Source organism: Pelecanus crispus, chromosome 10 (genome assembly GCF_030463565.1).
Source record: "Pelecanus crispus isolate bPelCri1 chromosome 10, bPelCri1.pri, whole genome shotgun sequence".
Taxonomy (NCBI): Eukaryota; Metazoa; Chordata; class Aves; order Pelecaniformes; family Pelecanidae; genus Pelecanus; species Pelecanus crispus.
The window spans coordinates 21369225-21632904 of record NC_134652.1 but is presented as its reverse complement, the minus strand read 5'-3'; the positions used below and the strand labels follow the sequence as shown (position 1 = coordinate 21632904).

Here is a 263680-nt window from a genome sequence, read left to right as displayed (position 1 = left end):
GCCTTTTTTCCCCCACTTGATTCAAAGACTAGCAACATAGAGTAGTTTGGTGTAGGTATGGAGTTCTGCAGAACATGTGATGGCAGTGCCGGGACCAGACAAATTGCAGGCTGCCTGCCAGATCTTGGCAGTTTTCAGGGCCAGCTGGGCAGAAGTATGATGGGAGAAACATCTGCTGAACCAGACGAATGCAGAGTTGCAGAGGGTGTACGAAGTTGTTTTGTCATCGCTCTGGAAAAAGAATTTTAACGGTGTCTTCCTCTGCGGAAGTTCCCAAGCCTTTTGGACCATTGGCTTGTAAAAGCATTGAAAGTAATCTTGAGGGATCCCATATACTTCTTGGAGACTTCCAGGTCAGAAACATTAGTGAAATGATCTAATATGTTCTGTATCCTGTAGTTTTTGACTGCTTGTTCTAGGCAGAAGTAGAATTGCCTTTTGTGTGTGGTTTTTGTGTTTTAACCCTGCTCTTTAGGGACCAAGGCCTTTGCCGGCTTTATAGGTGTGCAGTTGTAACCTCATTTGCGAAGGCTTTAGGTAAACTTGTTATATTGGTGAATTGTTATGCAAATATTAGGGAATAAACAAGTATTTGGAGATTTTAACAACTGAATTTATTTTCTGCTTGCTACTTACCTGAAATGAATTGATGTGTTTTTCATGTTTTGTTTGTTTATTTTTGAAACCATGAGCTAATGGGATAATATTTGAGATTATAATGCTACCTGCTTATTTGTTCACTGCGTATGTGTTTTTGGTTTCTTTTTCATCCTTTCTCAACTGCCTAAATTGTTTGAATGCTTATTGTTTAAAAGATGCATGGAAAGTAAATGCTCAGCTCATCATTTCTGAGGATTGATTCAGTATTCTGGACAAATAAAAATGTCCTTCTTGATACCCTGCTGAAAAGTATGGTGTGCTATTTCTTAAACTTCATTTCCCACCCACCCCACTTGGGGGGAAAAAAGTGCTCTGTGCGTATATAATTTTGCTATATATCTTTAAGATACGTAATGTTCATTGCTGTATGACTTCGGAAATCAGACTAATCTGGTCTTGATCCTAGGTTTTTTTAATAAAGACTAAATTTATTTTATTGCTGTAAATGTTTCCTTTAAAAAAAACCTTAGTCCTTAATTCAAAACCTGCAGAAACAGGCTTCTGTTTATGTTATGGAAAGATCTCTGGGCTTTTGAAAGCTCTTTAAAAATCCAGTTGAGACTACTTACATTGTTTGCCTGCTGTGAAGTTCACCACAGTTTGGACATGGATTCTGAAAAACAATTTTTACTTTAAGAATCTGAAGGTCTGGTTTTCAAATCTTTCAAGAATCCCCTGGTTTAAATGGAGATGGAAATTCACCTTTAAATTTGATAAAGGCCCTTTCTGGCTATCTTCATTAAAAGATGAGCTGTCTTTAGAGAGGCATTAGTTGCTCCATTACAGGCTGTAATTTTATGAAAATACAGCAATAGTCACTTTTATTTGCATACATTCTTTTTAACAGTGACTGTAGTGTCAGTGAAAGATTCTTGGTTGGTAAAGTCCTTGAGTTTTCAGAGCAATTGTGAGTGTTTATATTTCTGTAACATCACACCGTAATTTCATTTTTAGTGGCTACCTTGCTTAAGCAGTTTCTCTTACCTGCTGTTCCTTCTTGCCAGCTGCCACACATGGCAAAACAGAGCTAACTGGTCCAGCTGAAAAGAATCTTCCTCTTGGACTGTTTTTTAGCTTGATTAATTCCCTTATGTGTCTGAACAAGCAGCTGTGCCATTGCAAGGTTGGAAGACAAGGAGGCTGCTTAGGTGGGGATTGCTATCAGTCATGCCTTAGCACACAGGTATTCGTAGATCAGGTAGTGGTTGCCGGAAGACTAAAGTGATGGAAGTGGGCAAACCTCTTTTGTGTTGAGAAGTGCTTGTTTACAGATCTGTTTGCAGGTTTGGGCTTCTGCTGCTGGTACTGAAAAGCATTCTGAACAAGATGTTTATTTTGGTTTCTCGAAGGCACAGTAGAGCCCAAAATGAATTGGGGACGAGTACCCATTTGATAATGAATGTTGATCTAGAAGTTGTGAGTCAGTAACGTCATGTGGTTGGACGTCCTCTTCCACACCTACCTGTATTAATCGTTTCAAAGTGTATGTGTAGTATCAATGGGGCCTTTAAATAAAACAATCTGGAAAGTTTTGGACTAAAGTGGGATGGTGAAGCAGAAGATGCATGCTCACAGTGCTGATAGCTGTTCATGTTTTCTGCTTTCTTTAAGTGCTGTGTTAATGAAGAAGAAAATATTAACTATTTTACGACGGTATTTTACATGTAGGAATGCAAATGCTCATTTATCTTTTGTGGCACTTAAAAATTATGTAGCATTTATTTTTTAGGTTATTCTGCTTGGTAAGGGCAGCTTTTAATTCGGTGTTAAAAACTTCCCTTACTATAGCTTTTCCCAGCTTATTATATCTCAGTAATACATGAAGTCTTCAGGAAAACCAGCTTGAAATACCCTACTTTTTCTGTCCTAACACTTATTCAAAATATGGGACTGCAGATGTAGGTCACTGAGTAGTTTCCCAAGTTGTTTGTATTTACCAAATACTTAGTGGAATTTTATTAGCACTATTCATCTGTACAAATTTGTCTTGTGGCAAAACTGTAGCTTCTTAGTGAATGGTGGTATTTTTAAGAAATGTTCTGTCTTAAAAGAATCTGAAGACAATGCTGAGAAATTCATGATGACTTGGTGATGGGTGGAATACGTTGCCAATACATTGACTTGAAATTTATGGGAAGTAAATAGCAATAAATGTAGCTATTCATGATAGAGCCTTTAATTAAGGGGAATTAATACTTTAATTTGAAGCATTAAGTCACAGAAAATGAAATCAAAACCAGCCAGAATAGCTAGATACTTTTAAAGTGTAACTTAAGATTTCCTTGATGTAAACTTTGATGTATGAGCTCAAGGAACGCACCAAGCACATGGTAGCAGCAAGCCTCCTTTTGTGAGCTAGAAGACTCCTCCATTCTGTGTAGCATAAGGAACACTCCAGCTTATACAGCCAACAGTGAATAGCAGTTTGCTTCTGCTATAGATTTTACAAAGCCTTTGTGTGAGAACTCGTCCAAGAGACGGGAGCTCACTGCATCAAACTGTGAGAAAGAGATCCATTACTGATGTTGAATCGGATCAGCATGGAGAACTGCCCAACCAGCTGTTTATGTAGTACCCTTACCTTGACTGTTACTTATTTTGTAAAATATTTTTGTAAGGTTTTCTAAGGCCTGCATTTTTCTTTGAATTATGTGTGAAGAGATAATGATCTTGGTGTACCAAGCTTATAATTAATAGCAACACATTTCTTCTTAACTTTAGATGCTTTTTTCCTCTAAGTGATTAAAAACTAATCCTTGGTTCTTTTTCTGTCTGAATTGATTGCCTGTAAGCTTGATACTAAAATAAACCTCATAGTTGTTGCCCATATTGTCACTTCTGTTGTTGGATAAATCCTGCTTGATACATGAACAGACAGGATGCTTATTAATCATTCTCAGTTGGATATTGTAGACTAATGCTAAAATGGTGACTGGCAGAAAATATGCTTTAACTTAATGGTCATTTGTGTTGCAAATACTGTATATGTGCTCATATGTGTGTACACTTAAATAAACAAAAAGTGCTGCTGGAAAGCCTGTTCACTGTAATTATTGATTTTTTGAGTATTAAAAAAAAAAACCACCCCAAAACTGATTCTGACAGCCTTCCATTACTTAATTATGTTGGTGTTGTACCAAGCTTTTTTTTAAAAGCATGCAGGAAAATGTCTTAGCCCAATATTTACTCTTAACTACAAACTGTGGCTAAAATGTGTGTTCCCGTCATTGTAGTCTGTGTCCATTCAACATTTACCTTGTACCTTAGTCTGCTGAACAAAACCTGCAATGTCTCCAGTCTGGTGTTTTGGTGGTTGTGAAATAAGAATAATGAACATTAGGTATCATATTTCTCACTGTGATCTCAAAGTCATGGAAACGCCCAGCTCTGTAAGTGTGCGTGTCTGTGTGCACGTGGGTGCATAAAATGAAGATGATTCTTCTGATGTCGATGGCTGGGAGCCACTGACTGGGCAGCAGATCTTGCAGAAGAGGACCTGGGGCTCCTGATGATGAATGAGAAGCTGACCAGGAGTCAGCAGTGTGCCTCTGTAGCCCTCCAGAAAGAGCCTGTCCAGCAGGTCTAGGGAAGGAACTGTTCCCATCTGTGGGGCAGCTGTGAAGCTCCAGCTGCGGTGCTGCCCAGTAGATCACACACGTGTGCACCCTGTGTGAGAGAAACAAACTGGAGGGAGTCCGGCACTGGGTTGCTCAGGTGGTTGGGGGCTGGAGCACCTGCGGATGGAGGAGGGGACTGGGTTTGCAACCTGAGGAAGAGAAGGCTAAGGGAGAATGTAATAGCTGTATTTAACCACCTTTAAGCAAGGAGTTATAGACATGATGGAGCCACTTTCCCCTCAGAAGTGCATAGTGAAAAGATGAGTCAATGGTCACAAGACGTAAGAATGGAAATTTCAGTAGGACATGGAGGGAATGTATTGATGTATGGGAGCAGGTGAGCACTGCACCAAGAGCCTGGAGGAGCCACGGAATCTCCATCCTTGGAGACTTTTGACTGGACAAGGTTCAGAGCAGCCTGATATGAATACAGTTTGAAGTTCTACCTGTTTTGAGCAGGTGGATGATCTCCAGAGGTTGCTTTCAAGCCATGTTATGATTCTGCTGTTTATAGACTTTTTAAAATTTTATTTTCAAAGTAGCTTCAGGAAGTTGGCAAAACAAAGGCATGGTGATATAGATAAACAAGGCTGCTCAGAACTGTGTTAGAAGTTGTGGAGCGAAAAGTAATGAGATGTGATAAGCATCTTCATTGAAGTCTGCTGGTGGCAATACTGGCATTTTTCTGCCCTGCATTGAACTTTCCAGCTGACTAAGCCAGAATTGCTTGCAGGCTAGCATAAAGGACAAAATAAAGGTTATGGTACCTATCATGCCTGTGATCACTGTCATGAACATCAAAACCCATCTCCAAAGGAACAGCCTGCAGTAAGCAGCCTGGGAGCCAGCTGAAGTTTGTCCAGGTCTTGCTTTCTGTAGCAGAGGAGCGTGTTGGCAGCTGCAGCTGCAAAGCTTTGATCTTCTGCTGGGTGGGTGACTGTTCCTTATGCTTAGCTGGAGCGTGGTTACTCCAGGAAGTGGCTTCATGGAGCAGACCAGCTCTGATTTCCAATTGATCGCAATAGCAGTTCATGACTGGAGAGAGGTGGTAGGACTAATAGCAGCTGGGAGAAAGAAAAAAAGCCATGGCAGATCCGTAAATCTTTCTGTGCTGCTGTTCTTAACGCTTGTGCTGCCTTGCGAAGACAGCATCCTGCAGCCGTTTGTTTCTGTTAATTCTTATTTATTTGTCTATTTAGTAAAGTTAACCAGAAATCTTAGGGAAAGGGAGGTGAGCAGAATAGAAAGTTACAACCCAGAGTGACTGTTTTGTATCTTAGCAAAGCAGCTGTGCTGGGGTTTGAACCTGTAGGTAGTTAAATATGTGAATACAGCTGTTCATGTGCAACTCTAAAATAGAGTTGTGTGGGAAATCCGGTGTTGTGGATGGCACATCCTTGCAAGCCCTAGATGTATTCTTTAATAGCTTTAATGCCTAAGATTATGTCGGAGCAAGGTGAACAGCAGTTATGATGCTTACTTGCAGGATCTTGGGTATAACAGTACAAACATAGTTTCGAGCATGTAATCCTAATTTTAAGTTTCACTATGGAAACAGTAAAAGTGAATGCCATAGTTGACATGCAAATCGGCGTAAATCTTGTTGAATTCTTGATTGTTCATTGTGTAAATGTTTTGGATGCCGAGAAACATCCTGGTCATCTTCAGAGTAGGAAAGGTAGTAACATGATTTCCTAAAAACCTTTGTTAGAAAGGTGTGGGCTAGGTTCACTTGCTTCATTTAGTGCCAAAAGTGAATAGTCAGGGGACGCACAGTAACAGGCAGGTCCTTGTGCGTGGCAGTGGTTCATCTAATGAGCAGTGACGCCTTCCAACAGCGAGTGCCTTTGATGTGCATGGTTGCTGCAATGCAAAACTCCTCCTTGTTGAACAATAGCTAGGGTTTCTTTTGCTGTTTTTTAAATTGAAGCGTTACAAGATTCTTGTGCCGAGTCGAGATGGGAGAAAAAAAGACAGTTCAGTTTCTAATAAGATTATGTTGGACATAAAAGGGTTTCATTAATATTAGCATGGCGTTGTGGGGAAATCAGAAAATCTTGATGTGACTAGAGCTACTTTATTCTCCCCCTCTTTTAGTTTATTTGAAATTCTTTCTCCTTAGTTTTCTTCAGAAAATTTCTCATCACAACTCTTCATGAGCATAGCCACTAGCACTAGCGTGCGGTGCGCAGCAGTGCTTCTGAAGGGTTTCTTTGTTCTTGTTTAAAGAATGGGAATTCTCAAACTCTTCCTAGTTTGGGAACCTCTATCTTAGGAATTTTTTTTGTTAGGACAGGGCATCAAGCACTACTGAAGTCTAAGAGAAATGGGACAACAGAACAGACTCTGTTGCCATTAGCAATGAATCCTGTAGATTGGTGGTGTTTCCTACAAACTACCTAGAAAGTAAAGCCTTTATTTTGCAATGTACTGCCTGCCTTCCTTCCCACCCCACTCCCAGTAAATTACTGTGCAAAGTACTGTGCTGCATTACAGGAGGTATCTGTGAAGGAATTGTCAGTGCTGTGGTTGTAGTATGTTTTGGAGTTTTTGTTCCATTCTAAAGCTCTTATTACTAAGGTATTTTATGCCAAATACTTTAGACAGGATTTCATAGCACATTAATCTGCTCGTACTTAACAGATAAATGCATGAATCAGTGAAAGTAGCACATTCATAATTGGATTCTAAATTTTTGTAACTGGGATTTAAAGTTAAAATGTTTTACTATTTAGTTATTTTTTGTGGAAACTATTGATGTGATTCTTAAATGTAGTTTTAAAACATTCTGAAAACTTTTTTTCCCAGCTGTTATGCAACTCCGTGCTTCCTCTAATGTTCTGTAGCTGTTGTCCTCTTCATCACTGATATTTGATGAATATTTTAGGTCACTTGATATCTTTTGTTTTCTTGTGTCCTTTAAAAGAATTAAACAATCTTTTGATCTGTTTCTTCTGCTGAAACATTTAGCTTCCATATGCTTCATCTTCCCTACAAGAAGAGGTTAAAGAACAAGCATTTCCTCCTACCCCAGGGTAATCCTGGAATGGGATTTTGCTTCTAACCTTGTGCAGATCTCATTGAAGCACTCTGGGTCATATTTGCTGATTTACTTTGCTGATGGTTTGCCTATTTATTCCATATTACTGCTTTGCCAGCAGTCATTGGATGGGCAGAGGACTAGCATATGCAGGCAAACTTTTGTGGTATGGTTAGAATTAATGGTCCCTTAAGTAGTTAGCTGAAACAGTATAGTGTCAAGATTAATAATTTATTCTCTTCTCATGAATTTAAAGTTAGATTATGGTTAAGCTTTTTCAGGTACCTGAATAAGTTGAATGGGCCATGACTTATGATTCTGCACAAAAGGGAGGTGTATAAAGCAATATGGAATAGCATTCTCTTGAATTATAAAGCAATATGGAATAACATTCTCTTGAATGCAGTAGTCCCAGTCATTTGGCAGGATTACGGTTTAAGTGAGATTTTTAGCTTCTTTTCTGGGTCCAGCAGCATGAATTCAGATTGCACTTATGACAGAATGTGATTGGGTACTTAAAATGGGACAGCTTTTTGAAGTCTTGCTTCACTGAATTTTCACCTATTTCAGATTTTAAGAACATTGTTAAAAAAAAATTGGACAAATAACACCCTGTCATAAACTTCAATATTTTAAGCCTTTTAAAAAATGTTTACCTTGATTTTCTCCCCATCTACTGTCCTTTTGTGTAATCTTTTATTTGAAAAAGGATTAAGGAATTGGAAGATCCTTGCCTTATCCTATTATTTCTGAAAAAGAGAGTTTTGCTAAGAATAGACTTCTAATCTGCTGTCATAACAGCTTCTTTGCCAAACTGTAGAATGACACAAGTTCTCTTTTGATGGAGCCATTCTGGTTTATGATTTCTGTGGCAAAACTGACCTGTAAGAGACAGTTGGCAAAGTGTTACTTCATATATTGTGATAATAGGATTCATCATGGAACCATCTGTAGTGGAGCTTCATGTGATATTACACTGAAAAAGCTGTAGAGATACTCTCCTATGAAATGTAGCGCAGCAGAGTGTTTGCAGAGTGGTATTTTTTTTTTTAAGATGTAGCGCTATTGATTCTGATAATGCTTGTTCTAGAAAAATGCTACCTATTAAATTGTTTGTAATTAATTAAAATCACAGTTCAGGAGTCCATTAAAAAAATTAGAGAGGAAAGGTAGGGTGAGAGTCTTCAGCGTTAGAAATACCAGTTTACAGGCTGTTTAATATTGCGTGCTGCAGCCTATCTGCCTCTTCATTTACATCCTACTGGCATGTGAATCTAAAACTTGTTTTAAAGGGCAAGGAAAATATTTATCTTAAAGAATCTCTGCTGATGTCTAATCACTTCTTTAAAAAAAGAATGTTTAAGAATAGAGAAACTCTGCAGTATGTTCCATTACAAATACACACTTCACTGTGCAACCTCCTGTTGATCTGTGTCATATCTACCTTATCACAAAATACAAAATCCTGGAAAAACTTATAGTACAGAATACCATATAGTAGCAGGGTGTCATTGTAATAAACTAAATCAAAAGTGATTTATAACTTGGTGAGGATATGCATGTTAAATAAGTGCTATTGGCTACAGATGAGGACTTTCCAGACAGGGTGCACTGGTATTCCAGAGCAGCTGTGTTGACTTACTGGCCGTGTTACAGGACCTGACTTGGCCATGAGAAGTGCTGGGAGGTTGTATGTGCTGCTGTCTTGCTTATCGCTGGTTGGGATAACCAGGGCTGATTTGACTATCGCCAAAATCAGCTCATAAGCCTCAGATAAAGTTTGGGTAAATCTTAAACTTTTAGTTTAACTAGCTCTTAGTACAGTTTTCAGGATGTTTTAATGCTTGTGTTGGTGGCTCTCTCTAGAGATTGGTTCATGTTCAGAATAGGTACCTTTTTAAAAAATATATTCCAGAAACCAGGAAATCTGGGTAGCACCAAGTATTTAAAATTCACAGATGATGATGATGTGTCAGGTTTCATCTCCCCTGCCACAAAGGGCAGACTTCCCTGCTTCCTTAGAGGTGGGGGAGATGGCTGAAGGGATGGTAGATAAGCAAGCACAAATTTTCTCATCTTTTCATGGAGCTGATAGCATGCGTTCCCTTGCGCTTCTTTCTTTCCTTGCCTTCAGGCTACTGGAAGTCTGATTTTTAGGCTGTGCTATATCTTTTGACTTATCTTGTCATTCTTCTGTTTTCTGAATCTTGATTTTGTTTCACTTCAGCTTCCCATATTATAAAGTTAGAGCAGCGAGTGTCCATAACGAGTGTTTTACCTAGTTGCCAGGCAGGGACCAAACCAACATTCTGCGGATAATTTTCTTCTGTGACCAGCTGCTTTAGTGACTGTCCTAAAGGGGAGATAAAACTGAGTAGCACGGGAAGTGCCAGAGGTGAGCTCAGTTATCTGGCTGGTTTAGGTAATATGGGTGTAGAAGATAAATAGAAACCTGCAGTCCAGCATGGTTTTTTCCCTGTGCTTTGCAGCAATCTCTTTTATTGTCTCTGTGCCGTTAACAAACAATACCTTAACTCTTCATGAATGACTACTATCTGCTAGTATTTTTTGTCGTGGAAGGGCTGTAGCTTAGACTGGCATTATGTGACAATATTTTAGAGTGTAGAGAAACTGAGGTGCAAGAGTAGGAAGGTGGATTAAGTGAAATCCTCTCAATAAGAGCTTTATTGATAAAAAGCAGGAAAATTTCTGTTTTGAAAAGAGAATCACTGCAAAACTTATGTCAGTTGTGAATAATTTGCTCTGTGTGTGTGCATTTGTTACTTGGTTCTTCATTTTCCTGCTTGTTCAAGGTATGTGGTGCGTTTATCTGACTAAAGAATTCAGTTCTCAGATGAATTTGTTTCGATATTAAACAAAACAAATGCTTTAGAAGCAGCAGAAATTCTATTGATTGTCTTCTTTTGGATGTTTTGTAAGAGATGTTTCACAGTATGAGAATTCTCTTTAGAAATGTGTGTAGCAGTTTAATATTGATTTTTACATAGAGAGTACTCAAAAGTTGTGAATGCAGGTTCAGCATTTGAAGTTGGTGCTGGTGACCCCCATTCAGGAGTAGCGTTTTCTTTAACCACTTTAGAAAATGTTGCTGTTTGATACTGGCTTTGCATAAATGCATGCTTTGAGCTTCTGAGGAAAATGTGGTGTGAAGTGGACATGTTGGTCTCGCCTGTGCTCCGTGGGGAGCAGTGTGTGAAATCGCTGTTGGAGCTTTGGTGGTTCCGTCCATGCCAGCTGGCCGCGCGGTGCTAGGAATGGTTCAGCTGGAGCAGTGTTTAACAACAGGAATTGTCTTTGTGGCGTTCTACGTGTTTGGATGTGATCTTACGCTACCTATTTCTAGACAAATGCCACTATCTCAAAATTCTGCTAGTTACAGCCTTCATTTTGTTGCTGCCAGTGATCGATCTTTCCTTACTGTTAAACATCTGAATTGTTAGTTACCTCTGCCATTATACCAGACAGTTTGAAGTTACATGAAACATGGAAGCAGAAAAGCTTAAGTTCCAGTTGCCTAATACAGAAATGACTGAGCGCTGCTCGCTTTCTCCGACTTCAGGTTTCCCCAGTTTCAGGTTCAGCTGTTAACATTTTGGCGCTGATGACTGCAACCTGTGACTGATTGCTATTTCTGGCTACCTAGTATTTGAACATAATTTGATGCAGGGAATTCAAGCACTGCTGCATAAAACATAATGTTGAAAATGAGCTGTTTGAGCTCATTCCTGGTTTTATTATTAACCATTTATCGTGTCTTGTGAAACATTTGGGGTGAGGTTCCCAAAATGACATGCTGCTTTGTAGAAATACCTACTTTTGGCTGAGAAGCTATAGTATTGATCAGGTAAGTTTGACAGGAGCAGTGCTGGAGAACATGCCAGCTTCAAGTTCCTACCTGTATGACTAACCCTGCAGATACAATCCCTAGGGGTCCTAGCTTCAGTGACACTGCAGAACATCTCCTCAGCCTTAGTGAAATCGCCTGGTTCGAGAGGGAGGACAAGGAACAGCGTGAAAAGGGAAATCTCAAGGGGCTGCATTTGCCAGCAGCTGCTACTGAAGAGCTCTGCTTGGGAAATAAGTATGTTCCTCTTCCCTGGAGAAATCGTTGAGCGGCTGCCGGTAGTAACTCTCCTCTCCCTTCCCTCCCTCCAAAGCAAACAAGGAAGCTCCCAAGTGCTAGTGGAGCTTGTGGGTCAGGCTGTTTACCTGCGCTCCGTCCTGGTGCTGCAGCTGCTGTCGTGGCCCCTCCATGGGGTCGTGCACCAGCTGAAGTGACTAGAAGCAGCAGCACGTCAGTTTAATTAAGATGAAAAATGAAACATGCGTTTGCTATCCTTATTTGTAAATATATTTGGGGTTTTTTTTCTTTTAATAACTTCCAGTCTGTTGCTAAGCTGGAAGCTGACTTTTTTTTTTCTCTGCTAAAATTTTATGGGAGCATTCTGCCCCCTTCCATAAGACACTGGAGTTACTTTTATTCAGTGGGTAACACAATGTCTGGCTTGGGCATTACAGTTCATAAAACGTGTAAATATTAGGCTGGGAAAGATTTAAATTGCAGGAAGCTCGCTAAAAGTAATTAAAAAAAAAAAGTTGCTGATTGTGTTTCTAAGAAGAAGTTTTCTCCTTTCCTGTCCCTCAAATTCTACTATAAGAGCATTAAAGATAAAAGTTCACCCATTTTTGCAAGAGATAAAAATAGATGGCTGTGCCTGGGTATCTGCTGAAGAACTTCCCTGAATTACTGAGAAGCTGACTAGCATTTGTCAGCAGCTCCAGAGGTAGCCCTGGTGTCACCGTAGAAGATTAGTTCATCCTCCGTGTGCTTGGATTCTGGTCTCCTGCCTCTTCCTCACTGTGTGTTTTACAGATGGGGAAAAAAACCCCAAATCTTCCTCTGCTAGTTCAGGCTCCTCTTTGTTGTTCTTTTTGTCTTCATATTATCCTTAGTAAATCGTAAATATATATATATTTCTGCTTTGATTCAGAATCTGGAAAAACTCTTGCTTTGTTTCTGATTTTTAAAACTGCAGTTTTTCTTCCATAATTCACAGTCATAAATGGCAATTAGAAAGATTCCTTTTTCCAGGGTAGTCCAGGCTGCCTTGACTTTTTTGAAGAGCTGTAGGGAAGATGCGGTTTCTTCCTGAAGTGTGAAGTGCAAGGTCTGGAGTTTGTGAGATTCAAGAAACTGTCTCTGCTGTGAGGACGCACAGGAGAGCCTCTACCGGGAGCTGGAAATGGGGGAGGTTGGCCCCAAGGCTGGACTCGCTGGAGTATAAGGATACCTTTTTGAGAAGGAAAAGGAAATAAGGAATGGATAGTGCATACTTTTACATCTGTGGAGAGAAGTATGGGCCTAGAGGGCAGAAGCAACCCAAAGACTGGAGAGATACATGTGTTGCAAGAAGGCGGTCTGGTTTAGAGCATCTGAGAGTACCTCATGTGCAAAAGGTTCTCTGTGAACACTGAAGTGACCGTGTGTACTTAAGCATGTTCGGTCTTAAAAATGCTTAGTTTTCTTCGTTTGAGTTCCTACCTTCAGTCACTACTAATCTGGGTGAAGACTCAAAGCACCTTGCAACTCCTGAGGTCCTTTATACTTCTTTTATACTTACATCTGGAGATGATGGTTTTAAGAAAGCTCCCTGTATGTGAGGTAATAGGATTACTTGTCTGTTCCAAACAGAACTGGGATTTGGGGAAAGACATCGGTTGTGGAGATGAAAAATCAGATTATAAGACTTGTTCTGTGAGTGCCTCTTTCAAGAAGTGATAGCAGGGCCTTGGAACACTCTTTTGTAGACAACATGAAGTATTACTGCATTTAGCAGAATTTTAGATTTTACAAAGGGAATTTTTATTGACAACTGATAAATAAGTATAGACTTTTTATTTACCAGATTAAGAATTTAGAACAAGAAGTTGAATTTTAGACACTTTGTGAGTAGCCTACAAAACCAGTTTTCTGTAAATATTCTTTTCCAAGCGATGTAATTTGTTGATCTTCCTTGTCAAACGGAAGACATGCTTCATCCTTAGGTTAGAGCCTCTTGTGCTAACAACCGTCCCATATACAAATTGTTTTGTGTTTAATAGTAAAGCAAATATTCATTTTAATTTTACAAATGTCTTTATTTTACTTTTCTATAGATGGGAGAGGCGTCACTGTGCAGGTTTGAATTGGAATTTAGTACGGAGTGTGGGTACTGTTGTGCGAGCCTGTGCAGTTTAAGTGGTAGACAGCTCCTTGATATATGATACTGACTGGGGCTCAAAGTGATTTTTGGAATGCAGAATTAAGTTCAGTTCTTTGCAATTGCGTTCAATTAGGTGATCTTTTTACGGAAACTGTAATAAGGTGAATATTGCCTGAGAAAAGGCTGCTGGAGTGGAGAAGAGGGTGGTTTATTTCTCTGCATGTCTTCCCCTTCCTAGTAGATTCCTCAGATTACAGTTACTGTCTTAATATTCAGGTGAGATGACAGAAATATATGACTAAAACTATATCTAGTTTTCTAGATGACTAGAAGAAGTCATCACGTGGTCCAGCTGGAGCATGAAGTTAGAGACAATATATGAACCTGTAAACTGCAACATTAAATCACTGGAAATATTGCATTAGTATTAATGGATTTCATGCATTGTTAATTTAGGACTCTGCGTAGTTGTTTCCTGTAAAATGTACCAAGAATAGAGTTAGTTTAACAGAGAGGGCTCTAAGTCTTCCCAAGAGATTTATCAATCTGGCAATGATGTTTGCTGAGCCACTGAGGTAATTTGTTGGTACAAACAACCAGTATCATATTCTCTTAAGTTTCATTTTGCTATTGCATACTCAAAGGCTTTTTGCTTTAAATCCATATTTATTTTTCTATAGTAAACCTGTCATCTTTTCTCAAATCATTATATTTAGTGGAGAAAGCCATCTATTTAATGTTAAATAAATCAAGAAATCTGCTTTGAATTTTCTGTAAAAAATGAGTGTTAAAAAAGAAAACATAACAGTCTTAAAGTTTAAAAAAATCAAATGTGTCTTAAATCTCTTGTCTTCAGGCAAACTGAAGTGACTTACCCTTCTCTGTTTGAACTTGAAAGCAGTAGGCAAGTCATAACATAGAAATCTAAATGTGTCCTTGTTGCGCTTATGAAGGTTTCCTCTGCCTCTGTACTTCTCTTCTGGATGGACACTGATATCTGGTATGCACCTTTGCTTTATTGAATCTGTAACTAGTGAAGTTTGACTTTCTGGTGGCAAAAAGATATTAAGATGTACAGTTATTTTAAGAAATGTCCTGCACTGCATTTCAGACCAGATATAAGAATCACTCAGGTATATTTGTGGTTTTGTTTAATGGCTGCCTGTAGAAAATAGCGCTGAGATCAAGCTGTAGACTTGAAATTTTGTGCTGTGCTACTCCTCCTGTGACTGGTGTAAGCCAAACAGAGGACTCCTATAATGCAGACGTAGATGATGTGCGAGGCACTTCAATATCAATTACACACAAGCTAGAGACCTCATTAAACACATGTCAACATTAGGAGTAGTTTAGGCAATCGTGTGGAAGTTTTCAACTTAAAACCATCTGATTTGTGAAGGCGTAATTTGAAAGCTATGCAAAATGTTAAGAAAATTAATCCTATAGTCAACAATGAGAATATTTCATTTCAGAATAAGCTTCAGGTTTTTCAGACATCTTTAGCATTTATAATGGTCTGGTAATACCTTGCTGCGGTGTTCACCCAGCTAATGTTAGCTCCTTTTTCCAAATTCCTTATCTGCATTGGCATTTAACAGAGCTAGAAGTATTGTGAAATACAACTTTTGGTTTCAAGGGCAGTATGGAAAAAGGAAACATTATTAAAACCGTGGTTATTTTTGTGAATAAGTGAATGAGTTATGAAGTTACCTTAAAGAAACAGAATGCTTTTGTTCTTTCATTTCGTAAGTTTGAGCCTTTGAAGCATTTGTTTTATTAAGTATCTGAAAACTGGGCTCTCTTTGCAATATCCATTTAACAGATGTCCGGAAGCCTTTAAATGTGACAGCTGAAAATTAGACGAGTATTCACAAACACTTGATGCATACAAATCAGCTATGTGTGAACTGTATTTTCACAAAGAAATTAAAAAGAATTCATTAATGCAAGAGCTTTATATACACTGTGCGTTTGTTTTGCTTTCAGTAGCAATCTAGCGTATACTTGAAATACTGTTGGCTTTCTCTAGGTCAACCACAGATTCCTACAGAATATTCATTTTGATAGTGTTAGATCCCCTTCTAAATGGAGTTATTGAATCGTCATTGATATGTAGCTTATGTCATTACAATGTTGATTATATTACCAATTAATGTGTTCATTAATGTATGCAATTGTTCTATTTTAAAATTGCCTTTTTCATTTTCTGCATCTCTTTAACTGTCGTGATCGTCTTTTGTCACCTTACTTCTGAGCAGCTACTGTAGTGATCTCCTTCCTTAACTGTAAAATAGTTTTGCCCAGGAGCTCCCATCTGCAGAATGTGTAGGTAGATCACTGTCTTAGTTGGTATTTGTGTTGTACCTAAGACACATCTTGCCCCGAAGACTGTTTGCTGGCTTAGCATCCTGATTTTCTTCTAAGGCTAAGCCCATTTATGCTTGCTTTTAGGAAAGGATTGCTTTAGAAACCATGAACATGGAAACTAAGTCTGATTCTACGCAAAACTTGTAACTAATGGTGGTTGTTCCCTCCTATGATTTTTCTCATTTCTTATATTTTATTACATTTCAAGGTATTAGGATATGAAAATATCTTCTCAGCTGTACTACTTCTTCACTGCAGTAGAAACAAACTGAGTATGTATAATTTCTTACATAAAAGGATACTTAGGGTAAGGTGGTGTGTGCTATAGTATGGGATGAATCCTGGATTTTCATTTTATGTTGTCGAGTAAAGGTATAAAACAGCAATTAACAAGCAGTCTTAGAGACTTAGCTGTACAGAGCATATGTTGCTTCACCCTTTAAGTTGGCAGTATTCTAGCCAATTCTGTTTCCATGTGGGAAAATTGTCTCTTGGGTTCCATTTGTGTGCCTGAAAAGAAGAGACATCTCTCAAATGTATGCTTTTTGTCAGTTTGCAACGTAACCTTTGAAGCTTTCCTGTTAATTGTTACTATCTCTAGTGAGGGAAGAGCGCAGAAGAGGTCATAAAATATTTTGTGCTCTTACGTAAACTGAGAGATCCTTTCTTCCACAAAACCTGTTCCATTTCTTTATGCCTGAAATGCATGCATTCAGGCCACTGCGTAAGAGAAGTAACCTTATGTATAATTATGTATTGTTTTTAGAGCGATCTCTGATTTAAAAAAGGACAGACTTGGTATCTAGTTGATGTGAAGGCTAGCAGGTGTGATAGCCAAGAAAATATTATTTGATGGCAGTGCTGCGCTGAAGGTAAATACTCAGATGTCTAGTTGAAGGCACGCAGTTTTCCAATTAAATTCTAATTGTGGATACATAAGCTTGCTGTGATTAACTCAGGTGTACACCACTTATGGCCTGTGTGAGCTGGGCAAGTAGTTGTAATTCCTGCTGTTTCAGCTAAACTTCTCGGAGTCCTGGTGCAGCTGAGCCTGGATTGATCTTAAAAGCAAAATGTGAGATTGCCCAAATACAGCCCTAATGATATAGTGGGTACAGGTCTGATAACTGTGTCTGTACCACAAGCTCCGCGTAGCCATAAACCTCGACTGAGCCACACTGGTGCCAGCTCTAATTCAAACGCATTAAGTTCATCTACATTTTGGGAGTGTGCTGTTTAGAGTCGAAGCTCTGTTACTTCGGGGGCCCTTTTATAGCACTGTCCAGTGGTATAGATCATAGGCGCAAAAAGCATTAAATAAAACGGGGTCTGGAATGAACATCAAGTTATCTCTCTCTGCCTTCTGAAGAAATCAATTTACACACTCTGCAAAGGCAAGTTTAGCAAATACATTGCTGTTGTTTATATAATTTTGCATTGCGAGTTTTTTTGTTTTATCTATGTCTAAGTCCATCTGGCCATTTCTAAGGTTTTTAATGCACCTGCAGTAGGACTTTTTAAGTGAAAGCTCTGTGAGCAAAGGATTAGCTCCTCTCTTTTCCACGCCACCTTTCTATCCCCAAATTGCCTGCTTCTCTGATGTATTTAGGCTGTACTGGAAAAATATTTTAATGTGTACTGTCCATACGTTGTACTGTCTTGATTGTCTTGATTAATAAATTGAATGCTTTCTGTATTAGAGACAAAGTTTGATCTTAGTACTAAAATACAGCATTATGTTATCTTCCAGATATCTTCAAGTCAGCAAGTTTATATAGAACAGTCTTGCTGAGAAATGCTAAGGCACATGCCGTTTTTTAAAAAGAAGTAAATGGCAGATGTTTGCATATTTGTACATAAACATTGCTATACATGTTTTCTTTTATTCTAAAATCTTACTGTTGTTTTAAATATGCTTGTTTTAAAGCTGGGTGAAGAAATTTGGTCAATCTTCATTGTCAGTATTATTCGCTTGTGGAGGAAGAGGAGAATGAGATGTGAATGAAACATTTTTATAAATGTCCATGCTTCTTAAGGTTGGCCATAGTATTTATTTTCATAGATATATGCTACTTGTCTTTTCAAGGAGCTACAAGTTCAATGCGTCCATGGTCACGCTTTTACAACTTTATCAGGCTGTATAAAAGAAGTGATGAGTGGAAATTGCTGACCATCTTAAATCTCCTGCAGGACTATTGGATTCTAGTTGCTTTTAGTAGAATCAGGTTAAGACTTACGCACAGCCTTGCGGGTCCCCTAGGGGACTTTCACTGTATGGATATAGTGTTATTTCCATTTCCAACATTTTTGTTGTGCTTCCTTGGGTAAATACTATTTATGACAGTCTGAAGAATTAGTAAGTTAATATGCCAAACCACAGTGTACTATCTTAGGGTTCAGTTTTGTAATATCATTATCTTGAGTAATTGTGGGCTGCCACTAAAAGGTTGCCATGTATTGAAATTTGCTTAGACAAGGTATTTTCAAGGAAAAGCACAACAGTTGATGTGTGAGAGGAAATTGAAGTGTTCTGTGGGATTCTTCCCCTGCTGACAGTTGACAGTGTTCTGGCAAGTAGACAGTTAATGGGACAAATGTATTATTAGTTTCCTCATTAATAATAGAAATCTGGAGTCTGCATCCTGCCTTTCTTCCCATATGTGCTTCTGCAAAATTGCTAGAAAATGGAACAAAATGTCAAGTTTCAGGCAGGCGAGTTTATCTGATACAGCTTAATAATGTTTTAGTGAAAGACATTGCAGGCATACATTGTGTAAGAATCTTGAAAGTGACAGTTTCTGAATTTAGACTTAGTTTAATATTTAAAAAGACACTTGGTGCTGTGGATCTTTGAAGCTAGACTTCTTAAGACCAGTCACCACTAAACTAGCAGATAGGAAAAAATGAAGTCTTTGGCTTTCTTCTGGGAGCTGTATTTACAGAGCTGGGCAATATCAGGCACTTCTGAGGATGCTTTCGTGAGAGGTGAAGAGACGGGGAGCACAGTGGGTTCTGAGCTGAGTGGGAGCAAAGCATTGAGTGGAAGTAAACTTGCTTATTAAATGAGAGGCTTACGCTTTCCGTGGCTGATGGACAAAACTGTAGAAGTTATAAGAGACTTTGAGGCGAGGGGCACCGAGGAGATGGATATGAGGGCTGGTGCAGGCTGAGGAAGCTGTAATGGCCAGATGAAATGCTGGAGGGTCAGAGGCGAGGGGAAAGCATGTGTATGTTCTGAGACCTCTGTCGTCTGTGCTGAGCTGAGTGTTACATCCAGGTGGCTTATTTACATCCCATAATAGCTCACCATACAAAATATGCAAGAATGGCTTTTCTGAGAATTGACTCCATTTCTTCTCAAGCCAAGTAAGTCAGTTTTATGCTAGAAGAGCATGCATTTAAAATGAAGAGATAGGCTATACCTCCTGCTAACACAGTAGAGGCTGATAATTTTTGATGAACAGCACATGGGGCTGCAGAAAAAGGAATGATAATTTAGATGCAAGTGGAGATACTCCTTCCTCACTCCAGGATACCTCTCCCTCCTTCCTCATATATTCTCCCTTCTCTCTTGCTATCGCTGTTTAATTGTTAGCATTTTTCTATCCTATGTGTTTGTCTGGAGTGCTTTGAATTCTTTCTCTGCTTTAGCCATTATTATAAGCCTACACTTCAATCTCATGTGAAGCTTATGGGAACAAACCCCATGGGTAATGGAAAAGGAACCAACTGCTGTGATTCTGGTTGCATGTGCTCAAGCATATGTTAACCTACATGAAGATTTTTCAGGCTTGTTTCTAAGTAATTTGGGCAACAGACTAATGTATGTGTTCAGCTAACCTGTCTGGTATCTTCATCCTTCTCATGTTTTGAACTGTGCCGTCAATACTCTGAGTAATGGTAAACAAGAATATCCTAATCCAAAGTAGACTTTTTTTTTTGTGCACATTGGGATATGAGATACTACATATATTAGTCTTTAAAAGATAAAACATTAAATTTGGAGTGGTGCTGCAGAGCTGCTGTATGCAGATGTGTATTGAAGTACAAAAACTTCCCAGTTGTATCTGAGTATTTGTTTTTCTTCTCTGTTTTGACTGCTTTTTCTTGTGCATTACACCCTGACTTGAAGTTTCTCAGGAATTCTTGAAACTTACTTTTTTTCAGAAAGCAGTCCCTTCCCTGAAATAGTGCCTTACTGAAAGTGTGGAAGTCTGGGTTTGCTGCATGTAAGAGCAGGGCTGTTTGTTTCCACTCATTTCCTCCTGTAAATAGTTCCTGCAAAAGCAATCTTTGCACTGCAAAACCCATCTCCCCAGTCTTGCTCTTTATTCATTTCCTAGGACTTGGAAATACTGCCAAATAGTAGACTGAGAAACTTTCAATCTTCGCATTCTTGCAAGGCTAGTCAAGGTAGCAGTGGAGTGTTGGAGGCATGCTCCAGGCAGATCGGATCTCTTACAGAATACCCACAGCTGTTATAAGAACATAAGGAAGAGTTACTTAACAAGTTTCACGACTAAAGGGGAAGCATTCATTGAAAATGTCTTGTAATTTATTTTGTAAAGAGTTAAATAGATACACCGGCGACTGGAAGACTGAGGTTTTTCCGCTGTCAGTTGAAAGATACAGCGCATTGTAGGCTGTTCGTGCTACTCAGATGTGCAATGTATGGCATGCTTTTTAACAACAAGTCCAATAGCAGGGAAAGCTTTTTAAACCATAATCTGATAGTGCTTTTATAGAATGTGTGGGTTTTTTCCATTTTATTTCTTTATTCTTTACTAATTGGGTTTTTTATTTGGTTTTGGTTTTTTTTTTAATTTTAAGTTCTAAGTGTCATGACTGACATCAGTTGGTGAATTTCTCAGCAGGGTAGAGGCACATTTAATTATATCTGACTGTCACTGAATCATGTCCCTCAAACACTTAGCTCATTCTTTTTTAAGTAACAAATTATAATTAAACCATTGACAGCAGGAGTTTGTAATTTGTGTGGAATTAAGATAGGAATGTAATGATTCTTGGGACTAGAAAGTTTATAGCAGGTTGGGTTGTTTTTTTTTTTAATTTTCGAACTGTAACTCTTAAAATGCCCTGAATTGTGGTACACTGTATCGACGATATCTTGCTTTAGGAATCTATGTTGGAATAGTTTATTTTTTAAAAATTTTTGAATAGCTACCTAAGTAGATTTAAAATATTTGAATTTTTGAATGTAAATATTTTTTGATTGTTGAAGTAGAAGCTATAGATGTTTCCTTTCTCTATTTAGGCAGTCCAATGAAAAGAAACTTTGGCCGTAACTGATTTCAAGCTTGGGGAGCAAAACCATCTTGTACTTACTCTGAGGCTTGAAAAAGCCTAGTTAGAAATACCTTCTTTAGATAAGCCTGGTTTTCTCCACGGGTATGGAAAGGCAGGTGAGGACACAGCTCTTTGAGAGAGGTGAGCTTTCTGTTCCTCGTGCACAGCAGAGAGTGGAAGTGGCAAAACCAAAGATTGTTGAAGAAGGGGAGACTCAGCCTAGAATGAGTGAGATGGTGGCTGGCTAATGTGAAAGAGAGAATTTACATACCAAACCTGATCACAAACTTGATTTTTCTTTTTTTTTTCTTTTTTTAAAATTTTTTTTCTTTTTTTCTTTTTTTTTCTTCTTTTTTTTTTTTCTTTTTTTTAGGATCAGCATAGCTAGTGTAATAGTCCAGAACGTGGACTTTTCAGTTATGAAGCTTAGAGTTAGTGTACAAATGTTTTTTGTTCTTTTTTTTTTTTATTTATCTTTGGAGCAGAGAGGGTTAGACTACTTGCTGACTGCAAAGCTAATATAATCAGAAAGGAGTGAAAGCTTTATTACAGAAAGTTTACACACAATTCTTTTTTATACCTTAGTAAAAATAAGCAAGGATTTCTTTTACATGCTGCTATATGCTAGAATACTAGTATTAATTATAAAATGGTTAGTAAATACAAGTTTCCCAGTACATATTGCCAAGCACATTTTACAGTATTGAACATGTAGCAAGTGACAAAGCTTTAAGGCAATAAAATTTGCTTGGTAGTAATAATACCATGTATGGTATACATGTAGAATCTCTTAATATAAAGGAATTATTTTCTAAGAGTGTACTGTCTCTCAAGATCCTTTTCTTAAACTATACTTGGTTTGTTTCACCCTTTGATCCTATGAAGTTTACCAAATTGAAAGAAAATTCAATTAAACACTTGCCTTTGGCTAGTCAAAATATTGACCTTTAAATGGGAAGGTGTCAACATTTATCTGAAAACCTTGGATGGAGAGGAGCAGTCCTTCCTGCATTTGTTTCCAAGGAATTATCCGAAGTGAAGTATTACATTTTCATTATCTCGATGCTACTACCAAACAGCAAAGCTCTATCTACTAAGGTGTTCTGGCGAATCTTACACTGTACAATGTCACTACATCTTAATACAGTTTTAGTGGGTAAACTCAATAGTTTTTTTCTCAGCTGATGATGAACTGATGTAAGATTGTGTGAATGATTGTCGTCATTCTTTGTTTTCTCATTTTCAAAAATTTGTTTGGCTGATTTCATATCTTCCACAACAAATTTTCTCGCTTCTAATTCAGGGGTGTTTTTTTGTCATTATGTGTTTGCTGGGCATCTTTATTCCAGAACTTTGTGTGAGTACATCTGTAAAGAAGGTATTGAGAAAGAAGCAGAGTCCAAAGATGCGATGATAAAAGGGATAGGGAAGAAAGAGCTGGGGATGGTGTTGTGTATTGCTAAGAAATTAGGCTTTTTGGCTCCCTCCAGTAAGCCTACCTCCACTCCACAGAGCTACTGTTTACAGTCTGGATCCCCAGCTTTTATACAGTTTTTCTTGTGCTAGGCAACAGTTCTCGTCCAATTATGCCTCCCCTGTCAACTGGAGAAGGAAGCCTTTTAACAGTACTGCTAACACCCTGATAGAAGCTCCTTTGGTATTTAGTTAAGTCTTTGTGACAGAGACTCATTTTTTTGACAGTATTTTGAAAAGGGACTTGTTTAATAGACATTTCTTTTGAGATAAATGCCAATCAAGGTAGTGCATTTTCAATTAATAATATACCAAATAGTTAAAAACGTGTTCTTTTTAGAACTTCAGAGTGCTTCTTATTGCAGCTGTGTAGCTGAAATGAATGCAGGTTAGCTAGTTGAAAGTGGAATTTGGTAAGTTTACAGATTCTTAAAAGAATTCTGCTTGTACAACATTTGTGATTATTTGTGGAGGCCACATTTGTACTACCCACATTTTCAAAACTTGTTTAAAATTGAACAAATGTATAGCGTCATGGTGTGCGGAAGCTAAGAATCTGTTTGGGGCTGTTGAGTGATAACATGGGAAAATGTTCCTTAAGTCAGTAACAAAGGGAGACGGTATGCTGTAGCTGTTGAAGAAATGAAGAAATTTCTTCTAGTCAAACAGGAATTTGTACTACTAGACATATGTTATAGCTACACCCAAACCCCATGTAAACAGAAAATTAAAAGTGCACAGTTAACATCAAAGAAACAGGAAACGATACACTAAAAGCCACTGTGCAGTTTAATTTTTTTCTCCTGTGGACATGTGCATTGAGATGTTGCCTTTCTTTTTTTTAATACGAGGGGTTTTGGTGGAATATATATCTTTTTCTCTTACTCTTGATCTCTCTCTCCCTGATGATTACTTCTGTTCATAGGAGCTAGTATGTGAGATCTCTGACAAGGCCAGTTTTCCTTTTCAGGCCTAGAGTGACTTGTGTGTATTTCCACACCAGTGACAGGTGTTCCTGGCAGTTGTGACCAAGAGTATTTTGATGATTGCAATGTCTGGAAGACTGGTTGATGTTTTGTCACTCTAGTATTTAGAGTCATGCAACAATTTCTGTTGGAAGGGACCTCTGCAGAGTGCCTGGCTCAAACCCTGCTCGCTTGCTGCACGCGTATGTGTGAAGGAATGGCAGCACTCTTGGAGCTCTGTGGATGACGTAGCTTCCTGCCTTTTGATCTTGTCGTCAAAGATCTTTGCTACCAACCGTAGCAAACCCAACACTTCCGTTTTTCTATTATTTTTGCCCTTCTTGAATCCTATCTTAGGAACATTCCTCAACATAAAACGTTTCAGACACATGCCATCTCATTCCTGAAGACATTAAAAGTAACCTACATTTGCATATAGAACTTGGGAAATGTCTTCTGCATATTATAAAGAATTTTGCCTTTTGTTAGATTACATACGGTTGTAAAATCTTAGTTTTTCAAGTTTTATTTCTTTACAGGCCAGAAGCAAAATTTGGATGAAGCGATCCAACTGAGTTGCCGTCATGAGCAGAAGCAAGCGTGACAACAATTTCTACAGTGTTGAAATTGGAGACTCTACTTTCACTGTATTGAAACGGTATCAAAACTTAAAACCAATAGGATCAGGAGCACAAGGGATAGTGTGGTAAGGTTTCTTTAAAATTTGAATGTGCTTTTAGGTTCCCTTGAGAGAATTTTCTGAGTCCTTTAACTGTTGCATGTTACAGAGTAGGAGCATGGAGAACTACCTTCCACATGCAAAATGGCAATAGTAATAGTAAACCTTTTTCCCTCAGCAAGGGCTGTTGCTGTTGCTTTTTGACCTATGTCCTTTTCTGCTTCTGAACTGATGCCCTTCTGTGCAAATTCAGCCAGCTGTGCTGAGTCCCATAAATCAATGGGGGGTGAAAAACCTGGATAAAGAAACTAATCCTAATCCTAAACCACACTGCTTACAGTGAAACAAAAGCCAGAAATACTCTCTGTGTAATATCTGATGCTTGTAAATGCTTTTACTTCTTGAAATGGTTTGTTAGGGGCCTGTTGCACTTAGTTCCATAATCTAAGTAGTCCCTGATACCAGTTAGTGAGCATTTGTGATGCTGCCTATCATTGTAATATGTAAATACCTGATGCAGTTTAGGAAAATATGATTTGACAATATAATTCACTGAATAAGAGTTCTGCTGTGTGGACTGAAGAGCGTCCAGTTGATTTAAGATTGGTGATAGGTAGCTGCTTTTAAGCACTATTTCCTGTTCAGTGGCAGTACTCCAAAGATAAATGTTGGTTTAAACTTCTTGAGAGATTTTTAAATGTTCAAGAGAAGGATGTAGATAGCACAGGAACTTGCAGACTTTCCAGTTTATTGTAACTCTTAAGATGCTAACCAGGGACATAAAAATACAAAAGAAACATCAAGGAAGAGAAAGGTAGAGAAAAGCATGATCTTCTCAAACACTTTTCCCTGTAACCTCTTTACTGCCTTGATCTTGTTTTGATCAGTGTTTAGAGAACGTGTGGTACGGGTGTGTTTTTAATTCGTATTCGTGTTTTAGCTGGGTTAATAATAAAATAGTGTGCTTAGTGCAAATGAAAACTCGAAGGCCAGTACTCTAGAAAGAATTGTTTTTGAAATGGTATCTTTTGGCGTTAAGGTTATTTGGCCTGTAAGGAGCAGCAGCAGAAAAACTGATCTGAATTTTGTTTGCATGTGTGTTAATATAATGAGGATGTAGACAGTTGTTTGACTACAGCCTGTTTAGTTACTACAGAAATGCCTGCAAAAGCTTTAGATGTTATCACTGTCCTCCTGATTCCCAGTCATACGTTACTGCTGATTTTCTAAATTTACTGCCCATCCCAGAGCTGTGGTCCAAGAACTGGCCGTGCAGTTACTCTAGGGTCATTCTGTAACTGCTGCTAGTGCTAACTGAAGCCTTTTTAGTTAAACCACTCTGCCCTGAGGACTGGAGTGCTCATGTGGTTAAATCTTGCCCATGTCTGGAGGAGATAAGGTGTAATTCTTGTGATTTGGGTTGGGTTTTTTTTTCTGTTTTTTTTAAAACCTGATCCAACTTGATTTGGAGGAATATTAAGCAGATGGTGTAAAGGCTCAACCATATCTAATACTGAAACAGGCTCTAAGGCTGCTGTTATGTACTGGGGATGCAGAAGTTTAAATACTGGTACAGGAGTCCCATGTTGGCAATTTTTCCTGGCCAACTCTTTGCATTCTTTTGTAAGATATTCCTTATTTTGAGGGTAGGTGGGGGAAATGCCAGATAGTGGAAAAGGTAAAACAAAGTAAGTTACCAGTATATGTTGTTTTTTTTTTCTTTCTTCAATAGTGACTAGAGGTTTTGACAATGTTAAAAAACAAACAAAAAAACCATTCAAGCCTATGTACTATACAGACAACGCACTTTTTAAAGTACCTAATTGGATTTACTAGAGGCTGACCATTTACTGGCAGATGTTCTTCATTAGGTTTGAGTACCATTCTTGATAAGAGACAAGAAAACAGGTTTTTTCCTGCTGAGGCTTTTTTAGTAACCGATATTTATTCCGTGAGTCTGCACGGTAGTCAGCTGTTGTATTACCTCTTACAGGAAGCAAAATCCCTGCCTTCCTGTTGTGGAAATGTGATACTTATGGAAGTTGTCCCCAGTAACAGTCTTTGTCAGTGAAACAGCCTGTGTCACTGAATCATATGACAGTCTCGCATTAGTCTGCAAACAAAATGGGTTTTTTCCTTCTTACCATGTAAAAGCCAGTCACATCAAGATGTTAAGGCTTTCCTATAATTTTTTTTTTTATCTTGACAGCTCTTAGTGTCCTGAGGATGTTAAACAACTGCATAAGTGAAAGCATGGGACCATTGTATAACCTGCTTTTTCTCTCTCCTTCTCCTTTCCTTTCAGTGTGAAGATTTTACATAAAATTGATGTGCTTTTTATGTTTGAAGTGGTTTGGATCTTTTTTAGATGGTCTGTTCTTGAGTGCCAGCCAGTGGCAAAAGCTCAATATCTTTAGTAAGATATTTTAGGAAGCAGAGATCCTGCACTTTTTGTGGAGATTGTCATGTGTTAGTACTATGAAGCTGGGAGACATTTCTAAATTTTGAATCGCTCAGCATGTAAGAACACTTTGCTATTACACTCTGTAAAGCTGAATAATACTGGAAATTTGGTTTATCTGCAGACATGATACAAGGTATCTGAAAAAGCTAGCAACTGCCACAGCTTAAAGGACCTTGACACTGAGATGTAATAATGTTATTTTTAATTACAGTGCAGCTTATGATGCCATCCTTGAACGAAATGTTGCAATCAAGAAGTTAAGCCGACCATTTCAGAACCAAACCCATGCTAAAAGAGCCTACAGAGAGCTTGTTCTTATGAAGTGTGTTAATCACAAAAATGTAAGTGCAGTATCCTGTTTTAAATGTTAAAGAATTAATTAGAAGGTTGTTCTTTGTAAAAGTCTTAAAAGTGACTTCAGAGGTTGGCATCCTCTGTAGATTATAGAGATTTTCATTGCATGGCTGTGTCTCCATGATAAGCACAGAAGGATCTTTCAGAAGAGCTGTTACTGGCTAGTTTTAATACCTGCCCAATCTTTAAATACCCGCTTCAAACTGAGGAAGGGAGTTAGTGTTATATTGCTACATTTCACAGGCAGCTGGCAAATAATACCATGAGTGGTAAGTGCATCCTTGTTTCTGTTGCTTCTGCTAGACAAATAAGAGGAAAAAAGGCTGTAATAATTTTTTAATTTTTTTTTTCCTGGTCCACGAATGAGTAACAAATTTTGTGTTGTGACAACAGGAACTGTCTGATGCTGAACAAGCTCAAGAGTAGATGAGATCACAGAAATGGGGAGAATAAGTGATAAATTTATCAGAGTTGGACTACAGAGGGCTGGTATTGGCCATTTTCTTCCTTCAGAGACAGCTGTGTGCTGTCTTCTCACCTTCCCTCTTAATCCCCCTTTTGGCAAGATAAAATTCCCCCTGGCTGCTAGGGACAGTCATAGAAGACTTACTCTGTCTTTTAGCTACTTGGGAAAATTTTGTATGTTTTCTAAAGCAGAGATGGTTTATATGTGGATTCTCTGAATGAAGTTTTACCTAATAGCGTAATTTGTATGATGATAAACTATTGCAAGCCTGCCTGACTCTTGATGAGTAGTAGCTTGACCTGTTTCTGCACATCCCATCCATTCTTAGCAACTGGGAAATATCCTAAAGCAGCTCCAAGAATCTGTTTTTCTCTTTGGGTGGACTTGTTGCTTCACCTCTGTCAATGGGAAAGTGGTATCTCTTAGGTAGTCTTTGTCAGTTTTTAATTTTATTTTTCCTCGTGCAATAAAAATCTTGACCAGCTGTCTTCAAACTGACAGTAGGAGGCAGGGAAGATTGACTAACTTCCTTAGGTTTTAAGCTTTGAATATCATCTTGTTAATGCACACAGAGCGTCTTTAGATTACGTGATTTGTAGAGGTAAAATACTCCTCCTAAAATCATTAGCATCTATTACAGCGTGTTAGGCCTGGTTGAGCTGCTAAGCATCTTGAGCTTCAATGTATACTAGGAGGTTTACATCAGAATATCGGGTATCAGTTTTGAAATGTTGACTTGGTGACTTTGCTGTTGCTGTGGTGTAATTATACTTCCTCGCCTCCTTCCTACAGATAATCGGCCTGCTGAATGTGTTCACACCACAAAAATCCCTGGAAGAATTTCAAGACGTGTAAGTCTGATCTGAACTAAAGCTGAGAATTAATTTTAAAAATATTTATGCAGAAAGACGAACAGGGAAAGAATACAATAAAATGGCAGTATTATCTGATTTTTTTTTTTTTTTTTTTTTTCCTTCACAAGCTACATAGTGATGGAGCTCATGGATGCAAATCTCTGCCAAGTGATTCAGATGGAGCTAGACCATGAACGAATGTCTTATCTTCTTTATCAAATGCTGTGTGGTATCAAACATCTTCATTCAGCTGGAATTATACATAGGGTAAGTGAATTTAACTGTGTACATTTTGCATTGCACCTGGTTTTGTCTTGAGTATTTAAAAGAAAAGAATCAGAAATAGGAGCACAAAGGGTGATCCATAGCCTGTCCCCTAGGCAGAGAGAGCAAGCTGGAAGGAAATCATCACACTTACTTTTTTCCACTGTAATTCTGGAATGAACCTTTTGAATGTTTAAATGATTTGATGATAATCTGCACAGAGTAAATAAAGGTTTGTGCAGTGAGTTACATTACCTCCTCTAATTTTAGCTCTATTTTAGTAGTCATGGCAGGAAAGAGTATCTGAAAGCGTCTCTGCCTTTATAGTTTTGGTAACCAAACCTGAAATCCCGTCTTTTGAAAGAACTGCCCATTTTATTTCTGCTCTTTTACTAGCAGAGTAATGAATAAATATCTGAAGTATCCAGATAAACAGATGATGATAAAGACCTGTAAGTGAAACTTTCATACACCTGTGTGTCACAAAGCATTCACTCAGACTGCCCACAGGCAAAACTGACTGTTGCTTTTTAAATGGCGTGTGTGTTGCGATCCAGTCGAGAAATTCTGAATTTAAGGTTGCCTGATCAAGTTGAACATCTCATATATGTTTGTATGTAGTGTAAAGATTGCTTAAGATTGTCTAGTTACAACTTTTCAAATATAATCTCTGATGTTTGGGGAAATTGTAAGCTTGTACTTCTATAGTGCTACATTTTTTCTTTGTAATTTTTTTAGAGAGTTTTGGAAATTTTCATTTCTGAAATGATGCAGAAGATGTAATTAAACTTACCCATGTGTGATACTTTCAGTCATTACTGCATAGTCTTCCTCACGGATGATGCACGCAGCAAAATAAATCACAAATGGCAATTCTGAGTGCTACCACAGGAATTGCTGTGTTATGGTGCTTGTCCAGTTCAGTAGCCATTGTGACCGGGGTGTTGAATGGCCTGCAAGCTGGATCTGGCAGTATGACACTCCTGTTCAGTATGCTGCTTTACCCGCAAGGGAACTAGGACGATTGTTTGAACAGACAATATGGTTTTAAATGGCCAAACACTGCTTCCTTTTGCTCAGCTAGCTCTGGTACTCATCAGCTGCCTCATTCCAGCACGGAGCTCAGGGAGGGAATGTTGAAGGCTTCCTCCTTGCGTGCGCTCTGCCCTGAACTGCTGTGTTTGAAAGAGATGGGCGAGGGAAGGTAGGCAGAAGCATCACCTGCAACCAGGCATTGCACACTGTGCTTCTTGGTCTGCATGTGGGCATTGAGACAGGTCGGTGGGCTTTTTGCATTATTCTGGGAATGCTAGGCAAAACTAGGATACTTCACTTGCCACAGTTGTGGCATTATATTGCATATGACTGATATTACGCAGCCGTTTGTGTCCTAATGCATGCGCCTGCAGGATTGAAATAATGGTTTTGTATTACGCTTCACATTTTCTGGTCTTGTCAGTATTTAGGTATGCAAGTTTAATGCTGTGGGGTTTTATTTTTGGAAAACTGCGTATTGTATGGACATGCTAGAGTAGGTAATGTAAGAGTGTCTCTTTCTGTGGATCATAGCGCAGGCAGAAGGGAGCTTCTAAAACTTCACTTGCTTCAAGGTCGGTTTGCGCTCCTATAAAGCAGGCATCAAACCATTGAGCCCATAGAAGCCATGGATAAATGTAAACATTCATACATTTATAGAAAAGAAGTAACTACTCAGGTAGTTTTTGGGCAGGAGTAAAAACAGCTTTGAGGGTAGAATTCCTGCCTCTGTAAATATGGATGAAGTCTTTGAAATGCTTCATATTGTGCAGTAATATGAAGTAGAGGGATAACCTATTCCAAAGAGACTATAGATACAATTACTATGTAAATAGTAACATGTGTATGCATGAATGCTTTTGAAGGACATGCAGATACATTTCACTTGCATGTCTTCATGCTAGATTTTCAGCTGACAGCTTCTTCTCAGACTTTGTTAGAAGATTAAGTATGTTCAGGCAAAACGTTTGCTTTACTTACCTGCTGTGTGTGTTATGCCTTTATACTTCAAGGTGTAAAGTATCAAAATTCTGTTTCTCTGTGGAACAAGTTAAACAAAACCTCAGAAGACAAGGAGGGCATGCTTGAAAAGGGACATATTTCATATGGACCATGTGGCTGCCATAGTAACTCTATACCGCTCTTCGGGGCTTTTAGCACCACTGTCCTTAATGTCTAAAGCTAATTACTTTGTTGAAACTAGTTACTTCTTAAACATAGTCTGCACTACTTTGGCTGCCCGTGGAGCATTCTGGCTATGAATCTAGTGTACTACCTTAGTGTCCTCTGAAGCTTTAAGCTTTTTTTTTTGTGTTGGTCATTTCACATGGTTTTTAACTGGATTCTTTGCCTTCTAACACAGCTGCGATAATCTCAGCATCTCAGTAACTTTCTCAAAGCTTGCTGAATGACTGAAATTACAACAGTGTGTATATGTGCCTGTAGCACTGGATACTACCTGCCATAGAAATAAGCGGGTTTTTCATAGCAAACTAGAGGCCCAGAACCAGGCCAAGACCGAACACAAAGTTTCAGACAATTTCATTTAGAAGTCGTAGGGGGCATACTTAGCTGCCACATCTGTGGATGAAGATTTGATCTTGGTAAAGATTTGACTATAGCTTTACAGCGGCTTTAACAGATGTTGGCAAGTGAACATCACTGTGTTCAAAACATTTTGCAGAGATGGAGTTTCCAGCAAGTGTAGAAGTACACGTTCATTTATATTTTGCAGTCTGAGGAGGATGAATGATGTTACAGAGTTGTGCCTCACTGACTTGCTGAAGGACACAAAGTGTCTCGTTAGTCTTGCATGGAGGCTCTGAAACATTGTATTCTGCCTGATTTTGAGCACTTAACAAAAGTGCCTAATTGTGGAAGCCCTTCACACAACTCTACCTTTAGAAAGGGAAAAGCCCATAGAAGCCGTCCTGTCAGTTACCCACCAGAGATGCTGCTCTCTCCCTGTCGGCTTAATGGGGAGAGGTCCATGAATAATCTCTGATTTTTAGGCACTGACATTTTGCATTTTTAAGATTAGGCGAGATATCTTCTGCTATGGGTTCTGGATATATTTATACAGCCTAACTAGCTTGATCACTCTTACAGGAGCTTTTGAGTCCTTGTTTATTTAAAACGTAAGAGGTATTGGTTCTGCATAAATTTGGATGCAGAGTAAGTCAACTCTGACCTCCATCATTTTGAAGGACAGTTCTGTATTCCAAATTACAATGTGTTCCTAGGCTTCATGACAACTATATAATGTTCAGAAATTAAGGATGGACAGTACTCTGTAAGCTTTTGGGTTTTGTCCTCATGATTTTTCTCTTGCAAAGGGAAGATTTCTTAACATTTTCAGTGTTAATCCTGCAGCTCTGGGGAGGATGAGTATAGTTAATACTATGAGCATCCTCCAGAAAATAAAGTGTGCAAAAATAAAGCTGATAATAAACAGGATTGCAGCAGAATCTGAATCAGGCATATTAAATAGCTGGAATGCCTTATCATACTTGAATTTGTGGCGTTTGGGAATCTTTTAAGCCAAAGTTGTCCGCAGGATCTTTGTGTGATGTGGAAGTGTATGTGTGAATATGTAGGTATGCAAGACTTTTAATTATCCATTAAAATTCTATTGTTCTGGAACTCTTTTTTCTGGTTTCCTCTCTGTCTTTAATGCAGCTTTCTTAGCTTTCTGAGGAGTTTGCTGAAAGCCATACAAGTACAAATGAGAACAAAAGTACATATTACCTTGCAGATAGCCACTTTTAAGTCTTTATGAAACAGTGAAAGATAGGGCTCCTTATCAAATGCCTGCAGTTCAGATGCTGGAGTCCTCTGCCGCATCTCGGGTTTTTCTCTCATTAATCTTAGTAGGGTGTAGGCAGAAAGGATTCAAGCTTTACCTGTGTCGGCCTGTGTGCTATGATGATTTTATGATGGTAAGGTTATTCTGAAGTTACTCTTTGTTTGTAATATTTGTTTATAATACTTGTAATATTTGCTCTGTGACATTCAGATGTCTGTAAGATCCTCCTGAGATAATGACAGAGTATGCCTGTGTAGTGTCTGTGCAAACAGATGTTGTAAAGTCACTATTGTCAATGTGGTTTTAGGGTTCAAGTGAAGAGAATAGTTACCAAGTTTCTAATTAAGATGATCTGAAGCTGTATCAGGGCATTTTCCACTCCAATTTAATGATTGTGTTAATTTCTGGCAGTTTTTCAATGGTGCCCTTTTGGGTTTGGTCGCCAAAATTAGTGTAAAACCAAATCCTAAATGGGAAACTAAATCTGTGTGAGCATGGGGATTTCCTTCCTGTTCAGAGAAATGTCTGCATTGGTTTAAAAGAGGTAATGCAGCCTCAGCTAGCAAAGAAACGTTTTTACATTCATATTATAATTTTAATAATTCTTGTATTAAGATGATTACTGCAGCAAATTATTTAAGCAATTGCCATGTTACTTGTGTTCTGCATTGTAGTAATAACTGTTGTTCCAGTGAGCAGTGTCTAGACCTTTTCTCAGAGCTAACATTTCTTACTAACCTCAATTTATTTCAGACATTGCTAACATATCTTGTAACGCTGGTTGTATTTTCCTTCTTTAATTGCTATATAAATCTACAAGCACAATAAGGGCATTAATTTTGTAGTCTGTTGAATGCACGTGAGTTAATGCAAGGGGGAAAGACACTGCAGTTATAGCAATAACCTGGTTGTATATGTGGGGTTTTGTGTTAGCAGTATTATCTTTTAAAAATGTGAACCACAGAGTACTTTGTACTTGTCTTAGCAGTCATATATGATGTTTCTTTTTAAAGGATTTAAAGCCCAGTAATATAGTAGTAAAGTCAGACTGCACTTTGAAGATTCTTGACTTTGGACTGGCCAGAACTGCAGGAACTAGTTTTATGATGACGCCTTATGTAGTGACTCGTTACTACAGAGCACCAGAGGTCATCCTAGGGATGGGATACAAAGAAAACGGTCAGCAAATATAGTCTTTCTTTGGCATAGCTTTATTTTTTGTTTGGCACACCACATTTTACATGTTAATGTTTTTTTCAAGCTGTAGAAATTTTATAAATTAGCCTTGTGACCAAAATGCAGATTCTGGATACACCAATTTGTTTATTCAACCCAATCCATTAGAAATGTTTGCATTTAATAGGAGGAGAAATTGAGGGCCTTGTTTGTTTAAAAATTTAAATAACTTGCTTGGTAGGTTAAGTTTCATCCAGGAAGAACTGGAAGTATGTTTTCTTAATACGTGGTATGTACTTTGATATACCTTCACCTGACTTTAATCCTGATGAGGGTGTATGTTGTAATTCATCAGTAAACATGTGTCCTAAATTTAATGTTTAAATAACTACATTCAATATAGCCTTTCAGGATATAGGGAACTTAAAGGCTACTACAAGAACGCAGAGTACTGTCATGAAGCATCATAGATTCTCTGAGGTCTCTGACGAATTCCAAGGAAGTTTGTTTACTTTGTCCCTCTGCTTGCATACATTTCCCTCCTCTTCATACTCACTCTGTGGCCCTTCTTCTCTCAATCTTCTACAAGGAAATAAGGAAGGGACGCAGCGTTTGAGGGAAACACATGATCAAGTACATTGCATCTTCTGAATGAAACAGCTAGTATCCTTTAGGAAACCAAAGAAAGTAATGTGTCAATCCTGAAATTCTGTTGTAGTGGCCCCAGCTCTGCTGCCGTTTCATTGATCTGCTGTCACTGTGGTCAGTTCAGCTCACTTGGTGTTTCCACCTCAGGCAGGCACAGTGCACAGAGGTCACTGCTGCTGAAGGTATTTTAAACCTTCTATTGATTAGTCCTCCAGTACGGCCCATGAGATGCTGCGATGCTTGAGGCTTTGGTAGCTGTCTCCTGGCGATGTGAGGCATGGCTCCTCAGGTTACTGACACAACTGGGGCTTGCTCAGCTTTTCAGGATTCTTAATATGGTCTGCAGACTTCCCTGGCAACTGCGTACCATTATGGCAAGTGCTCCAGGTTGTCTGTAAACAATAGCTGCTGTGTGTAAATGGTAGAGTTGATTTTATTGTTGTTTATAAAAGCCAAGAAGAATAATTTCTATCTGTGTTGACAATGAAAGAAGCCAGCTCAAGTAAATGAGAATAGATCTTTTTTGCAAGGCTGTGGTTTTTATTTCTGTTTGGATCATTAGTGAGCATGAGAGGATGTACCTTCCTTCAAATGGCCTCTATAGTTGGCTACTTTTCATGCACTTTAGAAGTCAGAGGTTGAGTGGAGCAAGCTTAGTTATTTTTTTAACTGCTAAAGTTTTGTAGAAAGCATGTATTTAAGTTTGTCTGGTTTTTTTTATTCCCCAAGAATTTACTTTGGGCAGTTAAGAGACCCTAGATAAAAGAACCTAAAGCTGTAGTCTGAGTCAGGCAGCTGCCTTACAGAAAGAATTGATACAATGGAAATCACAAGTTTTCTGAATTAGCTTGCCCAGTTTACGTTTTTCTCTTAAGTAGTAAGTAATTTTGAGTTTCAGGTGTGAAACATTCTTTCCACTAAAATGTTGCTTAGGTTTTTACTGGAGTTAAATAGATTGTGTTCTAGTGCACCTTGTCATGCTAGTGACAATCCTGTTCCTTAAGCAAGTGTAAATCGTGTTGTGCAGCAGAATATAAATAAAAATTTACTTTCATATGAAAAACTATCACGTCTTCTCGAAAGCCAAATACATGGTCGTTAAGTTGAGAATGTAAAAGTTAATCTGTTGGCTGAGTCAGAAGACAATCTGCATTTCTATATGTACTGTTGTCATTAAAAGGCTATTTACATAAACTGTTTCTCTTCCCAGTTGCTGCCTGATGAGTTCCTCACTGTGGAGCTCCCCTGACAGGGAGGCAGGTATAAAGGATGTACTTACAGTAAGAGCCATGGGCTGTCCAGGGTCCTCACCTGTTAGCATTGGTGCCTATTTTATCCCTTTAAACCCATAGTTAAATTAAAAGTGAACTTCTTTAATTTAGAGTTAAATATTAAAAAATGGCAGCTAACTAGTGGTTAACATTTAGTTTAATTGAACAGGGTCATCTGGCAGCTTTATGCCATTTTAGTGCCCTGCTGAACTTACGTGGAAGGATTGCAATATATGTTTTGATGACCAAGTTACATACTGCAGAGTAGCGTTCTTTTGGTGCTATACTACACACATATGAAATCTTTAATTGTTTTAAAACTAGCAAAGATCCCAAACAAACTGATGATAGGGTTAACTTCTATGTAGGTGTTGATACTGAAGGAGGTAAAGAACATTTGGGTATATTACATTAAGAAACCAGGCCTTGGAAACTCAAGAAATTCAAAACTGAAGGACACCAAAACTGTTCGTGCACACGTACCTTGTTTAGATTTATGTGCAGTTTTGTGTGTGGTTATCAGGAAGGAAGCACTGAAAAGCAAGGAAAGCCCCAAAGCCTCTGAAACTACTCTTTGTATGTACACTGGGCTTGAACTTCAGTTTCTCTTGGTATTTTTTCTCTTAGAATTATAGAAAATAGTAAGTTCTCTCCAAAAAGGGTTTTTAAGAATAAAATACATTCTGTATGACAAGCAGTAGATTTTTAAAAAGATTTTTCAAATCTGTAATAAGACTTTACTCAGTCTTATATAGAAGTATTCACAGTAGCAGTCCTCAGTGTACAAGTTAGTCTAGCTAAGAAAATTAGAGACCTATAAAAAGACACGTTTTGTTTAATTAATCAAAGCAGCAAACCAAAACACCCCCAAACATCCTAAGTTTGCTTTTGTAGGGTGACCAGAGGAATGGTTTCCAATGTTTTTCTTCGCCTCTGAAGTAATTTGTCTTCTGAGGCATGAAGATAAGTCATTGACTCATGTTATTTCTCTTCCCAGACTTCTCCATGCAATTATGGGCGTCGTTTTTATCATGTTGGACACAAACTAATTACAATAGATTTGGGTATATTTTGGTTTGTGGTGACAGCAGATTGTTTTGCAGGTGAAAAAGTCAACATTCACAATTTTATTTAAAAAGTCAAATGCAAAACTTGGCTTCAAATCTTTGGGTCTCTAAGCCACAGAATATGTACTTTTCTTAAGTATTTGAAAAGAGGTTTTAAAGAAAAAAACACTACTAGTCATAAAATGTCAACAATCATTTTTTAAATGAACCAGGCCCTTAATTTTGACCTATTAATATGTACAACTATGATCTTCTATCATATGGTTTAGATACTATTTTAGAGGAACTTGTAAATAAGGGGGAAGGAATATTTTCAATAAGAAGCAACGTTGTTTGCTTGACATTGTTGAGCTCCTTCAGAACTTCTACATGTCATTTTTCGTATACAATTGTTCTCACTTAAATCTGCTTCTTATCTGCTTAATTGAAATTCCAGTGTCATGTTTGACATAAAAGTATTAATAAAAATACAAATTCATTATTACGACTTCAAGAAAACTTTTGCATACAGAATTAACAGTATCTCTGAAAGCAGCCACAAAAGAAATGGACATACCTGTAAAAAGAGAACTGTGTATCTTTGAGTATGTCTTCAGAGTGATTTATTTTAAGGTAATGGAGAAAATGTGTATTTCATACCCCCAAAAATTGCTGTTGAGTTTTCCTTTCATATAAGATGTTATTTCAGCATAACTGGAGAAATATTTTTAAACAAATGATTTTAACTGAACAACTTTTAGGAGCATACTAACATTGTCATTAACTGATCCTCTAAAATTCTAAGTGGTCTTTTACTGATTGTGTTTGCTTTTTATTTAAAGGAGAGAGAGAGATGCATGGTAATCTGACTTTTAGGAAATACTTGATAATACTTTAACTCCTATGTAATAACCAATTAATTCTCCCCCTGAAAGTATAACCTGTTTAGATACACAGTATTTTTAAAGGTCAGTTTACTTTGCTACTTTTAAAATTAAGCACCAAATTAATCACCTTTGGTGCTCCAGTCTAGTCTGTTGGCAGAGGTAGCTTTGCAAGCCTCAGAGCTTGGAGAAGGGCTTTACTCTGCGTGATTCGTGTCTGTCTGTCTCTCTCTCTCTGCTCTAGCACTGTGTTAAACAAAAGGATGTTTTTCTGCCTTGTATTTGAGACAGTTAAAAGCTAATCCTTATCTATGGTGTTTTTTAAAGTGTTTTCATTGATTAATATAAAGATTTGCTCTTCTTCCTGTGCTGTCTCTGCAGTTTATAGGCTGCAGTCATGTTATGCTTCTTTTAATTTTAAATGACCGTTTGCTTTGCTTTTCCTTCTTTTTGTGCTACAAACATAGTGGATTTATGGTCTGTGGGGTGCATTATGGGCGAAATGGTTTGCCACAAAATCCTCTTTCCAGGAAGGGACTGTATCCTTGTGCTGCTGCAGCAGGTTGAATTAGTTAGGAAGCGATTAACCTTTTTATTGATGTTGTGTCATGACAATGCATATTGTACAATTTTTTTTATTAAATGAACATGGATTTTTCTTGTGATACACTTAAAAAAAAATTGTTAAGAACTTCATTTATATTCAGGCTGCACCTAGCAGTAGGACATAGTCTCTGCTGGTCCTGTAGTTAGCATACATTCACCTTCACTCATTTTCATTACACATGCTTTTTATAGTCACTTCATGTGTGTGTGTCTAGATATTTTTTATTTACTTTATTTTAATAACTATCTTTTATGTTAATATCATTGCATTTTGTTTTCAGTTGACATTTGGTCAGTTGGGTGCATCATGGGAGAAATGATCAAAGGTGGTGTTTTATTTCCTGGTACGGATCGTATCCTTACCTTTGGCCTAGGATGTAGTTGTAAAAGGTCAAACAATACTGCAGCAATATAGTTCCATATTAAGGTGGTTCTAATTTTTAAAATACTGGTTTTAAACTGCCTTTTGAAAATACAATTCGCAAGTTCATAGTTTTGGTTCCAGGAAGCTGCAAAAATGTCTACAGTTACAGCATTTAAAGCAAAACCACAACACAGCATTACTGTGTATGACTGTCTTTAAGATTAATACTAAGCAAGATGAACAAAATACCACTTGGGCAAACAGGCTTATTTTTCCTTTTTTCTTTTTCCTTTTTTTTTTTCCCCCCTCTTTTTTCTTTTTCCAATTTAATACAGTGTCTATCCATTGCTTTTGGATGTTGTCACATTTAAGATAGATTTTTCATGTTTAGGTGGTCGTTTACTGGTTCACATGCACTGAATTTTGCTTTAGAGATCATTTTTATGTAATAACTTACTAATCTTGTTTAGTACCCGAGCGTGTTAGCCGTTATTATTCTTTATGTTTTATAGGAAATGTTTACAAAAAATTCCTAACCATATTCATTAGTTACACTCTGAAGTTTTATATTTTTGTATGCAGAAATGATCCTGCAAACAGCTTTCAGAAATATCCGGCACTTCTGTCATTCTATTCCATGAATGACTTGGTGGTCATTCTGTATCTGTATGGCTTGTCCTGTGAACAATACTTAAGACAAAGGGTCTGCTCCAAGCAAATACAGCTGAAACCTCTGGATTATCACTAAAATTAGTGGCTATAATTAGAGTTGGGCAACGTACTTGTTTTACTAGTAGTTACACTCCAGTTTTTTAGATGCCATCAGAAATTTTTCCTGCTTTTGCTGCAGGTTAACTGTTTAATAATTGGTACAGTACCATTTAGGGATGAAGATTTTAAGGCACAGCGAGGAGATCCAGGGCATCCTTACTTTCACAGGGCTCTGTCATTGTATGAGATGCACCATGCTTAGCTTGCTAGCATAGCTTGCTAGCATGGCTTTCAGTTTAGGCTCAGTGCCATACAATGTAAATATTTTTTTCAAGGCTAAAGCTAAAGCACTATAGAGCTTGAAAATCCTTATATAAAGGTCGCTGTTGAGTTTTAAGAATGTAAGAGGGGGCCTGCTACACCCAACTGAAGGTTTAGGTAGCCCAGTATCCAGTCTTTGATGGTAGCCAGAAAGAAAAAGTTGGGGAGAAGATATGAATGAGATAAGCATATATAAAATTTTACCTGAGCTCTCTTCCAGTATCTAACCATCTGCAACTAGGAATTCCTGAGACAAATGTTGGGGGTTTTATTCAGTAACATGCATTAAATTCTTCTGCCGTGAACTGGTCAATCTCCCCTTTAACTTGTGTAAACTTTTCAATTAAGATGTTCCTTACACGTCCTTGAAACTCTTTTTTAAGTTGGGGGGTTTTTTTTTAAGTTTTGCATTCAAATCTCTGATAAAATTATCAGTGACCTGTGTGGGCCAAGATTTCGTCCTTTGTGTGCCCAGTGTTGCTCAGCGTTGCATGTCGTTAGTGAGAGCTCGCTAACTTGGGAGAGTCCAGGACTGGGCTGAGGTGTCGAGATGAGAATGAAGGACAAAGCACCTACATGGGGTAATTGTCAGGAGTGCCTTGGTGATGCGTAGTAGATTGACTACTGTGAATACGTGTTCGGATCAGGAAGTGAGTTCTTCTCCAGAACCCAAATAATGTCTTTATTTAAATTTGTTTAATACATTTTGTGAGACTTTTAATTATCTCTGTTTCTCAAAAGTATATCCTTTGCTAGTTAATTACGATCTTGAGTAAAGTACATGTTGTCTTGACTTACTCTGTCATAGTCTTGCTTTGTTTCACTGTTTTCTCTAAGAAGGTAGTCCTGATTAATGATGATGAACTTGGTATTTCATTATAATTTTCTGTGTTTTCTCTCTGTTGGTTATTTTATGTGGTTTTAACATAACTTTCTAGCTGAAAATTAGACAGTGTTTTTCTTAGCTGCATAACCTTAGATATTGATCAATGGAATAAAGTTATAGAGCAGCTAGGAACACCATGCCCCGAATTTATGAAGAAATTACAGCCTACAGTCCGGACTTATGTGGAGAACAGACCTAAATATGCTGGATATAGTTTTGAAAAACTCTTTCCAGATGTCCTTTTCCCAGCTGACTCTGAACACAATAAGCTTAAAGGTAAGGTCTGTCTTCTGTGTTGTGTATTTTAAAAGTTTTAAAACTCTGATCTATCGAACAGAGATGTATCTTGGGTTTGTTCACTATAAAATCATCCCATTAAGGATTTAAATATTACAATATTTATACCATGGGAGTGGGTGAAAGTGCTTGCATATGCTTACCTTCACTTTCTCCTTTTTTCTGAAACAGCTCCTATTCTGGAGATACCTTTATAAAGAAAAGTAAATATATATATATATATATATTCCTCTCTGTGACAGATGCCAACATGATTTAGAGAAGAGTGGGGGGAGGGTGGAATAGAAGTTGTGTAGGCAGAGCAGATCTTCTTTCTCTGGGGATGAAAATAAAGTTTTTATATTCATAGCACATAGATATCTTGTAGTTACTGAAATAACTCACTGGTTCTAAAAGTCACCTACTCAGTGGAGTCACAGGCTCACCATACTCTCTGTGACTAACAGTATGTGACTTTTTTTTTTCTCCATAAACTGTAAGAGAGGGGTAGTAGGTGCTATTCCAGGCAAGGCTGTACTGCCAGCTGAGTTACATTTCACATAAGGATGTCATACCAAGGGGCACTGTATCCTGAAAACGTATAGTGAAACATGTCCAACCGCCTTCCCACCTGTGTTAATCTCTTTTTTTTTTTTTTTCTTTAATCAAATGGACCACTTACCTAAATGCCAAATTATGTGAGGGTTGCATAGATATTGAACTGGAATTTGTTTACTCGGGGTCTCCTCTCCTTATGAGCTTTGAAATACTGTATTATGTGCACTATATATGGCACTAGTCTAAATAGAAATTTTGCTTTTGCAGCAAGTCAAGCAAGGGATTTGTTATCAAAAATGCTGGTTATAGATGCTTCTAAAAGAATCTCTGTGGATGAAGCCCTGCAGCACCCATACATCAATGTTTGGTATGATCCATCAGAAGCAGAAGCTGTAAGTTCTTGTTTTAGGTCTCTGATTAGGAAGGTACTGTACTAAAGCAAACTTGTTGTGATGCTTGATATAACTGCTTGAAAGAAGATTATTGCATGATCTACGCATTTCACTAGAAGCTTAACTGAGCTGTAATCATTTTTATTGACATAGATTGACATGTTTGTTAGAAATAGTGTTAGGAATGGGCATAAACTGCTGAAGTACCTGTATCTCTGTGTGTGTGTGTATAATTGCATATAATCTCCTGGACATGTAGTAATGCATCTGGAATCTTTTATATAGGGTTCTGATTCATTGAGCTTCAGTTGTTTCAGTGTGGTTTGATTGCCCTTGATAGGATTCTGAGGCATTTACTTCTGGGCAGAAGACATACAGTCATTAGTTGTAGCAATTGATAGTACTCTTAAACTAGAAAATAAGTATTTCAGCAAAATTTGAGTACAAGATCTTGAGCTTTCAATTATTAACACAATAGCTTTCAATTATTAGCACGAAGGGATTAATTGAAAATTTTTCTTAAAAAATTAATTTCAGGACAATTTCACCTTATGATTCACCTTATCATTTTTGTTAAGACTAAGGTGGTTGGTGATGGCCCACTAAGAATAGAAAAAGGTGCTTGATGCAAATGGTGGGATTAGAATTCTACTGATCTATAATAGCTAGAGGGAAAAGTTAGTAATTAACAGTAAGTAGGTTAAAAGGGCTGCTTGGGGTGGAGACTGCTGCACTTCAGAGCTCTCTTACTAGACTGTTCAGTTTCTATTCTAATTATCACAGTAATATAAGCAAATCTGTTGATCAGAAGAAGTTTAAAACACGTAGCAGCATCTAGAAAATAGGCCAAGTCCAAGCATGAGAGAATATATGACCATGTAAATACAGTATTTTTAAATCAGGTGCATATTCTGAGTGCTTATTTTCGGTTTTCATTTATTCTGTTTTTGTATCCCTTTTGATTGCTTTATCATGAGTCAGTTTTGTTTTTCAGCCTCCACCAAAGATACCAGATAAGCAGTTAGATGAGAGGGAGCACACGATAGAAGAATGGAAAGGTAAGAAGGGCATTTTAAGTTTACTAAGGCCTTTGGAAGTAGGCTGGGCCCCAGGATTACTGTTACTAAGGTTCTTCTGAGCAACCTAATAGTATTTACTTAAACTGTTTGGAATGGCAAGGGAATAGATCGGTGCTTCACAGCCTCGTGATTGTTGGGACACTGAAAATTTTCCTCTGAAGGTGCTGAACCTTCGTAGTCAACTTAAGACCTGCTCATTTCAGTCACCTTTTGCAAAATATAAGGCAGTGTTTTTAGGGAGGGTAACTCTTCTGGACAAAGTGTTACAGGTAAAAAAAGGTGCAGGAGTTTGAGCAATTTAAGTCTGAAGTAGAAGCAGTAGTCTTCAAGTGAGGAGCATATTAGCAGTAACTGTACTCTTTTAAAACAAGCAGAGGATTTAAAACCAGAAGCTGTAAGAACTGTTAGTAATGGATGAGATAGTGAGGTTACACCTGGTGTGGGAGATGCTGATGGTTATCAGCTGTGGAATCCTGAGAAAGTAGCTGGGGTTGAGGTGTGGAATGGATCGCAGTGTGACATAAGACTCATACCTCCAAGAGCATGATTTTTAGTCTCCACTACTGGTTTAGTACATGTATTTCCTGGTCATATATGAAGTGTAAAATGATAAAGTAAAAGGGGAGCATCTTTGTTACTTGTAAAGCTTGTGCTTCATTTTGAAATTGCTTCTAAAAAGTGTGGTGTTATTGCAGAAGTCCTAGTGCTAAGAAAAAATGCAGATCCAGAGAGCTGTGCAGGCTATAACTGTTGTATTTAAGCACGAATTTAGTGCATTGAGAAATCTAATACTTTGTATTGAAAACGTCTAGGAAGGGACATTAGACCTCTATAGCCTTTTTATCCCCAGAGGAAAAAAAGCAGGAAATATATTTCATGAATAATTTTTGACAGTTTGATTGTGTTGGCATGTAATGGACACAAGTCTGTAAAATCTAGTACTACCACACTTTTAAGTCGCTTTCTATTAGAAACTGAGTTTTAATTGTAAAGGCAGAGATAGGGAGAATTGTGGAAATTCTCTTACCATCCTCCTTCCAAGCAAAGTTATTTCCCTTTCTGAAGCAGATGTGCTGAAGGTAAGTATTTCAGGCAATATGGAGTTTACTTTTGAGACTCCCACAGCCCTTGAAATTATAATTCTTAAATGCTTTTTTCTTCCAAACTGTTTGTACATTGCATTAGTTCGCCATTGACAGTTAAGAAGTAGTATTCTGACAGTTCTTACAAGTTGTATTTAACATGTTTAGTCCTGTTTAGTCCTTTTCTTCTATTGTTACTTCTGTAGATTCACAGCTGAAGTCTTTTCTGGGTAATAAGCTGCCATTAGCCTAGAAACCTTCTGGCCAGTACACAGGGTATAGGATTCATGTTACAAGCCCTTCTGACCTTTCTAAGGATGAGGAACTTCTGTAACTGGAAGATAAAGTTGATGCTTTCATTTGGAGTGGCTACTTATATGCCAATACTGTATTCCATTTCATGGTGATCTGGACCTTTACATGTTGCTGAGGAAATTTAGTGCCAAATGTGTGTCGAGAGGATGGCAATGCTGTTTGGGTTTGTTCCTACCTGTTCCTTTGAAGACTGCTGATAGAGTTTATCTGTACCAAAGAAGCCACTGATAAAAACTGAGTGGTCATTAAGACTCAGTTTAACCTCAGGTCCCCAAGCAGCCTGGACAAAAGAGTCTGAAAGCAATGTCACTGTGTTCTTGAGCGTGCCAGGCCATTGTCGCTCTGACAGAAAAGAATTGTACATTTTTATATCACTTGCCAGTTTTTCTGTAGCCTCTTCAGCCTGTTGTTCAGAACTAATTCAAACCAGTAATAAACGTATGAAATTTAAATGTACGTTTTAATAGGAGATGTATTATCAATCCAGTCTTGGGTTTGCAAATTCATTTTTTGCCTTCCTTTCTCTGCATTTTCAGAGTTGATATACAAGGAAGTCATGGACCTGGAGGAGAGAACCAAGAATGGGGTTATACGCGGACAACCAGCCCCTTTAGGTTGGTTACAATAAAAGCACAGTATCAAGCTACATTGAGTTATAGGTCAGGAGGGAGTAAATCTGTTCAAGACATCCAAGAGGACTCTAACTCAAAAGTATGGCTCTTAAATGACCAATAACCTTTTGAATTCTCTTTGAGATACTGCTTATTTGAATAGAATGTATGGGGTTGACTGCTCTTTTTATTAATCTGGTAAGTTCCTCTATTGTCCCCATGTAACTGAAGCTTCATTCATTTCAGTCCTCAAGAAACATCTTGGTACATGCTGGTACTCTATTGCCGTAGTCTGGTTAGATGTGTAACTTGTAGCTGGTGTGGTTTCAAAAAAAGATATAACCACTACTTACATCTGTTACATAATGAAACAGGATTTCTAGGTTGTCTGCCTTGAATATTCCCTCTAAACAGAAAGGAAAATTATGGAGCGCTATCAGAAACTGTTGCTGAATTTTGGAGAAAAATGTGACCGTTGACTGACCATTGAATAGGACTCCATTTGCACTGTTGAGAAATGATGGCAAGAGTTGGGCAGCAGTTGCTGACTCTGCTCAGAGTTCACTGAAGTCCAGACTCTGAAAAATCACTGCATATCTGAGATTGTATACATTCAATGTGGCTGAACACCAGCTATTGCCCAGCCTGAAAGGCAGGATGCGATGGGAAAAAAAACCAGTCCCCTTCTTTCTTTATCTAAATATGTAGATACATTCTGGCTTTGGGTCTCAGCATTTAGTAGGTTATCTTAGCTCTGGCTTCATGCAGTATTATCTGTGTTTGTGATTTTTAACCTTCAGCCATTAGCATTTTATTGTAATTTTGACAGGTATCATGTCATGTGACTTCTGTGCTTCTTGGCATACCACTCATTAAGCTCCATGTTAAAGACTTATGGGTTTTATTTACATCAACTATGGGTTGAGACACATCTTTTCAAACTTGCCAGAACAAGGGAAAGTAATGACTATTAGGAGGAGACAGACTAATGCAAGTACTGAACTGTGCAACTGTATCTGCAACTGATTTGCTGTTTTGTTTCTCATAGCACAGGTGCAGCAATGATCAATGGCTCTCAACATCCATCTTCATCGTCATCTGTCAATGATGTGTCTTCAATGTCAACAGATCCAACATTGGCCTCTGATACAGACAGCAGTCTAGAAACCTCAGCTGGACCTCTGGGTTGCTGTAGATGACTACTTGGTCTTTTGGGGGGCGGGAGGGGGGTCCTTTTAGTCATTAATAGGGCACCTTTAAAATATGGTGGTATTTTTGAGTGTTTTTTCAAAAATAATCGTAGAATTCATCATAAAGTGCTGTAATTTTAAACTGCAAGTTGTGTTAAAAGCAGCCACTTTTTTTGCTGTAATTAACTGTAAAATACTAAACCTGATAATTTTTATTGTGGTTTTAAAATCTGCATATTTGCTTTACTATTATGCTGCTGATCTTTTTTTTTTAACTGAATTTGTAAGATTTGTTTTATCAAAGCACATATTAATGTTGCGGTCATTACCATATAATGAATTATTTAAGATTTTAGAGGTTTTCAATTTTTTAATTAAAATTTATTCCAGATGTTTTGTTCATGATATCCTTCAGAGTTTTATGCTTGATCATATGTCCGTGTCCAGGTGGAGGGGGAGAGAATTCAGTGCAGCCAGCTGTAGTTTTGGGCATACTACTGTGGCGCTGGCAGTGAACAAAAATCCCCTTTTATTTTGGCCACTTGCCTGTAATACTTCAGCAAAAGCAACAATGAGTGAATTTTTTTAGAGAAACAGCGTACAATCCTTTGCAAAGTAACCTCATCTGAATGGTTTTACGAACTTGAGAAAGCAAAGCATATCTTCAAAGCTGCAGAAATATCTAGCCTAACAAAGTAATGCGATGTTTTCTGCAGAGTTGTGGCATGCCAAATCTTGTGATCGCCATAAAACATGAGGATACTTCATGAATAATACATTGCAATGCAAATAAACTGTTTACTTCTAGCTTGTAGCCTGTTTTTGTACACACAAAACAAAGTGTATCCAGGATGTCTAGACTGCCATGAGGGAAAACGAATATGCTGTAGCTATACTTTCATGTAATACGTGATTCTTGGGAGTTTTGTTTCTTACTGGTTTTGTCTACTAAGGCGAGCGCTTTTTGGGTGGAAGAGGGGATGCATGAATGCAGTAGGGGCAAAACTTCAGCTATTCTTTCTCCGCCAAAAGTAACTGATTGCTAAAAACCGTTAAATGGTAGGAGAACCTCAGGATTTCTGTAGCTAATGCATTAAGTGAGCAATATATGCCATCCAAAGGAGGGAGAAGTAGTGCTGTATAAATTTTTATCTCTTTCATTTCACCATGAGACCAGTGTAGCAGAAATCTTAATAATGGTTCATTTTAAGTCATAAATATTCAGTAGTTTTCAGCACTGAAGCTCCAGGTTTCAATACACTTTTTAAACAAAAGATATATTGAAATATATAGAACAGTTACTAAATAGTCATGTAAAATGGTGCTGCTCCTCACAGAAGTATTTTAACTGTTTACATTTTATATTTACAGAATGATTTATGTATAACTGACTTAAGTTTATGTATGAGTTAAACAATCATTCAGAATTTATTCCTTTGGAAAATGCAGATTTTTAGTGAAGCTAGGCTGTATAATTGATTGCCTTGTGTAGATGCATATTTTGTGTAGTGAATTAGAATGTGAAGAGGAATTTAAATTAGTAATGCTCACAAAAATGAGCATAAAAAAATACAGAAGTCTTGCCAGGCACAGAGCATAAGCAAGTCATAACTGGCTACAGAGGTCATCCAGGAATGCCTGATGCTCTTCAGTGTGGTTCCTTCTGCTTGTTGGGTTAAATAGGTATCTTTTTGAGGTTTTAATTGAAAGAGGAACATCTGCTTTTGCAGTAAGTTTCAGAAAAACGGAAGTGATAGTAGTGCTTTCAGTATCTAACATGTCTTTTTAAAAAACGTACAGGGTTACAAGGAATGGTAATGTCTCAAAGATGACTAAATTGATAAAACTGCACAGTTGTTTCCCTGGCCTGGCTAGACTGCTGGTAAGTGCTGTGTGCGTGTAATTTTGCTTTCCTCACTTTTATCTAATATTTCAATATTGCCTTTCTAAACCACATTTGTTAAGGCAATTATTTTTACAGGATCCTGCCAAATTGTATATTACCTCAGAATAGGCAGGACATGTTTGGATTCATCTAGCACTGGAACACAGAAAATCTGCTCAAGTTGAACAGAGACCAACAGAACAGTCGATTTTGTAATTTTTTTATCAAAGTTTAAGCTGTGAATTAAGCCAAAATTTTTGGTCATGCAACAGTACTCCATTGTTATATAGGGTCAAATGATATTCTGGTCAACCCAGTGTAATGAAGTTAAGGCTGACAAAATCAACTTCTGATGCCTGTAACTGCTGTTAAATTTGGTATTTATTTGGTAAATGTAATTCCTATTTAAATTTATTTTGGGACCCCTCTGGATCGCAGTGGTGACTGAAATATTTTGAAACTTTAAAATCATTTTTGCTATCACTTTCCAGTGTCCTAAAGAAAAATTGCTTTAAAACGAATATTGGGTGAAATAGTTACTAGGCTTTTATCACAGTGTGCTGTCAGTAGTAACTTCATTGAGTTCATAAGCTCTAAGGAGAACTGAGCTTTTCTTCTTTTAAGCTAGGGTTGATGAATAGGTGGGACTGTCCACTCCAACCCATTGCAGTGAGTGTGGTTTTTTTTTTTTTTTTTTTAGTTGCTTGCATTTTAGGGAAATTAAAGCATTGGCAAATCACTTTGGAAGACAAGAAAATCAAGATTCAGTAACCAAATTATCAGAACAACATGCTAGTCTTAACTTCCCTTTTTATTTCTTGAAATATAAAATTATTTCGTAGATAGTTGTACACTGCCACAGATAGCAAACAAGTGGGTAGCTAGAGTTCAGCTGCCTTTGCCTATTGTTACGTTGTTAGCTCATACACTATCTAATACACTGTACAGTTTTATTCTTAAAGTATTATTAAGCTTTATTTTAGTCTATGATGCCAAAATCTTCTTATGACAGAGACTTCACTAAAGTGTATGCAACTTTCTGCTTCTAGGGCTGTTCCAGTCCATCGGGGGGAGTTGGTAGGGAGTGAATGACAGTGAGCTGTGCCTGGTTGCTTGTGTCAGGTGAGGTTAAAAGTTGGGCAGTACCAACGAGAATAATTTCCACTTTCTCTGGTCAGAGCTGTGGCAGGCATCAAGGGTAAAACAGCTCCTCTCCTTTTGTAGAAGTAGGTTCTTCAAGATTTTGAAATAGAAGCGTGGGGGGGGAATGAGTACTGTTACTGTGTGCTGGAGCTCTGCTCTGTGAAGTCTTTGTTAATGCAAGACAATGGGGTCAGAATTGAGGTTTTTGTGTGTTAGTGTGTGCGAGAAGCTGGACTGCCAGAGCAGCGCCCATCAGTTGAACGACCTTAGACCAGCCTGAGCGACCAGGTCACCTCTAACGCATGCATTCCGCTACGCTGAAGAGACATGGCGCTTTTCCCTGGGCAGGCGCTGTGCAGCTTGGGTTTTTGGTTTAGAAGACCCTTACTACGGTATATGCAATAGTATCTTTCTGGATAGGAATTCCAGCTAGATGCAAAGATAATATTGGCATAAATTGTTTGGTAAGCCCCCCCTTGCCCACATAGGTGTGAATTTAGGGGAGGACGTGGTGAGCTGTGTGAGGTGGTTGTGGCAATAGCACCCTCTACTGCCTCCATGTCCAAGTAAGTAGTGTGTTACCAATGTGTGTTCGTTTTATGGAAAATTGCTTCTCTGAATACAGGCTATTTCATTAGAGAGCAAAAATTAATAAGCACCTTGACAGGCGTTTTGCATGAATATAATGCTCCTGCATTAATGTCTATGGCATTCATCTCAACACTGCATAAAGAAAAACAATCAAAAAGCTAGTACAGGAGGATAGTTCCTACTCAGCCAATAATTCAAAGCATATGACATGAAATGTTTCTCAGTTAAGATCATGGGGGAAAAGGGAGAAGATGGTTCAGCTTACACTTGGTTTTACTGTTTTGAGTTGCTGAAGGAAGTGAATTACTGTTTCTAGATATGTTTTTATTTGCTGTTGACAGCAGCTTGTCCGTGCTGTTACGTTGTATTTTTCCTATCAATGCTTTGGTTTTTACATACTTAGTTTGAGGACTGGAGTTGAAGGAGAGCTGTCTGCATTTTTCAGTAAGATTAGAAAGAGGGTTTTAATGGAGAAACGTGATGAGACTCTGCTGCCTACCCAAATTTTCAATTCATTTAATTTATTCTTAGTTAAGGGCACTGGATAAAAGTGGTACTTTAAAAGTGATCTCTTTCACTCCTTTCTCCTCTTCTTTAGATATCTCTGCATTACAGAAATGTGTTATGATCAGATCACATCGTGTTTCTACTCCTGCAGTTAAAAATTTAAGCTAGGTTTTCTTGAACTACCTCACACAAACTTTCTACGTTTCTTAAGTAAGCAAAGCTAACCCTTGCTATTGGAACTACACTGAATGTGAATAGAAAAATACACTTCCTTTAGAAAAATAAACCTATTGGCCAATGTTGAGACAATATCAGTATGTTTCTTATATATTTCACGTAAGATGTTCATGTGTAATATATAGCTCGTGTACAATAATGTACATCTAGAATATTGTGTTAGCTGTAAATTGGTGATTTTATTATTGTAGTCTGGTTTTGTAGGTAAAAATAGCTTACTAGTAATGTCAGCTCATCCTTTACATTTTACAAAAGGAATAATTCTTGGTAAGCTTTGCATACAGATGACTTACTTTTGTAGGCCCAATATCTAGTCTATTTTTGAGAGTTCTTTAACTTTTATTACTAAAGTTGAGAAAAAAACACGTTAATTATTGTGATCATTCCTTCTGCCCCTTTTGAAATATATTCTTAATATTATTTTGTCCCAAGAAATACAAAGGGGAAGATACACCATTAAAAATACTGGGAAAAACTGTAACTTTTTTTTTTTTCTTCCCCACATTTGATACCTTTTCCTTTATTCCCTCCAAATAAGCTGTTGGTGGGGCATTACTGAGAACATTGTGGTTTTTTTAATCATTCATGCCATAGGTCATTACATGTGCACCACTGGAATGTATACATTGTTATCTAGTATGTCAATTGGTTATAATGATATTTTAAATAAAAAAGGAAAAAAAAAAGTTTGACCACTATGCATTTAGTGTTTCTTCATTACTAGGCTGCAGTGGATTTCGTATGGATTTCAGAATAAGGCTGCAGTTGGAGTCTTATTAGCATCAGTCCTTCCTGAGAATTCATCTGGTTTTAATGGTACTTAAAAGTCCTGTCTCGTGTGTGAGCTCAGTTGTGGGCAAAAAGTGATATGTTTCTTCCATTTTGCCATTTCCACGGGCTTTGGATGTGCCACAGACTGATAATATCAAGTGTGTTTGCCACCACTGGGAATCCGTTCTTACTTCCTTGCTGCCAGCTCTAGCCACCGCCTTTCCTGGAAATACAGCTGCTGAGCCCTGCGTTGCAGAAGGAGGTAAGCTGTGGGCTGGCTAGTGTGTGAAAGGAGGGCCCAGTCCCTGTGCCCTCAGGAAAATCTTTCTCAGAACTGAGTCTCAGAGAAGCCTGAAGGATCTGACTTCGGAAGAGCTCTTGCTGGAGAGCTAACTTGGGTGCCAGGACCGCTTCCTGCACTGGCACCTCTGCAGGGGGCTACATCCTAACGTAATGCATTTCATTGCCTTCATTTCCAGCAGGCTTGCAGCATTTCTTTAAATGAAGCCTCAAGATGCCCTTGAGTTGTGTCTGTGTGCTGTTACATTGTCTTTGTGCTCGTTTTTTAAGGGAAAGGTACTGTGCCCATGGGCAGTACGGTGCAGCCTGCTTTGTTTCTCTGGACCAGCTATTTGTGAGGCACTCTTCTAGGAATGCGGTGAGGCTCAGAAATGTTTTTTTTTATTATTTGTATATGTTAGCATAAAGCATAGCTGATTCTAAGTAACATATTAATATAGGGCGAGACCTGAGACAGTTTTAGCTCTGCCAGGGATTTGTCTGTGGGTGACATCAGCCCAGAACCAAAACGCTCCATAGTGCTGCTGGCTTGCATAGCCCTATTTGGTAAATGTAGATAATTGAATAATCTATCACTATTAATTTTTCTTTTCATATTAGAAATTATGTGGAGACCTACAGAAGTTTTTTTGTTATTCTGGAATGCTGCTGTTTGAACTTGGAATTATTTTTTTTTTTTTTTAATAAGCATATGCTTGTGTTGAGTTGCTTTCACTGAAAATTTTTTTACACTTTTTTTTTGCCTGCATAATACTGGAAGGGGTGTTCCTGGCTGGGAAGATTGCACAGGTAAAGCTATGGTAAAAATGTATCTGCCTGATTGCAGGAGCCTTTTGTCATGTCTTATTAATGCTAACAAACCTGTATCTTGTAAACACTTGCTAATAAGCTGGCACTTTAAACTAGGGGCTGTAATAAGCTAAAGGTCTGCAAAATAAGGAGTGCTCTCTCAAGATCCCTGAAGTTGGCAAATGAAGTGGTGGGAAAGAGTACAGAAATGGGAGTTAAAGCTAGGAAAGAGTGTATCATCTTCCTCAAATAAGGGCATAGTGTTCCATGAGGTTGTGTACAACAGCACAAGAGTGTTCCTGTTTCTTGTGTAATTGCCCATGATGGGAAATTAACATTATGCTCCTGTTGCTGTGCTTTAGCGTGGACATCCCACTGTGGTGCGTTTTAGCATGAACTGGGTAGTTTGCAGCATCTTGCAGGCTTTATTTACTGCAGTGAATCATCTTCAAAAGGACCTGAAATTTATGCCTCATAAATAAAAGGAATAGGTGTTGCTGGAGCACAGGAGTCAACCGGAAAACTGGAAAATGGTTAGTTCCATTACTCAGTTTGAGTGGATACAGTTTCATTTGTGATACTGAAAAGAAAAAGGAATTTTATCCTGGAGGCCAGATTAAGATTATGTAGTGCTGCATAGCTGACAGATGATCCTATACTGGAGCTGAAGGTTTGGGATAGGTGGGTTTGTTCCCCAGTTCCACTATAGGTAGTGGTTACCTAAGTTTAAATACTTGAAGAATATCTAGAATTCCAGCTGCACTTGATTTCACTGAGAGTTAGCCAGCAGTCCGGTTTGGTGCTTGTCTTGCATATTTGGTTTTTAGGCTCCCAGTCAGCATGGCTCAGTTCTTAAGTTTGTAGCGTGCCAGAACTAAAGGGAGTAATCTGCACTTGATACATAGAGGAGATAACGCAATATAAATAGTCTAAGGGATGTGGGCTGTCATGATGGATATAGTGAAATGTACCCATGTTGGGGGTAAACTAAAAGAGGGCATTCAAATAACCTGGTTGCTACTACTACTTGGATTGAATGCCTCAGTAAAAACTTTCTTTTTACCAATCCTGCTGTTCTGATTACTTACAGCCCAGTCCAGGCCACTGTCTAATATTAAGGTTTATTTTGTGATGCCTGGCATGGTACTTAACACTACCAAACCCACTGTGCTGTTCTAGCTCAAAATCATTAACAACAGTTGCTTCTCCCATTATGCATCTTAATGCTGCTGCTCCAAACAGGCCATCGCCTTCCTGGCAGGACGAGGTGCGAGGGGCAGTAAGCGGAGGGCTCGGCGGTGCTGCTGCCTGCAGGTGGCAGGCTGCTCCTGTTCAGCGCCCAGGTACCTGCCGCAGCGCCTCACACCAGCACAGCTGGATATTCTGGGAAGAAGGGAAAATGTTTGGAAGTAACTGAATTAACCTATCCGTACGGCTACCACCTTGTTTCACTTGTCTTAACCAGGGCAGATTAGGTTAAAGTGTTTCTTTTTGCTCGCTTTAAATGGTTTACATTTCTATAGGAAAGAGAAGCGTTACAGTGAGGTAGAAACAAGCTAACTTCTAGCTGTTTAAATATTGAAATACCTGGATATCTGTGAGATGATGAGGAGAAAGTCAATCCTGAGAGGTGTACAATCTGCTGGCACGTAAAAAAGCCCATTCTAAGGTTATTTCCAGCCAGTGAGTTATATTGTCTAGTAAGAAAAGACAGATTCAGGTCATTTTTTGTAAAAAAAAAAAAAGCAAGACCCTTCACTACAGTCTATACTATACTTTCCTTTTAGCCAGCTTATGTTGTCATGGCACTTTTCTGTTAAAAATCTTTCTCCTCTGAGACTCCCAAGCTGCCTCAGCTGTCAAAGATATGTTCCAAGAGAGAGCGAGCAGAGTTCAAGCTGAATCTGGTGAAAGAATTCTCTGTGTGCAGGCTCTGCATGGCTCAGGGCACTAGAAATGTTATGCAGAACTTCTCAAAGAAGTTCCTTGAAGGGAAGTGAGCCCTGGCAGCTAATTACGGGAAATTACAGCTTCACTCTAATGACATTTCTTTAGTAGAAGCAATGAACTTGGGCTGCTGGCTTGTTTGGTGTATTCCTCCTGTCCCCTCATCTCCCTGTGAACTAACAACCAGCTGGTGTCATGAGAAACGTTAGAAGGCAGCTAAGCATAAATTGTCCTGGGAAGGTTGAAGACAGATCCCACCCTTCCCCCTTTCTAGCACTAATTGCACTAATTTCTCTTACCATAGGTCTTGCTATTGAAGTTTTATAGATAAAAATCCTCAGCAGTTGGATGTGTTTTGATGATAAGAATCTTTCTGCTCCTGCCTTGATGTCTGATCAGTACATACCAACTCATGAGATTTTTTCTTGCAGCTAATATTGCTCTATTTTTGGCTCAAAAAACCCCAGATACCTAGGGCAAAAGGCGCATATTTAAAGTTCCATGGAATTTGTGTGGCCAATCTGATTATTAATCACACTTTAATAAGTTGCATTTCTGTGAAGCACCAGAACCGTTCAGTGAGTAAGGGACAACTTTAATGAATTGTCAAGATTTTGGTATCTTCAGCTTGTTTGTAGACTTTGTTTTCAAAGCATCTTCATAAAATAATGCCAGTTGAACAAACTTCATGTAGGGTGTGGGGAGGAAAAACACCTCATATTAAACCCATATGCTAAACCACATTGAATGTGGTGACATACTGGAACTGCCATCTTCCCAAGCCCTCCTACAGAGGCCCTCGGCTCCAGGCTCAGCCTGTCCATCAGTTCCGGCCATCCCACCTTGCAGGACTTTCCACTGTCCTTGAGCCAGCAAAAGGGTGGTGCAGTAAATCCAACGATGGCGGCAGTACAGCTATGGAGAACAGTATCTTTTGATTTGTGGATTAAAAGGCTGCCCACTTTTTCTTGGCAATCTGACATCTCAACTTTCAAGCATTGTGTTTAGCAGTCTTTCCCAGCTGGCCCAAATACTACAGCACACGTAAAGACAACAGAGCAAGTGTCACCAAGAGCACAATCACTGTAGAATTACTCATGATACATGAGTATACCAGAACAAAATGTGCATTTTCACTGGTTTTGCCTGAAACAGAAGTTTCTATGCTGTACATCAGCTTGTTCTACTTGGGGACTTGAGCACTTCGACTCCCAACAGTTAAACATCCTAATGTTGAAAAAAACTCTTCCATTTCCTTCTGCAGGAGGTGATTTCTCTTCTCAGCATCCTCACGAGCACGTTCAGAATTCCTCAGCTTTATCTCCAGCATCGTGTATTTCTTTCGTTCTTGGTCCAGGTCTTCTTCTAACCTAACCACTTGTTTCCTCAGGTCTGCACTTTTTTCTTCAATTCTTAAAACCAAAGGGGAGAGAGAGGGAGAAGAAAAAAAGTTTTTTTAAGTGGCTGGATAAATACTGCTGACAGCTATAATAAATGTAAGTTGTTGAACTTAGAGCTAAAATATCTTCATTCTAAGAGGAAGTTTTAAAGAAGGGCACTAGTTGCCATTTCGTTAATGTTGAGTTTAAGAGCAGAGACGCCTTGAAAGCTGGAGCGTACTCTATTTGTATCTTGAGAAAATATGCTCAAGTCTTACAAAGCAATGCTTACTTTTGAGCAACAGACAACATCTGAGGAGATGTATTAACTCCTCAGTTAGGCTGAGTTCAAGTATATAATTGTGTATAATTCCAAAATAATCTTTTAACCTCTGTTTTCATCCTGATACTGTTTCCCTATATGGATATTGAGTACAGAGGAGCATCCTTGGAGGTCAGGTAGGAATGAGGTCACAATCCTTACTCACCATCTATGTTTTTATGTATTTTCTGTAAAGTTTGTCACTGACATCGGGGTGAGGGAATAAAAGTTTTTCATACTGTACAAGATTCTACAAAAAAAACCTTTTCATATGAGGAGGAATCGGAAGAAGAGACCTTAAATAGTTCATCTATGCACAAAGCTCTAATGCAAGACCCAGAGCTTTTCTCTAGGGAGGTCAAAGAACAAGGTTCATGGTTTTTTCTGATCTGAAGCAAGTGCAGAAGTGCGTTTCCTAATCACAGGACAGAGCAGTGGTGTTAATAGAGAGGAGGGAGTATATCCAGATAGGAATTTCTGATCACTAGAATATTCAGAAAGGGTAACTTTAAAAATCAGGCTTTTCCCAGGAAAAGCATCCCCCCTCTAACTTTAAAAAAAAAAAAAAAAAAAACAACCAACCAAAACCCCCCAAAACAAAACTAACCCCCAGAAACCCCAAAACCGAAAAAACCCACCACCTCTTAGGTTGATAGATCAGTGTAATACCCAACTGTGAAGCTGGGATGCCTGGCTTCCCTGTGAAACTCTGGATGTGTGATTTTTAGACAGGGTAAATGACACAGATTCGGGGGGAGGGGGGGGAATTGTGACAGTCCCAGAAGGGTCTGAATTCTATTTTGTGACCACCAAGAGGTGCTTATGCAGGCAATGCAGCGCATGCCCTTAAACTGTCCCTTCATATACAGCTAAGGATAGCAATATGATCATTGCTGAAACTTTCACAACTTTTAGAAAGTCACACAGGTGCACTGATGTGTGAACCGAAATGTGCAGTATGTCTACACAAACTGCCCATCTCGACAAAGGCAGACTTTTACCACCCAGATTGCTGTCTTCTGTAATACAAGAGGACTCTTCGGAAGCTGGAATGCTTCCCTTCCTCCCCCCTGCCCCTAACATTTTTGTTATGTCCTATGGATCTGAGCTACCAATTAAATTTTTCTACCACAAAGTTTTAGGGGTCAGCTACAGCAGCCCAGACTAGCTGTCCATGTTCTGAATTATGTACAGTCACAGTACTTACTGTATTTCTACATACACAACATAATAGTCCTCTCCAAGATACTTCCAGTTTCTTAAAGAGTCCCAGGTGGTAAAATGTGAATTACTGAAACTCAACAGAGAATGCCTGATAATTATACTAACCTTGAGGGAGAAATGCTCTGGAACAGACTGGTTACAGGAAGGCCATAAAACTTGCCTCCCTCTGACTAAGAGAGAAAATGGGCAGTTGATGATGATAAATAACAGCTTTTCCATCAGCAAGTGTTCCTTACCTCTGCCCCAGGCAGGTACTGACTGCTTTCTCTCCACTTATGTACGTGCCAACAAAAAGCTCATATTCCTTCATTAAAACATGCCCTGCTACACACACTGAGTTCTGCAAACCACACAAGCACATGTACAATTGTAAAGGAACTAATTATTAGTTTGGGGGACTAAACTATCTTCAATAAAATAAAGCTAGTGAGGCAGCCCAAAGTTTTCCTGCTAAGCAGCCTCCCTTCTTTGCTAGTTAGCTCCTGTCTTTCCACAGGAACAGACTTTCATGCGGTCTCAAAAGGAACATATTTTTGCACATGTAAATTGCTGCAGATGTAGTAAAAACACTGCAAACTTTTTGAGAGCTGAAAAACTTGGCTTGAAACTCTTAGACTTGACAGCAAGATCCTTCGGGCTGTAATCCTGAACAGCTGGAGTCGTCCTGTTTAATACAAAAAGGCAGTGATTGCATCTTGCCTGTTTTTATGAAACGGTATTAGTTCATTAGGCATTTGCCTCTCAGCTACTCTGCCCCGTGAGACCTGGCTGTGTATAGTCCTCCTCTCCAGCCACAGTGCTCTCTGTCCCTGTCCAGCTGAAAGGGAAAGGCAGGTGTTAAGAGCTGAAACAGCTGAAAATGCTCAACAGCTGGAATGAAGAACAGGGTCTTCCTGGATGTCCCTGATGTCAACAGCTGAAAGCCCCACTGGAACAGTTTTACTGATAAGAGGTGGAAAGCCATCTCTTCCCCCAGGCAGCCCGTAAAAATGTGCAGATACTCATTTCCAAGTTTTGCAGCCTGGTCTCCTTTCTGTTTATTACTCTGTATCCCTGCAACAACGCTTGCCCGGGCAGCTCTGCAGAATTAAATGCAAGGCACATACCCTCATCTCCCTCCCACTGTGCATCAGTAGGGCATCTAAAAAAAAAAAAAAAAGCCATGAATTACTATCCTCATTCTCAGACCTTTTCCAACACACCATGCTAGCAACTAGTGGTGTTCTCATCAGCTCTTCTACCTGGAACACAAGGCAGGGGTAAGCTTTTCTCCCACTCTGTGATGTGAGGTGGGAACTGAAACTGCTACGTGGCCTGATTCTCCTTCCAGCATCACATACCAAGGCAGTACAATGCAAGAGGCAGAAAAGCTGCAGATGCTGGCAAGCCACCACCATAGGAAATCATAAAATAAAGCAGGAAGGTAGCAAGTGAAATTCCTACCTTAACAGCTGTCCCACTGGAAGAGATCACAGTTTAGATACATTTTTGAGAAATTACTTTAACGAGAAAAAAGAGGCAACAAATGTAGCCTAGAGCTGTGCTATACAATCCCTACAAAGAGTCATATGTGCTTTTGGTACCATGTTTGGGAGACTGAGTAGAAATTGAGGCGTGTAAATGCTACTAGAGTGTTAATAACTGAAGGACTATAACATTAACACCTTAATGCACAAAACCCGCTGAGAACTCAACTATTTGTAAAAAATGGGACTACAGCCCTTCTTCAGTGCCAAGTACCAGGGCTGCAGAGCCCAGGCCAATGATGATTCTGTATTATAACATGGTGTGCAATTTTGCATATGGCTGTATATTAAAACATATCTAATTCCTTTAAGCAACAATATTTCATGTGCATATTTCCCTGAGTACTTGACTGAAAGTCATTCTGTTAAGCACCAGTATACTAACTCACACAAATGAATATGACTTCCTAGTTATTGATACTTCCTGCTCTCACACACACACCTCCTGAAAACTGGAAGGAATTCTTCTGAACAGAGATCTAAAGTACAGCACCAGCAGTTGCAGTAAACATCAGCCTGAGCAAAGACCTGCACAGTTCACGTATCTGCTGTACAAGCAGCACCTTGCTGCTACTTTGAGTCAGCAGCTGGCCAAGTGAGCAAAGGACAGCTACAAGTACATCAAAAATCACAAGTGAGGTTTCTAGAAGTTCAACACAAAAGGGCTACTGAGAAAGTTGTAAGTGACATGCAGCTGCAACACCACCAACACCACACACACACACACGCACACACCCCCCCCCCCGGGAGAACAGTCAAAATCAGTTTTCTGAAGAATGTTTCTGTTGGGAAAAGCAGCAAGGAGCCCTCAATTTCAGACTGATGGTACAAATCTCAGCACCTGCACAGACCAGCAGAGTTCCTTGACGTCTGACCACCCTGGGTCCCAGTCCATCCCTCCAAGAGAGATGTTGCTTTGCTGTTTCTCCTAGGACACTGACAAAGAACATACCTGCGCAATTCTGATTTCCAGTGAAAACATAGAATGTGAAATACTGTAATTCCCCGTGTGATGGAAATCCCATTTTTTTGATCCTCTCAGAGAGAGAAAAGTTGGGTTCAGAGAGCAGCGAGGAAAGAGCAGAACCAAATCTGCTGTCTCCCAAACCCAAACTCCAGGTCTGAGAACCTGATATGCTTGGTAGCCCACACCCATGTTCAAACAGGGGTAATGCTGACAGATGACTACTTTGTCCCCCCTGCAGATGACATTACCTTTTGATATTAGTCTCGTACTCAGTCCTCTGTTTGGTCAGTTCTGTCTTTAGCTCCACCACCAAGCTCTGTAAGGCCCTAGAGCATTTGACAGAGTCTCTGGAAGCTGCAGATGGGTTGCTCTGTTCGCTGCTGCTGCTGCATGCTTCAAACCTGTCAATGCTGTTCTCCAGATCTGCAGTCTTGACCTCACTCTGAGACAGTGAGCCCTGAGTTATCCACTCGGTTTGGAGAGAGCTTAAAGCAGAAGAGTCACTGGCCCGGCAGGCTGGGCAGCTGCTGACAGAGTCCACCACAGAGATTTCACATGATGATGTAGACCATGTGGTGCTGGCCATACTGTGTGTGCTAAGGGAGAGGCTGGATGAAGGGACGTTGTCGTAAGTAGAGAGTCTCTGGGAAGAACATGAGTCTTTAACTCGTTCCCCAGAGGCTGTCCGGCGATGGCCTCGGAGAGAGTACAGTCCATTCATCAACCAGTTCCCACTGGAGGAGAGGTTGGGGATATCTAAGGATGAGCTGCCCAGCTTTGGACTCACAGAGCGTGCTCCCTGCTGGCGGAAGGAGTATTTCCACGGAGGCAATGTCTGCACTCTTTTGCTGGGGCTGGTGGCAGGCTGAGTCAATCTGCCACTGTGCTCTGAAGGAGCTTTTTTCCCCGCAGGTCCAGGCGCGGCCTCTAGTGCCACAGCATTGCTAGAAGGCAAATCAGCGGGGCTGGGAACGCTGTTCTCTGACCTGCTGTCCTCCCCGTCCTCCTCAGAGATCCACTCCACGGTACTGCGCTGACGCACAGGTCTGATCTCCAGCTGGCTCCCTGGCACATCTGCCTGAGGAACAGCAAAGATTCGCCCCTGTTCACTTATCAGCACCGTCATCAGGTGCTGAACTAGTGAGGTGCCTGTGGGGAGAAAACAAAGGCAAGCAGTTGAGGAGACGTGGAGGACCTCTGGCACACCCCCTGCCTGTGAGATGCCCTGCGAGCTCCTTGTGAGGCCGGCCTGCGGCCACCACGCACTGCAGTGGGTCTGCACGAACAACTGCTCCGGGCCTGCCCGTGCAGGACTGCAGGAGACGGGAATCGTTGCCTTTGCTGGAAACAGGGACTGTGAAGGATGCAGGTGTCAGTCCGACTCATGAATGTAGCTGACTGGCAGAATACAAATGAGCAGTAGCAACGGTTAATAAATTGGCCTGCTTAGGGATGACAGAGGAGGAGGACACCTGGAAAACAGGGCATGACTGTACTACACCATGGCATGGGGTTCAGAGCCAGCATCAAGCTCAGCATGTGCATCCATGCAGGACACGTAGCCCTGTGCAGAGCTGCATGCTGGATCCTGAACACACCAACCTATCAGCTGGGATGGAGCCCCCCTCTGCCCAGCTTCCAAACCCAGTAGGTTTCCACAACTATGTAGCACCCAGTTTCATAGTTTTAAGAGGCCCAGAGCTAGCGTTTACTGAAGAACCAGAAGTTTCAGCTGAGGCCTTCTGCTGCATTCTTAGTGTATTGAGAAACTTGGGAGGAAGTATGACATCAGTATGATACATTCACCTGCAGAAGGTGTACAGCAAGTACAGAAAGCACTTGCAATTATTTAAATCCACAGAAATGAGTTGTCACTGTTTTCTGGTAGTGGAGCAGACCATTATGAACTAATAGAGAACACCACTTACCAAACCTAATACAAAGCATTTTCTACAAAAGAGGAAAACCTTGGAAAGAGCAAATAGGTAATTAATTCCATCTTTAATCATTGTCTGAAATAGAGAATAAGACTAACATATTCAGGGGTTCAAGATAAGAGCCTGAATCTAATAATGAGGTTTCAGCCTGATAGCAAGAGGTACTGAGCTCACCTACAATTTCTATTTTACGTCTGTGAGTACAGGGAGACAAATAAACCTCTCCGGAGATAAGGGCATTCTTAACAATTTAGGTGTCAAACTTCAGATATTTCTATTTGAAATTCATGGTTTAAGTTTGAAGAGAGACACAGTTAAAGTGCTTTTTGTTAAGAACTAGCAGCAGTATTTTTCTGAATCAGTTGATTTAGCAGATCCATATTACCCTGAAGCTAAAAATATTTTATTGAGAGTCTTTCCACTTCTCCATTATTTCTATTTAACCAATCTTCTGTCCTCAACTAAGAGGAAAACAAAATGTTCCCAGTGCTGTTGCTTATGAGTATAATGATTAAGTGTAAAAATCCAGTCACCGGATCCCCATTTTTCTACAGTTCAGGTCTTTGGAAATACAGAATTCTAGGTTAGGTCACTGTACTGTTTGTATATGATGATTAGCAGAGGCCATAGCATCTGTGGCACCTGTGCACCTACACACAGTACAAGCACCTCTGCCATCAGCTGAACTGCATAATGAAATGCCTGAGGTGAACTGAACCCAAACTTGTCATCTGTGCCAACTGAATAAAAAGGACATTGTTGGTCAAGGCTGTAAGAGTCTTATCAACCACTGGCCAACTGGCCACTAGGGCAAGTCACAGCATCACACAACAGATTGAGGTTTCAGCTATCCCTGCCTTTGTAATGCTGAATAACCTAGCATCTGCTCCTGCACTCCCTTTTTCTCCTCCCCACATTTTTGTACCTTCCCCCCTTCGAGCGGGGAGTCTCAAATTACCCTTAATAATACGGCCCACATCTCTGTGGCAGGCTTGGAGTCCTTGAACAGCTATAGTATATATGCCCTGAAGTCGGCCTGTTACCTTATAGTGGGTTGCCATCTGTGGGGCACACATCTGCAGTGCCTTTCAGAGGTCACCTGTGCAGAGCTAAAGGCACTGCTGCTGCTAAGGCATCTCCATGTGGTGGAGAGGACAGACACTCCCAGGCCAGTGGTGAGTGGGGTAACAGAAGCCAACTGGTACATCCCTTCACAGGCACTGATGAAAGGGATTGCTTGACTTGCTGCTGACCTTACAGTCAAGTGATACAGCTACAATGAATGTATGACTTTCAGCATACTCTTACAGCTCCAAGTCACAGGTGTTGTCTTATGTTACAAGAGTAGTACTTACCTTCCATCATGGTCACTGGATCTTCCATTTTGGGTCGTAATATATTTGGTCCAAATACTGTAGCCAGGTTCTGGACACTCATCTTGTTAATGCTGGAGTGAGCCTGAACTTCATCAAGAAACCTTTAAAAGCCCCCCAGAAAAAGGAGAAGAGGAATAATAAGCCAGTCACTTCTCAGGCTGTAGGCATTCTGGGGCAGGAACAGTTTTGTCCTGTGTTTATATACAACCCTGATACCTGCAACGCTCCTAGGGACTAACACAGCTTAGATACGCAGTAATAACCCCAGATTCCTCCTAGTGTATGAACAAGAGATGACAGGATGGTTTCTGCTAAAGGTACCAGCCTACCAGGGATCCAGCTTTCTACTGAGTATGAAAGTACAAATTTTCACAGTTTTACAGGAATTCTCCAATTACACAGATTGACTTCTGCCATTTTTCACTCACAGATGTAACAGAAGTAAAAAGACATTTCACTCATCTCCTCATCCTAGAACTAGCAGCCTGGGGAAAAGAGCTTTGTTGCTTGAATCTAACAAAATACAGATAAAGAGGTAGCCCAAATGCTTCTTTTGAATGCATCAGCTAGGCAAACATCAATACCATAAAAAGACCATACAAGCCAAAGATAGTGCATGGAGAAATCCAGACTGGCTACCTGTATGTATAAGCTGGAAATTAGCAGAAAGTTTCTAACAGTTAATGTTTTTGTAATTTGGAACAGCCTCCCAATAGGAGTTATAGTGAGAGAAAGGCTGCAACAAACACCTAAAAGCTTGTACATAATTAGCCAAGTTGTAAAAAGGACTGTATGACATGCAGACCTACAAAAGCAGGAAAGAGGACTCAGTGGCCTCAAAAGTGAACAGTCCCATTCTGTCTGTACTCCGTTTCCTAAACTAGTGTTCATTTTTGGATGATTGGATGGGTTTTGGCAGGGAAAAAGTTTCCCTGTCATTCTGCACTACTTGGCCAATTTTTGAATGCTTCTACTTGCAGCACTCCCATTTTTTCTGCAGCTTTGCCCTGTGGCAGACATTATGCCGAGACCCAAGAACCCTCAGTTTTCTTCACTAAGTCAGAAGCAAATTCTACTCGCCTTTCCTCAGCTCTTCACTTTCAAACATGTATAATTATATTCCCCTGCCTCAGCCATTCATGTTTTGAGGTACTCAGATATTAAAACAAATGGCTATAGAAGCACATAGTGAGGCAAAATAAAATTTTTAAAGCATTCAAAAAATACATTTCAGAAACGCTATGTGTCTGCACACTTGGGAAGGGCTTGAGATATCTTGAATAAGACATGGGCTTCATGTCAGTGTTTGTATCTACTGCCTGCTCCAGATGTGCAAATTCCACTGGTCATAAAGGGACTAACTACCACGGAGACTAGAATACAACATAAAGTTCACTATGTTGTATCTAGGCTAACAGTCCACTCCAGCTCCCAAAATACATTCCAGCTCATTTTGCAAAACCTCGGAAAGTCAGCAGAGAGATGAGGGGAGACAAGGCTGTGGAGTCCCTGGTACTCCAAGAGGAAGCCACTCCCAATCCCACTTCCAAACTGGAGCTGAGGCCAGACTGGCTGTTCTGACTGCACGGGCTACTCAGCTTGTGTCATAAATCTTCCAAGTGTGCAGTACCTGGAAAAAATGCCTTCCTTTACTGGTCTTTAAGAGCTTCTGAAATAAACAATATAATATATTAGTATCGTTTGTGCCTGCTGCCAAGGCTGTGGGTGACAGCAATTTGCTTGGCTGATGCTCTTGGATAAACGAAGAGCTTCCTTCAGGCAGGCTACACATTCACCTCCTCGTGTTTTATAGGAGCAGTAACTTACATGTAAGTGATGTTTGAATATTCATACTTTCAGAGTAAATTATTTGCATATAAGACTGAGCCTCACAAAACTTAGTGACTTTTCCAAGTGTTAATTAATTTCACTTACTTGCATATGTATTTGAGGAGGTTGTAGTTGGCTTGGGGCAAATTCTTTACCTGTTTAACCAGTTCCTGGGTACCCTGAGGGACAAGAAAAACAAGGAGGAGAGCTATTAATATAAATGATGCAAGGCAGACGTGACTTTCCTTCAGTACTACAAAGTCCTCTTTCCAGAGTCAAAACCGTGAACAACAGATGATAAAGGAGGTTTTGTTTTAAAAAAGGTGTCATCCAGTGTGTTGTGCCTTACCAAAACCCCAAGATCCAGAACTTGTTTCAGTTCTCAAAATCAGTGGAAATCCTCCTGTCAACTTTAATGGTTGATGTAGAAGCCGTCTATTAGTGAGGCCTGCTACTCCTCAAAGTCTGCCTACTGGCACTGGCATAAACATACCAGCAAATATGCCTTTTCAGCACCTGGCCTATTTGAAACTTTGAGGCACTGAGTGTAGTATAAATACATTGCAGTAATGCTCAGCTGAGCAGAGGAGAGTTTTTTCTTAAAAAACCTGAATGACATTCCAATTCAACTACCTCCTTTTTAATTACTTACTTCCATTTGCACTCATTCTGAGCTGTGACATACTTCCTCATAAAATTTCTGTCTTTACATTAAACCATAAGATAAGATATCTGCTGGAGGAGTGACTTAAAACCCTGAAGCTACTTAAATCATCTAATGAAAACCTCTGAGTCAGGAGGCTATTGTCCTTCCACAGTCCCAAGCATCATTTGCTTGTTCGTGTCAATGCTGCAATTGCCCTGGAGATTTGCTTATTTTTTGAGACAACTAAACCTTTTGTGGGAAAATAGATACCCAAGCACACTTGGGAAGAGTGACAGCTGCTAACTAATGATGGAGGCCTACTAACTAATGATGGAGAAACTCCAGAAGCAGCTGGTTCCAAGCCAAAGAAGTGCAGCTGGACATTCATTTCAAACTTTCCTCAATTTATTAAGGACTGTTAGGGAGACAATTCTGTTGGCCAGCCTCTTGCAAGATTTCTCTGGTCCAGACAAGTCAGAAAGATCCAGAGAGCAGTCTGTATTCCTGCCTCCATCCTTAACACCCTGAATGTATAGACACTTATTCTATATGTCCCAGCACAAAAAAAGTCCTCTAATAAAAACCTGAAACTTAAAAAATAATCTTAAAAGCAGTGAGTCCTTTTTAATTCCTTAGCTTAAAAATTATGCTGGTTTAACAGTGACAACAATGGAGACACCAACAAAAGACCAGTCACTTTTGAAAATCTCAATGCTCTTTTTCAAACTTCTGAAAACATTCGAATCAAGGACAGCTGCTACTGATGTGAAGGTTAAGGTCAGTTGTTCAGGTCATCCAGCTTTCAAGTGAGGAGTTTGAACTAGAAATAGATGAGCTAACAGACCTAATTCCCTCTTGAATTTTGCTCTGTAACCTAGTTTATTTCAAATACAGAAATCAGGATGGTATTTGGCACTGTATTTCAATTGCTCTGAATTAAAATATCATGGCTCCACTGGATGCAAGAGGGACTTTGGAACAGAAACTGCAGGCAGTTGTGAACAGCAGGAAACATGACCTAAAGGTAAAAGATGGTACCTGAAAGGAAAAAAGGTTCTAAAAATTTGTCATCCATGCTTTGTCACAAAGAATCACAAATGTGTATTACATAGAGAGTATCTTCATATTTGTCAAGGTACAAACACTTGCCAGGTTAAAAAAAGCCTTCTCTCCTGCTGCAGCATTTATCAGCTTTGCCACAGATTTGTACCCAGCACCACCTGACCAACAGATGGCAGAAGGCTGAGCCTAGTACCACCACGGCGAAAGTGTAAAGGAAAACGCAAGCTAGAAACCGCTACGTTATTAACAAATGGCACTGATCATACTTACGGCTGCAGCCTAGCAAGCAATAGAGGCACTACACTGTCATTCATCATGGTATTTTGCAGTAATAACTCTTGCTTCCTTGCAAAAGCTGCATGTCTAGCATGCTTTCCAAGGAGTGATCCCAAAACCAAGGATTTTGCAATGTGTGTAACAGATCAGCACCAATTAGGAGCTTCTAGCTGGGCTGGAAAACTAGCAACACTTCAGATGTTCACCCAAATTCAGACCTCTCTTTAAAAACTCAAAGCCATGTGCTTAGCCTACTGAACCGCTGTGTGCGTCTCGAGTACAGGCAGCAGCAAAGGCTAAAATACTACCATGTCAAGTCAGCTCAGACTCAAATGGGTTTTTAGAGATTTGAAGCTCTTTCATTCATTCTTAACTCTAAAATTGTTTTTAATTTTCAATCCCTCCTCCTAACCAGTTGGGATCAGATTCAAATCTTTTTTAATGCTGCAGTCATGCTGAGATACCTAGAGGCCTCAGCACAACCCAAGGTCTCTGTTACGTTTCTGTTTGCATTCCAACACCAGAGATTACTTTGGTGCAGAATGAAGATGAACCGCAATCTGAATGAAAAATAGAAAGCTTAGGGCAGTGCTGGAGTATTTTTTTTCTGCAGATGGAGATTAGGCCGAGCTAACATCATAATAATTCCTAAGGTCACAATGTAGCAGCATGAGGTGCCAACAATTTTATCTGAACAGCTATTTTGCCTTAAGTAATTCTGTTTTTATTGGGGGGTGGGTGTACAAAATGAAAGAAAATTATATTTTGAGTCTAAAAGTCTCATTCAAAAATTCCAAGTGAAAAATGAAAACAAAATAGTATTTCAAATTACAACAATAGATTGCATTTTGTTTCCAAATACTTGCTCAAAATGAAACATTTGATTTTGAAATTCTCTGCTTATCATTTTGTGCTGAAAAATTATGGTTTCAAAGAAACTACATTTTTGAGTAGGGGAACTTCCCATGTGAGAGGTGAGTCAGGCCCTACAGGCTGGGCATGACTCTGTGCTACGTTCTCCTCCACGTGCTACGGTGCACGTACAGCCTCTCCACTCTTGGTGTGTGCACTCCACCTTCCTTTCTGAAAAAGTAAACAGCCCTTGTTGAGGTTCCAGATTTTCCTGACAGAAAAAAAATGGTTATGTTTACAACAGCAGCTTAACGAGACAACTTGGTGCTATCAGCACTACCGTATTTTGTAAGCTTTTATTTTGGCTATCTAGTGCTCCTCATGGCCTTTCTAATCCAAAGAGAATACTACACTACAAGTCATTTGAGTCTGGCCTTGCTCCCACGAAACCAACACAGATGTTGCTTCCCAAACTGCTGCAGCCTGTGCAGGCAAAATCAGGCAAACTACGTAGTTAATAAGCTGAGCAATTGATATCCAATTATGTTTGCCCAATTTGGCAGTGTCTCTACTCTTGTGCAATAGTGCTTAATGGATCCAAAACTTCCCAGTCTGCACATTTTATGACCAAAATGAAACTAGCTCCACTGCCTTAGAAATGCTGCTGTTTCTTGTGAAATGAACCGTTGCACTGCCTGTAACACAGCACCATGCGGAGATGCCTGAGTTGACTGAGGATAAGGCAGAAAATCAGCAAGTTTTGGAGCTAGTAGACACATACCTGTACCTATTAAAAGACAACACTAGTGCACTGACACACTGATGTGGCTGTGTCCAGGACACAAATGCATATCCATGTGTCGTAATATGCTTTGTCATGCACAAAAACTTGCTTTCTCAGAGTTGGCTAGAGGGTACCTCATGTGAGTACAGATAAAACTTGCCTTGTATCTGTAAAAACCTGACATTACCAGATATGCTAGATTTGATCCATACAAATAAGCATCTTCCTATGGGCATCATGAAGGACTGAATCTCCCCAGAGCCTTCTGCCACTCAAACTAAAGGTGAACCTCAGGCTTTCAGTAAAGAACAGCTTTTACAATCCCCACCAGAGACAAAGATGTGAGCAGAAAAGGGACAGAACTGTGGACTGTGACCTATAAGCCCTCAGGCCTTTGCTTCTTTAGCTGACACCAGTAACAACACTTACAGCTTCTTTACACCTCTATTTTAGAAGGTGGCGCAGTTCCACCCGCATTAGACCAGATCCAACGTGCCTTTGCAGTCAGCAAAGAGCTCAGGCATCACCACAAAAGGAACAATATGGATGAAACAGATCAATCAATCATATTGTAAATTATCCTGCTCCTCCCAAGCAGTGAATCAAAATTTCCATGATTGCCACAGACTTGGAGGTTTTTGTCAGCCCCTTCCCTTGCCTGGAAACCAAAGAAAAGAACATCATAAGAAGGTTCTGGTGAAGTATTCATAGCATTATTTCTCCAATTTGGGGATAATATCATAGCCTGCCCTTTTGTAGTACCTTTCCTCTGAGAAATACAAAGACCATTGCACTGATCAACATTTCATCCACCAAAAAATTTGGGAAGCAGAACATGCTGTTCTAATATATGAAACTAAACACACAGAAAAAGGGAGTGACTTCATACAGCTTGCTAATGAGTCAACAGGCAAGGCTGGGAAAGGAACCCAGATGTCCTACCTTGCCTCTCCTGCTGATTATGCTACAGAACAGCTTTGTTCGGAAGAAAGAAGCACCAGGCGACAAGACTGACTTCAAAAAAGCTCCTGCTTCAAGCAGGAGCCTATGATACTAACACCCAATTCACAGCTTCAGGAAAATTTAGGGGGATGTTCCCAGGAACTTCATTGATTTAAACCAGGACTGAAGAGTGATGAGAAGAAAGCTGTACTACATTGAGTCTTGGGAACAACCTTCGAGGTAGAAGGAAGCGGATTAGAAGGATCACTGACCTCTCCCTCATCTTTTGAGAGTAGCTGTCCACAAGAAAGAAAGTCTTCATATTTGGCAAAGGGGATGACAGGCTCTGGCAGCTCTCGAAGGTAAAGCTTCAGGAGGGATGCCACAGTGTGAACATCTGTGTTGCTGCAACAGAGAAGAGGGAAGGAAATTTAGAAACCCACACTACCCCAAAGCTTGATGTCTTTCATTGTGGGTGCGTCAAGGTCTGTCTTAGGGACAGGGACAAAGTAGACACATGGTAAGGAAGCTGTTCTGCCACATGTTTGTACTAGGCAGGAGGGTCTACGTGGGAACAAGGGAAATCTCCCATTTTGTCAAGATATAAATACATCTCAGGCAATACAGGCAGTGAAAGGGGTACGCCCATGATACTGCTTAAGGTAGGGTGGTGCTGTGGTTCCTCAGCCAGTGTGGATCAGGAATGTGAGCAACAGAGTCCTGGCTAGTGCACAGTGATCACGTAGCACTGACAGTAGAGCTCTGTGACCTCGTGCAATCAAACACAACTTCTGATCCTCTCACTGATCCCTCCTGCCTGACACTCTCCCCAGCCGGCACCCAGCTGCATCTGATGGTCCAGGCTCCCAAGTGCCCTGGTCAAACATTCAGAAAACAAATGGAGGAAGCTGTATTTCCTCCAGGCCCTCTATTGCCATTTGGCATGGCTTCCCAGTTTGTGGGTCACATCTCCTCCCCCAGGCTGGGGTATCTGGCATTTCCTAGCCCATTTGTTATGCTGGGTTATCAGCCTTTCTTTTCTCTCCCACTCCAGGAACTTTTTTTTCCTCTTCTCTCTCCTTTGCTCTAAGTTGGGGTTGAGCTGTCAGATCCCATGATGAAGATGCACCTCTTCTTCCCTTTCCATTTCCTATCCAGCTTTTGATGTATGGTGATACCTTTCCCTCACTCCAAGTCTCCTGTTGTACAACTTTGTTAATCTTTGCAGATGACCTTCTCAAAGGTTTCAGCTGTTGGAAGTCTAAACAGATTCTGTCACCAGCTCCCCCACTACCCACCATTCCCCTGACAGTCTTTAAAGAACTGAGAAAAACAGATCAGTAACCATGGGGCAACAGAGCTTCAAATCCTCACCTCTATTGAAAAGCTGAATCTCTTCTGCTTAGTATGTTTTTAAGTATTTTTGGAACACACAGTTAAAACAAACCAGGAAAAATTACAATAGGAAGCTGCCAGCAGCTACCACTTGCTACTGATCCTGAGAATGCTATTCCTGTTAAACAGCTCCATCATATTTGAGAATACCACAGTTTCATATAGTGGTATTCTGCAGTTGATTATAAATGCTTTACAAATGAGGTCGGTACCCTTATTCTTTTCTTCTTTTTTTAGTGTGGAGTTTCAGGCATGGATGGTGTATATGACTATCACTCAGAAGCAGAGCCCAGACTACAGCTACAGCAGTCCACTGGCTGGTTGTTTCATCCACGAGGCCATGTGAAATCCAGCCAAACTTTCAGTGGCGTGGAAGTACAATAGGAGCAGACTGCTGTAGGTGCTTCCAAAACAGCAACACCTGGCCTTCCATGAGAATACATATGCATTTAAAACCCAAATTGGAAAAGCAAGCCTTTTAAAAATAAGTGTTTCAATTATCAGTCATCACAGAGATCTGATCCACCATGAGGTAGGCAGGCTCCAGCATTTGGAAGATCACTGTAGATACAAAAGACATCTTAAAGCACTGACTGCAACTAGGAAAAAAAGGATATTCCTTTCACTGGACTTGATTTGGAAAAAAGCATATGAATTTCACACTTGCAGAAAATAATTGCCGCTGCCTAGGTATCCTAGGCCATACATGGATAGTTTCAGTTACACATAGAGAAAATTATGCTTGTTAGGAGGAGAAGCATTTCACTTAGCCAGGGTGGAACTGCCTCTCCCTTGTTGATATTTGTGACTATACATATCAAAGACCAGAGAGCTGGGCCTACAAGTCACAGTGGACATGGTGGAAAGAGCAAAAGGCAATGACTGGGGGACCCTCAACTGTCAAACTACTCGCGTACCCCTAGGCTTGCCTCCTTTAATTCTGTACTGAACCTTCAGTTATCACATTTCAAATCAACTACCCAAAAGGCAGGCATTCCTTCATGGAGATCTTTATTGCCTCTGTTAAAGGTGAGACTTAGCACTAACCTATTTAGCCAGTGCAAATGCCTGTGGAAATAAAGGTGCTTTCTGCTTTAAAAATGCTTGGGGGAGGCTTGGCTTACCTTCATTGTCATGAAGTTAGTATGGATTAGACTAAGGTAAAACATGAAAGTGAAACTGTCATTCCTAATTAATTCCTTCCCTAGATACCCCTGTTCCAGAATATGAACGTCTTCCAAAATAACTGTTCACTTCCACATGAATTAAGATAATTCTAATTCTGAACTAGAACACTCAGATATTCAGTTAAAAATACAAAGATTTTGTTTAAGAAAACATGAAGTAGGACAATTTGATAATTTCAAACTATTTTTTCATTAAAATATCTCTAAATATTTGACACTTCCATTTAGGGAGCCAATACTGACTGTGGTTAAGAATCAAAGAAAGGAGGATGGGTGGTCTGGGAAGCTGAGGGGAGGGAAGAATTAGAAAAATGTTCCAAATAAACTCTAAGGATATTCTTCCCAGGATGAGACCAAACACTGTGCTGCCCAGGCAGAAGAGCACTAGCTCTTCCTGCAGCAGTAGGCAGGTATGCTACTGGCAATATCGAGACTGGCTGCAGGTCCAGGGAAAGCGATCCCCTAGGTTAATGTGCTAGCAATGTACCAGATACTGCCTGCATCACCTGGTAAAGCGGTGCTAGTGAGTTCCAGCAAGAAATGGAGTCAGGTCTCCGAGTCAAGATCTCAGATCTAATCCCACTTGTGGACCTGTGATAGAGATTGGGCCAGATTTACACAATGGCCTTAGATCCAAATACCCCTGGAATTCTAGCTCTCTGTTAGGGTCAAGGCCCATTTCTCAAAGCACCGTTTAGGTTAGCACAATGCCGACCTTCACTCTGGATAGCACATACATGAGAGGGAAGGAAATGTTACAGACTATGGACAGGATTTGGCTGCAAGGGCACTGAGAGCATCCACCCCCCTGATGATTTGACTGCCTGGGCTCAGAGCCAACGTAGAGATAGCACAGATGAGAGAGCTGCCCCCTTCCTTTGCTGTCCTTGGACAGAGCGCTCTGAGCCAGGGCTGACACTCTTCCCGTGGGAGCCAATATTAAGCTGAGCCTCTACTGTTTATCCTGTGTCTGAGCTACAACTCCCACTGCCTCACAGCCATGTCTGTGCCTGGCTACAGACCTTGTTGATCTGGACCTGGACCCTGACTCATGGACAGATTACCTAGCCTGATCTTGGACCTGCCTTGTCACTATGGACTTGCCTGGTGATCACTGGACTGTGTCACTGCCTCTGCCAGCCTTGTTACCACACTGGGCTCCTGGCTCACCTTGCTTTGCGGAGCAGCTGGCCCTTACTGATCCCTGACATTGGCATAGTCAGTAGGACAGAAAGGCAGCTAGCATGTCTTTGTACCAGGCAAGGAGTGATTACATCAACATTTTTATACTGGGAAGAAAAATGCAAAATTGCCACTTTTATTTCAGAAACATTTAACTCAAGTTTTGTTGAAAATGAAAAGATATATTCAGTTTTGAAATAAATATTCCATCTCAGCTGCTCAAATTGTGGACCAAAAAAATAATTTTGGCCAAGAATTCCTCTGGGGTCAGAAAGTGCTTTGTATGACATGCTGACCAATTCTATACATTGCACACATAACAGCCAGGGAACACATGTAAGATGGTGGTGACTACTCTGAAACCTAGTGACAAGGGAAGGGGAAGAGTTGAGATATTGCCCCTAGGCAGATCCCCTGTGGTTGTGGCAAGGGAGAATGCAACACCTGGAACAGCAGAACAACTAGTTCACCTCTGTCATATCCATTTCTATAGTGGGATCCAACCAACTGCTGAGTATGCTGCACCCAAATATAGCAACGCATTTCATTCAACGTGTGCTTAAAGCTGAAACACTGGAGTAGTCCCATCTAGATTAACGGTCTCAATTTCTCCCTCTGCTCAAGCACTTAGCTGAATGAAGGCCTCTGCACCCAACACCACACAGGAGAAAGCCCCAGTGGCACTTTAAATGAAGACAACGATGGGGTGGAAAGAACATGTAAACTAAGATAGCCACTGCAAGGCCATTTCTGCCAGGTTTTACAAGCCACAGATAAACCAGCCTGAATTTGGTGATGTCAACTCACCTGTCAAAAAGGGGCTTCTCTCCACAGTCAAAAGAATCCTGCAGATCTTTGACAAGGTTGGCTTGGCCAGGCATCCGAAAGAGCCCCTCCTCGGTAAGGCCTCGCTCCCGAATAAAATCCACACACTGTTCCACCAGCAGTGGGGCCAAGCGCTGGCCATACCTCCTCTCGTACTGTACGGTGTCCTCCAGTCGCTGTCCAAAGATCCCTGCCAACAGCGAGCAAGAGAGACATCTGGGTGTCAGCTATCGCTCAGGGCATACAACGAGGGAAACTCACTTGGAGGGGGTGAACATGTGTGAAGGTCCAGTTTCTAACCAACTCAGAAGAATAAAATTATTTTTAAAACCAAGAATTGCCTGTTGAGTGATTTTTTTTTTTTTTTCCTGCTTAAGAGTGCTTCAAACTATCCTCTGCCCTAAGCCAGTTATCTCATTATACACAAGGAAGGTGGGGTTAAGATTATGTTTATGGTTATCCCTATCTGTGCTGAATCAGGATTAAGTAATTATACTTCCATTGCATCTTCTGTCCCAAGAATGCCAAAACAAAGGCTACATTGACTTTATGGGACATACTTCCTTTCTGCATGAACCCACCTCTTAGTTGTCACACAGTTGCCCTTCAACAGTTTGCAGCTACCCAGCCCAACAGGCAACAATCCCGCTAGCAGGGGATTGCTAACATGACAGAATACAGTCGTCAACATTAAAACTCGCTATTGTGAAAATGCCCCACCATCCTGCAAGTTTTGCATTTCTATTTCTTTTCCTTTAATTAAAATTGCTGAATTAAAAACACAGAGTAAAATGCATGCAAAATACATTGCCCTTCCTACTAAAACATGTGTACTGTACTTCTTGCACCTTGAACATACCAGAAGCAGGATACTCTAAAAACAGACTGGCCTAAGTAATTCTTAAGTCAGATCTACTGTAGACATATATCACCAAGTACGAAGCACTGCCTCTCTCAGGAAACTGGAGTTCCTGGTCAGTACCAGCTGCTGAATGCCACTATTGGCAGCAGATCTTTTCGACAACACAGAATGGGCTCAGGCTGTAAGACCCAGAGGTCTTAGTTCATTCTCTGCCAACTAGGACACTACTCCATCTAAAAGGACACCTGCTGTTGTGTTCTGAAACCCTAATTCTAGCACCCTACAAGGTGTGGTGGAGTTGGGATATATAGCATCCAAGTTAACCATATTGTGGCAGTAAGTATTCAGTAAGTGAGAGAATCCCAGAATCTACTCAATTTTAGATGAGACCAGACCATAGCAGATAGGAAATTCTATTAACAGATTTCTCAAAGCAACAGGAAGCCTTCCACTGATATCAAGGAGCTTTAGATCATGCACTAAGTACTCAGCTAATCTGCAGGTCTGAAAAAAGGGCAGCATGAAACATTGGAGTTACACTGTGTTTGCAACCAATAGCCAGAAGCAGTGTTTAACAGATGCATGCACGTGCTCATACCAGGCCAGGGGATTTGGTTGTTTCTTAAGGCTCTACTTACCTTCCTGCTAGTAATCACATTTTCCATTTTTATTTTAGTGCTATATTCATGGGAGGCTGGTAACTCCAGGCAGGAAGTTTCCTAACCGCCATTCACTATCCTTCATGGGAGACATCATGTCACAAAGCATACCTGCTTTCTATATTCAGTCCAACCCTGCTGAATCCTCAGTGAAATAAACCTTTCACTATCAGTTTGACTCCCTGAATGAAACACGCAAGAAGGATCCTAAAGTCCAGTTTCCTTTCCCTGCCAGTTTGTTACACATCAAAAGACAGAAACCTTCCTTACACCCCAGCCTACACAACTGCATTACAGTACCAGAGCTGGAGGGCTGTGAAGATTCTCAAAGGAAATTCCCTCCTTCTCCTGGCAGGAGGGCATGCCCTGGAGCATGGGAGTGACTTATCTTTATCACTGTAAATATTGGTTTTCTTGCAAGAGTAAAGGTTTTACTAGTTCTTGTTTCTAATCTGTTTGACTTTTCACTGAGACGGGTGTCTCTGAAGTCACGTTCTAGGACAGGGAATCACTTTGTGCTTTTGCACAAGTTGCTTTGTAATCTCGTCACGTAATGCCTGCTGTCATGATTGGGCACAGCAGAACTGCTTGGTATGTGGGGCTCAGCATTGTCCAAGGATTTCCAGGGCACTTACAGAGGCTGGGCAGCCATGAAAGAACAACCTTTTCAGCCCAGTTTCTCAGATAACTTCCAAAGCTAGGTCATAGCTGAAAAAGTGAAGTCTCCATGGCCTGTTCATCTCTGAGCCTCTCTGCTGATCTTGCTCATGGGGGAGTAACTCTCAACATTGCATATCATAGTAAATATGGTAACATGAGTTGCAAGCTACAGTGCAGGCCCCTCAGCTGCGAAAAGCTAAGCAGGAACATGTGTCCTGTCTAACCTCCCTCATGCTATTCTGCTAGTGACCATTTTTCCCTCTTCTTCTGACCTGAATGTTTGATCCTGGGCCACAGGCCAATGCAAACCAAGGTCCTTCAGCATTAGTTACAGCAAGCTTCGGTCAGACTGCAATCTGTGCATCTTGGAAACAAAACTCCATATCCTATCATCAATCTTTGAGCCAGGCTTCCTCCCACCAAACCCATCTATTTCCTTAAAATGATACATGGTATTCAGTCTTCTAGATGCAAGACATGTAGGTTTAGGGAGATCAGGCTCTGGTACATGTCAGGGCAATTAGAGGGTAGCAGCCCTGTTTTCTCAAATCTCTCTGTTGAATCACAGCCCTGTTTCCTAAAGGGCCTGTCTAGAGAAGGCTCTGGTAAAGAGGTAAATGCTCTGCATTCCCCAGGTATAGAACACAGAGATAATGTTTTTCCAGAAGCCCACATTCTGGTGTTCTAGATCTAACTCAGAACAAGGACAAAGGCAGTGTCAGACACACACGTACGCAAGCACACACAGGAACGACTGCATGCATAATCTCCACTTGCAGCGTGAAGTTTTGTCTACTTTTCCCTAGCCTTGGCAGCAACATGCTCTAATACATTTCAGGCAACATCACTCCTTGCCTTCCCAGTCAACCTGGATCACAACAGCAGTAGCTTTCTGTAGTTACAATCAACCCATCAGTGACTCCTGGGTAACAAGCTGACTGCAGCCAAACAGAGACCACTGATGGAGAGGTTAAAGAATGTGACGCTAAGATAACAGATAGAGATAGAAGGGTGACTTACTTTGAGTCCTCATTCTCCTCAGAATGAGGAGCAGATAGACCTTTCACAAGCACAGTATTAACATTACTATGGGTGTCTGCTGCAGAACCAGATGCTGGGGACCCTGTCTTTCCCCATTCTCAGGCATGGAGGTTGGCAACACCTTTTTCTCCTGGATGGCAACAGCAATCTTTGAAGGAAACAAAGGCACCGTAATATTCTTCTACTGCAATACTGCTCACCTCCCTTTGCACCATTTCAAATAGGTAACAAGAAAAACCAGCCACAAAACCAAGACTGACATGACTGAGGATGAAGCTGATCTACCTATCATACGATGAGTGAAAGGAGGTGGCACAAGCGTGGGTTTCTTCTTGTGTGACAGTGTGTGCTGAAGGGCTGTGCAGGTGAGATCACACAGCCCTCAAAGGGTTTTTTTTGTTGAAGGGAAGAAAAGACCCTGAAGCCATTGCCAGGATGAAAGACTTCTCCCAGCCTAGCTCTTTTGGCTGCCTCCCACCTTGGTTTGGCAGCCCCACTCCAGCCCAACTTCAATTGCAGATGTATGTTTTCTCTTTCCCTCAACCCTAATTTTCCAAGGAAGCACTAGGAAAGGTCACCAAGCATTGCACAGAAAAAATATTTCACCCAAGCCAAGTCTGTTCGTAACTGCAAATTTCCCTTTGCAGCCCCAATTACACTGCAGCCCTATGCTTTTTCTTTCTGTCTGTCCTAGCCCTAATTTTTTTTGCTGAGCCATAGACAAGGACCTCCCCCCCCCGCCAGACGCTGCTCAGAAGATTATTCCCAGGCCAAGTCTTTTGGCAGCAAGAGCATTAGGGTTGGGGTTTACAGAGCTGGAGATAGAGTGGGGCTGGAAAGTTGGCCTTGGAGAAATTGTTCATCTGCGCAGTGGTTGCAGAGCTTGTCCAGGGCTTAGAAAAGGAAATCAGTGTTAGGGTTCAGAGAAGGAGCAAGCTAAGAGCTATCTTTGGAGTGGGGCTGGAAAGGGCCTGTGAAAGGCAATTTGGAGCTGCTGACAGTTCTGGGCTTGCGGAAATCTTTCATCTGGGCAGCTGCTGGGGGGCCTTGATGAAGTCTACCCTCAGGAAAATTACCACTAGAACTCTCATAGCTACACTGGCAAGAGATATAGCAGATGCCCTACTTCAGTCTCTCAGGGCTAAACAGGGCAGACTGAGGAGGCGGTGTCCTGCTAGCTATGTAAAGCTCATCTCATTTCAGCTAGGTCTCAGAAGGGCTTGTAAAACTGATGTAGTACAATGTCCTTGAAACTACCAGGATATGACAGCATCACCAGGCTGGACAGGGACTGCCCTGCTTGCAAGGAAAAGCTAATGTGGAGCCAGTCACACACAGCCTCATCCACCGGCTCCTCAAGGCACAGGCCTGTTTTTAATCACTGGGGCCTGCAGCTCAGACAGAACTTGGCAATGCTTCACTCCATTTGATGATTCTGCTGGAAAACATTAAAGTCTTTCTCTTCATTCAGAAGGGGAGCCAGTGCCATCCAGCAACCCAAGGGTTAAATTTCCTTGTCATACCCTTATCTATAGCTAGGCCCTTTTGTTTGGTTTCAAAGCAGAAAAAAAAAAAAAAACCCACCCCAGCATGCCTGGGACTACATTCTTAATCTCAGAAAGATTCAAGAGATAGTAAAAAAATGGGCTAGCAGTGCTACAGAATTTCTTTACTCCAACAAGCTGTCTCTGTTCTTTAAGGATTTAGGTGGCTCTTTGTGGAAAAAGCGAGCCAGGAATGATGTACTGACTAAGACACAGACAGGCTCTCTGTCCTGGCCTGAATAGCTCACCCACCAGCTCCAGGCATACAAAGCCTATACATTCAGCTATGCTGTCCAGACATGCAGTGGGCAGGAAAATATATGCTCCCTGCTTCATTTTTCCTCATCAGAGCTCTGATTTCAACCCAAATAAACTAGAGACAGAGATAATAAAGTCAGTTCTTGAGTAGATTTTCTTTACAGCGAGGACTGAGGACTCTGCATGTGCTTAAAGTGGGAAAAGTCCAGACACACCTATGTCAGCCGTATGTACAGCTTAGTACGCACACGTTAAAAGATGTGTGGGAAGATAATCAGGCACACACCTGGATGCTGCTATACGGCACTACATACACCCGCGCATGCATGTGGTGCCTCACAGACAGGCAGTTTATGGATGGAAGATTGTGTACGTGCTCACCTGCACAGGTAAGCATCTTTTACCTTCCCACATTCATGCTTAGGCTCCCATTTATCTGTCCCTCTCACACATGAAAACACTGCGAAAAAAATCACGGGCAGACATTCAGAAATGCATATACTTCCACAGCACAACACACACACAAACCTATAACTCTTTTTTTCCCCCTCCTCTGGCCCACCCAAGCACATACTACATGAATTACTGCAGCAGCAATTGAAAAAGGAGTTCCACGTTAGGAGTTGTACGTGCCTAAGAAAATAGTCCCTAACTACTAAACAATCCAGCCAGACAAAGCATGCAAGGATGGGGAAAAGGAAAGGAAGCGACAGATAATTAGGAATCAAGAGAAACTGATGAAGTAACTTGCCCAAGGTCACACAAATGGGTCTGTGGTAGAACTTGGTGTCTTCTGACCCCATTCCCCACAAAGAGCAGCCTCTATATACTAGGAGCCAACTGCTCTCATCCACATACATCCATTTAAATATTCTACGTAAAAGCAAACAGAAACACACCTCCCCAGAACTATCTTCAAATGCTAGCTTGGCATCCGGTAGTATTTTTGGCCATAGACTGGGTCCTTCCCACTCTTTCCCCCTTTCATAAAGCCAGCTCCTTTTTTAGATTCTTAGCTTCTATCTGAGGCTAAGCTCAAATATCTGCTTTTTCTCTAGGAAAAGAAAACCATAACAAATCTAAACTCCGGAAAATCATCTCATACCTCTCGTTCTTGTGCAGCACTCTGCTACATGACAGGCGCTGAGCTTCAAGCAGAAACCAGGCAGTGTCAGACAGCAGGAGCGGCAGAGAAAGAAAGTCCTGACTTCAGGCATCAGACACATTCTGAGTCCCAGCACTGGCAGCTTTCCATTCACACAGCGCTACAGAGCGGAGAGCAGCCTATCTGCCCTGGGAGATAATCTCGGCAGCACATCTGGTCTTAGCTCTGCAACTCGGCATTAATTATGACTTGTGCAGAAAGCATTTGAAATATCCAATGAGATGCAGAGCTCCCCGGCTCCCTCCGCACGGGAAGGAGAGAGGAGAAAGACAGGCAGGTAGGGTCTTGCCCACCCTCGAAGCTGCCGCCAATGTAAACAGCAGCTAAGTATGGGTCACAAGTTTTAACAAAGGCATCCCCCATCAGCTCTGTAATATATTCATGCTCTAATTGCTTGTCAGATCTATTCTAGATAGCTGGAAAAGCTGAGCAACAGTTGCTGTCTGCATGCCACACTCTGGATCCCTTCCTGATACAGGCAATGTTAGTTGTGCTGCAGGCAACGTGGTGCCCTGGTCTGGCCTCTGATCTGCTTGCAAAGCACCAGAAGCAGAAACCTCATTTTGGAGGGCAATATCCCCCCACCTTATGCTTAGTGTGCTCGGAGAGTATCTCCATAGCTCTGGGACATGTTGGAAAATTTTACACAGTTTAGGAAAAGCTAAGGTCTTTGACCTGTGCAGCTTTTTGTGCTTACAGCCTCTGCTTTAGCACTTTACAGAGAAGCTGCCTGATGATGAATAGCTCAGCTGAATAACTGGTAGGGGAAGGAACTACAAGCTCCTTATATGTGAACCAATCCCCAAGACTTACTTGCAGGAAAACATTCACCCCCTTGGCTCCTGCTCTCAGGGTAAGGAGCCTGTAGTTAAGAAAAATGCTTATCACACAATGCCCCATGCAGTTATACAGAGGTCAGCCCTCCATCCCATTTACAAAATGCACTCATGTGACTGCAGATCTGCAGCAGTCACCACCCAAAACCTTTGCACCAAGCTTCTGGGGAATTTTATCAAGTTTGGCTAACTTCATCTCCCTCTGCGGGGGAGGGGGGGAGTTATCCCTGTCTGCAGCTGCTTATCTGCTTCTCTTATTAAAATATCATGTCGTCTGTGGTCACTGCATAGACCACACTCATCTGAATTTAGTGGTCCACCACTTTCTTAGCTACGCTGTGGCTCAGTTTGAACAGACATGTCAAAGAAGATACTGACCCAGTAGTCAAGCTCTGAGATTCCAGTCACTGAGACAGTGTTGTCCCAAAACTCAGGAAACTCAAGATCATACTCTGTCTCTACATTCTGTGTTTTGACCAATGCTCCTGAAGAAATGACTGTCTCTACAGGTGAAGGCAGTACCAGGATCAAAAATTCCAGTTCTTGAATGGCAAGGTAGTAAGGTATTCCTTAGCTATTCAAGGTATACCTTGAGTAGCAAGGTATTGCACAACTAGACACCAGAAGCCCAGACAATACACTAGACAGTATTTAAAGCCCACTAAAGAATATTTGGAAAGTGATGGAGATCCTTAAACAAAAGGTACAAATGAGATCCTGGGTATTCTTCACCCTTTTATTATCCTCTTTTCTCTTGTAGTGAACACAGGAGGCTGCAGGTTAGGGAGAACCTGCCCACAGTGCTAACTGGTGAGCAGGACCAATCCTCTTCTGAATGGCTGAGACACCATCAGGATTTTTGGCACTATTCCCTGGAACAGTGTCTTAAAATGTGTCACATCTGCTAATAAGATTATGGAGCCTGGGACTCAATGTTTGGGATGGGAGCCCAGGAGATAGCAAATGCAGACTTATTCTTCCATTCACTTCTCCATTTCTGTTTTCCATTTCTCAAAACACAAGAACAAGGAGGTATCTGATGAAATAGAAAGTCACGTTGTTTAACGCGGATATTGTTATACCCAAAGTATAATTAACCTGTGAAATTCACAGCCTCTCTGTGGCCAAGGACACAGCATTGCTCAAAGAATGATTAGACTTCAGTATAGCTTATAATACCATGAGTTGTATGGGAGGTGCTGGAGACAATGTAAACTCTTCTTCAAAGAAAGAGCAAACACAGCTCTCAGGTGAGAGAAAAAAGCAAAAGGAGCACATGCTTCCTCACATGAGCATCACAACTAAAGCATAAAATGGCAGCTGCTTCAGTGTTGCTTCCTGCACATGGTAACTCTGCAGCTATAGGTGTCCTGTGAGAAGAATGCAATATTGTGCTGCATATCTACACACTCCACAGTTATCACCTATCTGCTTATGTGAAACAATTCTCAATCCCTTTCAAAGCATTGTGTTAAAAATCATGACATAGACCACAGGATATGATGAGACTGGAATAAAAACATATATGTATATGTATATATTTAATTTGTCTTCTGTGTTTTGAATTTCCAGGTCACACCTGGATCCTGCTTTCTACGTTAACCACATTTCTCAAAAATGAAATCCAAGATTCACACATAATCACTGGATTGCAGGGGCTGCAGACTCCAGAAGTATACTTGATACCGCAAGATTAGCAATAAAATCCAGACAGCTGGCCACATTGCATATAAACCACCATCAAAATTTTCACCTGGAGATCTCCCCAGGTGGCCCCACATGGGCCAAGGAGAGAAGGGGTAACGGGGACCGAACTCCCCCTTTCCCCATTGGTGTGAATTTGTTTAGCTGTAGAGTTTACCACTGGGTGGCTCTTACTTTCCTAAAGAAGAACTTAGGTTTCTAGAACTGTTTAGTGAGTACTTCTCACATGAACTTGCTGCTGGGGTCATTTTCTTTCCTGGTGTCATTGTATGGAGAGAGTCCTAGTAATGCTCTCATGAGCTAGCACCACCACAGTTATCCTGCTGCAGGTACCAGAACAGAGAGAAAGCATCCTGCCCGTACATGTCACTACAAGCCTCAAGACTGTCTGGGAAGTTCACTACAGCTCACACAACCTCTGAAAATCCAGGCACGTCTCAGGCTTGGCATCCAACTCGGGTCAAATTCAGTCTTGAATCTGGTTGCAACAGACAGGAATGGTGAACCCGCATGAACTCAGAAAATATTCCTCCTCATCTCTGATTGAGAGCAAACTTGTTGGCTTGCACAGCTCTAGCAAGTGCCCATAGGGTGTGGGTATTTTTAGACACTGGCTTACACAGAGTATTAGCTAATACACTCAAGTGGACCTGTCTGAGGGAGCTCAGATCTAGGAAACTGCCTCATCTATTTGTACAGAAAGGGCCTAGCATCAAAGTTAGAATCAGAGCTGAAGTTCCCTAATTTTTAAGTAAGTTGAGCCTTGTACAGACTCATTTTTTATCCCAGGCAAACACAGGCAGTTGAACATCTCCTGGTATCTGTTGAAAGCTGGCAGTGAAATGGCTATAGGTGATCAGTCACAGGGCTGAACCCAGCAGGAAAGACTTCAACAGTATGTCCGCTGTACAGCAAATTTCCCTTCCAGTTTCCTACCTCTCCAAACACCTTGGACAGATCCTACTCTGAACAAAATGATGCCCCAACACCCTTCCCCTGCTCTGGCCTGGGGTCTCAGCCCCTCCTGGTAAAATGAAATCTTTTGAGAATAAACAGGCTTCTGTTTACTGCTGATAAACCAGTTCACCCTGGGTTAAAAGGTTAGCAAACAGCTATGTCCATCCTTCTATCACAGTAGATTCTGCCTAGCCTGTGTGAGGTGTCTTCCCATTTCTCTAAAATACGTCAGGGAAGGAACTGGCTGAGCAGCATTGTAAACTACCGTGCCGTGGACTCTGACCAGTTTGTGCTCTCAGTTGAGATTGTAACTGTTTGCTCACAGAGAAAAGATGATAAACAGACCTAAACATCACTTAACCACAGCATTCTGAATCCAGATCCAGGCCCCTGTGTTTATTGGTCTATTTTTCTCTAAACAAATGCAAGAAGCATTTAGAGAACAAAACACCAAGAGCGACAAAAAATGCCTTTTAGCAAGCAGTGATCTAGACAAACGTGCCCTGGAAAACTTCTTTCTGCCCACAATATAAGAACGTCTTTTGCAGAACTTGTTATTTACTGACTCTTGCACATGCCTGTCTACATTTAATAGATAGATTCCATGGACTTGACTGAAGCCATGTCTGTAGAAAGCATCTGACCAGCAGATCTTCTCTTTCAAGTGTGCTGTATCTTGATCCCCCCACTGCACAGAAAAGTTTTACAAAACTTCTGGGTGTTAGTAAGTAAAAAAATAGCTATGACATAGTATAATTGTTGCCACCAGTGTCTCGTCGCTAGAGAAGGATGAGAATTCCAGCTGTGGGTTCAAATGCAAGGATCACAGAGTTTGAAACCTGTTGCTGATCCTCGTGTCTAGTACAGAATGAAACAAGCCACCTGGATTTCTGGCCATCCTGGAACCTGGCAGGGCCCATGATCTAGGTTCACAACCAAAATTTAGAAGACCAGCCCCTTTTATCCACTCCAGAAAACCAAACAAGCTTAAGTCCTCAAGCCTTCCCATATCCCAAGCCTGAGAGGCTGATAACCTAAGCACAATCAGTCACTGAGAAGCAGACAGGATCAACATTAAACATACCAGTGCTTATCCAAATCAAACTTCATCATAAATACCTCTGTCAATCTGTAACCTGCAATTGTAAAACTTACTACCAGGTAAATTGTATATGGTTTCACTTTGTTGCTTCCTCAAACTCAGTGAAAATCTGTTAGCTAATTCCCACACATTTACCTTTATCCTCCACTATCAAACTAAAATTTTCAGTAAATATAAAGCATAACTTATACATTCACCACTGAAGCATAAAGGTCATGGTCTAAGTTCTAGCAACAGCTGAACCTGACTGGCAGTGCTTGGGGAGGGGATGGCATTTAGCTCCAATTTGTAAAATGAGTAAAACATTTCAGTAATTCTGCTAGCCTTTCAGGAACACTTCTACAAGAGGGCAAGGGCTGAACGTTCCTTTCCCTGACCTGCAGCTCAAAAGGTAGGAAGGGGAAATTGCAAGACGTGATGATGAAGGAGAAGAAAAAAGGAGGAACTGTGGGGGGTAGAACAGTAACCTTTAGAAAGGAAATAGGAAAAGAGAGACAGGGTGAATTTCTTTGTTCTCAGCCCCTAAATGGTTAAAACTGCAACTTGCAAGGAGCAGGCTATCATTCCCCTTCAGTAAGCACATATCCTCATAACATTCATCAAAGGACTAATACAGAGAAATTAAAATACTTGCCTGCAAGCTGAGAAACACCACAGGAACATGTTTGTCCCATTAATCATACACTGCCAGGGCATGCAGTGAGAACCATCAGTGTTTTAAAGACTATCAGCTTTCAAACATCAAGCATGAATCTAATGATTACAGGAATGGTCTCACTGAGAAACCACCAGTGTAGGAGGTGGTACTGGTCAGACTATGTGCTACAGGCAGTAGCCACCAACAATGTGACAAAGGCACAGCCACTATCACCTCTCCATGGCACTTACTAGCTGAAGAGGAAAACAATCTGTTATCAAAACAAACACAAGCCCCACCATATTTTATCTAAAGCTGGATTGCTCTTAGCAATACAAGGTACATGACGCTAATGATTCCCTCCAGAACAACTTTGATAGCCCAGGTGGACTTATCTTCTATGAACCCGTCTGATTCTATTTTGAATCCATTTATTATTTTTGTTTCCACATCTTGTGACAATGAGTTTCATAATTTAATTGTGCACTGCATGACACACCTTTTTCTTGGTTCAAACCTCATGACTGTGCACTGTTCAAATCCTCCTTACATTTGTAATTTTATCCATCAAACCTTCCTGCAATCTTCTCTTTTCCAAGACCCTTTTCAAAGTCATTTTTTTGAGGAAAGGGCTTAAGTTGGATAGATCTTACATCTTAATTGCTTACACAACCTCTGGAGTACAAGACCAATTTAGGGCAGAGAGATCCTACCCTGAGCTTGAAAAACCTTTCCTAGCACAAGTTTCATCCAAATGGAAACATTCCCATGTGACATTTAATTTTATCAAATCAGTATTTCCCAACCAAAAGACATTTCATCAAGCAAATCCCATTAAAATCTTTACCCTGCTCACCTGCAAATGTAACAGAAGTCATTTCTATTTGTAGTTTTTTCCTATCTGCTATCTGGTTGAACAGAGGCACTGAGAAGGATTCTTGCTCAGCTGCCTGTCATTCCCCAGCTCTGGATGCCTGCTCTTGAGTGCCCAGGACTGTCCACAGTAACAAAGTACTACAGATTCATTCACCTGATGCCAAACTGCATCATCCTTCAGAAGGCACTGTAACTAAGCTGGCTAATGACAGCTGGAGATATGTCACTGCAGTGCAGAACCCATGCTGCTGCCTGGGGTTTTTGAAACCAGTAGCAAGGGACTTGCTCCTCTGATGAGCACTGACACAGTACTCCAAGAATACCCATTTCTGCTCTGTGATGACCAGGCTACTGCATGGTCTCCACTCAGAGCCCAGATAAGCTTGGACACTGGTACTGAATGTCATTTAAAGCCTTTAGCCAGCAGCTTTAAAGGTGAAATATACGCAAGGAATGAACTAGAGAGACGTGAAAGTTATGAATTTTATAAGGAAGTGGAGCAGCCATCTGACTTCTAAAGGTAGGATCTTCAAAAGTCAGTAAGGAACTCTTTTGCCCTCGACATGCTTTAGTTTTGCTTTTAGTTTTACACCCTTCTATCAAGTATTTATATACACTGATAAGATCCACTCAGAAGTGGATCTTCTCTTCTCCAGGCTAAATAATCCCAGCTTTCTCAGCTTCTCTTAGTATTTCACTCGCCACAATTCTTTCATCATCTTAGCGGCCTTTCATTGGACTCACTCCAGTAAGCCCACGTCCTTCTTGTCCTGGGGGGCCCAGAATTTGACAAAGCATTCCAGATGTGGTCTTACTAGCGCTGAGGGGAAGGCTCACCTCCCTCAACCTGCTGGCAATGCTCTTCCTAATGCAGCCCAGGAATCTGTTGGCATTCTTTGCCACAAGGGTGCATTGCTGGCTCATGTTCAACTTGTCCAATAGCATCCCAGGTGCTTCTCTGCAAAGCTGCTTTCCAGCTGGTCAGCTCCCAGCGTGTACTGTTCCCCAGGTTTATTCATCCCCAAGTGCACGACTCTCTGTTGAACTTCATGGGGTTCTTGTCCACTCATTTCTCCAGCCTGTTGAGCTCCCTCTGAATGATGGCACAACATCTGATGCACCAACTGTTCCTCCCAATATCATCTGCAAGCTTGCTGAGGGTGTACTCTGTCCCATTACCCAGGTCATTAATGAAGCTGTTAAACACTACTGGCCCCAGTATCAGTCCCTGGGGTGTACCACTGATGACTGGCCTTCAGTTGGACTTTGGGCTGCTGATCGCAATCCTTTGGGCACAACAGTTCAGCCAGTTTTCAATACACCTCACTGTCTATTAATCTAGTCTGTTCTTTATGAATTTGTAAATGAGGATAATACAGGAATACAGCAGTGTCTTGCTGAAAGCCTTGCTAAAGTCAAGACAAACAATAATCACTGCTGTTTTGTCATCCACCATTTCATCATAGAAGGCTATCAGGTTGGTCGAGCATGACTTCCCCTTCATAAATCCATGCTGACTACTCCCAGTCACCTTTTTGACGTTAGTATGTTTGGGAAATGGTTTCTGGGTTTGTTTGCTCCATCACCTTCCCAGCAACAGAGGTGAGGCTGACCAGCCTGTACTTCTCTAGGTCTTCCTTCTTGCCCTTCTTGAAGATAGGAGTCTTCAGGGACCTACCCCAATCACCATGTCTTTTCAAAGATTATCAAGAGTGGCCTCACACATTGGCCAGCTCCCTCAGCACTTGTGGATGCATCTCATCAGGTCCCATGGACTTAAATCCATTTTCCTTAAATATTCCCTAACCTGATCATCCTCTGCTAAGAAGTATTCCATGCTCCAGGCTTTCCCACTGGCTTCAGGGGCTAGTGAATGATGAAGACAAATCTTACCAGTAAAGTCTGAAATAAAGTTGTCATTGAGTACCTCAACCTTTTTTATGCCCTTTGTCACCAGGTCTCCTGCCTCTTTCAGTAGTGCACCCATATTTTCCATGGTCTTCGTGCTGTTGTTGACATGCCTGAAGCAGCCTTTCTTGTTGCCTTTCACAGCCCCCACCAGATTCAACTCCAGGAGGGCTTTAGCTTTCCTAAGTCCATTCCTGCATGTTCAGACAGTTTCTCTACATTCCTCTTAGGTCACCTGTCCCTGTTTCCACTTCTTCTATGCTTCCTTTTCAGGTATGAGCTTTGTCAAGAGCTCCTTGTTCATCCATGCAGGCCTCCTGCCACCTTTCCTTGGTTTCCTGCACATGGGGGAGGACTGTTCTTGAGCTTGGAGGAAGTACTCCTTGAAAATCAATGAGACCTCCTGGACCCCTCTTCTCTCCAGGATGGTATCCCATGGGATTCTTCCAAGCATATCCCTGAGAAGGCCAAAGTCTGCTCTCCTGAGGTCCAGGGTTGTGATCCTTCTATTTGCCTTGCTGAACGATGCCTTCAGAGTGGCTCTTTTACAGATAGCCATTGTGACCTCAGGCAAGTTACTTGATTGCTCAGTATCTCAGATTCCTCCTTTTCAAAAAATGAGGACAATAGCCTTTCCCTACCTCAAGGCTGCATCATGATGGTAAAATATGTTGGTCATAAAGCAGTAATAGAAGCCCCAGATATAACTTACAGAGGTAATTTAGAAAAAAGAACTTTATCAGATCTCAGAAACAGATCTTAAAACTTTCCATGTTGTAAGCAGTTTCAGCAGCAAGATCCACTCCCAGCTTACTTTAGTTCTCTATAGTCTCTTAGTCTCAGTTTCTATATCAACAAGTGTACCCTCTGCTTGTGGTACCTTTGCCTGGGGTAAGGCTAACCAGCACCTCCTCACAGATGACTGATGTGCCCCCTAGTCCTGGGCAGATATCTGACCTCATAAGCTCCATCATCTTTCTCTTCCTCTTCCCTGGTTGGGGCCCATCTCCCAGCATAAGACAACACTGAAGAGCAAACACTGATAAGCTGCATCAGGCGCCAGCTGTCTCTCTGTAGAGATAATGGCATGTATCAGGTACAACAAACACCCAGCATCACTCCCCACACACCTGTAGGAGCCTGCACAAGGGAAGCACGCCCTGCCACCTAGTGAAGGGGCTCCTCCTGGACCAGCCAGGAATCCTACTTGAGACTGTCACTCTAGGGGACCCCGCTAGCAAGACAGGGAACAGAAACCTCCTCTCTGTCTTCACACTGGGCAGATAACAGAAGCCACCTCCCTCTTCTTCATTACTGCGGTATCTTAGCATCTTAAATTCACTGATACGATTCTATGCTCATGATACTCTTACTAGAAAATCCCCATCTTGCAGGTGGAGAAATTAAACCTCAGACTCCCAAGACTTAACATCACATCCTAGCTCCTAAACAGTCTGGCATCGTGGCGGACATGCATCTAATACTAATATCTGACCCTTCAAAACAGTCATGTTTTGCTCTCATGCAGATGTTATCTGAAAGTCATTTACTCATCTAAAACAGGATCCCTAATTAGGTGTATGTAGGGCTATTCTTCCATTACCCATAACAACACTGAGCCAGGTATTAAATTACACCTCAGAGACTTGTCCCCTAGTTTGCAGCTCTCCCCTAATACTAGACATGGTCTGCACAGGGCACTGATTGCCAGCAAAAACATTCTTTGCACTGTTTTGCTGGCAGAAGAAGAAAGAATCCACACATTATGGTTTATCTATATGGAGAAGAGAACTGAAATTAATGATAACAGAGTGGATTCCTCAGTGGAAACTTCTTCAGAGCCCACCAGTTGAAAAGTGACTATTCCTGCTGAATGGAGAAACCACTCACGGAGCTCTTGCAGCACAATTACTTTGTCACATGGTAAAGCTCTCCGTATTTGCCCAAGGGAAGCACACCCCATCCAACTTCTTTACCTCCCCTTCATCTGAACTGATGAAAGTCTGGGATGATGAGGAGGAGAAATTAGGATAAAATAATGGAGAAAGAAAGGGGCTGTGACATGCATTTCTGGCAGAGGAGCAAGGAACTGATCATGGCAAGAAAGAATACGTAAACAGAACGCAAAACCAAACATAACAGAAGATTAACATGGAATGATTCTGTCCCTATGCAGTGCTGGTTGTGTGCTGATCTGTGAGAGGTATACCACTTGGCTTTCAACTCAGGCACCAAAAAAACTCAGCTTTTGTACCTCATGGCCCAAAAATTCAGTCCTAGAGATATGATGTTTTATATCTGATGCAAGACAAAAACAAGGAAGGCATGCCAAATGAGAGGCGAGCAGATGGAAAGGGATTTCCGTAATGTAGCTGTATTTCTTCAGACTAGAAGTATAGCCCCACCATACATGTACAGAGCGAGGAATGACCTCCTCTCCCCCCAGCTACATCGAACACTTTCAATGCATCCACCTTCAGAGGACACTGGCAGGCTCACTCTCACCCAAGCCTATGGCCGTTTGCATTTAGCACTATGGCACTGCTACAAGCACTCCATATTAAAGAGCAGCTGTAGAACAGCGTAACCGTAGGGCACAGACGGACTCTCCAGATAAACTTTTAGTGGTGTAAACTCAGAGCAAAATTTGTTCGTCAAAGGTAAGACGGATCACAGGGAACAGTTTTAATCACCCTCTGTCAGAATGTGCTTCAAAACTCACTTTTATCAAGCCACTGTGACAAACTCTATTCTTAAAGACATAATCAAAACATAGAGAGTACTCTCAAATCTCAGTTTACAAAATCTTCTGCTCGAATGAGATGGACTAGACTCAAGAATTCAGGAGCCTGAAACTCAGGGAAACTGGTTAGAAATTATTTTCCCCATAAACAAGACAGCTCTTCTTCAAAAGACTTAGGAACTCTAGGATTTTATTTAAGACCACATTTGAAGTATATTTCAAAGCACACATTCCACATGGCTTTTAAGCCTGAATGTGTCTCCTATTAATAATTTGGGATCCTCAGCAGCTTTGGGGAGTTTTCTGTTTTATTTTAAGAAGCCTTTGCTGTTCACCTTTAAACACAGTTCATGTGCCCGCATCAACACGTAAGAAGAAGATACCCTCAACCTTTTTGATTTATGTTTCTTCAGTACATCAGCAAAAATTAAAGTGTGGCTAAGCCTCCCCTTTTATCTTGGTATAATTCATTTTTACACCATATCAACCTTCTCCAGGGCTGGATATTTACATATTAATAATGAAGCCTGCTTTTTAATTCCTCCCCCTGTCCTTTTAGCTTCGTATATTAAAAAGTGTCGATAGATAAGACTTGGCTCTCAAATTAGTGGTGGTAGCAAAGCAGAGTTCAAATTATTCAATTAAAACACAGACACAGCTATGTTTACTGTCCTCCCACATTTGAGCTAAGCTGGGATTTCACTCAGAGAAATTGCCCTGCTCTAATTCTGATGGAGGAAGAGTAGGTTTGATCATTTCCCCAAACTAGCTAAAACCATTTGGAAACAACAGTTTGAACATCTTAACTATTTCCTAGTTATTGGCATTCCTATAAACACTTTGTGAAGTGCAAAGAGAATGAGGATGCAGCTCCATGGTTTCTTTAAGCCAGTTTATGTGTGGGTTGCAGTCAGAATGAACAAGCATGCCCTCTTCCACCCCATCATCTCTCCTTCACCCCACCTCTCCCCACTGTCCTCATTGTGACTACTAGTCCTGCAGCTGCATGGTTAGCAGGGCCAGGGAGGCAATCCACCTACAAACTAATCTTCCCCCCCCCTTTTTTTTCCTTCCTGCCAGGGCATTTCCTGGCATTTCACAGCTGCATAACCACTAGTATTAGCAGAATGAAACGTGGTGGGAACACATGGTTGCAAGGTGGGAAAAGACCACTCCAGACAGCAGCTAGCACTTCAGTCAGCTTACAGAAGTGATGAAACCATAGCATGAGAATCTGTTCATGCAGCTTGGAGTACAAAGCAGACATAGCCAAGCTAGCTTTAGACTGATTCATTTGAGAATGAGGGCAGAGAGCTCAGGCCAGACTGACTGCCCAGGACGCACCCATGTTCTTGGGTAGTTTTTATCCACAGATAGAGGAAAAACATCAACACGCAATTGCAATTCTTTCCAACTCTACAAATGGCAGTGCTTCTTTTCTACAGGGCTTAAATCAGCTCTCACCAACAGCTGAAGCAGCCTTTACACTGACATTGATGGAACCAGATTAAATCTGCAGTATGTGAAAATGGCAACAAACAGCAGCTGCTGTATTCCCCTCCTGCACTGCTGTATTCCCCCCTGCACTGCCTTGCTCCCACATTCTCGTGATTTCATTCTATGGTTTTTGATATCTCATAAAGCCCCAGTTCCTGGAATCAAATGTAAGAGCATCTGCCTCATTTAAAGGAAAATCAAAATGTTATCCAATACCTTAGCAGAGAAGTTTAGAGGTTCAGAAAAAGAACAGATCAATTAGGACAATACTGCCCCTATAAAGAAACAAAAAAACCAAACAAAGAAATTCATACTTACCTTTATACCATCCTCATGTTTTTGTTTTTAAAATCTTAGGATTTTTAATTATTTATTATTTTAATACTTAAAAAAAGATGTTTGCTCTGGAACTATTCCAAGAGACTGACAAAACATGAACAGTAACAAAAAAGAAGCTGAATTTGCACTGATACCAAGCGTGCTGGCAACACCATGCCCTTAAGAAGGAAGCTGTTGCTGGAATGTGTGCCATTTGTCATGACCAAATGTCGCCTTTTTCCTCACAGTATTTATTTGATGCACAGAGCAAAGCTGTAAAATACAGTAAGGTCCACTACAAATGGCCACAGAAATACCATCTCTGAGATTCTGAGACTTCTGATGGAGGAACTGCAGGAACTGCACTGAGCTCAGAGTCTAAAAGACCCTTCACTTGACTGGACTTCAGAAGGAAAGCAAAACAAGCACATACTCATTGTTTGAGGAGAAATCGTTGTAGATCAGTTTCTGCTAGTGAAAAGGGCTTGTTCTGCCCACAGCACAACAGCATCACATGCAACTTCTCAGAATCAGGTACAAGCTGCCTTTTGTACATACACCCTTTCTGCTAAGTGAAAGAAGAACCTAGGAAAAAATTACATCATCAGTAGAGATTGTATCTCCTCCAGATAAACCAAATGCTGCTACTCAGAGACTCAAAACTGTAGGAGTAACTTAAAAGAAAAAAAAAAAACAAACACAACACAACAAACCCCAAGATAGAAGTTACTAGCAAACACTGAGTCTTCTTAGGGACCTCGTGGTATTTGAGCCTCCCTCAATTGCATCAAGGTCACTTTTTCCCCTGCTAGAGTCAGGAAAACTAGTAACTTCATTTCAGCAAAAGTAATTGTATCACCTAACCCTTACCTGGCACTTTTTCATCTGTACCTCTCAAAAGAGGTCAATATCACTATCTGCATATGATGCCACTATTTGCATGAACTCCATCAGTAGCACACAAGTCACTTCAAAGCATAGATTGTCCAGTACCGAGCCAGTAGCTGCTGTCACCAACAGTGAACCCAGAAGAAAACATGCGTGAACCCTTGTTCTATGCTAAAGCACAAAACCACCTCCTATCTAATCTACTAACTTGAGAATTTGAAGATTGTGGTATAATATCAACACTGAAAGTCTGGATTTTTTTTGTTCATTTTAACTACAGGCATTGTCAACAGCTGTATTATCTTACAGGTGTTCACTCAGCCTGACCCTGTTGTTCTTCCTCAGGCTACACCCCTATTGAAGCCAGAGGAAGCTTTGTCTTCTCCACTGGGCCCTACATGAGCTAGACGATAAGTTTTGCTGCCTCTGGCTGTATAGAGGTGAAAGATGGGCATCTGCCCTTGCAGTAGAAAATTAAGATAACTGGACACACTCCTTTATGTCCATAAGGATAAGAAAGGTCCACAGAATAGTTCATAATTAGCTGTAAAAAACAAAGTACTGACAATAGTGATATGTTTATTATCACCACCCATTTCTGACCGAAAGTCAGTTATACAGTCTGTATGTGCCCTCCCCTCCCATTACCTTCCATCCCCTGGCAAAAAAAAAAAAAAAAAAAAAAAATCAACCCAATCCCCTTGCTGCAAAACACTTCAGACAATCAAGAGCTTATCTAGGCATCTCAGTGATTTTACAGTGTTACACATATCCTAGTATCACAAGAATATGTTTTACCTTGAGGCAAATGTTTTAATTTATGTGCATGTGAGCTATTTGCAATACCTCCACCAAATGGAGCCCATATAACCCGTCGGATGGCTTTTACCCAATCTTCCATTTCATTCTGGGAATTAGCCATGAGCAGGAAAGCCTCATGATTGACAGGCATCTTTTCCCGGTCCCCTGCACCACCTGGAAGACAGAATACGAATCTCTTTTAGCATCTAGTTCAGAAGAGAGCAACCAATGTTTAAAACCACCAAAAGTCCAGGTCAAAATGAACAAATTATTATTTTAATTGAGCAGTTTTACACCCAATTCCTACTCATGTGCTTTAGCACCCACAAAGCACAGGTTGGTACACAATCAAAGCAGAAGTGCAAAACATGCATTTCCAGTGTGGGAAACCGAGGTGTTGTACCTGCTGTTCCAGCAATAAGCAAAGTGAAAGCACAAGCTGTACGACTCTACAGGAAGAGCACAAAAAGAATTCCACATACTGTGCTGAGGTATTGAGAGATTATTACCCAAAAGTGGGACCGAGTGAATCATAAGACGTTTTAGTGCTTGAGAAGTCACAAGATCATCCACTTTCCTCAAGTCCCTGGGAATTTCTAGTCTCAATACAGAAAGAGACCCATTCTGATTTTGGATCCAATTCAGAAGGAACGTTTTGAAGAGGAGCTAAGACTTGGGGATATGAATCTGACTATCCCACTTGAAATACGAACTTTAGGAGCTATTAACATTAGCACACAATATCACAGGAAAGTACTGGCCACCATATCAAATACACAGAATATCAAATGCACTCATACTGTCATATACATCTGTCACTTGTGGATACTCCAAGACTTACAATATTTTCACCCTTCTTTTCCTGTTTTCTTTTTAGGTCAGCACCCACTTCAGTCAGTTTAAATCTTCCCCTCACCCCCCATTTTACGTTCCTGAGCTGGATACAACCCAATGAGGGCCACATAAACACATAAAGGCTTTATTGGAGCAGCCTCTGTATAAAAAGGCTACTGATCCTGTCCAACACAGCAGCTGCATCTCTAGTGGCCTGGAGCTTCTCCATCACCATGGAAACTGCCTTTGACTTTGCTACGGAGATAACATCTTAGCCGTTATGTCACTGTCATTTCCATGCATCCATGGCTTTCAGTACCTACTGGCAAGCTAAAGCTGCCAGCCTGCACTGAGCAACTGAGATTGCCTGTCCACGGAATTCAGAGATAAGAGCAGGACGATGGTATGCGGTGGTTTCTGCAGAACTGATATAGCATACACAGAACATGCGCCTCCTAAATCCTCACTAATCTGGGGAGAGGAGCAAGCTGGGAGCTGCCTGCAAGCCAAGGAAATATTTTTTCTTGCTATTAATTGTTTCCTGGCCTAGACACACTCATGGATCATACGCTGATTTACAAAGCAAAAGAGGTAAAGTGAGATATGTTGGGAAGGATTTTGTGACTCTCTAAGAAGCAATTCACTGAACTGGAAAACTGAGGCAGTCTTTCAGTAAAGAAGTGAGACAACTGCCACCTGGGACTAGGCATCCAGCTTAAGAAGCAAAAACCATGATGTTTTTCCCCCACACGTATCCAAATTCTGCTTCTTTCCGAATAGCATCTTCTCAGACAGTCTCTCATTTTGAATTTACTGAATGATTCATATTCCTTAAGATACATGAAGCAGAACAGCTCTCTAGCTCAAGGCTAGGATGCAAGCATCTGAATAGATCAATGCTCCAACATACTCCACTGCAAGGAGGACATACTTCATCCTTTGCATACAGAAGTGTCAGAGCAGGAAATTATAGTCTGTGAAACGCCTGCCACAACCTAGTTCTTTTACAAACACACTCAGCCTCATGGTGAAAGCAGAGGTGACGAGGTCTAATTCTTGTACCTTACCTGGCAGACCTATTGCCATGCCCTTGCACAACCAAATATCTTACAGGAGATACAATAGCTAGAAAGCGGCTTTTCACAGTCCTCAGCACATATTAGAACAGTGGTTCAAGATCTGGCAGACAGATGGCCTGAGCTCAAGCAAGCTTTTCGAACAAATGAAACAGTCTCAAAAAAACCCATATACTGTATGGGTCACACCACCAGCAAACAACTGAGCTTGATCAAGGTAAAACACAGATCCTGTTCTTAAATTTAAAGGGACCCAGCTGAGATCTTGCCCACCCAAGCCATGAAGGACAAGAAGAGACCAGAATCTTAGCTTAGAACATATTACAGACTGCAGATTTAGTCAGAACAGCTGAGCTATCCCATACAAAGATCGCCATATGAAGCAAAATAAGTAGAGAAGGATGATGATGACTTCTTACTGGACTTCTGTAGAAGGGTTGTCTTAGCATCTTCCCACTGAATCACTGTACCACAGGGACCCAACTACAACTCCCCTTCCCCTAAGATGTTACTTTGGACCAGCCAGCTGCCTTCTAAACCTTTGTGGGCCTTGTTCATGCAAGCGTTTAGGGAAAAAATATTTATACTTCTATTTGAGTCTGTAAAAAGTAAAAACAGGGTGGGAAAAAAAGATTCCCGTACATACTAGACCTGAGACTCTGCCAAAACCTACATACAGCTCCTCTGTGGTTGGTTTTCCCCACTGAAACTTTAAATAGGAGCAAGATCATGACCCTACAAGCTGCCTGTGGGAGAGTCAGTAGTGACTGGTCACATAAGTACAAGCAAATGAAGACAACTCCATGCATGGAGGCTAGATTAGAAACAAGAATGCACTTCAGAGTTGTTTCTTAGAGAAAGCCTCATATGTTAGCCTGTCATGAATACGCAGTGGCAAAGCATACAAACCCACTTATAAACTATTTTTTTTAAATAACATTTTAATCATGTTCCTTTCCACACATGGCTGACTACTTTCACTACATCCCTGAGGCAACAAGCAGAACTAGAGTTCCCTAAAGGGCAGAGTTCAGACATGTCTCTCTATGTTGTTGTAACGTTCAACAGGCTTTGAGTCTTAGTAGTCACAGGAATGAGAAACAGCTAAATTCTAACACTTAGATCTTCTTTAAAAAAAACCAAAAAAACCCCCAAACCACCAAGGAAACAATGCCACATACACCTTCTTCAGAAGTCCAGAATTGTACCCGAAATTCACAGATGCTTTCTTTCCTGGGCTCAGACCCAAAACAGGATCTTGTTATGGATTTCAGATTTGAGTTAGCAACACAAACGCTGTATCAACTCAAACACCCTAGTCTTTAGAAATTGTTATAGGAAAACAATTTTAAACCTTCCTGCCTAGAAACACTTGGATATGGAATTTTAGTTTTGGCTCTCACAGCAATATGAAGTTCGCATTCAGACCTCTTCTATGCTACTAACAGAGCTCCAGCCCTTACTACGGTTGCTGTTCAACTCTAACCCTGAAGCGCACAAGCGCAACTTCTGCTGTATGAATCAAACAGGGCTCTGGCTACTCAGCACCATTATAAGGAGGAATACTCTGCTAATAATTTTAAACACAGACAGGGGCTTTTCATTCCCTTGAACAGAACTTCTCACTCATCTTAAATCAAGTTCCCATACAAACAAGACTGGCCCTCAGAGACCAGCCCTGCGTAGCTCAGGATTGCCATGGGCAGACATTCCAGTCCTTCTGCTCAAAGCTACTTTCATCTCCAGACAAGAGGAAAAATAAAACTGTCTGCAAACACAGAGTGCAAGCACCTCAATAGATGTGGCAGAAGCAGGGAGTTTAACTTTGGGGATGAATAGTCCATCTGCTTCAGCTTTAACCTATGACCAGGGGATCCTGCATTCAATTGCTTGCTCTGCTGCAGATTTCCAGTACACGCTGGGCAAGATACACTGGATTCCATCCCTATCCATAAAGCAAGTTGGCAGCACTACTTGCCTCCCTCCCAGGCATACAGAAATTTCAAGAAAGTGTACAACTTCAAGACTGGGAAAGGTGACAGCAACCGTACAAGCACATACAGTATATGCAATAGCCTAGAAAGATTAAGGGACTCGTTTTGTTACTGCTTACCATCAAAAGGGCTGCAGGTCCCAGCTGACTTCAATGCTTTGCTACCCCTATGTCTCAAGGTACCTTTGTCAAGTTGCTTTACATACACTGGTAGGTATCTTTGTCTCGAGGAAACAGCATAGCTCCAGGCCTCTAGCTGCATTGCATAAATCTCTTCCAGGCCCAGACTAGTTACGGCTGGCAGAATCACTCTCATATGCTGTCTGCTCATGTGGTTTGTGCAACTGCATTTCATATTGCCTCGGAGCCATCTGCTGCTGATGTCAGCTGTATAGTCTTCACCTCAGAGTAACATGCCACCTCCTAATCTTCAATAATAGTCCTCCTTTCAGCTCTCCCCCATGACCCACAACATGGAAAATTAAATACTGAAAGACTGGGGCTAAGTGACTTGCTGAAGATCAAATGGAGTGCTGCAACAGCAGCAGGAATCACAATCCACACTTCAAAGCCCTATTTACTGAAAATTCTTCCCTTTTTGATGATCCTTAGTCTGGTATGCGTTCACTGGAAAGTGCAAAGTATAAAGGCTACCATTATGCTATATTTACCTGTCCTGTGTTCCTGTTCAAAGAACCTATAACAGACACTCAGTTGCACCTCTCCCTTTATACAGCCGTTTCCAGTGAGGAAGCATTGGAATTTTTTTTGTTTGCCTTGAACTTCATTCACACAAGCTTAACCTTCTTAAGATCAACATTTGTGGAGCCATCCCCTTTGGAAACAGAAGTTTAGGGGGAACAGGACTGGACTTCCTGGTACGAGATGTTCCTGTTCCATTGCATGTAAAAGGAGGAACATTTCTATTCTCAAGTAAAGCTGCTGTCAGGTTCTGCTGAAGTTGGCAGCTTCTTTTTTTGTTCAGACCATCCCCTTCCTTCCACCCCCCATCTGGTTTGCCTCTCATCCATTTCTTGTATCATTCTGCTCACTGATGTACTTGTGTATTGTCATTACATCAGCTTTACTGAAAATTTACACAATTACAAATGCTTGCATGTGTATATATATTCATGTTTGTATTGCTTTGGTGCAGACAGTAGAGCAGTTTTTTCAGTAAGAGTGAAATTTAGTTGGCCATGTGCATACCGCTGCAGCACATGGGGAGGCAAATGCCAGTTCAAGGCTGAATTATGAAAGGGGTGGCTGGTCAGTAACACAAGGCCCAGCTGACATGTTTGCCCTCAGTACTAAAGCAAACAGCGACAGGAAGCCTTTGATTGCAGACAAGCAGCAACAAAGATCTTGACAAATGGACAAAAACTAGCACCCACAGCTGAAAAGAACTATTGCAATGATTCATCTTTCCTGACCTGCTCTTTATAATTGTCTTAAAGATGAGTATCAGAATCAGGGCTCTAAGATCTCCCTGATAATGAAAGAAGGTGAAAAATGAGGTAGATGAATTCTGTCAAGATTAAGGACAGCTCTATTGGGGGAATCTTTCTTTGCACAGGAAAAAAACCCCAACAAACCACCCAAAACCCAGACTTGATTTTTGGATTATGAAGAGAGACAAAAGAAATATTAGCGAGTAAGCAAAAGGTCATTAAGAGTGCTTGGAACAGTCACTTGAAACCTAATTCCGTTTCTTCAATCATTGCCTTTGATTCTGGCTAATACTGAACCTCTACCCTGGGCACTGTCCCCCTCAACCCAAGTTTTCCAAGAGCCTGAATGCTAGAGATAGACCACGTCTATCATACCTGAATTTTGGGTTAACCTGCCATCAGCATGCAGTTTAAAACTCTGCTGCAACCAATAACAACTCTACTGCTTTTCTGCTGTTTTTTCTGGATGATCCTTTAACAGCAGGGAAAACTTGCTGTGAATATCAAACTGATCTTGAAATGTTCCATTTAGGCTACTTAAGAACAGCAAAAGCAGTAAGAAAAATCTGAAATAGTCAAGGAGTGACAGATAAAAATAAGACAGACTGACAGGCTCTACAAGGGTATGATCTATGAAGAACTGAACAGTACAGTAAACAGTGATGTGTGCTTGCCATGATTTTTGTATTGTATCTATCTATAATACCCACCCACCTATCTATATATGGGTTATCCAAGTTGGAAGTTGATTTGGAAGCTGAGAGTGAACTCACGATCACTCTTCAAAAAGCTTACAAAATTAAGAAAAAATGAGGTTTGGGGATTTAGTATCATACAGAGTACAAATAAAAGAAACAAGCTTTGAATCAAAATAAATTTATTGTGTCTCAGTTCCAATGGACAAGATAATGGCAATTTTTCCCTGAACATGCACCTTTGTAGGTGAAGGGTGTTTTATTTCCACAGTTTGGAATGAGTTGAGGGGATTCAAACATTCAGCTTTCATTTAGTTGTGTCAACGAGGAAAGTGAAATCTTAAATACCTTTTAATGTACAGAGCGAGTTCAGCTCATAAATTGGCATGGTTCAGATTTTCTTAGGGCACATTTTACAAGCATGAACTAAAATCCTATTGACTTTTCAGTCAAATATAAATGCCTACTTTCCTTAAACGCTTTTCGATCCACCAGGTTTAATGATAGCTACAAGTAGAAAATCATCAAATTTTCACCTCGAAGTCCTTGCAGAGGATTTTCATGAGTCCCTCAATGATTTTTAGATCCCAGATCTTAGACCTTATCCCAGAGAATAAAGCAAAGGCAGGCAAACACTCTAAAGCCACTGCCATCTATAAACTAATCCAAAGGCGCTGTGATCTGTTCTCCCCTCCCATGCCTTCTGTGGTTTCATACACCACTAAAGTGCTTTAAAAAAGCACCAACAAAGAGATCAGACCTCAGAACTGTGGTTTCTTATGCAAAAATTCTGACAAGACTTAACATGAACAGAGGCACTACAGTTTCTCTGTACTGGTACACAGACTACAGAAAACCTTTAAAAACGTAAGGATAGCGCTCTATTTCAGTTGTCAGTATGAAGTGTATGATTATTATATGCAAGAAATGAAGATTTCATTTAATCTTTGGCCTTTTAGACATAAAAATTGTATCAAGTCTTTTTAACTCATGCCTGGAGATGCTTCTCTTGATATGTGTGTGACCTGTATTACTCTCGACTTATCTATTAATTAAAACTAGTTAATGCTACCAGTGGTCACTTCAAATAAACCAAAACCTTGAAAAGAAACAAACCTATATTCCAGGTAGGCCACACGCTGGTAAGTGATGTCACACTCCAGGACCCATGGCAAACAAAAAAGGTGCAAGAGGAAGGAAGAAAGAGGTGGTTTTTGTTTGGTTTTTTTAACATGCTTCATCTGCCTTAGGCTGAGCTGCGAGAAGTTTCAGTAAAAAACAGTTCAGTCATTTTTAAGTTACAACTTCTGGCATTAAAAACATATTTATTGTAATTGTACTCCAATGTTCTCATGCCTTCTTGTTTTCAATAATTTGAAATTTCAGAGAGGAGACTACTATGCTGCCTAGGATGTGCTACTCACTATGGCCACATTAACTTGGCTAAGGTGAATTCACAACTGTGGGAAGGCCATCTCTACTGCAGCAGCCCAATATTTAGGGTTGAGACGAGCCCAGGCATAATATGCACTGCTAAGTACATTATTTTTTTCAAGGACATAGCATCTCCCTTGCACCAACACAGCTCAGGCACCATTCCCTCCAACTCCTGCCCACAGTTACTTTGCTCCATAAAATGAACAACCATTGACCATGATCACACTGCCTCCCTCACTAGAGCGTTTCAGGAGCCTGTGAAATGTGCCACCAGCTGTGTACAGTATCCCTATAAGCAAGCTGTATTGTTATTGCTTTGGGGTCTGTATCAGCTTCTACTAGCTAGTAGCAAGAGATGAAGTGTCTCCAACAAGGTCACAGCTAGTTTAGGAAGCCAGGAGAACCATACCAAAGTGGAATCAATCAACAATAATTAACATGAGGAGCAACTACTATACCGGCAATTGCAAGGAACTGCATGACACCATTTTGCCTCTGCTGTGACTTGTGTGTTTCATCCTGAGTGTAAATTCTAGAGTAGCAATATTCTAATTATGTCCAATGATGCCTCAGGGGTTAGACTGTCAAATAAGTGACAGTTTGCTCAAACTCTTGTGGCTTGACTCAAATAATGATTCCTGATAGGGGATTACTGTGCAGACCAAACATGTTCCCTTCAAAACCTAGATCATAACACGTAGATAGCAGGAGCTGCTTAGGTGGAGCAATGTGTGCAATGGCACGGTCACTGCCTCTTACAGCAATATCTGCTGACAAAGCAGACAAATTTAGGGTATAGTGTTGCCTCTGCTGATACTAACACTGTTTTGCCTGCCAGGCAACAGGTATCTGCTACCTTGGCACCAGCTTCTCACTGGAAAAAGAAAGTTCCTACTGGAAAACAATCTGAAGGTGTTGGGAACCCAGGCATAGTTGTGGTTCAGCTTCTTCCATTTGCACAAACTTGTGAGCTCAAGAGCTTACAAACCCCTTCTTCAAAATCTGTCCGGCATGTCACCAGGTCTTAGGGAGCAGTTCACCTCATGAAGTGTCTGTCTTAGAATGACAAAAAGACAACTTCTGTCCCTCTCTACAGGTGCCCTGAGGGGGAAAAACAAAGAAAAAAAAAAAAAAAGAGGGAGAAGCTGCTTCTTCCCCTCACAAAAGAAGATCCTAACCCCGCAACAAAATCAAGTCTGTAGCGGTGATGGCAAATGGGGATGACAAGTGGGAGAAAGAAAAGTTTGCACAGCTTTTTCCCCAGCATGTTCCACAGACAGCCTTGTACCAACAGCAGGCTGCTCTCCCTTACCCTCCCTTCTCCCACTCCATATAACTAACCCTTGCAGTCTTTCCTCAAAGTTTTTCAAATCTAAAAAGTTATGAGCCTAGTCCTTAATAGTAATGAAGCATGGAACTGCCTGGGCTACGCCGAGCACCTGGTCATTTCACTGTCCTCTGGTCTGGATGGAAAGGAAATGAATTTTTCTCAGGCCAGCAGAAGCTACACACTCACAGGGAGGCAATTCAGATCAGCCCGCTGCCAGAAACTGAATTTGAGGGTACAAAAAAGTATGTACGAAAGACTCAGAAAATAGTGACACATCTATGCAAAACAAGCCATGCAGTTCCATGCGGTTCTCCAAAGCAGCAAGTGCTCAACACTTCTGAGGAATGTATCAAATTATGTATTCCAACTGTGGTTATGTTTACACACTATTATAAGGGAGGAAATTCCTTCCTGACCAAAGATGATGATACTTCATGCTTTGAAATATCTGAATGAAAATTACTAGATAATTTTTATGCATTACCATGCAACCACAAGCAATTTTCTAATTCTCATAAATTTCTTCAAATCTTTAACGCTGAAGAGAAGAGTTGAGGGAAATTTTAAATCCTGATGAAAAATGACTTACCACAACATCAGAATGGCAAAGTCTGATCTATTTTTATTTTGACAACTTCATCCTGGAGAGATAATATCCAACTTCTGCATTCTTCTGGGACTGTTGTGCTCACATTTTCCAGGTCTGCTCACCAATAGGAATAAAGTGGTTCTCATGCCTTTTAAACACAACTATCTTCTCCTCCTCCTTGTCCCTCAATAAGCCTTTTTTTCTTTCCCCTGCAGCTAGTCCACCATGAAACCAAAGACATCCTCGGTGTATTTTTAAAGGACTATGTGGCTCTCATCTTAGCCAATGCTCTGGACTTTGAACTAAGGAGGATGGAGGTGAAGCCATCAGCTGCTACAGCTTAGGCTGTAGACACTAGAGCTTTTAGCTGAGCTTGTAAAGACTCCAGTTCTCCGTAGACTGAATACAGAGTTCTGCAGAAATTCAAGCCAACCAATTACAAGCATTATTATTTTATTCAGTGAAGTGACTGAAGCTTTACAAGCACAGTTTTGGCAGCACCAAATAAATGGACTATCATTAAGGACTCAACAGTTGTAGACTTTTTGTAAAAAACAAACACACACACACAAACCCCACGAAGCTATTTGTCTCACTAATGCAGAAAAAGGATTGAAATGCAAAAGAATATCTACTGTAGGCCTTCGGCAAAATATGGGCAAATTCAGAACACCCCCCCTTGCCAATATTAATAACGAGACAATGTGGATGGAAGTGCTACTGATCCAAATCCAAACTTAGGAGCTCAGGGACATTCTGATCCAAGTCCATAGTCTTGTTACAGTTTGCACAGAATGACAGGTTTATAGCAGTCTTCTGTATGTGGCTATACATTGGGTAACCAATGAATCTTCTAAGTGTGACTGTGTAACACATAGCACTCTTCACTGTGGTAACAGCACTCTTTGGCAAAACCAGGAAAGTTTGTGTTTGTCACACAAACACAGTGGGCTCAGCACTGCAGCCACTCAGAACACAGCCGTGGATGGCTAAAGGACTCAAGGTTGTGCTGATGCAAAAAGCAGGGGCCTCAATTCTTTGTGCTTTAGGACAATTGTCAGTGAACTGCCAGCAACAATGCTTAGAAAAATCAATTCTAATTCTCTCCACCCATTGGAAATGGACGAATTCCTCCCAGTTAACAGCATTATCAAAAAGTCCATAAAAGTTTCTTTGAAGTGGTTAATCATTAGCAGATGTAACTGCACTTTTCAGAAACAAGCTGATTTAGATCTGATTTAAACAAGAAATGAAAAGAGCCTGTTAGGTAAACAACAACTCATCCTGAGGGACATCTTCAGTTGGTAGACTTGTTCCCACTGAAATTCAAGGAACTTCTGTGGAACAGAATGCTCTGCTCTGAGTCCCAATGGATTTCCCAGTGGAAGTCCTGTCTGCAGCATTCACTGCCACTATAGCATACTGAAATATTACAGATGTACCCTTCCATTGCATCCCATCTTGATGCTTGTATGTCTCCTCTGTGATAGGCCAAAGGCCTGCACATAGGTAGTGTCTCTTCTGACAAGCTAAGATGGTCACCTTTACATTGTAGAGGCAGACAATAAGGCTCAGGTGCATATCATTAGAGGCCACAGCACAAGTTCAGGATGACTGCTTGTAAAAGCATATTTATAGTTTGGGACTATTGACAATTTTCATCACATACAGCAGAACTGCCTCAAGCACAGCCTTGCAAGCTTCCACTCCCACAGTGCAGAAAGCCCTCCAGCACCAAAGCAATCAGCCACTGACCTGTCGCTGTCCAGCTCCTCCAAACAACAGCAACCTGCTTCTGGGCTGGTATGACCTTTCCTGTCTGTACATCTCAGTACTCGTGGACTGGGGCAAACTCCAGTAATGTGACCTCCTTCCTGCAGAGATCCTTGAACTTCTGCTGGTCTTCCTAGATCTGCATGGCGCTGTAGTCTAAGTGCTCTGTGCTGGTAGTCTTTCTCCAGAATGGTTAGCTCACAGAAGGGAAATCCTTGTATTTGAAAACCTGGATCAGCAGCCTCTTCTCCACTATGCCAGCGTGCACAGTCTCTTAGCAAAGCATATTGTGACCTTCTAACAGCTATGCTACGTTGCCAGAAGGTCCTTCAAACCATCTTGTGCTTTTTTATAGTTTCCAGGTCTTTGTTGTGCTTCAAGCAAAGGCTGCTGACCAAAGCTAGATCACAGTCACAGCAAGATAGAGTCTCTTTACTAACAAGACAAACTAAAAGAATTTCCACAAAGGAGCACAGAAAGGAGACAAATGCTTGGGGACCATTACAACTCACAGAAACGTGCCCCAGAAGTCCTGAAGTCTCACACAGGTGTGTACAGCCACCAAGTGTGATATAGCAACTTTCTCTTAGCATGAGAGCGTATTTAAAGCATGGACGTTCACACTAGCTAGCCAAACTCTGTAACCACACTCCAGTTACCTCTAGAGCAAGAAATATTACCTTATGAAAAATCTCCACTTTCCCTAATCTTAAATCAAGTACCAGGTAAAGTGACGAAGCAGGTTTACCACACGCAGTTTACACGTGCCAGTTTAGGACCCAATATTCTGGGGAAATCCAGACATCAACAAACTGTATGACATTCAAATACAGAAGATGAAGTTCTTATCCCATGGAACAAAAAATACTTGCTCAATGCATGTTGTGATATACTACTCAAACAGAAATGCCAGGATTGCCAGTTTAGCTGCTTTTGCCAGTGACATTAACTATACAAATCAGATCTAATTACGCAGATTGAGGCCACTGAGAACTAGCACTTGGGTGAGACTGGCAGAATATCAGCCTCATTGCTTGGAATGCTTTCTATAGGCAACATATTTGGGTATTTTTATGCTTATAGAAGCAGAAGACCCAGTCTGACAATGCTGACATCAGTGGGCCTGCTCCACAGACACATTTAGCCCAGCTGGTCCACTAGGAAAAATGGGAGCAGGAAATAGGGCACATGTCTCTGCCTTGTGAGCCTCTTCCCTCTCCTCACCCTGCTCCTTTCTTGAGAGTGCAGAACTGTATGCAGCCATGGCAGGCAGCACATGTTATAGGAATTTTTGTCTTTGCAGTCAAAGGCAGGATAACAGCCAGAGACCAGGATCTGCTCAGCCAATGACATGCTATATTAAAAAGCCTTCCAGCTTCTGTTTCTTGATAAGCCTGAAGCCAGCAGCTGCTGCCAGCAGCATACTGCCTTCCTTACCTTGGGGACACCTGCCGCGCTGCTGCCTGTTTAATATTACATTAAAACTGTGGCTTTCCAAATAATGAATTATGTATCTGCAGTGAAGCTGTGGTACACAGGGAGCCGGGGAGGACAAGGTTTGGAAATGGAAGAACCATTTGTGGTAATAGTGTGCAAGGCTGGTGGGGCAGGGAGGGTATGTGTGGGGGTTGGAAATCAGTCACTGATGGTTTTATGATTTGTCTGAGCCCCAGTCAGGTAACAGAGGGAATTGGGGGAGCACGGCAAGTGCCTACTTCTCCTCCCCTCCCTTCCCCATTTTTTATTGAGAGCAATTAGGTGAGTTTGAAAGTCCCTAAAAGGGCATACAAATCTAAAATGAGGGAAAAAAAATAACAGAGCTATAAGCTTGCATGGCTTGTGACTGCAGCCAGTTTTACTGCCCTAGCATTAAAGACACAGAATGTTACCTTTTACCATTATTTTTATTTAAATGGTCCACAGTGTGAAAGCAGGAACCCAAGGCAGCAGTAAACTATTGCCTTGCCAATCTAATCTCTGCCAGTTACGTCTCTTTAAGAGAGAACTCGATCTATAGTCTCTGAAGCCAATCTGCAAGCACTTGCCAAACAGACACAGCTCCTCCAGCCTTCCAGAGAGGAGATTTAATAATTCTCTTGCCTTGTTTAATTTAAGTTAGGTGATCTGGGTATGTAGGCACAAAACCATTACATGAAAATGATCATAAGGAGTGAGCATATGTGCAAATACAAAAATCTGTAAAACCTTAAATGCACCTGTTTACAGATATTCTAGTCCTGTCCATGTTAGAGTCTAAATATAAGTGAAGGCTGATTCTCAGAAGGAGGCAGAGAGTAAAAAGAGCTCTTCATACCATACACCTTATCCTAAGATCAGCTTCTTCCAGTCCAGTTGTTACTTCTCTGCCCAATTAAAAATATCCAACACAGCTCAGACTGCCTTTTTCAGATAAGGAATAGTCACACCACAGTAACTGCAAGACAATCTTATTACAAATATATGCAAGCGGAAGTGATTTCAGTGTATGCTTTAGCTATTAACAAAGAAATTAAAAGAAATCAAAAAAGATGTTTCATTGCTGGCATATGCTTGTCACTAGTATAAACAATAAACACTAGTGTTTCAAGGGAACAGGCACAGAGAGGTTAAAATTACTTTCCAAGGTTACACGGTGCATCAGTGGGGAAATGCCTTCTCTGTATTTAAAAAAACCAAAAAAAACCCAGAAAAAAACAAAACAAAACAAAAAACCCCTTCAAATTCCACAGTGAAAAATCCCTACATACCAGTGGAGAACTGAGATACAGAGACACTAAATGATTTCCAGTACGATACTGGCCAGCGACTAGCAGAGGCAAGAATGAAAAGCAGAACTATGACATCAAGGCACCCTGGATTAATCAAGCATTGATTCTCATAAAGCAAGGAATACTGTTTGGAAGGTCAGTCATGTGCAACTGCAAAGGCAGTGTCAGCCCTAGAAAGCAGAAAGCAAAGAATGAGAAAGAACAAGCTGAACAGCACAAAGGTCATTCTCCCAGCACAGGATGTAAAGCAGGCCGCTTTCTCACCAAAGCACTGCTCTCAAAATGGGAAAGCCACATTAGAAATTAGGAATGTATTGTCTCAAAAAGCTATTCCTTCGCTTGGCAGCCCCAGTGGTTGCCTGGCACCCCCCTCTATTTGGAGCTCTTTAACTGGTGAGCTGAAGTCACCACTCGGCAGCATACGCACGGCACAATGAGAGCACAGCGGTGTGTTGGCCAACTCTGCTGCTCAAGCACTACGCTTCTTGGCAGCAGTGGCCTCTCTGGATGCTGAATCCGAGAGGCTTGTGGAGAGAGTGGCCTGTATCCCACAAAAGCCTAGATACTGGTTGGATAAAGCTCTGGTTCACTCAGATTTTAATACTGATGAGGGAGATTTGCACCAGAGCCACATGGCTCTGAAAGTCATCTGCTGAACGATAGACACATCTCTGTGGTGCCCTGCCAGCTCCTTTCATATCTCCAGGCCCATGGCATCCAGCACACTGTTTCCCAGAGTCTCCAACCACTCAAAGTGGCAGAATGTGCAGCCAGGATCCAGACTGCCTGTGGGCTCATCCTCTACCCAAACACCTTGCTTTGATCCCAGACACCTCACCATAACATGTTTGCACCGTGCTGCATCCCAAAGGTGTGGAATGAATTTATTTGTAGCTGCTTTTAAGGCTGATTTCTAGTTGAGGAACCAGTCTTAGAAAATAATACTCACACTGGTTCAAGAGGTAACATATTTATCCAGCCCCCTTTTCTGCCTCATCATGAAGCTTTTGTTCTATTTTCAGTATTGGAACATCCACCAGATATGTGGATAAGGAGCTAAATAAAACACAAAAGGTCAGATCATACCATCTGGGCTTCAGAGTTGGAAGTACACCACAATTCTTAGGTCTATCTAATGACAGAGCTCTCCAGCTCCTCTTCCCTCACTGCTAGCCCTCCTAGATTGAAGGTAATGTATGGTTGACTGAACAAAGTATTAACATGAGCAAAGTCACAATGGCCCCTTTTCAACACAACTGTCACATGTGCAGAGCATCCTCATCTCCAGTCCCGGCCCCTATTCCCCTCGAACACACAGTGTTGTATGGATTGAACGCTTCCTTTCACTGAGATAGCCTCTCAACTTCCCTAATGCATATAAAACCACCCACCCAGCAAACACATCAGAGGAGGAAAACAATCATGCACAGACAAAAGGGAGCAGGAGAGGCAACAGAGCTCAGGCCCAAATCCTGCCTTTAGCATGCCCACCCCTGGGGGTCCACACAGACAGATGCTCTGAGCATACTAAAAGCTGACGCTGGAAGTCTTGTAAGTCAGTAATGTGCAAAATGACCTAATCGGCAGCCTTCAAATATCCTGAGGTTGCTGGGTGCGGGCTGCTCTTCTCAGGCAGCAGCTAACAGACTCCCTCCCAGGAGTGGCAGCCACATCACTTGTCTGCTGCACATGCCATTTTCCCCGGCAGCTCCGTTTGGTGAACACAAAGAGCGAGCCCGAAACATTAAAGAACATCCCCCTCCTTTGAAGCAGAGGTTGTTTGGCTTTCCTGGCTACAAACTAAAACGGCGCCTTAATCATATAGCTTTGAAGTCCTGTAAATCTACAGCTGCAGCAAAGTAAGGACCACTTGACAATAAAACATTCATTATTATTTTTTTTTTAATTAAAGAGGAAAAGGCTTTGCTGGAGCTAAAACTTTCTTTTTGCCCCACTAGAAATCAAGGGGCAAGTGAAAAATCAATGGTGACTTGCCAGATCAGAGACAGTTCTAACTGTATGGCATTTTATAGCCTGGTTTTGAGTAGTGTTGAGCCAGTGTTCAGTGAATGGCCAAAGGAAAACAGAAATTTTATTGTAGGACGGCATACGAGAGAACAGTGCGTTTTAACAACAGGCTGCAGAGATTGGTGGTTTTCATTGTTTTGATGCCTTAAGGTGTATGTGGGGGGATGTAACTGGTGCTTAAAACTGGTAATAGGAGAAATTACTTGTATCTTTCCAGAATCTATCATTGCTGTAGGTTTTACCAGAGGGTCAGAGTAGGCTAAGGATACATCACCAAATGAGACCTGTGGGAAACCTCCACAGGCACAACACTCTGCTAAGCAAAGGATGTACAGCAAGATAGAACATTGTACTTCAGCTTGGCTGTTTCATTTCAGGGGTGTCTGGAAACTCTCTCAACCCCCACAAAAACAAATAGAGAATTAATCCAAACCACATTGTAGCCTAGCTTGAAATACTAGTGAGAAGATAAAATGGAGCACAGTGAAAATAAAGCTCATTTGCGGACAATGAGGCTTCAGCTATAACTTGGTATGAACATTGGCCAAAGAGCTAAGAGGCAAAATCCTGCACTGCCTGGGGTTTCAGGCTGTCAGACTTTGGAGAATCAGGTCCCAGTTCCCAGCTCTGTTGGCCACTTCCTGTATTAATCTGGGCAAGTACCTCTCAAGGCTGAATCAGGAGTGTTTCTGGGACTTTTCTTTCCCATGTGACCAACATTTCTGGCCATGAACTTGTCCACAGCCCAGCTCCCATCCCTGCCATCTGAACCTGTGGGAAAGAGATCATACACAAGCCTCACTACTCTTGCTGGCTTGCTCCTTCCCTGTTCAGAGACACAGGCAACAGGAAGGACAGACCCACTGGAGCCTGTGGCTACTACAGCTTTTATGCAACTGCACTTTTGATGCTATGCCTAGGGCACTCCGTAATCATTTAATACCTTTTAACGACCACATTTACTTACTGGGAAGGATCTCCTTACTCAGATCACCGTAAAAATCTCTGCAAATGAAGTGCTTTCTGGAAGGGAGCTAGAAGGGATTGCCTCAAGTAACTGGATGGAAAGTGGCTCAGAAACTGGCAGGAGTCCAGCCTCTTCAAAGCAGCATTAGTGATAGACTGATGTTAAACAGCTCATGGAGACACCCAGCCACCTCAGCACTCCCTACCCAGACACATAGGTTCTCCCTCCAAGCTTTGGCACTTCCCTTCCCAGACTGTCCTGGAAGCAAGAGGAGAAAGTTAGCATGGAGCAGAATGGGCATCAGAAGGAAGCAGGACCTCTACCCTTCCAGTGTGCCTGGACCAGGAGGCATTCTGGACAGCTAGATGGATTTCACAGATCAGAAAGATTTTGGCAGAAGCAGGCTCAGAGAGGCAACACCCTCTACCCTCTTTGGCACACTAAGATTCTTTTAGAGAAAAGCTATTTGGGGTGTTCAGTTAGCTGAAAGTTTTCACATTGGTAGTGACTTACTAAGAATATGACTGGTTGTTGTTGGCTGAGCTTCCCTCAGCCATCTCTTAAAGGCCCAGATTATGCCCATGTTGATTCTGGTTTAAAAATGGTCACTTCTTAGCCCCCTCTTTCTGCATAGGCTGGGCACCAAGCTACAGCTCCTGGTTCCTCACTGCCTTCCCATGCACGCAAGCTCTAGGGCTAGGCAAATCACAGCCACTGTACTGTGGCGGCTCCCAATAGATGCAGCACAACTGAGTCTAGACCTACATCCACAGCTCCTACCCCTGCATGCTGCTTCTGGAGGCTCTCCCACCCCAGCACAGCATCTGCCCCAGATGGGTGGGAATGCCAAATCATAGCAAGGCAACAACTAGAATCAGCTGACTAGGCAAAGGATTGAGCAGTGAGTGACTGCTCCCAGCTTCAAACTGTAACCTTTAAAGGGTCACACTGATTCATGCTGGATTTCTAAAGCTGGGTTCCAAGCCTAAAGGGACTGCTGTGCATCTAATAAACCACAGCTTCTTACCACAGAGGGGCAGGGAACATCTCACAGCAAACAGGCAGGCATTCAGCAGGATGCACATACCCTGCTCTCATAGCAGGCATCAGGGCTGGGCATGTTTATCTTCAGGTGCACCTGCCAGAATAACCTTATCTTTCTTGGCTGTACCATCAGCCCTTTCCTGCAACACCTGTCTCACACAGGTAAGGCAGGCACCTTTCCTCAATGTCTGTCTAGAGAGACATTCCTACTGTAGCACATACTATTAAGTTAAAAAGCACTGGTTAGCTGAGTGCCCCCAGCAGACGAGCAGAAAGAGGGAGCAAAAATTGTCCTATGTTCCCTTCTACAGTGGCATATACATGTACAAACATACAACAAAACTCTAAAAAAAGAACTTAGCAAAAGCAAATTAAGAATTCAATTATAATCTTTTCTCCTTCTTTCTAATAAAAACTTTGCCAACATGATTCTTATCCTTAAGAATTCCTAAATGATTGTGTAAATTTGTGTACATGTGCACACATTTTGCACAACAAAATACCAAAAAGTTGGTACCAGCAGCTACAGGTCAGCTTAACTCAATTCTCACATCTCAACTACTAGTTCTTGCTGTGCAATACCCTTTTAAAATAGGAACCCAGTAGGAAACACAAAAGTAGGTTAAAAAAAAAGCAAATTTGCATTTCTTCAAAACCTTTTCTTTAACTTTAAACCTGTGATGAAAGCCTATACAATTCCATCTTCTTTATATTCAAACAAGGAATTAGGGAAATGCATATAATAAATAAATGCGTGCGCATATATATATATATATATAAATGCTTAGCCAGCTAAGCAAGTTAACTTCCTCAGATCCCCTGGAATTGATGCATGTCCCAGCTACAAGAAATCACTGCTGTCTGCCTTTATGCAAAACCCACATCTGGACTGCTGGCTAGATAACAAATGTCACAATAAAAACACATGCAATGGAACAAGAAAAATACAATCTATGTGTTTCTCTATTAGAGGTTTATTACCTTGTCAATTTTTACAATGCTAGAGGCAAACTGCTCTCAAAGAGTTTTATATCTACCTGGAGGTAGAACAATCACATTTCCTGGAAAAGCCCACACAGCCATTCTCAAAGCAAACCTCACGACAGCGAGGTGAAAATTTACATAGAATCATGCACTCAGGTAGCCCTACATCGGAAAGATGCTAAGAGGAAACATACTTTTCTTTCACTTGGTATTATTTATTTTAAGTTATTATTTCAGTGTAGATTTAAAAAAAATGCTCCTTTTGGACAACAGAAATAAAAATATCAGAGTATTACTCATCTGCCTACCTAAACTTATCTGGAAAAACAAATATACACGACATTCTGTTGCTGTTTTGTTCTGCATTAGGGATTCCATCCCTGTGCAAAACATATGCTCCATGTTTAAAGGGTTAAACATTCTCTCGCTTAGTCGGCTTTACTGAATGTAAAATGTAAGATAACAACATACACTGTATCTTGAACCAAAAATGCACACAGCATAATAAACCCCCCTGTGCTAACCGACCAGCAGTATGAATAGATCCATTCCCCCTGCTTGTTAATTCAAAATAAATCCTTTACTGTGATTTAAAGCAAAACAGACAACACTAACCACACCAAAAATATCATGACTTACCCTTTCGGAGACACTTGCTTTTCTTAAGATATTTGGCAGTAAAAAACGGCATGGCTGCAACACTAGGGTTTCAGCCAAAGCTGACCTTTTATTACCAAGTGCTAAGAGCAAAATGACTGGACCAAAGAGAGAAAGCAAATTATTATACCAGATCTTTAAAATGCTCAATGATGAGCAAAGGGAATTCAGAGTGGGATAAAGTATGTCAAGTTGCACAGTGGGGATTGCGGATATCTTTCTGCTCATTAGCACTGCTGTTCGAGTTATTTAAAGTGTGCTCGGGGGAAATGAGGACAATTTCCATGACAATATGTACAGTATCATATAAGGAGGAAGCATTTTTTTCAGGCAGAACTTCTGCATTACTCAGCTGCTACAGCAACCAGCAATATATTGAGCAGAAAGAAAAAAAAAAAAAAACCACACACCACACATCAGGTTTGGGTAACATAAAAAACCTGATTCTATTAACCAGTTCTTGTCTAGAGTGGAAAATATATCACTATAAACCTCCCATGTCATGTCACTGGGGTATCCCTTCATTTTCTTCATAGGCACTTCTGGAAAGAAGGAAGCCTTGCTAAGTGGCTAAAGAAATCATCAGGAGGTTTTGATTCCAGTCACCCCACCACCCTATGCCTCAGTTTCTATATCTTTCAAATGGGGTGACAATATGGCTATGTTTGTACTTGTAAAAATCTTTGAGGATCTTGGGCATTAGGTACTAAGAGAAGAACAAGTGCTTAACCCCACTGCTTTACCCTCCATGATTACAGCTGTTCATTTTCCCTCACTCTGCCATGCTGCTTTTAGGACCATCTCTTGCTTTTATTCGGCCAAGACCATTTGATCTGGAAATTCAGTCTTATTCTTGTTGCTTCTACTGCCTCTCTGGAGAGCTTAAGGCAGTTTCATACTGACTTCATATCCTTTCTAATTCCACAAAGTTGGGACAGTACATTTAATGGCAATGACATTTATCCATGCCTGCCTCCTCCTAGTCATCCACCTCTAATTCACTCAACCACAGCATATTGGTTGGGCAGACAACACCTCTACCCTCACTTCTTGGAATATAAAGGACAATGCCAGAAATTTGACTACACAGTCTTGGGTACATCAGTTTGTCTATGCCTCAAGTCTTCCTGTGTGTAATGACTACAAGATGGGACACATGCTTTTAAAAGCTCATGGACTTGTCATGGAGAATGTGTAAAAGCAAAAGATCTATACTTCCATGGGTGCTTCAGCTCTCAGCTTTTACTGCTTCCGGCCCTTGGGATACTGCCAAGTCATCACTGAGCTGAGATGCAAGCCAGCAGCTACCCGAAATGAAGAACTTTTATAACCTATAACCAATAACCTATTGAGTGGCTGGATTTGAAGTTAGCTTTCTAGGCTAGCAAAGTAAGTGATCCCAACTAAACTAATACTTTTCTTATAAAGTAAAAGAATATACAATTCTAAAATGAAGACTATATAAACTGTACACTCCACAAGATAGAGAGCTAATAGCAGGGCCTTTTTTTGAACCATTTATTGTCAGCGCACAAATATATATAATTTTTTTTTTTTTTTAGGAAAGCCAAGTTTCATGCTTGAGAAAAATCTATTCAGCATGCAATCTGAAAAACTTCACCACAGTTTAGTATTCATAAATCCTGCAATGCTCAATAGGTGTGATGTATCTGTACCCCTACACCAAAAAAACCCAAGTCTCTGCTCTTTCACTAGACAGTTTGGAAATTAGCTGACAAGCTTTCAGACACACAAACAATTCTTCCATAGCAAACTTCAAGCTAAGTTCAGGTTACACTTAATTATGTTAACGTATTTAAGCAGAAGGGTACTTAAGCATGTACGGAGCAGACAGGAACAGCAGAAAGGAAAGATGTGAGAAGAGTCCCTATGAGCCAGTGACACAGGCAATTTCTACCTGTGAACCACTGCAGGCTGTGGGTTGGACTTGGGCAACTCACATGATCTTGGAAAGGGGAAGCCAAGCTAGTTACTGTCCTGCCCTTAGAGATTGCGGAATACCATCTGCTTCAGAAGCTGGAAAAATCTTGCACACATTAATGTGCATGTACCTACTACATCTGTTCCATCTGTGATCAGAGTGGCACACGTCACTCCCCCAAAGACTGGGGGACACCACTATGTGTGAGTATGGAAGAAATTGGTCTAGTAAAGCCTATCTACACCATACTTAACCTAGAAACAATGCCTGATCCTAATCTGATTATGTCAAAGATGACTCGGACTTTCTCCCAGATCTAACACAAGTTATGGCCTCACAAATCTTTCCATGGATATCTGGAAATATTTTTTTGGGGGGGTGGGTGGAGAGTGTCTGTCCATCACTGCTAATTCCTTCCAGAAGACCCCAAACAAAGATTTACACTAGAATCTGGTTATTTTGAAGGAGAAACTCAGTAGTCAGGATGAACTCTCTGAGTTCATCCCTGAACCTCATGACACTTCCTCCTGCTGTCGTTGTGTGGTACATGAGAACAGACATGCCCAAAGAGCCCTTGGAACATCCCCTTTATCCTTCAGCTTCCTCTTTGCCAGCAGACATGCTCCCCCACACAGTGACACACCAGGCTGGAGTTTCTGCCAAAGTAAGCCTGCCTTTTTGCTCACAGTAAATTTTTTTTTTTTTTTTTTTTTTAAAAAGAGAGAGAGAGAGGGGGGGGGAAAGAGAGAGAGAAATATCCAGTAAAACCACAGCACCACAAGGTAATTCCCTTCTCTGCCAGTTTAACACAGGGTCAAACTTAGACTAATGCAGTAATCCCTCCCAGCTGCCTAAGAATCTGGCCCTTTAATGACCTTGCACAAAACCCTACTGCTTTTAACTCCAGTACCCCTATATTCTGCCTCATTTCCAACTCACTCTGCCCTTGGAGCTAAAAGCAGAGGTTGCCGTCCTGTTAGACTTCCAATTTCCAGGGAGAACTTTGAACTTATGCAAACAAACATTTGTCTCTCTCATCCAGGGCAATTAAACACAGGCTCTTTCTCTTCCACTCCCCACCTCCTATTGCCACAACCTACTTTGAGAAAGCCTAAGACCTTGTATCTTCATGATGAGGGAACTGTTTACTCTTTATCGTCTAGTATTTTTCTGTTGCTCAGGCATAGCTTTCCTTAATCAGTGCTCCAAACAGACAGAGACCACATGACAAAACCTATCCTGACAAAAATCTGCAAACACCAAGAATAGACTGAATTGTATCCAAACACTTAAATGTTATCATTCACCCAGCTTTCAGTCTGCTTCCTTTAGTAATGCTTTTAGAAAGGATTAGATACAACAGGGACTGCAAGAAATCTAAATATTTTTCTGTTGTGTAACATCACTCCAAAAATGCATTAATATACAGTTATCCGGATCCTTCTCTTTTGATCCTCCTCCTTCCCCCAACTTCAGATCCCAATTCACAAAGAGACTGACTGTGGAGTGCACAGAGAGAAATCTTTACTGTTAGCAGCAGGCTGGCTAATGCAAGGAAAAGCACCTGTGACTCTTAATACTGCATTTTCTGTCACAAGTTTCAGTATCAGTTTGCAAAATGCTTTGCTAAGAAAGTCAGCATCATCTTCCCCATCTTACAGATGGGAGTTGGAGAAAGGGATCAGAACTTCTGTACAGTCACCACAAGATTAGAAAAGGGAATAAGAGGGAGATTTTTCTGAATGTACATAAGTGATCGGCATATAGTTTTTTGGTTCTCCTTCTCTCTCCTGTGACCCAAGAGGACTTCACCACCTTAGAGGAACAGTGGAATGACTGAAAACAGACATGAAAACTGCTGCTTTTATAAAGGCCATTAGTTGTGGCCACATGTTGGAATTTTCCACTGAGTTACAGCTTTGAGGACTTTCTGCTGTTATGTCCCACCTGGGCAAAGTTAGCATGAAACTTGCAGAGAAAGGCAGTAAGACTTTACCTTATTTTAAAGCACCTGATCACAGCCTATGTGATAAGGCTACATGGCTCTCATAGCCCTTGAATGCAGGGAATGCCAATGACTGGTGGGGAAGGAGGAGGAGCAGAGGTGGAGCAGTTGCCCTCCATCACCTGGTAACACAATACTCTAGAGTGGCAGACACGGAGGAGCAGGCATCCCCTCCCTGACTTCGCCACCATGTCTGGGCTGGAAAGGGACCAAGGTTCTGTAGCCTAACACGGTAAATGAGCAGGCAGGTGGCCGTCAGAGGATGGCATGGCCAAATGCTGGGCAAAAGCTGCTGTGCTATGTGAGCCCCGAGACAGGAGGCATACCAGATGACTGCAGTAATACTCACCCCAGCCTGCTGCCATACCCTCGACTTCTGTTTTATCAGATGGAAAGAGCATGCATTCAGGGCACCCATTTAAAAATATTTCTCCCCCCCCCCCCCCCCCCCCCCCCAAAGTGACCAGGAGAGATTTCTGTCTGTTGCTGATTGGGCTGATAAAAGCAGCCTCTTTTCCTTTCAGCAGTTTAGAACTCAGCCTGCTCTAAAACAAGTAGGGTCATTTTAGTCTGTGACCACGTACATAAATTGTATCTGCAGAACAAAGGAATCTCAGGTCAATTAAAAAGATCCTGTGGCTACAATATTCTTCTGGGAAGATGCCATCTACATATGCTTATTACAGCCACATAAATCCCACCCCTTCACTTGCCTCTAGCAAGTAATTGTCTTTTAAAGCAAGCAAAATAATTATTTTTCCAACATACATGTAATCATTAATTATGGCCAGAATAACCAAGTAGGAGCTCATGCCCAGGCTTTTAAATGCTTGCAGCTAGTTAGCACAGCTGCCTCTAAATTTACAGCTTTTTTTTTTTTTTCCAGTATTAACATTAACTTACTATAGCTTCATTAAATCAAGGCCCTCACTGATGAGCTAAGTATGATTCGTCTGCAGAACACTAAGACCCTTCATGCTTATCTGTCCCATAGCAAGAATGAGGTTTAATTTGTGCCTACGCTATGGGTATATTCGAGCACCGCTGGCTGTATTCCTAAAATCATGTTCAAGCAAACATGTTCCAATGAAGAAAAGATTTTCAAAACAAAGACTGGAGTTCACAGGAATTAAATGCCAAAAGTCCACTGAGTTAGAGGCATTTCACTGCTCCACCTTTGCAAAGCTCTGTGGCATTAGTCTGTGAACATGTGATATTAATTGCCTAAAAACCAGAATGCAAACTTTGGCCTGGCTCCTGTACTTCTCCCTGAGCCAAGTCTCCCACTGAAGTTGCTGGGAGTTTCCCTGCATAAAGGCTACAGAATTTGCCCTATTTTTTTTTTTTTTTTTTCTAGTTTAACAGGGTGGGGGGTGGGAGGGGAAGAGATGCTATTTCCCTAGTACATCTCTGTATTTCTTTATTCTGCTTACCAGGACTTCCTCAACTGCCTAAGCTGAAGAGGGTGATGTGTTGAAAAACCACGTGATACAGAAGATTACAATGTAGCATGAAGTCCACTGATAGCTTCCAGAAGGCATTTTTTTCTTAATTGATTTTCAAATGACATGTTTCTAAAGTAACTGCAACTGTTTGTCAACCAGCCTGCACGCAATCTGGCTTCTGAATCATTGTCACTCCAGGCATTCACAAATTTCAGGTCAGCCCACCAAAATCAGGAGACTGGCTTCCAACCAACAGGAATTGTTTCATTATTATTAATCTTCCAGTTTCTGAGCCTTTACAGATCCTATTTGGTAGCTTTATTTTAAATCCACAAGCAGTAAGGGACTTGCTTTTTATTAATGAAAGCTGCAAGTTTTACATAATCACAGTATTCAGAATTCAGGCTTTTAAGGGAAAACACGCACATAATGAGACACAGCATATGAATTCAGGCCTACATATTTCTGAATGGGAAACCCCACAGCCTTGTTACACTTTTCTTAATTCACTTTGGAAATGAAATAAATTAAATTATGTAGGTATCTGAACCAAAATGAGGACAGAAATATATCTATAGGACTAACAAAACAGAACAGGACAAAGTGGTAAGTCTACAGTGCTTAGTTAAAAGATACTGATACAACAAACTGATTCAGTAATGCATTGGTACTGCTGAAACTGGGTGCAAAGCATGGCTTTTGGTGGCACAACAGGTAAAACTGGGCAGAATAAATCACTGTAAACCTGCAAGCATTATGAGTGGGGAAGGAGCCTTTGCTTGTATCCTCAGCACAGGAAATCGGTGCAATTTTGTTCCTAGTCCTACTAGCAAAAAAGTTTAGCACAGACACCTGTACTCTCCACCCCAAACAGGATAATGAAAATGAAGACAAGGGCACTTGAGACAAGGGCACACAGAGATGGGCACTGAACAGAAAGACTGCATATGCGACATAAGCTAGCAGCACAGCTTCTGTGGGGTATCCTTATCCTGCAGCTCCAGCGCCACTGGGTGCAGGCTCCTGACAATCCCCTCCAGCACTGGGCAGCCTCTCGCTGCATCCTCCAGCACTGCTAGGAACAGTCACAACCTTGCCCCATGTGTGCAATCAAGAGGATGAAAGCCCCCAGGCACCAGTTAAGGGAAAAGTGTGTTGGTTTGGTTTTTTTTTTTCTTCCCCAGAGTAAGCTCTGATTTTCATCCTCATTACACAATTGCCACTCCACAGTCCCTCAAGCATACATAATGCAACACAGAGATGCCAGCCTCACCATGCAAACCTCCCCAGGCTTTTATAGGGGCAAGGAGAAAGAGGAATAAAATGGTAAAATGCAAATCAGCCACATGCTGAATTTCAAAGCCACCTTTAATTACAATTTCTTCCTGTTTTCCCGGGTGTTGGGAGCACTGCTCTAAGCAAGCCACACTGGTAAACAGAGTCCTGATCATCTTGTTAAGCTCATTCAAGCACATTACATCTGCCTTTGCAATTCACTGCCTTCGAACGGAACCTGAATTCTAGGCTACAGTCAGGCTGAAGTACCATGGTACTATACTTCAGTGTTTCTACTTTCACATCCCTCCACCAGGCAGAGACCGAGACAGAACTTCTCTTTCATGTAGAAGTGTGAGGAAACAGAAACAGTGCAGGTTCCCGTAAGACTCCTAGATGAAGGATGTGCCGTCTTTAAGGGTTACACTGCTGCTCGCCTGTGACCTGCACCCAGGCCAGCATCCCTTCTGTTTGGATGATGCCTCCTCAGAATAGCAGCTTGACAGTTAACCTTCTGTTTTCCCTTTCTCTCTACCAGACCTGACAGCAGGTAAACACCTTCTCTTCAGAACTGGCAATTACAACAGTAATTGGCCCAACTAGAATACAGGCTTATTCAATCAAACAAAAGCTGCCTGTATTTCAAGGTGCAGCAGGGGAAATAAATACAGTCATGATACTGGGCCAAATTCTCAGCAGGTAGAAGTTAATCAGCTCTAAAGATGTCAAAGCCTAGTTTATCCTCAGCTGAGGATCTGGCCCTATTTCTTCCCTGTGCACAGCCACATCTGAGACCTTTAGGCCTATTAACTGAGCTCCAGAGCTAGAATTATACTAGGAGCTTTTCCAGTGATGCCAGAGGAATAGCAGTACACAGACTGAAGCATCATTCTGGTACACCTTCAGCTTAGGCCAACAAAGCTGCAGATCTGTTACCATAACGCATCCTGTAGTTCACACTGAACAAAAACCTCATGTGAAGACAGGTAACTGATACTTAACTGCAGTGGTAAAGTGTCTGCTAAGGCAGCTATGTTGACCAGAGACTACACCTGTTTTTACCCTTGACTAGTAAGGAGTGTATAACGTACATTCGGGTTCAGACTGGTGCAGCTAGAATAATTTAACTACACTGCTACCCACAGAAACATCTCCACAACAGAAGAGAAACAAAAGAAATGGAAGCTGTATTTCAAGTAGATTGGAACAATTTTTTAATTCAGTGCAAATGGGTTTGGCCTAAATTAAAACCTCTCAAATTATTACATTTTGCATAAAGTATTTCAACATTTCTCCTGATAAACATGTGTATGTTTCTCATCTAAAAGCTGATCTACAGCAAAAGAAAAGCTTAGACAAAAGCAATAAGTGTAAAAATAAATGAAAAACATGTCTTGGGATGACTCAAAATGATTTTTTTGTTGTTGCTTTGATGAAAAGTAATTTGAACTTCTCTGTCTGGTTTTCCCCAGGAAGCCTAAACCACTATCTTTCCGCAGATTTCCTCTCCTGAGATCACTACTTTCGTAGGGAAAAAAAAAAATTAAAAAATGTAGGCAAGTGATTAAAAAAAAAATAGAAAACCCCCAAACAACAACAACAAAAAACCTTTTGCTTTTTTCAGTGGTGTCTAGATTAAGCCCTAAGAGTTCTCTTTTGTTCAGAAAAGTCCCTGCAGCTGCAGCTGACACTGTTGCAGGGGCTCAGATTGCTCCTTTCCCGGTAGAGTACGAGATGGAGAGCAGGAGACATTTGCGGACTCTGTGGTTTGAACTGCTTTGATCCACCAACACCCACCAGCTAAACCTTTCACACCACTAGCCTCATTGATAAGGACTGTCAACATCTTCATCACCCTACTGCACACAGGTCCATAGGTGTGACTACTCTGAGTTTGCAACAGTTTGCTTTACTCATTTGTCCCTAGGGAGTGAAATGTAGTCTCATCACCTTTCATATTGAGTACAGTAGATGTGAGGCTTGATGCACTATGCAAATTCACCACCATTTTGCTTTAAACTGCACTCTGACTCCTCCAGGTTTCTCTCTCCTATTGCATGGCAGAAAACCATCCCAACATACCTGAAGCCAATACAGTGGTACACACCCAAAACCATTTGAAGAGCCAGGAATTGAGATGTTAACTCAAACCCAGTAATGGCGATGTAAATATCCTTGTCTAACAGATTAAGATGATTTGCTACTATCACTTGTACACATATCAAGGTAACACATGTAGCCCCCCTGTCACTACAAATCATCAGCTGCACCATGACAAATGTCTATCTCCATTTTAGAGTGGGGACAACTGTTCCCTACAGCTGCTAAAATGATGTTTTTCTACTACAGTACTCCTTCAAAGACTGAGAATTAAATATTTAGAGAAATCATTATTGATTAGATTTGATAACAAGACATCAATGGCTTATGTCAAACACATAATGCAGCCTCAGGGCAGGGAGAGAGGGGGATGCAGTCTCAGGATGGAATAAGGACCAGAGCAGGGGGTACTCAAAAGCCTCACACATTTTAGGCTACATAGCACTTGCTCAGAAGGGTTGGATCCCATGGGTTTATCTAACATACTGGAAAACTGGACCCAGCCTGGATCACCTTGATTCACAAGTCCAACCCCCAGTATCAGTGGTAAACAAATTGTTTAGTTCAGGGTATATCATACACCCTGCAATGGTGCAAGCTAAAAAAAGTTTCAGAACATTATACAAACTTGAGAATTCAGTTAAAACAGACAAACAAAACTTTAAAACAGAACAGCAGCCATATTCGGTCAGATCAGAGTTGGACGTAAACAGCACAGAAAAAGTACAAGTGGAGACTGGGTTTTTTTGCTGTTGTAAATAGTATATGCACATCTGTATGTTGCAGCTGTATATAATGGACAACTTATCCCACGAGTGTCTAACCCCATTCTGAAACCATTTAGGTTTCAGGTCCCATAATAAACTATGGTAAAGAGAGCTGCAACTTAGTTGTGAACTGCCAAGAAAAAAAAATTCCTTTTGTTTATTTTAAAAACAGGAATTCTGATCAGTTAAGTGATCCTAGTGGCTGTGTTAAGAAAAGTCCTGAATAATTAATTATTGCCTTTTTGTTTTGCCCATACTGTTCAGAGTTATATCCAGTTCTATTGTACACACCTCTCAATCATCTCTTTTCATGATCTAGGCAGTTTCTTCCTGCATGAAAGCCATCCATACACCTGAAACTATTCCTGTTGCTCTTAATTTTGGTATATCCCTTTTGGGGATTGTTGCAATAGAATAGGGGAGATGAAGAAGGTGATCAAAGCCCTAAATCAATTTTACAGGAAGGTATATCACTATTGAGTAAAAATGGACAGATGGCCCTAGGAAATGGGTCACCGAAGTAATTGCCAGAAAGAAAGCATCTCTAATTGCATAACTGAAGGTATTTTCTCTAATTTTTCAATGGATGCAAAGCTGTCAATAAATCTCCAGCCATGTCCTGTTGTATCACAAAACAGACATGCTGCTATGGGTCTCGGGTAAAGCTTGGGGCACAAAACCCAGGACTGATTGTAAATTTGCAGATGAAAGAGGCAGCCCCCTACAAGCTCAGCTTTCCAGGTAGCATTGCTCTACTCAAGTTAGCTGTGCTATACTGACTTTCGTCTGTTGAGCACTATACCTGTGAAAAAAGTGTGTACGCAGCATCAGGTATTCAAATAACTTTTACAATGTGTTCTCCTAAATGCCAGTTTTTGCTTTACATTTTTATAAACTACTTCTAGATTTTCCATTTTCTCATTTAGGAGTTGTATGCACAGGACAGGAGGTGAGTGAAAGTGGAACCAAAGCAGTCCCCAACATGTACAATGAATATAGGAAACGCTTCTGATACTCAATACCAACATTACAGTGATGATGACTAATGCACTTTCACTGGAGAAGCTAGACCCTCAATAAAAGTGGGCAAAAAGGGGAATAACATTAATATCAGCTATTCTTGCATTTCAGACTCTGGAACTGCCTAGTAGAGTTTGATGATCTTCCCCAGGATACCAGCATCTTGCTGGTGTTGAGGTAGACAAGGGAAACAAGACATTTCCTCTTCATCTAGATTTTTTACTTTGCTGTTTCTTCCCCATTCCTGCAGTATGTGTGTATAGTGTGGTTTCAGAGTACAGCACTAGGATGTCTGCATTTTCACTCCTAGAACTCATGGCTTTGATCCATAGGTAGCTATTTTTAGGAGCTCTGAACAGGCTGCTGCAGCCAAATGGTGTGAGAACACTTTCTGGAGTCATCTTGTTTCCTTAGATCTTTTTTGATATGTTAATTAGAGCAACAGTGAGCAGTACATTAACTGAGAATGCTTCAGGCTTCCTATTTTGATGCACACTGAACAGGATGCCTCACTGTACAGCAGCTGACAGTGCACAACAGACATGCTGTCATGCACCACCTATCCACTACGCATGGTCAAGGAGCTGTTACAGAAGCCACTGCTCAGCCACAGCCACCTTTCCTGAAACTGTGTCCACAGAACTGCCACAAAAGAAGCAGGCAACAATATTGCTCTGGATCAGACCAGTAAGCCTAAGCAGCCATATCACGGTAATCCACTGAGCAAGAGAAGTGGGGTTAAAAACTGACATTGCCTGGCTTCCCTGTGCTCAACTCCTGCTTAAACACTGGATTTTGCATTATTGCCAGGCTGGCAACATTGCTTCCTCTTATGGCTGCCCAGCATTACCCATTGCAAGACTCCTTTCAGTGGCCTGTAACGTTGCCAGAAACACAACTCTTTTGCACAGGGTTGTCTGTGTCTCACAGGCTGGCCAGCTCACACTGGGCAGTAAGGGTTGCCTTGTCCAGGATGGATGTGCCACCCCAACCTGGTCCTGATGGCTGCCCAAGTTTTTCTGTCCTGGTGGAACAGAGACAAGTGAATCCTGCTAAGAGTCTGACTGGGTCGCCTAGGGCAGGGAGCTGGGGAAGGGAGAGCGTCTCTGGAACTGATCCTTCTGAGATGGTAACATGAGCAGGAGACAGAGCCTGCTCACCTGCCATTCCTTCTGAATTAGCTTTCAGGTCTTTCCTGCTGTCCTCTAAAGTACCCTTTTTCCTCAGCACCTTCCTCTACAGCCCTTCCCCCAGACTGACTCCTTAAGGCCAGTGGCTAATACCCAGTCTGGGAACTCTGGGAGATCTACCTGGCATTTGGCCCACTCCATCCAGGACCTGACAAAACAGAGCTAAGATTGCTGGTTGGATCTGCAGGACCTCACACAATACTTCTAATAATTAGGCTTCCTAATTTTGATGTAATGACCTTGCACACATGACAGTGGGTTTGCTGGGTGGACACCAAGCTGTGTTCTATACCTAGCACTAACTCTACCCAAAAGGAGAATCAGGCAGTGGCAGTCCCTTTGTACACTGGGATCAAGCTTACATTAGTATTAAGTGCAAAATTTCCAGCTAGCTATAAAGCTTAATGTTATCATAATCTATATTTTACAAGCAGGCATAAAAAGAAAGAGGAATAATCCATGTAATTACTGGCCTGAGCCAGACCCCTCCTCCAAGCAAGAATATAAGTAATAGGAAGAGGACTAATCCCTAATCAACAGGAAGATGGTAAACCATGGATTTCAGAGACAGTGTTGGTTTATAAAGTGCAAAGTATTCCAGACAAAATGGACTGGGTTGCTACAACAAGACTGTAAAACAAGCAAAGAAGTGCAGCAGGGGCAACATGCTTGGATTTCGTTACAGTACCATATCCCATGGTTCCTGAATTCCTTACTGCAGTAAGTCGTTTGGAACATGAACACTGCACCAGAGGGACTCAAAACTCAGAAGGGCTTTCTCAAAAAGGTATTATCATCACATGTGGTGTGCTAAACTTGAGAAAGGATATGCAGGAGCCAGCAGCAGAGTAGGAAGCTCAGAGAGGAGGCTAGGTTCTGCTCTGAACTAGAACATGGGTTTGCTCCCTTTGCCATACAGTGAAATCGTGAAGATGACAACTTCTTATTTCTGTCTTGCCTAACATGGCAGAGGTTCCACAACAACTAATGCTGGCTCTAAGCTACAATCACTTAAGACATGACTGAGCTAGATCAGGCATGGACACAATCACATTTCTGTCAAGTTAGCGAAAGCACACAATAGAGAGTTTACAGCAGCTTTATGCCAGCTGCAGGAGAAAAGATACCTAATCCAACATAAAATTAGAATGAGATAAGCAGACCATATCTGAGTTGAAATAAAGTTTGCTGGTTTATAGACTGGGGAGGGTGTCTTTTTTTTTTTAATAAATTTGAAACATCAAAACAAATTTCTATCAGAACAGTCCTTTGTATCACATGGCTACATCTTTGGTACTAACAGCTCTAAAATCACGTTAAATTCTTGAAACAGCCTCAGACTGTCAGCTCTTCAGTACATGTTAAATCTCTCATCACAATACACACAGTATGAGGCTCTAGCCTCAGCTGTGCTTCAAGTCTTGTATCCAGATTTTTGTTTGCATTAAAATCTACTCTGTTTAGAGGCATCTAACATTTCTCTCTCCCTAGAGAACACATCTTGTAATGTTTTATTTAGCGTTCAGATAATATCTTCATAAAGATCTGTGAGTAGAAAAGGGTGAGAGCATGTGAAGATAGTAAAAGTGTTGGGAACTGCAGTGACAGAAGTAGAGCAAAGAATCCTAGATACATTACAAAGACAGAAATAACCACAGGAGATTAAACACAATGTATTATGTGAAAACAATGTGTATGTTATGGAAAAATGAATCCTGGCAACAATGAGAGATGACAGGGAATGGCTAATTATGAAGGAATTTGTATGTGATAAAAGCAGCAAAGAAAGCATGGTTTGGGCTGCAAAATAAGAGACCTCACATCATTGATCCTCTTCCAACACATTACATGGCTCTGTGAACTTACATGTTGTCATACAGTTACCTGCTGTATGCCCAGCTGAACACCTTCCCAGCCTCATGGCCAAGACTCTCCCTGCCACTCTCATCTGAATTAAGTGATTTTACTAAAATTTTAAAAAGCCTAATTTCTGTGAAAAGCGGATTTCTGACAAAGTTTTCGTTTTCAACAAAATTACTAAGTGACTAGGATTAGAGATCTACCTATGAAAAAGCAAGGTTTCAGTAAAATTGTTACTGGCTGTTCTATTACTATACAGCAGACTAATGTAAGCAGTTTGGCAAGGCTATCACAACTACATATATGAGTCAGAACCAATTCTACCCCTTCCTCCTGCACATATGCCATATAGGTTTTTTTATAAACTACTGCTTTTGAGTGTGCTGAGTTGCTATTCAACCAGACAGGCAGTTCTGGAGTTGTCACCAGTAGGTATAAACCTTACTGTCCTGTGCTTCCACACATTTCTTAATTCTGTTTCACACTTCTGAGATTTCCTGTAAATCTATCCATTTATATTGTAAGACAGCACCTTCTACAATGGGATCTGATAATTGAACCTCAGCATTAACATCTACAACACTATCCAGAAATAACCCAGAGAACATCATGCAAACCTCAAACCACAGAGAATATACAATAGGAACAATTCAGGCTGACCCTTATCCTGAACAGTGTATCATGTCTGTCTGAAGCATTTTCCCTACAGTACTCCACGGCTTAAAGACAAGAAAGTGAGCAGAAAAAAGCAGGTGATGCAGAACTTATTAGAAGGGATGTGAAAACATCATGGGGCCACACTGCTAACAGTAAGTCAGAAAAAAAAAAAAAATCCAAAATGGTCTGAAAGCCAACAACCTGGAGCACCAAAGGCCAAACAGGTAAGGAGAGGGGGCTAGCTGGCCTTTTCATGAGTCTGCTAGGCCCTTTAGTTCCTGCAAGATCTCTCCCACCATAAACAACTGGGGTAGCATTTTGGGCTTATATGGAAAAACAACAGAATCATAATGATGCAGTGCAGAATCCTTCTTTTCCCCCAACTCCCTGCTTCCTTTTCCCATTTTCATATGCCTCCCCCACCTCCCATCTGCTCCCTGCCTGTAGGGAACTCTTGCTAGAAGCCACAACAACAGTTGCTCATCTCTGTAGCCTCTCCAGTTGGATTGGTGTTATTAGCAGTGAGGCACACACACTTCCTCATCAACTTTATTAAAACTGTTCATTACAACATATACACACCACTTGCATGTTTATGACAAAAATGAACCTCAAAGGCTCAATTCCTACAATATTAACAAATCAATGTGGTGCAACAAACAAATCTGTTTTTCCTAGTAAAAGCAAGATTGTCTTTTGAGTTAAGTTAAAGAGACTGACCCACCTTCTCACTGCTGGTTTAAGATGAAATCTACTCCGGTCTCATACTCTAGCAGCCTCACTCCATCTACACACATCAGTGCTTGTGAGTAGATTCTGTTTTCCCAATATCCGTGTACAGTAGAAAATGCAGTGTAAATCCAATAATTGACTACTGATGTCTATGGCTTCACTGAATGCGGGGTCTTTAACTTCTTTGTCCCTCAAAACTTTCTTTAATAGTGTTTACCCCCCAACTTATTTGGCTGACATTATGTGTAATCTTAGCCAAATACCCTTACAGTCAATTCCTTTTATCCCTCTCACATATTTATATAAAATACAGATATCTATTTTTGACTCTATATAGAAATATATTTCAGTTTTAAGAGCTGTGTTGAACACTGTACTCCACTGAGCCAGGAAGGAGTGGTCCTTCTACGAGACACAATTATTATGTTTATAGGTAAGTGCTAAACACATGCTACCTGCTGTCTGGATGGATGATGGCCCACAGGCCATCACCATCACAGAAGCTAATGAGGCAGTTAACATTTCTGCCCAGCATTTCTGAACACTAAAACACGATTCCTTATTCAGTTACAAATAGCAGGAAGTCTCTGGATCTTCCCAGAAACCATTTAAAATATAGGTGGATGGATGCTAGTATTTGTTGAGAAGTAAATACAGCATTTTATCCTAATGTCTCTTTAGAGCTCAGATACTTTTCAGGGTAGCTGGCAAACCTAACAAAACTTTCCGTTCCCATAGGTGCGGCAATCCTAAATCGGCACACAGGATCTCTCAACTTGAGGAGCCCAGCAGAGGAATTGTGGATACCCAAGAAGCAACAAGGCTGCCTCTGCTAAGCTGCATGGTCTGCTTTAGGAGCTTGCAGTTCAGGGTGTCAAGATACCTCTCAGCAGGAAGCATGAACACACAGCCAGTCACAGTCCACAACGGTTCCATACCCTGGATCGCAGACCCTTCCATCCTCCTTGGGCTAGTCTTTTGATGTTATTTATAGACCCTCACCATCAGCAGTCTAAGGATAACAATAACAGCCACCCTGAATGATGTAGGCAACCACATGCATAGATGTCGTTCATCAGTGTACTGGAGCCAGGGGTTTTCAAGGATTTGCAGATAGACAGGGTCACAATAACAGATCCAGGACATACCAGAAGACAGAGTTTCATATTTTTCATCAGAACAATCCTCTCAAATCCCATAACTGATTCCGGATCAACAAAAAAGCCTCTCCATTAGTCTGAAATTTGTCCCTTCTAGGTGAAAAATCACCCATATAATTCCCACCCATTTAAAGAGATATGGAAAATAACATTTTTAAAATAAAGTTAAAATTGTCTCCCTCATTCTTTTGACACAAACAATTCTCTGACCTTGCAGCAGTCCACTGAGTAATTTCAGCCTTTACAATGCTTTCCCTTAATCCAACTCTAATGATAATGTTCTTTTTGATGACAAGATGAGCCTAGACATTCTTTGGACACGTAGAAGGAAATCCTAGCAATGACAGTTCACATGCCCTGGATACCCCCTGCTCCCAACTCCAACACCCAAAGGGATACCTGCAATGAAAAGGATAGCAGCTACATGGGCTGAGCATTTCAAATGGATACCTAAGGAAGGCCAGCTTGAGTCATCTCATTCACTAACCACAGTTGTTGCAAGCAAGTCCCTAAAAGCTCCCCAGGGATGTGGGGGCAGCAATGGGATTAGAACCTGGCAGGTAAACATCTCCTGGAGACAGCAACCTAACCCCTCTATCCACCCCAGCTTCCATCTCTGCTGTCTCAAGTTCCTTAAGCACCGACAGTGGAGTGGGAATAGCTGAAAGAGAATGAAAAATAAACTAAGTGATCTCTATTAATAACAGCTGAGGGGAATGAATGAGACAGACCAGGTCAAGGCCAGGAGAGTGAGAAAGGGCAGGCTGGGCCTCAGCATGCCAACAGGGGCTTCACATTCTGAGAAACTTGGAATTAAGTACACTTTAAAAATAAATCCAAGTCTTTTCTGAATCTCTCTCATGGCTGCAGTTGCAATGCTGAATCTCTGCCCACAGCAACGTATCTGGCTTTCAGCCAAACATTTGAAAGTCACTGTGATCTTTTTTCCCCTCCTCCCTATCCATCCATAATTTTTAAGCATTCCCACAGCTGTGAAAGAAATGATAGCTGGGAGGGGGCAGTACTTGGGTACCCAGAGGCTGCTCTCTCACATTTGCTCACAGCTGGAATTCTTCATGGTCTTTGGCACAATCCCTTGCTATTGCCTTGGCTGCCAGGCTGCCCTTTGAATGGGCACAGCTATCTGAACAGTTTCAGAAATTATTTCTAATTGGACAAATGCTGGATTTTCCCATAAGCTCACATAAAAATGGGCAGCTGTTTCCACATGGGGAAAAAAAAAAAGTAGCAACTCTATTTGGAGTAGAGGTTCATAATCCAAGCAGAGGAATAGTTAACAGACTTCAGCTTATGAAACACAGGCTGTATCTGAATCATCTCGAGGCCATGACACCACTTTCCTTACTCATATGCCCCTTACCTTGCACAACTAACTCCACCATGAAGTTCAGTTTGTGGCACTAGAGTTGCTGAGCATGTGGTGAGCTCTTGGAGAGGCAAGGGCAGCAGCCAGGAGTCTCCTGTGTGCCCAGTTATTTAGTATGGGAACTACCTGAGGTTCAGAGTCTCCCTCTGCCTGATGTAAAACCAAAATACAAACACAGTTAACTCGGTGGTGCTCAACCATTCACCTGATATGGGACAAGTCACCTCTTCTAGAGGCCCTCAAGCATTGTACTCCCACCCCATCATGTCATTAGTGATTTATCACATAACAGGTAGGTGTCACACAACAGGGACAGGTGACATCTCATGATGCAATACACATGTATAAAGTCAAATGCAAGCATCCCCTGCACTTTTCAACACATCACCACATGCGTCCTTATTGCATGTACAGGAGCTGTTAGAATTTTATTCACCTGAAAGATTTACTTTGTTCACATGCTGGGGAAAAAACTATGGAGCCTCTGGGCAGGAGCACAGCAGGGACAAGACTACCAGAATAATCCCTCCAGTCCTCTACCCACTTCCTGACCACATCTGAAGAACCACCAACAAACAGGACGGGAGGAGAATGTTCTGGCCTGTGTGGTGTATGTTTGGCATCCCTGGATTAATCTTTTTGAAACCTCAGGCTGTCCTGACAGTTTTAAAAAGCTGTAAATACAGGATGAAATGTCCTAAATTAATATGCCTGCCTAAACTGTGAAGATTTTACTTTGGCTAAAGAAAGTGGATTCCCCCTCCCCCACCAGTTTTCAGGAAACAACTGAACTCAACTTGCTCATTTACATACCACTGCTACTGTGCAATTTGCCCCCCCAGATTATGCTTCAAAGTTTCCCTCTCAACTTAGTTTATGAACTCAGTGCCTGAGATGTGCTGTGGTGTGGCTGATAACACCACCACTGAAACAGCTGACACAGATGTCACAGTTAAAATTTTGGCCATATCAGGACTCCATTGTGTCATACCACTCTAGAACATAGAGCTGTGGTGGAAATAGAGTCACAGTAGTGACTAAAGATGTCCACTAAGTCTGGGCTGCAAAGTGCTAGGTGCTGTCTAAACATGCAGCTGGCGCTCTCCACTGTCTATAAGTCAGAAGTAACAACTGGTTGAGACAAACAACAACTAAAAATAGTTTAAGGAGGGAGAGGTAGCTAATAAGGATGTGTGTGGCTCTTTTAGACCACAACAAGAGATGGTCCATGCCCTGCAGAGTTTATCATCACAATAGGCAGAGAACAGGCAGGCAGGGAATTGCAGGCAACAAAGGGAGAAGCGTGTTCACAGTCACACAGTAGGCATCAATAGAGCCAGGAGCAGAAACTCAGATTGCTCTGTTCTGTGCCATGCAGCATCCACTCTCCACAATGTGAACCTGCCACACACAAATATACACATTCCCAGCAGATCTGCTTACTGCTTTATATTCCACCCACCTTGTATGAGCTGAGAAATGTGTGCAATTAACTTTTGCAGATGCCTTTCATGGACTCTGCAAGTTAATCACAATACTAGGGGATTGGAAAGTATCTCATTAAACTTATTATCAAAGGAAAAAGAAAAAAAGAATGCTATGAGACAAAATAACTGATTGAGACATCTATTATAACAGCACATCTGCAGCAAGGAGAAGAAAGCAGAACAAAGGCAGCTTTAGGCTAGCTATTTCTTAACTTGGAAGTACCAATTCTTATAGTATTAATGTTCAATCACTTGTGGTGGATTTTATAAAATAAAAAATAAACCTAGAAAATGTTATAACCAAAGACCAGGTGAAAAGCTAAAGATGGGGTAAAACCTGAACTGATAGGAGAATGAGCTTACAGTGCAAAATCCCATTATGAAACACTTAGAGCTTGTCAATACTTGCTTTTACACAGATTTAACTAAATTGACATAAAAACCAGCACAGTTAAATACATGTAGCCTTTCAGCGTAACTAAAGTCAGAGTACATTAAAAGTATATCAGCATGACTTGGCTGGGTAGCGAATTAACTAAAAATCAATATCCATTTAGTTAAATGGGTTCAGTAATAGAGTGCCAAGCAGACACGAGCAATGATGAATTCTAACCATTGACATTATTTCTTCCCTGGGCTCCAAGCCATGGCTCCAGCACTATGACTGACTCGCTAAATAAATTAGTCCGCAAGTTTGATTCATAAAGTCTTAGTGATGTACATCTCAAGCTGAGATATAATCACAATTCATGCAAGTACCACTAAGGCAACACTAATTAGGTAAGGCTTAGGTAGACTTTAACCATCTCTAGCATCTGTGCTTTCCAATAAGCATGGGCGTAATGATAGGAGGAGTTCAGCTCCAAAAATCTCCCTATCCCTTTGTGGGGCCCAAAATGAAGACATGAGCAGAACTGTACAGTGCCATTTGCTCTCTCTGGTGTTTCTCATGCTCTCCCTCTTGTGGCAAAAGAGACTCACTTTTTTTACTTCAAAAAAAAAAAAGCAAAACCTTCAATACATTCAATAAACAACTTTCTACATGAGCCAGCACACATTGTTGAGTCAACACAGAAGAAAAAAACAAAAGCTGTTACAAAACAAAACAAAGGCTCTCTACTACCTCTTCTTTTCATTTGTAATAGTGACACTTGCATCAGCAGAAGCGCTGATACCAGAAATCTGAGACTCCACCCACATCACCTCCTTCCTTCATAGCTGTGGTTTTAAACCACCTCCTTTGATACCCATATTTGCCCCACCATGACTGTGTTGTAAACAGCACTCACTATCATGCAAAGCTCATCATCTTGTCAGCTTTCATCTCTTTAGCAGGAGTAAGATTTACCTATACGGACAGACAGCAGCAGCTGAGTAAAGATGTTAGGAAGGTGGGAAACAGAGGAACCAAAGGCCATTCTCTGCGTGCAGCTGCAGAGAACAGACCTGAGTACAACTGTCAGGCCTGCTCACTCTGTTGCCAAGCAATTGAAAAATGAGGATCCATGAACCAATACAGCTTCAGCATCCATGAAGTCTCAAAGAATGGGATTTTAAAAACCACGGCATGTCAACACCTGTAATAACAGTCTTTCATGACACACATTTCGAAAGAAAAATCAGTATGTCCTCTCAAAGATTACATTACACCCACTCTGTTTCCAATCCTATTTTGTATTAGCTACATCCAATGTCAACTCCCCTCAATTAGACACATTAATTATTCAAGCTAATTCAACGTGTCCTTGAGAACTGGGATTAGGAAACAAGGGTATCACTGCAGGGACAGACATATCTTTAAATGACTGCAGCTTTATCCAGTCTACAGATGGCCAAGTCAGGCCGAAAAAACTGAAAATGAAATTTCTCCTGGAAATAGTCTAGTCTTAGTGTATCACATTTTTATGCTCAAGAACAAGCTAACATGTTACTTCTAATTACCACAGTTTTATTCTACTGTCCACAGCTTACAGGCTTCATACTACATGTGAACTTTTTCTTCTAAAAAGCTGTATTATATTCAAATTGTTAATCTAGAAGTCTCCCCATAAGACTGGGATGTCATTACAGTAGTAAACCTTATATTCTCACACAGTGCGTAGGAAAGCTTCAGTACAAGCAAACAGCATGAGAATCGTGTGCAAATTAAATACTTTGATGCTACTCTACATTAAGGTCAGAAATTGCAAGTCCAGGCAGAGATATCTAGGAAGATCTAGGTCCTATAGGAAGGTAAGAACTGTCCTTAAGGATGCAGGAAACAAGCCCAGCACAATGCTAGGAAGAGCTGTACTGCTGCAGCTGCTGACTCCCAATGCAGTGAGCAAGCAACACATGAACATTTGCATGTGTCCTGTCTAACATGCATATAAACTAAGAGGTGACCAGTCTGTTAGAAATAACAGCTGAAGCCCAGGAAGATTTTAACACAGTGCAGGAGGGAACCTCAGTGGAAACAGGAATTTAATACCATAGGAACAGTACATCAGGGCAGAGCCCTTCTTTCATTGTCATATAAAGACCTCCTATTTTGTCACTCTGGACTTACTAGATCTAGCCTTCAGCATAATTTTTATATTCTCTGATTAGCTTAATTAGTTTGATCTAGAGCCTATACTCTGTTTTGGATACTATGGTGAAAAGCTCATATACTGCTATATACAACATACTAATCCTTTCCCATGTGTCTTTTCTTCAACACTTCTTTTTGGCCTAACTTGGACTAAAAGCCTTAACTCCTAAGCAGAGTTTATAAAGTATTCTAGAGCCTACAGAAGCATTCCTCCATTTTTCTCCAGCATTTTAAAAGGTATTTACAGAGTCATTTCCTATTTACTTTATAAACTGCATGTTTCCTTGACATCTGTGCTAAGCATAATGGCGCTGTAGGCAATGACTAGCGTCCTTAAGTAATACTCCATCTATGTTCTCAGAGAGTCCTTTTGATGAAAGCTCATTGGATTTGGAGCAAACCTGGAAAGTCATCCCTTTCAAATGATGCATGCTTTGCTGGTCCTATCTACCCTCAAACCCACTATCAGCTACAGCAGGAGGAGGATGCATACCCATTGACAAGTATTGCAAAGAAGGTTTGCCTCCTAGAATGGCTACAGATAGAGCTTCAACTTGTAGTTCAACAATTAATGCTTTAAATAAATTCTGTTCAACCCATCCTGATCATAACACTATGATAGGCTCCAATTGTTCAAGGCAGTAACAATCTAGAAATGAGGGTTTCAACAAAGTTCTACCTCCTCATTATGGATGCTGAAGGGGTGGGGCAGGGAAGTCACTGCCAGAAATCAGCAGTCTCATCCCTCTGATCATGACAACAGCTATTTGCATATACACAATTCAGGCAGTCCATTAGGATAACATAAATAAAATGACAATTAGTTAGCAGTCACACGGCACTAAATTACCCAGATGCAATAACTGATTAAGTAGTTAGAGAAACTATAAAGCAAGAGCAGTCCATACATTTTAGGCGGCCAGAATTTTTTTTTTTTTTAAGGAACCGAGAATTGATTGGAGTCCCCCCATCCACAAATCCAACTGTGAATGCAAAGTGGATTAGCAGTTAGCAGCAGAAGGGAACACACACCTCTTCCCTAATGGGACAGTGTAAAAACCTACCTACATTAGCACACTGTGAGCAGGCTGACACACAACACAAAGCACCACCTCACAGCACCAGTCTGACTTTGTTCCGAAAGTCCTTTACAACACTGTCAGTATTGCCAAGGGCTGAAGTTGCTTTATGTGGAAAAATGACTTGTGCTGCCCCTTCAACAATCCCCATCTCAGGGGGACACTTTGGATAAACAGAATTTATGCACTCTCCTTAAACAGTGCCTTATTTCTATAAGCAGCAGTTCCAGAGGAACATCATGCTTATTGACCTTGGCTTCCCTGGAAACAAAGCATTAAAAGGATAAAAAAAAAAAAACAAACAGGCTATCCCTAGTCAAAGCAACCCAAACGGGCTCCCTGCTTGAAAGTGGCTTTTCAAACAAACCAGAAAAATACAGATTAGCACTAAGGATAGCGAGCCGATTCAAAAGCAGCGTCCATATTAGGATGTATTTTTGGAATATTTCCTGCATGTTTAGATGAGTCTGGAAAGATGGATATGATTACTTTCATCTGCATTGAGGTGATGTCTCTGTGCCCTCATATCACTAAGCAATTACTATAAAACCAAAGTGAAGGTCTTTGCCTCAAAGAAAAACAGACAAGAACAGAGGCAGCTTTTGCAGTGTGCACACAATAACTAAGTGAAAACACTTTAGTTATGGTCAGATCATCTACTCGGCACATCTTCAGGAGTTACCAGCCCTTACCTAGAAGTCTCCATTTTTAAGGGACATGCATTAACACACCATTGCATATTCTTCAGCTGATGCATTTTACTTTGCATTTCTACCAGATAGAGGTACATCCATAAGTTATCATACCTCCATGCAGGATTAAAGTTTAAGATGCATTAACTTGATAGCCAGTGATTGCAGAGCTCTATCCTAATACTAAGAGCAGAACAAAAAGTTTACCTGAAAAGAGAATAGATTTTGTGATGATTACAACAGAAGAGCACTGAGGAAGGGTTATATTCAGTCACCTCACTTTCCTCTTATTTTTTAAGAGAGCTCATCATGTCAAGATGGGAAAACAGCAGTGTTGGAAGCTTTAACAAAAGAGCTTGAATTATGCATAAGGAGTAAAGAAATAGAAAATCGCATTTGATGCACTGGAGAAAAAATGCAAAGGGGAGAATGGAAGCAATTAAGCAGCAGAAGACACAGGTCCCTTGAGCAGCTGCCACTTTCCGACACAAATTCTAACCATTCTTCCAAATCCACCAAAGGCAGCAGAGATTTTTTTGCTCCAAAGACAATCAGATCTGACCTTCTGCCAAGAGCAAGGACCCACAGGGCAGATTTGGATTTGTGAGGGTGGCCTCACAACAAACACATCATCTTCCTCACTATACTGTCCTGCAGAGAAGACCCTCCTCCACTTGATGAGAGCATCAGAGACTTCACATATGCTTTTACATATACTCTGTTTGTGCTTGCAGAGGTTACATGAGGAAGCTTTTTCCTTTGTTTTGGAGAAACCAAAGGATAAAACCAGAGATGCTCTCTAACGTTAAGCAGACACATCGATTTGTAGAAACAGAATGGTTGCTTTGAAGATGCCACCCATGTATTGCAGTAGGTAGAGAAATGCTAGTAGCAGGGAGAGGAAAAGCCATTTGCATGGCTTATTTAGGGTGTTAACTGGTTCTATGCAATTCTTGACATGCTGCACAAAATGAACCAAAGTGTTTTGCTTGCAAATATAAACCTGACACTGATGATGATGTGGTGTTAATGTCTGTAATGCTCAGTGTAGACTAAATAGCTATGAGTATCTCAGGGGAGTTTCATAGGTATGGTTATATTTGAGGGCTGCAGTGGGCAAAGTTATGACATAAACCTACATATCCTCCCTGTAATGTATTCTAAGCTGGACCTCAACTACTGTGTGTCTCAGGCTTTCCAGTTGCTTTGCATGCATTCAAATTCCATTCCAGCTCAAACCTGCACAAACTTTTCTAGACCCACACACAGAAGTTGCCTCCCCTGCTTTTTCTGAGGATATCCTCCCCTGTATTTTCTGAGGCTCATCCTCTTCAGTGATGCAGAAAGCACTGAAATGCACACAAGGCAAAAACATATTTTAATGCATTATTTAGCCATTTCTGAAAGTTCTCATGGCTGCTAAATTCCATATGGCAACCAGGACTAGCTCTGCACACACCTCACAAAACATCAAGTCCACTCATGTGGTAGTAATTATCAAACTCCCTGAGGAGTAGACCTTGATGGATGCTTCATTTGAAAGCTATTATCTAGTTCATATTGATTCCAATTAGCAATTAGGTTTTGGAACAGAACAACAGGCCTGCCAGAACAGAAAACTACTAGGACTATTACCTCATGGAGATCTGACTGGACACAACATCCTGACACTGGATGAGGATATTGGAACTGACTGACTCCCCCTCAGGAGAAACCTATACAAGAAAATCATCCCTCCCTTCATCCCCCCAACCAATCACACATTAAGGGAGATTCTCCTTTCTATGCCTATTCTTAATCCAGATTACCAGGCCTCATATACCTGGCTTTGATGATGACCACAATATTTATTCACATGAAGAGTATTCACTATAGAATCAGTACTGAACACTAGCCACACCACAGCTGAAAGGGCATATCTTTTAGGAAGTCACCACTAAAATATCAACCCCTCCTCTGTGGATCACACACTGGCTGCTGAGACTGGCATGCCCTCCCAACCCATCATCAAGCCACGCTGCCTCACTTGGAACAAAGCAGTAACAGCTGGCAATTGCTGCCTTAACGATGGCTTTCACTTAAGGCTGACAGAGGATAGATCTCGTCTATTGTGCTACTAAATGACATGGGTTTGGACCAGTAAACTTCACCTCCTAGGATGATAAATATGACATCCCAATGTTCTATGGCTTACCTGGACAGCTAACAGCAGCAGAGGTTTTGTCAAGAAAACACATGCACAGATCATTTCATGCCCTGCACACCACTCAGTTCCAAACCTGGACTGATGTAATTAGATTGAAAGAAGCTAAAAGGAAAGGTGGAGTAAAAAACACTGTACTACAAGCCTCTGGATCTGTTCTTCAGCTATACTTAAATGCTTTATTGAGCTCACTCAGCGGCATTAGCTTCAGGGACTGCCACCTGCCCTGATGGTATTAAACCACCACTCCTCAGAGCCATGCTACACCTTAACATGGAATGAATTTTTATGCACAATATATGAAGGGAATTAAAAACCAGACAAAAGCAAATTATTTCAGGAGGTTTTCACTTCAATGCAAAACTTTCCCAGCGTTCCAGGACAAAAGGACACCAAGACCCCTGGAGCATTGCTGCTATTTAAGGAGAATTGTCTCAGTATATTTCATTTAATCAAAACCTATTCCACACATTCACCCTGTGAATGAACAGTCTGTGCACCTTTTGATTCTCCAAGACAGCAAAGAGACTTGTTTAGATTAGTCTACGTAAGTCTTCATTGATTTTTCTCTCCTCTGGGGGCTCTGCATTCCTTCCACTACTGAACAGACAGAAACAAACCTGCATTGTCACCCAGCAAAGCATAAGGTTAAGACATCTATCAGCATTGCATTTAAGCACATACTTTTCTGGACAGACTACTGAATGTTGATCTATGCTGGAAGATGGGAATCCCAAGTTTTCTCCCACAGTCTGCCAAAGGCATCTCACACAACTTTGAGTGTGTCGCTTAGGTCTTGCTTTTCAGAGCTCCCATGTCCTCCTATCTCCCATTGACTTCAGTGGCTGTTCTGAACAGCATTTCTGAAGGTCAGTCCCTTGACTGCCCAGTGTCTCAGCAACCTCACCTGTAAAATAGGAATAGGTTAGACCTGTACTCCAGCTGAATTATTCCTGAACACTATAGTAATGTGCAGCATCATTTATTTTCTACCTTTATGTTGCTCTGGATCAATGGAGCACTCAACAGCTGCAGATTTACAGCTGCTGCAGGAGGTCTCTTCAAGCAATGCAGCTCTGGAAATTCAAGTTACTGTTCTAGCTTCCTGTGCCAGGAAATTCACGAGCAGTTGTCGGGTAATCACCCCAGTTAAAATTTGCAACCAAATAAGTCCTGCCGAGACCTGAATCTGAACTACACTAGGTGATGACATTTGCATGGTGCTCTGTGTTAGTGAGGCTACTCCATTCTTAGACTTGGCGAGTCATCCAACACTTCGTATTTAGCTGAACTAACAGATCAAGGTCTCAAAACCAGACTTTTCTTTGAAGAAGTAGTGCTCATTAGCACACCTGAGATATCACACTCCCTGGCTCAAATCCTAGCTGAACAATTTACATTCTTGGTGTCTGCCTCAGTTTTCTTTTCTGTAAAATACAGACAATACATTTACAGAAATGGAGCTATTTTTACTGAACTCCAGCTAACAAAAGATCAGAGGACAAAGTCACCTATACTTCTGCAAGTGACCAGGCTGCATCTAGGCGACAACAGGTTAACACTGTTCAGCAGAGCAGCCTCTAAGAGTAGTAGATAGCAAGCAGCACTTTTACCAGCACTACGGCTGAGCTGGTTTCAATAAAGAAGAAAAATGTTCCTTCAAAAGAAAAAAAAAAGTTAACAACTTCCCTGAGGAGCTAGGAAGGGCCAGTGGAAGAACAGGAGCAGTGTTCCCCTTGTGCCACCACATAAGGGCAACAGATCTTTTGAGGCACCAAACTAGAAAAAGACAAAAGAAAATTCCACAAAATTTATGATTCAAAGGTATTGTACATCGTACTAGTGTTAGCAAGTTAGCAAGCAAAACTATCCAAAATTATCACTTTGCTATAACAACAGACATTTGACAGAAATACTGAAACATCTTTTCCAGAGCTTAAGTTACCTCTAGCTGTTAAAGACATGATAAGACCTAGTGTAGGGGTAGATTAGCTCCCACCTGCTGCTGCAGAGCCCAATCACTTCACAGACATCTGGTGCTAGCCACTGTCAGAGATAGAATACCAGACCTTGGGTCGGATCCAGTCTAACAACTGCTGCATTCTCAGAAAAAGAAAACAGACTTAAATTATTTGATAATTAACAGCTCGGCAAGGGTTCTGTCCAGGGAAACTGAATTGTCAGTGAAAGCAGGCCTTGATCATGCTTTGTTTTAGCCATTGTCAGAGAAAGGCTACTGCTGCAGAGATTTCTTCAAGTATGATATTCCTCCTGTTTTAGATAATTCAGAAAGGAGTGTTGAGAACTGGAAATGAGAGATGCGTAAATCAGAAATCAGAGTATACTTTACTTTTGTTCAGCAGAGACCACAAAATTCCAAAGGTTTACTTTGGAATACTTACTGTATTCCTCTATTCAAATGTTCATTGCTCAATTCAATGCTACCAACCACTCGCCTACAGCATCAGAGAAACAAAAGAGAATGATTTGTAAGCCCTCCCTGGACTAGCCAAGTCTGCCAGATTGGGTCTCTGACAGGTTGAACAACTCAGGCTGGATAGATTATTAGGATGCTGCGAGTGAGAGGAATGACCTGATTAATCAGGACAACTATGAATTCACATGGGTGGCTTGGTAGCGTACAGTCCAGAGAATATAGAGTTGTGGAGGACTGGAGTAGGCAATGCCAACACACTCACAAGGCTGCTGTCCTGTGAGGCAGTGAAGCAAGTTTTAGGGCATTTCCCACCATATCAGAAAACACCCCAGCTGCACAGTGCAAAACAAAGGGTGCCAATTCCATCTGCCATGTTCAGATATACTAAAGTGTTATGAAAGGGTAAACTCTTAAAGACTATGTCGGATCAGGCACAGTCTGCTCCCACAGGCAATACAAGACAGTGTCAGCATAAAACCGTACTATGTGCTCTACCTAATCAGATATAAACACCGATGAATTGGTCCTATGGATCAGGATCACATTTATACTGCTAGGTGATCTAGCAACACACATCTGGTATTAATAAGCATCGAAACAGGATGCTTAAAAGCAGCAGTTGACAAAGCATCTCACCAGCAGTGTGTGAGGGACCCTTTCCAACCCCCTAAACAGCTGCCTAAGAAGCCTCTCAACTAGCCTAGTTCCCTTGCTTCAAGAGGAGAATTCAAGTCCCACTCTCCCTTGTGCATTTCTCTTATACTAAAGTCTCTCTATACCATACATATGCCAATACTGGATATGCACAATCAAAATGGAAGCAAATTACAACATAAAATAGAAACATACAGTAAAGCTCTAAGTCAACGCCACTGTCAGCAGGCACAAAACTGCCCAAGTCTGTCTCTGGCTCAGACTGGTAAACCCCTGACAGTAATACCTAAGAGCCCCTTTACATTGCTGCTGTTTTGAAGCAGATTGCCCTCATTTCATTGGAATCTTATTCTCTTCCCTACAGTGATGGTTGAACTATTTTTTGCCTCCCAAGGGAGAGCTGGATGCCTGTCACTTGAATTGCTTACAGCCAGGCTGGACAAAGCACATGAGAATATGCTGGGGGGAACAATGCTGCATATGATTTCTCAGCATTCCTGAGAGCTGCGGAGAGAAAAGGGATTGATGGAGCCAAAGACCTCCCTCCCACCATCCTTCAGTCCAACTCTTCGCTCCAGAGGGGTGTCTGACCTAGTGGGCTAATCAGCAAGGCACACACATTGGCGCACACAGATTTTCCCACATAGAAAGCCAAAATGCTGAAATTTTCAAAGCTTTACTTCAAGAGCTAGACACAAAAGGCTTACATGCTTTGGGCAATGGGAAAGCAGCCCCTGATTCCACCTTGTTAGAGGTGCTTAAGTGGTTTAACTTCAGTAGGATGCCACCTTCCATACGGGAAGGAAACCAGTCCTCAGAGAGCACGAGGAGACAGTAGTGAAATGGAAGGTTCAGCCACGGCTTTCTATGTCTCATCCTAGCACCTGTACCCAGAGCAGCTCTAGGTGAAAGCGTGACTGTGGTGGGAAGCACACTGGACATACCTCTGCTCCCTACTTAATTCCTACCGAAGCCCTGGAGTACCTTGCTGACTGTCACTGGGGGTAGTCTGGGCTACACAGGACAGCAACTGCCACAGGACAAGGAAGGCTCCATCCCAAAAGCAAGTGCAGTTAGTGCTGACAGTACAGCTGAGAGGGATAAGGATGCAAGATACAAAAAAAGACCACTGTCCTGAAAGTCAGGGGCAAGCATTAGTCTCCAATGGTAAAATTTAAAATAACCCCACCCTAAAAAGAAAGTTACAAAGTGTGAGGACATAACATCAAGCTAAATAGACAGACCTGAATTTAGCAGTATGGCGTAAGGGTTTTCACTGATTACCCAGGCAGGATGCTGGTTGTTGGCTGCAGACTGCATACACTGGATGCAGAGAATCAGTGAAAGGAATGGCGATTACAAGCATGAGCACAGAGACAGCTTCTCGAGCACATGACATCCTAGAGCATCAAATGTAGAATGCTTCAGGGCAGAAAACAGCCCTGCTGTTGTCCATTTTCACTATATTTAAGGAAATTACTTCAGGAGTTTATTTTTGGGTTTTTTTTTTGTTTGGGGTGGGGGGGGTGGAGGTTTTTTGGTTTATTTTTAAGCAACAATTACTTAACCACCACACCCAATTCACATAATCAAAACCACCCTCTTGGATTTTGGCAGATCACTCAAAACAATGAGGAAAGAAATAAAATAATGTAAGTATGTTTTAAGTTTCACATCCTTTTTCTACAACTTCGAATCAGGTTTGTAGCCCCTTCTAACTTTTGTTCCATTTCCTATTACCTACATTAAAACCATTGTCTCAAACACATCTGAAATACTCTGTAAGGACTTGGTGCTGAGCCAGCTATAACCAACTCATGCCTCCAAGATTTTTTTCAAATGTTTAACGTATCTAAGAATGAAAATCCAAGAAATTTTATATGGGCAGATCTCTGAACCTGACTTTCTTTACCTATGCTCTCAGTACTTGCTACATATAAGCATGCATAGATGACTTCTTCCCAAAAGTGACTAGACAGTCATTTATTATGTTGGCACTCCAGGGAGGAAGGGCAGGAGGCAGAGAAAGACTCACTTTATGAACCACTTTCACAAGTCATAACTTTCCAAATCTTAACAATGCTTAACCAGAAAAAAAATCAAAGAAACTTTTCTAAAGTAAGGGACAATTTCTTGCCATCATCAGATATTCAAAAACATTCACAAGAATATTGGTAACAAGAAAGCTTTTACTCTTATTCTGCTCTCCAGTGTTTAGTCTGATTCCGCCCCCCACCCCCACCCCCACACCTTTCAATATTTAGTACAAATTTCCCTTGGAGAAGGTATAAACATAGAAAGTTTTCATCTCCACAGTAAACTTTACAAAGAACTATAAAAAGTTGAAGATAGGGAGCAAAATGGCATGATTACATTTACAATCACAATGCTTTGCAGCAAATAAGGAGTAAAAATATATATATTCTAGATTGCCTACTATTACTAAAATGAGCAGTTACTAGTATGTTATATTTCTTTATGTCTTATTTGACTGTCATATCATAACACATTTACTCATACAACATGCTGTCTCATAGACTTATAACAATAACATAGTTCCCATTATGACAGCATCTGCACATACCACAATCTCTAGTGTTCAATCTCAATCCCAGGCATTATTAGCTGTCTTCCACAAATAAAGAACTGAGGCCTTACAGGACTAAGCAACTGTCTTGGGGTCAGAATGGTGACTGAGGCAGAGCAGCCAAACCAGTGCTCTAACCATTGGACTTCCTTAGATTCTCTTACCCCCTATATTCTAGTTTTTATCCACAGCATCTCAATAGCAAGAACATAGGTGAAAAGGCCATGGTGATACATGATCTTTTTCATTTCTCATTCTGGTGACAGCAGTTTGCCGAGGAGTCACTGCATATCCCAGCAACCTCATAAAAACCAGGACTCTCAGTAGAAAAGACTCTACAGTGTATGGAGATAACTTAATGACTTCCCCTACCAACTGCACTTCTGATTTATGTTTTGATAAACAAAACGTGCTTGGAGACAAGCCTATACCATCATAGGTACTGCTAGGATACTGCCTTAGCCACTCAAACTGGAGAAGCGTATCTGCTGCCCATTCAACAACAAACCATTAAAAAAGGTTTGGGGGAAAAGAATCCTTCATGCAGGCATTTTTTTCTCTCATCCTCATGATACCAGTAGCAGAGCCCAATCCACTTGGTTGGTAATGGCCAACTCACAGTAAAGTGACCAACTCAAGAGAAGCCATATTTGAAATTAATAGGAAGCAATGGTTGTACCTCGTACTCCCAAGTACCATGGGGGCCTCAACTGCTAACTCAGTGTCACAGGTTATTAATGAACTGACACATACATTACACTTCCCAGCTGAAGTGTAATAGCCTTTTTTATAGACTTGTTAGAATCAAGTTAATTTAAAAGTAGATTTTCAGAAAGCTCATTCATTTCCCAACTCCCCACCAGATTCGCTTGCTCAGTTCATTAAACCTGCCAACATAGCATGACTGAATATCCATTTCTGCTTGGAGATGTTACCACACTTTGAAAGTTTAGAAAGAACATTTTTGCTGCAAAGGCTGTGGGAGGGCAGAGAGCCTCTCCTGCAACCCCAACTGTTCCCAAAGCAGTACTGAAATTAATCAGCTTTGCTCTTACAGGACCCAGGACTCCAAAAGCTTACTCGGATCACTTACAGTTATTATCAAAATGTCTGCCAGAGAGAGCACACTGTGAACTCTCTCTCCTTACTACCAACTTTTTAAGACAGGAAATTCCTATAGGAGCAAGAGGTCAGTCCTGTCTATAGGGTCAAGCTATGGCAAACTCCAGTCCATTTCCTCATGTAGCATCTTCCAACTGTAGAGTAGGAAATGGAGCCATGGGGTCACCCACACAGTACACACCTGCTGTAATGTTTTATATGGCATGCCCCCTTCTTGGTTAAAAAGAAGTTTAATGACTTATTCCTTTCAGAAGCACACTGATTACAGAAGAGCTGCGAAACTTACCTTTCAGACTGCTGTTTCACTGCCTAGACTGAGGCAACTGCTGAAATTAAAGTCCCTAGTAAAACAGTAAAACAGGTAATTGTTAATGTTGTAAAACAAAGAGCCTATTTGCTACTACAAAGTATCCCAAACAAAGACCAGAACAGTTCCTGAACTTTTTCCCCCCATGATACTTAAAAAAAGAGGCAAAATAACTATTAGACTTACCATACTATAACACTGCCCATTGTTCTCCCATTCTCCCCTTGTGCTCCATTTAATGGTTAGTTTTATGCTTTAAAACAGATTTGTTTGAACATGCACTACCATCTTGTTTCAAAGTGCTGACTCCAGTATCACAGGCCCAAAAAGCTGTTGATTCACAGAGGATTTGTATTTGCATTTGGTCCAAACTTCTTGGATAACCCAAATATTAATGATGGAAAAAAAGCACTGACTTAAGTCCTATTCTACTCAAATGCTGGAAAAGCCGGCCTTATGGAAATGGTTTGGGGAGGTGGGGGGGTGTCTCCATTTTAAAGCAACATTCATTCTTATATGGAATGGATTACCATATAACCACCTAGTTATACCATGAGACAACTTTCTGAAAGTCAAAACAAGATGCTTAAAGCCTTAGATATTATCATTCCTTAAAAATTGTTGCCTGCTTTTGTTGCTAGATTTATACTTGCTAAAAATGTGAACATTATACTTCCTAAGAATAAACAAAATCAACAAAATAGCATTGTTTATTATTCCAATAAACATTCAACAGAGGGTTTGTTTTTGTTTTGTTAAATTAGTCACATCCCTAAACACTATCAGTAACAGATCTGAAAGACCCTTTTGCTTATAGCAGCTGCTCATAGCAATGTGATCACCTACAACAGATGCAAGGCATCCAGTGTTAACATTTGAACAAAGTATCAAATATTAATTACAGTAAAACCAGTTGATAACAACAAGCACAGCTGTTTTCAACACATGAAACTGAAGCATTAACCTCTTCAAGTCAGCAGGCATGTCCAAGAAGTTTCAACAAGACTGTCATTCACAGTCATTCACACAAACAAGGCTGTTTTGTACAATCCTCTCTTTTGACTGGTACCTGCAGGAGTCAGAAGACTACAGAAAGCCTGGAGGTTGTTTCCCAGGACATCTTAAAAGAAGCAGCAGGCAAGACACCACCAACATACCCTCACCAACATTTTGACTTGCATAGGTAGGATCTCCCCTGCTTCCAGAGTCACTCATGGCTTGCTTGTTTGGGGAAGAAATATCAGATTTTTCATCCTCCCCCAGAAGGTGGCAGGGGATCCCAGCGATGCTGAACCTTGCTCAGCACAGCCTGCATGTGCTCCACCAGCAGGTTTGGGGACCCAAACACAGGTTCCATTACTGTCATTTCAGTCTGAGAATTGTGCCTTGCATATAGATTACAGTTTGTGGTTTTGTTATTCAACTGTTATTTGGAAAAAAATAAAGAAAGAAAAAAGAAAGCCTGCTATGCCAGCTTCTAACCATCATGTTTCTCCAAACACCTCCTCTTTGCTCAGTTCTCACATACTGCTTTAGAGGGTTCTTTTCCACATCATACACTGGTTAAAAAAACCCAGAAACCTCATTTGATTCATTTGTATGAACTGAACAAGTTCTGCACATCCCAATCAGCAATAGCCAATTATTTACCTATATTTGCTTTCAAGAATACTATTACTTATCAACACAGCAACATAAATGCTCCAGACCAAATTGGATATGTGGGCTAAGAGAAGAGAATGGACATGAAATATCTAACCTGCTTTGATCTCTAATTGCTCAGTTATTTACAGGAGAGTATGCGGGGTACTGAGCACTTCTGCAGCAGGAAAGATGGTGGAACTGCTGTGCTTGCCACACGACATAAGCTTCCACTCTTTGTTTAAAAGAGCACTTTAGGCCTCAAAAGTACTGTTTGGTGGATCTTTCTTCTAGCAAAAAAACCCAGACACTACATGACAAATATTTTCTCAACTTTACTGTTTCACTGACTTTTTCAGATCTGGGACAAAGTTTCAAGTGACAGAACAAAATAATTAAAAAACTGCTGAAATTTAATAAGTGCTTTGTGTTAAGGGAGATTCGGACAGGATGCTCGAACACTGTTTTTTCAAATCCAAATGAAATAACTGAGGTTTTTTTAAAAAGTTTAGGCTAGGTTATGCTTTTGAATTTTTCTTTAAAAAGGTTAACTGTGTCTAATCTGAAGTAATATGTTTCTACGTAGATTAAATAATTGATTCCATATCTCAAATGAAAATATGTATTTTTTGAGTCACTGAAATTTTACCACACTGTCATATCAGGCTGACTCAAAACAGCTTTTAAAAGAATACAGGAATGCAACAGTATAAACAACAAATTATTCTCAATACTTTCATCAGGAAACAAGAATTCATTTTCTCATTCTCCTGAGTATTTGCTGGGTAGCATTTGCCAAGTCACTTCCCTTCCTTGTACTGTAAAATGAAGGTAATGGAGAAAAAAAAAATAAGGCTTGCCTTTTTAGGTTTTCAGTAGGGTGAACCACAAACCAAAACCAACATTTAACTGTTGCAGAGAAGGCAACTAATTCTGAAATTTATTAGCAGAACCAGCAGATTTTCTGCCCTCTTCTCTGTCCTAGTGAGGTTTCACCTAGCATGGCAAGCCAGGTTGGGACATCAGACAGAGGCATGGACAGACATACCACAGAGGATCAGTGAAGAACAGTAAGAATGACAGATTCAGAATAAATCTCAGAGAAAAGCTGGAAAACAGTGGGTTTGCTTAGTCTAAAGAGACTGAAGTAGGGATTTCTGATAGTCTCACAGTATGTTAATGGCTGTCACTGAGAAATAAACCTTAACAAAAGATTCACATAGGCTTTAGGAGAGAGTTTCTGCTATTTGTGCTGACTAAAGAAGCTGAATCAAAAAACTTATTTGTGTTGTGGAATCTTTCATTAGAAGTTTAAAGACCCTGCTGTATGTCATCTGTCTGAGATGGTCTACATGCCCATAATTTGGTCTGAGCACAGGAGCTGGATGAAGTCTCTTGAAGTCATTCCTATAGCCCCATATTTTCATAACAACACTTAGTCTTCTCAAAAAAAAAAGTTCACACTGACCACTACCTTTCACTTGGGCTCCAGCCTCTGCTGTTGCTTGTTGGGCCCAAAGAAATACAAAGTATAAATGAGTGTATTACCACACAAGATGCAGCTACCAACACAGCCAGTGCTCTAAGAATTTATTTCAAATGTTTCAGCCAGCAAGCCCAGTAAAACATGTCCAAATCTAGCACACTGCACACCTCTAGATATAACAACCAAACATTCCAAATTTAAAACAAAAACCCCTTGATAATGATTTTCACACATACAGTGTGGGTGACAACTGCTTGCATACAATTAGGTGTTCCTGAACTTTTCTGAATGTTTAGGTAAAGGTCACGATTAGGAAAAAAGTCAGTATTCCACAAAACCTCAGTTTCTGCCATATCTGCAACATGCTCCAAGCATAAGGTCTCAAAATGGTATAACTCAGACTGTCAAACAAAACCCAAATAACCTAAAAGGCTAATTCTACACATGGAAACTAATCAGTGGATCTGGTTAGCTGGAGTGGGAAGAATAGGAACACCTTCTACCAATGCTTCATAGACTGAATTGTATTTCGAGGCCAAAACTTCATGGACAAGGTTGAGTAAATTAATAGTAGGTAAAGCTGCATCAGCCAGAGAACCTCTAAGCCCAGCATACTAGTGGGCATTAAATACCCAATAGTAGTATGTAAAAAGCATCTGTGCAATTGGTACTTTTCCTACGGGCCATCCTGTATGGTTGTTGAAGAAGATAATTGTCTAGCAGTCTGAAACCTGCATGTACCAAGTCTTCAGCTGGCTTCTTGAACAAGTTACCTTATTTCTCTGTGCCTTAGTTTCCCTACTATAATTTTGTTTGGGGTTTTTTGTTTGTATTTTCGTTTGTTTTTAAAACAAATTCAACTTTATTGCAAATCCACTCATGGAGACCTCTGTATGAGATAGTCTAGATAAAAGCTAGAGGAAGTCAGAAAGGCTCATAAATCCTTGGTCAAGGATGGAGAGTACCTAAGTATTCTCTAGGTACTGACCTCTATAATGTCTTTTTATATTTTAGAGCCAGCAGTTTCATAAAATAAACCCCTTGGAAAAGAATTAGCAATGCTAGCTTCAAGAAGCCTTTCCCACAGCACATTAATTAAACAACATTTAATTAAATGACAGCTAGTTTGTACACTTCATCAAGTCCCAAGACCAATGAATGCAAGTTCTACCTGTGGTAGGATGACAGGCTGAAAGCCCTTATGTACAGATGAACACTGTATTTCGGAAAAAAGAGAACAGAGGATATAAAATGAATTGGAGGAAAGAGAGCACATCTTATTTCATGCAGTTTAGGAAGCTCTCCTGTTACAAGAGTGTGATGTGGTAACAGAGCAGAAGCAATGTCACTGCAGGGGGCCATGCTGCCTCTATGAGCTTTCTCACTAGGAGGGCCTGAAATTAGATCAACAAAGTAACAGGATTCTGTTGACAGTAAATACAAACAAGAGGTTGTGTATACAGCAGATACCATCAAAACTTCAGGTGTTAGCTTCAGTTGTGTACAGATTAAACGCAGCAGGCAGTTTAACCTCTAAAAGGCCGTTCATTGAAGGGGCACTGATGCTGTTCACTAAGGAAAAAACTGCTTAAGCTCCTCAGCTGATACAGTTGTTACATATTAAAAGACTCTGTGCAGCTACCCTCCACATAGCTGTATTCCATAGTTCCCTGTTTTTATATACAGGCAGTGATCCACTGCTTGGTGAATCTCAGCAGCACCATTTCTGGTTTTGGCCCCACAGTTCCTGTCCTGCAAGGTTGTATCCCACTCCAGCTAAAATGCCATGTGCTCATTTTTGGAGGACAGGATCCAACATTGCACAAAGTAACATTTACTTCCTTAGGTAAAAATGACAACTGAAAGTATTCAGCACTTTTAGGTGCAAAGTATTAATTTTATGGAAAGAAATAAACCCCCTTTTTTTTAATTGACACTTTGTTTCCAAGTTACATCAATCAAGAGCTGTAGAAATACAACTTTTGATTAAAAAGTCTTTTTAATGAAGTGTTTCAACAAAAGAATTGCAACTAGTTCTGCATAGCAACCAGCCAGTATCTTCCATGATCAGTCCAAAAACCAGAATGTGAATCGGACAAGAGACTGAACATATGATCAAGCCTTTGAAATGCTATCAGTTGATTTCTTTCCTCTTTGGAACATAAGTAGAAGACACCATAAATGTTAACACTACTTTTCCATCAACTAACACAGTAACAAGCTCTGCTGTGTTAGGTCAAAGCTTAGTGTTTGCTTTCATTGACAGAACCAGTCACAGAAAAATTTTCTAGATGAGTAATAATTGACCAGACAACTTCAGGATAATATTTCTTCTTAAAACAAATATCTCAACTTCTTGATTTTCTAGTATTTTTTTTTTTAATTTCAGCAAAACTAACTAAAGAAAAGTCTCCCACATGCCCCAAGACATACCCTCCAAATGTTACCCTTATTAGCTATAGGTACATGGAAAAAAAGAGGAGGAAGCACATTTCAGTGCACACCAGGCAACACCAGCTGGAAACCCATGCAGTTGACATTCTCTGCTGTACTCACCAAGAGATCCCAATTAACTTTTCCCTACCTTTCAGAAGGGACTATGAGTTCCTCCTTTACTTCTTTTGTTACATCCTGGGTTTTCAAAAAGGATGCAGAATGCTCAGGAGACTCCCAGGTCCTTTTTGCTACTATGGTTATCATGTAAACTGATTACCTCATTGAAATGAAGAACTGAGTTTACATACGAACTTTATATACATTGCCACCCAACACAGGCTGTTCTCACTGCGCTAGGTCCCACCACATAAAGGAAAGAAGTTTCTCATTTGAAAGAAAGTGTGCAAAATAATAAGCACACAAGTTCATTCATACACATACTTTCTCATCTGGGGACTGCGTAACTCTAAAATACTGCAACTGTGCTACTGCATGCTTCCCATGACTGCATAGCCTAGCAAACTGTCCATGAATTAGCCAAGTGTATAAGATTATGGTCAAAACCTACTCAATAGTCCTAGTGAGAACTCATGCTGGTCTTCTGTTAGAAGGTATCTTTATAGTTACTATGAAGGCTGAAAAATAATCCAGAAAAGTAAGTAGATAGAAGAAACAATTTTTTTTTTTTTCAAACAGGAAAATTAGTTCCTTAACTCTGAGCTGTTATCATGAACCCTAAGACCCCATTTCTAATGTGTTCCAGTATCACAGATTGGAAGATACTGAATCCTGTTTATACGCATTATGAATTATAGACTTCTGAAGTACAGTCTCCTAAAACCTTACCCTTTTTGTTCCTACAGTGGAAGGTACTAAGGTCATCCAACAGATACAACTGACTTTTTCAAGACTTCCCTTTCTATTGCTTTTACACAAAGCACAACTATCATCAAAAAACCTAGCTAGTTTTCGTATCTGATAAGCCCCATTTTCCCACTGTTCTCTGTCTTACAAGCCCTACACCCTTTGCACCTTCTTAAGCACAAAATTGTAACAGAAAGCACACCGTGGCAGCTGGCATCAGACACAACTGAAAGAACAAATATTGTTTGTCTGAAAACTTGAGTTTTCCTTCATGCTTCATGTTTGCCCCATGGAATCTACTGGCATTCGAGTTGCTTTTTACCACAGCGAACACAATGTGGGTCTCCCTAGGAGAGCTAAATTGAGTAGGCCAAATCCACAACCAGGTTAAAGAAAGTAAAGGAAGTATTAACTTCCAATCTTGATTACATTGCATCACTGGAAAGTCACCAGAAATCTTTGCAACACTACAGTGCAAGATTTTTTTTGGATCATCTGATTGGGAACAAGGGCCAGTGTAAGAAATGCCAAGAAAAGAAATACAACCACACTGAAACAAGCAAGGTCAGGAAATAGGAAAACGTAGATAATCAACCATAGCACATGGAAAACACCCTCCCACCAGCTTCAGGCTCCAGTCTGGTCCAGGCTAGTAGGAGCTGACAGTACTAGTGGGTGAGGTGGAAGGAGGACTTTATTTCTAGTTCTATTCCAATTCCTACCAGCAATAATATCCTTCTCCTGCCTTCTGATTTCCACACAGTAAGTCACTGAATCTAAAGGACAGGGTAAAGGGACAATTCAGTATTCCTGCCCAGGAATCTGATACTTTCCAGCAAGTAGGATAATTCTGCTACAGGGACAGAAGTAGGTGGGTGGGTGGGGATGACAACACTCCAACTCCATTCTGGCCTTAAACAAAAGCAAATATCCCTAAACACACACACCCTTATTAAGCTTGTCTCTGCTAGCTGCAGATAACCAGCTGTGTTCAGGGAGACTAACGTTTCAGCTTGCCAGTTCTTCTAAGAAATCAGAATCTATTCATCAGTTAGCCCTATCTGTGCCTGATGTGCTAAAAGCCTATCAAGACAAAAAGCTGATAGGGGAAATGCAATAACCCAAAACATACTGTTATCAGTACCCTGGTCCCCAGCCACACCTCTCCTCCCACATCTGCCAAAAGTGCTCTCACAGCAGAGCAGGACTAGTTGAAGCTCATGGTCAGAAGGCCAGTGCAACAGTAGCCTAAACCATTCTTTAAAGCCACAAAGACTGTTGTGGTATCATGCCACAGGAGCAAATGAGCAAAAAAAATTTCCACTGAGGCCACAGAAATAAAATGGTGTGAAAACAGCATGGGCAATCCCCATCAGTGGCTTCTCTACATGTTTTATAAAACTAGGAGTAACTGAAAAGCACTGGAAAATAAGCTTACTGCTTTGAAGGGGCCTATGCCAAGCACCAAGGAACAAATGCGTTTCAGCTTCATCATGCAAAGCCAAATTTGGTCCCATTTAAGAATGCAAAATCGCAGCTTGGCACTTCAGGCCTTCCCCCACAGTGACTGTCCAGCAAGACAGGGCACAGAGTTTTTACCTCACTGATCATATTAGTACCAACAACAAAATTGTATTAAACTTGAGATTTATTAAGTTTCATGTAAATGGACATACATGACCTTTGCGAAACAAACTTCAGCCTTCTACATGGGTTAAAAGAGTCAACCAGAGGAAATATTTATACCATTACACAGGACTGACTTAAAAATATTTTCAAAATAATACAAAAATCATGGCAAGGCCTTTAATGGGCTACCCTTGAAAGTAGTCCTCAAAACATTTGTTCATGTTACATACTCAGATTTCAGGAGATTTAATGACCACATGGCTCCACACAGTACAGCTTAATAAATATCCATCTCAACCACACCAATTCTCAGAGAATGGCATGGCTTCACAAATGTTGGCAGGTTTACCCAAATGTGCAAAGCCGACACAAACATACTTCATTCTTTCAAGCCTGAACACAATATGCTAGTTGAAATACCCACTGTTTGTAGAAGCTTTCCTGAAGAAGATAAATATGGTTTCACTTAAGTGAATGAGGTGACTGGATTTAAGCCAGGAACTAGGACAAATGTTTTTTGATAATCCCCAATCTAAGCCTCCCTTCCTCAACAGATTAAAGCCAGAAGCCAATGAAAAAAAAAAAAAGTATTACCAATCTAAAATGCAGGTGTATTTTGCTCAAAGCTTTTCTCCTGAGCTTGTCTCTAGAAGGAAGAATAAGATACCATCATCAGATGCCACTCAGAATCTGGGTATGGTCAACTCAATGAGACTGAAATACTAGATACACCTTTACCTGACCTTCCCTACTCCTGACATCTCTCCTGAAAGGGAAAATGCATTTCAGTGTTTATCCCTCTTTCCAATATAACTGGTATTGATATTACTTCAGATCAGCGCGTTTTTCATTTAGCTTTGTTTTTATACTGCATTCTTTAACTTCACAAAGCTTATGTGTATTGATAAACTTTACCCTTATACAATTGTGATGCAGACAGTAGCCTCATACTCACCAGATTTCCACCAATGTGTTTATTTTGCCTTTGTCTCAAAACCAAAATGTGTATGCTAACTTGCTACAACTTTTAGAATCATACTTTCAGTGTAGCAATAAGGGTGTACTTTGCTTTTTCCAAAGTTTTGCACAAGCAATAACATATTTTCCCCCCGCCTTGTTTTCTCAGTACTCTAACTTCAGAGGATTTTTGATTACTGAAAGAGAATTCTTTTCAGCTGTCAAAAAGTTAAAACATGTAAGAGTTCATTTTACAAACTCCAAGCACATGATGTTTTTGAAGACTATTCTTAAAACGAAATCACTTTCTACTGAGAAAAGCTACAGTGCTCTTCGGGGTTGGTGTTCCCCAGGGGTCCCTTCCTACCTGTCATTCTGTGATAGCAGATACAGTGATTCGGCTGCCCCACTGTTCCCTCTACCATTCCACACAAACACTGCTAATGCTGCTCACACATTACCTGTTCTTAGACCTCCTGAATCCAAACTAGACTTTCACCAAAGCAAACAGGATATCGGGGGCTGGTCCCAACAGGTACACCCGTGCAGGAGCACCTTGAAAGTAACTGACAATCCATATGGAGGCAGGAGAATTACAGTAGCCTTGCGTGGGTCAGAGACACCGCCTCTCTGCCTCCTCTACCAGCCTCTTCTAGGCTCCTGGGAGCTCGACCCGTCAGAAAGTATTCAAACCCATCAGGACATAGAACAGACGAGGAAAGACTGTCAGCTAATCCTACTGCAATATTAACAACCTTTCTGAAAAAGAAAAGAAACAACCAGTCCCCCTCCCACCAAACTTCACTTGTTAGCAGAGAAAAATAAGAACCAATGAATTGTGTTTCACGCATAAAATCACAGCCGGAGATAGTTTTTAGGGTTTGGTTTTTTCCAGCGAGCCACAAAAGAAACGGTGACACCTTCCGAAGGACTAGACACGAAGTACTGAACAGAGGGGAAAATGGCCTCGTTCCCCGTCCCGCTTTGTCCTGTTCGAGCAAAGGCAGTTCCGACCCTGCGGAAGGGGCTCAGCCGGGCTGCGAGCGGCCGCGGCCCCGCACCGCCCCCGGCCCCGCACCGCCCCCGGCCCCGCACCGCCCCCGGCCCCGCACCGCCCCCGGCCCCGCACCGCCCCCGGCCCCGCACCGCCCCCGGCCCCGCACCGCCGCAAGGGCGGGAGACGAGGGGGAAGGAGAGGGGCCGCCGCCTCAGCTTCCCTGTCACCTTCGAGGGGGCACTTCGTTACCTCTGGGCTCCTCACCGCAGCCTTTGCAGCAGCACAGCCCCATGGCAGGTGGCAGCGTCCCTCGCAGCCCCGGCGAGCCCGCTCCGTGCCAGGCGGGGCCGCCCCCGCACCCCGGGCAGCGGGGGCTGCCGGGCCCGGGCCCCCAAGGCTACGCAGGGGGCAACGGCAGGTTGGAGCCCCGGGGCTTCCCCGCCTTTGCGGCCCCTGTTTCTAGCCGGCCTTGGGGCAGAGCTCAGCGCTTCACGGCTCGCTCTGCCCGATAAACTTCACCGGTTTATTAATTATACTCTCCCCTTTGAAGGGGCGAGAGCCGCCAGAGGCCGCTTTCGGCGAGCGGCAGATGCTTGCTCTCAGATGGCCGGAGGGCAGCAGACATCAAATGTAAACCTTCAGTGTGCATAAAAAGATACTAGAAAAGCCATTTCACCTTTTGCAAAATTATGTCCGCACAGGAGAGGGTCGTATCACATGCCCTCCCCCGAACAAGAGTAAACACTTTACCGTGTATCTCTGGGAGTCTCTGCAGGTCCCAAGTACTGAGAGTTACAGGGACCTTGCATTCTTGCAAAGGTCAGCACTGCTCTAGCAATATTCAGAAGGCTTGTTTAAACACTTACTTTTAATTGCATTAACCTAACTAAATCACTAGCCGCAAAGACAAGATAAGAGTTTTGTTTTGGGATAAGGAAAGAACAACATCCCTAGAACAGATGTTTGCTGGTTCTCTGATGGTTCCGTGTTTGTTTTCCAGACCCTGTAGCACTTGACTTAATGCAGCAGGGACCCTCCTTATTGAAGACACACTGCCCAGAAACAGCAACGCCCCAAGCATTGCAACATAAATCGCAAAGCTTTGTTTTATACAGCAACTCGCAGGCAATTGGGGTGCCTTTGCAAAGCTTGTATCAAGTGTTGAAGAATTAGATGTCACAAGCAAGAAGCTGAACAATAAAGTCTTTTCCAGGTTGGGCGCTGCAGAAGAGAATGCTCTTTGACAGCAGTGTGCAATACACAAAACAAATTAGAGTAGGAGTGGGAGGGGAGAGAGATACACAAATAGAAGTTTGGGGAGTGGGGGTGGTAACAAGGAGCTATATCTTTAAGTATAGTTCAAATACCATAAACAGCCTGAACCTGAGACCTGATGAGAATATGCAGCCCCTGCTCCCATAGGTATCCCAGCCTCTTGAGATTGAACCAATTCTTCAGACTGGACTTCCAGGATAGAACCTTAATAAAATAAAGGACAGATGTCTACTGGGTCTCCCATCATCTAAAAAAATAAGCCTACAACAGTGTGCTACAAAGAGGACCTCTTGCAGAGTATTCAGCTATTCCTGTACACTGGAGCCATCCCAGATTAAGAGCATTCATTAGTCAGGACAAAAAACAAACTAAAAGAAAAGCAAATCCCACACAGGATGGAAGATGGACAGGGCAGAAAGCTTTCCCATCACCACCAAACATGCTAGAGGAAACGCAAGATATTCTTGCAGGAGAGCTGAAGGAATCCAGTATTCTGGCTTTGCTGATACCAACTTGTTCCTCTTGGGAGAGACGCACAAGAACTCATCTCAATTGTTTTGTTGAACCTCTGAACTTGTCAAACAATGCCAATAGCTGATAGCTGCTCAGAAATCCATCTCTTGTGCAAAGTGCTATCTTCCCCTCGTAAAACAGCAGACATTTCTCTTCTTGGCTAGGGTGTGATCTGATCTCAGAGAGGAGGCACATAAACCACCTGCTTGAGTGGCTTAGACACTCTCCTGGCAACACTCCTGCACTTCATACAAAGCAAACTCCAGAAATCCCCCTGGCAGGGGCAAGATTTCCAAGAAAACTCACACAAAGTGTTTACTAATGATGCTGTCAGATCAGTGGTAGATAAAACGTGGAGAAAGCACCCTGCTCTCCAGCTGTTCCAGCCTGCCATTTCAAGTCAGCTCCATAGGGATTGTTACTAGATGCTACACCTCAGAGCAACCCCCCAGACTACCTAAAAGTTGCTGAAATTTGAGCATTTAAGATGTTTTAGGACTGCTATGTACATCACCTCACATTAACAGATAGAGGCTACTGTAGGGTTAAACACACATGCTTCTTTCAAAAAAAAAAAATCAAGATGACAGCTTCAGTAAAGCACGTCATGAATTTTTGTGTTTCTATTACTCAAACATTAACTCTAACCTCCCTTTATTTTCACAAAGTATTTGGAAAACTGACAAAAAGTTTGTCTTCCCTTTTATGTTACATTACATGAGGGAATTAAATTGTCCTAAATGAAAACAGCTGAGATTCATTTACTGCAATAACCATCACTTCATATTTAAGAGAGTACTCTTCAGATGCATTTATTGCAAGAGGGAGGCAGAGCCTCCCATGTCCTTACCACATGGACATTACCCGAGAGGATCACTACATAAAATGGAGTTAAAGAGGACTTAGCCCTTCCCTCATTTATTTGCTCTGGATGGCAATAATAATTACAATGAAGTTCAACAATAACACAAGCCAGTATTGACAGCTTTCAGAAAGCCATCCGAAGTTTGCATATGCATGAACCATCCAACACTTTCAATTTCACAGAAAAATATAAATTTCATCCAAAATAAAGCAGTTCTTCAACAGTCATTCATTAAAAAAAGGATGATTCATTTAAGAAAAATCTTCACTCTATTGGTGACTGATGTATGTTTGTGTCAGAGTTTTGAGAGTGAAAGACTTAGGAATACACTTAGAAAACACAAAGCCTGGGGGGAGTGGGGGTGGTGGAAATCATCTCTCTGTAGCTAAAGAGTTGTTCATTGATAATTCCACCAAAGAAACAGGAATGGGAATACTGGAATAATTAACCAATTAGATGTATGGGATTAAGTAGAGAGACCTAATCTCTAGTAATAACCACTATCACTTTCATAAAACCTCTTTCATGACCTGAATAATCAATATAAGCAACATAAGCTAGGACATACATGCTGTACATATCTTCAGCATGCAGCAGATCATTTGTCATTTTAGCTTTAGAGGGCACACATTTTGTGTCTTAAAACTTAAGCCAATACATGTCCATTGTCAAACAGACTGCCAGTCCAAATACTGCCAGACAGAAGCAGCTAGCAGAGTACATCCTTACAAACCAGACACCTTAGGTAGTGGGGAGGGAGAGGGTGGGGGTGGTGAAGAAAAAAAAAAAGCCATTTGAGATAGCTGGGCAATGTTTAGGAGATGCAGAAGCCAGATCAGCCATCCTATGGGAAATTCAAGATTCTTCAGAGATTAGACCGCATTTATTTTCTCTTTTGAATTCAGTCAGACCCAGGGCAGATCACCTCAGAAGTCAGCTGATGAAGGAAGGGTACAGAACTGCCACCCAGATCTTTTGCCTAAGTATAAAGGCAACCCTAGAAACTCTCATCTTAGACCCTAACATGCTGGTTGTCTGATACAGATACAAACTCTGCTCCTGATGGGTTTGAAGGCTTAACACAAGACAACATCACAGAGATAGCCAAACCTGTCTGGGTCAAACAAATTGAGATTTTATAAAACTTAATATTTTATAAAATGTATTTATATTTACACACACTGAAAATCCCAAGTAGGTATTAGCCTATTCCTACAATAAGAAAGGTGGATATGCTTGCACTTTTCCAGCAACAAAACCCACTTAATTTGCAGTAAGATTCGTTTGAGGCTCATTTCTGTTAATATACATAACTCATTCTGTACAGCAGGAGTTGTTCAAAGTGGGATTTCTGTAATTTTTAACAATTTGACCTTTTATATCTATGGTTAACGATGCATGTCTTCTCCTTAAATGGCACATATCAACTTTAGACTAAGGTTTATAAAATCAGGAGCCCAGAGTTCAATGTCTAAATCTTGATTTCAAGTACTAAGCAATTAGGCTGCTCTTTCAAAAACACCAAGTACTTAATAGGTCCCTGCAAAATGAACTGGTGCAGACTGAGTGCCCTAAGTTTTCTGAATAGTCAATATACTTTGCATGTTTTTTCTCCAGACATAGTTCTCAGCTTCACCATCTGAAATTCTCGATTTAAAGTTTACACTCCCTCCCATCTCTTAAGAAATAAGATAGTGTTTTGGCTGCCACTGAAAAGGAAAGCTGGCTGCTAAACACTGTTGTGCAAATAATGAACTTTCCTATTTGAGGACCAGGTTGAAGATCTGGAAACCAGAAGTGAAGATTTCAGTTACATTCAGGGGGAAAAAAAAAAAATTCAAGACAGTAGAGGAATATGCCATTCTATTTCAATGATTCATTCCAGATGTGACAGCTCACTGATGGCTGAAGGTATTTATTTTTCATTCCCTTACTAGGAGACATTTTTTTTGTGATTCCCAAATGTGTCAGAGTTGCATCTCTAGAGCTGGGCAAATGTTGCTTTCCAAACTTTTAGAGACAAAGTAGTATAAATTGTCAGCTTTTCACAAGTGCATCTAATATTCTCTTCAATTTTGAACGTGGGTGTGTTAAAATTTTCAAGTTTGGCCAAAAAAGCTTGTTTTGTCTGATCTGCAAATTTATTTATACTGCAAGCTTCCCCATATAGTTCAAAGATCTACAAATGAAGGGGCTGGTAAACTTATAGACCTCCTCTTCAAAAGTTAGAGTCCTTCTAAAATGGGAAGTTTGCTTTTTATGAGAAGTCAGATTCGATCTGGATTATTCCCTTACTTGATTACCAAAATACATGGTGAAGCTCAATTAGAAGTGACTCGCCAAGCCACAGTGGGAACACCCTATGACTCTCCACAGAATTCCTAATAGCCATTGGATCTCAGGAAGAAAAGAGAATATTTTGTCAATGTAATAACACAGGTAGAAGAGTACATTACAGTCAGTCTTAGTTCATATATCTCTAAATACTGTAACTCCCTTAAAGACCTACTTCATCTCTTGTAAGAGCCTAAAACTGCAGAGCGCAAGTTTTCTGGGCTACTATTTAGTAATAAAGTGACATACTACCTCCCCCAAGGCTTCATTCCTGTGAGAGCAGAGAAGCCTAAGCCATCCTCCCCTTCCAAGCCCCTATCTCCATCATCCCCTGCCCCCAAAAGCCCAACCCTCCAAATACACACTTCTAATGCCTTTAATATAAACTGTGAAGGAAATGTTTTTGCAAACTCCAGTTCTCCAGGCTCATAAGACTCTGAAGAATAACCTGCTGAGAGAAGAATCAGACCTTCACAGTTTAAAGAAACAATTTCTAGTTCACCTATTCCTCATGGAAGACATTGGCACAGAAGAACATGAGTTGGATGCAGATATATCACTAGATTGTATGAGGGGTAGGTACTGCATGGAAGTACACATGTTGTATTCACACATTGCCTTTTCCTAAACGACGTAACAATGCACTCCTGTTAGCCAGGTTAGGCTAGGCTTATAATAGGGCACGATTCTGCTAAGAAAGGGCTCACTGGGGGGGCACGGAACAAACCACAAAACCACAAAAACCACCAACCATTTTAAAACACAAGATCAAAAGTCACCTAACTGTTCAGTCAGGAACAATATTTCAGAACATACAACCTTGTCCTATTAAACAGTTTCTACCCCAGAGTCACAAGACACTGAATTTAGGGAAAGTTACTCCGATTTGACTAGGTCTATCTCCTCCTTTTCCCTCCAAGCGAATTTCAGCATCTGAAGTCATACCATCTGACACTCATCTGACAACAATTTGCACTGGCATTTTGACATTTTTTTCCATAGCACTCACCATATTTTAAAAGAGAATTCCTAGATGCCCACCTTTATTCCTTCCATTCAAATAATGACTCTGCAACCTAAAGCACTTGTTGAAATGAAAAAGGAATCCTGTGAATTCTGATGGACCGTCTGTTGTAGGCAAAAAGCTTACAGCTTCCTAAGCAAATTCAAAACAGAAGAATTTTAGATGCAAATATCAACAAATGAAGAAAGCTTGGTTGTAAATTCCAATACTCCTTTAGCCACACCGTGCTAGAGAGTAAATCTCCAGGTCTTCGCTTTGTTGGCATTAGCAGGCTCTTAGGGTTCTGGCATTGAAGTACTGAGGAAGCATGAAAAATCCCTGAATAGTCAGCCTTACCCATGAGCAAAGTGCCTTTACAATGAATCTTTTGCACCTAGTCCTGGCAAAGCTGATGTTCTTACTGTTCCATTTTTGTTGGTAGAAAGGCAATGTCTGCCCTGATTAAAGGAGAATGCTAGAACACCTTATTGCTGTGCTTTCATTTCTTTCAGCAGCAGGTGAAGCACACTGGCTGACATCAGCAACTCTTACCCGGCACTACACACCATTTCTCATCTGTAGCCATGCATCCATAGCTGCTCTTGCATGGTTCACACCTACTTATAGCCCCAAAAGGGAAGATCAAGCTAAGCAGATAGATTTTAAGCAACACAATTTTACTGCAAGTGTCTGAAAGCATCTTACTCCCCAACAGCACCTAAAAGCGCTGTAAAACCAAGAACCCTTTCCTAACAGATCCCAGCATACACAGGCAGCCAACAGCCTACTATTAATGTATACAAGTTTTGACACTTTCAAAGAACCTTTGCTTCTGGAAGAGAAAGAAGGATCTGCTTTGGCTCAGAGACACAACTCTTCACTGATTGCAGAATCTTCAGGTAATGTCAAGAAGGTCTGAGATGGACAGAAAAATACCTGGACTCCTACAGCCTGGGATGCCTTGGTGGAGGTGGTTAAGAAATAACTCCTCATGTGTAGCTTAATCACATTTTCATCAAAGTTACTGAGACCAAAGCAGAACGCTCTGATGTTGTCAGCATTACAACTGAAGGCAGAACTGTGCTTTCCAAGAAGAAATAGTGTGACCTTGAAGCACTACTAGGAGAGGAAACTGAATTGCCTCTCATTGCTCCTCTCCAATCCTTATGTATTCCATTCAGTAAGACAGTCACCCTACAGATCCACAGCCATATTTGTGACACTTTCCACAGACCCCCACCACCTTCACAACAGGGGCTCAGGAGGGAATATTTCTCTAAGCATGATCATAGGCAGAATATTTCAGTTTGTACTAACTCACTCTACTCTCTGCTGTGATGTGTTTGGGTCACAAAGCTAAGTAAATGTAGGATGTGTCCTTTCATGTTTTGCGGTGTCAGCAACAGATGACACTGATGATCCATGTTCAAGACCTGTAAGGACATAGGGACAGAAATAAGTTGCTAAACCTGGGTCTATCCACTCAAAACAGACCATAGGAAATTTAGTCTGGAAAAGATCTTCTGCTGAACCCTCCCAGGAGGCTTCATTTTGAGACTCCGATTTGTACACAAACCACACGGTCTCAAAGCAGAGACTTTATTTCCTCTGTGGAGTGGGAGGATTCTCACACCAGCATAGCTAGAAGGCTGCTAATATTTGTAGACACTTATATTTGTGTTAAGAAAAGTAATCTTTCTCCGTGTGACACCACTATGCTGGTACAGGCTTTCTTGTGACATAATTATACCAGCACAGCATTCCTAATGCAGACAAGGCTCTTCATCTCTCAAGCTCACAGCTGCCAGTGTGCTGATAAATTGTCATATTAAAAACCACAACTCCAAATCCAGGAAAGCAACATAGTTTGTACAATTATCCTTCAATGCAAAGAATATATAGTTGGTTATAACAGTCTTTCCTCATTCCCTCACAGACACTTCCTTTTAACACTGTATACTTTCGATTTCATAGCTCTTTTCCTTGTTATCTCAAATTCCCCCTGCCCCCTCCCCCAAGTTTTTGGGAGTGTCAGACAGCTGGTGATTAAAAGTGAACCCCAGAACTAACAACAATTCTTCACAAGTTCAGCGTGATACATAGCATCTTTGGTACCACACAGAGGCATGGATATCAACATCTTCTTAAGTGGACTTCAGTTAGATGAGCAATGGTTTATGGATGTAGAATACACTGCCTAATCCTGCAGTTACAAATACATCTATCTCCTCTGGCTGAGATTCAAAGCCAGACTTTGAAAGAATGTGTATGCACTGTACTGTACACCTGCCAGAAGAGATAGAAGAAACAAACTTGGAGAAAGTAAACATTTAGAGTCTGTTAAAAGGAAGAGTTCTATAATTAAACGTGACCTGAACTTTATCTTCCTAATAGAAGAAATCACATCCATTTCAGCCAGAGTGCTTGAAGAAAATTAGAAAGATTAAGCTTATCAAAACATGCTACACTAAATAGAACATAGTCCTGATGCCAGCTGCCTCACTGCTTTTATACAAGAGTACCTTGAGGAGAGCCTCTGTGATGGGTACTGCAAAGATGCTGTGAAGCTTATATTAAACCTACCAGAATAAAGTTGTTGCAATGCCATTATATTCAACACAGATTAGCCACACTTCAGTAAGTGTTCTCAGCACTCACTAGGCCAAGATCCTCTAAAATCTTCTTGGAAATAAGATGGAAAACGTTGATGCAAAATACAGTGTTTTCAGGTGCTTGTAGTCATAAGAAGTACTTTTCAAGATCTGGTATTTTACAGCTGTTTAGAAACAGACTGCTAAAATAATAAATCCAATGTCATTCCTAATGTCTTTAACATAAACACAGAACTTGAGCTCTTTACTGGTATAGCTCATGTCTATTAATGCAGTGCAATGTAAAATTTAAAATGGTATGGTGTCCGTTACATAACAGAGGACACATCTAGGTATACTCATGCATGCCCTATAGGCAAACTATACTTAAGGTAACTGGCATAGGGAGTTAAAACTATTCCCAGAAAAAAAGGCAACAGAAAAGTGAAACACAGCCTTGCTTGTTAATAACTAGGTCTCAGCCAAAACTGGTGTGATACCTCCCATTTAAGCCAAAAAAGTTTAGCCATATCAACTGGCTCTGTTCAAATCACTTGAATTCAGTGGAATTAACTTCTCTACAGAGCGTAAAGCTATCAGGAAGGAGGAATTGCTCCCAGTGTTCTGAAACACAGGTAAGTCCAATATCCAAGCATCTGCAGGATCCTATATGTTAGAAAAGCCTGTATCACAAAAAATCCCACGTGTTCTGGGCATGCCAAAGATTCCACATCCATCCCTTACTGAATAAATTTCTTTGAACAACAGGAACTGATGGAAAAAGACTGATATTCCTACAATTCATGAATTTTAAATCACACAAAATTAATTCCTTAGTTTGCCACTCTAATTTACAGGGACACTCTGAAGAAACAAAATTGCACACGTTTTGTTTTTTATGTCATTAATGTCAGTATTTCTCTTGGCTGTACCAGGAAAACTGTTCTGCTTGTTTCATATTTTACCATTTTTCATGTTGCACTAGTTCTTGAGAGCCTGTATTTACAACGATTCATGTGTCAGACCAATTTGTTTCCCTGTGGTAACTTGCATCTTTTAAAGTTTATTCATAAACATCAAGCCCAAGAGGGACTCCTGTGATGACCTAGTCTAAGCTCCTGCATAATGCAAGAGAATCTTATGAACAAGTCCACAGTCAGGCATATATTTTGTGATCATGGAAGTTGATAGGACCCTACCCTGGGGTAAGGCTAAGTACAGGCACGTGCACAGGGTAACAATCTGAAAATCATTAAAAAGAAGCATATAGGTCACTTTAACACCCCAGCCTTCCTCCCCCACTCATCATACCTAATCAGTACTTGGGAAATACTTAAAGTAGCTTATGAATGGTACAGAAAGCTTTTATAATGTAACATTAAGTTCCTGTTACTTTATAGCAAGACAACTTATTTAACAAAGTATAAATCTTAAGTGTTATGCCCTAGGCAGTACATCTTTGCCATATTTCCTCCTCCCACAACCAAGTTCAGAAAGCCCAGTGCAAGCTGGTTCTCACTGATAGCACACTAGTTATCCCTAAAGCATTTCAGAAAACACAGAGTGGGTTTTGCCTGTGAACCCTCACAGCTGTTTGACAACGGGCCAGCTGCCACTTCAAACTAGCATTAGGGCATCATTCAAAGGCATAGTTTCATAAACACCCCAGATAGCAGCTTCCCAATTATAATTCCTTTTGGATGCTGGAGCGGCACGTTGTCAACCTTGCTGTCCCTTCTGCTCCCCGGAATGACTTCCGGCCAGTGTTTTCAAGTCAGCATATTATACTGAGCAGTTAAGCTACCAGCACTAACAGGTACCTCAATAACATCAGAGGTGCTGCCTTACAGGACTGTCAGTACATAGTGTGTTTTTGGATGGTGGTTCCCTCTCCACTGTTTAGACAAGGGGTTTTAAAAATTGTGTCAGAATTCCCTTCTGGAGCAGTCTGGGGAGCAAATACTTTGGTTTAGATACTAATCCTGCTTCTTGCCCTCTTTTCAGTAAATGCAACGTGACTGACGCATCTTCAGATGCGTGTTTCTATATTCTGCATAGCCTGCACCTGCTGCACACACCACAGAAATCAAATCCACAGCATCTCAATGCAGGTAGGAAGTCAGAGTAAACCCACAAATCATTAAACACTGCAGATGTTAAAGCAGTTCCGTAATGGCAACAGCAGGAGCATAGCAGGTACACACAAAAAAAAAAATCATTTACTGCTCCCTGTGCACAAAATTTTACATTTAGAAATAAAGAGATGTTTTCTTTATTCTTGCTATTATAAAGCATGGACTCTGCAAGCAGATACATGCATCCACTGACAGGTTCAGGATCCACAGAGTATTAAAAAAATTAACCACCTCAACAAACAAAGAATCATCATCCATCCATCCAAAATTCATCAATTTACTTCTCCTAGTATCAGAGCTAAAGAAAATGCACTCAGCAGACATGCTGACCCTTAAAAAGCTCAAGTACAGAAAATAAAGAGGAAAGCAGACCCTGGGAACACTGAAGGAAGAGACTGAGCAAACATGACTACATCTTCAGCTCACACAACCAATACCCCTGCAAATTAACCCAAAATGCATTATATTTGTAATTTAACATGACTGTGCCAGATCAGCTAGGGACAAGAATTAACCCACTGAACCACACAGGACAAATCAGCTGCACTTCAAATGAAGGGCCCAATCCCACAAGACTTGGAGATCTACTCAGCTCAGTAACACTATTGAGCTGGTAAAACACATGTGTAGCAGATGTCTAAGCAGTAAACTTCCTTTTAGCTTGATGTTTTCTTTCTTCATACTGATATTGACCTCTAATACTTATTTTTACTACCCTTAGAATTTGCTGTGTGCTATAAACTACATTGCCATATATCATGTGTCTTATTTTGTTTTACTTCATCATGTTAACCTACTAGAGTACTTTTTTAGCCTCAGGGATCCCAAACATTGCATAAATCTTGTGGAGAATTCACCCATCTTTATTGCAAATGGGAACACAGCTGCTCCTGGGGCTGAACAAAGCTTAACCTGCAACAGCAGCACCAGAGCACACAAGCTGCGAGACAGCACTGAAGACTTGATTTTTTACAAATTAGCAAGAAATATAGGGAAGGTACTATATAACTGATTACATTGACAGTTTGATAAGCGTATCTTCATGGAACAAAGCTGTTCTTGTACAGAAATGCTAAAAAAAAAAAAAATCTCTACTAACCATACATGCCTTAGGGCTTAATATATTATCCTTAAGGCAGAATACTCAATAGCAGAGCTTACTCTGGAATGTCTCAGCAGGAAGACTTGAAAATCTTACCTAATTTGCACTAAAAAGCCAACCTGATGGGATCAAATGATGCCTTGTACATTCCAGCAACAACATGCCATCATCTTACAGAGCCGTGTTTCTATACCCAAAGGGCAGCCTACACAAAATGATATGCAGACATATTTGACTTTGAGGAATACAATGGGTTAAGGAAAACTGCTCAAGAACAGTCAGAGATTATGTCTTAATGATCTACACTAGCAGAAAAAGCTATTCATGAAAATCCTTAAGCCTCATGTTTCTTTACCTCATACTGTTGCAATTGAAGCCATAAAAAAACAGCGTTCTTGTTGAAAGCCTGTGCATGCATTAAAGATAGCTAGGTGCTACTGATCAGGAAGCAGATCAAGAGCTTGTCCTGGAGATGCATATTCCAGGATAGCAGAACACGTATGCTGTCACAGCCTGTTTCCAGGCCTACTTTCAACTGCCCAGGGCCCCAGAGCACTGCGGGATGTAGACAGTACCACTTGGAATAGATCAAACACTTCTAAGGAAACAAAGGCAGGATCTTGTTTATTTAATGAAGCAGGATCTTTGCTTGCCAAATGCAAGCATAAGCCTTGGGCATTGCATATGCTAGGGGAAAAAAAAAAACAAACCCAAAGCAAAAAGCAATTTACAGGCTGCAGGTGCCTCCTGATGCCCTTCAAGATGTTTTAAGTTGATAACATATGGTGAGCCAAAACATTCTTAACTATCAGAGAGTCTCACAGCCCTCAGGGGGAGAGAGGAGCCTAATAACCTTTCTGTACAAAAGTCTGGATGCAGTCTGATGACCTTCACCAGCAATGAGTCACCACCTTAAGTAGGTAATAGTGTATTGGTCAAGTTGTAGGGATATACCACTGGACTGAACACACTTGAAATCAGTAAGGTTACATGAATTCAGAGGGCAAAGCTCAGTTCCTGTTTTCACTTTCTCTTTTCAGAAGTACTCAGTGCCATGGCACAGTCAAGTATTCAGGGAAAGTATGGATCAGGAGATCAGTAAGCAGAGATGCCTTGCTTGCAGAGATTTGAGTTGTTGGTGTCTAATACCTGCATGAAGGAAAGCATACTCAAATAGTAGTTGTTCAACTCAAATCCATTTATATAACAAGCCTAGAAATACTGGCAGCTGATTGATACTTCTGTTGATACTAAAAGAAGTTGTTAAGGTCTAGACAGGCCACAAAAACAATATTTTCAGTCAGATAAAAGAATTTCAGTAGAATTAGGAAAGGAGTTACACTGAGGAAGACAATTAGTATCTTCTGGTCTTTCTAGCAGATCCCTAAGCAGCAATGCCATGGGAGGTTTGAGCAAACTCCTTCACACCCACACCCAGATGGAAGAGGAAAATGCCAATTCATTAAAACTAGAAAAGTCTGAAGATAAATATTTTGAAAAAGAAGTTTATCAGGCTCAGAATGGGGGAGGAGGGAAACAGTCAGACAGATGCCACAAAATAGCCAGTAACCCCTGGGTCAGTATGTTAACCTGAAATAGTGGAGGTCTAGGTTCAAGCACCTTTCCCACACAGTCATTACCGTACATGTCTATATAGAATGTGCTTTGCTCTTCCATAACAAATCAATCTTGTTTTCATCTTAAAATGAAATGGACAAACAATTTGAACTTGAATGTTTTCAAAGACCGTTGATTTTGGCATCTGTGGCAGCAGCTGAAAGCATTCAGTTCCTTGTATCTTGTGGATTCAGACAAAGACGCTCATGCCAGGGCAAACATGCAGAAAAGCATGCAATACTATATTCTGTCTACAGAGCACAGTATTAGCTTCACAGGCCGAGCAATAACATTGTTAGGGAACTCTTGCTCACTGATTTGCTTTTGAGGAGACACCAATGAACAATAAGGAGTGGCTAATTTCCTCTTACAGAATGAACTCGCACTCAAGTGATTCAGGACATAGGCCATAACTGACAGCAAGTGTCCAAGTACAAGGTGGAAAGAACCAGCACCATCTAGTGCTCAGGAGCAGACAGAGCAAGCAGAATGTAAAGAATGTATCAACAAGTTTTAGGCATGGAAGTGCAGGATACACTCTTCCAAGAAGACTCAGGCTGCACTTATCTTGCACATAAGAAGAGACTCCACAGCTGGCAAAAGCCAAGCAGAAGTACCTGTCATTATCTCAGTGCTAAGACTTTATTACCTTGAAGGTCTTCAACCCAAGCTACACGGTAATAATAACAACAGTTTCCAGACTCTGTGACTGTAAAAAAGGTATGCAATTTTATCATTCTGGGCACTGCTTTGGAAAGACAGCTCAGAGAAGACATTTTATGTTTCTCCCTCCTTAATAAATGGAAAGTCTACCTCATGTTCCAAAAGACAGTTACCACTTTTAGTGACATACAAATGTTTGCATGCCCTCAGCTGCACTCCAGACATCTAGAAGTGTTAAACACAGATCAGACACTGCCCTCCACCGCAAAAACAAGACCATCAATCTTCTCCTGCAGGTCAATGCAATGCCATGGACGGTCTGTGATGTCCACAGCTCTCACTAAGTGTTTCCACATCACGCTGCTGAAACTACATCGCCTCATTCTTTCTAGTAGGACCCAGAATGACTTTATTTTGCTGCCATTTCCCTAGTCAATATGTGGAGTGCCAAATCCCAGAAACCTAAATAAAACCTTCAAATATCAACATAATCATGTATTCAAATATGCACAGTCAGTTATCAGCTGTAGACTTCAGGAGAAAATTTAATTACCAGCAGCAAACTTGGTTTCCTGCTGTTAGTTAGAATTGCAATTTGCATTGAATAATAGAGAACATGGAATGATTTTTAATGTCTGAATTTCTAATTTCCCCTCCAGGTATTTCAATTACACACCATCTCAACAGGAACTGAGATTAAAAGGCCACAAAAATAACTTAATTGGTGTTGATCCACCTGGGACACAAGCTATCACAGAGCAAACTGCTTTGCAGGCATCATTCACCCTACTGGGACAAGACAAACAAGCTGCCACTCCAACTGCTCTGTAAGACACTGCCAACAACATTGACAGACTCCCTACAGAACAAGTAGTCAATAATTACTGTCCCTGTAAGAGTTAGGATGCTCATGTTCCAATTCCACCTTTCTTGATTTCCTACTTGTTATGTAGCACAAACAAGGCAGTGAAATAGCTTCTACATAAACCCTGCACAGAAGTTCCTGGATGAGGCATTTTACTCTGCCCCAGTCTAACTTCTGGCAGAACGCAATCATTAGTCCAGTTTTAAAGGAGTCACTATTGAATGCAGGTCCCTTTCATAAGGGCAAGCTGCCTATATTGAACTCAAGTCTTTTAATTAATTGAAGAGCATCCCACAGACTTCTAAAGTTTTTGAAATTAACTTTCTACATGTGAATCAAGCATAGGCAGTCATCTTTGCTCTGGCCAAGTCTGCAAAAAGCCTGAGACAACAGTTCTGAAGAGGACTGAACTGCCTCAATAAAGAGAGGGCTGGTGGTGTTACTCAACTGGAGCACAAAAAGCAACCCAAAGGTGCAGTTTTCATCAAACTTAATTGGATCAACCTGAAGTCCAGCTGGATTGAAAACTGTTTTTTCAGTCATAAGAGCTGAAGTGACAGACATGATTAGATATTGGGGAAGAAGCCAAGAGGAAAAGGGAAAAACAAGATCAACAACTTCAGCAGCAGTTTCCAGTGAAATCAAATTAAACTTACCACAAAACTGCGCTCATTTTCACAGAAAGACACGGCTAAGAGCTGTCCCTGTTGACCTTGGCAGAAAGCACTGTGGCAAGCAATGGGAACTAGCGGTCATAAGTGATAAGGAGACACCAAGATGTGTACCATGAGTTTTGGTCAGGAATTTTTCATCAAGGCTGCTTTCAACTGTAACATACCAGTTTGTTGAAGTAGAAAAGGGCACATTTTCTTTGGACAAGAGCATTACTTGAGAATCATTTCACAGTAAAAATGAAGCAAAAACATCTTTTCCAGGAAAAACACAAAACAAAAGGTAGTCGCTGAGGGTATTTGCCCACTATGCAGGTGACAGATTCAGGTTCCTGGTCTAAACCCAGTGAAACAGAAACTTGGGTCTCCTACATCACAGGAGAGGATGTTAGCCAAAGATGTACCAGGTAATCCATAGAAAAGTTCTTGTTCATGTTTCTATCTTTCCCCTCTTACTCTCTGTGAAAACATCAATTGAATCCATTCTGAAGCAGAATAGAAGAATCTTCTTAAATGTCACCAGGTTTTCCACAAAGAAAAGATATTCTCCGATCAGTTGGTAATAAGCTTTGCCATATCTATCAAAAGACAACACTTCTCACCTCCTATTTTCTGAACCTTTTTACCACTCCCTCTCTTGACTCTGAAAACCTTACTATATCAGAGAATTATCTCCGACTCTGCAGAGAAACTTATCTCATAGCGCTGCAAAGACCAGAAAATAAAACTAGGCAGACTGTTTGCCACAGGGCATTAAAAGCATCAGCTTCCTAAAAGGTGAGACCTCAGGAGCATTTAAGCCATCAATATTCCTTAAGAAGCACAGGGACTGATCTCTGAGAACATCTTACACGCTGCATTACACCACTATGAAATGCACTGTAACCCCAGGCTAACGCATCATTGCTTTGCTGCCCCTAGTAATCAGTCCAGTCAGCTGTTGTTTCTGTTACCAGATCTGGACTCCTCTCCCAAGCAACATACAGTTGTTATTTCCATCCAGAAATACCAGCTGCTGTGTGACGATTACCCCAATTGGTTAAAGCCTTGCAACTGACCTCATACTACCCTGATAATTTTATAAAAGCACCCCACCACCACCTGCTAATGTGCATGGGAACAAGAGAGCAACTTGAATCCACAGCTTACCCTGCCATTCCACTTTGAACTTCACTAGCTGTGAGGGAGGAAAGCATGAATGGGTTAAAAAGGGTCCAGAAATTTACATAGCTTCCCCAGAAAAGAGGATAGAAAACATCTCTGCCAAAGGAGGTATTCCAGGAAGTTCTGCCACCAGATCTAACGCTGGTTTGACTGTAGAACTGTCCTGTAGTCTCTCATGTCCCTAGTTAACCCTTCTCCCAGCTGCACTATACAGCTTAGAAATGAACTTGATGAAACATGAATAACACACAATGCCCATCATTAGTTCTTGTTACTCAGCACAAAATCAATACGTGCTCTGTTACAGTGCAGGACATGCTGTTACTCTAGTCCCTGCACTGAGGAAGCGGCTCCCCCCACCAAGCTTTACACAGCATGCAGCAGAGGAAAGGTGGGAAGATCCCAGCAATAGTTCCAGCACCAAGGATGCTTAAAGCCTTAGCTATTGATCACAGAACAGGTTTTTGGAGGTAACTGGTACCACAGACTTTAGAAATCTTTGGACATTTCCTTGCTGGGAGATCTCAGACTCTCCTCTTTGCCAGATAAATTGGTATCAGGACACTATGGGAACATTTTAGGAATGCTGCACTCTGTTCTTAATTTTGTTAGTTAAAGCTCTGCTGCTTACAAACACAGTAAAATCCCTTATCTATATTTACAGCTATGGAATGTACTTGTACACAGGATCCCCAACTTAGTTAAGACAACTAAAAGAATCTCATCATCCCTATAGAAACTATTACTCCTAGTTTACAGTGGGAGAACTGAGGCACAATTAAGCAGAGATATGATCACAACCATACATCCAACACAGGGGAAGATGGGGAGTTATGGAAAAAAAAAATTATTTGGGTCCTACAAGATCATTTGTGCTCCCCTTCCTATCTGGCATCCATTTAAGAGCTATTCACTATGTGGGTGTTCTGCAGGCTGGCAACCACACAGAACACAGTAATTTCAGAACACATACAAAAAAGAAAAGGCATTTATGCCAAAACCAGCACAGAATAAATGTACTGTGAACAGAACGGGGAACTCCTCAGGCCACATTCTCCAGTGACGTCTGTGCCGAATCACATTATGTATTGACTGGCTATTTATAGGATTTTTCAATACTTGCTATCCACGTAGCAACTAAGCTTGCTACAAACACAAATGGATTTTGCTACACAAGGCAGGGAATACATCTCAATTTTGCAGGCAGGACAGACACTAAGACCAAATTGTTTTTCCAGGGAATATAGAGAAGGACAATGTCAAAACCACAAGCTAAACATGGATATCCTGGGATCTGCAACTATGCTGTGAACAGTGTCATTTTTTTTCCATACTTCTGGATAGCCTCTTTCAAATAGCACATGGCATTGCTTTACCAACTCCACTGAAGCAACAGCCACCTGCAGTTCAGGACAATTCTTTTGCAGCCTACAGTAATATAACCTGACAGGTTGGGCAAGAAATGCAGAATGACTATTTTCCCACCTGGAACCAGAGGGCAAACTCAAATCTGCAAGAACTCAACCAGGCCAGTCCACGGCTCAAGTTAATTATTTCAGATCACTGCCAAAATACATGGAATAATTCACAATGACAACCACCCAAGTGCTTTCACATCCCAGGTCCACAGTCCTTCTACAACAGTATTGTGCACAATCTTTGGAAAATGGTGCAGAAGATGTGTCACATTCAGACAGTGAATGCTACTTCCTAGATGTTCCATGAAAGCAACACTGTGAGCCCAGTGCCCTGCTGTTTGCGGGGCCCTGCCTATGAGGACATGGTGCAGTATAAGAAAAAGGAAGCGTTAACAGCACACAGTGATAAGGAAAACAAAAACAGATCTCTTCTCCCCAGGTGGCTTCCTGTGCATCAAACAGAATGCTGTGACTGAGTTATTGCAAAACCCTGCCTGCTGGTGTAATTGAAAACCTTGCAGCACTGCCCGACGCTGTATCAAGAGGGGTGTGCAACACAGGCATTTTAAGCCAGCCTGATTGGGGGGTAAGGAAAAGACCCCAAAGACACAGGTAAAAGGACACCTGCCTCCACAACAGTAACATTCAACTATAGGGACAAGTGTTCCCTGTGTTGTCCATTTAAAAAAAAAAAAACCCACCAAAAAACCACACACCACAAAACCACCCACAAAACCACCCCCCCACCCCCCAAAAAAAAAAAATTAAAGAGACAGCCTAATGTAATTACTTTTATCTACCCTATTAACATCACCAACACTGTGGGGAAACAGACAATACTAAGGAGCATGGACAGGTAGTCCACGCAGGAGAAACTGGCCATGAAGTAAAGCATGACTGAGTCAGTGCACTCACATAATTTTTACCATAGTCACATTTGTCTTCCTCCTTGTTTCCAGGAGCTCAGTCCTCAGGAATTGAGAGACAGCTGTGGAAGGACTAACCTGGTTCATCTTCCTCACTCCTTTGGTCTGACACTGCTAGTGGTGCAACAGCTTTTTTCTCTATAGATTCTGTCACCTGAAACCACCTCCAAAATATCCTGCATTCAAATCTATGCACTGGGATGGTCTCCTCCCAACTACAATCAGAACTGAATAAAGTGAATACAATTGCTCCTATGCTGCAACAGGGAACTTAACTCTAAATATACCCTGGAGACACCAAGCCAGTCCACAGGAAGCATTACATGGGAGCTAAAATGATTTTAAGTGTTTTTACATTAAGACTATGCTGACAGATCATTAGATTTTCTACCTAACAAAATTTCAACCTCTCTTCTGTAGCAGGTCATCTATTCTCTTAAACCTTTTTCAAAAGGTTTTGCTTTTGGATAACTTCCCCCACCCTGAATTGGGAAGGACTAGTATTCGTGAAAGAAATTACATCCAGATACTGCACACCCCTTTTCCGTAAGTTCTGTGCTGTGTTCTGTGTCAGCTTCTCTCATAACAACCAGAAAACCACATCAGCTTGGGAGACCACACAGCACTCCAGGCAGGGACCCCCCTCCAAACAGAAAAATCAAGGGACACGATGCATCTCAACTACTATTTTCATGAGGTACCACGGCAGCAGTTATATCCAAAACAAGGAACACCAAACAGTCTGTCAAGACCCATTTCCCAGTCTCGCTAGATAATCTGGCTAGTGTATCAGAATGCTTAGAAGTGAAGTGATCTGTACAGTTCAATTATCATTAATGACAACCGATGGGAATGAGATGATGTTACATTGAAAGTACAAGGAAATGCTGGCCTACCTGGGGCAATTTCAAAGAGATGTCTCCCTGGTTCATCAGGATTAGGTGGCAGCTCGTTCACCTGATTGCCTTGCAGCAGTATCAAACCCTGTAAGGGACACAAACACCAATGAAAGGGGAAAGGCCACGAAGAGGGCAAGGAAAAGAAGATAAACATAACAGACATAGCAAATTTAAGCCCCACTCTTCCAACTGAGTCCATCTCCTTTCTACCCTTCTGAGCAAGAGAAGATTGAGCTGGTCATGTACCTGCCTCACCTGTCCTTTTTCTCTTACACTGGACACCTCTGGTCAAATGACCTTTCCTCTGGAATAACAATACTCTGAGCATACATAGGTGATTCTCCTTGGTTTCCATAACTAACTATCCCTTGCAAAAGTTTCATCTCGCATTACATCTACTCTTCTTTCACCCTTTAATTTCTGGTTGCAACCTGCAGCAGCAGCTGAAGTTCTATTTCTAAATCTTTTTTTCTGCAACTGAAGGAAATGGCCCATTTTCCAGAGAATCTCATTACACAGAAGTTCCCAGGGACATACTGGAGGAGAGCAGCTGATTATGGTTTGCAAGGCAATGGGACAACCTTTTAGTCCAAGAGATTATAGTTTCCGTAGCAAGAAGTTTGAGCCCCTTTACTACCCAAGTTCAAATGCTGCCAGAAATCAGATTCATTTTCACCTTAAGCCTAAGCATAATTAACACAATGTATTCCAGTTCAGGAATTCTGCATAGCTGGTGGCATAGTATCTTCAATGTGAACAGAGTCATCTTCATCTATGGAAAAGCTGAAAAAAAGATCACAGGAAGCTCTTGTCCAGTAACATGGGTGGAACAAGAATGAACACACTATTTGGACCTCATTGTTTCTCCACTTTTTTAGTTTAATCTTTGACATTTAAAGGGTTTCCAACTAACATTATTTAGGACATACACTGCCTTTTATCTGTCTTATTGTGTAAGAACTGGGACTCTCAAGAGTTAAGCCATGAAGAGTGTAATCAGCAGTTCCTACTCCTGCACCAAACTGCCCTGTAATGGAAGCTGGGTCCAAACCATCTTTTTTTGCTGAGCAGAAAAAGAAGAAAGAAATTGTTTCAGTCAGTTGTTTTCATGCATATATCTAGTAAATGTGCACAGTTACATTCTCTCCAACCAAGCTGGCAACAGCCAAATCCAAGACATGTTGGAGCACCAAAACATTGGTAATCAGAACAAATCCCAGTTACACTCTTTGTCAGCGTCCAGATCCATATTACCAAGTAATACAATTAGCATCTCATGAGACAGATAATCCAGGATTTCAACTCATAGAAGACAACCCATCATATGACCTTTGTAATCTTCTCCATAAAATAGAGAAGCCAGATATGTTATTTTTCATTACATCTGTTATGGCGTAATTTCCCTGGCTTTGCCCCTTGGTAATACATTTTCCTACAGATGCTTTTTTTCGGAGAAACCACTGTAATAAACCAATAAGCCAGCTTGTATTAAATGTAAATGAATTAAGTTTTACTCTTTTCTTTGAACATAGAACATTCAAAAACTACTACAAATAAATTACCAGAACAGTAAGGCTTGAGAAGGAAAACACTTCAGCTAGGAAATAAGCTCCGAGTCATGGAGGTTTACAAGTTGGCATTCCAGTTCTGACAACAAACACTATTAAAATGACTCACTACTTTGAAAGGATCTGTTTGTTGCAGACTGAAAATGTCTCACAAGTACTCAAATTTGTTCTTCAGAAAACAGAACTCAACCTACCATGTCACTACAGATTCAGCAACCTGCTTCCCTGTTTTGCCATCCCTCACTGGCATCAGGCTATAGACCTTCATTTAGCTCCTCTGGACAAGCCAGATCAACATTCTAGAGCAGGGAATCCCTGTTATCCAGAATGTATGAAACTCTGCTCCAGTTAATCACATACAGCAGGCCAGTGCATAGTTAAAAGGTAGAAATGCAAGACATCCTGAATGTGGGTATTCATAGTCTATAGAACAACAAATAATACTCTGTATCAAACAGATCTGCATCACCAGCCCAGTGTTGCTACTTTAAAAACAAACAAAAAAAAACCCCAACCCACCACAACACACAAAACCACAAACCCAAACAAAAAAAACCCACCAGACCCAAAACCCCAAAAGTTCCAGAAGCAAAATTGCCCTGACCATATTACATATATGCTGAATGTTCAACAGTGCAGACTATTGCTGTTCCTTCTACAGAATGTAAAAGCAAAAATGATCACAAAAGAAAAAAAACTCTTAAACAAGCCAGATTTTGTATTGAGGCCTTCAGTTTAGCTATCCTTGGTTTTGCTTTGAGGAAAGCGTGCATTTACATTTCTATCTCAATTCTCTTTCCTTGCATTTAAAAAATAAAAATTCTGTGCTTAGTGTGGCAGCAAAAGATGGGGTTGGATGTTTTGTAACACATTGTAAAGTTCTTCATAACATATTTGACATATATTTGAGAAATCAAGATTTGAAAGCTGCCTAACAGCTGCCTGACACTGGTAGCTAGAGTGAACTGTGAGCAAAGCATGCTGAAACTAGTGGAAGGCTCCTGGTTCTAGGCTACTCAGCCCAGAAATCTATTAGTTGCCAGGAGACACAATAAGAAGGAAAAAGATGGAAGATAGAAGTCAACTTTTATTTAAGAAAAGGAAAAAGGTAATCAAAAGAGATATTAAACAGGGAGGTACACATGCTATCCAGCAGTACCTTCCCCTGTGCCCCATTCTGCAATAGGCTGTGCTGTGCAGCCCAGGACAGCTTCATGCAGAATGCACAAGTTTTTAAGTCATTTCATAGCATGCTTCTAGGAACACCATATTCAAGAGGTAAAATGAACAAACCTGTTATATGCTTGCCTTACCACAGAACAAAGTTTCCTGAAGAGAGGGGAGTAAAAGAAGTAGCTCCTATGCCAACCTGAGGCTGAAGCACATGGGTAAGGGCACGTGGATAGGCGGGAGGGTCACAGTTCTTTGTTTGGTCTTTTAAAAAAAAGCTGCTTTATGAAAAATAGAACCTAAAGTTTTAATACTGCACACAGAAACTCAAACCCTTCCCACTTCTATGAGTACATGGAACATCTCTAGGGAAGTGGTGAAATGGCAGTGGTGAAATGGCAGCACAAGCAGAAGAAATAAAATATCTAAGTTGCACAATTGAAACCAGAAAGGATTTCAGAATATCCTAAGACAAGAATGCCAAGAAGCCACAACAAAGGACCCTGAAAATCACAAAGCTGGCCAAAAAAAAAGCAGCCTTTAAGGTTGTTTTGTTGGTTTAACTTAAATTTTTGAGTTTATGTATTCTCAGCTGTAAAGTTACATTTCATATCATTATCTTATTAACACAAGATAGAAGTGTACATGTAGCAATAAGAACTAGTGCTGTATCAGACAATTCCAGCTGATCAGACTCAGAGCTTCAGGTATCATTTGAAAGCTGGTAATAGTTGTTTTCTGTCAGAAGATGTAATCTGCTTAAATGTTAACAGCTGCTTTCCTTTGAGGACCAATTTATATTTTGTAGAAAGAAAAGTTGTTAAAGAGACAGTAACACTCTCTCACTCCCTCCCCCTTTAAGGTACATTCCTCTCAAGAAACCCTCTAAGCAAAACTAGCCAGTCTCAAAATGGGTAGTGCCTACAATCCAGCACAAAATAAAACTTAGGCCTTCCTTATCCAACAGTATAAAGCATGCATAAATTCCCATATAAAACAGTTACCTAAACCTCACATTTATAATCAAGCAGAACTCAGGACTCTGAATCAAGCCCTGTGTTACTTGAGAAAAAGGCACACTTTTGTGGAGGGTTCCTTCCCTCAGCCTCAATTAGTAAACTTGGCAAATAAATATAGCCAGGTCACACATATTTTAGGCAAAACCCAATGATATATATGCCAGCTTTTTGCTGGTTTATAACATGGAATAGCGAAGATGTACAGCAGTATATACAGACCAGGAGATTCAGAGTGTGTTTACAGTGAAGAGCAGGAGCAGTTCACACAAAAGTGCTGTCAAACTAAAGAGTTTCAGAAAGCCCATCTTTCTGCAGGGAACTGAAGTCAGTGATGAAGTCAAAGGGTTAAACCAAAATCTCACACTGCAGTGCCTTCCTTCACTTGTTTGCCTCAGGTCACCCTTCTGCAACAAAACTAAGCAAATGGACTTTCTCCATGCTTGAAGCACCATACGGCAGGATGTCACCTGCCCCGCTTCAGTGAGACACACCTTTGGTACATGAGGGTGAGGTGTACTCTAGAACAGATTAGAGGCACATAAATTGCTTGAACTAACACATTAAGCCAAAGCATTTCCCAGTCAAAATACACTTCTTTTTGATCCTTTTCAGAACATATTTGATTTCATATATTCTCTAGAAAGTTCTCATTGAAACAACTTGTTTCTTATTCTCATTTTAACCAGCTTTGATGAAATGGAGAAGAGGAAGTTCACTATGTAGCAGAGCTCATTAAAAAAAAAAAAAAAAAACACACCACCACCACACACACAAAACATCAGAAAACCCACAAAACACCACACAAAAGCCAAAACCCAGAAAAACAACCACAGACACAGGATAGTGGAAGAAATGCAGGACTTGCTGCAAACACAGTGGCAATGGGGACTGTATACCAGCATAGCTACTTTGTCCTTACCAGTGTACATCCTCATTCAGCTGTGCAATGAAGTTGCAGCAAGTTGAGCTGGTAGCATATCAACTGGGAGAAGAGTAGGGAAATAAGAGAACTAGAAGAATGATTTTTCAGAAAGGAAAATTGAGGGATGCTTACTCTACCTATGAAAAACAAGAAAAGCCTGCAACCTAGGCCCATCTCTGGAAAGTATTTTTAGGTCATAGATGCATATATAGCAAAGATCTACAGATCAGCTTCTTGTGCATTTCTCTCTGCACATGTCAGCAAATTGTGCTGAGCTCTTCTATTTTATATAACCAGTCCTTTTAGGGGACAAAATGTTTCTCCAGAGAGTAACAGAGTACCTAGCTCACAGCTGTCCAATCTGCCTGGCACACTATGGAGAACTCTAAATAAACAGAGCTGAAAAGGTAGAAAAAACCCCACAATTCATCTTAGCAGGAAGGGTGTATCAATTCTGACAGTTGCTGTCACTGGTAGAAAGTCATTACTAAATTTAAACAGATTGACATGTCCTTGTCCAGCAGCCACTCAGGCTGCATTAGAAATCTTCCTTGGGAATTAATGATGGATTAAATCAGTTTAAATTCCCCAAGGTCTAACGATAAATACCAAAGCATGCCCCAGAAATAAACTTCAATTCAGGACTAAGTTATTCCTCCCTCCCTCAAGCTTTGGGAGCCTGAGATGGCTGAACAGCTCAAGGGGCAGGCAATAGGTTACAGATCTTCCAGTAAGCTGGAGGTGCAAATCCAATTTCTGATGATAGCATCACCTTGCATCCTGCTGGGGCCTTGGTGCTTTGAGGGCAAGTCTTTAGAGGACAAGTGTTCATGTCTAAAGGTATTACCGTAGTCCTTCCTAACAAGGCCAATTGAGAAGTCCTGCCCTATACCAGGCTCTGTGGAGCCAGGGTTTGGTAAAGAAAAACTGTGACACAGGAAACATGAGTGGAAAGCTTCCTTTTCTTGACTGAGTCCCTCAATAAACACAGTTGGTGCCAGAACATTGATCATCCTAATTCTCATACCATTACCTTTAACACAGCACTTTAGTCATTGTTACAAATGCTTACAAAATAGGAGGTGGGCAATAGCGGGGCTCAAACGTGCCCTCAGGTAAGCATTTCTGAGTCCCAGGCTAATGATGATGAACTGACTACATGAACATCTTGATTTTAGCTGAATATGGAACAAAATTTCTACAACAGCTTTATACCAATGAATTACCTCTAACCCTGAATTCTAAGGATCAAATAGCCCAAGCTAACCCATGACCAGACTTGGCCTTAGTCTCAGTGAAAGAGATGGAAGTCATATTGCCTCGTATTTAAAGTAGCCTAAGGATAGACCCCCACAGTTCAACTGGTAAGTCAATAATTGTCTCAGATCCTCATGTCTCAGGCCAGGAACAAAGAGCAAAATGACAAAGGAAGCTTTCCTAGGTGTTTGTGAAGAACTTTCCCAGAGCTACATAAGCATGAACTTGTAGAAGAGCTCCCTTACCTCTGTTGTTCATCATCTAGACACTCAATAATAGTTGTGTCAATAGTAGACAAAAAAGGTGACTTACTGGCTCAGGCTGCCAGCAGACATTTCTGCATCAGCTATACTCGAGACTTCTTTGCAACCTCAAGGGCTAAAAAGCCAACCCTGTCACTCCAGCCACAGCAAATGATCCTTTCCAGAGACTCATTCTAAAACCAGCACTTAGGATCACAAGATGGATCTACTGTGCCACAAGACATACCCAACTACAAGTTTTCTGCATTATGCCAGTCTAACAACTAAGTTGTCTGTGTCACAATTCTTCTGTCTGTAAGATACTGACAATGTCCCTGTAACTGCAGCTGCTTCCACAAAAGGAAACCGAATCTATAAAAAGAGTTCAAGATCTTTGAAAGAGTTGTATAAGTAAAAAGATGCTTTTTTTTTTTTTTTTAAAGAGGATTTGCATCTTTAAGTTATATTTGAGAGGCAGAGGAATGAAGACTATTGCATCCAAAGCCATCCATGGAGATGTACTCTTCATATTTCAGGCTGGAGAAATGTCAGAACAGCTACACCGGTGTCAGTGGTTGACAGGAACAGCCACTGAATATTTTAAAGATGGAAACTGACTGGAGAGGTAGTGAAGGCAGAGAATAAAATTCTTTCCCCCCCCCCCTCACTCCACAGGAACCTCAATGCTAGCCTTTTTTCTGGAAGCATCATTTCAGTTAGTGCCACCAAGCAATATGGAGGGGGGGTGGGGAAGACAGCATCAACAACATGTAGTAGTTAACCCTGGATGCACTGAGCTGAAACAAGAAAAAGTTACTTGACTTGCTATCATTTAAGGCCATGCAGGTCAGTTACTATGATCAGTTAACATCCCAACACTGGTGGAATTACTGCTATGCAATCACTTCTCCACCCCAAGTGACAGGAAAAGGGTCTGTTCTTAGACCACTGGAAAAAAAAGGTTAAGGATCGGACATTCCTGAGCTTCACCAATACCTGAGAACACTATAAATAAAATAGACGCTTTCTGGAGCTGTGTAAGCTTCAGACTGTTTCATAGTTTTTAAGGCAGATTAGTAGGATACCTAGCCTGGGCTACCACCAATGCACTGGCACTCCTGCTCTTTTTGCTCATTTACATTCTCTCTAGGCTCAGAGCAATACTAACATTGTGCTTGCTTTATATTTTTCCAAAAAAAAGGAAAAGTGCATGCAGATTCTGAGAGAAATAAATAACTCACACCTTAATATTGATCTCTCCTGCGCTCTTGACACTCCCAGATTTCCACCTGTCAAAAACAAAACAAAAAAACCCCAAACAAACAACCACCCCACACCCAACCGAAAAAAAAAACAAACAAACCACCAAACCCCAAACAAACCCACAAAACCTTACATTCAAATAAGATTCCACATTAATTTATTCAACAGTCTGTTTTGGTCACAGTGCATTTTTTATGAAAAGAATGGAAAGTTTCTCACTAACATTACAGGAACTAGATTTTGTTTGGAGGAATATTTTGTGAATAGCAGCCCTTAAAAACTTATAGAGTCCGCACTGGGAAATGAACAGAACACTTCCAAAGCTGAATACATGTTAGAAACCTCTAAACCAAGGCTATAACAGATTTCTGTATTTTGCCAGTCAAGCTATACCTACAAATCACATTGGACCAGAGTGTTACAGGAGCACCTACAGGTATGAGTAACAACAGTCCAGCCTGCATATTGCTAATGGAGTAGATGGAACAATGAAGTCTGGTTATTTCAAAGGTTTTCCAGGTGTTGGCTGTCTGTTTCTGCAAGGAAAAAACCACAACAAAACAAAGTCCTCTTCATTAGCACCTAATAATCTCCACAATGACTTGAAGAGGGATGAAATTCCAGTCTGTTTCATATGTAAGCACAGCTTTACTCCTTCACCTTGCGATCACCTTACATTGGAAAGGAAAAACAGCCACCAGGTGGATTTTACTGACAAGAAACACTCAGAAAATTTGTGGGTAGTCTGAGAGGACAGAGATGTGCAGGCTTATGCAGACCCCTTGGAGAGAATGTCAAAATGTCCCACTACTACTAGATATTACCTAACAGCTAGTTAATTCCCCTTACCTACTTCAATGAGTATTCTCCAGGTATGCAGTGTAATGAATAAAAATATTCACTAAGTTTGTGTGCCTTGACCCCCCTTCATATTACATATGCAGCTGCCCTGCTACTCTCACTTCCCCTTTTGGGTGTGCCATTATGAAGTCTGTTATGCAGAGATCACATTGTTGCTATCTCTTCACTGACTAGAATAGAGTTGGCTCTAATCCTCTAGTAGGCTCTCTAGGTAGTGCTGCAGAACAGTATCAGGGCTCAGTTCCTGTTCCCTACCTAGTAAAAGGATAAGACTATGGAAGGACACAGTGTAGGAGAGTACTTAGCAACATTCATACCGAGTGGCTTATCCAGAGTAGTTGCAAGTTTTAAAATGAAGGAAAAACAAGTCAACAGAACACGATAAACTTTCAGCTCCCTTCCCTCCCAATGCTATTGTCCTACATTTTGACTTTGAGGGTCACTGAAATTAGAGGACACACTGAAGGCATTCCTAAGATAACAGGAAAACACTAGAAAGGCAATACAACAAAATTGCAAGTCACAAATTATTCCAAAATGGTACAGAAATGTATCATATACAGCATCATCTTTAGAGTCCAGTGGCCAGAACACACTCTAGAAAATTCTGCTGGTTTCTAGAGTGCCAAATTTAAACCCACTGCAGATGCACTAAAGCCTTTTTTCATACCAAGTCAATACTGAAAGAAAGGCTAATGAATTAGCTGCAGAGCAGCTTCTGTTCCTCTGGAAACTGGGGACGCATGCTACCTCCTACCCTGGGAACAGAAACAGACCCAAAGCTACTTTAAAAACCAACATATATATTGACAGAGTTAGTAGGAGCATCAAAAGCTCTTTGCAGGTGAGTCCTCCCTTCCCCCTTTCCTCATGGGGGCACCTGAGAAAATACTCAAGAAAAGCAATGGCTTAGAGTTCACCCTCTAACCTTTGGCACAGAAGTCAGTCTGATGGAATGGACTGTACATCTATGTCATATGGCACACAAACATACACACCTTCAACAGTACTCAATCCACTAAGACCACAGAATAACTCCTTTTCACTCCAGTAAGCCTATGCCATTCTCCTGTCATTAGATTACAAGTCCATCTTTTCAGCATTATTTTCAAGGAAATAATATCTACAATTCCCTCTAAGGACCTGGAAGTGCAGGTTTTCGCAAAAATAGGCAATGCAACATCCATAAACAAAAAGACATTGTTTAAGGTTTCTCTTTTGAAACATCATCATATAAATCTCACTTGACTTCGTCAGATAAACAACAAGAATATGAACCTCTTCCAGAGTACATATAAAAAAATCAAGTAGGCAGAAGATCAATGGGAATTTCAGTGAAGCTATTGATTTAGTTTTTGCACACAAGCTTGCAGGCCATACCTAATATTTAAACCGGAAAGATTTAAGAGAAACACGAGTATGTTTAGAGCTGAAGGAAATTAGGGATTAATATCAATTGATGAAAACATCTACATAGCCTGTAACAAAGATCTCCCAGGGTCACAGCTGTCTTCCTAAGCTGTGTGGGCATGCCTGTACCATTGCCCCTTCATTCCAGAGAATCCCAAGCAATAGCTATCTACAGGCTCCAAAAGTACATCTCATCTGTGGGATGCTTTGGGACATGGTTTAGTGGGCATGGTGGTGTTGGGTTGATGATTGGAATGATGATCTTAGAGGTCCTTTCCAAACTTAATGATTCCTAGTTTTTACTTTCATTATAAATGATCCAGCCACCAAGCCAGGAGGCATGGGGTTGCTACTCTACCCTTAACTGGTGTAGTGGTGGTGGACTTGGTAATGTTAAGTTAATGGTTGGACTGGATGATCTTAAAGGTCTTTTCCAACCTAAATGATTCTATGATTCTAGCTGAAGTCAGATGTGAATCCTAGTTTGCAGCCGTTACAAGAATAGTCAGGGCATGGTCTTGCATCATCCTACACAAAATGGCTTCCCCCACTGATACATGTATGGCAACCCTGTCCCCAAAAAGGGACAGAGTTAGACAAACCCTTTCCAACATGACTACCTGAGGCAGCTCCTTCCTCATCACATTCACCGATACAGTTCAGAAGTGCCTAGCTCTCCCCATGCATTCTATAGGAAGATAAGGTGCTTGTCTTAAAAGTGCAAAATCCAGCTGTTGCTTGCCGAGTCCTGAGCAACAACAGGTTACATCATTGAGTTCAAGTCTCTCTAGCCTTTACACAGCAGGCTATCCATAATGATGGATCAAATCCCTGGTTAGGTAAGTGCAAGACATAAGATGCAGCCAACATCCTCATGCATCTACCATGCATTTATCAGGCTTACAGGGGAAAATTAATTTCTGTTCTCACTCTACAATGAAATTTATGTGTAACAGTTAAGCACGCAGCTGTATCAAGCAGTTTAATAATAGGCTATAATGACTGTGTGGATGGTGATGATATTACACAAGCTGTCTATCACTGTGTAATGTCTGTACTGACTCATCAGGAGGCAGCAGTACAGGGACATTGTCTGGCTTATTCAATTATGTTCCCTGTGTTCAATGACTCTAGTTAGAGGCCTGACAGTCAAAACAATGACTACATGAAATATGCTGCATAATATACTACAGCAACTAGGAAAGCCCTCAGCTCAAATGCTGCAAGAATATTTTACAGGCATATTGAAGAACCTGAATAATATTGAATAAGAAATTCTTTATCTTGGCTGTAAGCTTTATCCTCCCCACCCCACTAAAGCATTGTAGATATAGAAGGGTCAGAGAAGCAGAAAATCATCCTGAATTGAGTGCTGAGTCCAGACCAACAATTGCAATGTCCTCAGCTCTGCATTTACCCTAGGTGCAGCAGCACTGTCCTCTCATAGCTTGTTTTAAAGAGACACATTTAACTGTAAGAAATTGGTGTTAGACCAGCAACACACTCACAAAAGGCATGTGAAGCAGCAAGAAGTTAGTTAAAAATTCTATTAATTAATTCTTGGCTTAAGAGAGACATACTTGTGCAATGTTCACTTTATTAAAAATTGTTTAAAATACTCACTACCAAAAAGCTGCAAGTTAAACATGTCATGTGTCCATGGGAATGTTGCATGGTGACTGTCTATTACCCTTTATCAGCAGCAAACTGCCCTACAGCTACTCAGCACATAGTTAATGAGAATCTCCTATGTCTTTTGCAAGAATAAATGTGCTTTGGAAAGCATTCTTGCACACACTTGTTGTCCCATGGACAAACTGATACAGCTGATCTAAACTTACCATTTTAAGTAGCCCTACTGTGGTTCAATTTATTCAAATATAATTTAGTAGTTATTAAATTATCTAACCACTAGGTGACCTCTTCTCTCATTGCTAGCTCCTAAACATTCTGATCCTATCCCTTTCCTCTGTTTTTTTTTTCCCATGGTCTGCTTTGGGATGGCTCTATGACACTGTCCAATGCATACTGCACAGCAGGACTCAACCAGCTGTTTCCACCAGAAGTGTTCTTCTCTTTCATTCATGCTCCATAAAGTCTAAGAGTTTTGATAAAGGCAAACTTCATACAGTTTAATTTTGTTCCCCCGTTGTAGAAGGTCACATTTTTCCCCAGTCTGCTAAATTAGTTTTTGCTGTCAGACACACACTCCTCCTTCCAGACACAGACAGCACAAAGCCTTGCTGTGCTGGTTTTGGCAGGGATAGAGTTAATTTTCTTCATAGTAGCTAGTGTGAGGCCATGCTTTGGATTTGTGCAGAAAACAGTGTTGATAACACAGGGATGTTTTCATTATTGCTGAGCAGTGCTTACACTGAGTCAAGGCCTTTCCTGCTTCTCACTCCACCCCACCAGCGAGTAGGCTGGGGATACACAAGAATTTGGGAGGGGACACAGCCGGGACAGCAGACCCCAGCTGACCAAAGGGATATTCCATACCATATGACATAAATTCTTTCTCCTCAAAATTTGCACAGAAAAGCAATAACCCCCAGGCATATAAAAAACATGCTAAAACACATATTACAGCACACCCTCAAGTCCTGCATGCTGGCATGTAACAAAACCAACATACTCTACCCACACAAGCTTGCCTTAAGTGGCTGGCTCACCTCTTTGCTTAACAATAGACTATTTGGGAGATAATGATTCCCAGCTGGCTAAACAAAGTTTTTCACTCCTGCCCTGGTAATCTGGAACTCCATAGCTTTTCCTGTCAAACTCTAGTCTCATAGATCACCATACTAATATTTGGAGGTCAGCATACCCTAGTGGGTAAATAAACACCTTCTAACTTTCTCCCAAGCTCTGCTTCTTGCCCGAGTAGTAGCTAAACGTCCCTGCAACATCTCTTGCCTTTGAACCTCCTTAATTGTGTGTGGTTTTGGCGAGGGTAGAGAGCAACTGAAATGAGCTGTCAATCAAAGCAGTGACTGACTTACATGGAAGTCACAACCAATATGCCCTACAGTTCTCTAGTCATACCTGAGGTTTAGTTTCCTCTTCATCCTTATAATAGAAGAGCTGGTCCCCACGCAGCACAAACCACCGCTGCTGCCAGTTCTTCATAATGCTCCTTTGTTTCTTCAGCCAGCCACACTTCAGCACACGTTCTTGAGGGTTTGGAGATGCAGGTCTGGAGGGAGGCCTAATCTGTTCACCCATCACTAAACTCTTTGACCGGGCTGAAAAAACAATTACAGAGTAAATGAAACAAAGAAATAAGGATAAGAATGCACAGAGAGGCTAAATAACTGTTCCAGACTTTCTTCTCAGACATGGACAGACCATTATATGCATGCTCCCTCTCTGAGTAGGCACTTGTTTTTCAGGGTGTACGTTCAAGTTCATGACAGTCAAACACAAGACAAACATCAACCTTTTGGTACTACTCACTCTAGCAACCTTCTAGGTGACATGATACCTCCACCAAGGCTCCACTGTTCATACTACCTTTCTTTGTGGCTAGTCATTACTGCCTTCCAGCCCTACATGGAAATAATGATATTGCTCTCTCCTAAAGGGATATTTACACAGTGAGGATGTGTAGTGTGGTGAAGGGGGACAGAAAAGGAGAAAGGAGAGAGTATAAGAAAATATTCTCACTCCACACACTACCACTACTGGGGTGATTAGCCAGTGAAACCAGCTGCCACAGGGCAGGGGGCAGGAAGAGATTCAGAACTGACAAAAATTCCAAAAGGGAATAGGCACATATAGACAACATAGCTATCCAGAATGATTAAAATCACCTCACTCTTCAGGGCTTTCTGACATTGAAGCAGAAAAACACAATGGAAATTAAAAAAGACAAAATAGATGAAGAAAACCCCAACATGTAAATCTCAGGAAAGGCTTCAGAAGAAGAAAAGAAGTCTATTGCCCTTTCCTTCCTCTTCTCCCACATGCCCGCTGTAAGAGTACTGAAGCTTGAGGCATTTAAAGCTAGTCTGGAGTAGCAGATAACGATTATATGTTGCAGGCAGCAAGCCAGTCCTCTAGAATGGATAGGTCAGATGATCTCATAGGTCTTTTCCACATCTACTTCCTTTGGATTTATGAAGTATCTTTTATAATAAGAGTTATTAAATACCTCATGCCATTTTTCTTCATTAGTGCTAACATGATCCTGTTCCTTCCCCTTTTCTACATTCAGCTAACTTCAAGTACAATTTATAATTGCCCACTTGAAACGGGGCTACAGTTTACATGCCAGTACCAGTAAATCTACATCAGTGATGTCTTACATTAACACGGTAAATGGCTGCAACTAAAAACCAGGCAAGCTTCTTATTCAGACATGCCTGATACACTACAGCTAACAGCCTGTCACAAAGTGCAACCCTCCTCCCCTCAAAGTACTCTCTAGTTTTGCCTCTTTTGGGTTCATACAATTAAAACCTGTGGCTCTGATGTTACCACCTGACTCTGGTTTCTGCCCCAAGCACCCCACCACACAGTGATGGAACTAACAACATATGCCAAAGAAAGAAAAATTGAACTGGAGGTGATGGTTGGGGAATAAAAAATAATAATAATAATAAAAAAATCACAATAGCAACATTAAACTTGATCCTATTTCTTCTCTTCCATGAAGCAAACTGCAATAGAAGGAAAGGCAGATAAGGGACTGAGGTCAGATCCTTGGAGAGCCTCCTCAGTGTAATCCAGTGAGGGAAATCACATTGGCCTCTGTGATAAAAATCTATGTTGACCTTCCCCACAACCTGGCAGTCAGGCCATCATATTCTGCTTCTTAAAGAAATATAAACCCAGCACTTTTTACACACTAAACACATCTGTCAGCAGCGCGCAGATCTGAATGGTACCACACAATCCATTACCAAAAAGTGTCAGCGACAGCAGTCTCCACTTGTATTGCCATATACTTTCCTCCTCTACCTCAGCTTAAAAATCCACTTACCTCTCCTGTAACCATCCAGTAGGCACTCAGTCTGGCCCCAACAACTTCCCAGTTTTACAGGCAGAAGATGGCATCACTTTATTACTTTTAAATTTCAGACTCCATGAAAGCCCTATCTGATAGGCAGAAGGGATTTTTTTTTTTTTTCCCATTTCTCTGAACTGCTAAGGTAAGTTCTGCTACTCAACAGAAATGTGAATAACCAATTTTGTCTTGTGCCTCAATCAAGAGAAATTAGGTTTCAACCTATAACTATTTCCTGCTGTAACATTTTTTTTATTTTCTCTTTAAAATTTAACTAAGTAGTTAAAATGTTATAAAGAAGTGCTGATGCAGTATCATAGCTTTTTTAGAATTCCACTTCCCTTATTTTTGGCTAAAACACCTTGCTGAATTTAACCTGAGCTCATATACAGCATTAGTCCTACATTAATGAAGTTTACCAGCAAGCTTCAGATTTGCTTAAGTAAACCAGCACTCCTCAATCCTGATTTTCTTTTCTTCTTTTTTTTCCCACATAGCCAAAAAAAAAATCTTAATACACAATTCACTTAAAGTCAGGTTTTGATGTGTCCAGGCATATTCTATAAGCTTTCTCACTGTAGTCTGAGCTCTAACAGACAGGCATTTTCATTCCAGCAAAATATATAAAGAACAGCTTTTCACCATGAAGCTAAGACCCTTATGCCTTACTATATCCCTTTCTGGCAACACAGTGCCCTCTAGCAGATGATTACAAAAAACACCAGGACAACTTGACCTCCTGCCGGCCCACCCCACCCCCCCCATCACTGCCAAGTGGACGATCCTATTTCATATGCATGTAGTAAGAAAACAGACTTTTCACATTTAAATCTCTTGCAGAGGCCCATAAGGATTTAGTTGAAGGAACCACCTCTGCCTCGTCCTAGGCCACGTTTTACAACAAGAACCAAATTGTAACACGGCTTAGACCATCCCAGATTCCTTTCCACATTCATGTATATGTTACTACAAGAACAAATATCCCAAGAATTTGCTTTTCCAAATGGAACTATAATGTTTCTTAGGCAACATCTTGGCTATTAACCTAACTAGTTAGTCTAATAATACCAAAACCCATGCTTCAGGAAGCACCTTGGCCATCTCCTCAAGGAAGGACCTCAGCACTCTCCAGATTAAGCACGCAACTCCCAACAGTTCCCAATTTTCCTGACTTGCATATAATTATACAAACCCACTCTTACTTCGCCCCTCCCCCTAAAAAGAAATTAGATGTATTTAACTGGAAACCAACTACCTTTATTTTAGCATCTATATTGACACAGACCTCACAAAAAACATCAAACATCTAGCTTTGGAATAACCCAAAGTATGTTATCTCATATTTCTGCCCACACACCCTTTGGTGTTATTTGTACAGCCCTATCTAGTAATAATTTATTATAGTGAAGAATTAGGTCTTTCGTGATCAGTCGCTGGAGGATGTATATCTTCGTATTTTTAATTTAAGCAGCACCATGTCTTAGTCTATTGCTATGGTTGTTAATTCTTCATGCTGTCTTAGCTTTCCATTTCCTTATGAGTGTCTAGTCATGACTGTAATAGTTAATTTCATTACAGAAACATTTAACCTCATCTGTAAGTCAACAACATGGATCAGATAGAAATTTTTAGAAGCAGGAATTATTTATGGCTATTAATGGCATTGACGTTTATATTGCACGCTTCACAGACTACAATAATTGCATAGAGGTCAGAAGAAAGCTTTCATGGATGAGCACAGCTTGCCTTTAAAGCAGTAGGTATCTCATACTACTGGGATCAAAATATCTGCTTTCATAATCTGGTCCAGCACATCAAGTCCCTGGTTCTTAATGGTAGATATATATTCTTAGTGCTCATCTATTTAACAGAATTATGGAATCAGAAGAGCATAAGGAAGAAAACAAATCAATAAATCAGACTCACAACAACTCAGCAAATACTTTACGTGCTCTAGAGTTCTGATCCAGTAATGCCTTTTCAATAACACCACATGGTTTGGTTTTGATTTTCACATTTTCATTAATGATTATTGATTCAGCCATACACGCAAGTCCTAAACAGAAATCAATGTAGAAAGGATTTAAGCTCTCCTTGGAAAAAGGTTTAGGATTCATTTGCACAGCACAGCAGTACTGAAATGCCAACTACAGGACATACCCACCCAGAAGCAGGGAAACAAGGCAATTACAACACAGCAAGATTACAACAGACCAGGCAGACCCATATCCTTGCTGCCCCATAGGTGGCACTAACAATGAGCCAAGCCTGGTTTTTGGGATGACAAATCATTAGAAGGCAAGAATCAGAATCGCAGACCTTGAAAATACCCCTGTGACCAGAAGTGATGCTGGCATATGGAAGTTCTCATATCTAGATGAAGGTGTGAAGAGGAATATAAGCAAAGACAGTGGGGTCATGACGATCAACACCAGTTGTGTAAATGCCTGGGCTATGCTAAATAAGCTCCTCATCCAAAACCCCACACTTGGTTGCCGTGTCTTTAATAGTAAACTCAAAGATTATCCTAATGAGTGGATATATGATGAACAATATTTGAGTAGAAGGCTGAGGTACTCAACAACTTCTGTGCCTCAGTCTTCACTGGCAACCTCTCTCCTCACCCCTCCCGAGTTGATGGACCACAAGATGGGGACCAGGGGGGTAAAGCCCCTCCCACTGTAAGAGAAGATCAGGTTCAAGACCACCTGAGGAACTTGAACATACATAAGTCTATGGGACCTGATGAGATACATCCCAGAGTCCTGAGGGAGTTGGTTCACAAGGTTCAACAAGGCCAAGTGCAAGGTCCTGCACCTGGGATGGGGCAACCCCCAATATCAATACAGGCTCAGGGATGAAGGGATTGAGAGCAGCCCTGTGGAGAAGGACTTGGGGGTACTGGTGGATGAAAAGCTGGACACCACCATATCCTGGGCTGCATCAAAAGAAGGGTGGCCAGCAGGTCAAGGGAGGTGATTCTGGCCCTCTACTCTGCTCTGGTGAGACCTCACCTGGAATACTGCATCCAGCTCTGGAGCCCTCAGCACAAGAAGAACATGGAACTGTTAGAGGAGGTCCAGAGGAGGGCCACAAAAATGATCCGAGGGCTGGAGCACCTCTCCTACGAGGGCAGACAGAGAGTTAAGGTTGTTCAGCCTGGAGAAGAGAAGGCTGAGGGAGACCTTATTGCAGCCTTTCAGTACTTAAAGGGGACCTATAGGAAAAATGGGAACAATCTTTTTAGCAAGGCCTGTTGTGACAGGACAAGGACTAATGTTTTTAAACTAAAGGAGGGTAGATTTAGACTGGATATAAGGAAGAAATTTTTTACAATGAGGGTGGTGAAGCACTGGCACAGGTTGCCCAGAGAGCTAGTGGAGGCCCCATCCCTGGAAACATTCCAGGTCAGGTTGGATGGGGCTCTGAGCAATCTGATCTGGTTAAAGCTGTCCCAGCTCACTGCAGGAGGGTTGGGCTAGATGACCTCTAAAGGTCCCTTCCAACCCAAAACATTCTATGATTCTCAGTTTTATTTAATTCAAACTTTGTCTCAAAAATGGGTGCACTAGAAACACAAGTCACATGCCTTAGAAAGAGATACTGCATTTCCTTTCACTAAACTGTAGGAAATAAAATTCTTGGTTTAGATTTGGTCTTTGTGTCCATTACACATCTGTATTTATGTTTGGATTTGATTGCTATGATAACCACAGCCAGTGAGCACAAATGAAACCAAGACACTTCCCCAACACAATCTGAGAATTTATCATCTTGAAACACAATAAGCAAAGAAATCAAAGGCAGAATGTTTGAAGTGATTGGTGATGAGATGTGTTTAGGCAACTAGAAGTATATCAGTTACAAGAAACTGGCAATGTCTTTTAGTTCCCTCAAGCCAAACAGAGTAGCAATCTGTACAGAAACAAAATGGTGCTACACAGCCATGCGCCTGCTCACATTTTGTGACCTGGAAGGACATTTACCACATTCAGAAACACTACCGTAAGAGCAGGTTGTGCTCCATTACTTCTATTCAATAAAGCTACTCCTGTCTATTCAGAACATTTTATAGACCAAGATGATGTGCTGTGTTCTACTTCCTTTCCTTGATTTGTTTTTCTTTCAGGCAGGATAAAAGTATTAAAGGATACCTTGCTCTGGAAAATAATTTTTCATGGCCACCTGTCAAATTGCTGAAGAAAATGAAAGGAAAAATAAATGGGTGTGGAAACCCATAATTTTTTCCAAGAGAAACCATACATGCATTACACTGGAAGCAGTTCTGTAGCCTTACTCTCCAATCGAAAAAAAAGCAGGGAGACAATTAGCTTTACATACATTTGTCTAGTAACCTGTATTATCTGTAATGGTTGGGATTGCACATACCAAAGCAGGTAGGCTTGCCAAGGAAAGATTCTGACAGTCTGAAGGAAGGATCTGTTTGTACAAATATTTATTTATTATTAAGTTCCTGCAAGAACAGCTGCATTCCCAAAGGCCACTTCATAAATCTGAAATCCAAGATAAACTAGTATAATTTTACTCTCAGACTAGGAATGGAAGCTGTTAGAAACTGGCTATATTATACAGGGTAAAATACTTTGCAGTCTTTACCTGAAGGGCCAAAACTGTGGTCATAGATATTTACGTATAGGTACGACACATTCTGTTTAGAAACAAAAACTAAATCTAACCAAACAAAAAAAACCCCTCATCAACCATACAGACAAGCAGAAAGAGCAAAGAGATGGATGAAGAAAGATCTTAATAGCAAGGGAATGACTAAAAAGCACATTTCGGCTATAGAGCACAGCTATGTCCAAAGAATTTGAGCCAGACTGAAAGACTCTGACAAGAAATAAACTATATGCTGTAGCAGAAGAGGCACCATGGTCCCCAAAAAGGATCCCAGATGCACTGGGAAACTAGACTTGTTCACGAAGGAGCTCCCTGTCTCCAGAACACAGGTTTATCCCCCTCAGAACTCCTCAGACCAAAAGCTGAAGATTCTGCTTTCAAGATGTTTGCTCTTTTAGAAAGGCTGTTAACTCTTACCTTTTTTGCACTGCCAGAGCAGTCAGTACTCTTTCACTGGCAAAAGGGAAAGAGCAGGGAACTGCACATGCACCAAGGAGTTCTGAAGAATAAAATTAGACTGCACAAATTCTCCATATCAGTATGTTTTAAGGGTGGGCATGCTAACAGTACCAGGCAGAACAGGAGGCAAGATTTCCTGCTAGCTAGCAGGTTAGCACACCCACACAACACTTGTACAACACATACTGCATCTGGTACTGAAAGTTGTGTAGCCCTGCCATGCCATGGGCTCAGGCACAGCAACGCACATTTAAAGTTGCCTATAGCCTTTCTAGAGTCATGGCTGGCTCAGATCTTTGCATCTATCTTCAATGAGCATGCAGCATTTCCTTCATAGAACATGTAGAAAAACTATACCTGTTTTCCACCTACAGTACAGCATTGACAGAACACAGTCAGAATGAAGAGGCAAAGACAGACTTAGTTTGAGAGCTGTTGCTTCCTGACTGGCATGAAGAAATTAATCTTGTCTTCTTTGTAGTGTTCAAGGTAACAGGCATGACCTTTCACCACCTTACAAATGGTACAGTCAGCTCTGTATAAAGCATGTTCTAAACAAGAAAAATAATTTTGTACTCCAGTGACCTGTGCAATGTGACCATAAAAGCCACCTTATTGATCAGAGTTACTTTGCAGAAGTATGCAGGTAGCACACCTAAACAGGTGGCAGCAGGGATCAAACTGAAGGAAATGAATTGTGGGAAACCACTGAGAAATGTCAGCATTCAGATGAGGTAGCTTGCATCTTCTGTGTGGAACTGGGGAACTTGGCTAGGTCTATATTACAAAGTAGTACAGCACACTGGATGTAGGGTCGAACAAGTAGGGAGGAACAGCTGGTACTACAGACCTACCATCTACACAACACTTATTTCAGGGATTTTATTTGGATTGACCATGGAAGCATACTGCACCTGGAGCACATTTTCATCCAGCAATCACCCAAGACTATGCTAAAACACCAACCAAAGCACAGTAACTAGGAAAGATCAGGAGATCTGCTTCAAAAGCATGCCACTGATCCAAAGCAGAATGGATGCTTAGGTACACAACCCAAACTACTCCAGATGAAGACAATAGACAGGATCCACCTACTGACCCAGTAGCTTAGGCTAAGGACAGAAGCACACAGTTGGTAGATCTGACAGTAGATAGTGATGTTTTTAGATATTATAGTAGTAGGGACTAATAATTGTAATTACTTTCTTCATTGAAGAGTTTAAGTCTTAGCTGTTGAACCCAGCCATTCTTATCTCTAGTTTTACTGCTCCTTTTACAGTGTATCCAAAGTAGCAGCATGACTGCATCTGTACAGTGTGAATAAAAATGCATACAGAACAGGTAAGAGAAACCGTTGCAAAAAAGTCTGTGATAGGACATGGAATACAGATATCATTCATTTAGCACCCTAACTACTGGCTTGCTATTTCTCAGTAGATATCACACTGAGGGGTGCAATGCTTACACCTTCCTTTCAGTATCAGCCACTTTGCTACAGCAAAAAACCCAAACTTATACAGCAGTATGACTTAGCTTCTCTATGACAGAGTGCACAAAATACATTGGAGCACAACCATTCAAATTTGCCTTCATCATGCTCCCAACTTTTTCTTCACTAACAGTAGCCTCCTCTTCCAGAATTAGGAGGATGAGGTAGTTTTGCATAGCTTGCTGCAGGTCATATTTTAAGCATGCCATTTAGCATAGCTTTCTCTCAGTCAATGAATATAAACAAAAAAGGCAATGAACAACAAGGTAATACCCTGTACTCCTGAGGTAAGGTTAGAGAGCTACAAGCTCCACAAATTGAACACTAGTCACTCAAGTAACACTCACATGCTTCATTTATTTGCTAAGTACTGAAAGGGACACACAGAAGCTGGAGGGCCAGTCCATTATAGATTTATGTTAATCTACACCAATAGACAGCAGGTTCGGGTCAGCTTCATTACCAAGAGAGATTAAATATTTTTTGCTTTTTTTTTTTTGGGGGGGGGGGGGGCGGGGGGGAGGAAGTCAAGGATATTTTTACCTCTTCTTGCTGATCATGAGTAAACTCTGTAACAAGCAGGTCAGAGCCCAAAATTCAACCTGCTGTGTCCTTTGTTATTGCAAAATCAGAGTTATAGACCATATTGATATGCAGCTCAAGTACAGAAACCTGCTCCCAGCAAAAGACTGTATTTTAATTTTCAGGTGCCTTTATATGCACCATCCTCTGATAGTTCCCAATTGGATCTGCTGCAGACTATTCAGAGGACAGATCAGCACTTAGGTCATATCCATTTGGTCTAGCACTTTAAAGCACAACCACTTCACGCACAATAGACTACAAAACTATCTAGCAAACCCAAACATCAGCTCTCCACTCTCACTGAACCTTGGCAGACTCTCTTGAAAGCTGTACATCATCTCCATCTGGTTCATTAGAACTGCCTACTTGACAAGCACTGAAGGCATCGCTGCTGCTGGCAAAGCTCTATTGTTCCATAGGCAACCATGCTGAGCTACAGCTCACTGCTGCCAGAAGAGGGAAGCCTTACTCCCTTCTCCCCACACTGCTCTTTCCTTCTGCAGATACACCCAGCCTTACATTCCTATGCTTCACGGACAAGGTGAGACCTTTTTATAATAGTTACTCACTGGGAGGGAAGAAAGTTCTCAGCTTTTTTTCTTCCTGCTATTTTAGTGAGTCAAATCAGGTCACAGAGAAAGACTGAATTAATACCTTGTACTCCCTCTGCAATCAGCAAATGCCTCTTGTCATCCTCCCTATGGGTATGGCTTTAAGACTTACTTTTTTTTTTTTAATAGCCTTCCCAGCCTTACTGGACTGAGGAGCAAACAGCAAATGCTGACCACAATAACATTCAGATTGGAGCTGGACTGTACCTTGAGCTCATACAGCACCAAGTACTGTGGAGTCCTGGTCAAGACTGCAGCTCTTCAGCACTACTGATGCAGCACAACCATAGGTCTGCTGCAGCATAACAACACAAGCTAGTCATAGGTCCTCCAGTCACCCATGTGTTTATAATAAATACTAATGCCTGTGCCACACCAAGCACATGGTCCACATTATTCAGACACTGCAGCAGCTGCCAGCATCACTGGTATCTTACTCTGATGTTATGAGCACCAAAGATATTTGTCCACCTTGCTCTATGGGATATCACTTCCCAAAATTACTCTGAACTGAAAAAATAATCAGGAGCACAGAAAACTTTGTCAAGGCCTTTTGCCAGCAACTGGCTATAAGACTGAAGCGATATCATGGCCTGGCCACTTTCAGCAATAAACTTCTGTGAACTCGGCTGTAACATTCAATCTCTTGTTTCCCTCATCCAAACATCAGGAAAGTATCATTCCTACCCTACTTCTCAGGGCATAGCACTGAGCCAACAGTTCAGTATGCCTGTTTCAACATTTGTTGTACCTATTTTCAATGTGCAAATAAAGCCTCCTTACTTCTCTGCGCAACAGGTGTAAGTGATTTGCCCAACTGCCAGGGATGATTTGGGGGACAAAGGCAGAAGAAATCCATGAATTCTTACTCCTACATTAATTCATACCCTGAACCTATGTATGCAATGCTTTAAACAAAGAGGGTAGATTTGGATTAGATATAAGGAAGAAATTCTTCCCTATGAGTGTGGTGAGGCACTGGAACAGGTTGCCCAGGGAAGTCGTGGATGCCCCATCCCTGGAAGTGTTCAAGGCCAGGTTGGATGAGGCTTTGAGCAACCTGGTCTATTGGAAGGTGTCTCTGCCTGTGGCAGGGGGGTTGGAAAGAGATGATCTTTAACATCCCTTCCAACCCAAACCATTCTCTGATTATTTAGCAATAAGGATTTGTAGCAAGCTGCCACTGGTTAATAAGGTAAGGGTGGCTCTGCACAGGAATAAACATTAACCCTGTGCCTACAGTTCTCACAAAAAGATCATCATCAATCCAATTCTTTCCCCTGTAACAGAACCAGTTTTCACCTTAGAACCAACATATACAGCTTCCTTGTCATTTAGCTCCTTATACCATAGATTTGTTCTTTAAACTTCAATACCAGTTCACAAGATGACTATCTTACTGAAGCATAAATAATTCTTAACACCTGCAGTTAAGAGGAAGGATATTACAAGTAACTTTTTTCAACTTCAGCAAAGACTTAGTATCTCCTCTCTTCAGCTTTTCATAAAGACCAAATTACTGCCTTTGGGCAAAAGGGACACACAGAAAAGCTCTGTGGAAGGAACACACATTAGAAGGACTGTCAACAGCAGCTTCCCCACCCATGTTAGTTTTAAATACCTTAAACACATGCAGGCCTGGGAAGAGTCTAGGCATAGAGCCTTTCTTCTTCTGGCAGTCATACTGCACTCATCAAGGGGTTTCTCCTTCCCACCCCAGTGTGCCTTTATTGTTGCCTCAAACTATGTCTGCCCATAATGCAGGGAGCTGGAGGAAACAAATCAAGCTGTTTATGCTGCTGTGCTTGCCTATCAGCTACCACAAATGTAAAGCCAGCAAGGAAAGAGAGTCCTTCTGGTAGTAACCTTGCAATGAAGAGGAATACATCTACATAGGCACTAAAAGTAGCAGGTGACTGTCCTCTCAGGAGAGAGGTGCTAGCATTTGTAGTCCTTCCACTGTGCTCTTCACAACCCTGCCAGTTTCACCCAGTACTCAACTCAGTGGATGTTTTACAAGTAATTAGACAGCCTACAGCTTTTTCATTTTTTAATATTTAATTCCCTCCCCACAAGTTCTCTCCCCAGCAGTCCAGCTACCCTTTGAGCTGAATTACTGCTCTTTCTCAAGGCCCCTTCCCCTCCCCAGGAGGTGAGGCCATGGCTCATTATTTCAAGTTCAGATTGCCTGTGCTTAATAAGCTGGTGCCTGCCTAAGAATTTTTAAGGGCTTTTTCTAAGGAGAGTGATTTTCTGCCTGAGCCTTCAGGCAGGGACAGAAAGCTGCTATTGCCAAGAACAGCACTTAGTTCAGCATGCACCATGAATCCTATGTGGAAAAGAGAGAGGTATCTCTACAGGGATGAGATACGGCCCAGGTCCTTCTTCATGGGACACACCACAAAGCAGGAGTGGGAACTGAACCTGTCTCTGGAGGAATCCCACAAATACCACTTTCTTGACCCTTTCTATATATTCACATGGCCACTAAACTGGGACAACAGAAACAAAGTAATTACAGCACACAGCTAATAATGCAGCTCACTGCCACACACCCCTGCACCAAAGCAGCACAGTGCCAGGAGACTGACCTGGTACCAAAGGGCAGAAGTAATTCTCTGCTTCATTCACCTCCCTAGGGCAACACGTGGTGAGAAGGGTCACCCAGCTCCTTCCTTGTTCACTTCTCCCCCATGCTTTACCCTCTAGTTTGGGCCTATTTCTTCAGGCTGCCTTCAGAGAAGTTAATCCAGCAGTGCTCCAGCCCCAACACCTCCCTCTACAGACCCTGTACCATTGCTTTAGGATTTTAAACTCAACTCTACAGCTTTATCTCACATTCCTCCAAAGCAAAAAGATGAAGCCCAGACCCACACCACAGACAGGACCACTGCCTTGTCCCCCCCAGTACCTTACCACACTCCTTCCTCCACCAGCTCACAAACCGCAAGCCATAAACCAAATCATATTTACCAGCACTTCAACCTAGCCTTTCACCCACATACCTTTCCAGAGCACAGCTCCTGAAATTGCCTCTCCTGCCTTAAAGAATCACTCATTTAAGGAAGGGGGGTAGTGAACCTCCCCTTTGCAGCTGGGCTCCTAGTTAATGGTGACTCTGCCATGCCAGCTGCAGCTAGTCACACTGATTGCTCCCTGCCCTGGGGACTGGTGTGCTCCCAGCAATGTTGGTGGGCTCTCCGAGGCTGAAGGAAGTGTTTGGAGGAGTTCACAGCTCCAGGGCTGTTTACTTTGGTTCCAGGAGTAAGAAGCTGGCTGTTATTATTTGCCTGGTAAACTGGAGGTGCCAAGGTGCTGGCCTTCTACATGCTCTGGGATAGCTGTGTGCGTCATCTGCCCCTCAAACCAGAGCTGCAGCATGGAGCTGCAGAGGCATTTGTGTTCCTCTTTGCAGAGCTAAGAGGCTGCAGGTGCTAAGCTGTGGTTTGGTGAGGGGGAGTAGACACATGGGAGAGTTCCCCTTTTCTGCCTTTCACTGGCCAGTGAAAGGAGGGCTCTTTACACAGCATGATTTTGAAGGGAATACAGCCTGAGGAGCTGCCTGCACTGAGCAGTCTCTGAGTTCCCCAACTTGCTCCAGCAGCATAGTGCTGGCCTCTGCAAGAGTTGAGGGGGAAGGAGCCACCAGTTCTCATCTAATGCCAGAGGAAAACAGAAACATGACAGTGAACTCCTGTTGTGCATGGGGCAGCAGGACTGCCTCCTCTCTGTGGAGGACTTGGAGAATGTAGAGGGTTGGTGCTTTGGTAAACAGAGAAGTCTCAGTGCACTTAGGACTGTTTGGCTGCCCCTGGGTCCCCATGAAATGTCTTTATTTCCCTTTTCCTAATTTCTTCTCTCTGACATGTCCTTTTCCACAAACTGAGTTGCAGGCTGTTTCTTTTTCTCCTTTTTGTTGAAGTGTCCTTTAGCCACTATTTTTTGTTCCCTTGCTGGGTCTTAGCTCTGCCTGTTGTACAGATTGTTCTGCTACTTTTGCCTGCTGCTAGGGTTGTGGGGTTGCCTCTTAGATGAGGTCCAACTCCTGGAACCTGAAGTGCGTTGGTGATACTGAAGAATTGCTAACTGGCCAGGCCAAATATGACTCTGAACAAGCAGTATCTTCTAACAGAGTCAGAGGTCACCTTCACTGGTCTAAAAATGCTTAATTCATGTTTCCTTAGATGTCATTCATCATCATTGAAGCTTATTCCTGAGCCTAGCAAACTCAGGATAAATGAGAACTCCTGAAAGCTATGACTGGTTGATAGCCTTCTGCTATGATTAAGACTGTCTTGAAAAAGTGATTAATGATGTAATTTCCTTTAGACAAGAAATCTCTAGAGGGATGACCCCAATCACTCAATGTTTCTGGTACAGAAAAAAAGTTTCTGGAGGCATCCCCCACAACTTCATACCAGTAGGTTCATCCTATTATGCTGATGCCCTCCATTTACTCAAGAAATAAAGTTGCAGGGTTGGCTTTATATGTCTAAGCTGTTCTTAACTGGTAAATTCTTATGGAGTTCTATGTGTTCTGATGACAGAAAATGGCCACTGAAAAGCTGTTGAATAAGAAGGAAAGATAGTCTGGTATTTTTTCATGTACACTAAACTTTGGGAAACTTGTTTCAAGTCCTGGCTCTGCCTTGGACTTCATATGTGGCCTAGGGTTTTTCCCTGTCCACAGAATGTAAATATTACCTGTGAAATGTGGCATGTGCAAAGGTAAATGTATTTTTAATTAAGTTCTGAGATACTATGGTAGTGAATTGTTGGCCACCTAAATAATGGATTAACATAAAATTATCAGTTCTGAATACAAATGTCTTGTGACTCCTTGACAACTTTGGAGATGTCTACATTAGCAAATAGTAGAGATCATCAGGAGCAGATCTGTTAGTTAATGGCAGGAAACTAATAGCCATGCTACATATGCATTTCAGGGGGCTCTGTTTTGGACTAGCTCTATTCTGATCCTATGGACTGAATACCCATTAGTGGCTGGAGAGCATTAGGGACACTCCTGAAAATATCTTCCCACCTAGTTTAATCCAAAAGGAGTTCTAGTTTGTTTATTCTGACACTGCTTCACGATATAACCAAAGTGCAGTAAGTGAGGAGAATTAGATTTGTTTCAAAAGCCCAATTCTAACCCTAAAACACTCATGTAGATTCCAAAGTGTACAGCTGTAATTCTCATAACTGCCATTTGCTTTTTTATTAAATAATATGCTTTCAGTCTGCAGAATTAAGGAAGTCCGGATTTCCACTGATTACTGCCTTATATTCTTCTACGAAAAAAAAACCCAGTTCCTCTACATGTTCCTTAAACTTGCATAATGCTCTCTCTTCTTCTTCCTCAGATACCCAGTTCCTTCCACATCCCCGATAACCCAATGCGTTCCTACATCCCTCAGCTTTTTGGCTGACTTGAATATATGCGTGCTTTTGCAGGACAGCCAATCTGTGTCTTTTGGATGGTCAGTTGGGCATTATCTTTCAGAACATATATTTCTGTTGAGTACTACGTGACAGTTTTCCCTAGGTGTACAGATACAGTTACCTTTCCTCTGTCCTGCCACCAACACCAATTTTCTTTGAGTTTATAGGAGTCATATTTAGACACTCCTTTTCTGCTTTCAAATCTGGTTGGATTTAGCCAAGCAGCTCAAAAATTCTTAGGAGAGGGACTGATAGAGGAATCATGCAATCACGTATCCTTACTGCCATAAGAGAGCAGTTTAAATATAGGGTATTCATGCTCCTGTAATCAAAGACACAGCACTTTCATTAAAAATACAATGACACCATTGCAAAGGAATTGAATATTAAAACCTAGCTGTCCTCACTGCAAGCACATGAAGCTTACATTGTAAATGTGCACACTCCCAGAGGGCTAGTACTTTACCCTCTAAAGTCCCTTCTGGCAGCATGACTACACACCATCCTTAGAAACATTTTAAGTATGCTAAAGCTCACTTTTCATTAAAATTGAATTATGACAAGTTTCAGAGAAGGAAAAAGGAGAGAGGGAAATAACTCTGTTCTACTACAGCCATGCTGAAGTATAAATGAGGTAAAACCAGTTCATCTGCAGCAGGCTGGCTAGCCAAAATGTTTCCCATCACTTTTTCCAGGCTCTAAGTTTTAATTAAACAAACAAAAGTTTAATTATTATGACTGTGAAGAAAATTTTGAACATACTGTATGTAACATATGTATGAGTGTGGGACCAAACAGAAATAATAGGTTGGAGAAGTGTAAACTATTCCATAATGTCAGGCACCCGTTAGTACAAAGTCCCAGTAAAGAGAGGTTTATTCTTGGTACCTATACAACTTTTTGTGCTGTGCTGAAGACAGGAATACTGTAAAGAATCTATCATGTCAGCAGGCTCTCTTGCTATAGAGGGCAATCCCATCACACCACTTACTAAAACACAAATGCATAACTTGTAGTCAGTCCAGCTTCCATTTCCTAGCACATTTAAATGCAATTGGGCTGGTATAACCTGTTTGAGACTTTTCAAACCAAAGAGCACATGCTTTCTTTCATTTTTTCCATCTCTATAAAACAATGAAACAAAAATGCATTCCTTGCGACTGAAGGATGTCGTCTGAAAACTGCTTTCCCTGCTCTCTATACTTAAAGTTCTCTTGACTCCACTCTGGAAGGCAGTATTTCTATGCCCCATCACATAGAATGTGAAAATACGTGTTTTCCATTGCAGTCACTTATTTCAGAATCCTGGACTCTTGCAACTGCTGTACATAAAACACTGTAAATGAAAAAATAACGCAAAATCCATTCAGGCCTAGCAAGGCTAAATGATTTTCCAGAAGGCCCATTTATGCACATTAAGATTTTCAGTCTGTGAGATTTTACACCTTCCTAGGTCTTATGAAAACATAATGTACCTCTGAAGGCATGTTTCTGAGTTACAGATGCGAGCTTGCTGATGGAATGGCAAGGACTGCATTACACTTGACAGTTACCTCTAGTAAGGCAAATTATCTTTGCTCTCTACCATACCTTTCACAGATATCAAGAACTACACCCCAGATGTCAGGCTCAAGTCCAGACTCAGCATTTTCAAAAGCCTGAATGTCTTTAAACCCAGAAGCTTTCTTAAGGACCATCCACAAGTCAAACAAAAATGACAGCATCAGATGTCACAAGTGAAGGTTTAAAGGTATATTCTCAGCGGACATTCGGAAATACAAGGCAAGCTGATGAAGCATTCCTATTTGCACAGATATAGGGAGCCTGAAGCAAAGAGCTGGACATGCACTCATGCTGGTTTGAGTAATTCAACCGCAAGAAATCTACACCAAATACATGAACATCCCTAGGATCAGCTTTATTGCTGCCTCCTATCACACTCAAGTGAAACCACAGGCTGTACCCAGAATATCCTTCCTTGTCCCTTCTCTTCATTCTGTCTGCTCAGAGAAGTGACACTGCCTCCCTCACACAACTATGTCCTCAATGGCAGAGCTAACAGCCACTACTCTGAGAAGTCAGCCAAGCTCATGCAGCAGCTTGCAGTAGATCTCCTGACCTTGTTGATGCTCACTGTCAGCAACAGATTCTTGCAGCCTTCTCAATACTTTGCTTGCCCGCCATTTACCGCCTGAACCTTCATTAGCAAACCTGACTGAGAGTCCACTGAACATGAACTACCATTTCATGTTCAGCTCAGTCTTGCAAGGTGGGACACTTACCTTCAAGAAGTATTCAGCATCTTCAGCACTGCCTGTTTACAGCTCCTGTGAACAAGAGCTATAGAAGAAACTTGCAGGATTAGGTCCTACTTGGTAACCTTTGTAAGAGGTTACCAGTGCTTTGCCACGGTGTTGCAAAAGTAGGAAAATTCCTGAAGTTTCAAAAGTCATCAAGCCAGCTCTTTTCATGAGTTCTAAATTCACCCAGAAATAAACCTACCACTGCACAGTTAATGAACCAAACTGAACAAACCCTGAGAGAATGATATTTACTGCTATAAACTGAAATTGTATCACAAAGGTACATTACAGTTTGTCCCCCAAGCATCAGTAGCCCACAGGGATCAGTGGAGGGAAGGCAGGCATGCAGTTGTGAAAGCCTGTGTTCCTTGCTTTGACACAGACTTCCTGTACCACTCTAGTCACATCATTTAGCTTTTCTCATCAGAGCTATAGTAGCCCACAGGAATGCTGCATAACAAATATATTAAAGTCTGGAAGGAGATTAGACACCCCTTAGAAGGGGGATGCCTACAAAAAATGTTCTGAACTTCTACAAAATTGTGTAACTAAAAAATAAGTACGTATGACTTTACTGTGGGTGAGGCTGTACATACCTGATCCTGACACCTCCAGATGGCAGGAAGCTTCCTCCTTCCAAGATACTAACAGCTATTCAATGGGCTGTTGTTATTTTAAGGACTGTTCAGCATGTAATACTGCTTTTATACATCTGATGCAAAGTGACATTCGGCTGGAAGTATCCGTCTCAGAATCACAGCAGGTAGAACCAGTGACACTTTCCTACTTTATAATGCTGGCATGGCTGAAGAAAAACCTAATCTTTACATACTCTTCTGACTGCGTCTGCTTTTCCTCCTAAATGACATTAATCTAGCCTCTGTTTCCAATGGGTCGGAAGATATCCCTCCGAGACTATCATTAGGCTGCAAATTGCAACGATGCTCAACAAACGCCTTGTCAAACGAGGAACTGGTGCTGCAGCAGGAGACCACACAATACATCCCCTGCCACAGCATCTCCTCCAGGCGAGCTGGAGCGGAGACATCGGCTGTGCCCAGCCCCAGCTGATCGCTTTACAAACCCTGCGTACTACAGCTCGCAGGTCTGAACGACTGCTCAAAGCAGCTGTTGCAAACCCAGGGCAGGTTTTCTTTCTTTCCTTCCTTTGTCTTGCCCACAGCTCCCACAGAACGACTTTCCCCACCTCCCGCTTCCCTGTAAACAGGGATAACTTGCTACAGCAAACTGCTTCTCCAGGATGCTGCAGGTAAACTTGTCACAACTGTCTCCAGCTGCTATAATGAATTTCAGCATTGGGAACACAGCATTAGCAACCACCACAGAGGTGCAAAGGCTCCGTCGAGTCCCAGGACGGAGCACAATTTTTGAGTCACGCCTGCCGCTCAGCCCCGGCATTGGAGACGACGCTGGCGAACACAAGCACAGGTCCCCCCCTCCGACGCTTGGTTCTCCGCGAGCCTTTGCAAGGGCGGCTCGCTCCCGCCGCCCTCCCCAGGGCCGGCCCCAGCCAGCGGGGGCAGCGGCCTCGCTCTGCCGGGGGCGGCCGCTGCAGCTCGGGGAGGGGGTGCTGGTGTCTCTGCGGGCAGGGGCAGAGGCTCTCCGCCACCGCCGGGAAGTTTCCCCGCGCCGGCAGCCGGTCTCCCTCCCCGCACCGCGAGCAGGCACACTCACCTCTCCTGGCCTGCCTGATCTTGGGGCTCAGCATGCTCCCGCTGGCCGCGCCGCACCGCACCGCCAGCCTCAGCGCCCGGCCCCGGCCCCGGACCCGGCCCCGGCCCCGGCCCCGGCCCCGGGCATCGCCGCGCCCGCCGCTCCCCGCCGCTCTGCGCGGCCAGCGCTGGCTCGGGGGGCGACGCTTCGCATGGGGCTAAATAAACCCTAATGCATTATTTATCCGGCCTCGAATTAATTCCCATCCAAACTAGGCATTAAGTGCCTCGGTAATTACTGTCGGTAAATCACGAGCGCGCAGACACGAGGGCTGGACCTGGCTCCCGCTGCTAATTGGCCACGCATCAGGGTTATTAATATGTCTCTTTCAGGGAGCAGCGCGGATCCCGCACTCCCCCTCCGCATCTTCCTCCGATCGCGCTCAGCAGACGCTTTGGCTCGACAAGGATCAGGTCCGGAGCTGAGTCTCTCCGAGCCCGAGCCGGGGGCAGAAAGGGCCCAAAGCACACGCCGAGCAGCTTGCGCATCTGGTGGGGCTGTGCGTTAGAAGAAATCCCAAGCGCGCTGGTGCGGAGGGCAGCGGCTGCCGGGCTGCCTGCTGAGCACGGCGTCCCTCCCGGGGAGCTGCTACGAGAGCCGGGGAGCTGAGAGAGGAACGACCCGCTGCTCTCTGCGAGAAGGAAAAAGCTCTCCTGCCTGCACTGACAGCCTGGCGGGATGGGCACAGGGGAATGCCATCGCTCCATTTTAGCACCCATCATTTTTACCTGTACTCCTCGCTAAACTCTCCCTCACCCCTCCCTGGCGGAGAGGCAAAGTCTGCAGTCAGTAATGGGGGGAGGAAGGGACAAACATTTGATGCAATAGTCACATACTATTAAATACTGTCTATAAACTGTGAATAGATGCTTGGATGCAAATTGAATCTAAGTAATTGACACATCCTGCCCCTGGGCTGCTCTTACCACAACCTCCTTCCTCACCACCCCCAATCTGCCTAGCAGGTCCTTCTGCAGTGTAGAAAAGGGGGTAAATATTTCCCTAGCAATGTGCATGCCCTTCAGTATCACCCTGCAGGTTTGTATTGCTGAGTTGCATTGACAAAAAGCATCTGAGATTGGCAGCTTCCTCTGCCAAGAAGATCCATCAGATCTTGGATATGGAACACTGGCCATCAGGTCATATCTCCCATAGTGGAAGAGGTTCCCTGGCCCTTCACAGAGGCTGTACTTCTCAATGTGCAGGCTGCAGCAATGGTTAAGATGTTTTGGACCTTTAGCTGCTTGTGGAACCAGCTGCTTAGAAGTGATTATAAATCTTTGAGTTTGTGTTGGCCATCTCAGATTTGCACACTTGTAAATGAGGCTAGAAGTGTGATTGGAACTATTGTCTCTGTTCTGAATACACAGGCTCCTGCAGTTATCTTCCCGGTAATATATCTATTAGCCGGGCTTCAGCACAGTAAAGAGTAGCTAACTGGTGATCCCTTGGGCTGACAACCTTAGCAAGCGTCCTGAAACTGTGGGTAACCAGCAGGAGCATCAGCAGAGGGAAGTTATGCTTCTGCCTTTCTGCCCAATCTCAGTCCCTGGATTCCTACCAACCATTTAACAGAATTCTTTCTCTCTCCGTATTTTTAGCATTTCTTGTCTGCTTTGATGCTGTTTATACACATCATTTTGCAGTCTGAGCAGGAAGGCAAAAGGTGTGTACAGTAAAACATGACAAGAGATAAAGTTAGCTGAACTTTTAACCTCATGGGAAACATGGAACACTTCATCCTGCTAAGTCACTTCCCACAAAAGCTTGATTTCCCCTCTGGGGAAAGATGTTATATAGGGACCTGTATGAATAATTATCATGTTCATGCGTAAAATGAAAACCTTCAAACAAATAACAGCCAAGTTCAACACTAAATGCTAACTTTGAAGCTTTTTTGGTTAAACAAAAAAGTACTCAGTGTCAACAGAAATATTCAATTTGATCCTGTTTGAAATGTTTTGCTTTGACTTAAACATTTTCAGCCCTTCTTAAAGCAATTTTCCAAAAGACAAACATAATTTAAATGATTTTTTTAAAAATTGGAAATTTCCTATTTTTTTCCCCAACTTAAACACAATAAATTCAGACCTGAACTTCTCAGATGTACTCTTTGGGGCAAATAAACTATTTGTCAGGGGAAAAAAAATGCCAGCTGAGAGAGAAAAACCAAATCACCTCTAGCAAGTGGTTCCATGCTGGCTGCAGTGCTTTGCTCTGACAAGGTAAAGAAATATTTCCTGAAAAAAACACTGAGAATATGTCCAATAGAAAGGTAGCCTAGCAAGTGTCTAGAAGGAACCAGACCCTACAGGAATGTTTAATCTCTGAAGCTTGTGTACTGAACTACTTGGACTGAGCAGGATAATTAGGACAACATATCTCAATGGTTTGTATTTACTGTAATTCTCCTGTGAGTTTCACAGCCCCTTTCCATCCCACAGCTAGTTTCTCAGGGTGTGTGTTCCTCAGTTGTTCCAACCCCACAGAACCACATCCCACAGGGGCCCTGCCTGTGGAGCTGGGAATGCACTTTATCTGTAGCCCAGGTCAACTCTTCACCTGCATCTGTCCCACACCACTGCCAGCTGCTCCTTCAACACACATACCTGGCAAGAGGCTTTTTGAACATATACCCTTCTATATAAAAGGTGACAGAACTCAGAGTTATCCATGGTGATGCAGGAGGGGAAAAAAGGTTGAGTAATGGCTGATTTAGCTTATTCTCCCTGCATCAAGTTTTGTCTGACTCACATGCTGCTTCCAAATGGCAATGGTATTGATGACTTTAATTGCTTGTGAAGGACAGTAATTGCAGTCTGAAAAGTACATAATTTAAGTATACTGAAGTTCATCTGGCAGTTCATCTAGGGACAATTATTTCAGTGCAGTAATTTTACTTAAAGGAAAGGATTGTAAAGATGTGAAGAATGAAGGAATAATCTGCCAAAGTTTTACTTTCACTGTATTTGCATCAGATCTCTCCCTGAATATGCAGTCACATAGTAGAAAAAAGGGATACTGGTTCAGCCCAGCCCAATCAAGGATATATTAGCCTTTATTTCATTGCTAAATAAAAGCTGGTAAGTACAGGGGTGGTAGAACTGAGGAAAATAGAGATAGTGCTGTGACAACAGTTCTCCCCTCTCACCTAGCAAAGCTATCCTTGGGGGGATTTTGAAAATACCCTGCTAAAAGAATTTAGACAGAAATGCCAGAAAAGGCACCTGGGCAGACTCCCCAGCTTGATGGTACCTGAAGTTGTGTGCTGAGCTTCAGGCCGAGTCCTTGCACCAGCAATTCTGAGTAATGCCTGCCTGCTGCTTCAAAGCACAACTCTGTGTCATCTGTGTCTTTACTACTGAAGCCTAGGGTTATGATACCAGAAAAATTCTTGCATAGAGGTGTAGAAGGAGCTGCAGTGGAGTCACAGCAAGCAACAGAGTTGTTCTTGCACCTAAGCACAGCCTACAAAAACTACAGAAACCTATATTGTGGCCCTGAAGTGCATTAATAGCCTTAACAGCCCTGACAAGCCTCACCTGGCCATCACCCACCCCCTCTGCCCATAGGCTCCAGAGCTCTATAAGCCCAGGCTTGGGGCTTTACTACCAGCCTGAGCTATCTTGTAGGCATTTTGATCTCTAGCTCACCTATGCTGATGTATAGGTTTAGACTAGGACCTATAGACTGTTTTTTCAGCTTGACATTATATCTGTCTTGTTGCTGTGGATCTACCTAGCAGCTACTGGATTGTTTCTGATGCTGGTAACCTTCTTCCAACCTAAATCTGACTATGACTTGCAGGTGGTTTTCCTGGCTTGGTCCTAGACATTCATGAATGTATTCAATGATCTGGACTCCTGAGTGAACCTGACCATCATTTCTAAGACCTTCCTACTTACCTCACTCAGGGGACTATGCCCTGCTGTGCTGTCCCTGCCTTTGCCTTAGGAGGTAAGTAGCCATTGCTGGTCATCCTATTCCAGAGCTAGGCTAAATATGGCCCAATTTAGTAGGCTTTTCAGGGAGACTGAGGAAGCTGCTGGACTGTAGGCAGTAAGACTTTCATGACTGACTGATCTGAGGCAAGAGGGGCATTTCTGATAGCTTGTGATACCAATGTCAAGGTGTGTACTGGTTGCTGGAAACCACTGCTCTCGTGGTTATCTCTCTCTGCTTGTCCAAATCCAGAATGGCAGTCTATCATAGAGCACTAAGCATTTACAAGGCTAGAACATAGAAATTGGCTGACTAACCAAGTACTAGAGAAGTGCTACTATCTGTCTTTATGTGACTCTAAAAATAAATGTGCTCATTAACTATCTGCTGCCTATTTGGAATGTGTCAAAACTCTTCTGTATATCACAAGTGTTTACCACTGATTGCTAAGCACATGTAGCGAAGGAAGGTGATGTGGCCTAGGGATTAGAAAACTTAAGGAGATTGGGGAGGCATGGCCTTCAGCCTTAATGCTAACTGATTTTTTTGCATGGCTATAAGCAAGATATTCAGTCCCAGGTCCCATCTACCTCCATGCAGTGTTTTGAAATCTGGGATTGGCAAGTGCTATCTAAATGCACAGGATGATAATGATAATATGTTACTGCAGCAGGGACACTCACAGAAGATATGATTCATCTGTTGGCGCCAAGGCTGATGGCTGGAGGCTATGAAACATGTTGGGTGCTTGAGATGGAAGAGTGCGTGGGCCAGTGAAGTTGCTGAATCTGTGTGGGGGGATTGAATGGATCTCTGTTTCCTCAGGCTGCACACACAGTATGTTGTCACCTACCAATTATTACACGGCATATCCTTTTTTCCTCCTCCTCATCTTCTGATTCTATATGCAGGCCAAGGACTTGTTGTAACTAGCTGATTGATATATTTTCTTTACTCATCAGCAAGATGCGTCTGGATCAAAGCCCAAGATCTAATCACCCTGGACTTTGCAACCATTGAAATCCAGATCCAGTTTATTTATATTGCAACTTTGGTTATAATCTGTTCTCATATGGTATAAAATGGAGTTGATGGAAAAGGGTCCAAAGAAAGGAGGACCATGGCTTGCATTTTGAGATCAATAACTGCAGCAGCACTGCCTCTGCAAGGCAAGCTAGAATAATTATGTATACAGGAACTGTGGGAATTCTGCTGAAGAAGATTGGGCATAAATTGACAACTTTTCAAGTATCTAATGACCAGAAGGAATTTCAGTTTGATATCACCCACTTAGGTTCCAGGCTAAGTGATCACCATTTCGAACCTCTTGATGATGATGCCATCTGGTTTTCCAGGTGAAAAGGGCCACTGGTCTTTCAGCTGCCAGTAACCAGTGGTTTTACTGGCAGTCTTAGCAGATATTGCAAGAAGTACTCGGACCATGAAGAGAGAATTCCCCTGTTGTCCTTTTGAGATCGCCTCGCTAGTACCAGGTAAGCTGATGATGCAGGATGGAGAAGGCTGTGCAGATGATCTAGAGCAGCTCTGGACACAACTGGAAGCTCAAAGGTATTTTTGAGAAAAATTAATAGTTCAGGAAGAACTTTAGTTCAGGGATTATCTAAGGCCAAGAGATAAGAAATGGAGCAATTTCTTTAGGTTTGGCTGAAAATTAAGAAAATGCATAAGCCTAATGGCATCTCAGGCTTCCCAGGGGTAATGCTTCCTGGAGGAGGTAGTGAATATGCCAAACACATTGAGACTACTAAGAGAGGACAGAACTATGATCTCATGGAATTACATTCAGGAATGAGGGGTAAGGTGGAGACTGTAAACAAGAATAATTTTGAATGTTTTGCAGAGTGAAACTAGGCAATTTCTGGGTATCTTTATCATTCTTTTACAGTCACTGTTCCTTCCCCTCTAGCCACGTTCCACAAATAGGTCAGGAGTAATTCATCTTTCATTTCAGGATGTAAGAGTGAATCTCCAGAGACCAGCTACAGCTTGAGAGAAGGCTGTAACACAGCTGTCATAGACTTCAGTGGGGCAAGAAACTTACCAAGCAGAGATACTGCTGGCAGCCAAAGATGTCTTCAATTTTTTTTTCCTCTGCAGTGATGAACATGCACAAAGTGTACCTCTATCCCTGCAAGATGTCTTCTACTACTGTAGCAAATACCTGAAAATCATTTGACTTTATTCAGAGGACTGCCCTGTGAGTAGGAAGAATAGGTATTTTACTTAAGTGACCCCCAAAAGCACTTTGAGAATTTTATGTTATTCTTCATAGTAGATAAAGAAAGCCTGACTTGGTATTTTCTTTCCCTTTTTTGTTTATGCTTGACAAACATCAAAGATGTTGATGTGCCCTTTCTGATTTTGCTATAAACAGTGGTCTCTGACCATGCTGAGGGTGTGCACGATACTAATGAGAAGCAAAACCTTTAACAGAAATTTGACTTCCAAGAAGTTATTAGGCAGTGCAATTGAAAATGTGACAAAAGAAAGGCTAGACAATTCTGGATGATCTGATAAAGATTTCCAACTTTGTTTTGTGATGTACCTTCATACATTGGAGGCAGGCAAGATTTAGATTATGAATGTAAAAACTTTCTTAAAAATTACAAACCTCTTATAAATCCAAAGACTCTAGACTTCTCTAAGCTTTATAAACAGTGAGACAAAGCATGTCCCTAGTTCTTATTTAATTTTGTATATTTTCTGTTCTGTACGAGTCTTTGTGGTATCATCCTTATTACACCAAGAGCAATGCCAGGAACAGAGATCATATGCCCCCTTAAATACCAGAAATTCTCTTGCTATTGCAGTATTCCTAAACATGTCTGCAAGCAAAGTTTTCTTCAGTAATGAAGGCAAACATAGGGTTACTGAGACAGGGTGGCTCCAAGTATTGAATCTCATTTGCCTTTCACAGGGTAAGGAGATAAATTACATATAAAATGGATACTAGTCGTATGGACAACCAGTGCCTATCTTAAATTTGTGCCTAGATGATAGCTTTATTAATGAGGCAGACAGAAATCTTTTTACCTTTGCAATATCTACTTGAGATGCCCCAGGGCAGATCAGAGACTTTGAATTATTTGTTTCTGCTCGTACAAGATCTAGTAGATATTTTCCAATCTGAAATAGAATGGCAATGACACTGCAACTTGTGTCTTGTAGCCAGGTAAAATACTGAGTAACATAATTAAGGAAAATACAAATAAATTGTTCCCAAATTGTACTTGGCTTGAAATCTGTTTCACATCTGAGTAAGAGCTACTCAGATGGTTGAAGACTAGGGCACCCCACCTACAAGGAATGGTTAAAGGAGACAGACTTGCTTAATCTGGCAAAGAGGCTAATAGGGGATCTAATAGCAACCCACAACTAGTTAAAGGACAGTTTCAAAGACTATGAAACCACTTCTTGGTAGTGGCAGATGCTAAAACAAAAAGCAATGCCCCCAAATTTCAGCTTAGAAACTCAGGTTGGAGCTTAGGAAAAGCTTTTTCACCAGGAGAGTGGTGCAGCACTGGGGCAGGTACCCACAGAGCAGGTGAGATCTCAGTTTTCAGAAGTTTTCAAGATGGCTAGATTATGCTGGTTTTGGTGCTAACTCTGCTCCAAACACAAGAATGGCCCAGGTAACCTCCAGAAGTCCCTTCTGTCCAACGCTTTTGTGAGTCTGTCCAAAAGCCTGTTTTCTGCTGCTAGATCTTTTGGTCTAATAAAATGCTACTTTTCCCTCCAACCCTTGCCTCACTATCACCTTCAGATCATCACAGGTCTAACAGAGCTGCTACTGCAATCAAACCTGTCAAATCTGAGAAACAGCAGCTGAAGGTCTTCTCTTCGTCATTGCCTCTTTCAAATGGATGATTCTTTTCCCAAAATTCTCTGAAATGAATTCTGATATTCCCTGAACTTAATTTCCTGATTCCAATACAGAAAAGTATTTAAAGGCTTAACTTAAACCATGAGAGTCTACTCACATGCTTCTTATCAAAATACATGCTTAAGTGACCTGCTGGATCAGAATTTATTGGAGTAGTTCATATTGTTTGGATTTTGGGGCTCTATGCTTTGATTACATAATGCAAACTTTGAAGGAAGCTGCATGACCAAGTCCCAGTTAACTGTGCTGTCCAGCCCTGGTGTCGGATTCTAATTGTATTATCTACACAGTTATGCTTCCAGTTTTATCTTGACAGTAGTCCACTCTCACTCAGATCTCCCAACAAAATTTTTCTGTTTGAATTTCTCTGACCTTCCCGGGACAGGTGGGATGTGAAAGCCTGGTGAGGTCACTGATTTTTCCCTTGTTCATCTGTTCTTCTACACCCCCAGACCTTCCCTGCACCTTTGAGAAGAGTGACAGCAATATATCCTGTAGTCAGGAGCTGCAGGACCTCATGAATCAGCCGCATTAAGACACGGTAACCTGGCCAATCACTTATCCTATCTGTCATCTATGGGCCTAGAAGAAATGAGGTCCTTGATTCAGAGAGGAGATACAAAAATACATTATTAAATACTTAAATGCTATCTCTGCAGAATGGATTTATTTTTTATTTTTTTTTTTAGTGGCAGGAACCAAAGAGCAGTGCATACATATTTTAGACACTGGGGACTGAGGCTGGCATCCTCAGGAACATATCTCCTCCTGCTGTCTCAGGGAAAAATATAGTCGCTTAGGCAGATCTGATTCAAAATAAAACTAGGGTGAAAACGGGAGGCTAGGTGAAAAATGAAGAGAGCTAAAAATTTCAAATGTGCTCTTATTTTAACTCTTGACACATTTTTGTTCTGTTTCAAATCATTTTAAGCAGAGGTTGAGAAAATAATGAGATTAAAATAGAGTTTTAATTATTAATGTCTTCTGGACTTGGGTTTTGGAGACCCAGGTAATATCTGTGGCTCTGCCACTGGCTGGCAGTGTGGCCCTGGGTATGTCACTTCAATCCTTAATGTCACTGTTTCCAGCCTGTGAAATGGAGATTGTAATACTGACCTCTCTGAAACTTTTCAATATGTATGGAAGAAAAATGTGTTTAATATAAGTAGTATTACTTATTAAGCAAAAATGTGACCTGAAAATTTCTTCCTGTAAATATTTTTGGATCAAAATGTAACAGAAAAATGTGAAAAACATTTTTGTTTTTTAAATAATGATGCCAGCATTTCCATGGGGGAAAAAATAATTTAGGGATCATGGTCTTTTAAAATCAGTATTGAGTTTAGAGCAGATATAATCCTAATAAAAGTGGTCTTAATTTTGGTAATCAGCATCTCACTTACAAGGATACCTGTTTCCTGGAAGATGACAAATAATTCCTCCCTTTCCCTGCCCCAGTATTAATATGTGGAGCAGACTTACTTGGACTATCCAACTGTGTATTTATACAAATGTCTTCTCAGATATGATCGCCTGTGGTGGTTGTCAGCTCATAGCAGCTGCGTTGTAATGAGTCTGCATAGAGACACTTCATTTGAAAATCAGAAATTTGTAGCACCAAAACACCCCTATGGGTCTAAATCCTTAGCAAGACAGTTCCTAAGCTCGTGTTCCTGCAAGGAATTTACAGCTTGGGGAAAAAAAACATATACTGAAAAGCTCTATATTACTGGATTTACGAAGACAGAACTTAACTGTTCATTAAAGTTGCATGAATAGGATTTTTTTTGTTTAAAAACAACCAAATAACCCTCTAAAAATTATTAACTGCCCCCAAATGACATTTGTCTTGGGGTATTCTGTTTTATGTTATGCTTTATTTAGCCTTACTAATATTTTTGTTCAATGTTTAAATGAAAAATGCCTTTTCAAAACAAAACTTCAACTAGTTTAATTTTGAAAGTATTGAAAAAACCCTTTTCTATTAAATATCCCTTATTTTTTTTCCCCTTTGCCAAAGCTGACCCAATTTACAAGTAACTTGCTTCCTCCCAAAGGTCCATTCTTCATTCACAATATTTTATCTGCTCTGCTACATGCTGACACCTTTATAATCTGTGCCCCTAGGGTGAGAGGGTCAAAGTAGACCACTGTTTTCCAAGTGGCTTCTCTGCTGGGTGCCTGACTAAAACCTGTCCATTCCAGAGGCTGGTGGGAGTATGAAAATGTAATCTGAGCTTTTACAAAAGCTCAGATTGCTGAAAGTAAATAAACAGGAAAGTAAGTCGTTATATTTTGTGCTGTGATTCTCTGTCGTCTCATTATTTAAGATGGATTGAGGAAAAGAAATGGAAGCTGAAATTATAATATGAAAATGATCTGCATAACTGCAGCTATATATGATTTCTGCTGCCTCGTGTAACAGCAGACCGTCAAAGCCCTTCTGTCGTACTGCCACCTGGTGATGCTCGGAGAGGAAGGTGCCAACACAAAAGATGCTCAGAATGAAGACTGCCCATCCTACCGCTGAGACCTACAAACCAGGTAATGTCTGGAGCTAGGGCAGAGGCTAAAAGGCTGTAATATATAGTTTCATATTTCTGGTCTGTATGGACAAAATAGTTGCCTGGGAAAGGAAGAGCTCTGAATATCTCTTGCAGGAATGCCTGTATTGGGCAAAGGCAGGCTGCTGGAATTTTTCATCTTTATTCTCATCTCATTTGAGAAAAAAAAAAATTGAAATAAAAGTAGCAAATAAAAGTTTAATGGAAATGAAGAAGGAAAAGAACTTAAATAGAAATGAAAATACCACTAGAGCCTGGCACGCCTACATTAGGAATTTAGTCATACACTTGTCATCTGTGCATTTAGGATGGCTTTTAAGATGGATCCCATCTCTGAACTATTCCTCCAGTTGTGCATCATAAAATACAAGCCATGGGACTGACAGACTTTTGCTTCCTTCAAGTTAGAGGCATCTGCACGTTCCTCTAAGCGTTGTGTAGCGACAGATGCATTGAGATACAAAACATTAAGTTTCACTTCATGACCGGTGTCTGTTTTTTAGACAGCTTAACAACTTTTAGTACTGAATAAGCCTTCTTAGACCTCCATGTGAAGCCTGCCATTCACATTTCCCTGCTTACAGAGAGGCAATTCTTCCAGGCAGACACAGCCCTAGAGACCCTGTGTCTGAACCAGCATCCTAACATGCAACCTTGCAGAAGGAATTTGCTGGTTTGTCAGCTCCGAGCCACTGCTCTCCAGCCCTGGAAAGGTATTGCAGCAAAAGGGACTCCTATCTGACACATAGCCACTAAGGAGCCTGTTGCACTTCCCTCTTGTGGTGAGCCTCTCTGCAAGGTAGCTACTGCATTCTTTTATCAGTTCCTCGTTTTTACTCCATGTGGTAGCAGCCTCTGCTTCAAATTTGAAAGCTGTGCTTTCAAGTTCTGCTGAATACACTGAGGTTGCAAGTCATCATGTGGCCAACGACTAGTTTCTTGTTGCTCTACTTTGCTTCTTTAACAAAGTATTTCTGTGTGTTTAGCGCTAGGGTTTAATTCAAGTCTAATATTACCTCTCTGCTAAGCAGCAGCAGCAATTTTGTGTATCCTTACAGGTCAAGTTCCTAGCACAAAAGAAAACATTAATGTAGAATCTGGCTATAAATTAAGTAGAGTTTAAAGAGATTTTTCTTATTATTTACCAGCCTAGAAGAGCGTTCTCTGAACACCCTAAAAGCAGTCCTTTCCTAGGAAAAAAGGAAACCACAGTCTCCAGGGAAGCTACTCAGCTTCAAGAGCTGTTTTTTAAACCAGAGCATGCCAGGTAGCAAAACTACTGCTTTCATCGGTTTGTCTTCATTCCTTCTGTCCAGAATTTTGTATGACATGGCAAAAGCTAGCAACCAAATGCAACTGGAATATTAGTTCTGTAAATAAGGAATTAAAGAGAAGGGAAGATACATGAGTCTAGTTCAGAGAGCTAGAAGAATACCTGTAGAAAAGCCAGGCTTATCCTTGAATAGGGTGTGACAGCTTGTTAAGCATGCTTATTAGCTATTTGAAGGTACCCGAATAGTTACCACTGTGAGAAAGCAACCTTCCTGGATACATACAGAGTCCGTCTGAGAGCGCAGCTTATAGGAGAGTAAGGTCACAGGAGCAGGAGTGTTATAAATAGATTTGGGAGCTGCAAAAGGAAAAATAATAGTAGTTAGTAGGAGACACATCAGAGATAGAAATATGTCTGCTGTCATACTTGTGTTGCAAGGATTTTGCTTAATTTGTTTAGCCATGAACTTCAGGCTCCCTATTTCCTCTAAGATGACGATGAGAGTTGCTGCAGGCTGTACAAGCTACACAACATCCTTGCAGAGAGCAAGGAGGGGTGTTAAACAGGAACTAGGACCAATTTCTGAGACTTAAGAAAGTGGTGTTGTCTGCAGAGGTTTTGGTGCTGCTTCTGCAGAGAGTGAGAAGAGTAAATCTTCTAAGAAAATAGCTCTTGCACAATATGTGTTTATGTAATTATATCTTGTGGTTTTGTCTGATGCTGTGGCTGAGAATGGTATTTTCTGGTAAGTGCTATGTGCTAAAGTCTACCTTTCTGGTTTGTGAATATTTGAAAAAAATTTTCCTGCAGAACTTATGTATCATGATCCTTTCGTTCGACAACTTTTGAGTTGATCATGAAAACAATGAATTCCTGTGTATCCTCTAGTAGAAAGTTAATCTGAGGTATGGGAGGGGGGAGAAATGGTATGCCATTATATTTTGCATTAGCCTTTTGACTTCCTCAGTCCCATTAGACTAACATGCCTTCTAGTGTGGAGAACATGTGTTCAGTCAAGCTGCCTTAAAAATTTTCCTGCACAACATTTTTCTAGTCAGTAGGTGGCACTTAATCAAAATAGCAGCTTCCCAGAGGAACTTTCATATTTGATACTTGTTTTCTTTTTTTGGGGGGAAAAAAAAATTCTGTTAATTTGATCAAGATGTTTTATTCTGACACTTTCAAACAAGAATGTTTTCACTTTTGTTACAACTAATTTTTAAATGTGGCTGCTTCTTTCTTGTGTTTTTAAAAGTTGATATTGTTTTCCTAACTCTGGAATAATTTTGGTGGCATTTAGTTACACACAGAATTTTTTTTTTTTTAAAAAAGTTTAAAATTCTTTAGGGTGTGTCTGTGACTATATAGTCCAGTTATTCCCCCCCTCACACACATAGCACTGACTACTTTTAAAGGAGCCACAAAAGATGAGCAAAGTTGGGGGCTGTCAAGCAGCAGAATTACACTTGCTGTGGTAAGGGTTCATAGGAAACTACTTCAGGATTGCACAGATTGGAAAAGGCTGAAAACCACTGCACGACTCTGACCTCTAAGATGCAGGTTATTGGATATACTGTGGTTCATTCCCGTTTAAACAACAAAAGCTTTGGAAAAAATCCCATTTTGATTTACAGATTTTTGTTGATGGAGGCAATTTGTTCCAATTTCCAATGAAACCTTTTGAAATAGCAGAATTTCATGTGACAAATTACCCTTACGTAACACTGTTACTACTGATCAAATGGTACCAGCACCAAGGTGCAGGCTGGATGCCAGGAGGCACAGAGGGTGGGTTGCAGGCTGCCTGGCCTTGCCCGGGAGGAAATGCCCAGGGGAAGGAAATGGATCCCTTTCCCGAGACATGTTAGGAGCTTGACTCCAGCACTGACGCTGCAAACTTTTTACAGCCAATCAGTCATGGTGCCAGAGTAGTCAGTGGCGTAAGCAGACCTCCCAGTCCAGACTGAGAGGGCTGAGCTCCAAGGGGTGCTGGCAGGCAATGGGCAGAGCAGCGTTGCCTCACGGATACGCTGTACGTCTTTACCAGCTACCAGTCCAAGGGCTTCATCAGCATGATCTCTATTTAATTATTTCACTTAAAGCTGAAGTGTAGTTACCTGTGCAGGTATACAAATATGCAAGTTACCTTACCATCTGCATAGTGTGGCCATGCATCAGTACGTGCTGCCTTATTTTCCTCAGAGGTGGAGGTGCTGCCTGGGGGCGGCAGGCCGGGGCGGGAAGGCTGCCTCTCCAGGGCCCTGGCCCAGTTCGGGGCTGCCTGGCAGCACCAGCAGAAGCTGGCTTTTGCTTCCCGCCTCCCCAGGGCTCTGCCCTCCAGGGAAAACCTGGGCAAGGAGGTGGGTTGGCCTTCCCTGCCACCCCAGGCCTCCCCTCCTGCGTGCCAGAGGGAGAGGAGCTGAGCTGCTCAAGTTCACAGTCCTGCGGCTTTTTGCTTCATGGCCTGCTGCCTTCTCTTCTTTGGGAAGATTTGCTAAGGCAGCTGAACGCCTCCTTCATTGCAGATTTCAAGGTTTACTGAGAAAAACGATGAGCGAAAATGATTGCTAAGCAGATGGTTTAAATTTTTGCATTGCCTTTCTCTGCGGTCTGTCAGCTTCTGTTCTGCCATTGAAAAGACGGGAGGAAAATGAAACAATGCTGCTTTCCTTTATGTTGTTAAAGAAATGAAAAATAATTTGATGAACATTTTTTAATCAACATTCTTTTTATCAAGAAAAAAGAAAGAAGATAGCTGGATCTTAGCAGGGAAGTTGAACAGTGGAAAAAAACCCCTGCAGCTAGCTCAACTTTTGGATACTTTACAGTGTTGAAAGGGACATGCATTTAACTGGGTTGGTTTTTTTTTTTTTCTAGACTGAATGTGCAGCAGAAAAATGTATTGTCTCAGCAAAATCAGCTACATTTTATTTCCTATGTCTACAAGGAGAAAAGCTTGAAGGGAGAAATACAGGATTTTCGGCAAAGCTCCCTCCCATTTGGGTTTGCAGTTGGGCTGAACTATCAACCTCTTGGGCAATGGCAACTGCACAGGAATTGCCAGAGGACATGTTTGCTCTTGGTGTAATCAGTCAGCCCATTTGGTGAATCTAATGCAACTGAAATGTACTGCAAGTTGGGTTTTGGGAGAAAGCTGCAGTAGCTGACCTCCAGCCTCAAGCTGGAGAAGTGCTGTGCTTCTAGCCATTCTGGACCACTAAGATAACTAAGATATTGCAGTGTGGGTGGTGTTGTTACTGTAAAGGCATGAAACAGGGTTTTTCCACTTGTGTGTGGAGGTTAAAGTGGCAAAGAAGAGAGAAGTTTAATGAAGTTAATAAGAATCAACATAAGGGACATTATTTGATGCTGTGAGACTGGTGGACCTTGTAGTTATCTCCAGTTCCTTGCCTCAGGAAGCCTACTGTATGTCCAGCTCAGGCAGGACATCTCATCTCCACTGGGCCATGCATGATCTACCTAAGAGTGCTGCCCCTATGAGATAGCAGTTTCCCAGTCAGTGTTCGTAGAACTAGCTCCTGGGTCCCGGAGGTTATTAATGCCCTTTCTAGAAACCTTAAACCAAGATGAGGGTTCCTTTGAACTAGGTGCCCTGCACATAGATAGAATGCAAGGATGTGGGAGACATGCCTTTTTTTTTTCTCCTGTGGGGTTGGGGGGAAAAAGGACAAAGAAAGGAAGGATTTTTCTGTCCATTTTTGTAGGTGGAGGCACAGTGTAAGGGGCTGTTAATATAAACAGCCCAAACTGACAAAGGGCATTGTGGCACTGTCTCCTACTACATTAGCTATTGGCTTGTCTTTAACCCTTGAGTTATTTTTGCTACAGATAATTTGGTTACAGCTGTTCTGCTCCAGTGAAGCACAGATTAAGTGGGAGGGCGTGTTGAAACTCTGGACTTTCAGCCCCATCAACAGTTAGCGCAGAATGAAAAAGAGAAATGGTGCTTCCTCTGCTGTGTGGATTAAAAATCTAATGACTGTGGCTCCTGGAGTCCTGACAGCATCTAGTAGAGGGGGGCACCACTGGATAGGGAAGGCTCCTGGGAAATAAACCTCTCTGATCAAACAGCATGGAGGGGCTGCTGCAAATGACCTTCTGTTTTGTGGTTTTAAACTGATGCTAAAAGGGTGGAAATGGAGCACATTTAGGCTTCTTTCTGAGTTAGGAAAGGGAAAACGATGTTCTTTCTGGGTTGGTATTAATATTCTCTTCTGTGTCTCTGTGCTTCTGCCATTCATCTCACCAGTATGATTTTGGCTAGATTGGAACTGGGAAACTATCAGCTTATATGTCAACGGCCTAAAGCAGAAAATTAGCGGATGTGTTGGCACAGCCTTTCGCAGGCTGCGTGAGCTTGCTCGGCCTGTGCTCAGAGCTGCGAGCTGCCCAGAGGCCTTGCAGCCGTGTCAGTGCAGCACTGAGTTCAGCCGCACCTCTGCATGTCTCAGCGGAGCTCACTAAAGTGGCCAAATGCAACATTCACTGGAGCTGCCCTGGGTGTGGGTGGCTCAGTGTGACCTTGCATCTGCCTGGAAACACCCTGTAGATTATACTTAGTTTAGCTAATGCTTTCCCAAACCTGGTCAATTTAAGGCTACCGTCTGTACAGACTGGAGTAGAGCATTTTCCTCGGGATCTAAGGTATATTTCTGTTTGCAGCAAAACTACAGAGCTGCTTAATTCCTAGTATTATCTGTAAAGTGATGAACTAAACCCATGATTTTGCTGCCACCTATATTGTTGATCTTTCTTTCAATAAATACATTTCCACAGTAAGGGATGAGAACAGTCCTCTGGGGCTGTTCTATGCCAGAAACATTGCTGCATTGAGAGAGGTCCCTGCGGGGTATAGGCAATCTCTGTCCTGTCTTATTACTTAACCCTATTGAACAGTGAAATCAGTCCCTTCAAGACTTGCTGCTTCTACCTTCAGAAACATCAGGAGTCTCCAGTCTGGATACTGCCCTAGCTTGGCTGGAAGAGAAAGTTAGTCTTCCTCCTGAATACTTTTTCAGGCATTTGAGTGAAATAGATGTTAACAGAAAACAGATGGCTTTAACCACCTAGGGTAACCCCTCAGATTTCAGTCACTGTAAGGCCATGATCCCACTGATTCTCAAGGTCACCATAAAATTCTTGGGGAGAAGCAGTTTAGGAAACACGTGAATTTCCTGTGTAAAAATGTTTAAACTCCACCTCCCCTTAAAAACTAATTATAAAGCCTTTCAGATGTGTTGTTAGGGAGAACAAAAAAGCTACTAGACAACTAGGAAGTAGTCTTCCCCCAACCCTGTAGCTAATCTAGGCTTTTTTATATTGTCAGTGAGCTTATAGTGCTTGCTTGCCTCTTGGTCTGAGTAGCTGCCTTGACCATTGTAGTAGAGAGGTCAAGGACTTAGCATTTACCTCAGCATTCAAATGTATTTTAAGGGTACTACATCTGAGGAAGGACTCCAACTGTTGCCTGTCCTTTGGGCACAGGTTGCACAGAGAGCATGAGCTTTGTGGTGCTGTATTCCTGTAGTAGTTTGGGAAACCTTACATTTAGAACAAAAATGAAACAACCACCCCCCACACATATACCTTTTCTTTGTGAATATAGTATGGGGGGGAAGTACTTTGTTATTCTTGACTCAGGGAGAAGCATGCAATGCCTGCCAGTTTTGTGCATAAGCTGAATTGTTCTAAGTTGCTTTGGGAGCTTGGCGGGTCCTGAGCATGTGGTTCATTTGCTCTTCACTTCTGCTTTCCTCAGGAAGTAAGTGCAGCAGCTAATCAGGTGATTCACAGTGGAAAGTTTAAAGAGCAGAGTGGGAGCTGCTGCTTACACCAAGATGCCTAGCAGGACAGAAGCAGTAACGCTCATGTCTCTGGATGTGGTTATTGACTGCAACAGGAGCTGCTAAATCTAGGAGCCCAGGTATGTAAAGAGATGTGAAAGCAAAAGGAACAGAGTGTTATCTGTTGAAGGAAACTACAGTATTATTTGCAACTGGTTTGTTATAGTAGGATCACCTTCAAACAGCAAAGGCTTCTGTCAAAGTTCATCCTAAAATGCAGTACAAGGAGGGGAAAAAGGATCAGCAGTTTGCTTGTACCCTTTAATCTAGGGATAACAGTACGATTGTAGATGTAAGGGGTGTATCTGTTGCTGCTGCTAGTGGAGACTTGTTAGATTTGGTTTAACTGCATGTCCTTGTCTAAAGAGCTGCTGTTGTGAGATGATCAGAATTGCCCTGGTCTTGTTCCTTTGAGTTTGTTGCAATTATATTGTTCGTGACTGACCAGAAGCATTCTGCTTGCTCTTGAGATGGGGGCATTACTTCACTTCCAGGAGGACCACATCTCAAAAGCAAGTATACCCAATATCTATGCTTTTCTCCTGGCTGCACTAGGGGTACATGCAAGTCAGAGAAGAAACTGTTCCCAATTAGGTATTTAGAAGCTAATTTTTAAAACAGAAAAAATGAGGAGTGGGTACATGAGGGAGAGCCTAAGTCAGTTTTATAGCAACTTTTGGATTACATGGAGATGCTTTTCAAACAAAAATAAAGAGAAAATGCAGTTAAGTGTTTGAAACTGAACTAATGATTTGTGAGGTTGTACTGCAGAAATGCCTTGTCCAACTTAGATGTATTCAAAAAGTAAAAATATGCTTGGACACATGAAGTCCTAGTGTAAATGAATGCAACTCCTTTGATAGTAATAGTGTCACACCTTCTTGAAACAAGCTGAAATGATATTGCTGAAGAAGTAGAGGTTGTGTCCTACTGAAATGGGACTTGTTCTTTGAACAGTATTCAACCTTCTCTAAGATGGCAAGTGTTTTAAAACACCTCTCTTATTTGTATTTTGTCAACTATTTGTATTTCAAGGCACCGGTCAGGTTAGGCTCCTATCGTATAAAGTGCTGTGCCAGAACTTAGGAAGAGACAATACCTTCCCCGTAGGATTTAAAATTAAATGGACCTGGCAAGGATGGGTAGGATATAGAATTTTGCAACTTGTTTTAATTCATTGCAGTCCTCGTATTGGAGAAGATAAATAGTGACATCAAAGTGTAAATCTTTTTGGTGATGTTTTTAGGTTTGCCTCATGAAATATGTCAAGAAGTATGGTCACTAGACATAAGACTGATAGGTGTAGATAATTTAAGAAAGATAGAGGGAGCTCAGGGAGGAAGAACAGGTGATTAGAAGGGACAGAGGTAAGAGAGTAGCAGATGGACAGCATCTGGCACAGTGTTCGTTCTGAGGTACTATCATGTCCTGTGAGCAGAGAGTGTTGTGAGCCACAAAGAGGGAGTTTGTGATTGAATTGGGAGAGAACAAGAATTTGTGAGACAAGATGATTCCTAAAAGAAACAAGCAATACTTTCTACTGCTTGGGTCTGTTATGGCATCAGACAGATTTCCTAGGGAGGTAGTGGAATCACTGTTTTTAGTGTTTAAAATGATTGACTGGCATGACTGTTCAATGAACAGATTTATCTTGGCTGCCAAGGAAAGGAAGGAGTATAAAGAGGTATCACACAGTGGATTTTTGGGGTGCTGTGAGCCAGAATCCTGGGGTTTAATAGTCAAGAAAAGGCTATTAGGAGAAGGAATATTTAAAGCAGGTAGTCCTAGTACTAGGGGTCTGATATTTAGTCTAATAATGCCTCTTGTCATCTGGACAGTTGGAGTAAATAAGGCGGGAAATTGTAGTCCTCATTTTGCTTTCATGTACATTTGGAGATTAAAGATTTCCATGTACACTCACATTTCTGACATTTTTTACAGATACCATGAAAAGTGGATCAAACTCTGAAATTTGGTATGAGACTTGATTGTGTTTTGGTCAACCATCTTGCCATGAGGCCCTTCTCTGATAACAAATTATTTTTAAATGTATAAGTAAACTTCTTGGTGCAAATTGCGTTTTTTGTAGCTGTATGGGATCATTCTTTGGACTGCTGGGGGAGTTAATCCCAGATAAATATAATTAAAATGTCATTTAAAAAAATCATGCTTGTTCAGCCAGTAAGCTTTTAGTATCAGTGTTCTTCCTGTTCTCTGCCAGCTTTGGTCAGGCCTTTCTTCCCTTTTGTCTTAGTCTGAAAAGGCGTAGCCACATTGCAGTGTGATTTCACCAAGCTTCATTTAGAACAAAAGGGAAAATACACAAATATGTTTCACTTCCTCTCTGTTACCTGGCACTACTTTCTGAATGACAGCATCAGGTTTATCTGATATATTTTCACTTTCATGTCTTTTAAAATCTTTATTATTTAGACACTACTTTTTGTATCATTCTGATATTTATAATTTATCAAAACTGAAATAAGCCGTTAATTTACACTGAGTATCAGGACAAATGGTGGGATGTAGAAGAGACCCAACATATACAACCTTTTCAAAATATCTAAGCTGTCCTTAATACCAAAGATACTTGAATGCTGGACCCTTTGATATTGTGATTGGTCTAGAAGAATCATTATCCTCCAAGAGGAATAGAAAACTCAATCGATTTAGAAGTCTGAATGAAATTGTAGATGCAAGAAAAGGCTATTAAGAAAAGGAATATTTAGAGCAGACAGTGCAAGTGGAGACAACAGAGTAATATTTGACTAAATATCAGTCCTCTAGTATGCCTCTTGTAGTCTAGACAGTTGGAGTAAATAGGGAAGCAAATCATAATCCTCATTTTGCTTTCATGTACTTCTGGAGATTAAAGATTTCCATGTACACTCAAATGTCTTACATAGTCTGTTAAAATTAGGTCTTCATTAATGAAGTTGTGTGTGCATATCTGGTTTTAATAGTTTCTGTGGAGAGAGGAAGAATTCTTTCATTACATAGATTCATAGAGAATTTTTTGAGTGACCAGCCCTGCTTGCCTTAGCTGTGTCACCAGCTAGAAGGGCCTACTAAGCAAATTATGGATAGAAGGAGAGAAAATTGGTAAACACACTTGCAGTGCCGTGCAGTGCAGTTCAAGCAGTGCTATTGACTGATCAGTCACTGACCTTCTGAGGCCAGCGTAAACACTTCATTTCACCTCTCTATGCCTCAGTTTCACCATCTCTAAAATGCCTCTGTAAAGGATTTTGGGCTTCTCTATACAAATGACCAAGGTGAAGGTAGACACGGAGTGAGTTACTTGTTACTTAGCATTGATTTAGGCTTAGAAGAGTAGCTTCCAAGGTGAGAGATTTCCCTTAGGAAGAGAATGGTGCCATTTGGAATGTGACAGCAGCCTCATTGAAAAAGTAACTCTGAACTATGCCTACTGAAGCCCCTAGAACCAGACCCAGGCTTTCTCAACACACAGTACAGCTTCACAATGACTCAAGTGGACCAAAATCCCATACCAGGGTTAAGTATAACACATGACAAATGTAACTCCTACGCAGTCATGAGGAACAGAGTCTTCCTGTTTACTCTGTGCAGACAATCATCACACTTTTTCTGCTCACAGGGCTGTGTTGTCTTAACACAGATAATTAAGGAAAACAGCAGCAGCAAAACACAAAATGTTGTTGAGGTAGGAAGTTCCAGATTGACATCCCTGGATACTGATCAAAATTTCATAGCCCTCTGTCTCCTAGCAAAGGACAGAGTATGGGCTGTGATAGAATAAGTTACCTTCTACTGTAGTGTGAAGGATCAGCATTTGCATCCAAGCGTAGGTGTTTGCTGGGACCATCAACTTGCTGCAGGTGGTGTGGTGCACAGTGACAAGATAATGTCACCCTCTTCCTCTCTGCAGTATGGAGCTACTGCATGAGTGGGGAAGTGAAACTGGTTTGTCTGGCTTGGAGTGGCAGGATGCAAGCAGTAAGCATAGCTGATGGATGGTGAAGGAAGAGAATCCAAAATATAGTATTAGTGTTGGCTCATAATTTCTAAACCAGGCTCATAATAGTAATTTTTTAAAATTTGTTTTAAGGGATGTATGTATTGGTAGCGCAGGAGATCTGACTCAGTTTTTTTGGTTACATTTGCTTTTTGGCATTTTTATTGACAAGCTAGAATGGCAATCAAAGAGGTATTGTAGAGAAGGAACCTATTTCCTAGAAATGGAGGTACATTGGTGTTTTTCTTTGAGGAGGTGTAATGATGTGTTAAAGATTCTTCTAGGCTCTTAAAAGAAAATATACTTGGTAAGCAAAGTGATGAGCTACATTCATCTTGGTGACAACTCCCCAGCTGCCTGCCTGCACTATGATAATTTATGTGTCATATTTTGAGTAGTCAGACAATGTCCTAGACACCCGTAAGTGTATGGCTGATTTTGATGGAAACTGGAGAAGCCTGATTTCCATTGGTGTAAGCACTATGATTATGTAGGCTCTGGGTAGCAGGGTGAGCTCACAGAAAGCCCACAACAAAGGAGTAGAGTTGCTGTGGATTCAAGGCTCTGTCAGTGATCTCCCAGAAGGCTATGGATGAAAGCAGGGCTGGAAAGTAGATGAGAGGACTTGGGGTTGAGATGAGGGTACCAGAGGGATTCCTCTACCTCTAGTGCAAGATGGACCCATTGTAGGCTCAATTTGATGGAAATGAGGCCGCTAGAAGCACCTTGCTCCTTCACTGAGGCATATCCATTTCAGTTTACAGGATCAGCAAAACAGGTAGTGTTGTAGTGAAAATACCTACGTCTTGTACAGAGCTGTACATCTGCAGGATAGAAGACCTGAATGGTGCTGCCTGTTTGGGCCAGCACACCCATGTGGGGTATTGTTGGCTTTTTCACACAGCTCCTATTCCAGCCAGTGCTTCAACCCCACTCCAGGTGGGGCATGCTCAGAGATGCGCAGCTTAGTTTAACATCCATACTCAATGAAATGTGTAACCTGGCTCTTGGGTAGTGCTCTTCTGTTGCAGATCTGATGATGGTAATAGTTATGACTTGTTTTACAGTTGGGGTGACTGAAGTATAGGAACAGGATCTGGCTCAGTGGCAAAGCTGGGCCTGGAATCCAGATTTCCTGCATGGCTTACTGGTTTGTCTTGCCAAAGCCCAGATGAGCTGTATATAGCACATGCACACATGTCTTAGGGGAGAGAGCTTGTTCATGTGATTGCAAGGTGGTAATGCTCTTGTCCAGGAGCAGAGTGCTTTGCCATCAGAATTGGAAAAGAGTCAGTGGCTGCCAGCATTTCCATGCTTCTAAACTCCTCAACTTCAATAATTAAGACTTTCAGTGTCTAGTTTCATGGGACAGTTGGCTGGTAAGAGATGATGCTAACTGTAAATAACACGGTATCTTTACCTTCAGGTCTCATTTCAGCATGGACAAAGCAGCTGAACTCACATGGCAGCTGGAGGGTTCACCTGGCAAAGCAGGACAGCAAGAGCAAAGCCCTGATGATGGAGACAAAGCAGAAGTGCTGGGACAGCCTGCACACAGCAAGAACAAGCTACCCCAGGGCCACACCCTCCAGTGGGAGACTCTAGGCAGACAGTTTGTAGAGTATGAGCAGATGGCTCCATTTCTCATCCCAGAGGAGCAACAGAGAAGGCTGCTGGACTTTCTTCCCCTCTTCTTAAAGGTTTGTTCTCCTTGTTGCCTTTGGTGCAGATACCAAGGATGTACATTTGAGTTTCTGTAGCTCTATCCATTCTGTGTTCACCCTAACTGCTGGTGGAGTTAATCAGAGCATGATCCCTTTGTGTAGGTGATAATTACTTTTATTCCATTGGGAGCCTGGGGAAAGTTTCTTGTCCTTTTGTCTAACTAACCTGCTATGTTAGCAAGACAAAAGTACATGGGGGAGCACTGATTTATTTTCATAAATGGCTAAATTCTGCTCTTGGAGTCAAGGGATATATTGAGGACACAGGCATGTTTCAAAGTGAGTACCCTGTGAAGAGGTTACTTCATGTCTGCCTCATCTATTTTATTACTCAGTGGGGGGCTGAGCACTTTTTCATTCTGGGAAAATGTGGTTGTGGCATGCAGCCAGCTAGGGGAAAAGCAGGGGTACAGTCTTAAGATGGAATTTGTGGGTTAATGACAGTGCTGTTGCCTAATTTTGTGCTTGAGAGAGGAGTTGTGTTATAGATGGGGAAGCTGTGGCATGAGGAGAGGAAGGTGGTACTGTGGGTGAGGGACACAGCTGAGAACTAGAACATTTTAATTAGCAGGCTGCCCTACCCCATGCCCTAGTTTCTACCAGCCAACAACTGCTGAGATTGCCATATTGAAAGGTGAAACTGGAAGAGCTCTGTAACGAATGGGAGCCTTATGGGTTGGTTTTGTTTGCTAGAGTGTGTGAAACGTACAGGGAATTGTTTGAGTGGACCATACAGCAACAGAATGGTAGAGCTTAATTCTGAGAGGAGCAGAAAACCTGGCCTATCTTTAAATGTACTGTGGCCATGTTGTAGTGCAGAAAAATTGTTTTTTCTCTTGAATTACCGTGGGTATTTATGGGTATGGAATCTGTGCTTTTACACTCTCTCACTATGTAAGTCTTTCAGAAAGAAAATAAAAGCTGCTTTTTGGTGAAACCATATGTTAATGATGGCATATATCAGCCATCTGCACTTGTGAGTTTTCAGTGGTTTTTAGTGACCAAACTCAGATCCATCTGTTCCCTACCTAGCTGAACTAGTTTTCTAAGAAGTTAGTGGGTAGGTGAGGAAGAAAAAAAAGTTAATGACATGGTCACCCTGTTTATATGGAAGCATTGTGGGACATAAACAGTGATACTCTGTAGTGAGAGAGACATCTTGAACTGTGTGTTCAGGGAAATCACTGTGCTCATGGCTATGAAATCTTTGGTGTCCATGACAGTAAAGGAGGAATAACTTCCAGATAGCCATAAACATTTAACTCAGCTGGACGGAGCATGAACTGGTGAAGCTCGTAAGTCTTGCTGAAGTGACTTTGAAATCACTGTAGATGCTGGTGTTAACTAACAGCACTGAAACAGGTTGCCCATTGGTGTCAGTGTGATGGAAACAACTGAGTTGCAGGTAGGATCTGTTGATGCCTATGGTGAAGAGTTTGTTGTGTTTGAGCACAAGCTTGCCCTGGTCCAAGACAGAGCAGACAAAATAAATGGAAGGGTCTGAAAAGGCAGTGAGTGTGTAAGCTAGAGTCTCAGAAGTAGCCTTCTCATTCAATCTAAATGGCCGTACAGGTATTTTATGATTACTGAACAAGGCTTTCGTTTTTCACCACTTCCTCTCAACTTCTGGATTTGTTTGCATAGAAGAGTGTCCCTCCTGAACCAAAGTCTGTATTTGGACAGAAGAGCTGTTGCTCTCTGAATACGTGCCTGTATCTCTCTCTCTGCATGTGGCACTACACGTGCTGGGGCAGACTTCACTCTCTTGGGAGCTCACCACCGCTTCATCAGCTCATAAAAATCCTGGCTTTGCAAAGGTGCAGTGTTCCTTCCACAGCCTTCAAAGAATGCTCTTCAAAGTCAGATCAGGACTGATAATTTGGCAGTTTTCTGTAGAGGAGCACCTTCTTATTCCATGGATCTGTTTTTTTAATGGCTTGCTGAAAATTGCACTGGTTTTTTTCTGAGACAGCACAGCAACAATATGCAACCTTTTTGCTTGGAGCAAGAGGCGTCTGTTCTGCCTTTCCTAGAGCTGTTTTCAGACCTCCTGCCTTCGTTCCTCCTGAAGCTTCATGGAAAACATACATGCTTAATGCTTTGAGGGTATAAATTCATCCCAACAAAGGTAAGCTTTGTTGTGGAAGATAGTCTCTCCAAACTGCTCCCTCCCCCTCTTGTAAGCAATGTGTTGCAGGCTTTTTGTGAAATTCTTCTGCTGTGGTTTTCCTGCCTCAAATTTCCAATGAAATTGGAATTACCAGATCTTAAGGTTTCTGAGTGGCTTTAGTTTTTGAATACTATATAGTGAACATGAAATAAGCAAATCTTGGTGAGATGAGATTATACAGAACAACTTCGGATTTGCTGATCATTAACTAAGTATGAACAGCAAGAATGCCTTCAATGCGAAGGTCATTTTTTGGTGTGAGACTTTCAAAGGACTGGGGAAATTGTTGTTACTGAATAAATGTGATGAAAGATATAAACTCTACAAGTCTTAGGAATTAAAAATTGGACAGCAAAGCAGGAAATTGCTTATTTATCATGAGACAGGAGAAATAAACTTCAGTACCAGTGGGTCAAAAGACAGCTGTTGCCCAGGAGGCAAGCTGAGTATTGCTAAGGGGCTGGCAATGTTGTGCATATGCATATCTATCATGTGTTCCCTTCTATAGGGCTGAACTTCACATGCCTTAAGGTTATAGAAGGTGATTTCCTGAATTGCAGTAATGCTTGCAAAGAGGGGATTTTAAATTCCTAAAGGATATTTTGGCTATGGAATATATTCAGAATGGAGATGTGAGTTTCTCATTAGCTTAACACTTGATTTTGTGCCCTGAGAGATTCTTCACTTTTCTTAGATGTAGCAGTGGAGCTTTGCAGTGCTTTGTATGTATTTAGGTTCAGATGTGTGGCTAGAGCATTTTGGCCTTGCATCATTGATTTAAGAGTACATTGTGGAGGATCTGGCCCTTTTACTTTGAGTCATCATGTCCTTCCCCATATGACTTTTACTCCCTTCATGTACCAGCCTTCTGCTTTGTGCTAAGCTCCTGGGCTGGCTTGGGGAAATGCATCTCAGTTTGAGTTATACGTGTTATGAAGTTGTTACAGAAACTACCTCACTTCCTCCTGTTTGGCAGGGGACTCTGCATAAGTCCTCTTCCTCCTTGGAAGGTTTTCATCTCTTGCTTTCCCTTTCCTTGCTTGATCTTGCAGATGCCAGTGCATCTCTGTCTTTTTGTCTTAGAGTGCTTTAGCTCGTACTCAGTTGGCGGGAGAGAGAGGGTACTAACCAGGACCCACCTGGGATGTGGGGGCTCATTACTCACTGATACTCCTTGATGTAGAAGGAAAAGGTATAGGAGGAAAATGTTAGCCATCTGCGTGTGATTCAGACCTAGGCTGGGAGTCATTTCAATGTGCCCTCTGTATTTTCCCTCCTGGTGCCTCAGAGAGTATCAGAATGTACTATTATGTGGCTGGCTTTTGAGCTAGCATCTGTCCATGACGCATGGAATAGGAAGGACAGATGGCAATAGCAGACACAGGGAACTTGTGGCAGAATCTTAAACATGTAGAAACAGCCTTAAGAGGAAGAAAGAAAAACAGGTTACATTGATACCGTATTGAGTTTCCCCTGAAGGCAGACATCCTGGAATGGGGTCAGGTTGATATTCTCCCAGATACAGATCTTCTATAGTCTCAAAGATGAATATGGAACTGACTAGGTCCATTCTTGAAGGAGAGCGTATTCTAGAGGTCGGTGTCTGACCCACAGGAAGATCACCTACAAAATCAAATCAGAACATTAGTGGTCTGGTCTGTAGTGAGATGGACTAACTAAACTTTTGCATAATAGTAGCATTGCTGTGAATCTTTGATTACTGCTCTCTGCTCCGTATGGTCTGAACTTCTAAAACTTATCCTGTTCTTTCTGTTAGAAAAAAGAGTGAGTATAACAAGTCCTTTCTGAAGTGTTCAGAGGGTGTTCATCTTTGAGGCAGTGACAGGAATCTATTGCTGCTTTCTTCTGAAAAAGGGTATAGCTTAATAATGAACATTGTGTATTCTTAAGTGGCTGTAGGTTTCTTGTCATTGTGTTTGCCCAGCTTGCTTCTGTTCTTTATAGATCTTTGCTCACTTCTGCATTGGAAGGGGAGGAATCTGTGGACCTTGCTCCTGCAGCTGAAGGTCTCTGAAAATCATTTCTGGTCAAAATCTGAAAAAAAAAAAAGCTTGTTTTTTTAATATTGCTGATTGATTGAAAAATAATTAATAGGCACACTGCAATTTTATTTGACTCTTTTGTAGCCCAGAAAAAAAGAGTTGGATGCAGTTCCAGAGAGGTCAATGCAGTAAAATGAAGCAAAAAGTAGGTGCTTGCTGGATTGCTGACAGATGACAGACACTTTGTGGGGAAAGAAATAGCTTATCCACAAGTTGCCATCAGCAAAGAAAGAACAACTAATTGAAAGCAATGGTAGGGAAGGAAATAATGTTTGTAGAAGATCTTCTTTCACAAAAAGTTACACTGATTTCTTGGCAGACAGTATTATGGGTTGTCTGTTCCAAATTATTTTAGGAGAACAGGTGTCTTATTTTTGTTACCTTCCTTTCATCATCTGGCCTTACAGCTTGATTTTTCTGAGCTTTTAGAAAGGGGAGACTTTTGTAAAGAAAACTTTCAAGGTTGCTGGAGACGGGTGTCTCTGCCTGGTATTTAGAGGTGAATGCTGCACTATTGCTAATATGTATGTGTGTAGCATTGGATGTTCTATATAAAAGTAATGGTACCTGATTCTCAGAGGCCAGTTGAGTGCGATAGTGTTAGTCTACTGGCATATTTTTTATTGCTTTTGAATTTTTCTTTTCCCCAAAGTCAAGGCTAAGAAACATTTGACAGAGGATCTGTTTGTCAGACTCAGCAGAGAACCATCAAGTCTTACTGTTGTTCCTCTTGTCAGTTTTGCATTGAATTGCTTGTCCATTCTTGAACAAGTAACTTACAAACTTATTTATAAATTGTTTATAAACTTGTCTAGAAACTTGTTTTCCTTCTTATTTAGGGAGGCTTATTATAGCATAGGAAATGTTTAGAAATCCTGATCTGTAAGCATTTACTGTCACCATCTCAGCATTTTAGAAGTGCATGTTTTCCTACATTAGCACCAATCTGTACTCATGATGTAAGGGGGCTTGTAATGTTGTAGATTCCTAGCCAGGCAGGGTTGTCACTCCAGGCCTGGCAGCCTACATCTTAACCTCATAGGCAGATGGGTTAGGCAACTCATATTGCTGCAAAATCACATCCCATGCCTTTTTGGCTAGAATATTGCTGGGTTTTCGGCTCCTTTCCCCATGTTTTCTTTTATTTCCCTAGTTTGCAACAAAGATTATTTCTGTCTGGCAAGAAATGCTGATTTTATGACCCTTACTTTCCTACCAAAATAGAATAGAACTGTAAGGCAGAAACTTTATGAATGTATTAAAAAGACAACCACCCCCAAAACCAACAACAAAAAAACCAACCCCAAAGGATTTTGCTTGTTTGTTCATTATGTGATTTTTATAAACTTATTGACTTGAAAGAAATAGTTCAGTTTCAGGTGAATCTTGGCCAGTATTCTGCTACCTGGGAGCAGTAGTCCTGTATTACCACGGTTTCTTTTTGACAGATCTGTTGCAAACACTCCATGAAAACAGCAGTTTCAATCCCATTTCAGTCTCTAAGTAGCCGAGACTGTGCAATGACTTGCTGAACAGAGAAAATACAATTTTTATTTTTAATTTTTATTCAATTGAAAACTCAGGGTTTGTTTATTTATGACTATAGTTTTGGGGAGACCAGTTTTTGGAGAAGGATATACTTTTACTGAAAAATTCTTGGACAACTGTAGCTGTAACATCTTCAGGGTACAGGGTGTTCATGTTGTATTTCGAAAGGCACTAGCATGCTTTTTGATACAAATAATTAGTGACACAGGGGCTATGACAAACATTTACATTGTTTTGATTGTATTCAATGGAGAAGATAATGTAAACGCTCTCTGGCAGGTGTATTAAGTGATTCAAAAGGTAGTTCCATGTTGACTTCTGTACCTGTAAGTGTCAGGCTCTTGCAAGCTGGCAAATACTGCTTAATGGACTACACTGTCTGGGGAGGGAATTTTGCAGGGGAATATTAGCTTTATGTTTGTTTATATTTTTTTAGTACTTGACATGCTGTATCAGAAAGGCTTAACAGTTACATTTGGATTTCAGGCCTGGGAACAGTCTGCTGGAGTAGTCGTATTCCCCAACATTCAGCTGTTAGCCAGCGAAGTTTCCAAGCTTCTGACAAAAGAAATTAAGAGGAACCTCAATGGCAAACCTGCAGGTAATGATCCCATACCATATCCCTTGGATCCACATATTCTGGGAATGTGCTGTCATTTAGCCATCCTATGTGCTTGCCATGAGGGAAGTAAAGGGAGAACAGGAAAATGCTAAGTGTATCAAACCAGATCTTTTAGTAGGTGTGAGCTGGCACTGGTTTTGGATGATTGCACTGAAGATCTGGCCTTGTATGCCATGCTGACCTTGGGTTTGGAACTTTTGTAGCTGGAAAAGTATAATACTGCGGCTATGCAGTAAAAGAGTAGGCTACACACTATTCCGAGGAGCTTTCTTTAATGAGAAAAATACTGCTAGCCACCCATGGCTTTCCTGGTGGTTGTTGTACATTTTTTGCACTGGCTGGCAGACTTCATGAACTGAGCTGGTATTCCCAGTGAAGCTTGTCAGTTTGAAACTTGTAGTTTACATGAACTGACCCGAGCCTGATGTCCTTCTATTCACTTCAGTGGACTCCTGCTATTGTAATTTTGTTAAATGTCAGGTCCGTTAATAAAGGATCAGGACAGCATTTTCATCTTCCATTAAGGAATTAAAGTTTAACGTTTTTGTGGTAACAGAGGAAGCTCGTCTGGCTTTGGAGCAATTGCTACAACAGAAAGGGGAAGCAGAAGATGGCCGTTTGCTCCTGAAATCGGTGTATCTGCTCTCACAGACTGACTTGGTAAGAGAAATTACTACAGAGGGTTTCTTTCTGTTTTGTCTTGTTTTGGTTTTTTCCTTTTTATTTCAGAGAAACTGGGTAGCCACCCCAATAGCGGAACACCTAAGTCTCATAATGTTTGCATTATTCCCCAATGCTTTGTTCTTTAGCATGCCCAGGATATACAGTCAGAGAGAGGACACACCACCAGGTTTATAGTCCAGGCTTTTCTAAGAGACGGAAGTAAGCGCTCTGTGTTTTCAGATACCCTTTCTGTTTTGATCATCAGGCAGCTGTTTTTTTTCACTGTTCCTCTAATTTATCTTTTTTTCCCCATTGTTCATCACTGCTCTTCAACCTTTCTTTGTCACTCCAGCTTAGATATCAAAAAGATGACTATTAAAGATCTGTCTGTCTGGTAATGCAGGTTCCATCCTGATAGCCTCTGACTTCGAAGCATTTCAAAGCATTTCACAAACTCTATTTGTACAGCCATCCTGAATGCAGACTGGCATCAGCAGTACAGCCTGCTCATGGGCATCAGGGGTGCGTTTATCCGTGACATTGAGCTGAGCAGTTTGTCTCATCCTTATTCAGATACATGAAAATAAAGTCTTACTGTCAGCTTCTAGTGGACATGTTCTGTGTCATAAGGAGCTCTAGAAAATTATGTATAGTTAGTCACAGCATGAAGTTCCTGATGAGCGTTGTGTTTTTCACAGATTTAAGACATTGCTTTCTTGTAGCACACACACTCACAAAACTTCCTATCAGAAACCTCACTCTTCTGTTTAATTTGCTGTGGATTTTTGTTTCAATTATTGCGTGTCAAGCAAGCACACTGGGACTTCTCTGTAAGTTGTACACAGCTGTAGTGAAGATGGGAAGAAACTTAAGTGTGGAGAAACAGTGTCTTTTGTATTTATAAAAGTTATAATTAGAAGTGTGCGTGCAGTTATTCAATATGTAACAAAAGCAAAGGTGTTATAGCTAAGCTGCTACTATGCTGGGTCAAGGAGGGAATGGGGAATTCATGCTTTTAACATACCAGGACTCTATAGCTGCAGGGTGTCCTGTGAACTAATGATAAAGGGGGCACTGTCTGTCCCTGGACTTACTGCTATTTTAGCTGCTAGCTAGTTTGCAGGTTGTGTGCTTTATTGACTGTAGGTCTCCTTATGCAGGACATAGTATCTCTGTCAAAGCTGTGGTTCAGCTGGAGTGAGAAGTCCTGGGAACAGCTATGGCAACACATGGTCAGTGTGTTTACTTCTGCCAAGTGGATTTATACAGCCATGTTATACGATTGCCACGCTTGTGTGCCTTAGAGCACATGTAAGGATAAAATGGTCAAGTAGCTCTTTAATCTGCCATCTGACTATACCCAGTGTGTAGAAACAGAAGGAAACTGTGGTCAGCTTCTGGAGGGGCTGATTTTTATTTTCCTTTCTTAGAGAACTATGTGGAACATCATTGGATCTGGCCTTCCAGCTGCTCTGATGCAGTGCCTGTACCTTTTCTTTACTTTTCCTCTGAAGAAAACCAGTGATGATGGAGAGACAAGTGAGAATGACACTCAAACTCAGGAAATGCTTGTTAAGGTGAGATGTGCCTCTGGGAGTTCATTTCCCTGTGTACTCAGATGTTCCCTTAGTCTTTTAGCTGGTGATTGATTCAAACTGCCAAAAAGAGGAGTAAATTTGGCCTGAAAACCATTGAACAAACATCAGGAGCTGTATAAAACAATCTGAGTTGATGTCACTGTATCTCTTATTTTTTGTTTTGTTAAACGAAACAACATGACTTTGTAAGTGGGGAAAAAATCCATTGAGAATATCCTAGTGGTAGTTTCACTTGTCTGTTTCACTACATCCTTTCTCCTGGCATTAGTATGAAATTATAATCACCCTGCCCCCAAAGGGGTTTTTTTTTTCTATCTCCCAGATATCTGTAGAGGTGTTTATTGTAGCTGATGTTTGTTTGCCTTTCAGATAATGCTTAACATGTACAGAGAGGAACAAGGTGTAGAGGAACTTCTGGCAGCTGATAAGCTTCAGTCATTAATTATAGCAACTGCTTCCCTCTGGGACCAGTGTAGCCACTCGTGGAAAGTACCTACAGGCCGTGTGCTGAGAACAATTTCCAAGGCTCAGACCAAAAACAGCATTGTGTACCTACAAGGTTTGGTTTAGTAATTTGGCTTCTCCTTTCCTTATAGCTCCACTGAGAATGAATTCTCAAGAAGAGTGTCCCTAGGATAGATTTTTATCTCTACGTCATCTGGTAGTCAGTCAACTGCAAAGCATGGGCTTTTGGCTTTCTAGACAGAAGCTTTATTTAGTACTGATAGCCATCTGGAAACTAAAGGTTTTTCTACACAAAAAATAAAATTACAGGCAAGAATCAATCCTACCTGATCACACTAATGTAGGCAAGGACAAGATGTATTATATTTTTAAGTTGCGTGACTCGATGTGTGAGCCTAAGGCTCGTGCACACTCTAAATACAAGGTTGAGGGCACTGCCAGATGAACAGTATGTTTTGGGACATCATGGTTGGTTGAGTTACATCCTCATTTCTTCCTAGGCTTTATTAGAGTAAGCAATTTTTTGTTATTAAGAAGTGCAAAGGCCATGAGTGTCAATTCTTAGAAGGAAAAAAAAAAGTTTTATAATCCACACTTTACTGTCAGTACTCCTTTTCATGGACTAACTACATATAGGTATTTTTATTTTTTAAAATAAAAACTTAGCTTCCTGGGTGGGATTGAAAGACTGAGGAATAATAGTTCTGAGAGTACTGAGCTGTTTAGATGTTTTGAAGCTGTCCTAGAAGGACTTGCCATCAGATTAGACAAGAAAACTAGGCTTCATTGCTCAGAGCAAGGTGTGTCTACTCCATTATCTGTGCCTCATTGAGCAAAGAATTAATCTGTGAACTCTGCACAGGGTATGTGATTAACTTAGTACAAGTCAATTAAATGTCAGCCTCTGCTTACCTTGTACTCAGACAGCTGGATTTACTGTATATGAATTTTGGTGAGCGGGTTGGTTAGAAGTTTATATTTGTGAGACTGAATCAGCTTCTGGGGGTTAAGCAAAGAAACACATGCATACTTTAAAACCAGAAATGTTCTTCACGTAGCCTATGAGATGAGTGTGATGTTCATATATCCTCTTGTCTTTTCTTTCTAGAAAAAGAGTTAACTGACTCCTATTTTACTGGGAAATGACTTTTCAAACTTGTTGTTCCATTTTTATTAGTAACTTTAAACTTGACTGTCAGTTCTTAAATACCTGCTATATCTTTTTTCCCACAGCTGTGGACTGCATTAAAATAGCTGTTCAGAATCTCTTTAAACTGGCCGATACCCTACCTGCTTGTGATGTGTGTGAAGCTGCTAGTATTGTCTTGTGCTTTGTGAAAGACTCCTATCCCATATCATCAGCTTTATTAACAGAGTTTGAAAATAATGATGGCTACCAACTCCTGCTAAAAATTTTACTCAGGTAAGTAGGGAGGCTTTTAATAGGCTTCTAGACAATGGCAAAACCTCATTTGCAGAATGCATGGTGGTCTGTTTTAAAATAAGAATCATGTAGGTAATCCTCTGTGGATGCAAAGCCAGTAATAAAGACCCCGATATTGCGTCTTCCATTGCTGTTTTAGGAAGGGAAGCAGTATGCAACTCCTTCTGAAACTGTAACGGAAATTAATGGTAGGAGAAGTTAGTCTACAGGTGGGATGGTGTCGTGGTTTAGCCCCAGCCAGCAACTAAGCACCACGCAGCTGCTTGCTTACTCCCTCTGCCCTGATGGGACAGGGGAGAGAATTGGAAGAGTAAGAGTGAGAAACACTCCTGTGTTGAGATAAGAACAGTTGAATAATTGAAATAAAGTAAGATAGTAATGATAATAATAACAATATAATAATGATGATGATGATGCACAATGCAATTGCTCACCACCTGTTGACCGATACCCAGACAGTTCCCAAGCAGAGATCGCTGTTCCCTGGCCAACCCCCCCCAGTTTATATACTGAGCATGATGTCACATGGTATGGAATAGCCCTTTGGGCAGTTTGGATCAACTATTCTGGCTGTGCCCCCTCCCAGCTTCTTGTGCACCTGGCAGAGCATGGGAAGCTGAAAAGTCCTTGACTAGAGTAAGCAGTACTTGGCAACAACTGAAAACATCAGTGTGTTATCAACATTCTTCTCCTACTAAATCCAAAACACAGCACTATGCCTGCTACTAGGAAGAGAATTAACTCTATCCCAGCCAAAACCAGGACAGATAGGGACTTACCAAACACAAGACAAAGGTTCTTCATCAATTAGTATTAGAAGGGATGTGGGTCAGAGACATTTATTTGTCGCAGTTAAGGTGAACTCTTGATCCAGGAATGCAGTCAGTTAGGGAGGGAAAGCTGATCTCCTTGCTGTGCAGAAAACAAACAAAAAAACCCACCCAAACTTATATCTGAGATGGTTATGTTCTTCAGAACAGAGATGGATATTAACATATCAGGACAAATCCCCACTAGTTATCCTAACCAAAACTACAAAGTAGAATCTTTTACTCTCCTTGTCTCCTTGTGTTGTCTAACCAGGCTCTGAGTTTGCTATGACAAAACAGTACATTATATCACTTCCCCAGAAGCACTTAGGAGCTTTGTTCTGATTTTCTTTAATATCCTATGAAGAGAGCATTTCCAGATCTTCTCAATCTATTGTTGTTTCAATTCTGGCTTTGCCTTTTACTTGTACTTCTCCAATACTTGCAAGAACTTTGGTCCCTGACCAGTACCTTAGACTGAGGGGGGGTATTTTTGTAATTTGGATCTAGAGGATTGTAATCTGAATCATAAATCCAATGATATCCATAGGTGGGTATGATTTCTGATGATTTTTGGGTGGCACGAAATTATCAACCTACAATTGGAAAAAGCTTTGTCTTTTTCTGGCAATGTTTTATTTAGTTACCATAGATTGTCTAGCTTTCCTTTATAAATAAACTGTGTTGAGATGTGTACTTCTGATGAAATTCTATCCATATAAGGGCAGAAACACCCAATCTTTTATCAGTAAGGGCTATGACTGCCCCTGTCCTTTTAACTGATGTAACTAGGCTGGAGAGACAGAAATAGCATACAGGTGCTCAGGGCTTCAGGTTAGTCTCCCCTCCCAGCATATACTGACAGAAAGGGATAGACAGAGAGCTTCCTTCCTGAAGGTTTTTGTGTGACCAGGTTTCCTCTTCTCTGATGTTTGGGATTTCTTTTTCAGGTAAAAAGAATCTTGCTGATCGCATTCTGTCTCACCAAAACGGATACTAGCATTTGCCCTAGCCTTTTTTTTTTCTTGTTTAGATTAAAACGGAACATATTTGTTTCGTTTTCTTCTGAGATTTTCCTAACTTCTGATATCAGTCTATTGCTCTGCCGCCACCCCATGCCCAGATGCTGCAGTTTTCCTTAAGAATTGACCCCTCTGAGCAGTACATATTAGGACAATATGATAAGCAGCTCTCTGCCCTTTGACTGAATCTCACTTCAGTCTAAACTATGGCAAATCTGGGGTTACAATTCAAACCAGGAGAGACATGCCATCTTTGTGTCTGATGCGGAAAGCTCAGGCAATACAATATTTTTCTCTTCCTAAGGGCTGAGATTTTTCTGTTACCTCAGTTAGCAAGTCTCTTACCTTGCCAAGCATATGCCTACCTTTGAATATGAAGCATCCATTTTAATTTTTTGATCTCTCACAAAATCTAAATTTTTACTCCCCAAACAGGCATTTTTCTGGAGAGAATTACTTTTTTTTAAAAAAGTACACATAACTAGGCTACATTCCAACATTTATCTTCCTTTTCTTCAGAAGACTCTTACAGTGTTACTTTGGTTTGTAAGTTTTGTTCTGATTCAGAATGTGCCACCATGATGTGGAGTCACTGTTTGTAAAGTGGTTAAACAGGTCACAGAAATAAGGCAAAAAGACAGTAAAATAGACTGAGGTGAGTAGGGAGAAAAATGGATAGCTCCTCTGTGCTCAGTACCTGGTGATATATCCAAAATGTTTGTATTCCTAAGGCATGAACATATGACTATCCCAAGTTTTGTTCCTAGATGTGAGGGGTTGCAGCAAGATGGACACCACTATCTGGATGAGATCCTGGACATGCTGACTTGCCTTACAACCTGTGGAAAAACTGAACTGAAAGTTTCTGGCAATATTGTACACCCGCAATTACCACACTTTGATTTTGAACGGACACGGACTTCTGGTACAGTATATATATGTGTGTGGCTATATAGGTGGGTCACAGAAAAATGAAGCTCTATTCATTACATGTCTTAAGATGGAGGAAGGGTATGAGATGGCATCTTCTGATCTATGTGCTTAACGCTGCAGGAGCCTGAATGCTACCTACATCAAACTGAACTGACCGTGTCAGCTGTAGGGTCTGATCCAAGGTTGAAAACATGCCTCCCAGTCACATCCCATGTGTCTGTGACTCCTATTTCCACTCTCAGACATGATTGAACATTGTAGTTATGGTGCTTGCAGTCTTAAATAGCATTGGTGTAAAAATTCTCACCTGGTTTTATCCCACAGGAATGACAGTGAAAAACCTCCAGGCTTTTCAGGTGTTGCAGTCCATTTTCCAGAAAAGTAATGATCAGCACCTGTGTGGAAGAATCTTGGCAGCAATTGGTACCATATGGGCCTGGGACACAGTGAACTTCTTTCTTCTGGAATGGACACTACAACCTATCAACCAGTTTACTGACATAATCCATTTCAAACCACACCCAGTCCAAGTCCAGTTCTTCAGACTGGTGGAGTCCATAGTGCTAGACCTGTCCTATGTCCCCCATGAAATTCTGAAGAAGGTTCAGTATTTGATAAAGGAAAACATAGTGCCATTCTGCACCTTAACAGCTCTCCGGTGCCTTCTCAGCATGACCAAGAAGGACCTGTTATTCAGCGACATATTCCGTGACTCTGGGCTCTTAGGCCTACTGCTGGCACTTTTGAGGAAGCACGCCAAGATCCTGAGGAAGTCAGGTACAACTTAATGTCATTCACAATGACTGTTGAAGTAGGTAGATCACTTGGAATGAATGATTCTGTTTCTACAGTCAATTTATAAATTTTATATACTGAGCAGCTAGATTTTTTTCTGCAAGCAAACTGTCCAAAGTTTATGACATACTATATGACATACTAAGCTGGGTCCTCTCTGACATCCTAGCTGTTTATTGTTCACTAGCCTAAACAGTTCTGGGCTATTCTTCACCAGTGTAGGATGAATTATTCTGGAAGGTACCATTCAGCCCACACTTTTAAACAGGTCTCAATTTGGGGTTTTCTAGAATGCCAGCTTGAGAGTAGAGGAAGAAAGAGTTTTCCACAGTGTTTACTTCCTCTGTAAAGAACACTTCATCCTGAGGACTGATGATGGAAAGCAGTTTCTTGAATTATGGCCATATATTACCCACAATTACTACCACCCATTGTCATCTGATATAGTTCTTTCCTATTATGAAAACAGGAAGGTAATAGTCCTGGTGTGGTAACTGTGGGGTACAGCTGACTTCGGGGACAGACTCACATATTTGAAAATTTATAACTGCTATTTTAAAGAAAGAAAAATGCTTTATAACATTTTCTGTGCTGCATGAATTGGGAAATGCCTTTAAATTTCGGTGCAGTAGTGGTTTAGTAAAGGAGGAGGGACCCAAAGTACTAGGTATAACTTTTGACGCAGTAAGCACAATTGAATTATTTAAACACATTTATTCTAAGCAGCAGAAGGAATATGAATTGTAACAGAAGTTCCAGAGTGCAGACATCCATTACCTGCAAGGACGCTTAGATTTGCATTCTTGATATCAAAGAACAAGTGTTTTGTACAAGAGTACTTAGATAGGGATTGTCAAGATAAATACCAAGGTTCTTGAAAACTTACCTTCTGGTTATGAGCTGGTCCATAGGGGCTTTCTTCTGTCCTTGCATTAATTTCACTGCTTTAGATCACTTGGTGATCTAAACTTTATAGAATGAGTGATTGAATGGCTTTGTAATTTGTAAATTTAGACACACAGATGAAGAGGGACAAGTGGGAAGACACTGTGTGAAGTGATCACTAATTCCCTCTTTTGGTTTCCAGAAATTAGCCTGCAAACTTCAAGACTTTTTAGATCTAAAAATAACACACCTTACACTGTCTGATTGTGGAAATGTTTGCCTTTGAACATGCAGGGGGTTTCTCTCTTCACTTTTAGTTTAGGTATTTAAGTACTCCCTGTTGCTATATTATTTTACCACTTCATAGCCCATAATCTGTAATGTTCTTTTATTTGTGTATGTTCCTATCAGGTATCACTAAACAGGTAACTCTACATCAGTTGGGAAGTGGAAACACCACTATTACCAGTATTGTCTATAGCTATGCAGGAGATCCAGGCTGCAGAGCATAGAATCAGACCTGTGTTTCCCAATCCCAGACTAGACTCTGATACAGACAATGCCCTGTTGGTATTTTGTTGCTAATTTTAGTGTTCAAGTAGCCTGTAAGTAATATTTCAGAGAAAACTAGAATTTCCTGGAGAACTGGTTTTCCTTTTTGGTTTAATATATTTTAGCTACAGTTAACCGTGTCTTGTATAAATTGTATTATGACTTTTAATATACTGACAGCTGGAACCCATCTGCCTGGTCTGGAAGGAGGCACTGAGAAGGAATTAAATGCCGTGATGCTGAAGATGGTGGCTGCCCTTACAGTGGGGTCTGTGAGGAACACTGGTAAGAAATGACATACGACTGCATTACCTTTGTGATATTTGGTGGTAAGTGGCCACAATGCCTCTTAAGGAGGGCCAACAAATTTTCTGACTTTTGTGCTTCAGTGAGCAGTGGAGGACAAAATCTAGAAGTGCTGGGATAACAGTATTACACCAGAAAGAAATGTGGCAGATATTCTCATCCTGCATAATGAGCCTTATCCCAGTAGTCACCCTGCTTTCCTCATCCATGTGGATACTCCTGAAGCGTTTACATAGAAAACACAAACTTACCTCCTGGAAAACAAAACTCTGTGTGTGAGTTTTGTGTATTGCTTGTTCATCCAGGTTTTCTTTCATGGTATCTGTTATTTGAAATCTTGATGGGATCAGAAGCATGCTGAGTAACACTTGCACATTTAGTATTGGCATACCTAAGAGGTGTATGTGTGGGAAATCTCATGGAATGTAGTAACACAGAAGTGAACTTTTCTGAATACTGGAATCCACTCACTTAATTCACTCTTGAATCCTAGAATCATCACGTTTGCAGCATCTTATACAGCGCAAATATGTTGTCACAAACTATCAAACAGTCCCCTTCATAAACTAAAGAGATGTTTAAGCTGAAAGCAAATAGGACATCTTTTCCTTTTCATTCATTGTTGTGTTGGGAAGCTGTCATCTGTGATGATCAGAAACCATGGTCATCCAATTATTTTATCCCTAGTTGTTCTTGTGCTATTCAGTTTATGTTGTCTCGCTTAACCAGCTCTTCTTGCTTCTCCTGCTGTATTTGTAGAAATGTGGCACTTCACACCAGCACTGAAAGTCTGCCTGTGAAAACTACAAGTAAAGGGTAGTTTAAGTAACAAATGATACTGTATTTGCCCCCCAGTTGTTCTGAAGGACTATGGAATGGTGCCGTATATAAAGATATTTTTGGATGATGAGTGCTACAGGAGTGCTACTCTCAGCATCTTGGAACAGCTATCAGTCATCAACTATGAAGAGTATATGAGCATTATTATTGGGGCCCTCTGTTCTTCTACTCAAGGGGAACTACATCTGAAACTAGATCTGCTGAAGGTAATTAATGTGGCTGCCCACTTGGTTGTTGTTTTCTTGGAAACTGCTTGGCTTGTGGCAAATTTGCTCTTAATCTCACTCCTAGCAGTGTGGTTTTTTCCAAGAATGTAAGTGCAGAAGAAAAAAGAGCCATGGGTCAGTGCTTTTTGATTCTGGTAAATTGGGTGCTTTGATTTTTAGTGATGTGTGTGTGGTCAACACCTTCACTTAGTATCAGATTGAGAAATGGAAATGACAAAGGGCACAGCTGTATGAGCAGTTTTGTGTAACATGACAGAAAGGAGAAAGAAATGTGAATGAAAGTGGAGGAGATGTGGAGAGAGGATGTCAGAAGAGGTAAAGGAAGGGTCGGGGTAGGCATGAGATGAACAGCTTGATTCTGATAAGTTTCCAAGGTTGAAACTTTGCTGTCCTTAATTTTGTCATCCCTCACATACACTGGTGTCATGGAAAAAGAGATGTGAGAGGATGGAAAGAAGGAGTCTTATGAATGTTTGGAGGAAGAAATTAGAACTATTCATAACCTCTATTGTGTTTATAAAGGGTCTGATCCATAAGCAATGAAGCAGGGGAAAGAATCAGTGTGTTTTATTTTGGTTTAGATTATAGGCATCAAACTGAAAAGCAGCAGTGTTGTAAGCACTGATTTAAAGTATCATTCTACCTTCTCTACCAAGTATGAACTGAATTCACCTTTCAGCACAATACAGCAGCTGCTTCTGTGATAAAAGAACCATGTTACTTTAAAAAAAACCAAAAAATGTGAAAAAGTTTATTGCTTTGGTTTGAAAAAGTAAACTTTAACAGTATTTGTGGAAAAGTTGAGTATGGTGCCCAAACTAATATGAAAATAAATGCAGCTTCAGTGTCTAATTTTGACAAATGATAACTGTATTAAAGCATAATGTAAGCAAATGAATTTATTATCTACATCCATTGGGACTGTGATTGTGTTACACACAAATTCAGATTGATTTGCTAATATATATTTAGCTGTTAAAGCCTGAGCCCAAATGCAATTAGCACTGCCGTATTTCAGCGTGGCACGTGGGCAATTATGAGGAATAACAAATAATGGAATGTGAAATAAATTCTGTTAACGTTAACTGAGTTGGGAGTTTCCAGCAGACATCAGTTTTATAGATTCAAGACAGAGGAATACTAACTCATACGCGATTAAATTCTAACTGAGTTAGAGCTGGAGGAAATGTGGTTACTGTTGACCTTCTCTGAAATGTGTTAAAGCCATCCTGATAACTTCAACTCTGAGTTATTAAATTTACTCCCTGTTCAGAAGTCTCTGCCTGGTTTGATACATTATCATACAAAATTGAATGACAGTAATAGAGTTCCCCCTCCCCCTCCAGTTCTGGCGACCCTTTCTCACAGTCCTAGATCCTGTTACAGGGAGATACACTTATGTATACTGTTCCTTTTCAGCAGGTTGTGCAGTGAACCTCTTTCATTGGATATCTGTTGGGGAAAATTGATATGTAAAAATAGCCCTTTCCAATGTGAAAAGGTACAGCCCCAAGTTTGGAAGTTCCCTGGTGCCTGAAAGAGCATCACATTTACAAAATGAATTGTGCAACATCCCAAAATCCTGGGATGGATTACATTCAAATACAGTAGACTGTTCCCTTGCAAGCTCTTTTTTCTCAGCAATTTTACTTCTACCACTGCAGCTCTTAAAAACTTTTCTAGATTTGTTTTAAAATGGCAAGCCCACAGCATTCAAAATTTACAAGTGGTATAGGTTGGTTTTCATGCATGTGTAATACTGTCAAGTGGCATTTGCTTATAACCTCCTTTAAGCCCATTGAAGTTAGAAAAAATCTAACGACATCATTATCTTGGGATCTGACTCTTTGTTTTTTTGCTCCAAAGTGTTGTGCAAACTTTAAAAATAACTTTGCTGAGAAAGGGAACTATTATTGCGTTTTTTAATGAGGAGAGCCTGCTACTTGCAGTATGCTTTGGGCCATCCTGTGTTGCTGCTTTTTTGGATAGGGTCTGCTCAGTCCTATGAGCAAAAGTCTAGTGTGGCTCCTTGTGTGTTCAGGGCTGTAGGAAGAGTTGCTTACAGAGAGCTGTGCTGCTCAGTTTCTATATGAGGTTATCTACAATTGGATCTCTGCTTTCATTTATTTAAGGCAAAGGCAGATTTCTTGAGAGAATCTGAGAAGACTGATGAAAGAATAGCCAAAAGTCTGAAACTACCTCTGACTAAACCGACTAGGATATGTAATGCAGGAAATTTGATTTCTTTGCTTATTCCTGTGAGCGCTATTCCTTACCTGTCAGGCTGACTCCATGGGTTGCTCCTGAGGGTGCATTCAAATCTTGGTTGTTTGACTCATTGGCTATATGAGGAAGGGAGGATGAGAAAAGTTGTGCAGTGGTGACCTTTTCTTTGACCACCTTTTTCTTCAAGGAGTGAAATATCAGTGAAAGATTTTTGATAGAAACTTGGAATTTTAAAATATTCTAAAGCTTCTTTGTCCCTTGGTTTAAGTGCTTCTTCTATCTCCTTTCTTCCCAATGTTTGTAGTCACTCCTGAGGATACTAGAGAGTCCCAAGAGCCATTCAGCTTTCAGAACCTGCAGTGGATTCAATGGACTCCTGTCCCTTCTCTCAGACATGGAAGGTGCGTTGCAGGACCCTCCATCTGGGCTGTGGACAGGAGTTGGACAGAATTGCATATTGGAGCTTGTTTTCTACACGCTTCAGGGGATAACAGCAGCCCTGCACCTGGACCCTGTCAACAGCAACTTCTTCCAGAGGAATGGTCTCTTTGAAAAGATGGCAGAGGATCTCGGGTCACTTGGATGCTTCGGGACACAAGGGGAATGGCAAATCCCTCTGAACCTTGAGAAGACAAGGACATTTGCAGAGTTCTTGGATGCAGCTTTCTGCTCTTCAGAACCTTTCCCAACGTGGCTAAAGAACTGCATATGGATTCTGAATTTTCTTGATCACATGATCAAAGGAACTCTCCATCTAGAGAGCTACTTCAAGGAGAGAAAGCCAGAGATGGGAGAGGCATCAAGAGATGATCAGGAGGGACCCCAAGCTCAAGAAGAACATCCTGTTGCTTTCAAAAGACGAGGCAACAAATTACCTGCCTCTGCCTATAGGCTATGGGGAAACCCTGAGGAGAAGTAAGTCTTTATTTATTACAGGAAATATAACAGTAAGACTGGCACCTGCATTTTATATAGTAGTAAACTGAGGTAAAGTGTGACATAACCTGCCTAGAACAAACAAACCAGTGCCACAGTCCCAACTCCCAGGCCTCCAGACAGCAGAAATCACCTCTTTTTGAAAGGTAAATGATGGTAAACATTGAGGCATAAGTGTTCAGTGGAGCAGTGGGACACACAACCCCGAGAGTTGCAGAGTTTGTGCTGAAGGTTCTGACATGTGCCAGGACTGGAGCTCTTAAGGACTGGGCTCTAAGGAAAGGGTTGCTGGGACTTGAAGCTTGCATTTAGTATCTGCTTGGATCTGCCCCGATCAAGTTTGACTTTTTCAATTATGTGGAAAGCTGTTTCCAGTCACCTGATACATTAAAAATAAAAACTATTTTAAGTTATTTTAAATGCTCCCCCATGCACATGTGTCCAGGCACGTGTACAGACACACACATACTCTCTCGCTCATTTACTCATACAACTGAAATAGAGAAAATTGGAAAAGGAATAGTAACGCTGCCTGCCTCATATAATGAAGGATTATATCAAAATATATATCCTTTGCAAGGAGGAAAGACTACACCAGAAATCAAGGTAGCTGTCAGCTGTGAATCAATTCTGAATAACTTGCAGTTCATAACTTGAGATCTTCTGCCCCTTCATGTGTCTGTAGTTTTATCTTGGATCTCTCAGTCCTTTTCTCACAAAAGTTTCTGGTTGGAGTTATGCTTAAGAAGGCTGAGTTTGTAACTGAGATTCCTTCAGCCCTTATTGTAGGTTATTCCACAGTCATCTTCCAGGTTTAAAGACCAAGTCATTAGGTCTGTCACTTGCAGCTAGCAATCACTGAAGTCAGCAGAACTTTTGTTCCTTGAGTACTGAGGCAGGCTCAGCAAGTATTTCTGGTCATATTTGTACTTGTTTGAGGCAACTAGAAAAACCTGTGGTAGATTTCTCTGCTCCTTGTGCAACTGATTTTAAAATAGTCATGGATATGTTTGCTGCCTATCACCCCTCTTTGAATTACACTGGAAGCTTCTGGTTAGATGCTCGGTGCTGGTGAGAGGACTTGGTGGCTCAGGAGGAATGAATACTCTTTTCAAAGTAGATCTTCCTAGCCCCATTTGGGAGAACGTGGGTCAATGTGTGGAGAGTATATGGATGGTGGTGGTTGTGAGAAGTCCATAGTCTGTAGCTTAAGTGTGTGTATAAGGGAGGCTCAGGGAAGGCAACAGAGAAAGAATAGATCAGTGGCAATTCTGGGAAGGGTATGGCTCTGTCTTCTGCTTGTCTTTCTCAAGTTAATAGATGTGAAACATAAAACAAGGCTTCCTAAGTCCCTGTGTTGTTTTGCCTCCTGAGCTGTGAGGCTGTGCAGTAGCTGAATAAATACCACTTGCGAATAAATTAATCATGTAAATTGGGATCCATTCAGTTCACAGTGTCTGGTTTGGGACAGTTTGGCTTTGGTTCTGGGATGTGAAGGCACAAAAGGAAGCCAGATTAGCTAGAGGTGGCTGGACAGTGTCCAGGACAAGTGTATGCAAACACAGTAGAGGAACACATACTGGCAAGCTGTCAATCCTCAGGCCACACAGTCTGTATCCTTTTCTAGCAGTAAATTTTCTGAAAATAAAAATAAGAAATCAAGTTCCCAGACTTCCTGCAAGCCTGTGGTTCCCCTGATGCAGCTTCCTCTTAGCTGTAGTCCACACTCACACTTCCTCCTGAAGAAGGCTTCAGCCTGAGGCTATGCAGCTTGAAAGGAGGAAATTGAGTGCAGTCAGTGTAGGTGGCCTGCGATGCCCCATCCTGCAACATGTATTTAACATCCCCGAAGAGGGGGAAAGGAGGTGATCCTACAGGAGCCTGTGACGGAGACACAGGAAAATCTGCATTTTAACTGGATAATATTCTAGCCCCTTGCACTGTCCTGTGGTCAATGATGCTGCAAGCTGCTGGGCCACAGGGGAATCGACACTTTCATTCGCATCTGAAAAACAGCCCTCTGTGTTTCTGCTCCTGCATTAATGTTTGAAACACCTTCTGTGACAGATGGGGTCTCTGGTTTTCCTTTTGCTCCTGGTAATTAGAGATAGGTTGCTGCAAGCTGTGTTAACTGAGGCTGATCTGGCTTTGGGAGGGCAGCCCCTCTTCGTGCCCACCCTAGCAGAATGGCTGCTGCAGCTGCTGTTACCACAGACTCACTGCGCTAATGGCTCTTCAGGTTCTTTGCGGCACCTCATTTTGTCCCCAAACCCTCTTATTTGTCTTATTTTTAAGTAGCAGCCAGTGCAGAGCAGATTCGGGATTCACGCCATGATACTGGTGGGGTAGATGGAGTGGCATCTTGGTGCTGACTGGATAGCCCTGAGGCAGGAGTGCGAGAGATGGGATATTTGCAGGAGTGAGGAGTTGGTACATGGAGACAGCTTTTGTACTAAGACAAGCCAGAAGATGAGGGCCTCTTGGAAAACCACAGAGAAGGCTGGAGATAAGGCTTATATGATATTCTTAGAGGGGAGCAAGTGTGTAGTGCTGGCAGGGAAGTTGAAGTGTAGTTTGATGTTGGTCAGGGGCTCTGGGTTTTCCTTTTTTGTTCTTCCTTCCTAACAGCCCTGGAGAGTGCTAAACGTGCCAGGCAGTGCTCAAAAATAAGAAAACATCTCTTATAGTTATGGCAATGTCTCAACCATTTCATGATTTTATTTTTTAAAGGATCACTTTCTGTTATTGTTTTCTGATATTCACATTTTGTTAGCTCACACTTTACTACACATCATATGGGTTAAAAATATTCTCTATATGAAAGAAAAATGTTAAGGTTTGGAGGTAACCATATTTCTTCAGTGCCTAAGTCTTTAGGAAGACTGCTGTGTGTTAGGAGAACTGGAAACACGGCCTGGTGATGTATTTTTACAGTACTAGAGGTGGGATTTTGAATTGAATTGAAAGTTTGGGAAGTCAGTCCTTGAATACAGTGGCTTAGGCTAAAAATGAACTTGCTTTGGGGAGCACAGCCACAGCAGGAGAACAGACTGAAATTTTGATCCTACTGATTCTAGTGGGCCTGGATTTTTCTCTTTAAAGGTGGTAAGGTGTTTTGGGGGGAGATGGCGAGAGAGTGTATTTCCAGTGTGTACTTTTTTCTTATTTGACATTTAAAAACTCACCCACATTGATGTCAAGTACAGGTGTATGTGTCCACACCACTGCTGCAGTAAGTGTTTAAACCAGATCTGATTTTGATTCATTACACACAAAAAAAAAATGCAATGGGCAATTTCTTTGAAAGTATCTTTCTTGAGGGTGCAGTAAGAATTATTTGTCACTGTGTGGCAGTGTGCTACACATTACTCCTTGCTCCGATGTATCAGATGAGCCGTTTTGGAAGTGGCTAACATGTTAATTATGGCCTTTTTACCCCCTTTAGGTCTCTTGTAAAAACTTTTATGCTCACCCTTTTACTTGTACTCTTTGTTTTATACAGTCCATAAAGCATATTGTGCTTTATTTTTTCAGTCTAATTACAGCTGTTAGATGTTGCCTTTGTTTTTCTCACGAGATCTATTTGGGACAGATATTTCTGACAGTGCACATCACAACTCTTGGTTCAGAGGTGCACCCAGAAATGCTGATGATACTCTGAACCTGACAAGCCTGCAGTGCTTAAGCTAGAGTTACTGCTATGCCTGATCTGCAGCCTGCATCATGGCATAAGCAGATCTTCTCTGTGGTAACTCTGATGCCTCAGTTCCTTCCTGTGCCTGAATGTACAAAGGTGATACGTGGCAAGAATGAAAACTGGTGGGGAAGCACATATATTTAACTTTCTTTTGGTGTTGGAAGGGAAGGGTGGCATACTGATTTCAAGGCTGTCTCATCTTTGTTTATTGCTATTATGGTTTGAAAGTACTGAAGTTATTGTCTGATAAAAGTTACAGACTGCTTGAAAATAGACAATATAACACTAGTTCTGGGCTGATGCGTCAGAGAGACCCCTCTGGTTGTATGTTCTCTATACTGCAAGTACTTTCAAAGGCAGAATTTTTTTAAAGAGGCTGCTGCACATCTTTGAATGTACAGGTCCTTGAGATGTGAGCTCATTAGCAGGTTATGTCCTGTCTTTGTTACTCTATGTAGGCTTCCAGCTGTTCCAGGTCATCTGTATTGTTTGCTTAGTTTCAAATACTGAGCCTGATTACTGCTAGAAGGATTTAATGCTGTACTCTCCTGGAACATTGTTGGACCCTCTTTGCTGTTGTTAATGATAAGTATGATGATAAGTCGTATGCATCTTTTTCCTGCAGGTGGGAAATGGGAGACTGCATCATTGTACATCCAGGTGCTGTCTGTGTTATGGTGAGGTTGCTGCCAAAGCTGTACAAAGAGGGACACTCTCAGGTGAGTCTGAACATATGAAAGTGCCATCTAAACAGTGTCTGCTACTTTTCTGTAGCTTCAATTCCAAGAATTGCTTACTCTTTGCAGATGCGGAAGTACTAAAATTTACCTAGAACACTGGCAGGAGGAACAGCGCAAATTTCACTGAGTCAACAGATATAAGAACAGCAAAGGCTCTTGGCTATCATTTTGACTATGCGTTTCTATACCTGTCTGATGCAGTGCATGGGTCTTGGTCCCAGAGTACTTACTACAAAGGCACAAGTGTAGAAGTCCCTTGAAAATTGTTTAAAATATTGCTAATGACCTAGCAACCAGAACAGTCTGGCTCTCTAGGCCTAATGGTTCATAAGCTTTCAGTGCAGCTTAAAATTTGCTTTCCTTTGTCAAAACTTCCATACACACATCCACTCTGAACAAGCGTATTGCCTATATTGTATCTGCTATCTGGTCTAAAATACTTGAATACAATTAAAGTACACACAGAGGGATTGAAATAAAACCAGATTATTCTTCCAGAACTATGGAAGGTGGAAGTGCAACTAACTGCTAGCTCATCCCAACTCTGTGTAGCAGAACCAAGCCATCAGCTAGTGAGATTTTGTTAATTACAGTAATTAATTTCTGAAAAACAAGTAGAATAGTTAATTGGATGAGAGAGAGTGTCATCAAGAAATTATTGGAGTTGGCTCTAGGGCTTAGCTCTATGAGCGAGAAAGCCTCTCAGACCCTCAGTAGATGGCAGTGTTCTTAAAAATATGAAGGGCTAGAGCACAAATTCCAGCAATTTTGGTTATGTATTTAAGTGTGTTCATCTTTTCATCCTTTCTCACTCCTTTTTTCTTAGTCAACAAGAAATTATTACTGATAGTGTTTGTTTAGTATTGCTGTTGTGAATAGGATTGCCTCAGGTAAAATGAGACCACTGTTATGTGGGGTCCTGAGTCAGACTCCAGCTAGGAGTTAATACATGTCCTGAAGAGTTTCTCATCAAATGACCCACAAAAAGGGTAGAGGAAAAATATAATTTTTCTGGCTAATTCTATTTAAAAGTGGGTGAGAGAATGAGTGGAACCTCATGTCCTGTAACTTGGGCAGCTCACTGATGCTACCAGGTAGTGACACAAAAGGCTGCATTTCAGTACCTTTAATCATAACGTATACTACTGCATGAACCTTTATGAAATGAGATGCTACTTGGAACATGGGAGTCAGGCAAGATCTGATGCAAAGAGTGGACCTCACTGGCTAGTGAAGGGGAGGTACTGGGTAGAAGGTAGTAACTGAAGGAATTTCCCTTTGAATAGATATATTCTGCCACAAACAGGGTACTATTCTTTCTTTAGTGCAACAGTGTTTGACAGATAGCTATATGAGAAATGAAATAATTTCTTTTGCGGATGGAGCTTTTTTACTGCAGATTTTCATTCAAAAATCTGAAGGAGCTTCTTGCGCTGAGTTTAATACCATGTCAAATAGTATATTTTTTAGGAGCAATGGTGAAGAACAGATAGGAACTCAAATCTTTCTGCTTGTTTTAGTGCTATGATAGATCTTTCAGGCCCTGGTGTTCAGGAGTAATCTGTAAAAATCTCTGGAATCAGTTCAGGTCATGTGCAAATCCTTACTTTCACAGAAATGGCAGTGAGAAAGCACTGCTTTTACAGAAACATTAATGGAACTCAATAAAATTAATGTACTTTGATTCTGACCCTCAGAGATAATATCTATTTCCTGCCAAATTTGCTGCTTCTCAGTGACCTTTGTCAGACCCAAGCAGTGATGGGCTGAAGCAATGATGAGCCTGTCAGCATAGAAAAAACAGTAAAACAGGTGGTCTTGCACTTCAGCCATTTCTTCTGACTGTCTAGAATGACAATTAAAAGCTGAGGAGAATAGATTTGTGATTGTATATTATTTGAATGTCATATGGGTATGAAAACTTGTTTAAAAGCCTTAAAACCCCCCAAGAGACAGTCTTTGAGTCAGTAAACTGTATTGGAAGATATTGCTCATGTTCATGCCTAGGACTGGTACTAAGCTAGTTCCCATCAAACTGCATACAGTTTGACCAAATACAAGGTGGATTGTCCTTTTATTAATATGCTGCCTGTTCAGTGATGAAAGATTAGCATCGTCACGTTTCAAAAACTAAGTACAAGTGAGACAGGTTAACATCTGCTTTAGATAAGTGGCTCAGGATATTCACAGTTACCCCTCAGACCTATCTCATCCTTGTCTGTGATTTTGGAACTATGGCTTTTAAGACTCTGGAGTGTCATGCCAGATCTTTTCTGTTTATGATGTCAAATATGGAGATCTCCAGGATCTGACAAGGCTGGGTAAGGGAAAGAAAAGAATTTTTGAGAAGGGAATCAAAGCATGACTCAGTTCTGTGTCATCATCCTGGCAGGTTTCTTGTCAGTACAGACAAAAAAATCCTCACATGATTCATTATCTATAGTTTTGTTAAATAATATTATTGCTTTCACAGCTGGATTTGTCCTCTCTATTTTTATCCGTGTCTATCCTATGATGAACTGCTGTCATATTCACTGTTGTAAAACTAAAATGTTCATTAATAAGGACTTTGTGCCTTTTTAAAAGACCTTTATCCCTGTTTTAAATTTAGCCTAAACTAGTTATTCTCACTGCAGATGTTAACAGCGTAACACTTTCCAAGTATTTGTACTTCTTAAAAACGTAAATTCTTTCTAAACTGAAAAGGTCTCTGACATAGTTAGATATGGCCCACAGAAGACGGTGTGACATTTGAGATTTGTCTGCCTTCAGACATATATTACTAATATCACTGCTAGTGTAACTGTATGACTGTTAATATCAGAGTGAATTCCTAAAGTACTGCACTGCATTATCTGCACAAGGAAATTCTTTGGTTATTTGGCCAGATCTTCATTCCCCTTTGGGTTGTGCAGCCAAGGCTTTTGGAGAAAGGAAAGGAGAATGGACCAGAATGCTGGTAGGAAGAAGGAGACTAGAAACACCCTGGCAGTGGGTTCTCCAGCCTGGGCTGGTAGCTGAAGGTCAGCTCTTTCCCCTGAGCACTTTCCTGCAGGCTTTGCTCCAGCCTTGTCTCCTGGGGGATTTTTCTTTGCTGAGCCTGTTCTGATTACAGCACAACTGTTTTTTTACAGAAAATGCACAGCCTGTCTGCATGTTCTTTTCCAAGGTTATTTTTGGGCTTTTAGCAAGAAGTTTACTTGTTCATTGATCAACCAGCTTCTGAAGCTTTCGCTGTTTATACAGACCAAGCAATTTTCCTCCTGTGCTTCCAACCCCACAGGCTGCCGTTTTATTTGTCCTGTTTCTCTTGCTATTCACTTTCTCCTTAAAAAGCAGCTAGTGTCTCTGAAGTTGCACTAAAATCTTCGTAATGTATTGGATTGAAGAGATAGGAACTCTGCCAAAAATCCCTGGCTAACTATACTGAAGATAATTTTCTACTTTGTCTTGTTTTTCATGCAATCATATAATTTATAAGGTCGTACACAGAAACAGCTTTGCCTTCATCTCATATTATAGCACTGTAGAGTAGCTTAGAAAAATGAGGAGGAGACGCTGCATTCAGCTAATACTGGGGGGAAAGAAATACTGCAACTAAATGTAATTTGGCAAGCAAGAGGTCTGTCAGACCACCAGAATTAACAAAAGGATTCTTAACATTACAAAAAGATTTTGTTGCCTGGCTTGAAATGGTCAAGACTTGCTAGTAGTTTTCTCCAGAAGGCAACAGTTGCTCTGGTATTCATATGAGGAAAGCTCTGTAGCTTCTCTTACAAGCTGTACCAAGGGGGAATGTGAAATGTGAAAAGCCTGATAGAGATGATACAGTTGTATGAGAGGCATTTAACTAGGCCCTATCTAGGTCATGTTTTTGGAAAAGTAGAAACAGTTCATGCAGTTCATAGTGCTTTTTTCCCTGTCTGCTTGCAAGGAGTGCATGAACACAAGTTATTCTCTGACTTTGTAAAACCACTTATACATACTGTCAGCAAAGTAAGTTTTGCTTGTTAAGGTTAGTGGGTGAGAGTTTATCAGCAAAATACTGTGATAGAATGGGAATGTGCTTGCAGCTGGGAATTATGCATCAGGAATTTGAGCTGTGATGAATTTATGAATTACTTATTTTTGATAACATTTTAAGGAAAAAAAATTGCACAGATGATTTTCAGAAGTGACTCAAACTCTCTACAGACAATGGGTTTTAAGCTGATGGATGTCTACTTTTTTTTTCTTTTTTTTTTTTTTTTTTTTTGGAAAGCATGATTTAAAATCCTGGGTCACTTTGAACTTTTTGAAAGAGCTACTTTTGATGCCTTGATTTCTTCATTAGTAGGACTAAATCTCTGTGGTATATTAGAAGGTTAATTCTAATTTTCTATGAAGGGCTGCTAGCTTTTCAAGTGAGAGGTGCCTCTGAGGTTGAAAATGAGTTTGCTTTTTGCAACTGCACACAGACTTATCGCTGTATCATTCTTAAACCTAAGAAAATTACATCCTTTTGAAATGAACGCGCACTGCCAAAGGTTCAAAGTTCTTGTTCATCTTAAATGTAGCATAATCATTTTGAAGATGAATAACGGTGAATTAGCTTCAAAACTTGGTAGCTGAATTTATGGGCTCTTAGGAACAAGAAAACCCAAAGCATTCTATGATTCTATGAATCTAGGAACTGCTTAAACAGATTGGGCAAATCGCTAAGTGACATTTTGCCCTTAAGACTCTAATCTGAGGCAGAGCCCAACTACGTTCTAACTGCACCTCCAATATCCTGAGTCATGATGCAAGTAATATGTGTTGGGAAAATCAATCCATGCATATAGAAACGCACAGCCTGGTTTCCTGGCCACCATTAATATTTCCACTAGAATCTCATTTTACTGGAACTAAGATCCATGAAAATGGCACGTTTTATTCAAAACAAGGCAATACTGGTATTGACAAGGCTGCTAAGTTAATGAAACAATCAATTTTTTTTGTATGCCATTATGCTTTTATTGGATTTATTTTGGAGTAAACCAGTAGTTTCACTGTGTCAAGACCTGTATCCTTATCTGTTTTCATGTGGTTTTATATATGCAGATACTTTCCCATATCCAGTAAAAAATGGAGTAAAATAGTAATTAAAAGATCTAAAAAGTTGTAAGTGAGGCTTTGATACACTGTAGCACTAAGTGCCTCTCTGTGAAGGATAGTGTAGTTTAGTCTGGTGGATGATTTCTGTATAGAATGAGATGCACAGTGGAACTTGTGTCACTGAGAATGAACAGTCATTCAGAGAGAAGAAAATGTCCAAAGAAGTCACCCTTCAGATATAAAAAAATAGTAGTTGAGTTTACAAAAACCAAGATGTATGTTGCATTGGTATTATTGTATAACTGTTGCAGTTGGGGCTTTTGGTTGCTGAGCACTTTGAAAACAAATTGCTTGTTGGCTTTGAGTTTGTCCTGTATTGGTTTTGAGTTTGATCTGGATGCAAAAGAGCTGCATTCCTCTTTACACTTAATAAGCTACCTTATTCTGAATCCAGTGAAGTTGATTCTCATTCATGTTATAAAATCACATCCTAATGTCCTAATCTGCATGTCTGCCACCATTGTTGTCCTTTTCTTTAGAAGTTTGCACAAATATTTCCTGGAGGAGCATATGAGAAAGCAAAAGAGCTCTTGAGGGTGGGGCACATTTCATCTTTGTAAGATTTGTGTTTAAATATATGATGCACAGTTGTTTTTGTGTGAAATCTAGTTATGTCAATGGGGTAGGCTCCATTCCTAATTGGGAACAAATTGTTCTGAAGATAATTTATGAGAATTGAGATATTTCTTTAAGACCATTAAGGAGCAATAATGACATTAAGCTTCAATTCAGCAAGACATGTAGAGTAGTGTTTAAAATTGTTTCATGATATTGCTAGATACAGTTTTGTTTAAGAACAGTGCTTTTAGAACAAATTGTAGATCATGTCAATATGACTCTCCACATGTTTAATGTTAAACATATTCTGAGTTACTGTGTTGGTCTTGGAGCTTATGCCTAATAACCTGCCCTTGGTGGTGGTCCATTGTTTTGAATGACAGCTGATTGTTCTCTTCCCTCACTACCATAGTGTTGTGGCAGGGAAGCTCAACTGTGGATGGCCAAGCAGCTACTCAGATGGATATATGCACACTGGTCAAGTGCAGAGCTTTATAGAACAGCCATGTGGTTGCACTTGAGCCTCTGGCCTTAGAGGCTTCTTTTCTGGGCCAGATTTTACACCCACAGACTTGACAACTGAAAAAAAAAAAAACCAGTCACCATGTGCACTTTTAGTTCCAGCCTACTGACTTCAGTTCTGTGTCTGTTTCAGCTTTCACAGGAAATCCAGTGTGCTGTGGTTGATCATATCCAGTCCCTGGTGAAGTCAGAGAAGAGTCGCCAGGTGATGTGTGGATCTGGCTTGCTGAGCACCATTATAACTTCCTGTCAGGATGCCTTCCGCAGTGAGAGCCATCCCCTGCATCTGCCCCTCACTAGAGTGTTTGAGAAGCTTGCATCACAGGCTATTGAGCCAGACGTGTTAAGGTATCACATTGTATCTAATGGAACCAATTTGCTTTAGTGGTGCAAATTTTGCTAAGTTTGTGTAATAATTGGATACTTCATGTAGTGCTCTGCTTCAGCAAGACTCAGCCTTTTGTTTCAAGTCTCAGTTAATACTACTTACATATTGATCACAGGTTATAAGCTTAAATGACTTACTGAAGATAGTATGAGTCCATAGTGTTCTGCTGCATCATCTATGCAGGGGTTGTAAAGCCATTTATGCATAGTAACTAATTAAGTAATTGCAAACCAACTAGGGTTATTCCTGGTATTCGTATGGAGAAGCTGTTTCTTAAAGAGTAAAAGTGGCTTTCTCTTAGCTTGGATCCATGTTAATGACAGATGCAGAAATAAAAAGTGTCGTCTTGTTTCTCAGTCTCTGTTGTTTCTACTTTGAGGATGTACTTTCTTCTTTAATGCTAACAAACACTAGGCATGAGAGTATCTAATAGAGATCAGAGTGCAGATGAAGCTGGATATGCAGTGGAATATTGGTTTTATTTTACTCAAAAATGGAACAGAATTTCTTAAAAAAACAAAACAAAAAAACCCCCAAAAACCCAAACATCGATTTTTTTCTGAAAAATTAGTAGTATTCAAAAGTATGGCCTAA

At 41.1% G+C, this 263680-nt stretch overlaps 3 protein-coding genes across 7 annotated transcripts in view; 2 read left to right on the top strand and 1 right to left on the bottom strand.

Moving 5' to 3' along the window:
• The first annotated feature begins 24237 nt into the window (after window positions 1–24237).
• Window positions 24238–46000, top strand: MAPK8 (mitogen-activated protein kinase 8). Of its 5 annotated transcripts, none has more exons than XM_075718032.1 (11): window positions 24238–24359; window positions 27008–27137; window positions 28409–28467; window positions 28599–28737; window positions 33589–33754; window positions 38488–38559; window positions 40582–40764; window positions 41590–41714; window positions 42709–42772; window positions 44727–44804; window positions 45861–46000. In XM_075718032.1, exons 1-11 carry the CDS (start codon window positions 24238–24240, stop codon window positions 45998–46000), a joined length of 1278 nt encoding a protein of 425 aa, XP_075574147.1. The 5 variants fall into 5 exon arrangements, with proteins under 5 accessions (XP_075574147.1, XP_075574146.1, XP_075574148.1 ...); XM_075718031.1 differs by having other exon boundaries at window positions 45855–46000; XM_075718033.1 differs by lacking the exon at window positions 38488–38559 and adding an exon at window positions 38068–38139.
• A 9344-nt stretch (window positions 46001–55344) lies between these two features.
• Window positions 55345–189635, bottom strand: ARHGAP22 (Rho GTPase activating protein 22). Its single transcript, XM_075717579.1, has 9 exons — window positions 189444–189635; window positions 176684–176771; window positions 94375–94503; window positions 73856–74063; window positions 69557–69689; window positions 64828–64901; window positions 62872–62993; window positions 59828–60728; window positions 55345–55573 (listed from the first exon to the last, which is right to left on the bottom strand). The coding sequence occupies exons 1-9, from the start codon at window positions 189621–189623 to the stop codon at window positions 55345–55347; spliced, it is 2064 nt and encodes a 687-aa protein (XP_075573694.1). The 5' UTR covers window positions 189624–189635.
• A 42020-nt stretch (window positions 189636–231655) lies between these two features.
• The window catches only part of WDFY4 (WDFY family member 4), a 143520-nt gene continuing 111495 nt past the window's right edge, over window positions 231656–263680 (top strand). The window contains exons 1-13 of the mRNA XM_075717401.1: window positions 231656–231917; window positions 238209–238323; window positions 238901–239004; window positions 240438–240584; window positions 240975–241164; window positions 242304–242493; window positions 245113–245270; window positions 245603–246055; window positions 247691–247795; window positions 248672–248862; window positions 251414–252024; window positions 256368–256461; window positions 262832–263046. Of these exons, the coding sequence (XP_075573516.1) occupies window positions 231657–231917; window positions 238209–238323; window positions 238901–239004; window positions 240438–240584; window positions 240975–241164; window positions 242304–242493; window positions 245113–245270; window positions 245603–246055; window positions 247691–247795; window positions 248672–248862; window positions 251414–252024; window positions 256368–256461; window positions 262832–263046 (2834 nt within the window). The 5' untranslated portion in view covers window position 231656. The remainder of the gene's footprint in view (window positions 231918–238208; window positions 238324–238900; window positions 239005–240437; window positions 240585–240974; window positions 241165–242303; window positions 242494–245112; window positions 245271–245602; window positions 246056–247690; window positions 247796–248671; window positions 248863–251413; window positions 252025–256367; window positions 256462–262831; window positions 263047–263680) is intronic.

Coding starts and splice junctions, on each gene's coding strand:
- MAPK8 (XM_075718031.1), top strand. CDS start 24,238: ATGAGCAGAAGCAAGCGTGACAACAATTTCTACAGTGTTGAAATTGGA. Junction 27,138..28,408: donor AGTGTGTTAATCACAAAAAT/GTAAGTGCAGTA, acceptor TCCTTCCTACAG/ATAATCGGCCTGCTGAATGT. Junction 42,773..44,726: donor CACGATAGAAGAATGGAAAG/GTAAGAAGGGCA, acceptor CTGCATTTTCAG/AGTTGATATACAAGGAAGTC.
- ARHGAP22 (XM_075717579.1), bottom strand. CDS start 189,623: ATGGGTGAACAGATTAGGCCTCCCTCCAGACCTGCATCTCCAAACCCT. Junction 62,994..64,827: donor CTCCTCAAATACATATGCAA/GTAAGTGAAATT, acceptor GGGCTTTTAAAG/GTTTCTTGATGAAGTTCAGG. Junction 55,574..59,827: donor TACGAGACTAATATCAAAAG/GTAATGTCATCT, acceptor TTTGGTTTTAAG/AATTGAAGAAAAAAGTGCAG.